Source organism: Sciurus carolinensis, chromosome 14 (assembly GCF_902686445.1).
Source record: "Sciurus carolinensis chromosome 14, mSciCar1.2, whole genome shotgun sequence".
In the NCBI taxonomy this organism is placed as follows: Eukaryota; Metazoa; Chordata; class Mammalia; order Rodentia; family Sciuridae; genus Sciurus; species Sciurus carolinensis.
This window is the reverse complement of record NC_062226.1, coordinates 29,193,757-29,482,114: the sequence shown is the minus strand read 5'-3', so window position 1 is coordinate 29,482,114 and position 288,358 is coordinate 29,193,757.

Below are 288,358 nucleotides of genomic sequence, written 5' to 3'. Positions count from 1 at the left end.
CTACAATCTGAAAAACAATGGATCTTTACCACTAACAAAGTCAAAAATAATTTTGCAACCATGCAATGAGTCCCTGAAAGCCTCTGGAGAAAATAGTTATAGATCTGCCTTTGTCTCCAACAGGCTGGTTAAATTCTAATGATGGTTTTGTTTATGGGTGGTGGTGAGGTAAGAGAATAAGGTTTCACAACATTCCTTCCTTCCTACAAAGAATATGTCACCCCTATAATAAACATTGGTACACAATAACCATTGGGACCGCTGCCCTCCTGTAGCCCTTAACTCAGCAATTTAGATATTAACCAAATGGACCTAGTAGAGATGGTCACATGTGATCACTTGTCTATCGCTTTTAACCGCGAGAATAATAAGAATAGTCTTAGGTCACATAGAGTTTAGATATTAAGGAAATAAACATTGTATTAGCTCATCGACGTAGTTAGATATTCTTAAAACAATTGTGATTAGGTAAGGATAATCTCTAAGGTTGCTGTTTTCTGCCTATGCTTTGGAAACTTCTTTAATATTAACCACAAGACTGCCATTATAACCTGAAGAAAAATGTATATAAACCCAGCCTTCCCCAGAATAAAGTGGGATTGATTGCACCAGAACTAGAGTCTGTGTCTTTCATTCTCCATCCATCACCAACGCTGTCTCCCCACGCCCCATTTACCTGTGTGGAACCCATGGACTCATGCTAGGGCTGGACCCTGGCACACTGTATTCTTTCATGGTCACTTTACATGGTCTTGAATCCCTATTCATATTTCTGCTTATAAGCATGAGTTTGTGTAAATTCTTTCCTTCCTTCTGAGAGATGAGAGTTGATAAGAGAACTAAATGAAATTTTATATGGAATCACTTATTACAAGAGGGGCCACACAGAGCCTTCAGTAATATTAGGAGGTAGAAGGGAAATGAAAGGAATTTAAGGAACACAAACTGGACATCTATTTCATCTGAAGCAAAATAGAACCTGAAGATAGGCAAGATATATATTCTATTTTGCAAAAGATCATGGTTCAGTGGAGGAGAGAGAAATACAAGCTAGTAATTACAGTAAAGCCTACTAGGTCTTACAGGAGACTGGAAGAAGACAACATACCCATGCATGGGAATACAGAAAAAGAGTTAAAGACATTGGAGAGTTTCATGAATTTCTATTGATATCAAGTTGAAGTCTCAACCTTGATTCAAATTTTAGACCAGTGTCAACTGGAGGCAGAAAATCATAAAATTTACCTTAATACCCAATTTTCAATAACAACTTATTTCTATCTCTTCTTCCATACTAGTCTGACCTCCTAAATTCACATTGCAAGTGGACACTGGCTCCATAAATACTTGGAGATGACAGTTTATTGCACTGATTAGGATTCTAAGCATTGCATTCACCTAATTCTTTTTTCACTTCTCTGAAACCAACTGCTAAAATTTCAATTCCTCACCTTGAGAGATGAGAAAATAGGATCATTTTTACATATTGTAGAGACTAAATGTATTACCAGATACTTTTGTGTATCTGGGAAGCAGCAACTCACATGAGACAAAATAGAAAGTGAAACATTTGGTTGGAATATATATAAATATATATATAACAAGAATACAGAACCTTATTTAGACTTCTCAGTAAGTTAAGCATATTCTAATTTTTAATTCTATGGCTGCTCAATAATGTTCAAAATACTTGTTTTCTGATAACAAAAATAAAATATAACAATTTTGGAAAGTAGAAAAGAACATTAAGACCTTAAGAACTACACATAATTTGACCATCCATTAAAAATTCCATTAATGTATTTTGCAATATTTTTAAATTTTTCTGTATCTCTAACCTATTTCTAACACTGGTTAAAATTACAATTTTTTTCCTTAAAATTAGAATTTTTATCTTAAATAAAACCTTATTAGGCCTTCATAAGATCTATTGCACTGATATATAACTTAACCAAGTTTTAAGTTACTTTATAGTGTTTGTAACCTTAAGTTATGATATATTAAATACAATTATCATAACTGGATGTAGTTTACACCTGTAATCCAACCTATTTAGGACTGAGCTAGAAGAATGGAGAGTTCCAAGCTAACCTCAGAAATTTAGTAAGACCCCATCTCAAAATGAAAAAGAGTTGGGGTATAGCTTAGTGGTAGAGTGCCCTTGCTTTCAATCCCCAATACTCCCCAGCATATATATATATATATATATATATATATATATATATATATATAATATATATAAACATATATGTGTATGTATAAATATATTCTCACAATTTCAATTTTTCCTTGTTCAGAGTACTTGCAGTGTAAAAAATAAATAAACCTCATCAAATAATACAGTGATATTGAAGATGTCAATACAACTTAAAATCTGTCTAACAATGTAGGGAAATACTCATTTAAACCATACAATTATGGCTATTTGTTATTCTTTTCTAAATATCTGCAAATCTGAAGAATATGTTATTAATTTCATTTTATACCCTTTATTTTTACTAAAATTGAACTGTTCATAGTATAGTTATTAACAATTTGAGTTCTTTCTTTTTTTAAATTATTTATTTATTTTTAAATTTTTTACAGACTGTATTTTGATTCATTGTACACAAATGGGGGTACATCATTTCATTTCTATGGTTGTACATGATGTAGATTCATACCATTCATGTAATCATATGTTTACATAAGGTAATTATGTCTGTCTCATTCCACCATTTTTCATACACCCTCTCCCTCTCATTTCCTTCTACATACAAGTTCCCCCATTCTTCTCTCACTCCCCACACCCCCACCCCCCATTATATATCATTCTCCACTTATCAGAGAAAACTTTCAGCCTTTGGATTTTTGGGATTGGCTTATTTCACTTAGCATGATATTCTCCATTTCCATCCATTTATTTGCAATAAATGACCCAGTTATCCCACTCCTCAGTTTATACCCAAAGAACTTAAAATCAGCATACTACAGTAACACAGTCACATCAATGTTTATAGCAGCTCAGTTCACAACAGCTAGATTGGGGAACCAACCTAGATGCACTTCAACAGATGAATGGATAAAGAAACTGTGGTATGTCTACACAATGGAATATTATCCTCTTTCAATAATCTGTACTCTGTATTTTCTTTGGTGAACAATATGTTCTTAGGGTGTATTAAGAATATCGAAGCATTGAAGTGTTTTGTTTTGTTTTTTTTTTTGTACCAAGGATCAAACCCAGGGGCACTTACCACTGAACAACATTCCCAGCCCATTTTGTTTTTATTTTGATACAGGGCTTCATTAAGTTGCTGAGACTGGCTTTGAGCTTTGCTAGTCCTGCCTCAGCCTCTGGAGCAGCTGGGAAGCCAGGCATGGGCCACGGCATGTGGCAGCATTAATGCTTTGTCATATTATGCATAAGTATTTTTCCCAATTGTTGATGGTTTTATTACTTTCGATCTTTCATTTTTTCTGTTTTTTTAACTAAAAAAATATTTATTTCTAGGTGTTTTGATCATTTGAAGTTTTGATCTTTTGTTTTCCTTTCCTCTTAATACAAACTCTTTCCCAACATCTTAGATACTCAAAAGTATTTGTAAAAATTTGTTGCAGATTTGAAATTAAGCCAATGTGGTACAATTCTAATTTAAATTAGTAGTAATTCCCTTGATTTTTCTTTTTACTTTTGAATGCTACCTGTTGTGCTACATAGGGCATGCTGAAATCTCAGATGGGAGAGAAAAACTAATGAGGACTGGAGTTGAGAAATTGTCTCAAAAATCGTTTCCATACTTCAGAGACCTGACTTTTGCTTATCGCTAGTCTTTGAGTCCTATGGTTCTACCTATATATTAGAAATGAGTCAGTATTTTCAGACTTAATTGAAACTAGCTCTCAAATGTTTCAGTAAATATATCATGTTTTTAGTTCAAGAATACACTTTATTACTTTCAAAATGATAAGTAGAAATTGAGTCTATGCTTTTTAAAAATTGTGGTAGAAAACAAATGATACTTATCATTTTAACCATTTTTAAATATACAGTGTAGTTAAGCATATTTGTGTTGCTGTCACCCAATCTTCAGAACTTTTTCATCTCGCAAAACTGAAACTCTACAATATTTTACTATTTTCCCCTCCTTCAGTGGTATGTTGGAAACCACCAGTGTACTTCTTTTTTTCTAGCAATTTAGCTACTATCATAATTCATATAAACATAATCACATTTATAAATCTGTCTTCCTGTGACTGGTTTGTTTCACTTGGCATAATGTTTTCACTATGTATCCATGTTGCATCATGTGTCAGAATTTCCTTCTTTGTTTTGGTTGAATATTATTTCCTATATTGTCAATAGAATTTTTAAAAAATCCATGCATCCATCAGGGTTATTGAGAGTAATGCTGCTATGAACACAGGTAAACACCTACCTCTTTGAGACACTGCTTTTATCACTTCTTTCATATATATTCTCGGAATGCAATTTATTGGGTCACATTGTAATTCTATTTTTTTAATTTTCTTTTAGGAACAACCATAATGTTTTCAATAGCATCGGTATCATTTTATATGCTCACCAAAAATGGACCCTATACAATGGAATATTTTCTCTCATCTTTTATTTATAGTACCAGTTATTCTATTTTATTCATTCGTTGTGTATCTGTATGAATACAGTAAAACTTCATGATTAAGTTCCTAAATAGCGATATGCACAGTGAGATTTTGACCAGGGATTGCCCTACCCAGTTCTCCAGATTGAAGGTTAAAGCTCTTCTTTTCTTTCTTTTGTACATTTTCAAGAGTTAAGAAATTAGGAAAAGTTGTTCCATTAATGCAGACTTTCTCAGATTGTTTGTTCAGCTGGGTTATAGAGATTTTACTTTTGAACTTTATGTGACAACAAAGACTAAAAATGTGGTTTGTCACAAGCATGCAATAACCCTTCCACATGTTACATACATTTTAATTTTAGACCTATAGCATCAGAGAGACTCTTAAATTTTTGTACTTTGGTTATAGGGACAGGTATATTTGGTAGTGCAACTGTCATATTTAATCAGAAGCTTGAGATTGATTCATGTTATGCCAATTGCCCATTATACAGTATTGGGTTTCTGCAACTCTTTAGTCCCTAAAGTTTCCTGTAGAATAGGATTTATAGCAATGGCTTAACTGATTCTAAAAATGGTCCTTAACCTGAATTAGTGATATTGTCACTGGAAGCTAAATAGTATAAAGTCTTTTCTGACTAATTCGTAGAATGATAAAAAACCTTAATATGAATTAAGATTTCTTCTCAATCATACCTCTCCAAGTAGAGAAGTCCAGAGCTAAAGCAATATTCAGGACAGCAAAGCAATCACCACGGCAGTTCATATTTCCATGTGGAAATTCCATAGTTGAGAAACTAAGATAACATGTTTCATAGTAAATATATGAGAAGTACTCAGAATTAGATCAGAGAGTCTCGTAAGAAAACTGAAATCTGACCTACAAATAAGAAGAACCTTGAAACAAGTGTTTACTCATCTTTTACATGCTTAAAATCAAAAATTTTTTTCTATTTTGAGTAAATGATTATGATAAAAATCAACTATGTACTTGACTCTTATAGCAATGTTAGGAACCTGGCATGTGTTAAAAGGTCTCTGCTAACAGCCAAACAGAGTTTGAAAGTCTAGCTAACGAATAATTATGCAAGCAACCACTAGCCTGGACTTTAGGGTTGTAATGTGAAAATATTTGTATCAATTTATCCAGAGGTAATGATTATTAAGTAAATTCTACAGGGACTGCTATTTATAACAAAAGTATATATTTATGTGTTCTATTACTTTATGCTCTAATGAACAAAATATCAATTCCCATCCTTAATATAATGGAATAGCTAATAAATAAACAAGAGATCAATAGTCTTAATTTTATCAAAAATCAACACAAGATTCCTAAATCCAAGGAAATTCCAAAAGTAGAGTAATTTCGTTTGGTATTCAAAAACAGGAAACACCCTGACAAAGAAGTAATCTATCCACCCTAAAAAAAGAGATTCACAAACACTATCATAACTCCAAATTTCAAATGGACTATCATCAATTCAAAGCCCAATACTGTTTTAAATTCCTAAATCCACTGTAGTGAGCAGATGAAGAAATTTTACAGGATTTAGACATGCTCCTGCACTACCTGTTTTTTTTTTTTTTTTTTTTTTTGCGGTACTGGGAATTGAACCCAGGGCCTTGTGCTTGCGAGGCAAGCACTCTACCAGCTGAACTATCTCCCCAGCCCACTACCTGTTTTTTTAAACAGTGAAGTCTTACCTTGTTCTTAAAAAACCAATATATCATTTAAAAAAATGCTTTGTTCAACACTGGAAGGAATTATTCAAATGAATGTTTATATTGTTCTTCAACTTAAGAAGTTATCAGACATTTGATTCCTTATTTTTTATTAATTTATTTCTGTTAAACATAATCTCCCTTAAGTCCTACTTTTTTTCTTGATAATGAAGCATTCAAATACATAAAAATATTTAAAAATACAGTTTACACTTTTATACCTACTTGACAGAAAATAGGTGTAATATTTTGCCATATTTGCTGCAGATATATCTCAAACATGTAGATATTACTGAAACATTATTCTGCAAATTTTTGACATTCTTCTTGCAGAGATAACAACTTTATTAAAGTTAGTATGTATTTTTCCTATGAATGCTTTTCTTCATGTGCATGTATTCATAAATAATATATACTAAACTTTCACACAAAAGATATTTTACTGTGCTGGCGAATTTCAACAGTTCATATAATATTTTGCAGGATTCAGGAAATGTTAAAAACTATGATAACCATAACATCTTTGTTTCTCTTATGTAGTAAAGTTGCCTTTCTCACTTACAGTCCAAAGCAGGGAGGTTCTGGTCCATGCAGACATTTGGGTATCTATAGTCTTTTCATCTTAAAGTTATATACTCCTCTATGTTGAAAAAGTTTTCTCTATTCAACTGGTAAGACAAAAGTGTAGAGGATTGTTGTGTTAGCTATAGAATCCATAAAAAAACATATTGCTTAGTGAGGATTATTTGGTACAATCTCTGGGAGATGACATGATGATAGAGATGGAGAATAAATTGGATGTATTTATTGTAGAAGATTCTAAGAAACTTTTAAAAACAAAACTTAATACTTGTAGATGGACACAATAACTTTATTTTCTTTATTTGTTTTTATGTGGTGCTAGGGATTGATCCCAGTGCCTCACACATGCTAGGCAAGTGTTCTACCACTGAACCACAACCTCAGTCCTCCAAGAAACTTTTAATATAATAGATTAATTCAGTATAGATTAAAGAGGGGTATTTGCACGATATAGAGATTAAGTTATGCTTAGATGTGCTGCTGGAGGATAATCAAATCTAAAAAAAACATGTTTATTGATTTTAAGAGACAAAGGTAATATATTATTCGGGGAAGGGCAAATTATACTGTGATAAAAAAGCAACCATTACAACATTGGCAGCATAAAAAATAAGACCTTACTTACAATCTTGATCATGATGGAGTAGTGTGCATTTGATTGACTTCTCATGAAAAACTATAAATTGAATAAAATAATAAAACAATAATTTGAAAGCATTGGAACAATTTGAAGGCAACCAAAATAAGATAGGATGGGTCCAGAGAAGACATGCACATCTAGGGTATCCACATTCATCCTGGATTTTATGCTTCAGAACTTTTATTCTTTTCTGTCTTTCTTTCTGATGTATTAAAGTCATAAAAGGGGGCGGGCCAAGATGGCGGACTAGAGGGCGGCTGCATTTCACGTTGCTCCAAGACGCAAGATTCAAAAGAGGAGATAGTGAGAGACTTGGGACCAACTCAAAGCCGCCGGGTGAGTCTCTCCTGTTGGGGAGGCGTCCCGGTAGCCCCGGAACGCAGGGAACTTTGTGAAGTGGAGTTGCTCGGCGAGACACCCCTCCCCCCGCTGGAGTGGTAAACACGGACAACTGGGATCATCGTAGAGGAGGCGGCTCAGCACAGCGCTTGGACTCGGACAACCACTGGGGCTCCGGGTGGCTGCCTGAGAAGGAGCTGCGTGGCGAGCTGTTTAGACCCAGAATGACCGCTTCTGAACACCGGGGGGTTGCCCGGAGGAAGAGGAGAAGCCCGGCGGGTGGCTTGGTCTAGGAGTGACTGCATCAGAGCCACAGGCGGTTGCCAGAGGAGGAGGCGAGTGGTGAGTTGATTGGACTAAAAACGACCGCTCCTGAACATCGGTGGCCTGCCTGGAGGAGGGGTGTGGTGAGTCACTAGGTCTCGGAGCCACCGCTCCTGAACACCCGGGGGACTACCCCAAGGAGGAGGAGGAGGAACAGGGCAGGTCACTTGGACTTGGAGTGACTGCCTAGGGCTATGGGTGTTTGGTGGGACGAGGAGACCCAAAGTGAGTTGTTTGGACTCCTAGTGATTGCATCGGAAACCGGGCGGCTGTCCGGAGGAGGAGGTGTGTGGCGGATGAATGGGTCTCGGAGCTATTGTACGGGGCTCCAGGTGGCGGCTCAGAGGAGGGGCGGCATAGCCAGGTGATTGGTGCAGAGCAGGGTCCCAGGAGCTAGGTGACTTCTTGCTGGAAGAGCCGCACAGAGACACGCCTAGGGGCGGAGCGAAGTTTCCAGGACTGCGGGCAGATTCTCTGGGAGAGGCAGCCTAAGGAGACTCGCCTGCGAAGGGTGAGGCTCCCAGGCCCAGGACGTAGGTCCGGGCCCCTGGGATCGCTGCAGAGGAAGACAGCCCAGCCCAGGTGGTAGTTGTAGATTGAGGGGAACCTCTAGGAGGGCAACTGACCAGCGAGACGTCCCCACCGAGTGAGTCTTCCCGGCCGGGGGAGGTTTTCCCACAGGGACGGTAAAACCAGAGACACAGGCACAAACAGGCCTTGCCTCAGCCTGCAGTCTAGTTCCCCATTGGATGACCATTGGTCAACAAGTGGAGGCACCTCTGCCCGCTAGCAGGGAATATACGCCACCTGAGGGTCACCACCCCTAGAGAGGCAGCTTCTTCGTGGAGCTCTTCATTATCAACCTCCTCCAAGACTTCAGGCTACTGAAGGATAAGAGGGGATATACTAGCAATCTTCAGGGACATTATAAGTTGATAGAGGAAATCTGCAATATCTTAATGACCCACTGATTCCTGAACAATATGAGAAAACAAGGGAAGAAAATGCCCCAAACAAATCTAGATGTTACATCAATAAAATCCAAGGACAGCATGGCAGAAGAAATGACAGAAAGGGAGTTCAGAATGTACATAATTAAAATGATTAGGGAAGCAAACGATGAGATGAAAGAGCAAATGCAGGCATTGAACGATCGTACCAATCGACAGTTAACAGAGCAAATTCAGGAAGCAAAAGATCATTTCAATAAAGAGTTAGAGATATTAAAAAAAACCAAACAGAAATCCTTGAAATGAAGGAAACAATAAACCAAATTAAGAACTCCATAGAAAGCATAACCAATAGGATAGAACAGTTGGAAGACAGAACTTCAGATATTGAAGACAAAATATTTAACCTCGAAAACAAAGTTGAACAAACAGAGAAGATGGTGAGAAATCATGAACAGAATCTCCAAGAACTATGGGATATCATGAAAAGGCCAAATTTGAGAATTATTGGGATTGAGGAAGGCTTAGAGAAACAAACCAAAGGAATGAACAATCTATTTGAAGAAATAATATCAGAAAAATTCCCAAATCTGAAGAATGAAATGGAAAATCAAGTCCAAGAGGCTTATAGGACTCCAAATACACAAAATTACAACAGACCCACACCAAGGCACATTATAATGAAAATACCTAACATACAAAATAAAGACAGAATTTTAAAGGCTGTGAGAGAAAAGAACCAAATTACATTCAGGGGGAAGCCAATACAGATATCAGCAGATTTTTCAATCCAGACCCTAAAAGCTAGAAGGGCCTGGAACAACATTTTTCAAGCTCTGAAAGAAAATGGATGCCAACCAAGAATCTTATACCCAGCAAAACTTACCTTCAAATTTGACAATGAAATAAAATCCTTCCATGATAAACAAAAGCTAAAAGAATTTACAAAAAGAAAGCCAGCATTGCAGAACATTCTCAGCAAAATATTTCATGAGGAAGAGATAAAAAACAAAGAAGCAAATCAGCAAAGGGAGCAATTATCCTAAAGGAACTGTCAAATAAAGGAGGAACCAAGATGTGTCAAAAATTTTAAATATGAACCAAATGACTGGGAATACAAATCATATCTCAATAATAACCCTGAATGTTAATGGCCTGAATTCATCAATCAAAAGACATAGACTGGCAGATTGGATTAAAAAGAAAGATCCAACAATATGTTGCCTGCAAGAGACTCACCTCATAGAAAGAGATACCCATAGACTAAAGGGGAAAGGATGGGGAAAAACATACCATGCACATGGACTCAGCAAAAAAGCTGGAGGATCCATCCTCATTTCAGATAATGTGGACTTCAAGCCAATGTTAGTCAGAAGGGATAAAGAAGGACATTACATGCTGCTTAAGGGAAGCATAAATCAGCAAGATATAACAATCATAAACATCTATGCCCCAAACAGTGGCTCATCCATGTATGTTAAACAAATCCTTCTCAATTTTAGAAACCAAATAGACCATAACACAATAATACTAGGTGATTTTAACACGCCTCTTTCACCACTGCACAGATCTTCCAAACAAAAATTGAACAAAGAAACCATAGATCTCAATAACACAATCAATAATTTAGACTTAACAGACATTTATAGAATATACCATCCAACCAAGAGCGAATACACTTTCTTCTCAGCAGCACATGGATCCTTCTCTAAAATAGACCATATATTATGCCACAAAGCTAATGTCAGCAAATACAAGATAGAGACACTACCTTGTATTCTATCAGATCATAATGATTGAAGTTACAAATTAATGAAAGAGTAAAAAACAGAAACTACTCCAACACCTGGAGATTAAACAATATGCTACTATATGATGAATGGATAACAGAAGATATTAGGAAGGAAATTAAAAAATTCTTAGAGGTAAACAAGAACAAAGAAACATCATATCAAAATCTCTGGGACACTATGAAAGCAGTACTTAGAGGAAGATTTATTTCATGGAGCGCATTTAATAAAAGAAGTAAAACTCAAAAAATAAATGACCTAACACTACAGCTCAAAGCCCTAGAAAAAGAAGAACAGACCAACACCAAAAGTAGTAGAAGACAGGAAATAGTTAAACTGAGAGCTAAAATCAACGAAATTGAAATGAAAGAAACAATACAAAAAATTGACAAAATAAATAGTTGGTTCTTCGAAAAAATAAACAAAATTGATAAACCTTTAGCCACACTAACAAAGAGAAGACGAGAGAAAACCCAAATCACTAAAATTTGGAATGAACAAGGAAATATCACAACAGACACGACTGAAATACAAAACATAATTAGAAACTATTTTGAAAATCTATATTCCAACAAAATAGAAAATTTCGAAGATATCAACGGGTTTCTGGAGACATATGAATTGACTACACTGAAGGAGGAGGACATACACAATTTAAATAGACCAATTTCAAGTAATGAAATAGAAGAAGTCATCAAAAGCCTTCCAACAAAGAAAAGTCCAGGACCAGATGGGTTCTCAGCCGAGTTCTACAAAACTTTTAAAGAAGAGCTCATTCCAATACTTCTCAAAGTATTCCAGAAAATAGAAGAGGAGGGAACTCTCCCAAACTCATTCTATGAAGCCAATATTACCCTGATTCCTAAACCAGACAGAGACACATCAAGGAAAGAAAATTTCAGACCAATATCCTTAATGAACATCGACGCAAAAATTCTAAACAAAATTTTAGCAAATCGCATACAAAAACATATTAAAAAGATAGTGCACCATGATCAAGTGGGTTTCATCCCAGGGATGCAAGGTTGGTTCAACATCAGGAAATCAATAAATGTCATTCACCATATCAATAGATTTAAAGTCAAGAATCACATGATTATTTCGATAGATGCAGAAAAAGCATTTGATAAAATACAGCACCCCTTCATGCTCAAAACGCTAGAAAAAATAGGGATAGTGGGAACATTCCTTAACATTTTAAAGGCCATCTACACTAAACCCATGGCTAATATCATTCTAAATGGTGAAAAACTGAAAGCATTCCCTCTAAAAGCTGGAACAAGGCAGGGATGCCCTCTTTCACCACTTCTATTCAATATCGTCCTTGAAACTCTAGCCAGAGCAATTAGACAGACCAAAGAAATTAAAGGGATACGAATAGGAAAAGAAGAACTCAAACTATCCCTATTTGCTGATGATATGATTGTATACTTAGAGGAACCAGGAAATTCCACCAGAAAACTTTTAGATCTCATAAGTGAATTCAGTAAAGTAGCAGGATATAAGATCAATGCACATAAATCTAAGGCATTTTTATACATAAGCGATGAATCTTCAGAAAGAGAAATTAGGAAAACTACCCCATTCACAATAGCTTCGAAAAAAATAAAGTATTTGGGAATCAATCTCACAAAAGAGGTGAAAGACCTCTACAATGAGAACTACAGAACACTAAAGAAAGAAATTCAAGAAAACCTTAGAAGATGGAAAGATCTCCCATGTTCTTGGATAGGCAGAATTAATATTGTCAAAATGGCCATACTACCAAAAGTGCTATACAGATTCAATGCAATTCCAATTAAAATCCCAATGATGTACCTTACAGAAATAGAGCAAGCAATTATGAAATTCATCTGGAAGAATAAAAAACCCAGAATAGCTAAAGCAATCCTTGGCAGAAAGAGTGAAGCAGGGGGTATCGCAATACCAGATCTTCAACTCTACTACAAAGCAATAGTAACAAAAACGGCATGGTATTGGTACCAAAATAGAAAGGTGGATCAATGGTACAGAATAGAGGACACAGACACAAACCCAAATAAATACAATTTTCTCATACTAGACAAAGGGGCCAAAAATATGCAATGGAGAAAAGATAGCCTCTTCAACAAATGGTTCTGGGAGAATTGGAAATCCATATGCAACAGAATGAAACTAAATCCATATCTCTCACCATGCACGAAACTAAACTCAAAATGGATTAAGGATCTCGGAATCAGACCAGAGACCTTGCATCTTATAGAAGAAAAAGTAGGTCCAGAGCTTCAACATGTCGGCTTAGGACCAGACTTCCTTAACAGGACTCCCATAGCACAAGAAATAAAAGCAAGAATTAATAACTGGGATAGATTCAAACTAAAAAGTTTTCTCTCAGCAAAGGAAACTATCAGCAATGCGAAGAAAGAGCCTACAGAGTGGGAGAAAATCTTTGCCAATCATACTTCAGATAGAGCGCTAATCTCCAGAATCTATAAAGAACTCAAAAAACTCTACACCAAGAATGTAAATAATCCAATTGACAAATGGGCTAAAGAAATGAATAGACACTTCACAGAAGAAGATATACAAGCAATCAACAAACATATGGAAAAATGTTCAACATCTCTAGTAATAAGAGAAATGCAAATCAAAACCACCCTAAGATTCCATCTCACCCCAATTAGAATGGCGATTATCAAGAATACAAGCAACAACAGGTGTTGGCGAGGATGTGGGGAGAAAGGTACACTCTTACATTGCTGGTGGGGCTGCAAATTAGTGCAGCCACTCTGGAAAGCAGTGTGGAGATTCCTTAGAAAACTTGGAATGGAACCACCATTTGACCCAGCTATCCCACTCCTTGGCCTATACCCAAAGGACCTAAAATCAGCATATTACAGAGATACAGCCACATCAATGTTCATTGCTGCTCAGTTCACAATAGCCAGATTGTGCAACCAACCTAGATGTCCTTCAATTGATGAATGGATAAAGAAAATGTGGTATATATATACAATGGAATATTACTCAGCCATAAAGAATGATAAAATTATGGCATTTGCAGGCAAATGGATGAAACTGGAGAATATCATGCTAAGTGAGATAAGCCAATCTCAAAAAACCAAAGGAAGAATGATATCGCTAATAAGTGGATGATGACACATAATGGGGGTGAGAAGGGTTAGTGTTGGGGTTGGAGTTGGGTTTGGGGGGGGGGCAGGAATGGAGGAAGGAAGGACTGTATAGATGGAGGGGAGGGGTGGAAGGGGAGGGGGGGAAGGGAAAAAATGGCAGAATGAATCAAACAACATTACCCTATGTAAATTTATGATTACACAAATGATATGCCTTTACGCCATGTACAGGCAGAGAAACAACATGTATCCCATTTGTTTACAATAAAAAAAAAGTCATAAAGTACATAAACCATAAAAAAGATTATTTTGCTTTGATTTCATTAAAACTCAGTACTTATAGTAATTAAAACTCTTCATGATGAAGTACAAAGCAAATGACAGAGTGATGCAACATTATATAATACGTATTTCTGACAAAGGACTTATGCAGTACATGTTAAGAGCTCCTAAACATTACTGGTGATGTGAGAGACAGTTTGCATTCTGACCATCCTATTCCTAACAAAGGCAAAATAAACATGTATATAAATAAAATAATGAGAGCCTAGGAGGAATGCTCAGAACTTACTTAGGTAATATGACAGGAAATAATGGATACTTGAAGACAGTTTACTTGGACTAAAGTCCATAAAAGCAGCAACTATAGAATAAACAAAAAACAAACAACAACAACAACAACAAAAAGATCAGGGAGGAAAATTCATGAAAATAGGAAAACCAGGATGTGGGAAAGGCAGGTACTAAAGAAACAAAAGTATAAACAATTATCAAGACCACATTATCCTTTGTCTCGTTGTACTTTTGAAACAATAGATGAAGAAGCAAAATATTTTATTATATTCCTAAAATCCAACAATTGATTATTTTGTGACCACTCTTATCTCTTTGTTTGAAAAGCTGATCCTAAATTCATTTTAACAGCACTTCATTATTTAATGCATTTAAAAGACAGATGGTAAAATATTGCCAGATTATAAAGGTTTACTTTTCCTGTTTCTTCAAGGAAAAGGCTAGTTATTTTCTTACGTATGTGTACGCGTAGTCATAAGTACAGATTTTCTAAGAATAAAGACAATAGGTTTTGTATTACACATCTTCTTCAGACTAGACTTGGCAGGTTTTCAAAACAGAATATAGCTCAAAAGATATCTTGTGAATAAATAAGATTATTAAAGAAAAAGTAAGGCAGCTTTCAGTTATAAAATTCATCAAGTTTCAGTTGTTGTACTACACAATTTCACAAGCATATGGGCTAACAATATGTCAGATATGTTACTGAGTTCTGTTGAATGATAACCCAGTAAAGAAAATAATTCTGTTTATAGGATAAATAAGGAACGAAAATATTGGAAAAACAATGTGACTAGCTGTACCCAGAGGAAACCATTCAGACTCAATTTAGCATCCTACTTCTTAGAACATTATCCATACATTCAATCTTGTGACTGTAATCAAGAGAAAATTTTATGTATAAAACTGAGAATATAATAAATACTGCCAATTCTCCAAGTGTTGGCAGGTAAAAGAGGAAGCAGTAATGGACTGATCTTGGTAGTTCTGTGCCCTGAATAGGATGGTGCTTCTCACCCATGGCATCAACTGGCTCTGTTGAATCGCCACAGCTCACTCTGCTAATGTCCCCCCAGTAGAGTAATCCCCTGGAACTACATCATAGTAAGTGACCTATAATTGGAACTTGGAATGAGGCATTCAAAGTTCGAGAAACAAGAACCAACACAGATAAACTTAAGCTGGAATTAGAGCTATGTTAAGGCAGAACTAACCCTCCAACAACTTAGGAAAACTGGCAGAAACAGATGGAAGTATGGACAAGAAAGAAATATCCAACATAGCTATATGGTATGTGCAATTAGTGAAGCAGAAAGGACTGACAGAGATGAATTTCAATGGTCTAAGGCAATCAGGAAGCGTGTTCCACAACCAACCTAATTGCCCATCAACAGTTGAATGGATAAAGAAACTGTGGTATATATACACAATGGAATGTTATTCAGCCATAAAGAAGAATAATATTATGGCATTTGCAGATAAATGGATGGAATTGGAGAATATCATGCTAAATAAAATAAGTCAATCCCAAAAATCCAAAGGTCAAATGTTTTCCCTGATAGGTGGATAATGATATATAATGGGGGTAGGGGTGTGGGGAGTGAGAGAAGAAGAGAGGAACTTTAGATTACGTAGAGGGAAATAAGAGGAAGGGGGTGTATGAAAAATGGTAGAATGAGGCAGACATCATTACCCTATATACAAATATGATTACATGAATGGTATGAATCCACATCAGGCACAATCATAGAAACGAAAAGATGTACCCTATTTGTGTACAATGAGTCAAAATGCAGTCTGTAAAAATAAAAAAATAATTAAAAAAAAAGAATAGGGTTAGGGAATATAGCTGAGTTGGTAGAACACCTGCCTCGCATACACAAGGCCCTGGGTTCAATCCCCAGCACCATAAAAAATAAAAATAAAATAAAGTAAAACAAAACAAAAAGAATAAAAATTGGACTTAACCGTTAAAAAAAAGAAGCGGGTTAAGAAGACCCTGATTCTCTCAGGCTATCTGGTCTCTTCTCTCACCCCCGTTTTTCTTCAATTGCTGTGAAGATGATTGAGAAATTAGACTTTACCTGAGTTATAAAAAGACATATGGATGCTATAAGGTATCCTGTTGTTTGTCCACCCCTTTATGGGTCAGTCCAACATTTGAAACTGTACTTTAGGTTTGATTCTTACTGGTGCTTTTACATATTCCTGAAGTCTCGGCTTGCTTTACTGAGTACTGTGTGTGAATCAAGACAATAGGGTATTTATAACCCTGTGTCAAACTGTAATTACCTAATTGAATTGAACATTCTTGGAAATGAAACTAATAGAATTTTAATAAACAGGATTCAAGAATGTCAGGTCACTGTTCAATCATAACTCCTGAGCATTTCCCAGGCAAGCCGTACACAAGGAACAATGAAACTGATGACATTTGAAGTGTCTTATTTAGAGCTGCACAAAGGCCTGAAACCTAATTAGTGTTTTCTAGAAAAGGTTAATTTGGAAGAAGCAACCTTCTTTCAAAGTTTAGGTGAAACTCCCAACTCTCTTAGATTCTTAATCTCAGGATGTTATCAGCCCCTGATTATCTACATTGTAAGAAAAAAAATTTGGAGCATAGCTTTCACTTTCCAACAGAAAGTTGATCCACACAGAGGCAAAGGAAGATTTTAAGTACTAAAATATTAAGACTTTATGATTCAGTGCTATAAAGCAAGCTTATTATTTCCAGAAGAAAAACAATTATGAGATTATTCCTTGAGTTCACTTGATATTATTTAAAATATATATATATATGCATATATATATTCCATTTTCATCATAGCCCTAAGAATCAACAAATTTTAGAGATGATATCATGAATGCATGGTTGACAAGGCCATAGATTTGCATAGAAGCAAATTTAGAATCAGACAGAATTACTCACCTATTAGTAATTTCAAAATATTCAAAAGACTTAACATTCCAACCATGACAGAGGTACACTAAGGTGGTTATTTCAATGATGGGTTTGAAGGCTTATTTATATAAAATGGGAATAAAGAATCATCAGTAAAGCCTGAATAATTCTTGGAGGGTGGGGTGTATACATACATTTTGAAAAGAAGTTAGCAGCAATATGTACATATTTAAAAACTCAACAATAAAATAAAATGTCTATTTAAAAAGAAAATTGGTTCAAAAATAAGAAAAAAGTACTTCCAATGTAAAAAATACAAATAACTTTGAATATGCTAAATTAAAATTGTCACTTAGAAGAATGACAAAGATTAGAACCAGTAGAAATTTTTAATTCCTAATGATGGAGTGGCTTTAGGACTATGTGTATATTTTATATTTGACTGCTTTAACATTATAACTGCTCTGGTGCACAATGTAGAACTAAGGATATTTGTTTTATAGACTAATCTGACAATGAAACAAAGGGAAATGTAGTTTTATTTTATAGTCAGGAAAAAATGTTTATATTCCTGTATTCATTATTGTGTAAATATCTAAAGGCTTTGACAGATTATTCTGTAGCCAAGAGGAAATATTTCTTTCATTCCTTTAAAACCTTCTTCAGTAATTGAATCCTCAATCTAGCATTTAGTACTTATATTCTTAACAAAGTTAAGCTAGTTATCATCTGAAACATTTTCCTTTTCCATTCTATTACTTATATACTTGCCTCATAGTTCTTATTACTAACTGAAAACATTTCCTATTTATTGCTAATTTCATTATTTGTTTGTTTTTGTTCTTGTTTCTACAAGCAGAATGCAAACCCTTCTATCAAATTTTACTGCTTTAAAGTTAATTAGAATTTGTTTCTGCTCTTTGCAACTAGGAAAATCAATGGACTGGTTTATATAGGCATTCAAAGATATGTGTCACTTGATTTTAAATTGACAATTATTGGTATCAAAGTGAATAGGTCTACTATTGTGAAAAGAGAATTAAGGACCTTGCAAAACCAAATAAAAAGATCTAAAAAACTCAAGTACTGAAGTTCTAGTGGAAAACAAAGAGGATACAAATTGAAACTATTTGCATAGGACTACCATAACTGGAATAATCTCAAGTCTACATTTCTTTCACTACCTAGGAACCCACTAACAACATTTTGTCTATGTGACTCTAGATACTAGATTTAGCTGTCACATTTTATCTCAAACTGACCATGAACATATGCCTGACTTCAAAATTAAACATCTGGGACAGAAACACCTGGTTAGTGGTACTTAAGTTACATGCTAACAATCTGTCAGAATATCAGAAAAAAAAAGATTATTTGCTTTTCTTTTAATTATTGAGACATCCAGATTAGAAATATACTATTGTTGTTCATTCATTTTTTGTTATGTTTTCTTTTTTCATCTTTCTTTGGAATAATTGATTTTTTATGCTTCAGTATTAATTTGGGGAACCTATCTGCTACAAATGTTTTATTATTTTAGTCATTTGGGGATATATATTTTAAAATTTTTAGTATACTTTCTCGTAACACATAGAAAAACCTTATACTGTGAAATATAGTATTATGTATAAATTTCTCCCTGCCAACCTTGAACTATTATTTTCACACATTGTATTTTATGTGTTATAAATGTCTTCCTGCATTTAAAAGTTTTTAATAGTTGATCAATTTTTAAAAATATTTGAATTAGCCAGGAACAGTGGTGCATGCCCTATAATCCCAGCTGTTTAGGAGGCTGAGGATCTCAAGTTCAAAGTCAGCCTCAGTAACTTCATAAGGCCATAAGCAACTTAGCAAAACTCTGTCTCTAAATAAAATATAAAAAGGGTTGGGGGTGTGGCTCAGGGGTTAAGCACCTCTGGGTTCAATCTCTAATGCAAAAAAAAAAAAAAGTTTTTGAATTAAAAGAAAAATCTTAACTATTTACAGCTACCAATTAAGGGAATATTATTTCAAAATCTGTGTTTTTGTCAGATAACCAGATAATTTCCTTGTGCTTGAAGAACTTATCTTAACCTTTTTTTTTTCTTTTTCTTTTTCTTTTTTGGTAGTGGAAGTTTGCTGGTGATAACAACTTTCAGCTTTCTAAACCTGAAAAAGTTTTCAGTTTCATTTTCATTTCTTAAAGATGCTTTTCCATGGTATTCTCACTTATATTGTTTATGATGAAAAATCTGCTGTCATACAATTTGTTTCCTCTAAACCTTCTGAGTCATTTTCCTCCAGTTTCTTTTAAGACCAATTTAATTACAATGTGATTTTTTGTTTGTTTTTCTTATACTTTGTGTTCATGAAATGTGGGACACTCCTTGTATTTGAAGGTCTAGCATTTATATGAAATTGGGAAAACATTTGGTAATGATTTTTTGGAAATATGCTTTTCTGTACCCCACTTTGGGAACTCCAATTTCAGGTATTTTTGCTGTTTAAGAGATTTTCATGTTCAGAAGAGTGTGTGTGTGTGTGTGTGTGTGTGTGTGTGTGTGTTAAATTACAGGCATTCTAGCAGATGTGAAGTATTTTCTCACTTTCTAATGATGATGCTGAACATTTGTTTGTGTCCTTAGTAGCAATTCATTTTAGAAGAAATATCTATCAGACTTTTTACTGTCTTTTATTTGAATTATTTGTCTTTTATTATTGAATTGTAGCATTTTTATATACTTATGATATTAGTATATTATTAAACATAATTTTAGAATATTTAGAATATTTTTACACTCTCTTTACAGTATTATTTGAAGCAAAAATGTTTTCTAACTTTGAAGAAATCCAACTTATCATTTTTTTCTTTTCCTTCTCAAGATTTTAGTGTAATTTCTAAGACTCTAGTACCAAGACGAGGTCATGAAGATTTAATCATATATTTCCTTTGGAAAATTTTATAGTTTAAGTTCTTATATTTTGATTTTTGGCCCATTTTGCATTGAATTTTATATATTGTATAATAGCCAAACTTCATTATTTGTAATCTGCCTCTTTTTTGCCATTTTCCCTGAGGATGATCTTAGAATACTTGTCAAATGTTAGTTGGCCATAAACATGGTTTATTCTGGATGATGAATTATTTTATTGATCAACCTATCTATCTAAATAACAGTACCACACTGTCTTGATACCAGTACTACAATGTCTGTGCCATTATAGTTAGTTTTAAAAAGATGGAGTTTGATTACTCTTGCATTTCCTTCTTTTTAAGATTTCTTTGCTTATTTTGAGCCCTTTGCCCATCTGTATGAATTTCAGAACCAAACTGTTAATATCCAAGAAGTCAACTGGCATTCTGATAAAAATGACCTTGAATCTATGGATCGATTTGAGTAACTATTTCCATCATAACAATATTTAGTCTTCAGATCATGAACACAAAATTATTTTGTTTTTATTTCTATTTCTTGGTATTTTCTTAAAACTCTTTAATAACATTTTGTAGTTTTTAGTGTATAAGGTTATGAATTTACTTACACATATTTTATTTTGAACTGCTATTGAAAATGCAATTATTTCCTTAATTTGATTTTCATTGCAAATTGATAGAAATGTAATTGATTTTTATAAGTATTCTCTATGCTACAACTTACTCAGGAATAGTTTATAATCATAATAAACTGCTTTTGATCTCTTCGGTCCATCATTGGGTTTCACATTATCAGCCATTCCACAACCTTAGGGCAGAATCCCTCTTTCACTAATGGAGTGAACAGGAGGTGCTTAAAGCAACCTATAAATTAATTCCACACTGATATAAATTGAAGACAAATTGAAAGAACAACAGGTATTTAATTGTACCTAAACAGAAATTCCTTATAACTCAAAGAAAAATTTTAATATAAAACTCAAATATTTCTCATAATGTTAACCTCTGATATACCGAAATTCACCTACAACCCTTTCCTGCCCTAAAAGAACTAAATAATTAGTGAGATAAGTTCTTCAAAATTTTTTGACAACAAATATATGGAATAGGTATTTGTTTCGATGATTTTTAAATTCCCTTACTTCACAAACTATTACTAGAAACTAACTCTCATGAGATCTTTACTCCAGGCATCCTATATTTCCTTTTAGCAACATGACCAAAAAAACATAGAGTATATTATTCTAAATTCAGAAAACAGTTCTTTAAGGGACAACCCAAAGGGAATTACTACCAAACACCTCAATTGCCATGTTGTAGATACTGGGAGCTGTTCTATACAGAAAACAAAATAGTAATAATAATACTTAATGATAGGCTAAACGCAGTTTAATGACTAATAATTATTTAATAAAATATTCAGTAAAATAGGTTGTATTAACATTCTCATTTAAGAGAAGAAGTGGTTCAGCCACAGAACATTTAAATGAATTGTCAAGTGATAGATCTGGCATGTTATAGTAGGATTCACACACAGCGAGTGGTTACAGAATCTGTGTCATTATTCATCACATGATGGAAAATAGATACACTAAAGGGAAAAGATTATTCATTATTTTTTCTAACAATTCTGTGATACACTAATGCATGCATCCTGTAATACATTCTGACAATAATTTCATCATGTAAATTCAATCACATATGATTTCGCATTGTTTTTATTCTTCTCGAGTAAATATCTCTCTGAAAGTGAAAGTTCTCTTCATGGGCAATTGATGCAATACTCAATTTATTTTTTTCCATAGTGGCTCTAGTCTCAAAAATGAAATTTAATACGAATCTGAAGTCTGATGCTATGGTAAATAAATATATTGTTTTTATGATAAAATCATTCGTACTTTGAATTTTACACATACTCACATGCATGCATTGAAATCTATAGAACTTTGTGGTCAAACAATTGTAGTTATAAGATGCTACTTAAAATAATATCATTAATAGAACTTCTGAAATATTTGAGCACATAAAAAGTATACAATATTCTTTAATTTTAGCTCTTTGGCTTTTGAAAGCCTTTTTTGTGTGGTAATACAAAAAATGACTAAGTGAATATAATGATTAAATAACCTTAAATTTAAAAATATTTCATTTTAATATTCTTGAAATATTTCCATTTTAGATTCTCAGACTTCTGAGCCATCCTGTCTCTTTATCAATTTTTAAACATTGTTTCACTAATCATGGATTCAGCAACTACTGAAAGTCTTGCTTATTTAGAAGCTAGGATACTGGAATAAATATGAATAGTCCCAATTCTCAACAAGTTATTCATAGAGAAGTACATTCAAAGGGGACAGGATTGCTTTTGGACTTAACTTTTCAGACTGAGATGAAAACAAAAAGCCTAATTACTCTTTGCTAGTTATCTATAGATTCAATTGAGTTATTACTTAAGCATCAAGTTAAACATGAATTTATTGATCTTCTGATTAGGAAAACTAGAGAATAGGCAATCATAATTTAGGCAACAAATGCATGACACCCAATTGAAATAGAGGTGTCAGAAAAATTGATGCCAGAACCAGAAAGTAAAATAGGCAGCATGATTCCCCTCTTACTGTGGGTGACTTGGGAATCAATAATCTCATCAGTGCTCTCTCTGGCAGCCCAGGGGGTGTCCACCTTCTGCCTTTTCAATTCACATAGTGATACTCTTCCACCTCTAACCGGTTTTGTCTCAAGGCTTATTCTATGTGAAAATCAATGCCTGTGGTAAAATATTGCATGTCTAACTACATTTGGCTCAGTTGAAATTGTTTATTTGGGGATTGTTTTCCCCACAGGAACCATCAAGAAATGGGCCTTTTCTTAATACTTTGTTTGAATATTCTATTTATAAGTTTGTATTTCCTGAGCTTAGAAGGAAAATGAAAAGAGGTAAAACCAGAATAATTATTTCAGTACCTTAAAACATAAGACTTTGTTTAGATGCAGAGAGCTACACTGATTTTTTTAAAAAGGCATCTCAACGACTATTTTCTGTATCTGGAAGCAGATTGCCAAGAGATATGTCATTCTCCATCCTCAAATTCAATGAGGGTGATATTCAAAACACCTATGGCATTATTGAAGACATGAACTGAGCGTTTTAATTCTGTATCAAACTCTAAAATGTAAGCTCATATTTGCAGCACATTCCTTATTACTTCCCAAGAACATTTTTTTTTCTACATTTTCTTCATAGCTTTCTTGTGGCACTTTAGATAACCAATTTAACAAATTGAAGATTCTGGGGTCACTTGATTCCAATTTTTAAATGAACGCCTGCTTTCCGCTATTACTGTTTCTTTTTACTATCCTTGGATCTGTAGTTTAGATCGTGGGCACCAGTTCTTTGTATGCTAATTACTATTCAACTTTCTCCTTTTATTTCTTATTTTTTTATTTTAGTATTTAACTTTTGAGAGAAGGGTTGTAAAAAGTATCCTGAGGAAAATTTCCCTTAATCATTGCACTTACTCATTAAAGAAGTGAATTTCTAAAGACCGGCTTTGGAGTAGTAGTAATTAAAACTAATTAATTCCAAATAAAGATAACTTTAAAAGTCCTCCAAATTCTTTCAAGTCTAATGAATAATTCCACCTTCAGAGCTTTTATATTTGCTATTGTGTCTGCTTCACATTCCGTTTTTCCAGGTCTTTCAAATAGTTAAGTTTTTATTATCAAATATCAATTCTCCAGAGTTCAGTTCCAAAAATCACCGCTTCAGTGATGTTTTCTTAGAACAACCTGTCTAGAGGAGTCATAAATCATCTGTTATGGTCTGGATATGAAGTGTTTCCCTAAAGTTCTTTTAATGCAGGAATATTCAGAGGTAAAATGATTAGATTATGAGAACTGCAACTTAATCAGTCCATCCTAGTTTGAGTGGACTGACTGGGTGGTTGCCCCAGCAAACTGGGGCATGTCAGGAGGAGGTAAGTGGGGAATGTCCTGGAAGGGTGCATCCGCCTTGTGATCCTTTCCTCTACCCCAACCCCGACTCTCTGACCCTGCCACGAGGTGAGCAGCTTTCCTATGCTGAGTCCTTCCCTCATGATGTTCACCTTGAGCCCAGAGCAATGACTTCAGCGGTCTATGGACTAAGGTCTCTGAAATTGTGATTCCCAAATAAACTTTTCCTCTTCAGGGTTTTTTTTTGTTGCTGTTGTTGTTTTGTTTTGATTTTTGGTTTTTGATTTTTATCAGGTCCTTTGATCAGAGTGATACAAAAGCTGACTAAAATATTATCCTATTTTAGTTTTATGTTATTTGAAAATGTCTTCAATTATAATATGTAGTATTTGTTTGCATGCTTATTATCAGCCTCCCATTGTGAGAGTACAGAGCTCCTTGAGAACAGTAGTCTGCAGGATTAATAGATCCCCACCACCTGCAGCAGCGCCTGGAAGAGTGGGTGCTTCAGATGTTTTTATTAGATGTGAATAGTACAGGGTTATATATAATCATATAAATTATGTGGTTTTTCAGAATTTTACTGGCCTTGATACCTATATTCAAAAGTAAAAGAATTTTCCTTGCCCTAAGCAGCTATCAGTACAATGGAGAAAAGATGTGAACTGATATCAGAGACTAGATACAAGAGGGGCTCTCGGAGATGGTATATAAACTGTTAAAGGCACACAGATAAGGCAGTTCTCACAGTTCTGGACTGTGAGTCAAAGAAGATGCCAACTAGGTTACCTTGCACTGAATTTTATAGGAGAAAAGGAAGAGTAGATGTTCAGTGGGCATTTGGACAAGCAATACAGTAAGATCTTACAGCACAAGCAGAAACCAAAAGATGAAACCACATTGGATATATTGCTTCTGGAAAACATTCCAGGAGTGGCTTCAATCCTGAAAATCAGATCAATGATACTGGCAGTGGTATTAGCACTGACTTTTCCTAAGTTATCATCTTTTCATATGCTCTCTCATTTAACACAACCTAACGGATTGATTTTATGTTTCTTATGGAGCTCAATGAACAGTCTTAGAATGCATTTTATACCAAAAAGTATTTATGACCCTACATTTTTTAATTTAAGTTTTCATTTGTACTTGCTCTTTAGAAAGGAGTGTATAGAAATTTAGAGCTTGAACTGGTTTATTAGGTCTTTCATTAGCTTTAAAAATTTAATGTGAGATAAATCAAGATGAAATTGAACTATTATATGTAAATATAAGAGATTTTGGCATGATATTGTCAGTTTTTAAATTTTGTTCGAATTATTCTTTCATATACTAGAACTTATCGTGTATGCTATATGCATTTTTTAAAATTGAAAGTCATTCTAAGATAGTTAAATAATTTTTAAACACTGTATTTTCACTTATTTATTCATTTATTTCTAATTTTAGGTTATACATGTTTGCCATCAAAATATTAGTAATAAATGAGTCCATATCCTAAACTTATATTTAACAAAAGAAAAGCCTTGACTATAAATACACTTAAAATTATCTGTAGATTATATAATTTAATACCATTAAAACAATAAAAATATTAAAACCAAGAAAATTGTAAACATGGGTGTTGTAAACTAACAAGAAACTAATCTATTCTCAAATATATTAATTAGGTAAAAATATTCTGCATTTTATTTAAAATTTGGGAAATTTGCAACAATATATGTCACTTTTGCTTCATTTGGAAGATAAACTTTAAATCATTCACTTTAACAGCACAATAAAAGAGCTGATTAATAAGTTTATCATTGAATATTTTATATTAATGTGTAAACTTATAAAAGATTATCAACTTTGCACTAATCCTTCTTTTATATAATTACTTGAAAAGATGCTTAACTAATTTGAAATAAATATATAAGGAATCTTTGACACCCTGAAGGGAAAAAAATGAAATATGAAGAATTTAACACTAAAAATTATTCTTTCTCGGGAAAGTTTTTTGTAGCATTGTGAGGAATGAGTACATGTAGAGAGAGGCTGATACAATTCACACGTTTTCAAACTTTTTCCCTTCTAATCATCATGATTTTTTCTAACAAGCGTGCTCATTCCTGGGAAGGTTATCATGCTTAAGGAGAAATTCAGCTTTATCATTTCATTCATTCTTCAATTAAGAAACACTTCAGTAACTGCCATTTGGGGATCTTTTGAAATTCAAACTAATCAAACCTGTTGAAGGAAATTTCATATGATGAATTTACTTTTATTTGTATTGATCCATTATACATTTTCATTTTATATATTTTCATAAGGACCTTTATTATATTTTAGTGATGTAACAAAAATTATTTTATCAATAGCATTGCTACCTGCACATAAGCTATTATTGCCAATATTGAGACATGATATGTTGCTTTATTCTAAATTCTTCAATAAGTTATTAAATAATTATTACAGATCTCGAATTTCACTCTGATAGAATTTGGTGTATTAAATTCTCTTATTATAATGTGTATTTTCTTATGTGGAAAATATTGATCTTATGAATAGTCTTCTCTTAATGGTATATGGAATATGAGAACAAATCCATTCAAAATATTGAAAGAAGCTTAAACTTTGATGTGTAAGAAAATACTTTCTTTGTAATCTTTGTATTTGCTAAACACAAAAATGAAATTTTTATTTTGTATTTGCTAAATACTGAAAAGCAGTAATTAAATAGATGTATTATTTTAGCAGAGGCCTTTTTCTCCTCATAGGGTATTGGAAGAACTAAACAAGTTTAATTATTTAAGCTTAATTTACACCCTATGTGTCTACATACTATGCAGAAAGAGTTGGCAATAACTAATTGCATGATTGCTCATTGTTATAATGGCATTCCTTAGTGACATTCATTTAAAAATACATCCTTTTAGAGAGAAAAGAAGATTTTAGTGCAATTACATTGTATTTACATCATTGGGTAGATCTCCAGCAAAACTCTTAGCCATCCAGTGAAAAATTGATTGCCTTTCTTTAAGTATTAGACAGGTAATTACCAGCTTTACTGTTTTAAAGTTGAAGTCCAAGACTTGATTTCTAGGTGACTAATAGCCTAAGTTGAAATGAAACAAGTGAGTCAAGAATTAGGAAGAGCAGAACATGTTCCATGAAGTAGACCTGCCAGAGGACTAAAACTTTTGTAAAACAGGATGAATTGGGGATTTCTGACCTTAACATTGTGTATTATTATCTTAGTAATGCGGTGTCTCTGACTGATAGCTGATAGTCTTATTTGACCTTTATGGCATACAAAGTTGCTTGACAAAGTATCCCTTAGTGAAAGAAAAATTGCTAACATTGGGAAATATTTTAATTTTAAATTATGTAGTAACTAAATTGCCATCAAGTAGAGTAGAAATTGAGTGTCTTATTTAATATCTAAGAGAAAAGATATTACATTTGGAAGTTTATTTTCCTACATAATATGGTTCCATTCCTAGATAAGATACTGTTTTATAAATTAACCTGGAAATTTCCACTCTTCCATCGTCTTATAGGGTTTTGAATGTCTCAAACATAAAATATTATCTATTTAGAACATGTCTGTTGTAGTGAAGTATTCTTTATTTTCTTGTTAGAAATATATCAATATGCTTTTTTCTTCAGATTTCCAATTTAATGTGCCTACATTATTCAACCCTATATTTACATACTCTACATATACATAATACTCTATATTATTTGAGTATATTTTATAATTTTTAAAAGGTAAAATTACTAGTTTTCTTTTTATTATTAAAAAATTTTTTTTTCATACACATATACAGGGTAATAATGTTCATCTGTCTCAATCCAACATTTTCCCTCCCCACCCACTATCCAAAGTTCCTTCTCACAATCCAAAGTTCCTTCATTCTTCCCTATACACTCCCCACTATGGATCAGCATCTGCTTCTCAGAGAAAACATTCGGCCTTGGGTTTTCTGGGATTGGCTTATTTCACTTAGCATGATCCAGTTTCATCCATTTACCTTGCAAATGCCATAATTTTGTTCTTCTTTAAGGTTGAGTAATATTCCACTGTGTATGTGTACCACATTTTCTTTATCCATTCATCTGTTGAAGGGCATATAGGTTGATTCCCTAGTTTTGCTATCAAGAATTGAGTTGCAGCAAACATTGATGTGGCTGTGTCACTGTAGTATACTGATTTTAAGTCCTTTGTGTATAAACTGAGGAGTAGGATAACTGTTTAGGAACTTATCTCAATATTATAAAAGCTATCTATGCTAAAAGCCCATGGCCAACATCATTCTAATTGGAGAAAAATTGAAAGTATTCCCCCTAAAAACTGGAACAAGACAGGAATTCCCTCTTTTATCACTTCTATTGAACATTGTCCTTGTTACTTTGGCCAGAGCAACCAGACAGATGAAAGAAATTAAAGGGATATGAATAAAAAAAAGAAGAACTCAAACTATCACTATGTGCCAATGACATGATTCTATATTTAGAAGATCCAAAAAATTCCACCAGAAGACTTCCAGAACTCATAATGAATTCAGCAAAGTAGCATGATATAAAATCAATACCTATAATCAAATGCATTCCTATACATAAGTGATGAATCCCCTGCAAGAGAAATTAGAAAAACTACCCCAGGGTCTCTTTAATTTTCTAAGGCTGTCCTCAAACTTACAATCCTCCTGTCTCAACCTCCCAGTGTATCTGGGATTACAGATAGGCATGTACCACCATGCTCAGTTTTATTGATAGACAGAATCACTGATGAAATCTACCTTAAAAATTATCCTGATTTGAAAATTTTCCATTTCATCATTTATTACATTTTTCTTTCCCATCTTTAATATACTTTATTAAGTATATACATATATAGTTGTACTATGTTCATTATAACATCATGCCAGTTATTAAAATATATATTAAGAATAACTAAAATTTATTAAAAATGGAGATAATGCCAATACATAACTCATTTCAATTTAGGTTTTCAAAAATCTCAATATTGTTTATGTGTAAAGAATATATGGCTGGCATTAAAGACAAAGACAAAAATTTAGGTGAGTGTTAGGACTTAGAGGAACCTTGGAATTGAAATTCATTTTGTTATTCATTATTAAGAATATGCTTATAATAAATTATCATACATATTCATAAAAATATATATATTTAGCAAAAAACAAATAAATTGATGAATTAGTCTTGATAAAAGCGAAAAACCTCTATTAAAGGGTACCTGTAAAGAAATCAAGTAGTATGGTAGAGACTGAAAAAACATTTGCAATACATATACTTAGCAATGGATTCATCTCCAGATTATACATGTCTGTGTGTGAACATATCTACTTTATATTTTTGGAATTTGGGAATAGGTAGAAGTCAGTCTATGGTTCACTGTATATGCTGGTTGCTGGAAGGGATTGACTTCAAGGGAGCCTGGGAGAACATTTAGGAAATGAAGGAAATCTTTTATATCTTGATCATCATGGTGATTACATTGGTGAATAAATTTGCCAAAATTCATTGAACTGAACTGTTAAAATGGTGCATTACTGCAAGTAAACTAAATAGTTATTTGGCTATTTATAAAAGGAAACTGAAAAGAAAATCTGAACTCCAGAAATATTCACACAACATATAAACAGCAAAGATGTCCCATCTAAATATATAGACCATTGTTAGGAATCAGCAAGTAAAATATAAACAATATAATAGAAGATATGTATAAGACCCAAAGCAATATTTTTTCTAGAAAAAAATCACTGTAAGTATGAAAATAAAATCTCGAACTCACTTTTTGGTCAAATTTAAACCCCTCTAGGATACATTTACTTGCTCATCAACATAATAAAAAATAACCTGGTGGCACAAACTACTGGGAAAGTAATCAAAGACAAACTTTCCTTATGGGAATGTAAACTGATAAAACTATATTGGAAAATAACTGGAGTCACCTTAGAACACTGAATATTTAAATATTTCATGAACTAGGAATATCTCTCCTAGGTTTATTCATGAAATAGGTTCCAGTTCATGTGCACAGAATGGTTTGTTCACAAGTGTTCACAGTAGCATTGATCTTAATAGCTTAAAGCTTGGCAAAATTCCATGCACCATACACAAAAGACTATATGAAGTGTCAAAAGTGATAGAATGAAATATAGCAATGTGCTTTTATATGGATAAATCCTCCAAAAATTGACCAAAGTAAATGAATCAGAGAAGCATACAATCATACATACATTCAGGTAAATTTGAAGTAAACGAAAATCTATGTAAATATATTCTCACTAAATTTCTAAAGAGTGAAAAAAAACAATATTTTGCCCAAATATGAGGGTAGTGACACTGGCAATGGACAGACAAGAATAAAATTGAAGAAGATCACACACATAGTTCCAAGGATGCTAATCTGAGTGACCTAACATTTTTTTTATAAATCATCATCCTTAAAATGTTGTTTTTCATGTACTTTTTCAATAATTGTGTTGTACAATTAAATATTTAAAGCATAAAACAAAATATTAGGATCTAATGATATATTTATTCACCCCCTCATTTAAGAAAATTTACAGAATAGATAATATATATTGATTGTCACAATACATCAAAATCACATGAAAGAAGCATATCACAACTCTTTCAAATACTTATTCAATGGTCTTTACCAACTTTCTTTTTGTTCATTCTTATTAACTTTATTTTTAAATTATTTTATTTTCAGCAGATTTTAATTTTTTTCTAGAACTTTAAATTGTTTTCAGATTGTAATGTCAAACATGAATAAAGGAGAATTGTTTCAGGAGGACATTGCTTCCCTGAGAAAGGATATATTTAATTACCATGTAGAGATGCTGGAGAGATCATTTATGCTGAGAATTTCTGTGTTTTAATTTGATGTTCCTATTCAAAACTTCATTATTAATGAAACTCAGAAAATGAATACTTGAATAATGAGATGCCTTGAACTATAAATAGCAAAGACATTAATATGAAAATGATTAGGATGAAATCCTTCATCAGAACTCCCTCTCAACTTGAGTGATAAAAGAAAATCCACTCTGGAATTTTAGAACACAGACATTATGAAAACTCATGTTTATTTCAAAGAAGAAGCTAAATTTAGATATTCTCTAAAATAAAATATGCATTACTTTATAAAATACATGGCATATAACTAAAACATTTAAAGAACAGTATGAGAATGTTAATATTTTTATGTCAAGATATCAGAAAATCAAATAAAAATTGCTTCAATTAAAATTGCTTAATATTCCAAATTAAAATGTCAAATGAATTAATTAAATCACTATTATTCAAATTTGTCTGGCAGATTTAACTAGGAAAATCAGTTAACAGATGAAATCATTGTATATATTAGAAAACAGCTGCAATTTTCTTATTTATAATAGTAAAATGATCCTAAAATTTCTAAGTAACGCTAATAAATAGTCTATTTGAATAGTTGCCTGGATATAGAATAAATTATTTGATAATTAGCTGAATATATTATTGATATTTAAATAACTTGTTAAAAAAATTAAAAATGAATAAATACAAAAAGAGCAAAAACAACATTAAATGCTTAAGGTTGCTTTTATCCTGAGAAAAATAGAACTTGTATGAAGAAAGTAAAAAGTGATGCTGATATACTAAGACCTGAATTAAAGGACAAGTTTAAGAAAAAATGATAAACTTAACAAACTATTTATCATATAAACTTATTACCAAAGAGAACAACCATGGCATTAGATAACCAACTTTATTTTAAATTGCAAATAAAAATTAAAATATTGGCAATTAGCTCACACAAATTCTGATATATCATGTATGATTTGTCAAAATGTATTAATGCATTGTACTGTGATGTATGACTTAGAACAAATTCAAAAACTTTTTTAAATAAAAGAATAATACTGAGAGGAAATTTTTAAACTTATCATACATTTACCATAAGAAAATCACATCATATTATAATTGACAAAGTACAATAAGCTCAAAAATACTAGAGATTTTAAATGGGAAGTTAATATGAAAATGTAGGATTTTGGAAGAATTGCCAACAGCACAAGTATGATTTGAAGTGTCACTGTAAAACTAATATGTTGAGAAACTTCTACCACTTGTCTGAAAAAGGAAAGAATAGGAAGAATAGGAAGAAAACTGTGGACTGCCATGTATTTGCCCAACCATACAAATGTACAGTTACAAGAGCATAGATCCAACATACATGTGAACAGAGGATTAAACCTGATACTGATTTATTGCCAGAGTAAATAAGAGATGCACTTTACTTTTTATTTGATGTAGGCAAATTCACCTTTATGTGTAGATATATTTGTTTAGTTTTATTTTCTAATTTTAATATCTCATTTACCTTTCAAACCTGGGAAAATTGTCAAATGTCCTATTATTAAAAATTGCAATATATTTTAGACACTTCTATACTAAAGGAATTTGTTATATTCTGCTTAAATCCTGTTTGAACTTAATGTTTTCTAAGCAAATTATTAAAGTTGTTATTAATGCTCTACAATTTATTTGTAAGTGATACACTCTGTATTATACTATTTCATAAATTTTATTAAAAAACAGCTTGTGTTTTGGAACCTAAATAATTATTAGAAATAATCATTATTTGAGTAAAAATTAAGAATTTTTCAAAATATTTTATTGGAAATGAACAATAAGTGTGGTTTAATGTGGCCTCTCTGTGTAAAATTTCATTTCTATAAATAGATTTGTAGTTCATTTTACTGATTACTTAGAAGAAACAGAAAAAATTTGGGGGAGAGCTGGGCAAAGCCTGGAGAAGAAATCACTAGTTGAATATTTTGCCTGTTTAGATCTATACATGATACCAAGTCAGATATTTAGCCTGACTTTTTAAAAATATATATAACATATATATGTGTGTGTGTGTGTATGTGTGTGTGTGTAAAATACAAAATATAATATGATCTTATTTTCTTATATTGAATAAAATGTAGCCCATTAAACAAAATATTAAAAGTAATTTGAAAAGACAAAAATCCCCTATCCTTCATACTTTCTCCCAACACCCTGTATATATATTCTTAAATTTATCTCTGTAATTTTGCTTCTTGTATTTATTTATATGCAATTTATATTTTAATGCAGTTCAGATTACAAAATAAAATATGCATGATGCTCTAGAATTTAGGGGTTCAAAACAGTCATGAAGATCATGTTTTGTATTGTACATCATTGTCAATAGAATCTCTGTAAGTCATCTGTTAATGTACTGTAGGTTATAAAAATTGTAACATTTTAACTTTGTAATAAAATAACAATATTTTACTTAGTTTATTAATAAATTTCAATTGCACCAATGCCTATTTTAAAGAAAATATTAAAATAGAATCAATAGTCATTCTAGCTTGAGTAGTAAAACAGCATACAGAATTGTATTCTACATCTATATTATTTTTGTTTCTCAATTCTTAATGCTTTTTTCTTTAAAATTTGTTCTATTAGTTATACATGACAGTGGAATGCATTTTGACATATCACACATAAATGGAGTATAATTTCTCATTCTTCTGGTTGCACATGATGTACCAGTTGTGTAATTATATATGCACATAGGGTAATAATGTACGATTCATTCTGTGATCCTTCCTGCCCCCATATCCCCTCCCCACCCTTCACTCTCATCTGTCTAATCCAAAGTACATCTACTTCCCTAGGTTCCCCCAATGCTTTTGTGAATTAGCATCCACATATCGGAGAAAACATTCAGCATTTGGTTCTTTGGGATTGGCTTATTTCCCTTAGCATGATAGTCTCCAGATCCATCCATTTACTAACAAATGCCATAATTTCATTCTTCTTTAAGGCTAATATTCTATTGTGTATATATACCATATTTTCTTTATGCATTTTTCTCTTGAAGGACATTTAGGTTAGGTTCCAGAGTTCAGCTGTTATGAATTGAGCTACTATAAACATTGATGTGGCTGTGTCATTGTATTGTGCTGATTTTAAGTCCTTTGGGTATAAACTTGATGTTTCTTTTGTGCTTAATTTTTGTTGTATTTTGTTTTGATTCTCCCATATTTTCTTAATTACTCTTAACTATTTTCTTAGCAGTTTTTAAGGATTTCAATCAATGCATTAAACTTAAAACTTACATAACTTCTAAGTAGCCTGATTTGGATACAACATTTTACACAAAACACAACACACTTAAAACATTTTCCCCACCCCATAAGTTCTAATTCTTCAATGGTCAGAACTATGTGAGATCAGTTTGTGTTATGACTTAATTATGCCTTACGAACTACTGGAAGATGTATTTCATAGTGATCGAGAATGTACCCAATGGAGAGAAGCTAATTGTGATATCTTCTTGTACTCTTACAAGAAGTTTCTTAACATCTCTGTGAAATTTCATTAATTATAAAACCAACAAAACAATGTAAATGGTTTATGTGATTGGATTATATGAATAACTCAGATAATATAATATATGATTAGTAAGGCATCTAGAATAAATAAGTATTCTAAAAATAATATTTCATTACTACAATTATTACTATTATTAACATTTCCATTTTTCCTTATGACCCACGCATAGATCGCTCCAATTCTGGTGACTGATTAGCAATTCCCATAATTTTAACTGGATCCTCTATACCTATTATAAATTCTAACATGTACATTCTCAAATCTGTAAACTCCTGACTTCTTGATACAATTTATTGCTGCTATTGGACTTATTTATTTTTGGCCATGTTAGTTTGAGTTATCTTCTTGAAGAAAGTTTTTTATCCCATTTATCAACTAGTATTTAAAGCCCAGTGTTGCTAATAACCTTACTTTGTAGAGTTATGGAAATTTGGTGTACTGAATACCTCAAAAGAAGAAAAAGAATATTTTGCTGAAGCTTTTTAAGATATTTTACCATCCTATGCAGTCAAGAAGCTGTACTAGATAGAAGAGAGGCAAAAATGTGGGTTAAAGCAAGGTGGAGGTTCAATGAGTGTGGTAAGGAGGAATGGGTATCAGAAGAAGGTAGCAAAGGAAAACCTATCAGAAAATAGGAAGCAAATAAGCTTTCCTTTGCCCTTCAATCCAATTTGATTTTTCCAATATTATCATATCAATATTATCATTTCCTAAGGAGTATATGACTTTATGTCCAGAAAATGACAACATACAGGCCTAAAAATGGAAACTGGAAATAGGAAATAAAATCTAAGAAAATGGCTTAAGTCTGCCATGACCTGCACAGCTGTTCATTAAGGTAACGGGGCAGGGCAGTGAGGGCATGAAGACAAGACAGACAGACACACAAACAGAGAAAAAGTCGGGACTTGGTAGTTGACTAACAACCCGGATAGGGAGATGGTGACCACAAGCAAGTTCAGCGCCTTTATTACATAGGTTTTAACATCAAAAGGATTTACTGTGAGAAAATGTCTTCAAGATAAACAGAACTAAAGTTGAGGATACAAACAGCCCAATTAGAATCATCAGTTTGCACTCATAATTCTCTACCCCCAACAGTTGACTTTTGAACTGATAATTCTGTGACTGGCACTGAACCTCCTCCTTTTGACAAGGACATCACCACAGCAGCCGGCAGTCTCAAATCAATTGCTCTTGGAGTTCCCAGGAAGGGCATCGCTTCTGTCTCTGGACAGTTCAAGGACCATAATTCATTCACTGCTCCGACAAAAGACCATGCATAACCTGGTGAAGAATCAATTAAAAAAAAAAACACCAGGCTGTTTGACTGCAATAAAAGGTTGTATAAAGCAGCCAAAAAATAAAATAAAAAAACCAAACTCTAGATGCTTCAAAGGTATTTCTAAAAAGACCCTTCTGATTCTGTATGAAGATAGCTTAATACTCAGTCAAATAGAATTGCCTTGGGGAAGAGGGCAAATATGAAGAACGAGCAAACAAAAATTTCTAGTTTCTGAGGTCTGTATTTTTCTTCTTCTCTGAAAATATTAATGGTGGATAATGTTTATTACAGTCTTGGCATGTGTTTTTATTTAACATCCCTAACCATATTCTCAGCTTCCTAATGGTAAAGAGAGTTTCTATGGTTTTTTGGGGATTGACTTATTTCACTAAGCATGAGACAGACATCATTACCCTATTTACATGGTATGAATCTACATCATGCACAACCATAGAAACAAAATGATGTACCCCATTTGTGTACCATGAATCAAAACGCAGTCTGTAAAAAATAAAAAAAAATAAATGATTTTTTTAAAAAAGTGTTTCTATGGTATTTTCAACTATATTAGTTTAGAAAAACAGTAAGCATTTTATTATTTTTCAAATATAAGTTTAAAATATTATTACACACTTGCTGAATTTCATTTTGACATGTTCTATTTACTTTCCCAAATAATCCTATTTTTATTTGATTAAAAATTATTTGCACAATAACACCATATTTTATGTTTCCACAAGATGTCTTTTCATAGTTGCTATGTGGGTTTTAAAAAACAGAAGTAATTAAAATGTGATTTACTGTATAAAACTCATATATGTACATTCACAGAAAACTAGATGGAGTTTGGAGATAGAACAGCTGAGTTTGAATCATTTATTTGGGTCTAATCTGTCTCCACTTTGGCAAGTCATTTAACCATTTTGAGTCTCATTTTTCTCTTCTCAAGTTTACATGTTACAATGACACTTATCTCACAAAGTTACAGTGAGTATTAAATATAATGTACAAGAAAGTAGTTTCTGAGCTATAAACTTCCACTCAGATGTTATGATTTAAACCATGGCATATAAGAAATTCCTTTACTAAAATTAGTTTCTTGCATCTGTCAACCAACCACAGCCAATGCCAGTTTTTAAAAGATAGTCCTTTAAAATCATTTCTTCTTTAAGGACAAAAATATACATCTCCCTTGGTGACCACAAATAGGTCAGATATTAACTAACTATTAGACAACTCATTAATTTCATGCTGCATCCACCTCTTCAGAGAAAATAAATAATCTGGAGTTGTTTCTAAAAGTATAAGGGAAAAATCCATTATATTAAAAGATGGATATTTCATGTTATGTCATCATCATTCATTCCTGTTAAAACCTGGCCTTACAATGAAAATGTAAATTAACCATGTGTCAAATCATGGCCACAGAAGTATTTTTAAATAACTCTTCTTACTGCCAACGTTTTAAAGTTCCATAAAGTGGTATATGCTCTTACTTTGTCATTCTTCTTACTTTATCATGCTCTATTATTAGTTAAATGTCATTTTAGGAGAGCTTTTAATTTATGACAAAACCTACGTTTAGAGAAGCATTATTTTTAAAAACTTTCAACTATTCATTAATCTTATAAAATTGAATGTAAAGTTTCTTTTTTTCATATCTAGAAATAATAACTTAGGATTTTTCCAAACTATCTAAATAATAGATTATGGTACCACAAAGCATTACAATTCCTGAAATTTTAGCATTATGTTATCATAAAATTAGGAGAAAAGGCAAATCAGCTATCTAAATAAGCAGAAGTGCAGCCAAGAAATGCTACTAACATTGCGACTTGTTCTTGGAAATTATTTTGTAAGCAGCAGCTCAATTACTCTCTTCCTCATCATCAAAAACAGTTTATGGCACATCATTTTAGTCCTTAACAAATATCAAACCAAGTAAACTCCTAAATAACTGGACTCCAACTTCCAAGGAGTAGCACTATGGAAAATAAAACATGTCCTTTAGGATGCTATCTAAGAGAACAGAGCAGCACAGGAGAATGTTAATAAAGGTTACTGACACAAATTGCCTTAATCCTAGTAACTCAGTAAGGTAAATTCGGCCAATGTCAAATAGGCCAATCCACCTTTCTATTTGGCACCTTTCTGTCTCTTTTCCTCTTCTCAGTGATTCTTTTTTCTTGAAGAAGTTTTCTCTTCTGCAGATCTTTAGAAAACTTATCAGGAATTAGATAGAAAAAAGATATCTCGAACAAAAGTGCTTATGCCAACGATTGCATGCTCAGCTGCAACTGCTATTGGTGGGATTGTTAATAAATCCTGAGGACCACAGAAGGGACTGGTCTAGCTTCTAGATCAACTCCATTGAGTTAGGTGAAGTCTTACAAAGAGCAAGGCTACCCCCTTGCATTGGTAAATGATCTGTAGATAGAACTCATCTTGTTTGTCTTAGAATTTCTCAGGGCAGGCTACCTAGAACAATCTGAGATTCCAGAATCAACTATACTTCTGATGGAGAAAATTTCCACAGATAGGAAAAAACTCTTGGATCTTGACACTTTTATTCTACTTAAAGACATTTCAGTATTTTTTATTCCAAGGAATTGGAATAGGGGTTATTCCTAACAACTAAAGTTTTTACTTATTTCTTTTACTGATGCCAAACACGGGAGGTGAGAATGTCTACTACCCAACTTCTATTATTATCTTTCTCTTTATTGGATTTCTCAACCATTTGGGGGGAATACTTCTCAGTGATCTTCCAATGCAACAAGAAAAATAGGCAAAGGAAATTATTCTGCAATTAAAAAGATTAGGTAAACGCAAGAAAATACAAGTTTTTGTCAAACTACAAATGGAAACTTATGCCTACTCTTTGTTTGTGGGTTTGTTTTCTCGTTTGCTTGTTTTAGTTGTGCATTAATGGTAAAGACTCATGGATCCATCACTGGAGCTATGATGAAGCTCTGGAAAGAGAAGACTTTAGAAGCATAATAAAGATGATAAGTTTTTCCAATTCAGCTTTTAGGTTTGTATTTTATCATTTCACCATGTTTTACTTACATAACTATACATTTTACAGAATACATTTTAGTAAGTTTTATGTGGAGCACCCAAATGTATGAATTATAAAAGAAAACTCTTCTTTCTCATTCCTATCTAATCTCACTACTAAACAGTAGCTACTATTAATAATTTGGTATATTTTCTTTCTTACATCTAAAATATATATAATAATATCATTCATTTTGAGAGCCACATTGACATAGATTATATAATCAATTCTTTTTCAAAATCATTGAATTTAGACCATTTTAATTGAATAAACTATGCTTTGTTAAAACAAACAACTTGGAATTTGGTATGTCTTCAAGAAGACAGTAACTAACATGATGCTCTGTATTTATAATACTAAGACACATGAGAAACAAAGGCCCAAAAGAGCTAATCAATTCTGATAGAACGATATTCAGTTTTATTCTAGTTGAGACAAAATGGCAAAGACCAATTCTTACTAGTTCCACTGCTTTTAAAAGGTGGATAGCTTTAAATAAAAATAATGCATGCATATTTTCTAAATCTTTAAACACTTCAGCTCCCAAATTCCCAAACTCAATTTACTTTTAATTTCACAGGTTATAAACTTGAGAAAACTAGTAACAATTGACAGACATTTTACTGAAATTATAGAACAAGAAAATTTTATCTTCTAGCTTCTATTTTCTCTATCATTTCCCCAAACATTATGAAGTCTTTGTAATCAAACCTAGTTACTAATATAAATATGAAACTAGATTATAGTACATATTGTCTTCTCTAGGCAACGCATTTGCCTGGTAAATGACTGTTTATGAGAAAACAATAGTAGTCACTTTAGATTTTAGGTTTATGATTGTGTGCTAAATTTTGTGGCTACAAGGTTGTTTCTTTGGTAATACTATATGTCATATTGTTTTTCTTCAGTCTTCCAGTATTAGCAATATTGAAGGAAGTACAAAAATCCTATTGGAGGGCAATTACAGCTGCTGAAGAGAAAATTAAAGACACAGGAAATTTTACCATCTCCTATTTGGATTTCAGTTGTTATTATTTTCTAAAGCACATTACATAATTCCACTTGAACTTATTCAAATACCCAAACTGAGTTAAATTAATAAAGATAATCAGATCTGAATTCTTAGTCTAGGGTATAATGTGTCTTCATTGAATTAATGCAGTTTTGTAAATTTCACTAATTCTATAGAAAACATCAAAGTTCTTCCATCCAGACTTTGAAAGGTCAAACAGTCGACTTCAGTAATCTTAAGGGCAGGAGCAAATTTAGAATTATGGACTAGAGCAAAGACCCTAAAAGACCTGGACAGAGATTCTAAACCTACATATCCCCTTCTCTCCATGGAAGAAACAAGATACCTATTTGGTCATGGATGGGCTAAGTGCTTTAACACAGATGAGAGCCAGTTGCTTCAAAGAAAGCGGTAAGAGCAGAATCACAAGGTAGTAGACAAGAGGAATCTCATAGCTGTCCTCTTCCCCACAGTACCTGGAACTCAATGGCAGAGAGTATATTTGTTTGTTTGCAGTACTGGGGATTAAACCCAAGAGTGCTTTATCACTGAGCTACACCCCAGTCTTTTTTGTTTTTTAATATTTTTTTTAGTTGTAGATGAACACAATACCTTTATTTTATTAATTTACTTTTATATGGTGCTGAGGATAGAACCCAGTGCCTCATACGTGCTAGGCAAGCACTCTACCACTGAACCACACCCCCAGGCCCCCGCCCCAGACATTTTATTTGAGACAGGTTTTCATTGTATTCTCAAGGTTGGCCTCAAACTTGTGGCCATTGCCACTGCCCCTCCTCCTGCCTGGCCCCAGGGTCTTAGATTACAGGCATGCACCAGCTGGAAAGGAGTTTTTGAAGACATTAATATGTATATTTATCAGAAAGTATAGATGAAAGGATATATTGGGATTAAGTGCATATCTGATTCAGTTTTCTACCAATCTGTTGAAATATATAGAAATATTCATTTTCTCAGGGAAAGTCCAGGCATTTCTCTTGACCATCTCTCCCTTTTTAAAATTCTGCCATTTGCATCCTCTGGCAACATTTTGTCCCAGGAGTTCAGAAAAATCAGGCAGTCTCCTAAGAATTTGCTTTACCTGGTAAGTCCAATATCAATTCAGAGGCAAGAAAGGAAATAAAAAAATTTATTTTACTGTAACTCCTTCACTCTATAACATAATTGCTTATTAACCTCATTGTGTGTTGGGGAGCCCCTACAATGCTGAGGTAGAGAAGACAGAGCATCAATGTGAAGTTGGAGAAAAGACATCAAGGAGTTATTTATTGCTGGTCATTCCATCTTTGTGGTTGTCTTCAGAGTGGACATTAGTAGTCCATGCTGATACCAGAGTTCATAAGGCGATTACATTAGACTTTGGAATTAAAACCTCCGAACACTGCAAGGTGGTCATTGGTCTGAACTTGATTTCCATACATATGCTTCCATGTAACATCAAGGAATAGCTGATTAGTAGTTGATCGCAATCAGGAAGCAGAATATGAAGCCTTTTGGGGAGAATACATTTAAATTAACATGTAGAAGGGAGACTTGGCACTAAAAATGGAGTAACCAAAGGTATATTCAAAGTTCTGTGAAATAATTCATGACAAAAAGTTTTAAATATTAGGTACTTCGAAATTAAAATAGATTTTTCAGAATAAAAAAATAAGTGCAAACCAAAATGAATCACATAAATAATATTGTTATAATTATTTGATTTAAAAATATATCACTGAAGTATGAAGAACTTTTTTTATATTTCAACTTCTAGATTTATTGTTCCATTATCCCAGATACTAATGAGGCAATCTCATGGTGAATATTATGGCAGATCTTTTGTTATTTTAATTTTATTAGATTCTGAATTTAGAATTCTTTTCCAACTCCAAAATAAAAAATAAAATAAAATAATATTCTCAGTAGAAATTTAAAGAACCAAATCCAAGTGGATTTTGTTCTTACATATTAGGGAGATGCATGGGTATATATAAATTTAAAATTCAAGTCATGGGGTTCACTCAAAATTTTGACCCACTTGGGCAAAACTAAAAGCTAGGGTCTTTTTTTCCCTAAGATCCATTTTACCATAAAAATTTTCAGCATAATTTTAGAAGTGTGATTTTATAAAAATTATGTTCACCTAGTAAAAATGTCTCCAAGGAACTTTGTAAATTAATCACCAAACTTTATGATTGCATCCCATTTTTCATTATCAGTTTATATAGATTTATATAGATATCTGCTTTGTGATTGTAGAAAATCAAAAGTTAGGTAATTAGTAAAAGTGGCTCAGAAATAATGCTAGATTTTCTTAGGGAGTGTTACAAACTTGTTATTGTCTTTGAAAATAATTTTGAAGATGACAGGCTATAGTTTGCAAAAGTATATCTTCTGTAATTATATTGGATTGGACAAGAGAATGCAAGCATAATGCACTCTCTCCTAGATGGTAATTTTAAGTGTGTTACTATGTGTAGGAAAGCATCAGCACTTGATGTGAAAAATAATAGAAAATAAATAAAAATTCTCAGAGTGGTAAAAATAAGTGAATTTATCTGGTAATAAATGCACTAAGCCAGAAAATAAAAATAAAGATCATAAATGTAGGAAAGATATGAGATTATCATTATTTGCTGATAATAGTATCATATACTTACAAAACCCAAAACAATCAAGAGAAACATAATAGAAATACAAAAACAGTCCATGCAATTGAGCATGGTCAGAAAAAATTGGAAAATCAATAGTATCCTTATACACCAGCAAAAACCAGATTGAAAAGAATAATGAAAACACACTATTCCTTGAAAGTACTAGGCGAGGGTTATATAAATACACAGGGATTACCTTAATAAAAATGTGCCACATCTAGATGAATGTCTAAGTAATTTTCATGAAAGATATAAAAGACTAGAATATATTGAGTTTATACTATATTTCAAGATAGAAAGCCCCAAATGGTTATTTTTTCTTTATTATTGGCTTAATGAGCACTAAGCAATAGTCAATTGGCATGTATTTTAGAATTCAATGTATTATGAAGTTCATATATGAAATATTTTATTTTATGCTTTTAAGACACTTAACTTTTCAGATAACTAAAAACTAGACTGTGTTGCAGAATTGATAGAATGCTATAATGCACATTTTCCCCTTAGTTCTACATAATGTAAAAGGTTGTATATCAATCATAGTATATTACATACAAGGAGATATACAAATGTAGTTAAAAAGCAAGTTAGAAAATATTTTCCAGAGGACAAACAATTATTGGATTGCTATAGTGGGAGTACAAGCACTATTTAGCAAAAATTACAAGCTGGAAGATCAAAAACAAGTGTCAGGTTATACTAGATAGCATGCAAAACTGAATACCAGGAGCATATACAAGAACACTTAGCCAAAATAAAAAAAGCATTACAAATTAACTGAATAATAATGGTTGCTTCATAGGATGTTTTGAGTAAGTGGTTTATTAACTTACAAATTATACGTTTGGCATCTAAAATATATCACAGATGAATTAAAATTATAATATATAAAGCATATCAACTACAGAAATGAAGATATAAGTAGTTTAAACCTCAATAATGGAAATAGTTTTATATTTATCTCTTCATACTATATATATATATATATATATATATATATATTGTACAACTTGCTAATTTTGCTAAATATTGTGCTTGTGATATTTGTCAGTATGGATAGATGGAAGTTGTTATTCTATCTTAGAAGTTAACAGAGGGAATTGCGGAAGAAAAATATGATTTTGTCTATTTACAGATTTTTTTATGTATTAAATGTTTTTGTCCATGATGAAACTTGAATTATTGAGAATGTATAAAATATATTTCTGCAGTTTAAATAATAATAATAATAAAGACAAATGTTTAACTTACCACAACTTAATAACTAGCATATTGCCGGGACCTCAAATCCCCCGGATTTTCTAGATCTCACAACTGCCTCAGAAGCAAAGACTTCCCTAAAGATCTAAGGATCTATTCCTTTTCATTCCTTGGTAGTTTCCCCTCTACTGTCAATTCTCATTGTTCACAGATTTCAGATCTGAAAATTCACTAGCTTGCTAGCATTTGTTATTCACAAAACAAATCTCAAGATTTATTTGGGGTTAATAGCAGAATCATCTGATACTTATTCCCAGGTGATGTTGAACAAGATAATTGTTTACCTCCCGTTTCAAAAAGCAAGTGTCGTTAGAGTTAGGGTTAGGGAGGGGGGCAAGAATGGAGGAAGGAAGAACTGTATAGAGGGAAAAGAGGGGTGGGAGGGGTGGGAGGGAAGGGAAAAAATAACAGAATGAATCAAACAACATTACCCTATGTAAATTTATGATTACACAAATGGTATGCCTTTATGCCATGTACAAACAGAGAAACAACATGTATCCCATTTGTTTACAATAAAAAAAAGGAAAAAAAAAAAAAAAGCAAGTGTCATTCTCAAGATCTATTCAGCACCATGTCTTTCACATTTAGATTTTGGTTTTTTTGCTTGTGTTTTACGGAGGAGCAGGTGTCAGTAGTGATGCTGGTTTCACCATTGAAAATGGTCCAAGGAAAGTATTTAAGTCACATTTACTGTTCTTAAACATAAGGAGACTGTGGTGTGCATGTGTTAGGTAAGCATTGTTCTGCTGTGAGTTTTAATGCTGTTGCCCAGGAGTTCAATAGTAATGAAATATGTTAAGTAACACCTTGCTTAACATATATAAAACAAACATATATTGACTGGTTGACAAAATATGGGAAACAGGGTTCACAGAATCTTAACCCTATTCTTCCCTTACCAGCAATATCTCAGTAATTGTTAATTCATTGTTTGTGGGAACTTCATAGAATATAGTTGCTATGAAGAATAAAAACCAACTCTTCATATTCATCATAAGTTAACATAGTGCTGATAGGACTGTTTTCTTATTTTTATATTTATCTCTTCAAACTATATATATTGTACAACTTGCTAATTTTGCTAAATATTGTGCTTGTGATATTTGTCAGTATGGATAGATGGAAGTTGTTATTCATTAATTACTTCTGCTTAGAACATTTTGATTCAATATACTACATTATATGTATTACCTTACATCTACTTGTATGCTTTTAGCCTCTGGGTTATTTCCAAATTTTTGCAAATGTGAAATAATATTGCTATAAAAATTGTTGCATATGCTATAAATTTTTCCATGATTTATATCTAGGAGAGGAACTACAGAGTCAAATATTTTATCAATACTTGGTGCCAATAGTTGGTGCCAATTTACCAATAGTTCATCATAGTTTAAAAAGGCAATTAAAATTAAGTCAATAAAATTGCAAAGCCCATGCTATTTTCCTTAATTTATTACTATATTGATGTAAATCCTAAATCCTTGCTACTCAGAGTATGATTCAGAGACCAAAATCATCAATGAGCTAATTAGAAATGAAGGCTATCAAGATCATAGTGTCGGATCAGAATGTGTATATTTACATGCTCCCCATTCTGATACCATCCCCATGTGATTCATATGCACATTAAATTTTGGTAAGCATTAATATGCATGACACTCCCAATTTTCTTTGAAAGTTTATAAGATAGGACCCATACTATATTTAATACTATATATAAAAAGCATGAAAATACTTAATCTTCAGTAATTACTCCCATAAAAATATTTTCATATAATATACCATCATTGGTATATTAACATAGAAACTGATGTTGCTATATTATAAGCTATGTGTTATATTTTAAAAAATCATACTATACTTTTATTGTTTTCTTACCAAATGTGCAAAATTCTCTGTTCATCAGTGTTTTTGTGTCATTATGATGTATAGGCAATTTTTCCTACCTTATAGAATTAGGAATTAGTTAGGCCTAGGATTAAGTTTTATATTTTTGCCATTTACTAGTTTGTGACATTTAGTAATTTACTTAACATGGATGCATCCCAACTTCATTTTTGTAAAAATGATTATAAAGTCTACCTCATGGGGCTGCTGTGTAAAAAAAGAAATACATTATATCAAAAGCATTTAGCACATAGTAGTATATATATATGTATATATGTGTTGTATGTATTTGTGTGTATTATGTATATGCCACATTATATTAAAAGCATTTAGCACATAGTAGAATATATATATGTATATATGTGTTGTAAGTATTTGTGTGTATTATATATATGGCATTTTTCTCTGATTTATTGAACACAAAACTCAGGAGGTTACCTTTTCTTTAGCATACAGTTGAAATTGCACTAATGGCATTATTAAAATTATACACTGCCTTGAATCCTCAGACTCTCCTGAGTTACATTTTCATAACTAATTGATACATTTAATAAAAATGTAGAAAAGCAAAATAATAATCAAATAAAACATGAATTTCTTAGTATATTGTCTTTAATTTTTTTAAAATGTCACAATATCTTCACAATAAAATTATTTATAATTTTTGTGATAGCAAAAGAAAACTGATCTAAGTTTTGTTTGTTAGGTGAACAGGCAAAGGTGAAAATAAGATTTTTTGTGATAAAAGTACATATAGGGAAGAGTTTCATTATGTTTTATAAAGAATTATAGACTAGCCAAATATTTTACAAATATCCTTTTGACCCAATTTCTGCCTCTCACGCTTGTCAGTCTGGTGGCAAATGTCAAGAAAATACTTTAATATATTGGTTTAACATTGCCACTACTTTCTAGTGATAGGGCATGAGGTAGGCTAAACAGAGTAATTAACATATCTATTATAACAGCATTGAAGAGGATGGCAATTTCTTGCAATTTTCTTATGTCCATACTATAAATTTCTATATCTGCAGTTAGAAATATGAAGTAAGCAAGGCAAGGTGGCACATTGCTGTAATCCAAGCAACTCAGAAAACTGGGGCAAGAGAATCACAAATTCCAGGCCAGTCTGAGCAACTTAGTGAGAATCTGTCTCAAAATAAAAACATAAAATGACTTGAGACATAGCTCAGTGGTAGAGTTCCCCTGCAACAGAAGAACACACACACACACACACACACACACACACAAACACACACACACACAGAGTAATGCAATGTTCTTCTCAATCTTTTGATCAGTGTGATATCATGTTAGCAGAAGCACTATTTCTGATCTTGATTTGGTTTTATAGCTATAATATATTAAACTATTCTCCAATTTTTAAAAACCTATTCAAAAAATCAAACATGGCCCATAACTAACTGTATTTAGTTCTTCAAAGGAAAGCATCCACCTATTCCCTGCTCTACTGCAATGTTTCTAAAAGTGTGGTCCTCTAACATCTGAATAAGAAGCTGTAACAAGCTTGCTAAAAATGTTCTTTCCTGGACATTAGTTAAGACTTTCTGAAATCAAAATGTTGAAGATTTACCCATGAAGTAAACACTTAAAATAATTTCAAATACTCACTAGTGTGATAGTTTCTTAGCAACACAATGTGGAATCTTTTGTTACAGTACACTGAGATGATTTAAGCAAGCCTGTACTGGTCCCTCTGTTAAATAATCTCAGTGGCTATGTGAAAATACCATTAATTGCACTGATTGAATTTGGATTAAAAGAAGCAGCAGCATTATCTCTGTGTGTTCTAATTATGCTGCTCTAGATAGTTATTCCAATTAAATTTCTTGTGATACTTAGGGTTTTATTATTGAAACTCCAGATTTTATTTTGTTTCAGAGTGGAAGAATTGCAGAAATAGTGAAAAAAAAAAAACCATATTAGAGAATTTCCCATTGACAGTCTTCATTGGAAGGCAAATATTAAAAACTGATGAATTTTGTTTATTTATTTGTTTCCAAGACAGGGATGTTTGGGTGTTTTTTCAAAACTCCAGAATTGTAGGAAATATACCTTAAGTCCTTAATTCTACTGGTTGCTCCCCTAGAAAAATTGATATGTATAGTAGGAAATAGGAGTGAACTTTCATATCCCTATTTTTGTCCTTCAACAGTCTCCAGAGGCAAAAGTTGTTTGTGTCTCATATTGGATTTTAAAGGTCACTTTTTATTTTATAGCTTGAGGTTGGTTTTTATTCCTAGATACTTTACATGACCCATGGTAAATTAGACTCTAACCTGTGCTGAAGGACAAACCATAACTGTGTCTAATATCCCAGAACTTCATTTTCCCACTATTGAGTGAATACTTTAAAACTGCCTTACTGAAATACTGTGGTAATTCCTTTTGATTGACACTTAGGCAGTATATTATAGTTTTTAAAATTTTAGACTCGAGGATAAAACAAATAATAGTTGGAATTTTAAGATACTTCCCAGGTGTTTAAAATTGGTGAGGTTATTCAATCAATGATAACCTGATGCATTTTCTGTAAAATTGAGACAACATGGCCCTATATTTTCGTATTATTACAAGAATTTAGGTAGTACATTTAAGACATTTTGCTAAATGGTCGATATATTAAAATCATCAATAAATATTTGTTATTAAATTGGACCATATTTTATTGTATCTTAAAAATTATTAAACATATAAATACATATGTTGCTACAAAGTCAATAGAAGCATTTTTTTCATCACATAATCATATAGATGATACATTTTGGAATATAAGATTTTAATTAAATAATAAATTTAAAGGTAGGAAAAAATCTCTAATTTCATCTTTCAGAAAACAATTGAAATTAAACTGTATGGTAACCATTTACCTACTATTTGAGTACATAGTTTAAAAAAAGTGCATAAAACCTAGTGCCTTATTGTTAAATGGATGCTAAAGTTGCCATGTGAACTGTGACAATATCTACTGTAATTTCCAATAGTTTGTTCGTATTTAACTTAATGATGAAAGCATGCCTGGTACTCAGTAATTGCTATTTTTCAATAGTTAATGATTTCATGAGAAAATCATTTATCACTGTACAGGTATGTGTAGTGAGATCTTAAAATTTCATGTTGCCTTGACATCCATTTTTAATGCAAATTCAACTTTCTTATTCAAGAAGTAGGGCTCAGTCTACCTTGATACAACTGCCAGTTTTATACCACACACAATTGACTCAAACTAGTTGCCAAACATAAGAACTTAGAACCGACTCTCCCACCTAGCAGATGAAGCTCCCTGATTTCCTTGCTTCTTTTAAATAGACCATTCAGACACTTGCCTTGGAACTTAAGGTGACAACATCTTCTCTTTAATACACTACTAGCTGACAGTTGCCCCTCCCTCTCTGCCTCTACATTTCCTCTTGTTTGACCCATGAACTGAGGACTGTCCTCCCAACTCATTACTTCCTCAGTGTCCAGGATCTATGAGTAATAAATCTGATTTAATTTCCTGCTATGATGGCACATTGAAGTTGCATCTTCCAAGAACCAAGAACTAAGAACCAAAGAATATCCCAGCCTGGATATTTCCCAGGAAAATAAAAGTTGGGCTTCCAGTATGAGAGGAATGTTCAGGCAGACAAAGACTGTATACAAGCAGACAGAGTACCAAAGCTCATGTGTGAGGGAGTCCTTGGTCAGGGGAAGGACAATAGGCATGGGAAGGACAATAGGCATGGTAAGCACAAATAGGCGTTAGAGCATACACCAAGTAAATGAAGAATCCCCTGAAGGACTCACTCTAAACACTGGTATCCAGCTCCCTCATTCTTCTGCTAGGGCAGAATTGCCGGCTGTTTTATTTCTGGAATCCCCACTTAGCTTGTGGTTCTCAACATAGCATGTGACTTTGGATAACTATCTTAACTTAAAGATTGGACATATTTTTATTGTTCTAAGTAACTTTTAAAATAAACCAGGAAACACTTTTTTAGTTATGACTCAAAAATAAAACTAATGAAAATTTCTAGCATAAAATATTGAAAGTACCATAAACTCATAATAATATAAAATCTCATTCAGTTTATTTGTTCCCTATTAAAGCATCATAAGCCATATATTGATTCTTTAAAAGAGAAATGTGAATAACCTTGTGCCAACTGAGGCATTCAGTTAGCTGGCAAACAATACAAGTTCCTTACATTTGATTTTCTGCATTGAAATTGATATGAAAACAATGTTTACCAAATACATCAAAAAGAAAAGAATAATAAAAGTGTGAAAATTTACTTAAAAGAACATAGATTTATGTTGATGATATTAACTTCCAGTCAAAAAAAGAATATTGACCAGATATTTCTTCAGATATCATTACAATATGATTTGAAAAGTTGAGATAATGATAATGAATTTACAATGAAAAATGTAAACTTTGGATAAATGAAAGTTTTTAGACTGCAATAAGTCACTTTATCAGAAATTTGTATTTTATTGCTCATTAGCAAATGCACACACGTGTGAACACACAAATGATTGAAATTTGTAAAAAAGTTTACATATGATCAAAAACAAGTGCATGGAAATAATTTCTAACATACATGAACATATCAACCACTAGGAACACTCTATTTGAAAAGAAAACAATCAATTTGATTGCCAGAAATGAGCAGCATGCTTATGTTTTTCAGTTCTTCATATTAAATACAACTAAAATCTATACACATTTTAAACCAGACAATGATAACAAAGTTTTGAAAGTTCCATAAAAAGGTATCCAGGGAAGAACTTTTGGACCCCAAAATAACACAATGGTAATTTTTCTGGGTTTTCATTTTATCTCATAGAGTCCAGACTTAGACTAGAAATGCTGAAGGATATGACCAAAAAAAACAAAAAACAAACAAACAAACAAAACAAAACAAAACAAAACAAAAACCTCCCAGAAGGCTAGGGAAGAGGCAATCTAGAAAGAGAAAAATTTTAGATAGGTTTCATATACTTGTCAAACACCATGGAGAGCTCCATAGCCTCACTCTACCAATACCAGCAAATGACATCTTCAAAATTCCCTCACCAAGATAGAGTCACTTTCTTCACTACTGGGGTAAGGGCAGAAAGTCCTAATTAGGAAGCTCAGGTATTCATGCCCACTGGATTGTAACAATCCTGCATCAGTGGAAATTAAGGAACCTGGATTTCTATTCTCATCCAGCAGTAAGAGGTGCCCCTCCACTATTAGGCTGGGTTGGTTTCAGAGAAGACCTAGTAGAAAGTCAATACTTTTCTACCATCACACAGTGATAAGGAAAATATCTTAGTGTCATTGAAGCCACAAGGGGAACAGTCGCAAGTCATTCCTACCCTTCCATTCAAGGTGGCATCTATGGAGGTCTGATGGTGAGCAAGGTCTCTCACCTCCTTTGTTGGAGAAGAGAACTCTAAAATCAATAATCTGTGTTTAGTTTTCCACCTTAGAAAACTAAAAAAGGAAGAGCCAATTAAGTCCAAAGTAGGAGGAAAAAATAAATCATACAAGTTAGAGCAGAAAACGATGAAAATGAAAACAGTAAATCAATAGAGAAACTCAATTAAGCCAACATATTGGTGTCTGAAAGAATCAATATACTCAATAAGTTGGAGAAAAAAAAAGACCCAGGCCTGGGGTTGTGGTTCAGTGGTAGAGCCCTTGCCTAGAATGCATGAGGCACTGGGTTTGATCTCCAGCACCACATAAAAAACTAAATAACCAAAATAAAGGTATCGTGTCCATCCACAACTAAAAATATTTTTAAAAAAGAAGACAAAAAGATGCAATTACTAATATCAGAAATGAAAGAAGAACATCACTAAGATACCATTTGTACTGCAGCCATACATGTGGATACTTCTAGGGTATGCCCTTCAAGGAATTCTGAGAGAAAGAGGAGGAGGAGGAAGGGAGGAAGGGGAGGAAGGACTGATTAGCTGTGTGGGTCCATGCTAAAGACAAAAGTCAATCAGTACAAATGCAACACACAGACAGTGCCACAAAACTGGTAGAGCACACAGTTGAAACATGAATTTTCATAGCAAAAATAAATGCTTAGGGAGATTTAAATATAACACTTTCTAGAGATAAATATATGAATTTGTCACTCTACATTCTATAGGTAGATGAGAGTGACTTGCCTAAAGACATAGGAATATAAAAAGCAAAAATATTTCTTAAAGTCCTAAAGCAAAATAACTTGAGAAACAATATACAGGAGAAACAATACATATATAATGCATATCAACAATAATTAAAACAATCATTACAGAGAATACAAATTAAGATAAAGACCTCAGTGTAAAAATTGAAAGGGTTTGGCCAATTCCAGGCTGCTTTGATTGGAAAACGCACACATCTACACACAAACATGCACACAAAAGCACACACAGACACACAGGCACACGTATACCACACACATACATACATTGAAGAGTATTCTTTTATAATCCCTTCATCTTTAGTATAAAGAAAAGACTATGCATGCCTTTGTGTTCAAAGACAGGAACACTTAGGAAGCAGGGAACTCCTTCCATAGAATTGACCATATGAAACTTATAAATACGAAATAGTTCTTGCCAGTGAAGGCATTGGGAATTGTCTCATTTATTTCTATCACTTCTTAAATAGTGATGAAATAGAATTACTTGAGAGAAGGAGTCCTCAACAATTTCACAGCACTGTCCTCAGATCTTCCTTTTTATATCTTAAAACTCTATTAGAATAATCATTAGGTAGCTCTAACTGAATGTGCATCATAGCAACAAATACTTCTAATTATAGAATTTAAAATAGCATTACATAGTTTATATATTTAATTTTCAGTAAATTTATAATGCTTCAGCAGTACAAAAAATGCAGCTCTTAATCAGGAAATTTGAAAGATAAAAACAAAGTTCTGCTAGAACTTGTTCTCATGACTTAATTGGAATCTTTGAATTTTGAAAAGTAGAAATAACCTATATTTTCAGAATTTTAATAATCCAGCAAAATAAATAAATATATATCATATTTGTAAATGTATATGCCTATTTGGGGATAAATACATCTTTTGTTCAACCCAGAAATTCTCTCCCTAAAAATAGTAGAGAAAGAAAATTCTTCTATATATTAAGCACTCTTTAAACCAGAAGGTACTACATACCCTTGTCAACCTGGTAAAAAAAATTGAAAAATCAAAATAAATTCCATCCATTTTACATAACTTAGCAGGTAAAACCCATATGCTTTTAAGATAAGCAATAACTAGTCCTCAGATAAGAGGGCTTGAGAGCACCATTTGTCACACGAAGTTTATCATAAATTGATGTGTCCATTGGGTTGATCATCATTATTAGCTAACTGGTTTCATCCAGAAAACAAAGAAACTTCTCAATGACAAGAGGTTGTTCTGTACCATGAAGGAAGGGACCTCCAACATATAGAATTCTAGTCCCCAACAGAAACCTGGAGATAGGAATGCTACTTCCTTGATATTTACATTTCAAGGAAATGGCTCCTGAGTTCTTGAAAAAGACATTAACCAGATGGTAAAGCTAACTAAAGACCCATTTAGTTTCCAAGAGAGTTTACATATCAAAGAAAGAGAAAGTATTTATAGTTACAAATTTTCAAAAGTAAGTGCTCTATAAGAATATAGAAAGAAGGGGAATCTCCTGCCTTATTTTTGACAGGGAGAATTCAATCTATTTAAAATCTTTGTCTTAAAATATGAAAATGCACATCCATATCCCTATGTATGTGCTCCTAGTCTTCCTCTTGTCTTTATTTCCTGGACCTGTTAATCACAGCTGTATCCTACACCTTGACTTTTATCAACATTTGTATTATCAACATCAATATCATCAACATCACTATGGAATTTTGTCATTTTTCTTTAAATGAAATATGCCACCTTAAGTGACAGCTTTTTCAATTACACATTAATGAAGTTGCTAAATATGTCTGATGCATGTGTCATAAAGAAATATTTAGGAATTTAAAAAACCATCCTATTTATTGTCTGGCTTCTTTCATTCAGCACAATTATATAGCAATTCATTAATGTTGTTTCATGTATTGATAGTTCACTGGTTTTTGTTCTGAAGAGTATACCGTAGTATATACATTCCCTGATGGGTTTACCCATTTATCTGTTGAAAGACTTCTGGGTTATATCCAGTGCTTGACCATTACAAATGATACTACTGTGAACACCTGGGTGCTAGTATTGATGTGGACATATACTTTTATTTCTCTTGGTTATACATCAGAGAAGAATTTCTAGATAACTTTTTACAAACATTTTCCCAATAAATACAATCTTATTAGCTTTAGTTCTCATGTCATACATTAGATCTCTAGCTTTATTGAACCTACATATCTGCTATTTTGTTTCCTTTGAGTTACATCATTTCCATTACCTGCGCTTCTCCACCCACAATATTCAGTACTTCATTCTCCATCTCCGTCATTGGGGAGACATATGTTACCACATATTTAACGTATGCATACATATATATATATACACATATATATATGTTCATATATTTCACCTATAGTTTAGATAATGAATTTAGTTGTGTGTTTGGCTTATTTCACTTTAAAATGCCCTTCTATCGCCATCACTTGAAATTTACACATGATCTTACTGGCTTCAGAGATCCTTGTCCATCTTATATGTCTCATTAGAAAAATATCCACATTTGGCAGTAACAGTGACCAAGGGAGTCATGTGATATTAATTATTGAGATTCAATTCACTTCCCACAAACTGTTTTAAGCTTTTTAAATGTACTCCCCATCCCAGAGTAAGATCAGCAGAGCAAGGGAGAAAACTGAACCTAGCACCAATTACCCAATTACCTTTATGGTTAGTGATCATCCATTCTTCTGCTATAGGTTTTATTCCATAGTGCTTCTTAAATTTTTGTAGATCTGTTGGTCAAAAACTATTTTTCTCTAACAACCAGTCTAAAAGGTTAAACTATAAAATACAATAGAACATTACATGTGTTTCATATATTAATGGCAGGTAATATTTTAAGGTTAATTTGTGAGTCAGATTAAACAATGATTTAAAATTTTTAGTTATAAAATCCCAAATTAAATAATAATTGACAAAAAGTTTTTAATTTACTTTCCCCTTTATTACCATGGTCCTAAAGTTTGACAACCATTCTATAAATGTATTGACCGAAAGAATGAATGATGATATTGTTGCAAATCCAAAATGTCATGAGAGGAATTTGTTAGCTTCCTGACGTAAAATTGCCAGAATATTTTCATCTCTTCAGTCTCCCAACACTAACATTTGCCTTCATAGGTGGAAGAAAAAATGAATCATTCATGAAACTTTCTGGATTTCAAATAAACAAAATGCTTCCAGATGCCTAAAAAGTTCAGAGTTTCAAAATAAATAAATAAATGTGTACTTTTAAAAGTACTAAGCATGAAATTACCTGAATGTCTAAAAATCCTCATATATCAAAAGCAACTTAATATCAAGGACAATAAAGTTTTAGTTCAACATTATGACTAGTTTCCCATCCTTTTGTTTCTCCCTAGTAATCAAGTTCTTTAATGTCTGCCATTTAGCAGTTTATCAAGATGCTTAAAAAAGTGAAGTTATTCTTTTAAGTCAATTACTTCTGGTCTTGACTACCTGCACCTCCGAGACCGTCAACTAGGCCTAATAGAGGGAGACTATTGAGCTAATTGAACTTCATCTCTAATGGCTGCTAATGACTTAATGTGCTCATCCTCCCAGATAATATATTTGCATTTTAACAGGAAAATGAAATCTTTTAGTGAAAGGAATGAGTGCTGGGATGATTTCAGATAGATTATAAATATTAATGCACTTTAAGTGAGGTTTTCTTGGAAAAGACATAGTTGTGTTTATTGAAGAGGAAAATGTTACTATTAATTATTTCAAAAGTGTTTAGGGAAATTCATACCTTTGTGTTCTCAGTTTAATCCAAAAGTTGGTTCATTTGGTCATGTTGGTGCCTGCCTGTAACTCCAGCTACTTCAGGGGCTAAAGCAGGAGGAGATTTGGAACTTTTTAAGGCCAGCCTTGACAACTTAGAAAGACTCTCTTTTAAAATAAAAATAAAAGGGCCTAGGGATGTAGCTCAGTGGTATGGTAGAGTGCTTGTCTAGCATGCATGAGGTCCTGGGTTCAATTCCTACTACTATAAAAAACAAACAAATGTTGGTCCAAAGGCCTGGTCAACATGGCGACCATAGTCAATGATGATGTATTGTATCCTACAAGCAAACAGAGTAAATCCTAAGTATTCTCATTATAAAAAGTAGTCCATCCATCCCTATATGAAGTAATGCATTTGTTAATTAGGTAGATTTAACCATTTCACGATAATATTGCAGGGGCTCCAAAAATGATACCACAAAGATGTGTTCTTTGACATGCTAAGCAACCTTGGAATCACAATTCCTTTGACTTTCCCTTCTCTCCCTTCCCAGGGCAAGGGCAGGGAGAAACTTTCTAGAAAGTTCCCTTATCTACCAAAGAGAAAGAAATTCCCTCTGGCCCCTTCCCTGAGCTTTCAGTGGCTGATCTCACATCACAGGAAGAAAGACTGAAAACTCACAACACGCCAAGCCAGACTTTCCTCACCAATGTTCTCTACTTTAGTGATAATGAGAATCATTGACAAACTATCATCTGATCTATTGGGTATCTTATATGTTCTTCTAGATCATTGAGTTCCCTAAAAATTTACTGTACCCATCAAAATTGTCTATATTCCCCATTCTCCCCCTCCCTTACATAAACATCTGAATAATTTGGGGCTAATGGGTCCTATGGACGCCCACCCTGTCCCTACTTCTGTGATATTACCCCTTTTACTTAAATAAATGTGCATATGCAATTTCTCCTACTTAATCTCTGCCATTTTATTCCTTCAGAGGGTAGAGGAGAAATTTCCCTACACTTCAACCACATACACTTCAAAAACATCATGTTGTTCATAATAAATACATAAAATTTTATATGTCCCTTAAAGAAATAATAAATAAACAATTAGTCTATTTAACATAAGTCAAAGAACATATAGAAAGTGAAGCACTGGAGAGAGTACAGTTCTATTCTAAGCAATTACTAGTGGAAATGCAATTTTAGTTATTTATTACAGTTATAGTTTAATTCATGATTTTGAGTTTTACTAGTTCCTTTGCTTCAATTTTTATAGACTCTTTGGGAATATAATTGACATGCAATAAGTTTCACACATTGAAAAGTTATAATTTGATATGTTTGATATATCTATAAACCTTTGAAATCACTCTCACAAATAACATATTCCATCACCTCCTAAAATGTACACTTGCTCTTTTACAATCTGTTCCTGTTGTGTACACAACACTCTGGTAGCAACTGACCTTCTTTTCACTAGAGATAAATTTGCATTTTTTCATAATCTGCAAAATAAAATCATATATATGTTATGTATTTGCCTGAATTATCTTGTTCAACAGAAATATTTTAAAATTAATCCATATTATCATATGTTCCAATACTATATTCCATTTTGTGACTGAGTTGTATTGCATTTTATAGCTAGATTACAGTTTGTTTACCCATTCACCTATTGATAGACAAGTGGGTAATTTACAATTCCTGACTATTTTAAGTGAAGCTGCTTAAAGTTTCTAAGACTTGAATGATTGAATCATATGGAAGATGTGTTTAAGTTTTTAAAATTTAACTTTTAATTTTAAAAGTCTTAAATTTACAGAAAAATTGCAAATTACTACAGAAATGTTGCAAATACCTCACACCCACTTCACCTATTACTAGTGTTTCTCTTTGGAATGATACACTCGACACAATTATCAAACAAATATGCTATTCATTACACTACATGCATGTTATCATGATAAATTGTAACTAGTCCTCAGGTAAGAAGACATGAGAACACCACATCACACATAGTTTTATTATGAATTCACCTGCAGCCATCTTTATTTACCACTTAGTTTTATCCTAAGGAAAAATAAACTTCTCATATCTTGCTAACAAGGGATAGCTTTGCAATTTGGCATTTGATGCCTGTCTACGGGTTAGGTTCCTGCATTCCCATAGACACTGGAAGGTACAGGGGCACTCTCTCCTTTGTAGATTTTATTTCAAAAATGCTCCCCAGGTCCTTAAGAAAGATGCTGTGGGGTTGTGAAAACGTTTCCTCCTGTAAGGGAGAGATCAAGGAAAGGACGTTTGCCAGGGTCAGAGCCCCTGGCAAGAGGCTTAGCAAACTGTTAAAAAGATTTACATATATTTCAAAGAGAAGGAAAGAACTTAAAATTAGAAGTTTGCAAAAGTAAATGTAAAAGTTTTTAGCTGGGGTCTCTTCCTTTATTTTCAATAGGAAGAATTAAGCCTCTTATTCTAAGTTGGTATTTGCTTTTACAATCCTGATACTCTCCCTTATGTTTTATCATATTTTTGAGAGAAGGGTATTGAAATCTCTAACAAAAATTGTGGATTTTTCTCTTGTAGATCTACCAGTTGTGCTACAGGTATGTTTAAGCTTTGTGATATGTGAACGCTTAGTTTTATGTCATTTTTTTTGAATTTGACTTTTGGGCACACAAAAAGATAACCCTGACATGTTAGATGTGTTAGTCTGTGTCACTGTGATAAACATTTTAGTATGTATACATATCCCATAATATCATGTAAACTTCAAATATAAACAATAAAATTTAACAAATGATAAATTAATGTGTAAATAAATAAAGGACCACAAGAGGCAAAGGGGATGGGGAAAAACTGGCTCTTAACATAAGAAATTACATTGCTAATAATTTTTTTTTCTCTGAAGTATGCTTTGTCTCTTCTTAATATATGTATTCTAGAATTCATTTGATTAATATTAGGATAGCATTTTTCCAAATTTTTCCTTTTCATCATATCTTCATATTTAATGGAGGTTTCTTATAGGCACCATTTACTTGAGATTTTCGCAGCACTCTGAAAATCTGTTTTTTTTGATGTGATGTTTAATTAATTGTTAGTTAATTGACCTTTAATGTGATTGTTGTTATAACTAGTTTTAAAGGTTTTTTGTTTGTTTGTTTGTTTGTTTGTTTGTTTGTTTTGAAGGTACTGGGAAATCAAACCCAGGGCCTCCCACATGCTAGGCAAGAGCTCTACTTATGAGCTATACTCCTATCCCTTTAATTGTTTTAAATTCACCAAATTGCCACGTTTATCTATTTTTGTTCTACCATTGTTCCCTCCTCCTCTTTTTTGGTTTTATTATTTTAAATTAACTGTGTATTTAGAACATTTTATTTTAACTCTTGTGCTAGTCTATTAGCTACTCCTCTCCTTTGGCTATTTTTGTTTTCTAGTAGTTTACAGTTAGCATCATTAACTTAGAGGAGCATACTTGAAGTCATGCAAAACTTAATCTGCATATGCAAAGCTTAATATATGTCACACCTAAACTCTTTCATTCTTGACTTTTGGGCTGTTGGTTTTATTCCATTTCCCCAAACAACATGAATTCCACAATGGATTGCTGTTGATTTTTGCTTTAAATACCTAATGATCTTTAAAAGAGATTTTCAAGATAAAAAAAACAGACTTTAAAAATTAGGCAGCTATTTATCATCTCCACTGTTCTTCACTGTTTTGTGCTAGATCCAAATGTTCCTCCAGTCTCAAATCTTCTGCCAGAAAAACTTTTATCATTTCAAAGAGGTGAGGTGCCGCTACTGCTGAAGTATTTTATTTAACCTTATTATGTCTGAAGTAGTATTCTCATATTTAAAGGTACTTAACACAAACTTCAATATTTCTTCTTGTTTATGGTTGTTAAGAGTATTTGGCCTTTGCAAATCTGTAGTTTTATGGTTTTAATCAAATTGCAATTTTTTTCCATCATTTATTCAAATCATTATTATCTTCTTTCCTCTCCTTTAGTAATTCCAATAACACTGACATTAAACAACGTGGAATTTTCCCATGACTCACTGATTCTGATTATTTTTGTTGTTGTTGCTGTTTTGAATTTTTTCTTCCCTTCTGTGTTTTTCCTTCTCTTTAAGGATAACATTTTCCTATATCTTTGCATCCTGGTATTTTTTATTACGTGCCCAAAATTATGAATTTTATCTTATTGGAAACTGTATGTGTTCTATTTTATATTCTTTACCTTCATTTTGGAATTTTATTGTTCCTTGGAAATCATTTTTTGGGTTTTCTTTTTAAGATTTGTTAGATAATACCAGTAGTCTTTGGTTCAATTTTTTTTTTTCTCACTACTGAGTCAAAGCCCTCCCAATTATTATGCTCCATGAAAAAACGTTTTTCACTTTTGCTGGTGGGAATAAGAAGTTTTCGTAACTCTATGTTCCTGAGGTTTTTCTCTGTTCTCTCGTCACTTCCCAGTCTTGAGAAGTTTTCTTGCTTATGCTCATTGATTCACACTCAGTTGAAAACTTCGATAAAGTCTTTGAAGGTCTTTGGAGTTCACAGTCTGAGAAACTTTGTCCTCTCATACGTTCTGTCTTGTAATCTCTAACTAACATGGCTTTTCTGCATCCCCAGCTTTGTTAACTTTAGGGAGTTCACTGGATTTTGCAAGTCTTTCCTATTCCTGTGGTATACCCTAGAAAACCCTTTCAACTAATAAGCCTCCTGGACACTAGAAATGCAAATGTGTATTTTCTGGTAGAGGTACCATTGATTCAACTCCACGCCAACCAACACAGAAAGCAGTCAAGTTTGAACATATTAACAAAATAATTTCAGCATTTTTGATTATCTCACTAATTTCCCTTTTAATAAATCAAATCAAATAATTAGAATATGTTCATTTTATATTTGAAAAATTTATGATATTATCTATTTTAAATTATACTTTAAAAGTATATATGTATAAGAATCAAGGACAAAAATCACATGATTACCTCAATAAATGCAGAAAAAGTCCTTGACAAACTCCAGCACCCATTCAATTTTAAAACACTGAAAAAATTAGGGATATAAGGAACTGACCTCAACAGCACAGAAGCTATATGTGGCAAACCCAAAGCTATATATGAAAAACCCATACTGAATGAAGAAAAACTGAAAGCATTTCTCTAAAATCAGGAATAAGAAAATATGTACACTCTCACCACTTGTATTCAATGTATTTCTTGAAACTATAGTCAAAGAAATCAGACAAGAGGAGAAAATTAAAGAGATGAAAATAGGAAAAGAAGAAGCCAAATTATATTTGTGAACTGATAACAGAATTCTATATGCAAAAAAAAAAAAAAAAGATCTCTTCCAAAAGACTTCTAAAGCTGATAAATGAGTACAGCAAAGTAGCAGGATACAGATCATCATACAAAACAATAGTTTTCCTATATTCCAATAATGAATCTTCTGAGAAAGAAATCAGGAAATTAGAGCACTAATCTCCAGAATTTATGAAGAATTCAAAAACTGTACACAAATACAAATAATCCAGTCAATAAATGGGCTAAGGAACTGAGAAGACACTTCACAGAAGATTTACAAGCAATCAACAGATATATGAAAAAATGTTCAACATTTCTAGTAATAACAGAAACGCAAATCAAAACTACCCTAAGATTTCATCTTACCCCAATTAGAATGGCTATTATCAAAAATACAAGGCTAAATATTTTCTCGTATAAGTGGATGATGATACATAATGGGGGCAGGAGTAAAGGAACAATGGAGGATGGATGGATTGTGTAGAGGGAAATGAGGGGTGGGGAGGATGCAGAAAGAAGGAAAGATAATGGAATGAGACAAATATCATTACGCTATGTACATGTATGATTACACAAATGTTGTGACTCAACTCTGTGTTTAACCATAGAATTGAAAAGTTGTACCCCATTTGTGAATAATGAATCAAAAAAAAATAAAACAAAAAATTTAAAAATAATAAGTTAAATACTTGGGAATAAATCTAATTTAGGAGGTGAAAGATATCTAGGGTGAAAATTATAGAACACTAAAAAAGGAAATTGAAGAAGACCTTAGATGATGGAAAGACTTCCCATGCTCTTAGATAGGCAGAATTAATATTGTCAAAATGGACATATTACTGAAAGCAAAATGCAGATGTAATGCAATCACCATCAAAATACCAATAGCATTCTTCATGAATCAAGAAAAAACAATCCTAAAGTTTACATGAAAGAATAAAAGACTGAGAATAACAAAAGCAACATTGAGCAATAAGACAACGATGGTAGCATTACAATACCTGATCTCAAATTACACTAGAGTTATAATTGAAAAAACAGCATGATGTTGGCACAAAAACAGACCAGAAGACCAATGGAATAGAATTGAAGACACAGAGAAAAATCCACATAGAAAGGGTCATGTGGTCTTTTGACAATAGTGCCAAAAATACATACATTGGAGAAAAGATAACATTTTAAACAAATGATGCTGGAAAAACTGATTATTCATATGCAGAAAAAATGAAACTAGCTCCCTACCTCTAACACAAAAATCAATGTGAATTGGATCAGAGACCTAGGAATTAGACCAGAAATACTGTAACTGTTAGAAACAAATTCAGGGTCAACACTCTAATACATTGGCACTGACTTCCTTAGTAAGACTCCTAAAAGTTCAAGAAATAAAACCACATAGAGGAAAATGAGAGGGAGGAGGGGAAGGACTATGAAAGATGGTGGAATGAGATGGACATCATTACCCTATGTACACGTATGATTACTCAAATGGAGTGAATCTATATTGTACACAACCATAGAATCTAAAAGTTGTACCCCATTTGTGTACAATAAATCAAAATGCAGTCTGTAAAATAAAAAAATAAATAAATAAACTATGACAGTTGGGGAAAAAACACCCCAAGAATCAATAAATGGGATGCTTCAAATTAAAAAGCTTGTACACAGCAAAGAAAATGATTAAGAACATGAAGAGAGAAGTTACAGATAAGAAAAAAATCTCTGACAGCAACTCTTCCAGAAGGAGATTAATATAACCAGAACATACATAGAAATCAAAAAATGTAATATTCTGAAAATAAATAACCCAACCAATAAATGGGCAAATGAACTAACTAAACATTTGACAAAAGAAGAAATGCAAATGGCCAACATACATATGGAAAAAAAATGTTCAACATTCTTCGGAATCTGGGAAATGCAAATCAAAACTACACTGAAATTTCATCTCGCTTCAGTTAGAATGGCAATCAAGAATACAAATAGTAGACTGGGCACAATGGCACATGTCTGTAATCCCAGCTGCTCAGGAGGCTGAGACAAGAGGATCACAAGTTCAAAGCCAGCCTCAGAAAAGCAAGGCACTAAGCAACTCAGTGAGATCCTGGCTTTAAATAAAATACAAAATAGGGTTGAGGATGTTACTCAGTGGTTGACTGGCCCTGAGTTCCATACCTGGTAATCCTTCCCCAAACCCCCAAAAAAGAATACAAATAATAATAAATGCTGGCAAGGTTTGGGGGGAAAAGGTGCACTTATGGGTTGTTGGTCAGAATGCAAATTTATACGACCACTATGGAAACAGTATGGATATTTCTCAAAAAAGGAGGAAAGAGCCCATGATATGACCCGGCTCTTCCACTCCTTGGTCTTTATCTCAAGGACTCAGATCAGCATATTATGTGCATACCATGCATACTCATGTTTATAGCAGTGCAATTTACAATAGCTAAGATATGGATCAGTCTAGTTGCCCTTTGAAAGGTGAATGAATTAAGAAACTGTGGTATTTATGTAACATGGAGTTTCCCTCAGTCATAAAAATAATGAAATTACTGCATTTGCTGGCAAATGGATGGAACTGGAGAATATCATACTGAGTGAGATAAAACAGATGCAGAAAGTCAAGGGCCAAAATTAAGGGTCTATTATGTGTCAAGAGAGAAATAAGGTTTTTAAAAGGGGGGGAGCTCATGAACTAGAAGGGAGAACAGCGCAGTAAAGGAAGGCGAATAAGGAGGAGGAAGAAAGGATAGAAAAAAGGAGTAACGGCAGAATGAAATAACCAAACTATGTCATGTGCATGCATAAATTCCATTTTTATAACCATAATGCACTGATTAAAAATAAATAAACAGGCAGATTGCTCGCTGTCAGGCGCCTATCATCTGCTATTTGCCTGCCTCTTGCCTGTCCATTACCTGCCTTACACCTATCCATCACCCAACGCACGAGGTTCACCTCCCAATCCTCTGACAACAGTCAGCAAACTGATCTCTGACCACCAGTGGAGCACCAGCTGCCTGCTGCTGCCTGGAAGTTCACTCTTACAGTACCCGCAGGTTTGATTACACGTGGCTGCCGCCATTTTGAGACAACAGTCAGGCCCCATAGGACCCCTGGCCAGACTGAGCCCCATCTCCAGGATCCCTCAGTCTGACAGATCACTCCCTGCCTCTGGGGCCCTCACATCGACTGATTGCTCCCTGCCGCCAGGATCCCCAGACCAGCTGACTGTGCCCTATCACCAGGACCACAGACCAACTGAATACACCCGACCTTCAGGATCCCACAACCACACCAAATACACCCAACCTCCAGGAACCCTGCCTCACCAACCGCAACCCACCTCCAGGACCTCCAGCTGACCACGTCCACACCCTGAGCTGCAGCTCCCCATTTCCCAACACATTTGGAAGCCAGAGCGGCCATCTTGGATAATCCTGGAAGCCTAGCTCCGATCTTTAGGTGGGGAAAATCCCATCCTGAGATGCCTCCTGGAGGTTTGAAGCTCATTGTCAGGTACCTCTCATGCATCAGTCTACTGAAGACTGGGAGGTTTCATTACTATATGACTGTTATACTGTAGATTTTCTTTTTTCTCCTTCTTGAAACATTTTAACTTATTTCTTTATTTTTCTTGCTCTCTTTTCCTTTTGCTAACCTGTTCCCTCAGAGTGTCTTTCTCCCTTTTTTGCATGCTAACATCCAATTTCTTTTGATTATACTCTCACCCATTCTATTATCTAGAACTTCTGCATATTCTTTTCTTATCCCATTAACAGCCACATTCTATGTCCCTCTGCATCCTCTTTGTCCTCCACTAGAAACTGCAGACCTTATTGCAAATCTGTTTGTTTTACTGAAATAATATTTCAACTCATTATGTTTATTATGACAATATTGTTATTGTCCTCATAGGGGCTATTTGGTCTAGGATTGCATAGTGGGCACTGCTAATATTGATCTCCCCTTAAAGAATAGGTTTTGGAAACCTATAGGCCACTATAAGCCTATAGGGGGAAATCTGCCATACCCCAGATCTGCACTGCTAGAGGAGAAGATACATGAACAACATGGAAAAACCAAGTGAAGAAAATGATCCAAACAAATCTAGATTCTATAATAATAGAATCCAATGACAGTATGTTAGAAAAAATGTCAGAAAAGGACTTCAGATTATACATGATTAAGTTGATTCACAGAGCAAAGGATGATATAAGAGAGCAAACATAGGCAATGAATGAAAATACCAATAAGCTGAAAGAGCAACTGCAGGAAGCAAAGATCATTTCAAAAAAGAGATAGAGATTCTCAAGAAAACCCAAATGGAAATCCTTGAAATGAGGGAAACAATAAACCAAATAAAAATCTCCATGGAAAGCATCACCAAAAGACTAGACCACTTGAAAGACAGAACCTCAGACAATGAAGACAAAATATTTAATCTTGAAAATAAAGTTGCCCAAACAGAAAAGATGGTAAAAAATCATGAACAGAATCTCCAAGAACTATGGGACATCTTGAAAAGACCAAATTTAAGAATTATTGGGATTGAGGAAGGCATAGAGATACAAACCAAAGGAATAAACAACCTATTCAATGAAATAATATCAGAAAATTTCCCAAACCTGAAGAATGAAATGGAAAATCAAATACAAGAGGCTTACAGAACACCAAATGCACAAATTCACAACAGATCCACACCAAGGCACATTATAATGAAAATGCCTAACATTCAAATAAAGATAGGATTTTGAAGGCCACGAGAGAAAAGCATCAGATTACATATAGGGGGAGACCAATACGGATAGCAGCCAACTTGTCAACCCAGACTCTAAAAGTTAGAAGGGTCTGGAACAACGTATTTCAAGCTCTGAAAGAACATGGTTGCCAACCAAGAATCCTATACCCAGCAAAACTAATCTTCAGATTTGAAGATGAAATAAAATCCTTCCATGATAAACAAAAGCTAAAACAATTTACAAATAGAAAGCCTGCACTACAGAATGTTCTCAACAAAATATTCCATAAGGAGGAAATGAAAGACAGCAATGTAGGTCAGCAAAGGGAGGAACTATCGTAGAGAAAAACCACTCAAAGAAGAAACCGAGCCAAATTGAAAACCAAAAATAAGTCCAAATGACTGGGAATACAAATCATATCTCAATAATAACCCTGAATGTTAATGGCCTAAACTCATCAATCAAAAGACATAGACTGGCAGAATGGATTAAAAAGAAAGAACCAACAATATGCTCCCTGCAAGAGACTCATCTAATAGCAAAAGACATCCACAGACTAAAGGTGAAAGGATGGGAAAAAAACCTACCACGCACATGGACTCAGTAAAAAAGTGGGGGTTTCCATCCTTATATCAGATAAAGTGGACTTCAAGCCAAAGTTAGTCAGAAGGGATAAAGAAGGACATTTCATACTGCTTAAGGGAATCATAAATCAGGAAGACATAACTATAGTAAATATTTATACCCCAAACAATTGTGCATCCCTGTACATCAAACAAATCTTCTCAATTTCAGGAATCACATAGACCACAACACAATAATTCTGGGTGACTTTAACACACCGCTGTCACCACTAGATAGATCTTCCAAACAAAACCAACCAAAGAAACCACAGAACTCAATAACACAATCAATAACCTAGACTTAATAGACATATAAAGAATATTCCATTCATCAACGAGCAAATTCACTTTCTTCTCAGCAGCACATGATGGAACCTTCTCAAAATAGACCATATGTTATGCCACAAAGCAGCCCTTAGGAAATGCAAAAAAACAGAGATACTTACTGCCTTGTGTTCTATCAGATCATAATGTACTGAGAGTAGAAATCAATGACAAAATAAAAAAACAAATTACTCCAACATATGGAGACTAAATAATATGCTATTGAATGAAACATGGATAACAGAAAACATCAGGGAGGAGATAAAAAAAATTCTTAGAGGTCAATGAGAACGAAGATACAACATATCAAAATCTCTTGGACAATATGGAAGCGGTACTAAGAGGAAAATTCATTGCATGGAGCGCATTCCAGAAAAGAATGAAAAGTTAACAACTAGATGACCTAACATCACAGCTCAAAGCCTTAGAATAGAATAAGAAGAACAGGATAACAGCAAAAGTAGTAGATGACAGGAAATAATTAAAATCAGAACTGAAATCAATGAAATTGAAACAAAAGAAACAATTCAAAAAATTGACAAAACAAAAAGTTGTTTATTTGAAAAAATAAACAAAATACACAAACACTTAGCCACACTAACAAAGAGAAGGAGAGAGAAAACTCAAATTACCAAAATTTGTGTTGAAAAAGGAAATATCACGACAGACACCACTGAGATACAGAATATAATGAGAAGCTACTTCAAAAATCTGTATTCCAACAAAATAGAAACTACTGAAGACATTGACAAATTTCTAGAGACATATGCTCCTCCCAAACTGAACTAGGAGGACATACACAATTTAAACAGAACAATATCAAGCAATGAAATAGAAGAAGTCATTAAAAACCTACCATCCAAGAAAAGCCCAGGAACAGATGGATTCTCAGCTGAGTTCAATAAGACCTTCAAAGAAGAACTCATTGCAATACTTCTCAAAGTATTCCAGGAAATAGAAAAGGACGCTAACCTACCAAACTCATTCTATGAAGCTAATATCACCCTCATACCCAAACCAGGCAAAGACACATCAAGGAAAGAAAATTTTAGACCAATATCCTTGATGAATATAGATGCAAAGATCCTTAACAAAATATTGGCAAACCGTATCCAAAAACATATTAAGAAAATTGTGCACCACAATCAAGTGGGGTTCGTCCCTGGAATGCAAGGATGGTTTAACATCTGTAAATCAATAAACGTAAACCATCATGTCAATAGACTTAAGGATAAGAATCATATGGTTATTTCAATTGATGCAGAAAAAGTGTTCAAGAAAACACAACACCCCTTTATGCTCAAAACACTAGAAAAAATAGGGATAGTAGGAACATACCTGAACATTGTAAAGGCTATTTATGCTAAGCCCATGGCCAACATCATTCTTAATGGAGAAAAACTGAAACCATTCCTTTAAAAACAGGAACAAGACAGGGATGTCCTCTTTCACCACTTCTATTCAACATTGTCCTCAAAACTCTAGCCAGAGCAATTAGACAGACTAAAGAAATTAAAGGGATATGAACGGGAAAAGAGGAACTTAAGCTGTCACTATTTGTGGATGACATGATTCTATACTTAGAGGATCCACAAATCTCCTCCAGAAAACTTCTAGACCTCATCAATGAATTCAGCAAAATAGCAGGCTATAAAATCAACACACATAAATCTAAAGCATTTTTATACACAAGCAATGAAACAGCTGAAAGGGAAATGAGGAAAACAACTCCATTTGCAATAACCTCAAAAAAAAAAAAATACTTGGAAATCAATCTAACCAAAGACTTAAAAGATCTCTACAATGAAAACTACAAAACATTGAAGAAAGAAATTGAGGAAGACCTTAGAAGATGGAAAGATCTCCCATGTTCTTGGATAGGCAGAATTAATATTGTCAAAATGGCCATACTACCTAAAGTGCTATACAGATTCAGTGCAATTCCAATTAAAATCCCAATGATGTACCTTACAGAAATAGAGCAAGCAATCATGAAATTCATCTGGAAGAATAAGAAACCCAGAATAGCTAAAGCAATTCTCAGCAGGAAGAATGAAACAGGGGGTATCGCAATACCAGAACTTCAACTATACTACAAAGCAATAGTAACAAAAATGGCATGGTATTGGCACCAAAATAGACAGATAGATCAATGGTACAGAATAGAGGACATGGACACAAATCCAAATAAATACAATTTTCTCATACTAGACAAAGGGGCCAAAAATATGCAATGGAGAAAAGATAGCCTCTTCAACAAATGGTGCTGGGAAAACTGGAAATCCATATGCAACAGAATGAAACTACACCCCTATCTCTCACCCTGCACAAAAATCAACTCACAATGGATCAAGGACCTTGAAATCAGACCAGAGACCCTGTATCTTATAGAAGAAAAAGTAGGTCCAAATTTTCATCTTGTTGGCTTAGGATCAGACTTCCTTAACAGGATTCCCATAGCACAAGAAATAAAAGCAAGAATCAATAATTGGGATAGATTCAAACTAAATAGCTTTCTCTCAGCAAAGGAAACTATCAGCAATGGGAAGAGAGAGCCTACAGAGTGGGAGAAAATCTTTGCCACTCATACTTCAGATAAAGCACTAATTTCCAGAATATATAAAGAACTCAAAAAACTCTACAAGAATACAAATAATCCAATCAACAACTGGGCTAAGGATATGAACAGACACTTCACAGAAGATCTACAAGCAATCAACAGATATATGAAAAAATGTTCACCATCTTTAGTAATAAGAGAAATGCAAATCAAAACTGCACTAAGATTCCATCTCACCCCAACTAGTATGGCGATTATCAAGAATACAAGCAATAATAGTTGTTGGCGAGGATGTGGGGACAAAGGTATACTCAGACATTGCTGGTGGTGTTGCAAATTAGTGCAGCCACTCTGGAAAGTAGTGTGGAGATTCCTTAGAAAACTTGGAATGGACCCACCATTTGACCCAGCTATTCCCACTCCTTGGCCTATACCCAAAGGACTTAAAATCAGCATACTACAGAGATACAGCCACATTATTGTTCATAGCTGCTCAATTAACAAAAGCCAGATTGTGGAACCAACCTAGCTGTCCTTCAATTAATGAATCGATAAAGAAACTGTGGTATATATATATACAATGGAATATTACTCAGCTATAAAAAGTAATAAAATTATGGCATTTGTAGGCAAATGGATGAAGTTGGAGAATATCATGCTAAGTGAGAGAAGCCAATCTCAAAAAACCAAAGGGCAAATGATCTCGCTGATAAGCAGATGATGACACATAATGGGGGATGGGAGGGGGGCAAGAATGGAGCAAGGAAGGACTGTATAGAGGGAAAAGAGAGGTGGGAGGGGTGGGGGGGAGGAAAAATTAACAGAATGAATCGAACATCATTACCCTATGTATATGTATGATTACGCAAATGGTATGCTGTTACTCCATGTACAAACAGAAACAACATGTATCCCATTTGTTTATAATAAAAATAAATTAAAATAAAAAATAAATTAACAAAAAAGAATAGAAATATTACATGTAAAATATCAGTGAGTAGATTTTATTCACATAGCACTCAACTGATTGATATTTTAATATTTCTGATTTTACTAGTATAAATTTATCACATGTATTTTGTGGATATGGCTTATTTATTTTTCTGTTTCAAAACTTTTTTTCCTCTGGCAGTGTTAGGGATTGAACCCACATCCTTGCGCATGCCTGGCAAGGGCTCTACCACTTAGCTACATCCCCAAGCTCTCATCTTTTAAAATTTTTGGACAGGGTCTTGCTAAGTTGTTCAGACTGACCTCAAGCTTGCAATCCTCTGACCTCATCTTCCCAAGTAGCAGGGATTATAGGCATGTAACACATGCCCAGTTTTATTTAAAAAATAAAAAATCTTATTTAGGAAAAATCCAAATTCTATTCAATAAACAAATGACATGATCATGATCATTTTTAAGGCTCTTGATTCAAACTGCTTTATTGAGGCCTTTGTTCTGTGTATTCAAATTATTAATATCATCAAGCACTTCTAGTATAAGCTCTTGGGGGCAATAATTTTGACTATACTGATATTGAATTTTAATATTTAGTCATCCTGTTACAGGGCTTCTAAGATAAAGATTTTAAAAGCATATGAGTATTTTAATTCCCAATTTTTATTAATAATAACTGAAAATCAGAAATTTAACCAAAGTCCAAGACTTCTGAGTCAGTATGTTTGAATTCAGTAGTTTGGTGGACCCTACCAGCATTGATTTATATGCTTCTGCTAAGGGCACTTTCTTTATGGCCTCATTTAAGATGATGTAAAGCCACCAAGGGCATGTGTGGCATAAAGACTCATTTCTGAAGTTAAAAATAAATAGTAAGTGCTGCCAAGTGAGTTCCTGTGCATATGTGTTTGAGTGTGTGCATTCAGGATTTAGTAGAGAAAAGTTTCCCTGAATGAAAAGTAATTCTTTACCTTTGGTTCCTGGTGGTAGGTCAGAAAAATCACAAGAAAAAAAATGATCTTCAGTGTCAATTAATTGCCTTCCATTTCATAGCCAACACATATTGATTTGAGATAATATGATTTTGAAGCTAATTTCCCTTTCACAATAACTTAAAATTCTTTTATTTATATTTCTATCAATATGTGCAGGTCTAATTGAAACTCTGTAATTGCAGTATTGTTATTTTGTTACTAGGCTTAAATCCAATTCAAATCAAGCAGAACTGACAATTCGTGCTTTTAATATAAACTTAAGAATTGGTATTTGAACTTTAACCAAATTTATAAATGGAAGCATGACACTGAGTTGTACTTTAATGTTAGGAAACAGATTTATTTATAAACTAGTGGAGGTACAGTTAATTGTATATTCTTCTGCTAATGTTCATATAAGTTTATTAAAACGATTGATTGTCAGTAGCATGTCAGGTTGAATACCAGCAGCTGGAAATGAAAATATAAATATGGTATTTTGTTTGCCTTGATCACACTTCAGACATGCTGTGCAAGAGAAGTCCTGCAGAATAAGAAAATGGGGCAGACACTTTCTGGAAGCACTAGAGAAAATAGTTCAGAATGAAGCACACATTGGTGTTGGTCTATAAAATAGATTAACATTTCTGAAGTGAGGAAATACATTTCCAACAGAAGAAAGTTTCAGAAGTGTGATATTTACCCTATTGTTAGGGAATAATTCCAGGTATTAGCTACATAAGTTTTGTAGCAACACAAAAATTTAGTAGGGTATGATACATGGGAATTAGATTTGCAGAAATCATGCAAGATTTGAGTTGGATATTATAATATTTTGGCTTTTTCCCATTGATTATTTTTAGAGTTGAAGAAAATAATTAAATCTGCAGGTCTAATTGCAGAGGCTAAATTGAAGCAGCTGAATCAATTTAGAGGATTTATAATAATCTTGATAAAATTACCGTATTTAGAATTAAGATGGTCAGATAGATCACCAAGCTTTCATACATGGAATTTTAGAATGAACTGCGAATAAGAATTTTCTGTGAGTTTGATGATAAATACCAGGCCTCCATTTTCATCTTGTTTATCAAGCATAATTTAACTAAAGGTCAAATCTTTTTTTTTCCATATCTTTTATTGGTACATTACATTTGTACAAAATGGTGGAATTTGTTGCTACATTTCTGTACACACAAACAATATAATTAGACTGATATCATTTGTAGTATTTCCTCTTTTCCCCCTTTCTCTCTCCCTGTTTCCTTTCCTATACTTTACTGATCTCTCTTTGATTTTCATGAGATCCCTCCACCTCCACCTTTCTTTTCACTTTTCCTCTCTAGCTTCCACAATATTCTATGGCTCTGTATTCAGGCAACAGGGGTACAGAAATAAAAACTCAATTCTAACTATCATCATTATTTAGTGTTCTGATGAGCAGGATTCCTATGTCAAAAATCATTTTGACTTTTAAAGTTCAAAGGTTCAAAATGCTTTTAATATCTAAGGTTAGATATTGCAAAATTCAGTATAGCATCTAGTTGTAGAATTTAGAAAATTAAGAACAATATTTCTCTGATTCTTTTACAAATAATATTGTTTATTTCTCTAATGGAAGAATTCTTTTAAGATTTATAAAGAAATAATAAGGCAATGGCAATTATCCTGGATGTTGAGTTTTCACTGGTAATAAAGATTACAATAATGCGTTCTAGTGTTTCTGTTTGATTGCCAGAGATAGTAATAACATTACTCCTACATTAGAAAAGAACCAGTGGTGGCTATAGAATTAGTAGCTTCCCTAAATTTCAAGATCTGTGTGTTCTTAAAATCATATGAAAAATCCAGAATGCAATTTGTTTCTATTATATCCAATGATTTTGAAAAGTCGTTGGATTTTTATTTGTACCTCTTTTTGTTTAAAATGGTTGTGATGGTATCTGTTGATTAGCCTGAACTATGATTGAAGCAGTTTAAACTTAGCATTCTTGTAAAAATTTACCATGATCTACCCCCTCAAAATTAGGTTTATGTAAAAATACAAAAACTTTTATTGGAATATAGTTAACATTCAACCACATTCATTATTTTAATTAGTAAGGGTTTTTCCTAGTATATTTACAAGGTTATAAAAATAATCACTATTATTGGGCTGGGGGTATAGCTCAGTGGTAGAGTGTTGGCCTAGCATGCTTGAGATCTGGGTCCGATTTCCACTACTGAAAAAAATTTAAAAAATAAAAACAAGTACTCTTTCATTTCAAAATATTTCATCATCTCAAAAAGAAATTTTGTATGTATTAGTCATTTCCCATTCATCTGGCAACCATTAATAGACTTTTTGTTCATATGAGTTTACTCATTCTGAAAATCTCACATAGATAGAATCACATAACATGTGGCCTTTGTGTCTGGCTTCTTTCCTTTAGCATAACAAATTCAAGGCTCATTCATGTTTAGTGTGTGTTAGCTATGTCTGAATAATATTCCATGATATGTGTAAGGAATCCCACGAAAACCACGCTGGACACGGGAAATCACATAAAGGAGATTACTAAGCAGAGTGTCTCCCTGCAGGGTAAGAGAGAAAATGAGAGGAAAAGAAAGGGAAAGAGAAAGGGCACGTGCTAGAGAGAGAGTGGAAAGCGAGGAGGAGAAAGAAAGTGAGTCAAGGAGAGAGAATAGATGGCGGGGGTAGCTACTCTTAAGCAGTTGAATTCTACCGGGCTAACAGGGGACCAATAACAGAGAAGGACACTTGCAAGCTGACTGATGAACCAATAGCTAGCTAGGATGTTCACAGATTGACAGTAGTTGGGAGGCGGGGAAATGGTTGCAACGGAAAGGGTGGGGAGAGCAGCTTTGTACATTACAATATGTGCACATTATTCATTCATCAGCCAATACACATTTTCAATGATGGTTTTCACTTTAAGGCTGTTATGAATAATGCCACCATGATCATGTTTTTGTGAAGCATATTTTCATTTCTATTGTGTATATACCTGGGAAATACAGTTGCAGTATAATATAATTACTATTTAACTTCCAAAGAACTGCTAAACTGTTTTCCAGAATATATATAACACTTTAAATTTCCATGTGCAATGTATGAGGTTTCTAATTTCTCACCATTTTTCAATATCAAAGTTTATTATTCCTCTCCTTATATGGAAAGTTTATAATAGATATGAGCTTTACTTCTGACAAGAGCTTTACTATAAATAGGTGGGTATCTGATTTTGAGAAAAAGTTGATGAATGAAAGACAATGATATAAAAAAAGACAACAGAGAAGTCAAAGATTAAAAAACTGGAAATTGTGGACTTCTAATAGTATTCAATTAAGTAAAACCATTACATTTCTTTTGCCTGTCAGTTTGGGGGTAAAATTTCATAGAACCAAAGATAATATAGAAAGAACAAAATTTTTAAACCAATGATTAGAAATTATAAAATCTATCAGAAAATTTAGATATATTTTAACAAGATTTGAAGTTTCTCTTTCAGAAAAAACTTACACATATAAAAAATGAAAACTAGTTATACATTTTCCATGAATTTTTCTATATTCATTAAATATCTACTCATTGTAGATATTTCAGAGTTTCTGCTTTAAATCATTTGTTTTTACCCATAATAGCACAACCCAGAGGTAAGCATTGTAATAATTTTAATTAATGTTTTTAAGAAAATGGACTTTGGAATCAAAGAGATTTAAATCATAGTTCTGGCACTATAAAGCTTTGATTTGGTAAGTTAATTTAATTTATTTTATTTAATATCTCATTTTAAATAAGAGATAGTTTTATTATTCACAAAGGATTAGAGAAAAAAATGAAAAGTTGGGTAACAAGAGCTTGGGAACAATAACTAGTGTTGCTGAAAGCTTAGTCCTTGTCCTCATCATAATCCAATAAAAAGGACAGTATTTGAGAAGGAAAACAGAAGGTTTATTGCTTTGCTAGCAAAGGAGAAACACAGAGGCTGTGTTTCTGCCCATCAGCAGGAACAAAGGGCTTTTAAAGAGGTGATTCAAAGGCCACCTGTTCTCTGTTGGAGTTGTAATTCACTCTTTAATTTGGGAGATAGTCATTTCTGAGATCTTCTGATACCATCCCCAAGGTCTGTACTGAAGAACAGATAAACAGATAAACGTGCCTAAATTGGGGAAGAAAGGTAATCCTGTTTCCCCTGAGATTAAGGAGGGGGAGAGATTAGCGAGAAGCAGGGAGAGAGGAAGAGAAAGAAACTTGTCCATTTTAAAAGTATTTTGTAATGGCAGAGCAGTAAAGATTATATTCAAAACATAAAGAGGACCACTGGTAGGGACACTACTAGGCATCAATTCCACTATTCATACAGACTTCTCATTTACCTAGCATGCTTTTTATTTCCTTTACTTAGGTAAATATTTACTAAAAGACTATTTTGGCTTGATGTTCACATAAAGTTCCCCATGTATATTACACATTTAAATATATACTTCTGGGTCTATGTAAGAGTGAATGAATAGACTTTGGTTTTAGTGCAATTTTGAATTTATAGAAAAACTGAGCAGACAATACAGAGATTGCTATATACCTTCCCTCCCTCATAGACATTTCTGCTATTAAAAATATTTTGCAGGCTGGGCTTAATGGTAGAATTCTTGCCTAGTATGCACAAAGCTCTGCATTTAATCTCCAGAACCATAAACATGCACACACACACACACACACACACTCACACACACTATCTTGCATTAGTTCAATGCATTTGATACAATTATTGAATCAGTATTGATACTAATGTTTTATAGTATACATAACATTTTACTGTCCTCTACAGTTCTAAGTGTTTTGACAAATGCAAAATGACATGCATCACCATCAGGGTATCATAGAGAACAATTTCAGTGCCATAAAAATCCCCTGTGCTCCATCTACATATCCCTTGTTCCTTCCAGCTATACCTACTCCAAGCCACCATTGAGCCTTTTACTCTCTCTACAGTTCTGCCTTTTCCAGAATTTCCTATCACTCATTAAACAGGATTCATACAGATAGGATAATATAGTATACCGTTCTTCCAGACAGTTTTCTAGCTCTTAGATGTATGCGTCTAACTTTTCCAATATATTTTTTGTGACTTGATTGTACATTTCCTTTAATTGCTAAATAATAACCCTTTGTATATGCCACAGCTTATCCATTCATCTATCGAAGGACATTACAGGTACTTACAGAGTTTTTGGCACTTAAAAGTAAATCTGATATCAACCTTGTCCACAAGCTTTTGTGTGGATATAAACTTTCAATTCATTTGGGTGAACACTTAGGAGAGGGTACTTATTTCCTAGATCTGTCTAAACAAGCTAGCACAAACTGGAGATTTAGCAGGAATGTATCATCTCACAGTTAAGAGGCTGGAAGGTTAAAATCAAGTGTCAAAGGGGTTGTTTCCTTATGAGGGCTGTTAGAGGGACTGTTCCATTCTTCTTCCTTTCCTTCTAGTTACTTTGGGTATCCATTGCATTGTAGAAGGTATTTTCTGTGTGTCTTCACATCTGTCTTCCATATAGGTGTCTCTGTTCAAGTTATCTTTTTTTATAAGAATAATGATCATATTAGATTTGGGCCTAATTAATGATATCATTTAAATTTGATTATGCTGTAAATACAAAATTCCTATTTGATTACTTATGTAGATACACTTCACAAATAAAGTCACATTCAGAGGTACTGAGGTACTTCAACACGCCCTTTTGGAAGAGACACAGTGTAGCCCACACTGAGAGCAACTGCTAGATTGTGTGGTAAAATTATGGTTAGCTTTGTAAGAAACTATCAAATTGTCTTTCAAAGTGGCTATATCATTTTGCATTTACACTCGAAACAAATGAGAGTTCCTGGTGCTCTGAGTCCTCAAAAATATCTATTACTGTCAGGATTTGTGATGTTTTGTTTCTACCTATTGTAGTAGGTGTTGTAGTATCTCATTATTGTTTTAATTTGCAGTTCTTTCAGAACATATGATGTTATGTTTTCATGCCATCTATTATGTCTTCTTTGGTGAGGTATCTATTCAGAAGTTTTGTTTATTTTTCCATTGGGTTGTTTGTTTTAGTTTATTGTTGAGTTTTAAGACTTTTTTCATGCTTTAGATAAAAGTTCTTTATCAGATATTTATTTGGCAAATATTTTCTGGCACTCTGACTTTGATGAACTCATAGGAGATAACCTCTGAGACCTTGGAGTATTTTGTTAATAGTTGTTTCTGCTTTTTGGTTTTTTGTTTTGTTTGTTTTCTTTGTTTTTTTTTGTTTGTTTGTTTGTTTGTTTTTTGTTTTTTGCTTTTTTCATTTCTCAGAATTTGGAAAAATGGTACCAGTTTGAACAAATAAGTTTATACTATTCATATAACTTGTGGTTAAAAAAAAAAGTTTTACTAAATTTGAGGGTAAGGATAGAGAAAAGATATGACTGAAATCTGAGAGACTGAGATCAGTTACAAGGACATCAGACTTATCAGGTTTCATCTGGTACTGACCAATCTGTCACTCTCTGCTCTAAATCTATAGACTGAAGTTGTATCTCATATCTGTCTCTTATGTAGATGTATATCATATGCCTCAAATAGACAAGATAAATAAACACTGCTGGATCAGCAAAGTCTACTTCGATTGCTTAAATATCATTAATAAGCATATGTATAATTGAGGGTCAATTGGTGATGCAATCATTTTTCTAGCAAAGCAAGCTTTAGTATAGTGGTTTCATATAGTAGCCATAAAGTTTATAGAGAAGGGTTTCATAGAGAAAATGTATAATCAAAGTATCAGTTACTATGTTCTTAATCAGGTATCTAATTTTTTTTTTAATAAAGGACCAGATAATGCGTATCATGGTCTTTTTGGGTTCTTTGAGCTATTATCACTAATCACTATTCACTTGCACCATTCTGTCCTAAAAATGCCAGACAATACATAAACAAATGGGTATGGTTCTGTTACAGTAAAAATTGTTAACATAAACAGGAAGAAGGGAACCTTTATGTTTGACCCTGTATGTTCGTTTGGGTACCAGGGATTGAACTCAGGGGCACTTGAACACTGAACCACATCCCCAGCTGTATTTTGTCTTTTATTTAGAGACAGGGTCTCACTGAGTCACTTAGCACCTCTCTTTTGCTGAGACTGGCTTTGAACCTTGAGGTCCTCCTGCCTCAGCTTCCCAAGTCACTGGGATTACAGGCCTGCACCATTGCACCGGCCAGGCCTCTGACTTTTAAACGAGAATGGGTGCAGGAACATTAGTTTACTGGCCTCTGGTCCAGTTATTGCATATGACTAGTGCACTTAACCCTCACAGATCTATGGGAGGCAGATATTATTTCTCATTTAAAATGAGTAAAATTAAGAATAAAATGGTTGTTCAAATAGTTATCCAATTAATAAAACACAAATCTATGATTGAAAACCATATTTTCTTGACCTGTCAATCACTGTATTTAATAGTTTTTCTGTCAAGTGTTTTTATTAATCAAGGTTAATTTCAGCTCTGACTGGCCATATGTACATACTAAAATACCCTAAATAGGTTAAAGATTGACATTTCATTTAAAGTCATACAAGTGATTCAGAGTTGAATTGATATGATATATAATAAATGATAAAATAAATATTATTTATGTCATAAATAATATAATATGATACTTGGAAGTCTATTTTTTATTTTGTAGTGATTTTTATCAAGAATCTTTCAATTTGTGATTCAAGATGACTGCTCTAGCTCTAGCTAACATTTCCTCAATCTAATCAGTAGTGATGTTATATATTTATATTTATATGTATATATTATGTGTGTTTGATATATATATATATATATATATATATATATATATATATACATGTATATTATATATGTTTTTGTTCCTAGTTCCTGTCTTATAACTAGTTCCCCAAAGCGGGGCATAGAAACTATAATTATTTGCTATCTGTAGCAGGCCATTAAGAAAGATTAAGAAAGTCTCCAGTTTATCTTATCTGATAGGACATCATAAGATGCTTATTATTCCAGAGTAATTTTCTACCATGTTCCAGAGAAAGGAATGTTTCATAGAAAGGTCAAGAAAAATTCAAATAGAGAGGCTTTGTTTGGTCTCCCCTCCACGTCTATTAGCAATCATATCTGTACAATGGATCCTCCATAAAATCCCAAAGGACAGGATTTGGAGAGCTTCCAAATAGGTGAACATGTGGTTGTTCTTGGAGGTGGCATGCCTGGAGAAGGTCTGGAAGCTCTGTACTCCTTCCCACACACCTCACCCTATGTATCTCTTCATTTGTATCTTTTATAATGTTGTTTACAATTAACTGACACCTGTGCTTCCCTGAGCACATTTATCAGAAAATTGAATCTAAGGAGGGATTTTGTAACCTGTTGGTCAGAAGCACAAGTAAAACAACCTGGACCCTGTGATTGACATACAAAAGGGTGAGGGAGGTAATCTTGGGGACCCAGCACTCAATCTGTGGGATCTAACAATGTCAGTACATATACCAGAACTGAATTGGATTAGAGAACACTCAGCTGGTGTCCAAATACAAAATTGATTGCTTACTAGCTGGTGGCAAGAAAACCTCTCACCTTTTGGGATCATGGAAGTCCTCTGGGTTGGTTGTTGCAGTATGAGAACAGAGGAAAAGCAGGCACTTTGTTTATCCTAAACACACAAGTAGGTAAGAGAGAAGGAAAGGGAAGATAGGAGGGTAATGCTTTTTGCTAGTGAAATTTATGCTACAAGTAACACTTCCATTTTTCTATGACCTAATCAAGAAACCTGGGAAACAGTCTTTAGTCTATGTAACTAGCCTCCCAGTTAAAGGACAAACATTCTGTTACTATTAAAGAAAAAAAAAAAAAAAAGGCCAAATTGATATTTAAATTAGGAAAATGGTAGCCTCTCACTTTGCTTAATGATAGGCAGTTGAAAGTATGAGTGCATCTTAAATTTACTGAGTGGCTATAAGGAATGCCCTGTGCGTGGGCTTTATACAGGCTCTGTCATCTAGTCCTCACCACAGTCTAATGAAAAAGAGTCTTAGATCAAATAATTTCCCTAAGTCCACACAGAAGGTAAATAGGAGACCCGGGGAAAGAAAATTCAGCTTCAAGTTCACATGATTTTCACTAAAGTTGTAATTTTTAAACATTTTAGGAGTTTTCCAGTTGACTTGAGAATCTGACAAACCTTGTAGTCCATAGAAAAACACTTAAAATAACAAGATTTCTCTTGAAAAATCTCAAAGTATACCTTATGAAAACAGAATTAGATCATTACAGCAGTGTTTTTCAATGAACATATGAAGGAAAACGTGACGTATTCACTAGTTTGAGCAAAACATAGGTTGAGACTTAGGAGGTGTGTATGTGTGTGTGTGTGTGTGTGTGTGTGCACACATGTACACGTATGGTCATGAATGGTCCATGGGAAGAAAAATTAGGAGACACAGAGGTCTAATATGACTCCCTATAAAGAAATTCTGAACTGTAACTAAATCCCAATGATTCCCTCAAATTCAAATGATTTTAAGACTCTAACCTCTAATTTTAATGTACCTATTTCTTTAATACTTTCAATTTTAAGATAGTCTAAAATATACCATTTTAGGCATATATATATATGTGTGTTTGGAGTATGCAAAAATGCCTATCTCTCTACATTTCAAACATTCCTGAGTATTAATATTCCAATCCTTAATTGTTTTTGGAAAGATCAGGGAATTGAACAGGGTGCGGGTGAGAGGAAACAGCCTTCCTCAGATTTTAAAAGTCACTGAACAGAGCTAAAACTGCAACCTGACAATGGTTTCCTTTTACATTAAAACCAGGTCAAATCCTACTTTCCCCAAGGGAAAAAAAAATATTTAGATGACATTCAAAACAGCATTTTTAAAAGAAAAAGCCTGAATATACAAAGAAGATATTTAGATAGAAATTTTATAAATACTGTAATTATCCTGGTAACATTCCATTATATCTTTTTAAAAACCAGGTCATAATTTTTTACGGAGGCATGAAAGCATTATTTTCCTTTACTTCCTCAGAGATAACAGATTAGTTCAGTTGTCATTTTTTGACATTGCACTTACCCAGAGAAAATTATGGGGAATTAAATATAAAAGCACCCCCCCCCTGCAACTTGAGTTCCATTTTTCAGAGAAAAATTAAATAATGTTGGGTTGAAAGGAGCCTTAAAGGTTACCTACTTTAATCACCCTTCTGAAGCAGCAGTTGGATTCTTGATTATAAATACTGACAATTGTGGCAAACATAATTTCAAGGGGAAAAAAACAATTAAGGGTCTAATAAAGGTCCTCTGTGTAGCAAAGAAACTAAAAAAATATTTTTTCACAAAGCACTTTTCATCTGTTAAGACTAAGGCAGGACTATAAATTTCCTCTCACCTTGAAAACTGCAGATATTGGTACAAAAATAATAATGATTAAAAAAGAAAGACAGAAATCCTTGGGATGCAGCTGCCACTCAAATAAGAGGAAATAATTTGGAAAACACAGAGGGAATGTAGGTGTTACATAGCATGTCCCCTGGCTGATGGCTTTGGGGTGTCAGTGGTAGAAGGGAAGAAAGGACCAGGAAGGAAGAGACATAGCACTGGAAAAACCAAGTCCAGAGCAGGTAAATGGGGCCTTTTGTTCTGATAAATTACATGGAGGCAATTTTTCCTTTCTTTGTGGGGAATTAAATCCTGTAATTGAATAAGACATATATTTCCAGATTTATATCCAAGAGATATGTAAGTGGGAAATAAGTATATGTAGAGGGTATTGAAAAAAATGTCAAAAGCTGGGGGAGTGCAGTCTTGCTCTTGCTCCCATCCTCCTTATTTGCTTTCAGCCTGGACTGCAGCTGTGCCTTCTGCACACAGTACACACCACGTTCACTAGGAAGAACTGGAGGACAATTCTTGCCGTCCCTAGGATGCTAGTCACATTTTTTCTTCTGTTTTTATGTTACACTATTCAAATTTCTATTTTTCAGTAAAATGACTTTTTAAAAAATGTACATTTATAAAAATGCTTATTGACACGTAGTCATTATACATGTTTATGGGAAACAGCAAGGTATTTCAATACAGGTATCCAGTGTGTAAGACCAGATCATGGTAACTGTCATATCTATCATCTCTATTATTTATCATTTGTTTGTGTTAGAAACATTCAAAATTCACTCTACCATCTATTTTGAAATGAACAATTAATTATTGTTAAGCATAGTTACCCTACTTACTGCTCTGTAGAACATTAGAAATTACTCCTCCTATGCAACTGCCTCACTATACCAGTTAATTATCTTCTCCCTCCCTTCCCAACGTCTGGTAACCACTGCACTGCTCACTACTTCTATGAGATCAATGTTTTTTTACTTTCAACATGTGAGTGAGAAAATGCAGTCTGTCTTTCTATACCTCATGTTTTTTTTTCTTTTACTTAAGATAATGCCTTCTATTTTTATTCATGTTGGCATAAAGGACACAATGACAGAATTTTATTCCTTTTTCCGAATAGTAAATGATTTTTCAGAATAGTATTTCATCACATGAGTATATACTTTCTGAGGACAATTAGTGATCAATTTTGGTAAAACTCCATCACCCTTATCTCTTTGTGCAATACTTTTCAACTGTATTTTTATAAACAGTGAAAATAGTGAGAGGTTAAGAGCATCTGCTCTATGGAACATATCTGCTAAATTGGCAGCAGTTATGGAAGAAAAACTATGAAAATAAGAATAAAAGAAATAATCTAAGAAATTAGAAGCACTAAAGGAATAACTGCTGGTATATTATTTAGATACTTCATATAAATACAACTGACAAAGCAGTTTAAAAGAAAGTTCTTTACAAAGAATAATATGATAAATCGCCTTTGTTTTTTACCGTAGACTAATCTGGTAGACCAAGGTCCCACTAGGCGAGGAGAAACACACATAGATAGGCAACCTTGTGTTTGGCATATAACCACGGATTTAGAGGAGATTAAAAAATAAGTGCAGTAAATTTGAGATAAATGAGCTAATGAGTGTTCAGCCCTCCAAGAAAACAAATGATTTTTAAACACATCCTCTAGTAAAAAAAATAGTTTAATGCTTTTTCTTCATTTCTATTAACTCTATTTTCCATTTTATTTTTTAGCTGTAACTAAACACTGTTTACATAAGAAAAAATATTCTAAAGACACTAGTTTAGCAGAAAACCTTGATTATCTTTGTTAGTGTACACCTAAGGGTACCAAGGGAAACATGTTCATGCCTCCGCAGGGTAGAGAATATAATTGTAAAGTGATAATTGGAACTGTAGAGACTAACAGAAGATTATAGGGCTCCATTTCCAGCATGTATTAGCTTTAATAGATAAGTCTGGGGTTTGTTAAAACATAATAATGTTTTTGGTTTTTCTTCTGTGATAGGAAGTATGCTAGTTTTACATGCAAAGAAGGATCAGAGTTCTAAATATTCTGAGTACCTCCCAAATCAAATAACTAGAGATGTTTTTATTATAATATTTGGCACTCACTTTTATAAAAATCAGCTGGAATGAATTATAATACATTACACAAAAGATTAACTCTGAGTTTATTAAAAATACATTTATAAATCAAAGGTTGTTACAGTGGTAATTCATGTCTTGCTTTTTGGTTTTCAAGTATATTGAATTCATCAATGTTTCTAGAAACATAGGTATTTATAGGTGGCTTTCAAAAGAACAAATGCATTTCAAGTAGTTATTTTAAAATATGTCAGGATACATTTTTGCCTCAAATTTATATTGTACTTTCCATCAAAATTCCACTTTTTACATCTAATGGGAAAAGGAATCATTCCTGATTATAACATTTATAATTTTTACTTTGAGAAAGAAATATTTTTCAAATGAGGATATGAAAGTTTTTATGTTCTGGTGTTTTCTTTTGTGTGTGCTTGGTTATTGTTGTCTGCTAATTATGACCCTTGGGAAAAAATCTGGGTTTTGTCCTAGGACATGGAATTAAACAATCCTCTACCCCAAAAGATTATTTACAATTGTAAAATATCTTTTTTTTTTTTAAGGGCTTTTACTTTATTCATTCCACCCAGGTTAAGTTCTCTTTTGAGTAACTAAAATCAACTAATTTGGTAACTCAATTACATGTGCAGAATTGTTCCCCTTCCTCTACACTCTGTGGGTTCAGTGTAAGTCACAGTCCTGTCTACACTCAAGAGGAAGCTAATATGGGGTCTGTGACAAGTACTAGGTCGGGGGAGATCATTCTAAAATCCTCCTGAAGTCTGTCTGCTACACATGCAATAAAACATATTTAGGAAAACTCCCTAATATGGAAAAATAAAGAATATATTTTGTTGTTGTTTTCTCTCTCCCTTTTTTTTTTCTGTCTGTGTGTTCTGCTTGTGCATGTGCATGTGTTCATGTGCGCATGTGTGCATTCAGATGTGTGGTGCCACTGTGATATCCAGGCTGATCTTGAACTCCTGGTTCAAGCCATCCTCCTGTGTCAACTCCCAAGAACTGGGGCATGTCACTGCACCTTAAGGATATGATTTAAAATAGCCTGTCAATCAAATAAGAAATCATAACAGGAATTGAAAAAACACATTAAACCAAGTACTAATAAAGATACAACATCAAATCTGTGGCTTATTCTTGAAGTAGTGCATTTGAAATGGAAAAACTCAGAGTTTAGTAAGATATTTTTGGAAAATGCGAAAGATCCGAAATTGATATTCTGAGAGTTATTGTAGGAAGATAAAGTGACTAATAAAAGGAAAGTGAAGAAACAGATGAGGAAGAAGGGAATTAAAGCCAAAATAAATAAATGCAAAGATTTTCTAAGTTTGAATGGTTGGAAAATACTCTCAAGATGTTAAGGAGCATGCTCACATAACTCTTGAGAGGAAAAGGATGTGGTATCCTGAAAGAAAGAGGAAACAGGCAAGCATGGGGGTCTGAGAGTCATCTAGGTGTGACCTATGGATTAAAACACCAAGAGCTAAGCAGTGAATGTTTGATGCAGGAGAACTCAAGGCAGAAATGCTTTCTCATGTGTTTTTTTATACCTCTGTGATCACTTAGTCAAGCCAGGTTTCCTAAACAGTTATGCCAAGTGAAAATCAACAATACACAAAGCAGCTCCGGGAGTATCTCTCTTATGGGATTTATAGAAAGAACTACAATTCACACTAATTATTCCCTAATTATTTTTGTATAAAATAAACTGTTTGACAGCATTGCATAGGGGCCCAATTTCTTTATCTAAGATAGTGACTCTGCTACAGCATGATTTTGCCCACAGGGAACATTCAACCATGCTTTGAGAGACTGTTGGTTGTCACCCAGAGGAGGGTTGCTATGGTCATCTAGTGGGGTTAAGACAGGCACGATGGTAAATATGCTCCGTTCATACACCAGTCCAGCATCAAATGGGAGAATCAGGCCCAAAACATCAATAGTGACACTGTTGAGAGTCTGATATAAATTGAAGATTCGAAAAGAAAACATTATGGAGGGATGACAGAGTCTAGATCAGGGGAGGCTCCAGAGAGAAATTGGGAGTCATAGCAAAAATTTCTGGGAGAAATTTACATTTTCAAGGACTGTGAAATTAGGGATGAACAGAGTGGCTACCAGACATTTCTATGCAAGGTAAAATAAATATGAAATTTTGTGATGTAAAGAAAAGATTGATTTAGGGAAAAAGGCAGAGAAGGGAGAGAATCAGAGACTGGAAGGAGTGGTGTGTGTACAGGAAAATGACTGGCAGGATGGTAGAGGAAGGTTCACCTTCCTTTATACATCCCACCTCTGATCCTCGGAAACACTTTTTTCATTGTTCCAAAGTCCTGGCACCAAAGCTCTGGTCTGCAGCATGCTTTTATAATGCCTCCTTGCAAGAGGCAGCACTTCAGATAATGGAGGACTCTATCCTTTGTTTGAGAATCAATAGTACTCAGGCCTAAGCAAGCTCAAACTCAACTCAACAGAGCCTGTTTTTTTTGTTTTGTTTTGTTTGGTTTTGTTTTGTGTGTGTGTGTGTGTGTGCGCGCGCGTGTGTGTGCTGGATCTCCTCCAGTTTATCCACTACCAGCAGACAAATCAATTAATGCTGTTTGTGAAGTATCTGTACAAACCAGGTAAGAGATTCCTAGAATTTGTCTATTTCTTACTTTTCTAAATTGATTGTTTTGGCTTGGCCAACACCCACTTCACTGACTGAAATGCAATTATGCAGTCCCTCTTAGGTAAGAAAGGTAAAAGTAAAGGAAGATGATTGGTGACGATCTAGAAAATAAACTGACAACACATTCAGTGAGCACTGAATTCACCACAAAGGATATGGGAGGAGCCATCAAAAGTGTAATCTTCCACTTACAATTTCTGCCTACATATCAAGGGATTGACTTTAATATTATTGTCTTGATGATGCCTTTCCTTTTGAATTTATGAGTTAGATTTTGTTCTTTATTGATTTATTAGAAGGAAAACATATCACAAAGACAGAGATTTATATACTCTTAGCCAGGAAGTTAAAATGTTCTCTATAAATAATAAACAAAAAAATAAATAAGTAATTTCAGTCTTAGCATAAAGAATCCCAGATTTTACTCAGCATACAAGGTTTCTGAGAGAAGTTCCTCTTTTGCTACTACATAGACACAATTGCTCTGGTATCCTGCCTTCAAGTGCCACCAAGAAAGGTAAGATGACATTTATTGACTGTCTCACAAAAATTTTAGCATTTGCACAAAAAAAATTCTATTGTATTTTTTAATTGCTGCAAATGTTAAGGCGGTGTCAAAACCACTGATTCAAAAAATGAGCTCTACACTAAGGATTAACATGTGCAAAAACAAAAGCAAATAGTCCTATAATTCTCTCCAATTGTTTGATGTGATGGATGGTATATTCAAATGACTACATAATGCACAAAGTAAGTTCAAGATGAACATGATAATTTTAATAATTCTCAAGAGACAGTAGCTTTTAAATATTTTCCCTTTATTCATCAAGAATTGCTTCAAGAAACTGACTTTGATATATACTTTTAAAATTTTTCCTAAATGTGCACTGACACTTTCAGACTTCAGACATTCTTGAAAATCATTGAAGCAGTTTTAAAATGAAATTCATGGCTTATTCATGCATGCAAAATTCCCCATATAGTACATGAAGCAGAAACATTGTAGGAAAAAAAATGGCAACATCTGAAGATCCTGTGAATTAAAAAGCAGAATATTACCAATGATAATTATTGGTTTTAAGGGAATACAGCCAATTTTTTTAGAATATTTATAAAATCTCAGCTGTGAGTTCTAGTTAAAGAGCATAAATCATGAAGTCAGGACTTGCTTTAAATCAGACTTTGGCTCTTAAATGTCTATTCATTCATTCAGCAAATGAGCCCTGTCTACAATGCAGTATGTTGCAAACCTGTAATCAGATTGCTCTCATAAGATTTTGTTTAATTACACAAAAATATGGTTATTGCTATCTACCTTCAGAATAGAATGATTGTGAGACCTGCAATTATACACAGTGTAAAAGGGCAAACAAAATGAATACAAGATTCCTACTTCCCCTTCAACATGTGATCAAAAGTCCAATTCTTAGATTAGGAAGTAGCACACTGCTCTTAGAAATGGGCTAAGCATGGTAGCAAAGAATTCCACATAATTAGCAGATTTCTTTTGTAAACTGAAGAGCAGTAAATTCTTAAAGAATGAATGTCCTAATTGTGGAATACAAAAAGGTATTAAAAAGGGTTAAATCACTCTCAATTCTTCTTTAATCCTCATGAACTAGTGAATTTTCCAAATGTACAGAAGTAAGAGTCTTCTTTTGTAGAGATTTTGAGAACCTCAGGCCATGGACTGGGTGAAAACAGCTCTACGCTAACAGTTCGCAGACGCTGAGGTTGAGCACTGTAGACTCCTGATCCCCATATGGTAAATATGGTAAACTTCTATTGGGAAAAATGGTCACATTTTTTTTATCTAGTAGAAATTCTTTTAGAACAACATAGATCATTTGAGATGGAAAAAGTGTCTGTTTATATCCTTTCCTTTTACAAGTTTTCCTTAATTCAAAGTAAGTATGACTGCATACTCCCTACAGACCATCTTTCTACACTATTTGCTCTATCTGCATGAGTATATAAAAGACCCTCATACACACTGGTTTGAGACAGAGGAGAGCATCTCCCCCATATTTCATAACTGTGATGGACCACTTAATACTTGCTGGAATAAAGATGTTTTCCTAGAAGGTAATTTTTAAATTTAACATTAAGAAGTTAGAGACAGTAAAGGTAAGAAAGACAATTCTAAATCACTCCTGATTCTACCACCAATAATTAACAGATTTTTAGTTTGTCATGTTTGCTTCACATCTGCCCACACCTATACATACCACCACCAACTACAAGATGACAGATACAACAGGAGTCTCATCTATTCTGTTTTTCTTGCCTATGTCCATCTCTTCTCCAGAAAGTTTTTCCTGGGCATAGTTTTGTAATTTTTTCATTAAATATGTGTTCATAACATTTTAATATCACTTTGAATGATATCAATACATCATTTTCCAATATATTTTAGTCATTTAATATGAGTTCATTTTAATTTTAATGTGGTTTGCATTCATGAAAATTCTACAATATCTTCATTCCATTAGCTATTGATGATGTTTAACTCTTTTCCATAGTGGTTGACATTCAGTTCAGTTCTGTAAGAAATCCTGGTATACTAGAAATCAGTGTCATCAAATGAATAATTGTCATGTAAGGTAAAGGATAATTCCTTCTACTGCATATATGCCATTCTTTTATTTTATTTTATTTTTTTTGCGGTGCTGGGAACTGAACCCAGGGCCTTGTGCTTGCAAGGCAAGCACTCTACCAACTGAGCTATCTCCCTAGCCCTCCATTCTTTTAAAAGAATGCATTTCTTTTTATTAAAATGCATCACTCATAGTTACATACTGAAGGAATCAGTGATGGCAGGAGACTTTGTGTTTATCAGCAGAGTAGACTCATGTGATGAGGACTGTCAGTGATCTATAACACCGTCAGGAATTAAAGAAAATACTCAGGTAATAATTACTGATTCAAGAGTTCTCTAGAGTTTAAGTTTAGAGCACAGATAGAACTTGCTAGTTGACATCATGCCAAAAAGAAGCACAGATGACTAAATCATGTCAGTAGCAGAGTACAAGACACTGATAGCTGAAATGTATAGAATAACTTTTTAGAATCACTAATATTAATAGCCCTGAATAAAATAGCAAAACAGCAATCTCCTCTCCTACATATAAAAAAAAGAACATTAGCAATAAATATCATACAGTACACTTTCCTATGCTGTTTACAAGTGTGCATTTATAAAATTATCCATGGTGACTGTCTTTGGTAAGATAATATAAGACTTGCTCGTCCAAAAAGTTAAAGGAGTCTTGACTTTCTGACTTGTAAATAATAACCAGGAACTCAGGGGCAGAAAAAAGTGTGTCCCTAAGGTATCAACAGTATGATTTTACCCTAACACAAGATGGCCCCCAAACTTTTATCTCATTGTTAGAAAACTCTTCCTTACTTTGGCATGAAATATGTCTTCCTGTGACCATTTCTTTATTCTTTCCTCATGAAAAGATTACTGAACCCTTCACCAAGTATTACTCATATGCATAGTAAGCCCAGTTTGATACATTCTGGAGCAACTTTATGGGATATGGACTTCTGAAGCTTTTGAACATAGACCTAAGTCTAAATAAAATGTTTATAATAATTTAAGGAAAAATGCCCAACTCAGTCAAAAAAAAATACAATTTATATTAACAAATAAAGGTTAATTCTGAAGAGATACAGATTGTTTCCCAACAATTTGGGTTTCCAAGAGCCACTGAAATTGTCATCAATTTTGTTGCATTGCAAGGAATACAAATTAATAAATAAATATAAACTAGTAAATTTGCCCCAGTTGGGAGGTGATGAATGTCTCTCCCTTTTGTTATTTTTACAAAAGTCTGAATAAAATAGCATTTCTTAGCATAGTCAATATAAGAATAGAAGACTAAAACAAAGCTTTTCTGAATTGATTGAATTTTTTACTAAACATAGAGGGGGTATTTATAGTATGTCATACATATGTATAGGAATATGTCTTTCAGGGAATTAAAGATTCCTAGTTTTCTAAATGGAATCTCAGCAAACGGAAAAAACAGTGACGGCTTCTTGGGTATGCCCATATTTCCATTCTCAAATCTTTCTTCACCCACCTCTGCTTTGGACCCAACTTCCTCTTCAAGTCCTGACGCTAGGATGTCAACCCTCCACTTAGTTGCAATGTCTTTGGTGACAAAGTTCAAGCAAAGTAGCAGTAGACTGAACTCAAAGGTGTCCATCAAGCCATGATTAGCAGCTTTCATTACTGGGGAAAGAATTGTGAAGTACAGAATTACTCTGTGCTCTATCATCTTTGATTCAATCATCTTTGATTCAATCAGACTCAGTGCATTTTATCTGTTAGAATAGATTCAATAAAAAAGAAAGAACATTTTATTTTCTCCAATAATTCCTTTTACTTTTTCCAAGGTATTGTGTCTCTCTGTTAAAATTTCAATTTTTATCATTTCTGTCTGATTGCTTCTTGGAGCAGGAAAACAACTTCCTTTGTAATTATAGACTGCCATTGTTACTAAAAAGCACACTTCTTCAAATACAAATTAAAGATTTTTTTCTGTTGTATAAGTGGATTTTAAAATATATTATTTACTTATGCTGAATATAATTGGCTTGATCATTGGGTCTAAAATCTCTCAATTTTCATAACATAATTAAATAGGCATGTTCCCCCTGAACTTGGATAGCACCTATTACTTGCTTCCAATGAATAGAATATACTGAAGGTGACGGGATGTCATTTCCTTGATGAGATTGGGGTGTATAGCAAAAGTGAAGAGATATAAATAAATCCTTTTATCCTTTGTAAGTTAATCAAAAGTAGATTGTCCGGACTGGATTTGCCCTACTAAGAGAAGCCCTTTAAAACACAGTACAGAGTACAGACACTCAAATAATGAGACACACTTTTTTTTTTTCTTTTGCTGGCTTTGAATAAGTAAACTGCAGCACATTCTGCAGCTGCAAGGAAATGGATTCACTTTGATATTTCACAGCATTTGCTACTGAATTTCTCTCTAGTCAGGTTTGCAGATGACTATGCAGCCTGGTTAATGCCTTGGTTTCAGTCTCGTGATGGCCATGGTAGAGAACCAATATAAATTGTGCTACGTCTAACCTATAGAAATCATGAGATAATTAATGAGTGTCGTTTTGAATTTCTAAGTTTCTGGTAATCTGTTACCTAGACATTGATAATTAATGCATTCTGAGAATAAGTAAGGATGAAAGAAGGCAGGATTGAGAAAGAAAAGAATTTTTATAATTACCAGGATTGGATTATAAAATTTATATGAGTTTATAAAAATAATTGGATATGCCAAGTTAAAAAAAATGAAAGTCCTGGTTTTATAAATGTCATTTCTGAGCCCCTAAATTCTCTACTAATTTAAATCAGATGGAGAGAGGAAAATCTAACCTGTCTTTCAGATCACTTAAGAGGAGCTGAAAGTGAGACGGTTGCATCTTTCCTGAACTTAGTGGAGTGGATAAACCATTGGTAATATTTATGAATTCTTTAGACCTGAAATTTAAATGGGGCATGGAAAAATAGTTTGATTCCACTTTTCAACATCCAGATACTCAAACAACAAACACTCAAAGGATAGGGACTAGAATAATCTAAAGACCCATGCTATTTGGTGGATGGAGGTTGATGTGAGACAGTGAATGGGTACCATCATTTCTTTAAATTTGGATTTCTATATAAGGTTTCTCCACATGGTCTACCATGTGCTTCTTCAGTACCTCACCAGGGCTGGTTCCTCCTGTAAGAAGATATAAGGAAGAGGGAAGAGGAGGGAGAGGAGGAAAGGGTTGAGAGTGGAGTAAGAAGGAGAACAGGTATGCTGGGGGTGTAGGTGCACTGCATGTTACATGTATTTTAATGTAGCCTTGTAAGCTGGTGACACACTCACACCACCCTCCACTGTTTAGAACAGACACAAGCTCATAGCTCATGTGAAAGCAAAAAAGACTCAGTTCATTGGTGGGGGACAGGGGAAGGACATGTGGGACCATAACTATTTCTGCAACAATTTTTAGAAAATACAATCTCTTACCTGTGAATTTCCTGTTCTAATTTATACTTAGATTCAGGATTTATTTGACAAAATAAGGGGTGAGGGAATATATTCTCTCACATATTACATAATTCATAAAAATGCTAATTTTAACTGGTCTGCATATTTTCAATTTAGAAAAGAATCTGCAAAAATATGTATATCTTTAAAACACATACATTCAAATCCTTATTAATTCAAGGAGCCCCCTGTCTGCTGCTTCTTTCGTAAATGTTTTATTGATTTTCCCCAAATTTCTTCTGCTCATTTACATTCATTTTTACTTCTCAAGAATCACATATATCCTATTTTGAAACCTATTTCCTAATGAATAATTTGTATGCTTAAAACCTGAAATCTAGTCAAAAATCTTTTTTTTTTTTTTTTTTTTTTGAGGATGTTCATAGCTTGTTTGCATCCAACTGTCTCTACAAGCTTGGACTTATCCAACTTTCTTACATTTGAAAAGCATCTAAGCCCTATTCTCTGAATACAGGGCAAACTTGGCTGCTACTTTATCTTTATATGTGCCGACCTCCCTTAATGAAAAAAATCTTCCATTTTATCTTTGCTGTAGAGAATACTATCATATTTTGATCTTCATGTTATTTAATATTTCCCATATAGTTAGTGTTCATTTCTCATTTATGTTGAAAAAAGTTCTTGTTTGTATTTCTAGTGTTTATTATAGTATATACATAAATATATATCTATTATATATACTTATATATAACATATATATTTTTCAATATGTTCAATTAAATCCTGGCTAAACTTATTTGATTTTCTGACCAAGAATTAAATAGTCTTATTCTTCCTAAAGTTCCATGATTTGCATCTATAGCAGCATTATCTAGGCTTCACAACTATTTTTTTTTTACTCAGCTGAATTTAGTGGGATATAAATAACTTCTTAAATTATTTTCCATATCAAGGTATGTGTACACTCAAACACACAGAAGTACACATAATGTTTAGGTCTTTTGCGTAGTCTTTTCAACACTTATAATAATTGGCAGCAATATATTTTGGGAATTGTGTCCTGTAAAATAAAAGCAGAATCTTTGTTGTTATTGAATTTCAGTGACTTATCACAGATACATGTACAGACACACAAAATAATTTCTTTCAGATGAAACATCACTAGAAAAATGACCATGTTTTAGACTTTACACATTCATGCAGTCATTCTGGAATCAAGGTTGACAGAGACTCTGATATCCTCAATGTCTGAATTTCAAGATCACATTGAAACTGCACAATGAGAAAAGACCATTGAAGAGGAAAGAGGAGTTTTTATTACTCTAGGAATGTAATTGGTGCATATTAGTACTGATTATATTCCATTGGCCATAATTCAATTACAAGCAATTCCCAACTGAGAGATGGAAAGTGGGCATTTATCCAATAACAACTCTCTGCAGTAGAAAGGGGTATATGCATTTCTTTCAGTCACTTAGCCTGCCAAAGGGCTCAATCAGGTATTCTGATGGGTTGAATTGGGTATGTGTTTTGCTTAATTACTTTATTTTAAGATCTATCACTATATATATATTTGAAGTGTCTTATGCATTCTCTATATTTCAATGCTTACAATGATATGTAAAGATAAAAAGCAAAGATATCTCCATGCAGTCTTCTACTATTTCTAGTGTTCTAGTTCCTTCACACTTTAAACTGACTTAACCCACAGTAATTAACCCCATTTAATCTGCTTATATGCCATTTGCTTATACACACTAGCATATTCTGAATCGCAAATAGTCACTTCAAAAGTTATATTTTTAACATACACTTTTACTGCAAATTAAGAAATTTATCACAAATTAAATATCACATAGTATATTTACTATACAATGTGCAGACTTTATTAGTAAGCCAGTGATTTTATTTTTTCAAATACATAAAATAATATCTACAAAAAAATTGTTTTCAAATACATTTAAAACTTGCTTACCACACAGATGATTTCATAGGATAGTTATCTGTGCTAGAATTATTTGTTTAGATAATTATTAGAGAACACATTAACATACAGTTATTAATATACCAATACTAATCATTAATTTTATCTGCTAAAAGAGGCAATTATGTTAATGAGCAGTGTTAAACTTGTTCACATGATAAACTAACCCTGCATAATGCATGGTGTTGATTTGTTAATAAATTATTTCAGTATGTGTCCTTCTTGAAACAATATAAGAAAAATGCTAGAAAAATTTCATCTACCTTGTAGTAAGAATGACAGACTGCTCCATGAATCTGATTTATAAGAACTAAAACATATGCTAACCTTGAGAAGAGGGTAAAAACAAATTGAAACACCAGATAATCTAATTTCAAGAAATTTTAGGTCATGCTCTCTTGTAATTCATGGCTTATTTTCCTTATAAATCTAACACACTTAGACATTGCTAAGTGTATTTTTAAACTAAATATACACATTAATTAATATGATCCAGAAACATAATGTTTTAAAAATCTAAGTGATCTAAAACCCCAAACTATTCCTATGGGAAAGGTTTATACTGTAGAATCTGAGACCACATATAAACAGCAATTTGTTCTCTCTTATAGTTTTGTTAGTTTCAAAAATAAATAAATAAATAAGCAACACAAACTACTCTATAATCTATTCCTTTCCAGGTTCTATGTCTGTCATAGCACAGAGCTCTTCTACGAGTCTCACGCTTTGAAGTACTTAGAAGTTAATACAAAGCATGATTAAGATTCCCTGCTTAGTAATCTTACATTCTTATGGTGTACCACAGTTTTACTTAAACAATAACAGGATAATAAATGTAGAATTGGTTAGCTTGTTCATATTGCTAATATGAGTAATTCTCCTGAAAATGTCTGCATGACATCTTCCTGTATACTCTCCATTGTGTTCTTTGAATTTTACATGTCATTATTCAATGACTCTAAACTATAGATAATACTACTAATTTTGTGTAACCACTGCTCAGAAAATCAATCTTGTGGCAACAGCTGCAAAACCAGAGTGATTTACCTTGTTGTCACTGTTCATTGAAAATCTAGGATGGTAACACTGGTGGGGCCAAGGTCAAAGGAACTACCTGAACAGCCAAATGTTCTGAGAAAACTTCCATTTTAGTTTCTGTGGTTGGGTGAACTCTGCTTCCCACTGAGAATTGTAAGATAGGAGTTCTATGTATCACATATTAATCAGACAAATTAATGAGTTTCACCAAGATGATCTAGATATGTGTTCAAAAACTGAGAGCCCATTTAAGCTATACTAACTTTCCTTGTTTCCTAAATTAATGTTTTCATATTAATGTGTTAATTACTTGAAAAGAACTTTTAAATGGCTCTATGGGATTAAAACTATCAACATTTTCCCTCTTTATTGCTTGTTTTTACATTAGAAAGACTTCTCAGTTATTAGAAGAAATATTTATCAGAATTTCTCTCAGACATGGTTTCATTTTTTATCTTTTTAGTCTATGTTTATCTTTTTAGTCTATTTAAAGTGTTTTGGTTTGTAAAGATTTTTATGGCAGTTCAGCATGGCCTGATTCAAGTTGAAGTTCTGAATCTTTTAAAATCTTTAAGGTTTCAATATTGAAATAATATTATATATAAAATATTATATCTTGCTTTATTTCACCACTTAATTTCATATCAAATCATACAATTTCATCAGAAATATGCTATAAGTTGAGTTCAAAAACATGTTTATTATTTCACTTAATACTAGAACCATAATTTAGCTACAATTTTCTTATTGTTGCTCATTTAGAATATTGCCACATTTTATTGCTTATGATATTTGAGGCACTCTGCCACCTTTTTATTTGCATGATAATGTTTAATTCTCACAATTATTTGTCTCTTACAGAGGAAGAAATGAAGGTGTACGTAAGTTAAGTAACATGTCTTAGATGAATGTTTTAGGTATTTTGCTGCTAAAACCAAAAAACCTGACAAGAATGATTTTAGAGGATGAAAAGTTTATTTGTCCAATGGTTTCAGAGATCCCAGTCCATTGATGACCAAGTCCATTGCTGTGGACCTGAGGCAAGACAGAATGGCATGGTAGAGGAAAGCAGCTCAGGACATGGCACAATGAAGCAGAGAGAGTGAGAGAGAGCTCTGCTCAACAAGGACAAAATGTAGACCCCATAGTCTTGTCCCCAGAGACCCACCTCTTCCAAGCATACCTTTCCTGGCTATAGTTACCAGCAAGTTAATCCCCATTAGGGGATTAATGCACTGATTAAGTTAAAACTTTTATAATCCAATAATTTTATCTCTTAACTTTCTTGCATTGTCTGACACATGAGCTTTAGGGAGACACCTAATATCTAAACCATAACAATGAATAAAAAATAAGTGGCCAATAAATGATTTCACTGTAGCCTTGCTCTATCTTTATTTTCTATTTGAATCCTTATTCTCTATTAAAATAATTATTCTTAATTTGTTAGTACATGTTACCAGATTTTCTCTTAAGAAGATAGAGCTGTGAGTATTCACTTAGATGAAATTACTCAGTGCAATATCCTCATATTTGATAATCTGAAATATAAAATAAAAGTTCTCTCCATTTTATTTTAACAACTTAAACAGACTGATTTTAACTTTGAATAAAGACAATTTCATGTGCTTCAACTTATAAATGAGATTAAATTTTTTTATTTCTTCATATTTTAAGTACTCTGTTCATTTTCTATCAAAGTTCTTTTTCCTGACATTGCCTATCTTTTCCTGACATTCATAGCTGTTTGTATGAGCTTTGCACATAGCAGGTATATTAACTCATTTGTGCTAATAAAAATGTTGATAGATAGAAGCAAGCATGAAGTCATAGCAGAGAAAGATCATGGTTCCAAAGGCTGGGGAGAGTAGAGAGGGAGAGGAATGGAGAAAGGCTGGCAATAGGTACAAGTTATAGATGGGAGAAATAAGTTGTGGTATTCTTTGTATAGTAGGATTACTTTAGATAACAATAATGTATTGTATATTTAAAAACTGCTAGAAGAAAGGTGTTATAGTTTAGGCTTAAGGGGTCCCCTAAATGCTCACGTGTGAGAAAACACAAGAAAGTTTAGAGGGGAACTGACAGAGCTATGAGAGTTTTAATCTAATCAGGGCATTAATCCCCTGTTAGGAATTAAATGGGTGGAATATGTAGTCAGGTAAGGTGTGAGTGGAGGAGATGTGTCACTCACCATGGTCCAAATATAAACCCCAAAGGCGACCCACCTCCTCCAGCTACAGGAAAAGTTTAATAATTATTAAAAAGTTTGATAACAGCAGCCATAGAAAGTTAAAATTGTACAGTATTTCACAATATCTCAAATCATTTTCACATAGTATGTTGACAGTGTAAAGAGGCATAGTTTTATGCTATGAAACATACTTTTATGCTATGTCCCAGCGACCCACCTCCTCCAGCTACACCCTACTTGCCACACCCTACAGTTGTCATCCCTTAATTTATTAAATTATTAGTCCATTAAATGGATTAATGCACTGATTAGACCATAGCTTATGTAATCTAATTATCTTCCCCTGAACATTCCTGTATATTGTCCCACACATGAGCTTTTGGATACACCTCAAATCTAAACCATGACACCACTGTCAGAACCCTGGTCCTTATCAATTGAATATCAGCTCAAGGTTGAGCCAATATTTGAACCTACTGTTTCATAGCATAAAACTGTGCCTCTTTACACTGTCAACATACTATGTGAAAATGATTTGAGATATTGTGAAATACTGTACAACTTTAACTTTCTATGGCTGCTGTTATCAAACTTTTTAATAATTATTAAACTTTTCCTGTTGAATAGGTACAGCATGCTTTCAAATGCAAACTTTACTAGAGTTAAATATGTACTAATATTAACATTAAAAGTTGATTACAAATGACATATTTTTTATGTATGGGTTTTGAAAAATACTCTCAAAGGCTTTCATTGGGTTCTGCTTAGTTCTTGATCAAAGAAACAGCTGACAAAGGCAAGAAGTCAGTTTTTACCCACTAGTTAAACATGGAATCCTCAATGTATTTAGTCCCCTTTACTCTTGACATCTGTTATACGGATGCTAACTATCAGTTAATCCTTTCATTTCTGCCATAACATCACAATTAACATTACATGAATACACATATATATATGTTCTCTTTTGCAGTAAATTCATTGGTGTGCTATTGAGTTTTTTAGTTAAACTCACCACTTGCTTCTAGCCTCTAACAATCTTTGCTCTTGCTAAAATAAAACTTATACAATAAAATTTAATCAAATATGTTCGTGAATGATATGCTTACTAGATGTCGAGGTCTTTATACATGACTGTATTAAGTAGAATAATGCCTCCCAGAAAGGAGTTCATTGAAATATGTGAATATATGTTAAATTGTATGGCAAAAGAGAGTCTGCAAATATGCATAAGACTACCTTCAGATAGGGAAGTTGTTCTGGATTATCTAGTTGGGTCCAATCTAATTACGTGAGTACTTAAAAGTGGAGAAACATCTAAACTGTGGTCATAGGAAGAAATATGATAATGAGACTAAGGAAATGACAGCATAAGAAGGATTCAACCTGCTATTGGCAATTTTGAAGTTCGAGAAAGGGAGCAACAAATTAAATACTGCAGGTAGCCTGTACAGCTAAAAGAGGCAAGAAAACAGACTCTCCCTTGGGCCGTACAGAGTGGGTCCTGCCAACACTTGATTTTTACTGCCTACCCAGTTCAATTTTAGCCTGTTGTGACCCATGTTTGACTTTTGATCTACAAAACTTTGTAAATTCATGTTGTTTAAGTCACCAAATTTGTAGTAGTTTTTTACAGTAGACAATTTAAACAATGATTTATACTGCTTAGTTTTCAAAGAAATCAGGTACTATATCATTATCCTTGTTTCACAGAAAAGAAGATTAAGGTTCAGCAAGGTTAGGTAAGTTAACTAGGGTTAGTGAGAAAGAAAACTGGAGCCAAACTCTACATTTCTCTCTTGAACAAAAAAAGGCAATGCTTGAAACATGAATTTAAAGTTAACATACATATAATAAAATAAAATTCTATACCTTGGAAATTTATAATTTTGTAAGAAAAGGGTTGAGAGATTGCCAGAACTAAGAAAATATACCTGTCTTCAAATTGAAGCAACATACAAATTTCTAAGTAGAATGAAGAAAAATTCAATTAGACATTCCATCATAAAATCCCTATTTCAGAAATCCGAAAATAATCTTAAAATTACTAGATGGAAAATTATAGATATAAAAAAGGAATGACATATAGATAGATAATAGATTTTTCATCATAAACAACAAAAGCCTAGAAAGTATTGAACTTAATTGTTCAAAGAACTGAAGAGAGAAAATAAACCAAACCAAATCAAAATTAAAAAAAAAAATCTCCAGCTACTTAGAACACTCAATCCAGCTAAATTATCATATAAGATTAAGAGCAAAATAGAAATAATTACAGGCAGTTGAGGATGGGAAAAATAAAGTTAAAGACCAAGTAATTTTGTGGTTGAAAATAAGGTGGTATTAAGAGAATATGATATAAAAGGAGAGTTTTAAGACTTAAAGTACCAAAGAGTTTGTAATCTACTGGAGGATACTATAGAGGATAAATAATATTTGATATGTAGCATAAACTATTATATGTCATATATCACATTATATATAAAATATTATGTAGAATATGCATTTGCTTTATAAATCAAGGCACCTCCTAAATAAAAGAAACTCCTATGTAACTTCCAGATCAGGGACACAAATTTATAAAGAGTTGGAATAAGGAGAATTAAATAAATAACAACTTTTCATCAATCCAGTAGAAAATTGAGAATACAATTAAACAAGAAAAGAATAAAACACTCAATATACTGTTGGGACTAACAACACTTTAACTAACTCAGGCTGACTCCTTACTCCTTGGCGAGTGAGCAAGATCAAGGCTCAAAGGTGGTTTCAAAGGTTAATGACGATAAATCGGACCACCGTTAGGGATTGGTTAACAACAGTTCTGCGAATGTGATCAGCTCGTGCTTGCCATATAGTCCTATGGGACTCTCACCTGCATAAATCCTCGGTGCCTTGCTGGCCTTTAAGCTGATTGGTTCCCGCCTAGCCCCCACCCTACATAAAAGCTGTGTGATTTCCTCAATAAACGAGTTCCTGCTGTGACTGGTCTCCCTGATGCCTCTGATTGTCCTCCGCTGGGAGGGCTGGGAGCGGGTGGTCAGTCAGCCCTACCTATCCCAGTCTGACCTTGTTGGGGAGTGTCCCCTTCCCTTGTCACTGGTCGAGAAGAGCAAGGGGGCTTAAGACCCCCACAATATACAAATATAATAATTTACTAGATTTTAAATTATGGTAGAATATGATTAACTAAAGCCTCTGTATCCAGGCAGTTAAATATAATATATAAAATCATAATTACTTTTATTGCAAATTTGAGATTAGAAGAAATAATAGGGGCTGGGGTTGTGACTCAGTGGTAGAATGCTTGCCTAGCACATATGAGGCACTGGGTTCGATTCTCAACACCACATTAAAATGAATAAATAAGATAAAGGTATTGTGTCTATCTACAACTAAAAAATTTTAAAAATAAATAAATACATAAAAGGAATAAGAAATACTTCCCAGACTTAGAAAGCAATGTGAAACTGAAGATTACAGCAGTAAGCATGGTCTTGTGCTATTGGCAGCTACTGCTTTAAGGTATTGAGAAGAGGAACAGCTGTTCCCTACAACCAAAATGATTATATTATAAGGAAAGGAAAACAAGGCATCTGTTTCCAAAAGCAGCAAGTGTAATCAATGTGAACATGTCAATACTTCATATTAAAATACAGACTAAATCAAAGAAAACTCCTTGGCACAAAAGATGAGAAAATTTTTCTCTATTGTTTTACAGGAAAAAGCAAATTGCCCAGGGTCTATGACTTGAACTGGTTTGAGATTCAAATGTAAGATCTTGAGGAAGTATCTACAAAACTTCCCCACCATCACAGCTATGTGGAACTCTGCAGTTAAAGAGCAACTATGAGGAGCATGCAGCTTGGAAGTACTACACATAGGAAGAATCCATTGTGTTTACCTGCTTCATGTTCTTCTTCCTGAGAAGAGGAGAATCTATCCTTTCCAGCCCCCTTCTACTTAGGTAGATATATTGCCCAGTTCTAACAAAGAAATGAAATTATATCACCTCTGGTCTGGGCCCATGACAAAAGCCCTTGTTCAATTTACTAGCCTCTTCTCCACAGAGCAAATCAGATCTAGAATATTGCTAAATCACTGTAAGAAGGAAAACTGGCCTGGGAAGTAGATTGTGCACCAAAAGTATTTGCTTGAGTAATTAAATGGTGAAGCATTAAATAATGTGATAATAGGTCAAACTTTTCTAGACTTGATGAAAGAATGAAAGTCCTCAAATCACAGGCAGAGAAAATAGAAATACACAACTTGACATATCATAATGTATCATAATGGAAGTATGATCAAGTAAAACAAATAAAAATAAAAAACAGGAAAAAATCAACAAAGGAAATTAATCTAACAAAAGATCCTAAAAGACTTAATAAGACATAAGATAATGCAATAATTTTTTTCAAAATTAATGAAGCATGTCATGAATTTTGCTGAGGAAAATATGATTTGCAAGCCAATAAAATTTTTTTAAAAATTATTTATCATTGGTACAGGGGGTTGAACTCAGGGACACTCTCAACCTCTCAGCTGAACTGTATCGCCAGTATATTTAAGGTTTTTTTTTTTTTTTTGTCAGAGGGTCTCACTAAGTTGCTGAGGTTGACCTCCAACTTGTGATATCCCCCTGCCTCAGCTTCCTGAGTCACTGGGATTACAGGTGTCCTACAATGCACCTAGTAAAAGTTTTTAAAATTTAAATGAACACAATCTGTGGGAGGTTTCTTTCACAGACTTTCACTCTAAATAATACAATATATTTCAGAAAGAAGGAAAATGAATAATGAAAAAAATATGAGAAATAATGAGAGATAATTTGCTAAATATGACGATAAATCGAAGCCAGTGTTAAATTTATAAAACAGTAATTATGATAACCTATATGTAAGATATAAAATCCAGGTAGATTAAAATACCAAATTAAATTACAAGTACATGCTGCTTGGGTATAATGATCAGGGTTAAATCACTGTGAAGCCCCAGTATCATCAGTGATAAACAGAAGTACACATTTACATTAGACTTGATACTTAAGATGCTGGATTAAAATATAAGCAGTACTCATCACACATATATATGTATTGTGTCTATTATATATTTTATATGATTATATAATGAGTCATTATATATATATTATAGTGTATTATACATATGTAACATATTCTGCTTTTTGAATATTTATATAGAAGACGAAAAATCATGAGACCATGATCTAACTGAAGGAAAGTCTTTTAAACATTGGAGGGGAGAAATAATATAGATATGTTATAAAATGTAACACTGATTTGAATTTATACGTACATCCATACATAACATATTTAGTTTTATTACTCTTTTTTCCCTAAATTCCTAAAATTATTGCTAGATATAGGATTATTCATAATAATAATCCATATTTTCCAAACTCTTTGTAGCTAGTTGTGGCCAAGTACTTAAGTCCTAGTCAATGGCATGGGACAGGCAAAATTATCTATAACTTTTAATTTACAGGACATTAGTTCTCTTTTTGTCCATTCTTTCTGGATGGAATGCAACATGGTAGATATAAGCCTTGGACCATCAAACAATGGGTATACCTTAGCAATGGTGCAGAAAGAAGAAAAAGAACTGTTTAATACAGAATAACTGCCTAAGGACTCACAATTTTGACAGCAAACAGCATGTACCTGGATTATTACAAGAAAAGGAAGTAAACTGTTTGGTTAAAGCACTATTATTTGTGGTAGCCATGAAAATATGAACTTATGTGTACAATAACCAATAAAGGAATATGAAATGGAAACTAGCAAGATAAAAATAAATCAAAATATATAGGAAATCACAGTAAATGTCAATAGAACAGTTTCTTGGTTAAAAAAAAATCAGTGTTTTAAATACTTTTAGTTATATTCCATTTTCAGTTTTAAAGAATAGTAAAAAATATATGAAATGAAATTTCAATAAATCTCCAAGTAAAGCAGGGCATGATTGTGCATGCTTCTAATCCCAGTAGTTTGGGAGGCTGAGGCAGGAGGATTACAACTATCTAGTTATCTTAAAAAGAAATAAAATGAAAAATGAGATCAAAGATAAGAGAGAAAAGCTAGAGATATGAAGAATTTGAATTCACCTATAGATAAGTTACACTTAGAAAAATTACACAAAAATATGCTGAACAAGCAAATACCTCTAATTTTGAAAATGTCAGTAAAATGTAAAAATTCTTAAAAATACAAGTTGTAACACATAGCACTGACGGATTAATAAAATTTTGAAAACTGAATAATCAAATATCACTCCACTTTTTTATATTCCATGGTCTCTATCATGTATGGACTTATATTAGTAGATGTTAAAATTTATCAAGGTAACCATTTATAAATCTTTCATTATGCAGATTAAACTTCTTTGTCAAGAAGAAACACTGAAATTTTCTAGAAACCTTGTGAATCTTTAAATTATAGAAAAGAATTATCACCTATAAAAATATTGAATGTGTATTCAATAATCCTCAATAAAATATCAAGAAATGTTTTTTTCAGTAACGTAGAGAAAAATTAACCTCAAGTAGATCACTTTTCTGAAGTGCAAAGATGATAAAATATTAGAATACTTTCTAACTTTAAAAAATTTTCATTAGTGACACTTGCTAATTTAATTTACTCAGTTATCAAAAAAGGAAATATAGATAGTATTAATACATGAAAAAAATTGATGGCGTTTACCTCAATTCATGGAATAGGAAAGATTTCTTGTAGGAAAATAAAGAGAAAATTTTTCTTAACTATTAATTCACTCTTCTCCAAATTTACAGCAAATATTGTATCAGTTTTGCAACATCAAAAGTATTCTCTTTCTGCTTAGGAAAAAGAGACAGATGCTATTATTACTGTTTTAGTTGAGACTTATTTTGAGAGTTTCAAATGGAAAAAGAATTAATGAGGAAGTAAACGTGCATTAGAATTAGAAGTAAAATTCAAAATAGACACTACAGACCAAAAAAAAAAAAAAAATCAGAAATGGTTTAATAGGGTGACTGATGTAAAAAGAAGAATTCAAGTTAGAATATCTATAAAGATTATGCCAAGACATAATTATAAAATATAATAAATATACCCCAAATGTTTTTAGGAATAATAACATAATAATAAGAAATGGTAAAATAAATACCAGTGGAAAAAATACAATACAATAATATATAAAGTGATATATTGGCAATTTTGAGAATAATTTCTCATTTTTTATTTCAGATGAAAGGCAACTTTTTTACTTTTTAATTTTTTATTTGTTTTAGTTAGTTATACTTGACAGAATGCATTTATGCATTTTGATAAATCATACATAAATGGAGTATAATCTCTCATTTTCTGATTGTACATATTGCAGGATCACATTGGTCATGTCATCATTCATGAATATGAGGTAATAATGTCTGTTTCATTCTACTATCATTCCTTCTCCCAAATCCCTTTCCCTCCCTTCACTCCCCTCTACCTAATATAAAGTAAGACTAGCCCTAGCCCTCCCCTCTTATTGTGAATTAGCATCTGCATATCAGAGAAAACATTTGGCCTTTGTTTTGGAGGGTTTCACTTACTTCTCTTAGCATGATATTCTCCAACTCCATTCATGTATCAGCAAATGTCATAATTTGATATTTTACTTCCTATCACACTCAGATTTAAGCAAAAATGTTGCAGAATTTTGGAGTTTACTTATTTATGTCTTGAAAAATTTTGCCATTTCCATAGTTTTAAACTTCATTCTTTAGCCCATTTCCTAGTTCCGTAAACCACTGTCTCTTCAAATAGGGCTAGTCTTACAAACTCAAAAGATAATAATTTTATAATATTGTCACTTACAGAATGGTTCATTTACTTATTTTTGCCCTATTTCACATTCAAATCAAGAGCTTTTTTTTGTCTAAATTGTGCATAAATTGAGAATAATCTACTTAACCTTTTAAGAAATACCAGCAATTCCTATTCTATTTTGGAAATAGTGTTAGTGGGAACCTGGTATTTTTTAAAAATATGCCTCAACCAGGTAGGAAGGGAATTAGATTTAAGTGTTACATTTCATGATTTTATTTTCATGCAAACTAGGCGTACTTTGCAATTCCTTACAGAAATTCATTTTATTTCTTCTGATGTATGTATACTGATATTTAATAAAATGCATGTGACTCTACTTGGGACGTAAACAATTTTGAATGTTTTTCATTTTATCAGAGGCTGAGAAGTAGGTGTGATTTGCAAGTATTTATCAGATCTCTTGAATTTATATCATTTTTTAGTTCGTACACAATTTTCTAGAATTTTCTTTCTTATAAAGGTTTAACATTTTTTCTAGGAAAAAACAACACACGTATACATTTCTAGTTATATGTATATACATGTTCTTCCCTTGAGGAAAATCCTGTGGGGTTACATCCTAATAAACTCATCATAGGTTGGAAATATCATAAATTTTAAAATGCATTTAATAAACTATATTAGCTTTTTGTTATTCTGAAAAAATACCTGAGATAATCATCTTAATATATGATATACTTTGTAATTCAGCTATTAGCATTTTAGCAGTCTAGTTCAGTTAATATTTTAACAATGTTAACAGTATTATATCAATCATCTTGGTTGTGATAATAGTATCACCATTAGGCAGATGTTATCATTGGAAGCTGGATGAATGGCATACAAGAACTTTGTACTAACTTTGTAGCTCCTTTGTACATTTGAAATTACTCCTATAAAAAATAAAAACCCAAAGGAAAACAAACTTTTTGAAGTATAACATTGTTAAAAAATGAAGACAGTACTAAAAAGAATGGTACTGAAATAGGGCATAAGAGAACAAGAAAACAGATGTATAACATAACACTAGGGATTAGAGATACTACACAGTTCACAAAAGCATTTTTCCTAGGCTGCTATCACAGATTCACATTCATAGATCAAAGACAGTTACACATTTTAGCCTTTGAAACCTGGTCTCAAGTTGATTTGACTTTAGGGCAGAATTGATATGAAGTTAAGAAAACATCACAAGATGTTACTGATATTTGGATGCATGAGGTGTTGATCTTTAAAGCTGTACTCAATCTTGATTAAAAATAAGAGTAAAGAAATTGCTTCTGAAAATTACAGAGATTCTGAGACTCATCAACACTGTGCTGTTATACCAGGTCATGCAACTAGCAATAGTAGTATAAATTCTCCAGGCAGGAAAAAGCTAGTACTTTATACAGGGGTTTTCAAGTATCCAAGCATGTTTAAACCATTAACATCATCAGATTTATTACATGGAGTCTTCCAATACCATTTATTTATAAATATCATGAATATATAAAATACAGTACAATACATAGACACTTATAACACCTAATATTGAGCATTTGTTGAGGACCCATCTTTTTACAAAAATGATTTAAAGTAGTTATGACCTAATATAACCAGTAGTGATGCATCAGAAAATTGATTTATAATTTCATGTCTCTGGGAAATCATCTTAGATGAAGGAGAGATGAAATTGAGTTATCTGTAAAAGTATTATATAATAACAATAAATTAGGCAAATTGGGCATATACTAACAACTGTAATATAAATGTCATTTAAGTTCTATAAGAAATAAAAATATCATTTTAGATTGGATGGTTTTGATTTCCATGATGATGTGTTAGTGCTCTATTAGAGCTGAAGTGACCATAGTCAGACCAAACATTTTCCTCTTTGAGTCCAAATTCAATAACAAATTCTCAATTAGAATCCCAAAGTTCATATTTGACCTCAGCTAATGATTAATTATTCATAATTTAACGGAAAAAACACTATTGAAACATTTAAAGATATGTTATAGTATGTTTGTTACGTTATGAACATATCTGTCAATTTTTCTGTGGATTATTATCTGTTCTTACACAGCTCAACACCAAGCTATCCCCAATATTTTCAAGATGCTTTTTATTTTATAATTCAACTTGCTTTATTTCCTCTAGTAGGAGGGCAGTTTCTTTTTTCATTTTTTTCTTAATGTATACCTTTTCATTCTTTAGGTTTCAAATTCAAATATACCTACTCTAAGAAAATTTCCCCAGCAATAATTAATTTTGTCTGCGTCATCCATCGCGCTGGTAGTTTCTAGCTACATTTCCTCTTTAATCCATCTATTAAATAAACGTGTTAAACACTCACTTAATATGTTATTTTTAAGAACTGAATGAACATTGTTGGTAAAAGAAACAGACATGGTTCTTAGGTTGAAGACCTGACAAAAATATGTGAATATGTTTGCTTGTTTGGGGGACAAGACAGAGAGATAAGTAAAAGTAAGCATTTACGAATGCATTAAAATATGTAAGTCTTTAGGACAGGCTGGTGACAGGAGTCATTAGTATTGACAGTCTGTTAGCATCATGCAAAATATTAAAGCATGTTTCACTGTTTTCTAAAACAACTGTCATCCTAGAAATTAGAAAAACACATGAACATGGAACTAATTAGACAGAAAATGAAGACAACTTGTAAGAAATGCTTACAACTATGACAGAGCAAAATACGAAACGCCTTAAGTTTCCCATTGGTTTTCTTGGCATGAGGCACTTTTGTTCTTCTCAATTCAAAACTTTGCTAATAGGTTGATGCATATAATTAATGTAATATACATAAAGAATCTAATTGGATCTCAAATTTTTATACAGTAATATTTAAGATAAGTGAAACAACGATATTAGAATTTTAGGGTAATTGCATCTAGCACTTTATTTGATGTGCTCAAAAACAAACATCAGTGCTTACTAGCCACTGGAAAATCAGCACCAAAAGAAAAAGGTGGAGCAATATTTATTGATGGCTAATTGAAAACATGCAGTGTGGGAATTATGATGTGAAGTTTTGCATTTGGGTCCTTTCTTACAATATCGAAATCACGATAGCAAAGGAAGAGGCTGTCTCAGCTCATAGCTCTGTCCCCAGTGTTCACCATAGTGCCATGAACACAGAAGCATCTCAAAAGGTGCATTGAATTGACTTCAAGTTTTAAGAAAAAATGAAACCAAGGTCACACAGCCATTAAGCAACAGAATTGCAATTCTAACTAAGTCCTAAGTCTGACTAAGTCCGAGATATTTCCAATATGAATTTATTCCTGGACTACCAAAAAAAGGAAGATAATTAAAGTCACTATTTTAGCAAAAAGTTTCACTCACTGTGAACATATCAAGTAATAAATTGAACATTTTTGTGTTTTGGTCCCTACCTAACAACAGAAAGATTAGGTGCCAGCAATTCCTAGTTTCTTGTAGGGTCACAGTGTTTCAAAATCATAGAGAAAATAGAAGTCTTTTATCTAAATAGACAATTGTGGGAAAGAATCTCTCTTGACAAGAACCTTATATAAATTTTACATTAAGAAAAAAAACCAAAGGACAAATCATTTTTTCTTTTCTTTTCACTAAAGATTATCTTTTGTAGAAAGATAATTTTCATATTTCACTGTAAAACAAGAATAAAATTGGAAAGTTCATTCATTCTATTGTGTATTCAACACAATACATATGCAAAATTTTGCTGTCAAGAGTTTTAGATTATTCGTCAACATCTTTAAAGAAAAATAGAAAAATATCCATGATAGTATGGTAATTTGGTAAACAAAATAATCTGTATTTTAATTGATGTGAATACACATTATTTTCTAATTTATACTAATTTCTTAAAAACTATCATATAGTACACATTGTTGCATTTCTATAACAGATGTGAAAATAGCAACATCTTTGTTCAAAAGAATAAGAATATTTTCATATCAGATATCCACCAATACTGTCACTCTAAGCAAGCTACTTAATTTTTCTGAGCTTCAACTTCCTTTTTGGAAAAATTGGGGTAAATAATATTTAACAGGAAGCACTTATCATGAAACTGAACCATAGTAACCATTCTTAGTCTTGTGCCAATACTTAAACAAAATTATATTTAAGCCTTTGTAAAGTCTTGGACACATGGGACAGGTAATTATTTACAAATGGCTAGACTAACATTTCTCAAAGTATGGTCCATGGCCTCTTGGGAGTCTCCAAGCCCAGAGCTCCATGAGGTTAAGACTATTTTCATAATAACATCAAAGCTTTGTTTGCTGCTTCTACTTTTCTGTCATGTGTACACAGATTTTTTCCAGAGATCACATGATATGTTATCATTGTCCTGAAAATTAATGGAATATACATGTAAAATTTTGTTTATTTTTATATCTTAACTGGTTCTCAGTATTAACTTGTGGTAAATATTGGTAGATGTATCTCACACAAACCAAAGCTGTTGTGGTCTTCAACAGTTAAGGAACACAACGGTGATCTGAGATCCATGTTTGAGAACTACTGGCTTGGAGATATTGGGAGTTTCATGTTATTTTAGACGCTAATGACCTTGAAAAGTGTTACCTAATTTTATTCTTCCCATTCTTAAAATTTTAAAACAAATGCTTCTACCAAACAAAGGGTGGCAGATAATCTAAATACTTTTCAGGATGGCATTATCTTCTGTGTCCTAAATCTGGTTCCCAGTTTTACTTTTGTGGAAACTGATGGCTTTTAGCAACTCAAGATCTGAAAAACACTGATCAAATGTACCTGATATATTAATGTTCAAAAGACAAAAGAATAAATCAAATGCCAATTTTTATGGGAACTCTATGGTTATATCTATTAACTGTACGACTTATCTGAGGAGATCCTTATTCTACTTTCAGTAATCTACAATATAGCCACAATGTTGATATAAAAATGCATAGGGTTAAAGCAAAAGTATCTGGTATAGATTATGATACACTTAATTTAAGTCACAGTAAAAATTTTAGAAATGTGCTGACCTAGGGAAAAATACTACTTTATAATTATTTTCAAGAATATTGTAATATTCTTTAAATAAAACTTGTTTCTATCCATGTACAGCCAATTCTGTATAATTTAAGCAGAAAACATCTTATTGAAAGTGAAAGCACCCAGAAACCACCCCAGATGCGGGAACTCACGCAAGAGATTTTGTTAAGTGGACAGGCAGAGTGTCTCCCTGCAGGGTGAGAGAGAGAAAATGAGAGAAAGAGAGAGGGAGCTTGCACACACGAGAAAGAGAGTGAAAACCAGGAGGAGAGAGCATGAAAGCAAGGAGGAGAGAGAGAGAGAGAGAAAATGGCGGGGGAGCTATTCTTAAGTAGTAGAATTTCGCGGGCTAATAACAATGGACCAATGGCTGGTGAAGCAGTTCCAATCTGGGTTGTAAAGTGGTGTGGGGGAGGGAGAAGAATGGTGGCAGCAAAATAGCAGATCTGATGCCAACATTCTTCCCTTTTTGTTTTTATAGATACTGGGGGTGGGACAATGGTCTTTCTTCTATATCTTCTTCCTGCTGGTTAGGGGGTAAAGAGTCTCAGTCCTATTTAAAAAAAAAGAGGATTAGGGAGGACTTCAGTGGGAGCAGAGTTGTCAATAGTGAATTGCAGGCCTTGGCTTTGGGTGTCAGGGGTTGGTAGTCTTGAAGGTGAAGCAGTTGATTGACCAATTGTTTGGTGAACTCATGTGTCTTCCAGCTCCGGAACTTGTGTTTCCAATCTTGTAGGAACTTCTGAGGGCAATTTGCCAGGCATGGTCCTGTTTAGGAAGATCTGAAGATGTTAAAATGACCACAAACTTCTGATTCTGGTAGTTTCTCTTGATGGTTATCAGGCACTCCTTCCTAAGAATCTCTTTAGTAGCCTCCAGTCTTACTTATTCTTGGGGCTAACGGAAGTGTATATCTTAAGTTACGTTTAACTATTGTTTCTTCTTTTAAATACCCAGGAATGGCTATGTTTTGATTTTAACTGTTTTGCTAGGCGTTCAAGATCAAGCTGGTCAAATTGACCTTGTTCTCAATCTGTTGTTAAGGGTCAGCTGAGTTCCCACAGGGGTTACTCATGGAGAACTTGAGAGCAACTTCTTAGCTCCTTTAGTGCCATTTGCTAGGAAGGGTCTCCTTGAGGAGGTGACTTCCTTGGAAGCATCAGGATGTCTCCTTTTTTTCAATGACCCTCCTCTTTGCAACAGGTGCACTGGTTGGCTTTTCATCCTCTAGTGGTCTCACTAATCTCCCTGATCGGGAGGTCATGTGGCCCAGAGTTGCAAAGCTCCTTAGAGAAGCTCTCCCATTCCCTAGGTTCAGGCTAACTCAGAGGGCAAGAACCAAATATTGGTGTTCTTGGCCCCTGTATTTTAATCTAAGTTTTATCTTAAACATTTAGCAAACCAGTCTCACCAGTCATAAAGTAAGAGTACAGGGCTTTAGCTTTAATGTTTATGACTTTACAGTTATTTTGACACAAAGAGGGGCCAGAGAGAAGAGGAGAGAAGGTTTGAACATAGGGAATCTCCACTGACTTGCTGCTGTGTTGACAGAAGTTGTATAAGTCCCATTCTCCGGCCAAGAGGAGTCATTATCTAACTTATCAGACTGTGTTGCTGTAGAAAATGAGCCTGCGAGTTTTGAGATCTGGAGTCAAATGGAGAGGCCAAATGTTTCTGAGGAAAGGGTCAAGGGGGTGGTGGTTACAGAGAATTTTAGATTGGGCAGAGCCCCTGGCTAAGAATTCTCAGGAGCCTAGAGAAGGGAAACAGGAGAGGAAGGGGTGTCCCTACAACCTCTCTGATTTCCCATGTAGGAGCAGACCATCAGTGAGGGTTGTTACTGTTCTTAACAGGTTTGAGACCAAAGCTGAGGGAGACCCTGACTCAGCACTGGGATTTTACTAGAGAGAGAGAGAGAGTGAGAGAGAGAGAGATAGAGAGTTCAGTTCAGGGTATTCGTAGAAGAGCTCTGAGGACTCACTGCCAATAGAGGGAAGACTGTCCGGAGTCTAATTCTGTGGTGGGCGAGCAGGTGGGCAATGGCAAGAGGCAGAAACACACTATGATGGATCAGGGAGGAGGGGGCACGGTCAAGAAAGCTCAAATCCCCATGAGGAGAACCAGCAGGCAATGACTGTGGATCCCATCCCAGGTTTCATCACAGAAAGACTTTCCTACCCAGAAACATTTTCCTCTCCCTTCTACTAAATATATTTCCAATATTAGAACCATTTATAACCTTGTTTTTAGTGATGACACAAAGCAATTTTTTAAGGAGTTAAACACATTTGAGTAATCCCATACATGTGAAATCTACTGATTTTACTGTAAATATCAAGCTATCAGACAGGTGTATTGAATAGTATCTGCCATCTTTTTCCTGTAGAAGAAAAGTTCTAGAAACAATTGATATTTGACATTTTATAGATAAACATTTTATTAATTTTACCACCTGAAGACTTGTGAGGTAAGTAGTTTCAGACATTTTACTTTCATTTGTTTACCAATTTAAATTGAACCTTTTAAATCATGTGAATTAAAGGTATCTGGATTCGTTTTTTAAATTTTAATTTTATGAGAGTTATATTTGGATGCACATATATAGACAGACAACACAATATCAGACAACAGGATATACACATAACACAAAAGCAAAGGCCTTGTAGCTTTTATCTCCATTGTCATAAACAGGTGTTCAAAAATAACTAGTGTTAAATAAAAATAGAACTGATCAAAAAATCATTGACCTAGGTATGTAGGATCAAAATTGTGAGCTCAAAAAATACAGTATTTAAGAAAAACAAAACAAGAGTCCTAGAAGAAAAAATGATAATGGCCATTAATTATAGCATGATAGAGTGAGAAAGAGAAAGGCAGAGAGTGAGGGAGAAGAGAGAGAGAGAAAGTTCGGGTTTGCAGGAAGAGCAAAAATAAGGTAGGGAAATCTCTTTCCATTCCCCTGAGCACTCTCAGAAATTAAAAAGATCCCTAAAAATGTTGGGATCTAAAGTGCCGTTTGGTTTGAGGTCCGGGGTGAGGGAGAGGGACTCTTAAATTAACTAAGAGGCAACCCAGGGGGTGGGGACTGAGAGCGAGCTGCCCTTTGTGAGAGAGAAATTGGTGAATATAGAGGCAAGGCGTCCCTCCGCCCCCAGGGAATCACCCCAGCAGAGGAGGAATTCCCCAGGGAGTCGGCACTACCACTAGATAAGCCTGGAGGCTAAGCCTGTAGGGGTACCTGGGTGCCTGGTGCCCGGGCTTTCATAGAGGTGAAATGTCTTAGAACCAGGACAGGAGTAGGTCTCACAAGAGGCGGTCCTCTAGGGAAGGAGTCCTGTCAGTCAGGAGTTTTCCATCCCTGCAACCCGGAGCTCCCCTCAGTCAGTATAGGGATTCAGCCATAGTTGTAGGAACTGTGGCTGGGGGTTCCCCCGACTCACAGAGAGTCTCAGGGATGCAGGATGCCCAATGGTCACTTCCCAGGTAACCAAAAGCCAGGGGAGAAGCCACTTACCGAATGTGGCCAGTAGGTGTCTGGATGTGGAGGAGAGTGTCCAGGCAAATGGAAGGTGAGACCAGCGTCTGGGGTCTGGGGCGACAGATGGGATTCCACCCACCTAATGGTGGCAGAAGAGCCCATCCAAGTCACGGCACCAATGAAAGCACCCGGAAACCACCCAGAAGTGGGAACTCATGCAAGAGATTTTATTAAGAGGATAGGCAGAGTGTCTCCCTGCAGGGTGAGAGAGAGAGAGAGAGCATGTGCACATGAGAGAGAGAGAGATAAGGCATTTATTTATTTATTTATTTATTTTGCAGTACTGGGGATCGAACTCAGGGCCTGGTGCTTGCGAGGCAAGCACTCTACCAGCTGAGAGAGAGAGAGAGAGAGAGAGAAAGAGAGAGAGAACCAGGAGGGGAGGAGAGAGCATGAAAGCAAGGAGGAGAGAGGAGAGAGAAAATGGCGGGGGAGCCATTCTTAAGTAGTGGAATTTCGTGGGCTAAAAACAAGGGACCAATGGCTGGTGAGGAAGTTCAGTGGGCTAACAATCTGGGTTGTAAAGTGGTGTGGGGGAGGGAGAATAATGGTGGCCGCAAAATAGCAGATCTGATGCCAACAGAAAGGAACTCAGATACTTCACAACACCTATGGAAGAATTAGAGAAATAGGATTGATAGAAACACAAAATCCAAGGGAGGTTATGGACCGAGACAGTCAATATCACAGACACGAACAGTCTGGTGAAGATACTATTGCCCCAAGAGACTGGGCTCTACCTTGGGCAGTGTTGTCTTCTCCACCATGAGCCCCCAAAGCTCCCTGCTTCTTTGTGTCATTTACTTGTAAGCCAAAGTTCCAAATGGGAGGATCAATTAGGTCTTAGATTGCTAAGACCTTTACTTTTTCTTTCTTAGAAAGAAATCCTAATTTTATTAAGAGAAGCAATGTACCTAACTAAAATATTGTGTTTCTTCTTTTCTCATACAGGTGCGATCATATTGCTATATTCAGATTAATGAGATGACAATGAAAGTGTCTTGAAAAACTTTCAAGAAATCAGTGTCAAGCAAGTTTGTAGAGCTAGTAAGAGGGTCATTTGTTTCTGGGCATGAAGAGATGGTGGCTGAAGCTACAGTAATAATTCTGGACCTTGAAGTGACCCTGAATAAGATATAAATATTAATAGGCTAATGAGGTAGAAAACAATAAAACTAGCTTACTCATGAACATGAAGCTACTACCACAACCAACATTCACAGACTATGTATCTTAAAATGTTTTCCATTTGAGAAAATGACACTTTACATGTTCATAATTGCAAAAATTTTATTCTTTCCCGTTATATATTGTATATAACAACACTTGGTTTTAATTAATTTAGAGATTTCTGATATTCCACTAGCACAGATACCCTTCTCCAGAATAAGCTAGCAAATACGTATATGAAAAACGTTACAGTTTTTGTGAGGTTCATTTCTATACTTCTGAAAACTTCACTGTCAATAATCTTCAATAATCTTCCTGTCCTGTCCTCATCTCTCTGATCAGACCAAAGTATCACCCATTGCCCATGAATCCTTCAAGATTCTTTTTTAAGTCATGTCACTTCCAGGCAGAAGAGAATGATATTTCTTGGTTAAAATATTTTTGTAAAATAAGAGGGTTCCCCGGTAGGTGTCCAGGATGCTTCTGAATGGGGTTCTAATGACACAGCATTGAACTCTTAGCTGTCACAATCAGTAAAGTAAAAGTGATTTACATGTGAATCAGGCTCTTATTTTTCACCTCATTCAGTTATTCATAAGGATTTTACATGAATCCCTAAGTGTGAGCTAAGGACAGAGTAGAAGTAAAATCAAAGTGTCAATGTGAGACCCTTTATCTGTGAATAATTTGTGCTTTCAGACCATCCTTAGGTAGTTCTCATTTGAAGTGCATTCACTTGAAAATGAAGTGTTGCAGGGCACAACTGCCTTTAAGGTTGTGGATGGATATCATCCGGTTGATGGACAGCTTGTATAGGAAACATGCTCACCTATTGTCCCAGGATCAGATGTTTAAACTTTATAAGGATCTAGAAGTCTTTATATATACTTTTCTTAAAAGAATACCTGTGATGCTCCTAATATGTCGTGCTATAGTTCAAATAAAGTACTCTTTTCTACAAAGATTCTCAGCATCATTGGGTCTGCTGGTCATAAGACTGCCTACAAATTACTCCAATTGAAACTTAAAAGTTAAGTCAGGGACTTAAATGCAAAAGACTTTAAGTAACTTTTAATAACAACTAAATGTATTGGAATAGCACGCTCAAATATAATTTAGTCTACGTGCAAATTTTTATTAAACTCTCTAGGTGTCTTAACTCATTCTTAAGAAATTTGTTCTATAATGAATTCATTTGTCCCTTTGAAGAAGATATCCCAATATGCTCCAAATCACTGGACTTACAGAAAATTTAGTGAGAGTAAAAATATTTTTATTTTCAGGGACTTCATCGCACATTCTTAATTAAGAATTTTTCTTATCAAATCTTTTAATTGTGGCATATTCTATCTTCTACTTCATGTTTTCCAGAATATTTTAAAACTAGACGGTAGTTTGAAATTGAAAGTACCTTGCTGAGGTGCTGTCCCTACCAGGTGAAAGCGAAATTCTTTTTATGTTTGCTGCATTGGTTTAGAAGGGGGAAAAGTTATATATGAATCAATAATAGCATACCAGATGCCAGGGGCTGTATTGATTTGCTTCAGTAAGAAAAACACATTTGGGACAGTAGTTCCAATTGGAAAACCACCTAATTAAGTTCATGATAAAGCTCTATAATTCTTCGGACAAATCCATCTTCTGTCTCAGCCAAACTGAAGAGTTAAATGGGAATGTAGTAGGAATTATCATTTCTGAATTTTTCCAGTTTTATGATGTGTGAATCCCAGAGCAATGCAGTATTGCTTTTGATTCAATATTGGTCCAGGGAAGTATTCTAGAAGCTTCCATCTGGTTTTTCTTGTAATCATGAGTTTTCTCCAAGGTAAGAATGCAGGTGTGGGTATGCTCTTAGCTAAGAAGATGAATCCCTACTACTCACTTAGAAATGCTACTACTTTACCCTTCACAAACCTCTTCCATATTTTCTGGTGAACTTCAGTAAAACCTTTATACCAAAAGGATCATAATTATCAAGGAACAAGTGTATCAGTCAGAGTTCAGTTTTAAAACGTGTACACTACAAGGCTTATAGGAATAAAGGATTTAATATGGAATTTAAAACAAATATGAACAAGGTTGTAACTGGGGATGTAAAGGTGCAATCCAAATGTCCAATGTTTCCTCAAATAATCCTCATGTTTTCTTTATGCTGCATACTGTTACTTGGGTAAAAATCATTTCAGTCTCCTGTCATTTGTACTTTCTGGTTTTTGAATTGATAACTGGATGAGAGTTTGTAACTCTTCTTTGATTGTTAGATTAAATAACCAGCTTCCCTGGCACAGAAGTTTGTGTTTTTGTTTTTGGATTTGTTTTCTTGCTTGCCTATTTGGTTCTGCATTCCAGGTAGCACCAGTTTTTGTCTATTCATCTAATGTATTCCTAGGGCTTTCATGAAGAGTTTGCGTGAAAAAAGACCCTCTAGGGCTAGACTGGTTTGTTTACTGATGTTTATCTTTAGCTTATTGAGCTAAGCCTTCATAGCATGACCTTTAAACTAGTAGAAGCTAAGCATCTCTACTTGGTATCTGGCACCCTGAAATCTTCTCATGCTTATTTGAAGTCAGAGATTCTGTTTGAATTATAGAATATCACTGGAGAAGGCAAGCTTATAGAACTCAGTCACTGTAGCATTTTTCAAGGATGCTGTTATTCTCTTATCAATTGTACAGGCAAGAGAATGTAGTAAACCTGGGATTGATCCTCATATAAAGACCAGCTTCTACGATTGACCTTTGACTGGTTTCTGGGGATTTTGATTTGGGGGAAATTTCCCACAATTCACAACACTTATTTTAAAAAAATGCTCACTTTACCTAAATGGTCTGCAATGACAACATGACTTATGGTGAATACCATCTTTATTTCTGGGAGTCTGGAATTTGTACATGGTTGGCAGAGTAGCTAACTCCAGTAAAAACCCTGGAAACTAAATGTCTAATGAATATCTTTGATAGATTGTGTTTCACAAACATGTTGTCACAACTCATTGCTAGTAGAATTAAATCTGTCCTATGTGAGTCAACTAGAAGGCACCAGGCCTTCTCTCCATGCAATTTCCTTTCCTAGTTTGTGTTGTATCCTTTTGCTGTAATGAACCATAGCCTTGTGTCCAATCCCATGCTGAGTCCTTCTAGTGAGTAACCGAATCTGCGGATGATCTTGAGGACCCCCTGTGTGTCCATGTGTTATTCCAGACCTTGGTAGAGGAATTACTTATGGGGTCCTCTAGCATGGTCAGGAGAGTATGTGAATTACATAAAGTCCACTATATGACTTCTATTTTCCCAAATTATTGGTTTCATTTTTCTACACAAAACTAAGGAAATTTTGTTAACTTACCTTTATTTGTTGCTGAGTCCAATTTTAGATCAAGTGCACAAAAATTTGAACAGTGCATCACTGCTAGAGTTAAAGAACACTAGTTTAGAAATTTCGACATATGTACCTGCAATTAATAAATTTAATCTGATCCAAAATTTTGTTCTTCTTTGATTTGTCAAACATCTTCAGAATCTATTCCCATGTATATTCTCAACTTGCTATATAAATTATAGAAATTTTCCAATTTTTGTTTTACTTATTCCTTTGGGTTGCATAGTTGTGTCTGGGTTTTATTCAAGCTATAATTCCAGAGACAAAGAAGAACAAGGGTGAGGCCAAGTAAGCAAATTATTTGCCTTATCTCCCTTTTAATTCCCTTTATTTAAAATAATACAGTTTATTTAATAAAGAGAAATCGGTCTCATCAGCAGTGGGAGTTAGAAAGTTTAGTTAGTAAGGACTTTCAGTAACATTTGAGAGATTTGGATATATGCTAAAGTCTCTACCATATGTCTAATTCTTGGTTGGATCCAACACTATAAAAATCAATGCCATCAATTTCACCAAAGAGTCCAAGCAATATTTCAAAATAAATAATATTTTAATTCAGTAACCTGAAGGATAAAACTTCAAATTAGGGTTAAATCTGCTTCCAATGTCTGAGCATAGGAGATGAACTTAGAATAAAAATAGAAAGTCTGTGTTACCTTATACTATCAGTTTTAACTGATTGTTTTGCCTTTTAATCTATCCAAATTCTTATTCTTTGTGCTTTCACATGTTCCATGGAATTAGTCATTTCATCCTCAAGCACTTATTTATCTTGGGCAATTATTTCCAGAATGATTGCCAGGCTATTTTTTATTCTGTATTTTGAACAACCTTTTATCCAAATCCTGATTATTCATGTTGTGTTACCTCTAACTCCAAACATGCAAGATAACAAACCTACCCAAATTCCCTACATCTTGATATAATTATCCTCCACGGTCAAAGTTTGGGGATGCAAATATTGTCAACCGATATGACTAATGTGATTAGAAATGGAATTTATTACAATGCTCTGGGAAGTGGCTCATAAAAACAAGGAAATTCTATAAAATTCATCCCATAAAATGAACACTAGTCAAGTGTAACTAGCAGCTGAATTTAGGAACAAGAACACAGTTCAGAAGTAAATTGATTAAGTGACCTATGCTCTCACCACAGGACATTATTACTTATGACTCCTGTCCCGAAATTAATGTTATTATCACAAACAGAAGAATTCTTTCAAAACTGTTTAACTCCTGATTTTACAATGATTTATTAAAGACCTGGGGGGAATCAGATTAGTTAAACTTAGGTTACCTACCCACAATCATGGCATCTTTGACCTTTTTTACCTTTTCAGTGGAGTTTCCTCAATAGATCTGTAGAGAGGTTTCTCTGCCACCATATACTATGTTTGCATAGAATTCTCAGCTTACTGCAGGATAAAAATAACATTTCTAGATTCTGGGTTCTGATTCTCAATAAGGCTATATTGCTTCTGGTGAGAATTATACTAGATTTAAGAAAGATTTTGGTACAAGTTTGTAGTCTTCTTAAAAAAAAAGAAAAAATTTTGTACCCACTTGGCAATTCCTAGATAATATTATTTTCTTATGTAAAATTCCCTAACCAGAAATAGTTGTTCCTTAAATAAACTAAGCTTAACTGGTTTTCTGAAGAGTTATTGCTTCTCTATCCCTTTAACCTCTTCTGCTGATCACTAGCACATTAATGTGTCAAGATATCTGTTTGAAAGTTACTGGGTTTTGATCAGTCTCACACTACTGGTAAATTATTTGCTTCTGCTAGAGGAAGTAGAAAATAAACTGTGACATAATCTTCAATTTTCCTCATATTAGTGTTGCCAAGTTCACTTAAATCCAATTTGTCAGTTTCCCCTTTTAAATATAAAGTAGGTGATCAGTACCAAGTCTGTTTATTCATTTATCCCTTTGTTCTTTCAACAGGTTTTTAGTAAGATTTATGGTTTTTGAGATACCATGTAGTACTTTAGTCACTTTTGACATTTTTTTCTTTTAAGTCCCATTTCATTTATTAATGTATATTGTTCCTATTTAATAAGAATTAGGTTCAAGTTGATATTTTTGACAAATATTATTCAAGGACCTTCTTGAACTATGGACTGTGATAAGTTCTTGAATCACATTGGTCATCAATAGAAAAAGATACACTTATAGCTTTATAATATACAAGTCACCCAGCAAGTTCAATGAAATTGATTAAGTTCTAGAAAAATATGGAGTAACAGAGGGAAGTGTAGTTTCTAGATAGCACATACGTGTGATATATAACCGATGTTATACTCTATGGATGTGTCAAAGATGAGATTAAGAGGGGCCCCAAGTCCTTCTCTTATTTTTAATGAAATAATTTTATCTGATACATAAAACATAAAAATTATACATATTTATGCAGTACCATGTAGTATTTCAATGCATGCAGGCATGTGTAATGTTTAAATTAGATTAACCATAACTTTCTCAACATTTTTCATTTCCTTATGGTGAAAACATTCAAAGCTTCTTAAATATGCAGTACATTATCATTATCTATAGTCACTCTATTACACAAAACATGTTGAAAGTCTTACTCCTATTTAATAGTCACATGGTACCCATTCACAAGGTCTTCCCAATCTCCTTCCCATCTCCCCTCTCTTGTCCCTGATAGAGGAATAAGGAAAAATAGATTTATTTACTAACTGCCTACCCATTGATCATTGTGAAAACACTTCCTAGCAATTGAAATAAAATCATTTCAGGGAAATAAAAAAGAGATGAAACAATTGAATAAAATAGAAAGATTAAGCATGGGTTTGTAAGTTAGGAAGCCCTGGTAAGAATTGTTATTTCATACTGGGACAAATGCAGATTTTGCAGAGCTGTCACATGATCCCATTTTTCTACAGTGTGAAGAATGGATTTGAAGAGGAAGCTGGAAAGCTGAAAGAGTTAGGAGAAATTGAATAACATGTAAAGAAGGAATTGCTTCATCTCAAGGAAGTCAATGTCTGGATGATTGTGAATAATTGATTGTTTTGAGAACTACTTAGAAAGGAGAAACTCTGATACTTTGTGATTGATTCTTCACAGGGTTTTGATGGAAGAAATGATGGCTTTGAGTATTCAGTATATCAACTGAACATTCATCTTGATACATGGCCTTGGTGGTTTTTGTTTCTTAACCAAATGAAACATATTTTAAAAGTTTGTTTAGTTTGTGATGTGATGGAATGTTAGCTTCCATCTGAAAAACAAAGCAAAGTCAGAAAGAGGATAGGGAGCATTTGAAACAATAGTCAGAGATACATGAGAAGGAAGATCCCTTCCAAGAACATGCCAGGGTCATTTTCAAAGAACCAGGAGCACACGAAGCAGATAATATTAGGGTTCTTTTATAATGCAGTTTGTCATCAGATTTTGGGGTTTGTTTCTTAATTTTGTTCTCATTGCACTTTAAAAAAATTGACTTCCACAATATTGAATCTATTTCTTAAAATTTGTAAATTCTACTATTATTACTATTAGACTATTTTCTTCATTCTTTTGATTCATTATGAATCCTTACTCTATATGAACAGCTTTCTTAAGATTATAGCCAATCCTCTACTATCATCTAATACCTGAAGTTATGTTTGTTTTGCAACTTTCCTTTTGTCTTCAAATTAATTTAAGCAGATATAGATGTTGTAGATACAGATAGATGCAGGTAGATAGGTAAGTAGACAGTTTCAATAGGAAGCAATTTGAATTGCTATTGTGATTTAAAGTATGTTCTACATTATTAAACTTCTGTCAGGAAATGACAAAACAAAAACCATAATCTTTCAGAACTAAGGACTTTTCTACATTTTCTGCATTAGATGTTCTACAGTATTTTCATATGAAAAAGAAATGTGAGAATAATTAACACTTAAGGCAAGATTTTGAAATGTTTTGATTTTCTGTATGGTTCATAGTCCAAAAGTTTCTGAGAAATGTGAAATTAAATGAGTTCTTTTTTGTTGAATTATCTTGTATGCTGTCTGTAATGAAAGTAAAATCTCAAAATGTTAGTCCTCTAAAATATGAATGCTTAAAATATTTTTATTTGCCATTGCTTAGATAGTCATTAGGAACCTTTCCATTGCTTAAAGGGAGACCATAAATGTAATAATAAAGTCTAAGAATTGTTATTTGGCAGCAGAATGAGAGAGCAAAGACTGAAAAAGCAATTAATTTCTTTAATAAACTTAATCATTGGTTTTGAAAATTTTTGCAGTAAAGCAAATAAAAGAACATGGACATCATAAATCACTTTTAAATTGGAAATAAAAGTAAATTCTGAATATGCACTATCCTCCTGCTGAGGTCTGCAATAATAGCAACTGAATTAGTCAACTATGTCTAGTCACGATTTTTGGTCATGGTTATGTCACAAGACAAATTATGTGTGTAGGGAGAGAAAGGTTTTATTTCATAATATACTCTAATTCATACTGTTACAAAACCTGTAAAATTTGATTCTACTACAATCTTTATGGCTTACCCAATTCTTTCATCAATTTTTTTCATTATACTTTACAACAAACCCCTGTTGCTGGTAAAGCAGTTATTATTGGTTCTCTGACCCTGGAATTTGGTATATTAAATAATTAGGTTAAAATGAAAAAGATAAAACCAAGCATCTCATCCTCTTCTTCAGAAGCCATCTTTCACTCCTAATCCTCACAGCCTTTTCTTCTATGACCAGGACCAAAACATTTAATGAAAACAAATAATAAGTAGAATAAGTTTTATTTGCACTGCATGTCTTCAATATATTTCAATATTATGGCTTCATTACAATTTTACCTTTTATATTTGCAGTTGTATGTTTTCACCTAAGCTTTGGATGGCATAGGTTCTAATCTAGTGGAATTATAAATGCAGAATGAAGTTGGCAATATTAACAAAGAGAAAAATCCTTTCTAGGCAAACCTGTTTAGCAATCCAAGAATGAAACTAGGACCTGATGTTTCAGAAATAGCATTGAAGGAATTTGTTGAGCAAGTAAGCACCCCTTTACCACACCCACCGCATGAAGGACAAGGTCATTTGTGTAAACAGGAGCAGCATTTGTATTCCCAAAGCCTTGTCTCACTTCTGTACCCATGCTCCTAAACATTGTGTAGTGCTGCATCTGAGAAGACAGAAGAGAGTTAGTTTTATGTTCAGGATTGGAAAGAATAATTTTGAATTGGAACTTGGTAATGCATGTGCAAGCAGACATGATCAAGTATGAAGAAGCGTGGCTAGAGCCTTAATGTCTTCCTTTGCTGCCTTTCTTAGTCTGTTCTGTCTTGCTCTTTTTGTGAATTGACTTTGGCTTTCATTTTTGATCACTGCAGACTTTATCCAAGACAGACACCTTAGCTTTACCACTGTGGCTACCTCCCTTTGAGATGGCTGGTTCTTCTTAGTTTCAGGTCTAAACATTTTGGGAAGAACTCTAATACCCTGGATTGATCCTAAGGACCACACTGGAGCAACTGAAGATGGATAGTGAGAAAAAGCATCATTATGAGAGGGTCTTCATAGGTAAGTATCTGTCTCAGGGATAATTGCTAGAAACAAAATGTTAAGTGTCTGTCCCATAAACCAAACCTCTTATATAGTCACAAAGAAAAAGAATAGTTTAGAGTAGCATATTAATTCCAGATTTGCTAAATTATGAGTATTCAATTCTATGTTTATAAAAACTGAACATTTTAAATTGATACAGAATATAAAATTAAGACTATTTATAATGATTTTATAAGGTTTTTAATTATAAGTGACCATTGATTACAAATCAGTTACGAAGTTCTTGAAAATACAGGATTTTTAAATTTTTTTTTATATTTTTGGTACCAGGAATTGAACTCAGGGGCACTTGACCACTGAGTCACATCCCCAGCCCTATTTTATATTTTATTAGAGACAGGGTCTCACTGAGTTGCTTAGCGACTAGCCATTGCTGAGGCTGGCTTTGAACTAGCGATCCTCCTCCCTCAGCTTCCCAAGTCACTGGGATTATAGGTGTGCACCACTGCAGCTGGCTAACAGAGGAAATTTTAAACATTAGATTAATAATTATTTGTATTCTTATTTCATATAATAATAATAATATATTGAATTATTTACCAAAGTATTCGGCAACATGAACTCTTTCTGGATGCCATATTCCCATTTATCCGAACTATTGAGAATGTCTGAAATATGAAATTAGTATTCTGAATTCAATTTATGCTGAATTTAATTAACATGAAATATTACTTGTAGTCACTATGCAATGTGTTAAGTGGATAGCCACAATTTTGTGGTTGTCCTCAAATCAAAAAATGTCTAAAACTTCACTTGCTTGTGCTGATTCACAACCTTATCAATGGAAGAGTATGCATTTTCACTGTGTTAACCCTGAATGCATTAGTAAGTATTAAGGTTAGGTCAAAATAGGTTTCCGATCTTCTATGTAATTGTTATGTCCTTCCTATTCAGAGGAACGTGTGACTGCGCCAGGGTACCTGGAATCCACTCAGGTTCTCTTTTTGTGATTCTAGACCACTGTTGGCTCATTTTGTTCGCAGGGAGGGATCTTTTGTTCATTTATTGGAGATCACTACAACTTTCCTTTAATTCTACTACAGAGTTTCTTCACTCTCTTCATTTTCTTTTATTTTCACTTAGCCTTCTCCTCCAATACCAATGTAAATAACAATGACATGAAAACAAGGATGGTAGATATCAAAAGATCTAAAACATGAAGACAATGAAACTAATATCTAACTGGAAGTATGTGGCTAAAGTTTTGCAAAGATAGCCTTTTCCATTCCCTTCCTTCCCTTTCTTCCTTCTTTCCCACTTTCTGCCCTCCCTCCCTCTCTTCCTTCTCTTTATAAAGATTGATTTTAAAAAAAATTAACTACCTTCACTTTGTAAGATGAAATCAACTCGCAGATAAAAGTCAAACTTTGACTTCCACTAGGAATGCATGTGATCCTTGCACTTTATTACTTAAAATAAATATGTCAGCATATATTTCTAGATTTTTAAAAAATAACAGATTCAAATGGTTTTGAATACTAAGCCAATTCTTCTGTAGAAGAATTTTATTAAAGTAATTGATAAATTAATCTGACTGTCAGAAATGTGATGAATGATGATACATTTGATGAAAATGAAAGAAACGCTTTGGTAACTTTTGGAAGTATCTTAAATTTGGAACGAAATAGAATTCAAATAAGGTCAACTGGGAGAGAGAATGCTGCATATAAAGTATACCCTAACCTTCCAGGAGACATTTTGTGTTGCAAATATTAGTAACATTTTGAATTTTTTTAAAGAATAATAATTTCTAATCAATATGTTACTTTTTAATAGTGACAGTAAAATAACAGGAAAGTTTGGTGGTTGTTATTTTAAAAACCTATCAATGAAGGAATGTGGAATGGGAAATACCCTAGTCCTGAGAATGCAGTTTGAATGGAAAATGTGGATTAATCTCAGGATGGGAAATGAAAGATGAGAGTGCTGGAAAGTACAGAAGAGACTTAAGGATAGTTAATATCAATACCTAGACAGCATTGCAGAGGGAAGAGTTTTAATCAGAACAAAGTGGCTAAATGTCTTTGAGTGTTAATTTCCTAGATTTTAACCTGGGAATGAAAGTGTAATCATATTATATGTCACTTTGGATTTGTGTTAGCCCTGACAGTCAGAGATGGTGTCCTGCCTTTCATATTCAACCATTGTGAGGATTCAGTGGTAGTTTCATCACAAACTACAAAAAATGCTTATAACAGGATGATGGAGCTGGGAGGCTTGAAGTCAAACCAAGTTCAAATCTCAAGTCTAAAAATTACTATCTACCCATTTAAGTTCTCAAATTGTCCCTGAGGTAGGCAATGAGAATTATTTTCTTCTTGCCTTTGATGCAGTTAAGAAAACTTGGGAATTAAGCGCACAATAAATGATTCTCACCACTTGGTTTGGTAGAATTTGATATCTATCCAAAGACCTTATTTCTCTTATTGTCCCTGGTGCCTATGATTTAATAGGAGAAGGAAAGAAGAAAAGAAACATGTTCCACACACACCATTTTCATTTCAACTGAAACTACTGCTACTCATGGAATCTGAAGCCATGTGATATTTGTTATGGAAAACTAGGTTTGTTGAATCAGGATTTTCTAGAGTGTAACAATATTGCCATATGGTAAAACATTTTTAAGAGAACTCATGATCAACTCTAACAGGTGCTGGAATAATATTTAAAGGTTAATTATTTTATATCTTTTAAGATTATAAACTGGTTCATGCAAACAAAAGACTGTTACAGATAGACAGCAAGCAAACATCATGCACCCAATATCTGACTAAGAAATTCAACATAGCAATAATATTTAAGCTCACTTTGGAACCCTACCATATCTCATCTCTTTCCTAGGTCACGTTCCTCTTCTCAAATACTCACTGTATTGAGTTTTGTTTCTATGTTTGATAATGATAAAATGGAATCATACTACATATATTGCTTTAGAAATTTCTTATTTATAATTATTTTTAAATTATTGTATATATGTATATATAACTATACTTATTACTTTTATATGTATATATAACTATCCTTTTTTGTATTTGCCTAGCATTTCAATGTATCAACATATCACTATATATATATATATATACATATATATGTGTGTATATATACATATACTTTTTGCCTGCTATGCACTTCAGCATTCTTTCCTGTTACTCTTTGTTATCAACAGAGTCCTACATACATCATTGTTTTTCTCTTGCTGAGCATGTGCAGAAGGATTTTTAGAATGTCTGGAGCTAACTAGGAGTAGAATTGCTGGTTCTCTGAATATAAACATCTTTTGATAGCTTCTATTCATTGCTTGAAATTGGTCTGTTTAAATTGTGTATATCCTCCTGATTCAGTTTGGGTGGATCATATGTCTCTAAAAACCAGTCGATGTCTTCAAGATTTTTTATTTTGTTGGAGTATAGATATTCAAAATACCTTCTAATTATGTTTTGTATTTCAATAGTGTCTGTCATGATATTTCCTTTTTTATCATGTATTTTAGTAATTTGAGTTTTCTCTCTCTCTCGGTTATTGTGTGGTCAAGGGTTTATCAATTCTGTTTATTTTTTCAAAGAACCAACTATTTTGTCAATTTTTAAAATTCTTTTGTTTCAATTTCATTGATTTCATCTCTGATTTCAATTATTTCCTGTCTTCTACTACTTTTGATGTCGATCTGTTCTTCTTTTTCTAGGGTTTTGAACTGTAATGTTAGGTCATTTATTTGTTGACTTTTTCTTCTTTTTTTGAAGGTGGTCCATGTGATGAATTCTCCCCTTAGGACTGCTTTCATAGCGTCCCAGAGATTTTGATGTGTTGTATCATTGTTCTCCTTTACCTCTAAGAACTGTTTTATCTCCTCCCTGATGTCTTCTGCCATCCATGCATGATTCAATAGCATATTATTTAGTTTCCAGAGTAGGAGTAGTTTCTATTTTTTAATTTTATCATTGATTTCTAATTTCATTTCATTAAGATCTGATAGAATACAAGATAGTATCTATTTTTTTTGTATTTGCTAAGAGTAACTTTTTGACATAACATGTGGTCTGTTTTACAGAAGCATTCATGTGCTGCTGAGAAAAAAGTGTATTTACTCATTGATGGAATATTCTACATAGATATCTGTTAAGTTTAATTTATTGATTGTGTTATTAAGTTCTATGGTTTCTTTGTTCAATTTTTGTTTGGAAGATGTATCCAGTGGTGAGAGAAGTGTGTTAAAGTCACCTAGTATTATTGTGTTGTGGTCTATTTTGTTCCTGGAATTGAAAAGAATATGTTTGACGTTCACGGATGCGCCATTGTTTGGGGCATATTTACAATCGTTATGTCTTGCTGATTTAGGCTTCCCTTACACAGTATGAAATGTCCTTCTTTCTCTCTTCTGACTAACTTGGGCATGAAGTCTGCTTTATCTGATTTGAGGATGGAAACCCCTGCTTTTTCACTGAGTCCATGTGCGTGGTATGTTTTTTCCAATTCTTTCACCTTTAGTCTGTGGGTATCTTTTTCTCTGAGATGAGTCACGTGAAGGCAGCATATTATTGGGTCCTTTTTTAAAATTCAGTCTCTTTTGATGAGTTTAGGCCGTTAACATTCAGGGTTATTATTGAGATATGGTTTGTATTCATGGTCATTTTGGTTTATTTTTGGTTTTTAACTCAACTTGGTTTCTCCTTTGATTGGCTTCTCCTTTACGGTAGTTCCTCCCTTTGCTGATTGACATTGTTGTTTTTCATTTCTTCCTCATGAAATATTTTGCTGAGAATGTTCAGAAGGCTTTTTTTTTGTAAATTCTTTTAGCTTTGTTTATTATGGAAGAATTTTATTTTGTCTTCAAATCTGAAGGTAAGTTTAGTTGGGTATAAGATTCTTGGTTGGTATCCATTTTCTTTCAGAACTTAAAATATGTTGTTCCAGGCCCTTAATTTGGTTGTTTCTTTTATTTCAAGGATTTCTGTTTGTTTGTTTGTTTTTTCAGAATCTTTATCTCTTTATTGAAATGATCTTTTGCTTCCTGCATTCACTCTTTTAACTGTTTATTGATGTGATCATTCATTGCCTGCATTTGCACTCTTACATCATCCTTTGTTTCATGGATCTTTTTAATTATGTACACTCTGAACTCCTTTTCTGACATTTCTTCTACCATGCTGTCATTGGAATCTTAATATAGCATCTAGATTTGTTTAGGACATTTTCTTCCCTTGTTTTTTCTTATTGCTTATGTATCTTCCCCTCTAGCAGTGCAAATCCTAGATATTCTGGTTTCACCCCTATAGGCTTATAGTGTCCCTGCAGGTCTCCAGTACTTCACCTCATAGGGGGAGATCAATATTAGCAGTATACAATACAAAAAATATGCAGCCTTAACCCAAAAAACCCCTATTAAGATATTAATAGTATTGTCTTAGTAAACTGAGATGATGAGTTCAATTATAAGCTACAGCATTAACAATAGGTTTCCAATAAGGTCCACAATTTCTAATGGTGAACAAAGAGGATGGGGATGGGTGTAGGATGTAATGTTAGTGAAATAAAAAGTGAGTATAAAGAGGTATTAGATCATAGAAAGAGTGAAAGTGGAATTAAAGAAATTGGTTGTTATCATGAGAAAAGGGAGAAAGAAACTCCAAGGAAACATAAATAAGAAGAAAATAGAGTGAGAAAAAAAAAAAAAAAGAAAAGTAGGAATAATAGTAATAATACTACTAATAAAAAAATTCTACAATAAAACTATAATATGATATTCAAATCTCCCAGTCTTCAATAGCCTGATGCATGAGAGGTACTTGATAATGTGGTGTCCCAGGATGGGAGCTGCCCCAACTAAGATGACAGCATCCTGGTCAGGAATAATCCACAATAGTGAGCAGAGGTGACTCCAAGTGTTGGTAGATAGGGAGTCACAGCACTTGGTGCTGAGACCACATGGGGTATAGTGCTGGAGATCTGCACAGGTGGTGACTGGGCCTGGGCCTGGGCTGTGCAGTGCTCAAAACATCAATCTTGTTCAAACACGGATACATCCCAAATGGGATAAATGCCTATCATGTTTATTGTGTATGGGGAAAATGAATTTTCATTAAGGCAATATAGATATATAAATTTTGCTAAGGTTGAAGTAATCTCCTGTGGCAGTATTAGTAAGCTAAACCAGTATAGTGAATGCAGAAATTTATTTTATTCCTTCATTTATTCATTGACAAGGGTAGGTCACATGGAAATTTAAGACCTGCACCATAGTAAATGTATTGAATAATTTACATTTGGACATCACTAGTGGCCATGAGTTTATAGGGCAAAGAAAACCTGGTTTCTCCAGAAAAGAGTAGACTTTCTGTTCTTTTTAAATTTTTTGATTTATAACATAATACTTGTACATATTGTCGAGGCATGATGTGATGTTTTGATCCCTATACATTGAACAGTAATCAACTCAGGATAATTATCCCATCCATCACCATTGCAGAGCAATGGTAAATATTAGAACTGGGAATCTCAGATCACCTCTGTGCATTTGACCCAAACTCAGTAGTTCTCAGGTCTTGGTTTTCAGGTGGATAATATATCCAGTGCTAGTTAAATGTGTATGAGGGCTGAGGGAAATAGCATTCTGTAGAAAATGTGGGGTAAAGGTGTGGTTAAGTCTAAGTCCCCAGAACACTTGGAAACAGAGAAGCCAGGAAAGAGAAGTTTTGTGTGAGAAAATAAATTCTCTAGGCTTGCCTCACAAATGCATGGTCCTAACACTTCACCTAACCTATTCTGAGCATCCATCACATGTGTAAGGGGAAATTCAATACACCCGTACTTCAAATTGCTGTAAGATTATTTTCAGAATATTCACTTCTGTTCTGTGAGTCCATTACTTTATCTACCACATATCCCTTCTCTGTTCATTTTGTCTGTCTTTGCTCCTTATTAATCAAAGAAGAGCAGCAATCAGTACACTAGTTCCACATCTCACAGATTGCCAAGAATAGCCACACACAAGTTTTTCGGGTCAAATTTCAGCTTGCCAAAAGTGTGTTCTTGGTGTTGAAATAAAAACAAAGTGTATTTTACTCTGGGTTTCTTTCTGTAGCACATAGCAATGTAACAAAAAGAAATTAGCATTATGCTATTCCCTTTAACTCCTTAGGAGGTCTTTCTTCTTCTATAAATTGGGGAAATAGTGACTGTAAAATACTATTTGATACAATTTCATTTTTAAATAAGCAATATATTCATGTTATTAAAAATCAAAGAACTGAAAGAAAAATTGTAGTGAAAAGTGACTTTTCTCACCTCTGATCTATGGAAGTTTCCTAGTAAGAAATTACTATTATTAGGTTTTCATGAATCTTGTTGAAAATGCTTTAATGTACATATGAGCAATTGAATGTAAGCTAGTTTTCTCCTTTTTTCATGAATGAAAATTCCTCTTATGCACACTGTTGTGTATATTGATTTATTACTTACTACATAGTTCTTGAAATACTTTTCATATTAATTCAAATAGACCTGTGTGTATGTGTATTTGTTTGTGTGTGCTCACATATCTCTTTCTTTACCAGTTTCATTATAGTCCATTTTATAGATATACTATGATTTGCTTATCTGGTTTTCAAATGTTTATACTTAGGTTTTCCCTCTAACAATACTGCAGAGAACATTTCTTATTTCAAATATGTTATATCTGTTTATCACCAGGATAAATTCCCAGAAGTGGAATCAAAGGATATTTGAATTTTAGTTTTGGGAAATGATGATACATTTATCTCTATAGGGAATGTATCAAATTGCACTTGCCCAAAGAATGCATAACATCTTAGTATCAAATTCTGGATGTATTTTTAAATACAAGTGAAAAATAATATCTTCACCAAGTTTTAACTGAACTTTCTGTTGTTGTGTTTTAGTTTTAGAACATTTTGAACTTACTTTACTTTAAACTTTGTGTTCTTATTTTTCAGCCATTTTATAGGATTTTTGGAAAATTTACATTAAAATTTGTATGTATTTTTCATTTATGTCAACCAAATTTTTACATTATTTTTAATTAAAGATTGTTTTATTTCCAAATTTCTCAATTTGTTTTTCCTTTATAACTTTCTAGATTTTAAATCATAGAAATCTCTTTGTTTTGCAGAAGTTAGAAATGAATTATCTTTTCTTCAATAATATTATAGCATAGTCATATATAAATATACATATGTATACACAGATACATACAAATATACATGTATTGAACTATTTGATTCATTTGAAATAATTTCTTTTATTTGGCATGCAGGTTGGATCCAACCATTATTTTTTTCCAATTTGTTCCTCAGTTATTTAGAACTTATGTATTGAATTCATATAATTTTTCCCAATGATTTGAGGAATCACCTCTGAGATAAAGAAAATACCCACAAAAGTCTCTAAAAATTGGCAACTTTGTGATGATTTTTTTTTAAATAATAGCATGGTATGATATTTATTCTTTTAAGTTTTCTTGTTTCACAGTATTTAATTCTTTAACTCAGATATTGTACAGTTCTTTTTAAATTTGTCTTTGTACATACCTTCATTCCTAAGTGTAGTCTTTTTCTTACTTATGAAAGTGGAGTCTTTTCCTCTGTTGTATCTTCTGAGTAGGTGTTATTGAAATATATGTCACATGAGAGAGAGAAAGAGAGGGAGAGAGATTGATATAGATATACATGTAAATGTCATGACTGGCTATTTCAATGAATTATTACATTTTTGCAGAACTTTTAGTTATGTTTGATATACTGGGTAGAAAATCAGATTATGTGAAATCAATATTTTATTCACTTTTATAGTCTAAATATCTCAAATTTTTTTGTCTTATCTAATGGTGTTCTCTACTATTCCAATAAAATGTTAATGAATATTTATTAATTTCCAGTATATTCTATGAATGTAAAAAGCATATTTTATAAGTTAAGAATAAACCTATAAATACTACCCAACTGCCATTTTATTTAAACCATGCTAACCCCACCACTAATTAAAGCATATTTTATCAAAGTCCTATATTTATAAAGATAATCCTATAAACATTTGTTAGATATATTAATATGATCTTATATAGAGATACTGTTCATAGTCATTATGTATTATTTACTATTCTTCTGGATTTGTATACTCATTAACATTTCTTAGTTTTCATAAATAATATCCATTTTAATTTCACTGTTTTTAATTTATATTGGTGCCTGTATTATGATTTCTTAAAATAAGACCCTGAAAGAGTTTTTTCATTTCCAAATATTATTAAACTATTTAAATAACATTAGACTTATCTGAAAAGATTTTATGGCAGAATTCTTCCAAAAATCATAAGACAAATATTTTCTAAACAGTAAACATTCAATTCAGATTTTTGAGTTTCCTAATAAGTATGAATTTATAAAATATATATATAGACATATATATCCAGATTTCCAAATGTATTTCAATACAGCTGAGTAAGGTGGTTTCTTAAGAGAGTTCATTTTGTTTTCTTTTTTATGGCTATTTTCTTTTAGTAGTATGAATTTTGCACATTTATTCTATTTCCAATTTTTTCTACATTTACATAGTTAAGGACGTAACTATTATTTTGATTTTGCCAAAGAAACTTTTTTGTGTGTTCTTTTTTTTTTTTTATTATGTGCTGCTTTAATCTTTCTTATTTTTATTCTTCTTATAACATTTTATTTTTGATTTATTGTCTAACTTTCTCAACCAGGTATTGGATTGGATTTTTTCTTTTTGTTGTATATCCATAGCTCTGTATCTATAGGCACTCTGACATGTAATGTTTTCATTACTGTTTTATTATTTCAGTATTCTAGAAAAACTACATTTTTGTGTTTGACTTAATAACTGTTAGGAAGGAAAGTATGTTTTTCGTTTTTGTTGGTTTGTTTACAATACCCAGAGAGTCTAATATTTTTTCTGAATTCATTTTTAATTTACACTTTTTTTTCCATTTTGTATGTTGTGTGATATTTATATACTTTTAAATTTTATTTCTTAATCGTTTCTTGGGGGGACTTCACTGACCTTTGTCACCATATTAATATCAAACAAAATCTATTATCACTTTTTATGAATTATGTTCCTTCTCTTAAATAGCAAGAACATCTTTAGCTTTCTAAATTTTTGATTTGGAATAACACTGTTTCTCTTCCCACTCTATTGTGAAAGAAAAGAGGGATTTTGACAGAAGTAGAGTGGATATGATAACCTCAAATGATTACTCCTAAGTAATGTTTAAAGAGGAAAAGGAGAGAGCTGACTTTGGCCCTAGGAAAGACTGTAACAAAATAGACTAATTGTACCTGTGTATACCAAGCAGCTCCAGAGAACTTTAATATGTCTGTGTCCTAATTCTACCATACTGGCCACCCTGTTAGTAGTGTCTGGTCCTGAATTATAGACAAAGGGACCTAGATTAGTTTGGCCTTGCCCAGGGTACACTATCCTGGAAAGCAGAGGCCACTCCAACAGCTGTGGAGTGTTGTGCTGAGCTTAGAGAGAATACAGAATTTTCTTAAGGGCGTGCTCAGTCACAACCAGGGAAGCCTGTCTTAGCAGAGTAGCCAAAGCTTTGAAGGCTCTCGACCTCTGGTTTTGTAAATTATCTCACTTTCCTATGAATGACCTTAGTTCTTTATGAATTCGTTTACAAGGGTCCCCTGTTTTCTTTTTTCTTTTTTTTCCCCCCTATGAATCACAGCTTTTCTTTTCATTAAGAATGCATTCACTAAAGTCTTACACTGATTTCTGCAAGGAAGGACTTGATGAAAACTGAATTGAATTGAACATAACTTTTATATTTTAGCCAGATTTATTTTACCTGTATCTATTTTGTGTTGTGATGCCTTTTTAATGCCCAAGCAATTTTTGCTATGTTTCTGGAGAGTGTAGATTATTAAAAGATTCAGGCAGGATGAATGTTCTTTTTATTCTTTGCTTCTTTGCAAAGGTCCTTCATCCCTTTTAGAGAATGGATAGATTTTCCTTTACCAAGATTCTTGGTTACGGTTCCATCTGTATGGTGTCTACCTGACACACTAGGCTTAACATCTCTACATGATTACGGTCCTTCAGGTACATCACATTTCTACAGATATGGCCTTAGCTTAGTCTTTTCATTATTCATTTTTTTCTTCTTTGTGTTCCCTTTTTGCTGGGTGAGATTTCAACATGTCAGAATAGAATATTTCTCATTATATTTGAGGCATGAGAAAAGGAAAACAAATACTGACTGTTTAGAATTAAGAACAGCAACACGCCGAGCACCAAATCACTTCCCTGTCTGCAGTTTATAAATGGCACAATAGTAAGTTATGTTCTTTGGCATTTGCAATTGTAGGACAGAACAGATGGTAAAGGCTTATTCAAAATTAAAGGACAGGAAATATTTATTTAAAAGAATTGCAGTGCCAAGATGTAATTTATTCTGTGTAGGGGGAGGGCATGTGTTCAATGAAGCCTGGTCTTAACCAGAGTGAGATAATATACTTCAAATTGATTGGTCCTCATTTAAGTGAATTTCCATTAAGAAATCCACATTGACAGAGAAAGATCCCTCCACTGAATTTGCCTGGTGTCACCCTGAAATGTTAAGCAAGCGTTTTAAACCCAATTATTCTCTTTGGTTTTCAAAAAATAATCCATATAGGAGCCTGTTGACCAGATAGATATTAATTTTTAGATTTATGTTTGAAGGAAAGTACAATCTGATTTCACGTGAAGGCTGCCGGAATACGATATTGAGCTTGATATTCTTTAGCAAAAGAAACGGAGGAAAGGAAAAGTCCTAGTGAGTTAAGTCAAGTGATTTGGGAAACAGATTAAGCTTCTTAGGCCATTAGGTACAGTATGTCTGTTTCTTAATTTTCTGTGACAGATGCATCTCTCCGACATTCCTATATCGAATATTGGGTTAAACCAATGAACCACTCTTCTGCTGTTAAACAGCACTGCAAATGACAGAAATACAAAAATTGAAATTCAGAAGAATCTTTACATTTGAACATCTTTAGACCAGAGGTCACAAAGCCAAGTGCCAGTGGGGTTAAAGTGAGCAATAACACAAAAGATACACATTTCATACTAAAGACTTCATTTTACTTTAAAGAAAAAAAGAGAGAGAGAGAAAGAGAGAGAGAGACAGAGAGAGAAGACTACTTATTTGCTCAAGGAAATGTAGTCTTTCCTCTTCTTAAAAACCGACGCAGAAATATGGTAGATATGTACAAGATGTCATGATATTTTGGTTCATGTATACATTATGTGGTGTTTAAATTTGGGTAAGCATATCTATCACCTCAGACATTTGTCATTTCTTTGTTCTCTTCCTTTTTGAAACACTAACTCATCTAGATTTATTTTTCATTTGCACACCTTAGAGACATAGAAAACAGAGAAATATTTATTTTATCTAAAAAAAAGAGGAATTTGTTGTGAATAATAACTGACATTAATATTCTCTCCCGAGAGAACTAAAAAGTATATATTGCCTGAATGGTACAACTAAAATTTAGCTCCAGTTGAATGCTAGTCCAAATGTTGCCAAATCTTCCATTCACTTTCCCCCAAAATGAAATAAGATCTTTATTATCAATATCTACTTTTTCAGGTGTTGGGATAATTTAACAATTTTGTCTTGCATAAAAGAGACATTCTAGACTGAACAATACTGAATTTCGCACTACAATAAGCAATAGTAAAAGAGTTCCCAAACATGATATTTATTTAAATATATCTTGATGGAATCATATCCCCTGAAAAGGCAAACAAGTAAGAATTTGATTCTTTTGTAGTAAAAACTTGAAAATGCAAGACAGTTAAATACTCAAACTGTGAATTTAAGAATGTCCAGATATTAATTACATTTCCTAGCACATTAATAATCAAAAAATGAAATAAAAGCAACCAGTGCATCTTGTCTCTCTTATTTTTTGTCTTTTGATGAATTTGTCTTAACTCTCTTGAGAATTTTGTTAGTGTGGTATGATATAATTTGAAGAATTAACAATTTATTTTCCAGACCTCATCTGCTTGACATTCTATTAGATAGTTATTATTTATGGCTTGAAAGTTTCTGCTTTTGTTTTTAAATATTGATTTTTAACTATTTAAAAACTAGTAATTGAGTAATAATAACTCAAAAGCTAAAAATGTTCACTACTACTTCGGATGTGTTATTTACCTTTCTAAAGCATCTATAAAATAAAGGTAATATTCATACTAACCTCATAGAATTGTAAGGATTCAGTGCCATAATAGCAAAACCCATATGGTGTTCTGGCACAGCAAGCATTCAATGTTATTTATTAATATAAATGTAAAATGTTATTAATAACTATGTTTTGGTAGAGAGTATGTAAATGAGGAAAAATTTCTGGTTCACTAGATACAATAGTTCCCTTAAGTTTTCATTAAAAAACAAAAATAAAATGTTTAATTTTTAATGTCTATACTCAGCAATTAAAATCACAAGCATTCACAAATAAAAGGAAAAGAATTGTATTTAAGCAATGATCTAACATCAAAACCAATCTGATAATTGTAAGGATAAAATCAAAGGTAATTAACAACTCACTATTAGGATAAAAAACACAAAGTCAGGTAAAGCAGATATCTGAAACATAAATGTAAACCAAAGTGTCATGAACCAGACCTTGTATTTCAGAGAGAAGAGAAAAAAAACTAATGAAATACTGCCATACTAAATCATTTCCATCACTAACATTCTTATGGCAATTAATTACTTCTAAAAGAATTGCCTTTTTGTGGTTGATGTGGTTGTCCATGCAGGAATAATGAATGGTAGGGAGTTACTATTTTGCAGGAACTTGTTACTAATTGAACAAACAATAAAATTGGCAGACTGAGAAAATTACCTAACTTGCCAAAGTTGCCAAGCTGCAAAATAATAGTAATAGGAACTGAAATGTGAACCTCTCAGACTCAAGAAATCATGCTCTTTTATTGCTGTTTTGTCAATTAGGGAGTAAGAGATTTCTCACTTAATAGTCACTGAAAAACAGTAGTTTCAACAAATAAATGAGTAGGTACAGAACAAGAATTTTCAGACAAGCACACTGTCCTAATTTACCAACTGGTAAGGGATATTAGCCATTTGTTCATGGGCATTATCCAGTTGTTGGGCTTCTTCACAACACATTTAAGGTCAGACATTGATTTGGGAATAAAACAATGATTTCTTGTTTCTATCTCAATTTTATGCCGACGTACTGATTTATTGAGAGATATTTTACTTTTAAATGTCCACAAACATATAAAAGAATATCATCAGTGGTATTTTACTTTGACTATAAAGAATCAAATTTCTTTCATTAGCTTGGTTAAATTAAGGATAATAACGACAGCCATAGAAAGAATATGCAAGTCTACTGAATTCACTTATCTTCACTGAACAATGATATGTGTAAATAAAAAAGGCAGGCCTATTAAATGGATTTAGAAATTTCCTCCATGGGTGACTAAAATGTAACAGCTTCAACAAACTCAGAAAATTGCATTGTGAGAACTGTTTGAGTCCATTTCTGTGTTGTAATTTCTTTGCTTGTCATAGATGGACATTTCAAAGCCTTTCCTACTGATTCAGTATAAATACTGTGTGTAATCTTAAAGCATCCTCCTTTCCAAACACTCCCTCATAATTCACTTGTAAGTACTACATGAACAGCTTAGTAAAATAAGTGGCCAGTCCTTTAACTCAGTGCTCTGAACACCTGAATTCCATTTTGTTGAATGTGTAAAAATAGCATCCTCAATCCTCAATATTTTTCTATCAAGATTTCTAAGTTAGTTCATCTACTAATAGCCAATATAAATAACTATTAAAGTGCAACCATCAATCTACTGAAAGTGTTCACTTTCTCTTTCAGTCCTGGAGTAGACATTATGGAAGAGGGTGCACATATTCTAATTTTCAGGAACTTGATAAAATAACATTACAGAAGGTATTTATAATTATCATAGAACTAAGTAAAAAAAATATTGCTAAATTAGCCAAGAAATCAAGAAATGCTGTCCAATATGAAGTAAAAATATCTTACCCTCATTGTTAACACCATTTAAATAAAAATAATTCCATGTAATAAAATGCAAAAATAAGTTCTCCTTTCCCTCTTTCTCTCTCCCCCTCTTCATTTTTTCTTCCTTTTCCCCCACATACTGGAAATTGAATTTAACGCCTGTGCTTTGTGATGGAGGCCCACTACTGAGCTACATCCTCAGCCCTTTAAAAAAAAAAAAAAAAATGGGGGTGGGGCAGGGTCCCACTATGTTGCCCAATCTTTCCTCAAACTTTTGTTCCTCTTGCCTTAGCGTCCTGAGTAGCTAGGATTACAAGTGCACACCACTACACAGCCAGATCCCTTCTTGAATGAGACAGGGAAGCTAACATGATGGTACCTATTTGGTTGTTCAAAATCTACTCATCTCTTTCTTGATAAGAATATTTCAGTTTCCTTAGAATGTGTCCCTTTTCAACTGAATGCAAGATGCACTCTTCTCAACAAAACCATGAACAACCCAAATTAAAAATGAGCAAAGGAATTGAATATGCTTTTCTCCAAAGATGATATTCAATTAATCAACAAGCATATAATAAGATATTTTATATCATTAGTCTTAAGGAAATGAAAAATCAAAATCTCAATTAGATACTACTTCACACCTATTTAGATGACTCTTTAAAAAACAAACCAAAAATAGGAAATAATAAGTCTGTCAGAGGACATGAAGAAATTAGAACCCTAGTATATTACTGATGAGAATGTAAAAGTATACAACTACTTTGGAATATAGTCAATTTCTTAACCAGAAAATAGTTCCAGTTAACTAACTCCTAGGGGATTTCGTATATCATCCTCCTACTATTTAAATATTCATTCATTTGTTTTTATATCATTCATGTATTTTTACCATTGAACTTACCACTATGTGCTTTACATCAAATGCTTAGGCAATATTTATGTACAAGATTAACATAGGTCAATCATGAATAAATAACTGAATTTGCAGAATGTAACTGAAACCAATTCTTAAAAGTAGTAATAGGGCCAGGCATATTGAGGCACACCTGTAGTCCCAGAGGCTCAGGAGGTTGAGGCCAAAGGATCACAGGTTCAAAGCCAGCCTCAACAACTTAGCTAGGCTATAAGCAACCTGGTGAGACCCTGTCACTAAATAAAAAATTAAAAGGGCTGGATACATTATGACTCAGTAGTTAATCATCCCTGAGTTCAATCCCTAATATCAAAAAAAAGGAGTAAAAGGAAATATTTCTGTATAGTGGAAAAAGACTTTTATACTATAGATAGATTATATGTATTTACATAAAAATGTAAATGTAGAGTGTGCAATCAGAAATGTTTATGACAAGAAATACAGTTATGAACAGGAGAGCTATACTTTTGAAAATCTAACTTACTGAATAGTAGAAAGAAAGAAACAATAAAACATAAACCAAAACTACACACAATACTTTACAACATAGTTTTATGAAGGAAAAGGAAATTGGAGTAATACAGTGAAGAATAGCGGGTTCACAAGAAGGTGTTTTGTTTTAGATTAAAAGCTGGGGACTCTTGGAAGTGATGTCATTTTAATTGAGACTCAAAGGCTAAATCCCTTGTGGTGACCCAGGAGGGGAATGTGCAGGATGATGGAATAGCAGGTGAAAGGCCCTGGGATAGGGGAGATTGGCATTTTTATGAACTATAACAGGAGTTAAAGTGATTAGAAACTAGAAAATGAGGTTGAGGAGGTGCACATGTGTTTAGTCAGACAAGATACGTTTAATTTTGATTTTATTATGCTATCAATAGGAGCTATGGGGAGACATCACAAGTTCTTAAACAGAGTCATGATAAAAGTTGAACTATTTTTAAAGGTTATTGTGGATAATGTAAGTTAATTATAAGGGGATAGGCATGTATGTTCCAGTAATGGAAGCAGAGGGACCAATAAAAAGCTTTTTATAATTGGCTATTCAAACAATGAGAGAGAAATCTAGGTTGGTAGCTGTGGCAATGGTGTCATATTACATAACATCTGAGGTAGTCTGAGGAAGAACTGCTGATAGGTTCCATAAGGGGTTGAGTTATAAAAATGAAGAATACCAGTTGCATTCTGAGTCATCTGCCCCATCATTAGATGGATGTAAATGACATTTACTGACAAGAGAACAAAGGAGGGGGACCATAAATCATCTACTTTTTACGTTAATTTTGATATACTTACCATTACCCAAATGGGGACATCAGGTAGACACATGTTATTACAAAGGAATATTAAATTTTAAAGTTTTGATGAGACACAAATACTTAGTATATACCAAATACAAAAGCCATTTATGAAATAGAACTTCTTGGTGTGGTGAAAGAAAAAAACTGAGAATTGTTTCGATTATTTACTGACTCAGATTGTTGTGGCCTCAAATTCAATAAGTTGTGCATTCTCAACCTATATTAATTTTGTATCATTTCATAAATATTGTCTAAGCATTTGATGTGCAGTATAATGTGATAAGTTCAATCATAAAAACACATGGATGATATAAAAAACAGGTGAATAAGTCAATGGTATCAGGCAGTGCTATGTGAGTGTGTGAGCATGTGTCAGAGAGAAGCAATTCTCCCAAGTACCAACAAAATATCCATGAAAGGAACAGGAATATTTAAACCACTTCTAATCTCAGACCTGGTAATGACATTGTTAACAATCTTAATTTAAAAAAAAAAAACTCCCTAACCCTCCTAACCTCTCCTTCTTCTCCATGTTCATAAAGAGATGAAGGATAGAAATAATAATACAGTAAAGGAGATGATAAAAATAGTAAAGTATCTATCTTGCAATGGACTTTGCTAGTAGAGAAGAGATGTACAGAGTTTTTGTTATGGGAATACACACATTTTGACTGTTAATTTGTGATTGACTTGGCAATTCTTAATGACCATAGACTTTCGTATACAAGAATTACCAGAAAAATCCTGTGACGTCAGAAAGCCTTCACCAAGTTGGAAGGGAACTATAAGGACAAGAATGGAGACACAAATTGGAAGCCAAACCAATGGAGTTGGCATTTGAAGACCTAAAAGCGAATGAGATAACTCCGAGGGGCCACGCTTCACAAAGGGAAAGGCATGCTGTTCTTACTTTTGTGGTTCTGAGAAGCCACATGCAGTATCCTAGAAAAGAATCAAACACTAAAGAATGATGTCACTAATGACCATATTTTCAAATTATAGAAATGTCAGCTATTCAGCAAATGTCTGATCCAGAGGATTTTTCATTAAAATGCGTTAACCTTTTTAGAAGAAAAAACTGTTTTGATAGAAATAGAATTACTTGATAATGATCAAAGGAATCATTTGCTGCATTTAAAAATTAGTAAAACAATCTAATTCAAAGTGCAACCTAATCCTAACAAATATATATAGTATCAAAGAAAGAGAAAACCAGATGCTACACCTATGGGATATAATGGGGAAAAAGCATAACTGTACACACAGAAATGTACTATTGAATACAGGATTCAGCCATTCGAAAGATACAGAACTCAAACTTCTAAATGACAAGATATATCTTTCATATAGTTATTATACATATCCATGAGGCAATTTAGGAAAAGTATTTTGAATAGAACTAAAAAAGAATAATTTTACTCCTCTCAATAGTTTTTTTAAAAAATTATTTTTCCAAACTTTCTAAATACTGGATTGCTAAATAGAAACATACAAATCCAAAAAACACACCCTTTACTTAAGTCTGAACTAGAGCTTGTGCAGTACTTATAAAACGCTTACTTCAGTCAAGAGGACATATTCACATTATTTCGCTCTGATATTTCTTCGAATTATTAGGAAACTTTGAAGACAGATTTCATTTCATTTAAGAGATTTGAGTCTCACAGGCTCTGCTGCTCACCCCCAGGGCATCTTCTCCCTGGAGCCGATTGATTCATTGCACAGTTGTTACAGTTCATTAAAAGAATGAGGGATGCTGATAATTCAGCAGATGCAATTCGTTGGCCTCTTTATGGGTCACCTACCACTGTGAGTTTTGTGCTGTGAAACAGCAGCAGAATCTAGGAGAGTAAAGAGAAATGGTGCTTGCTTTAAGTCTTTAGATTTGGTTTAGCACATCTTTCTGTAAATCAAACCAATGAATATTCTCCCCTCCACCAGATTTCAAGTTTTACTTTATTTTGTTATTTTTTATTATAATAGTTTTAGCTTATTTTCTTTATAGCAGGAAACACTCATTATGACCCAGCATGAGTATTTTTGTTGTTTGGGTTTTTTTTTTTGTTTTAAACTGGCAACTCTGATCTCTATAGAGGTGGCAAAAATGGAATTTTGTTATCAAGGAAAGACCTTACATAAAGTATTTGATGCAATATGGTAGTTAAGTATAGAGAAAATAGTCAGTTGACAGGTGATTAGTTAGTATGTGTTTAACAGTGTTAAGTGTTCAAAATTTAGAGGTAAACAAGTCAGAAGTAGGATGTGAGGAAAGAAAGAAAGCTTTGTAAAGTGATGTTTTAGCAGTCTTGGTTTTGTTTAATGACTAAGAGCAAAGAGTTGCTAGGAGCATCCACATACCACATACACAGGATTTGTCTGATTGGATTAGGAGTGTAAGTCTACTCCTTAGTGTAAGTCTACTCCTTACTCTACGGGAGGGAGGTAAAGGGGAAATTTCTTTCCACTTTCCTATTAGTCAAAATTCATCCCATGGGGAGAAGTTTTCCATTTTATTCTGCTTCCATCATCTGGCTCATGTTGAGGACCTCAACCAAATCCAGTAAAGGCAAGAAAAATCTGAACCCATGTGACCGTTTGGTCAGTTGCTTAATGATAGAAAGATCTGGTGCCCTGGACAAAGAACTTGTAACTTTGGTGCAGCCCAAGAGGAAAGTTTCCCTTACAGAGTGAGAATAACTAGGAACTCTTTCCAACAGAATGCCCTAGACTTTATGCAATGCAAAATCTGTCAGAGTAATTGATCAGTTAATGTCTGATAATTAATGAGTGAACGAATGACTAAATTATGTATAAAACGTTTTGTGGACACATAAAAAAGATGGGAAGAGTGGACATGAAAAAGAAAATGTAAGTTTCAATACATAAATTATTTTTCTATAAATGGTGCTGTATTTTCAGTTTTTTGCAGGGTTGAATTGTGAAAAAGGATTCTTCCTTAAATACCGAGAAGAACTATACAGAATTATAAAGACAAAAACTATATTGCTCATTAAGATTCTAACAAAGAAAGCAATCAATTATTGATTAACTCAGCTAAAATAAAGGACAAATGGAATATTTGCATAGTATTCATTTTAATAAAGCATGTTTACATAATTTATCTCTCCTAAACCATTTTCATTCTTAGCTATCAAATTTGTCTTTTCCAAACTATTTACTTGAAAATAAAAGTGCTGACTTCATATTTTGAAAGTTCAAGTCACTAGCAACTTCTCTCAGTCAAAAATGTAGAAAAAAATGGAGTCAAGTTAAATGTGTAATGTTGAACTGTTATATTTGATATCTTAATTTAATTAACTAAATAATTTTGGAATTGAATGTTGTTATTCCCAAATAAGAAAAACTTTCAGAAATATATTTTAAGACTCATTCCATTGTTGTATGTTATGTATCTTTATTCTTAAAAATGAAGATTCCTGGGGGGCTGGGGAGATAGCTCAGCTGGTAGACTGAGTTCGATCCCCAGTACCGCAAAAAAAAAAAAAAAAGAAGAAGATTCCTGGGCACCTAGGCTGGTAGAAGGACATAGATTATGTAAAATTTGTTTCATGAATTGACTATGATATGTGACAAAACTTTCTATATAAAGTGTTATTATCCAAGTCAGAATCATATTCTCATTTTTATTTTAAGGGCCAGGTATTTTTTTATTTGGTTCACAAATTACTTTTTTCTTTTATAGAAATTGTATATGCATATCCAAAGAATGTAATAAATGCCTTCCAATTTTCTCATCAATAAGGTGAGTCAGGTAGACAATAATACAGGGTTAACTTGCAAGCATTGACCATATAAAAAATTCATTAAACATACAAATGATCGCATGATTTTGTAAATCTGAATCTTTAATATTTCCTAATGTCCATAGAATAAATGTAACCACTAAAGCTCTCTATTCACAATCATCCAAGTATAGTCCATAGTTTTGCATAATGATTACAGAAAATATAGTTTCTGGTCATTAGAGTGCCACCTGGACCTGGGTATGCAATGACAGTTAAGGATGAGAACATTTTAATTCAAAAATGGGAAGGACTTTTGTAATTTCTGTGAATATGTCCCCTAAAGGCCATGTTGGAACATAACCCCCAAAGCAGTAGTATTAGGAAATAGCATCTAATAATAGGTGGTGACACATGAGGGCAAATGTTATCATTGAAGTGGGTTAGTTATTTCAAGAGGGATTTATTATAAAATGAGTCCAGCCCTCTCCCGCCCTCTTGCCCTCTTGCTCTTGTACCTTGTGATGACACAGCACAAAGATCATTACCTAAAGCCATCTCCAGCCTCTTGGGATTCCCAGCCTCCTGAACCATAAATTTGTATTGTTTATAAATTACCCAGTCTCAAGTACTCCTTTATAGTTTAAAAAAAAATGAGCTGAGAGTTACTATGATGACTAGTTGTATTATATATAAAATAAAGCATCCATGCTGCTACAGAAACCATTTTCCCTACATTGCATACCTTACTCCTACACAGGATATTTTCATCTGTTTTCTCAGGCCACACTTTTCTGATTGCACCTGGGCACACGTACAGCTTCTCAGATCTCTAGTCATTCAATCACTGCCTGAGATCTCATATTAGACTTGTCACATTCTGAGCATTATGACTGGATTTTCTTCTGTGCTTGACTGTAAAGCATAATGTTAGAGCAATAAATGATAAGAAGTAATGTGTTACAAACTATGCTGTAGAGAGGAATGGCCTACAGGGTTTAGCATAATGTTTACCTTTTCCCCATTAGAAAACATATTTTATCATTTGATGAAAGAAACCCTGCATGGAGCAATCATAATGGTAATCTAACTACATTTATTATATATTTCTTAGGAGCATATAGTTTCAGCAACAGAACCATTTCAAAATCAATTGCACCTTTACAAAATTTGGATTTAATTTGCATCACTCCCCAGAGTCAAATTTTAATTTAAGTCCCCCAGTGAGTTATATACTTGAGGCCTTTGCAGACTGCACTGTATACTTGGAACATAAGAATTCATGAGACGACCTCAACATTCTCATTAGAAAAAGTATGTCCAAAATCATTACTCTACCTGCAGGCTCCTTAGCTGGTAGATGGAGAAATCTAATGCAGACCTAGAAATATATTTTAGTTGTCCTTGCTGCTACACATACCTTTTCAAAAGGACAGCCCATATATTTTGATGAGGATGGATTGTAACACTGTTTCCCAAGTTACTTTTGTTTCTTCTGAGCTTGAACCTGCAATGATGTTGTGCAATCAGCACATCAAAACTAATGATGGTTTATGTGCAAGGCATAAAAGCTTGAAACAAATTGCCTGAGGATTTCCTAACTGCTCCCAAGTCTGCATGTCCATGTTCCATTATTTTTAGAAACACTGCCCAAGTAATAAGAAAAAAGAATCTGATACAAAAAAATGTATATTGACCAATTTCATTTACATGAAGATTAAAAACAGACGTGACAGACCTAGAATGTTAGTCAAGTGAGTGGTTGCATTTAGAGAGGAAGGGAAATAACTGTGAGAAGTCAAGAAGGTAGCTTACGAGATATTGGCATTGTATTTCTTTGAGCAAAACTTACATATAGATATCCATATTGCAGAGTTTGGATTTATGCATTTTTCTGAATATGTGTTATCAGAAATAAAAATGATTTTTAGGAATGGATCATCAGTATGATATTACCATGAAGTTGAACTCATTGGTCTAAGGATTTCCTAACTGTTCTAGTTCAGTCTTCTCTTGGTAAAACAAAACAAAACAAAAATGCAAAACACGATCTAGCTTATGGGGGGCACAGAATGAGTTCATGAGAGTACTAAGAGTATGTCTTTGTTCCAAAAATCTGAGACTTAAAAAATGTTGCATATCATTCTAAAGAAGCTAATAAGCAGAAAATTCTATGCAAATTGTCAATGGGATTGTTTGTAAACTTTCACCTATACATTCAATAATAATTGAATGTATTGCTTTATAGATCACAGCCTGCAATAAAAGTACCTGCATATTTGTGTTAGTTAATACAGCAAAAATGTCTGGAAACTGTGGAAAGAAAGCACAAAATGAGAAAAGAAATTGTCCAGGATTATAACTGTAAGAAGTGCCAAGTCTTAAAGGGCAGATAAGATAAGATAATCAATGAAAATATTGAAAAGGAATAAATACCTGAGAAGATGAACCACAAAAATGTGTTATTGGAGTCCAGTGATGATGGATCCAATCAGGAGGAATATCAAAGATCAAATGGTTTCTCTCATATACAGAAGCTAGAGTAAAATAAAGGGAAGGGGAAGGGAAGGATAAGATTCCAAAAAGAATCAATCAAATACAAATTAATAGAACTGTGAAAGGAAGTCTATTAGACCAGAAGGAAAATGGGAAGGGAGGGAAAATGGGGATCATGAACTGAAGTTCATCTGTTTGCATATATGAGTATGTTGGCTTGAATTCAACTATTATGTATAACCATAAAGCTCTAATATTGAAAAAAAGAAAACATGGTATATGAAAAATGAAATTATGTCATTGCAAGAAAATGGATGGAACTTTGACAAAATAAGCCAAACTGAGGAGGTCAAGGGTCATATGTTTTCTCTCATATATGGGAGTTAGAGAGGAAAAAGGAAAATCAAAGGAGATCAGTAGAGGAAAGAGACCAGGGAGTGTGGGAAGAGGAGAAAAAGGAGGGAAGTGCTGGGGAGTGATATTGTCAAAATTATATTGTAATACTCTGTGCAAGTATGAATATATAACAACGAATCCCATCATTATGTACAATTATAATGCCCCAATAAAAAAAGAAGGGAAAAAATGTCTAAGAGTGATACACAGAGAGTCATCAGATAATGCTGCTACCTTTGAGCATGTTTAAAAGATGAAAGGAAGAAAGTAATGGAAAGTCTAAATTACATGTGAAATAACATATAAATTGCTAAAAATCTAATCCTGAAAATATTTTTAAGTTTAAAATAGAGTAATTCCTGCCTTAAAGTGACAAATAGTAAGAACACAAATATTGACATCATAGAAAAATCATAAAAATTATCTTTCTAGTAAGAGTAAGAATTTTGAAAAAATCATGTGAGCATGGAAATTCTTGCTATAAGAAATTTAATCAAAATTATGATTCATATAAAAGTAGCTACTAAATTGCATATCATTGAGTCACACCGTCTGCTATGATTTTATCCAAGTACTATGCAAAAGAACTTAATCCCCATTGTGTAGATTGCTGTGCTAATCCATCACTGTCAGGATAACTAAAATGACCTCTGGTGGTTTTCACATTCCTACTGTATCATTATTCCACTCTGGTTTATCTTCTACTAATCAAGGGAGTTTTCCTGATATCTTATAATTTTTAATTGGTCTAAGGTTTAGAAATTATTTTATAATATCTATTCTTTTTTCAGAAATGGGGGAATGTAATGTATAAAGCTGCTCCCCCGCCCACCAGGTACAGCCATTTTGCCCGCCTCCCAACCACTTGTCAATCTGTGAACATCCTAGCTAGCTATTGGTTCATCAGTCAGCTTGCAAGTATCCTTCTCCCATATTGGTCCCCTGTTAGCCCGGCAGAATTCAACTGTTTTACTGTAGCTGCCCCGCCATCTTTCTTCCATTCTTCTGTCTGTCCTACACACTTTTCTCTATCCTCCTGGCTTTCCACTCTCTCTAGCGCATGCCCTTTCTTTTCCTTTCTATTTTCCTCTCATTTTCTCTCTTACCCTGCAGGGAAACACTGTTTGCTTAATAAACTCCCTTATGTAAAAATAATAATAATAATAATATCTATTCTTTTTTCAATGTCTTGGTAACATTTCTTTCAAATTTGTTTTTACTGTAATAATGCTCCATTATGTATACCTCATAAAGGCAAGATAGATGATAGATATGCATACATATGCAAATCAAATATTTTGTGATCCTACAATATGTATAATCAGAAAAATGGGAGATTACACTCCATTTATGTATGATTTATCAAAATGTATAAATGTATTCTATTGTCATGTACAACAAATTAGAACAAATAAAAAAATTTTAAATATTTTATTGAAACTTACATCAGAATAAACTTCTGGGTGTGTATTTTCATCATAAGTGAGATAACATTGATATGTAAATGTAACCTCATGCACAAAGCAGATAAAAACAGAGAATTCTAAGAATCCTCCAACAAGGAGATTTTCAAATTTGTCAGGTTCCTGCAGCTCAATTAATATAGTTGGTAAATGAAAAAGGCAAATGTGCAAAGAAATAACTTTACTCCACATACCTCAAAATGGAAGGAAACAGTTACTCTTTTAAAGAACTTTTTATGGTTGCTAAATATGACATGATTTAATTTTTATAATAGAGTTGGATTTTATCTAAAATTTTATTTTAAATAATTATGATTTAAAAATTTCTTGTCCTTCTTCATCTAAATCAATAGCCCTTTCTTCCCTTATCTGTAATTGTAGGGTCTTTATTTTGAAGACTGTGAACAGAATTCCACTTGTATGAACTGATTCAGAAAGTGCAGGGGCTAAAGAAATGCATTTATAAGAACTGAAAGAGAAAGTGCAGAGGCTAATACAAACATATAGCATAATTGATTTTTAAAGAAAGGAATATGAAGACTGTAATAGTTTCCCTTTGTACTCATTCTGTCACTCTCTAGGTTAAAATTATTTTATATCTCCCCTTGGTGAACATTCTTAGAATGTCAAATAGGTCTTCAGTGGTTTGTCTTCTTAATGTTCAGTCTCATTTCTCATCAGGTCCCCTTGGACTCTGTGTTCAGGCCATGCTGAACCATCTGCAGTTCTCCAAATGTCCCATACCATTTGGAATATCTTTAAATTTGCATATTTAAAGCCCCTACAAGCATTACCTTCTTTCTGGGCCTGAAGTGCTTTCTCTCCTATTCTGCTTAGTTATCATTCACTTTAAGCCTATTCTTTAGAACCCTTCCTTAATACTCCACCTTAAAGAGAATTGACTCCTACCTCTTATATGGCCCAAGCACATGATGATACAGATTTCAAGCTCAGTTCCTTTTATATTCTATCACATTCACTGAAGTCCCCTGCCCCGTAACACCTTCAGCACCTTGAAGACAAGAATCCTATTCTATTCACCTTAGTATCTCCAGCACCTTGCATCATTCTGAACAGCATCAAAAATGGAATAAATTTTTAAAAAGTCCCCAAATAAACTCACACAAATGTGTTCAAGTTATTTTTGACAAAGATACAAAAGCAATTCAATAGAGGGAGTATAGTCTGTTCAATAAATGGAACTAGGATGATAGTATACATATAGGGTAGGGGGAACCCTTACCTAAATTTCACAAATTAGATAAAATTACTCGATGAAACACAGATTTAAATGAAAGTTATAAATGCTAAAAGGGAAATGCAACATAAAATTATAATAAAATGTCATTCTTACTAGAATGCCTAAAATATTATTAATTTAAAAGTGACACTACCATAGACTTGCAAGGATGCAGAGAAACAGGATCACTCATTCATTGCTGGTGGGAATATAAAATCCTCTGGAAAACAGTTGGACAGTTCCTTATAAAAATAAACATGAAAATACCAATGACTCAGCAGTGGTACTCTTCAGCATTTTCCCTAAGGAAATAAAACATATGTTCACAAAAGTTCATTACATTCTTTTTTTCTCAGAATAATCCCAAAGTGGAACAAACCCAGATGTCCTTCAGTAGGTGAAAGAGTAAACAAATTGTAACACAGAGATATTGTGGAGTTCTATAAAGGAATGTAAAAGAAAGTGCTATTAATACATATAAAACTTGAATGAACCTTCAGAGTATTATGCTAAGTGAATAAAGTTTATTGGGCATGGGAACAGTGATACAATTGTATAGAGTACACACACATACACACACACACACACACACGTAAAGGAAATATAAAAATCTCAATAGGAGCAACATCAAGTTTAGTTGTATCACAGTTTTGTAAAATATTACCATTAGGGTGAACTGGGAAAAAGCACATGGTATCTCTGTATTTTTACAATTGAATATGAATCTACTTATGTTCATAACATTTTAGTAAGATGTGTTCGTTGAATAGATTTATTGCATTTTGTTTAAATAAATGTTCACTATTTTAACAAGCATGGCAAGAGGCATAGAGATTGGTATGCCTAATACATCTTCCTAGGAGTGGAAGAATAGAGAGATTGACTTCTAGCTCTTCTAAATGAAGAAATAATGCTGCTACCAAGAAACACCAAAGGACATAAAATGTACAGAGCTTAAAACATCATATTAGATTCACCAAACAACATTTTTTTGCTATCATATGTAAGAGAAGATAAGTATTCATAAGATTTTTAAAGAAATAAACATGGTTATCTAATCAAATTTAGTAGTTTCTTAAATACATCAAAGGGGAAAAAGTAGCTGTGATTTTTAAAAATAAGTAAAAACAGAATATTACTTAGAAAACTTTGTATGTAATACAATTATAAAAGTTTTTGTAGTAATGAGAATTGTGTGGAGTGACTAAATAATAGAAAAAAGTATATATTTTAAAAATGATAATGAGAGCAAGGCATAGTGGTGCATGCCTGTAATCCCAATGGCTTGGGAGGCTGAGGCAGGAGGATTTCAAGTTCAATGCAGCTTCAGTAGCTTAGGGAGACCCTCAGCAACGCAGCAAGACCCTGTGTCTAATAAAATATTTTAAAAATTAAAAATAGAAAAGGGGGCTGGGGATGTAGCTAAGTGGTTAAGCCTCCCTGGGTTCAATCCCTGTACCAAAAATGAAAAAAAAAAGACAATGAGTACATAAATTTTCTTCTACACATTACTATTAAATTTTGTCCAAGAAAGGTTACATATAGCCTAACACAGAACTCAATATGTTTATGTAAAATTTTGAGAATATATTGTTTTATGTTTTTGAAGAGCACAAATGCTCAATGAATATTATATTCACATCAAGGATACTTGAGAATGGATCATTTAGGAAAACAATGATTATTTGTGGTGATTATTTCAGAAGAGGAATTATGTACACTTTTAAGGAACAAAAGTTATGATAAATATTGCATTCATTTGCAAGGCACATAAATTTGTCAAGGCATTTTCACAAGCACCCTACAGGGTACTAATTTTAGTCCCGAAAAAAAGACTAAGTAAGTAATAATTCCATTTTTACATATGTTTAAGAGCAAAACTTACAAAAATTAGGGTTTTTCCCCAAAAGAGGATCCAAGGGATTTTATCTAATAAAATTCTTCTTATTCAATTTAGCACTTTAAATTATTTGCATGATAGAGATTTGACTTTAGCATTCAAGGTAAGAAAACAGGAAGCTTTTGAAAATACAGTTAAATGCTTTTGTTGCTTTCTTAGTATATTTTTATTTATATATATTTTATTTTAAAGCAAAGGAGGACAATTTCTCTCAGTAAATTTCAATGTAATGTGTATTTTATCATATTCTGCAAAGGGAGAAGCTTCTTGATTTCAGAGCTCTAAGATTTTGACTGTACTTTAGTGGAGTGAAAAATATGAAACTCTTTCTATAAAAAGTGTGCTTGATATTTTTATTATGACATGCACAAGAATGACTAAAATCTTAAACTCGAGGGCTAGAAATGAAAGAAAACCGGAGCAAAGCCTGTGGAATAAAGACCTACAAGATTAAATCAGAATGCTCACATCAGGATCTGGCAAAAGGAAGTAGGTCTTAAGATTATAAGAAAAGAAGATTAAACACACCCTATAAGTTGTAGGAACCCTACAACAGTCCACATTTCCTTTTCTTCTGGGAAGCAGCAAGCTGGTAGTCAGTGTCCTTAGAAATACTGCCATCAACCTGTCCAGTGTGTAGCCAGACACAAGCTACGTAAAGACTGAAGAAGGGAGTAAGAATAGTCAGCTTACCAGAATCCCACTTGGGCTTTCTTCATTCTCAGGAACAAGGGCCATTACTTGTCCAGGAGCCTGAAATTCTAAGCTACAATACAAAGCCAGGTGAATTGTGTATACTCAGAGGCCTAAGATGGGAATGAGGAGAGAAGAAAAAATAAATTCCCAGGAAAAATAAAATCATTAAAAGTTGCAAAATATCAGAATAAACATCATGATGCAAAGTGTTATACACCAAGATCATAAGTGCACAGATTTGTGCTTGAATATTCTAAAGCAATGCTTCAAAAGTTTAAATATATATGCTTAAAATCCAAGACAAAGAATGGAATGAACTTCTCTGTGTAAGCATAGGAGACTGGTCCTTGACCAAACACTTGGTTAAGTACTATGAATTGTGAGATATGAAAAGAACTAATTTGAAATTACAGAACTAAAATACCCTTCCAGATGCATGGGATGGAAGAACAAGAATGAAGTAAAGGAAGTCACAAATAATTAGTAAACTGATGACCAGAAATGAGGTAATCAACAGAAAACAAAGAATAGTGTTAGATGAAGATTATGAAATAGTATGTTTAGTAAGAAAGTTCAAATTAACCAATTTCAGTATTCCATTTGTTTTGTAGGTGACCAATCATAGACTCACCTTCAGCAGGTGATTCTTAACACCTTTGTCCATAATCTCTGAAAGTCTGAAATTACACTCTTCTGTTCAAAGCACTACAATTCCGTCCCAGATAAAAGCAAAATTCTAACATTTCACAGTATCTGTAAAATTGAGTCATCTCTTCATCATATGCTTTTCTCTGAATATTGACCAGGTCAAACCACGCTGGACTTCTGGCCTTGGATTTTTCTTGCCCAACAGAGCTACATAGCTCACTCATTCGCTGCTTCATGTCTTTCCTCAATTGTCATCCTCATGATTTCTCCAGTGACCACACTATAAAAGTTCAATCCACCCTATTTCCATGACCCACATGTCTTATCCCCTTGACCTTGAGTTGCTTTTTGGAAGCACTTATAAGCTTTGGTATCTTAGATTATCACTTAAATTTATCTAATCCTTTCTACCTCCATGTGAGGGTATGCTTTCTTGCTCTTGACTTTGGGAATATAAGAATTCTTTCAGAATAGGAAGATATTTGGAGTTATATGATATGCTTTGGTCAATAGATATTAGCAGGTGGAATCAAGGCAGAGGCTTTATATTTTTGTGCACAGTGGAACTTGTCTTTTGCTGCTCTGAACCGTATCATAAACAGATGTCTCTGAGAGTTTGCTAATCCCAGGACCTTGAAAATACGAATAGTGGTCACAGACATGACTCACAGATGGAAGTCAATCCTGGCTGAGCCTGTTCCAAATCAGCTGTCTCCCAGCTGACTCACCACCAACAAACTCAAGTGAGGGCATGAGAGTCACAGTCTGGTTCTCAAACACACCTGAAAAGTAAAGATTCCCCTATTGGATGAGATTTGTGGTAGGGAATTAGACATAATTATTGTGATTTCAGGTACCCATACACTGTCAGCATTCCATGTTATTAACATATTTCTGTGTATTTTATTTATTATCTCATCTATCAGGGTTCCACCCCTACAAAAGTGGGATTTTTGTTTTGGTTCCTTTTGTTATAGCTTGTAGATTTCAAGGACTTAGAACAATGGATGTAACATAGTGGTTCTCAGATAATATTTTTGAAAGTTTATGTATAAATATTTTGTAATAACTTATGAACAAATATTTTTCAATTAATAAAAAAGTTAGAGAAAAATAACCTATGAGATGGAATAATAAAAAAAAATATATGTCTCCCAGTAGCTATCTTTGTCTGGAGAGTATGGCCCTCCTACTCCTCCACAGTAGCCCAAACCACAGTTTATAATTCAGTATTTTCATTTTTTTCTATTTTTGAATTTATGAATGGAATCATACAATATGCAATATTGTATGTTTTTATTTTACTAGAACTATGTTTAAAAAAACATTATCTATGTTGCTAAGTGTACCTGAAATCATTGCTGCTTTCACTGGATACCACTCTTACCATTGTCTAGTCAGTATCATATGACAATATGTAGAACATTATATTACAAGTGTAATAATTCTGTTGATTTGGTAATGATTTATAGAGAGAGATATAATATCCTTTGATTTTGACTTTGTATAGAGTGAACTTGTTATATTTACTTGATTCAAATAAATAATCCAAAATTCTCTTGGGCATTTTTGGCATATGTATATACTTATTACGATAGTGTATAAATAAATGATAATTTTAAATAATTTATTTCCAAATATTTTCCTTCTTATTTGTTATTTCCCCCCATTATTATGCTGTCTTCATATATCATCATCAGCATAATGCTGAACAAGAGTTGTATTATCAGGCATAATTTTATCTTTTCAGATATTAATGGGAAGGTTTCAATAATTCCCCATTAGGCATAGTGTTTGCTGTGTATTCTTTGTGGATATTCCTCATCAGATTTAGGTAGTTGCTTTATATTCATGATTGACTATATTAAATGCTTTTTTAAAATTTCTCTGTATGTTAAGATGCAGTGTTAAATTTTCTAATGTTATATCATACTTGCATTTTGAAACCCTTCTGTCATAAGTCTTTAGTTTTTACTTCTATACATGTACACACAGACACTTTATATAATGAAATTTATTGTTCACAGATACTGATTTTTTTTAGGTTTTTGCATCTATGTTGATGAGTGTTTGAAAATTTATTTTCTTATAATTTTGTTAAGGTTTAGGGTTCCAGATTATACTATTTATATATTATTTATACTATTTATATAGTATATATATTTATATATATATAAATATATAGTATATATATTTATATACTATTTATATATTATATATACTATTTATAAAAGAACTTGGGGAGTATTTCCTTTTTTCTATTATTCTTTTGAGAGGACGTTTGTATAGTATTTCTTCTTTGAATTTCAAAGAATTTATCATTAAGGCATTTGGCCTAGGGTTTTCTTTTCTGCATTGTTTCTTCAAACCAACAGATTTACTGAGGCATAGTTTACATATAATAAAATGCAACCATAATAACTTTGAATTTCATTAACTTTTGACAAAAGTGTAAACCTATTTAACAACCACAAATTACAGTTTAGAATACTCCCCCAGCAATCCAAAATTGTTCCTCTGTGTTTCTTTCCATGTGATGAACAGAAGAAATCCAGTGCCAAACAATGCATATAGTATAAGACCATTTGTTAGAAATTCCAGGAAAGTCAAAACACAATCAAGTATGAGAAAAAAATCAGTCAATATGTTCCTGGGTCAAAGCAGGGAAATTGACCTTTATAACATGTTTAATAATGTTTTAAAATTAGAACATAACCTTAACTTTCACTGATAAGAAAAGGAACACCAAATAAGGGCTGGGTATATAGCTCAGTTGGTAGAGTGCTTGCCTTGCAAGCATAAGGCCCTGGGTTCAATCCCCAGCACTGCAAAAAAAAAAAAAAAAAAAAAAGAACACTAAGTAAAGTTTGATTATATTTCCAATTAGTTATATTTTATCTATATTATAGATATTAATTTGAGATGATTAAATAAATTATCAGATACCTGAGTCTTCAATTTTTTCCATGCAAAAAACTACACATTTTCCTGCAATATCACTCTTAATTTTCAGAATGATCACATAAAAGTGATTCTACACTTTTCCCAATAACCCATTTAATGATACCAAGAGTCTTTGAAATAACATTGGCACATCACACACCTGATAAGTTAGAGGACAGTGACTTAGACCATTCAGACAACTAAGTCTCTGTTGCTAACTATGATGCCTTCACATGTTTATGTAAAGTGGTATAAAGGTAGAAAATAACTGTTGATAATTTCCATCAGCACCCTTCTTTGGGTGGGATCCATTTTCTCTAGAAATCTACTTTGGACACTTTCCTAGAGATTCTAAAATGAGAATCTGAAAGCAAGTGCTATATTACAAGAAGAGAAAAAGTGTGTGTGTGTGTGTATGTGTGTGTGTTTGGGTAAGGAAAAGAAGAGGAAGAGAAGATGGAGGAATAATGCTGAATTATTCTGTGCAGGTTTGGAGAGATCACAGTAGAGGGAATGGGAATCTGGGAAAAGGCAAGTATTTCATCTTAGACCCGGCACAGAACTGGAACCCAGATACAGACAGGGATCTCTGAATCAGCAGCATGGAATCCAAGGCTGAACTCACATATTCGATCTCTGACTGACTCCTCTCTGCCTTTTCATAGCAGGCACTCATTCATACTTGATCAAGTGAGCAAAAGCATCTTCAGAAAGGAATTGTAGCAATTAGTGTAGAGATTCTTCTAATCTGACCCAGTCAGTGGCTCAAGGCAGGCACCTGGGAGAGGTCCCTGCCATACTGATAACTCAAAGCATATGCCTGACCTAGCAACTGAATTCATTGGAATTTAATTACTCAACATGATTATATACTGACAGCAAACTCGTTATTGGAAGGATTGATTATTATTATGCAAACATTTCCATTATTCACTTATTGAAAACTTGGGCAGACTTCCCAGACTAGAATTTAATCCTCTACTTCTTTTCACTTCATTACCTTTTTAGTTGAATAAGTTTAACTTTCCAAGGTGGTTATTTTGACTCATGTCATTCTTTAACATGATTAAGCCATTAAAATTAATTCAGGAAATGGTTGTTTCTTCAGGAAAAAAATGGAGTGCTATGATGATAAAATAGAGGATAGTTCTGTCAGTTCTCCAACCCAGATCACAGTCATTTGCTTGTTTGCTCACAGACCTTTATATGAGCTGACCTGGTTCATATTTCATCTCTTAAAGAAGACTCAAAAACAGTAATTTGGTATAATAGATTAGCTGCTAAAATGTGAGTCACAGGTCTTGCTATAAACATTTGTTGAGAGAATGAATGGGTGAAGGAAATGGGTTGCTTTATTTATCTAATGTTTTAAACTTGAAATGACATTGGTGTTATTACTCATTTTATAAAGAGAATAGTCTTTGCCTTCAGGCAAACATCAATAAGTACAATATTCAAACAAAATTCCATTAAACCCTCATGAACATTTCATACCGTTTTATGTTTTCATGAGTATATAACGAAAAAATTTTCTCTTACTAATAAAAATCTTATTTCAGCATTATTCCTTCCAAACAGTGAGTTCACAGTGCAAGTTTCAGGTATTGTAGCTTAATAGTAAGGTGTTTCAAAATTTAAAAAAAAAAAAGATTGCTGCTTCAATATTCCATAGCTCAGATTCTGTTTTGTCCACATCTATGGATTCATGATGATATTTGGGGGGGGGGGTGAAATTGTTGAGTTTTGAATAATACTTTAGTTTCAGGGATTGTCACATATGTTATCTTGCCTCTACTCTGTATCATCAATTTTAAAGAATCTCCACTTTCTAAATTAGCCTTGATAGTGACTTTGCAACCTGATTCTAAGAAATATTTTGGATTTTAACAATTTTGGAGGCTACTATGATAAAGTAGGTCATGCCTTTGTGCATGCTTACATTTTATGGAGAGTCAAGGGCTCCTTGTTTTCAAATCAGGATTTGAAAAACAAAATAAATAAATAAGAAACATATACATGTTGTAGAGGTGAAGGCTTGATATGCCTTTGATTCATAGAGGTCTGTGTTTATTTCAGGGAAAGCTGCAACTCTGAGAAAGTTATTCAAACTAAATCCATAAAAATAGTTTGGACTCTGGCATACATAAAATATGCAGCTTCTCAGAATTCTCCTTGCTTTTCCCACCACTGCTTCTAATCCTGATAGAGATGGAATATTACAAATAAGATATATTTCAACCATGAAATGATAGATCTATCTGGTAAGTATAATTTAAATTTCATCATTTCAGAGTTGAGATATATCTTATTTTCCTATGGCTGAAAGAAATAGGCTTTGAGGGAATGGGGAGTGACTTCAAGTAGGTGCGGAAATCTCCTTTTCAGAAAATATGTTCTAAAATTAGATTGTCACAATGGCTCACAACTCTGTGAATCCCCTAAAAACACTGCATTACACATTTCCAAATATTGAATTGTTTGACACCTCATATGTATCTAAAGAAATCTCTTTAAAATAATCTAACATAATAGCAGAAGTTGAATTCATAATAAATATTGAGGCTATTATAAATACTCTGATACATACATACAAACACCCACAGAGCTATTTGTTTGGCAATGGTTAAATTTGGTAAAACATGTTAAATCAGTTGCCAGGTGCACTGTTACCACCAATATGTTTGCAGACATTTCCATTTGACACATTCTGACACCTCTAAAGCCTCCATATTGCCTGTCAGAGTTTATACATGCCTGAAGGTGAATTGCTCAAAACCAGGGATGCTGGAACTGCAGTGATAAAAGCAACTAGTACTGCTGACAATGATACAGGTCTTTGATGTTAAAGCAAAGGAATAAAGACAATTTATCTGACACAGAGAAAGCCATGCACATTGTTATAACAAAATATAATGAGATAAAAATTGGTAGGAGGAAATTTTAAAATGACTAAGAGAAGAAACAAGAAAACTGGACAGAAAGACAGGGAGGTCAGCTTCCAGTGCTATGACAGCAATATGTCACTATGTGGTAGTAGCCTCAAGGATAGGGAAACACTTCCAACACCTATATTAAATTAAGGCCCTGCTAAGCAAGTTGAAATGTGGAACTACAAGGTCCTTGGAGCATTGCAAAGATGTTTATGGTGCATTAGCACCACGTTGTTTAGCACAGGTGTTCTAGTAATTGTGGAATACTGGGAAAATGCACAGTGCCCCATTTATCTTCATCATATCCCAAGGTGATACACCAATAGCAATTTAGCACCTGCTAGAGCAATTTGGCATCTGTGGTGTTTACCGAAGTGTTTGGTCTTAAAGGTTGGAAGTGTTATTTTGTACTTCCATATATGCTAGGGAATTATCAAGCATTTGCCAAAACCAAAGGCATTGTAAAATTCTCTTAGTGAAAGTTGTAAAAGTAAACTTAATAAAAGCACAGTGAGTAAAAATTTTATAAATATGACAGATTAAATTATTTTCACACACTTTATTTTGATAAAAATAAACCTTTTCTCTGATCACCAGAGAGAAGAATTATTGTGGTACTTACTTTATAAGTTAGTTTAAACACTTAAAAAACAATTTGGAATGTAGTTGTTTTACTATATTTTGCAATGAGCTTTCCAGTTTTGTGGCTGACCCTGTATGGCATCCACATACATTAAGCTAACATATGTTGGATAATTAGTGTTTTCTCCTCTGTGTCTCAAACTGATTTTGAAATATAAGCAAATTGGTAATTTACCAAAAGATAAACAAGTTTTTCTCATTTAAAAAGAATAAAAAAGATAGATGATAGGTGATAATAAATGGATGAATAAATAGATGATAATATATTAATTTTTATTTTAAAAATCCTAGAAAATATGAGTGCTATAGTTATAAGAAGGAGACCCATTGAAGAATGAACGAGGAATTAAGGTTTTCACATTTTTTTCACAAATGTTTGAGGAAAGATGAATAATCTAATATTTAGCATAAAGATTCTTGGGTTCAAAATATCTTTCATGGTTATAGGTAGGAAGATCTAATAGAATATAGAGAAAAAATTTAATACTTTTTTAATAAGGAAGAATTAGAGAAAATAAAATACTAGGAAATACTGGTAATAAAAATTAAATGTGAATTATGCATATTCCAAATCTAACTGTTCCTATCAATACCTAAACAGTTTTATAACAATGTATTTATGTGGCTCCCTCCACCTTAAAAGAACATTTTTGATTACTGATTGGGTGCCTAGTTCACACCTTGGCTGGCAATTAACCCTCCTCAACAAAAAAAATGACAGTATCTATTCTGAAGTACAGAAGAGAGGGTGTGTGGGTTCTCTAGCAACAAATGTAGAATCTCTAAAACAATGCAGTGTCAATATTCCTTTGGTCACTTATTTTGTCTGTTAATTCCATCTCTGTTCAATTCCCATTTCTCTTTGATGTTATCACTTTTTGTTTATTTGTTGCTCTTGCATTGTTTCTGGCCAATCTCCTCTTTCCATTAGCCATTTTGTAAAATATGTAGGTTTATTACTGGGTGCAAGGAGGCAGCACAATTCTGGCTTGCTTTCTCTATGTGATTTGAATAGAAAGAAATCAGCAACCAGTAACTGACAGAATTTTGAAGATGTTAGATGAAGATGTTAGATGGAGAGGAAGGATAGTAGAATGAATCAGACATTATTACCATATATACATATTCCTCCAGTGTGATTTTACATCATGTACAACCAGAAGAGTGAGAAGTTATACTCCTTTTATGTATGATGTATCAAAATGCTTTCTACTGTTGTGTATAATTAGAACAAATAAAAAATTCTTTAAAAATTTTTTTAAAAAGACAATATCAAAGGAAGGGACTTAGCCTCATGGTTATACTCAATTAGCACATGGTTGCTGTTTAAAAATATTTGTAAAATAAAGCATGTTTCTTAAAAACTGTGACAATATTGAAGTATAACAAGAACATTTGTTTTTGTTAAGAGGGACATGAAAATACACTAACATCTTAAAACTGAATATACTTTAAAACATAGCAGATAAATATTAAGCAAAATATGCCATAAATATGAACACTTTTTGATTAAAAAAATCATCATGATGGAACATGTTAGTTTACCTTAATCACTGTCGATCAAATCTGGTAAATGATTGTATGTCTTACTGATGGTCCTAAATATCAGATTAAGACATACAACAAAACAAGGAAAATTGATTGTGAGAATTGAAAATAAAAAGTGTCACTTTACATTGATGTTATGGCTGCATTTAAAAGGAAAGAAATTTTACAGCTAGATCATGATAATCAATTGCACAGTTACACAGTTTAACAAAATGCATACATATATAAACATATATAATCAATATAAAATCATTTTGCATTTATATATAGAAGCTCAATGTTTAAATTATTTACAATAATTGTACAAAACATTTTGCTATAAGAAACATAAATATGCACACACATTCTTATGAATATAGCAGCAAGAACATATATTAAAATGTTAAGATAATAAATTCATGTTAATGTCCTTCAAATGGAGAGATTAATTAAATTATGATATAATTACTTGAAAATGTAGTTATGAATAAAGTATATTTTCTACTTAAACCAGTTGCCCTGGGGCTATTTGTAATTTCCATGAAGAATCATTGTCACAAAAACTTAAGATATATAGAAATGTGTACTTGCTTTTATTCTGTAATACTAACCATAACAAAATCATTCATGTATGTGTGTGTGGAAAAGTGTGTGTGTGTGCTATATAGATAAACATGAAGAAAGTTACAGTATGTTTATAATATCCTGTTAAATGATTAAAATGCAACTTTTGTGTATTTTATTTAGCATTAATATTTTAATAGATAAGATAAGCTTGATATATATGAATATATATTTGTATATATTTATGTGAAACAATTTCAACAATACACACCAACCATTAAAAATTGGTTGCAAAGTATTCAAATTTGAAAGTCTTTAGACAGGAAATATATTTGTTTTTATATGCATTTTGTATACACACATGTGTATATGTAGAAATACATAATAATATTGTTTATTTAGGCATTCCTGTGTATTACTATATGTTAACAGAGGACTGTAAAAGTAAAAATGAAGAGTTAAACTGTGCAAAGAAATCTTAACAGTTAATGGAAAAATTTACAATCTTTCATTGTCTTTAAAAATTGCTTGACATTAAACACATCTTTTATACATGTATAGGAAAACGAAAAATTAGTGAAACAGGCACTTTTTCATTTATTCCAGGTTCTCTAGCAACAAATGTAGAATCTCTAAAACAATGCAGTGTCAATATTCCTTTGGTCACTTATTTTGTCTGTTAACTCCATCTCTGTTCAATTCCCATTTCTCTTTGATGTTATCACTTTTTGTTTATTTGTTGCTCTTGCATTGTTTCTGGCCAATCTCCTCTTTTCATTAGCCATTTTGTAAAATATGTAGGTTTATTACTGGGTGCAAGGAGGCAGCACAATTCTGGCTTGCTTTCTCTATGTGATTTGAATAGAAAGAAATCAGCAACCAGTAACTGACAGAATTTTGAAGATGTTAGATGGTTACTCATACTGCTTATCTGCCATTTACATGGCAACATCTAAAGAGAAGAGCTAGCAGCAAAGTTCATGCATATGCATGATTAACAGACCATGGTGGCTAAACTTGTGCCTATCAGAACCAGGGAAAGAGTTACTACTCATCTAGTTATATTTATTTACAAATGTACAATTTCATTCCATTGTTTTCCTTATTACAACAAGCAAAAAAAAGTGAATGCTTAACAAAACAGCCTATTATTTGCAAGTGTAGAAGATGCTAAGGATAACCTCATTCATGATGCTTCTTATAAATGTCTGGGGCTTTCTGCTGCATGAAATTTTTTCTTCTAAATAGAGCAGGTAATCTGGAAGTATGGGAATATTAAATCACTGGAAGCAGCCCTCACTCAATGATGAAAGCAGGGTTTACAAATACACACAAACTCCCTCCTTTTCACTTAGGATAACTCAAGGGCATGGTCTTCACTGATTTCCAAGTTACAAAGGTTGATTCTCTTCAATTTTTTTTTTGGTAATTGGCTTAATGTTGACTTTCTTCCTAACCCTGTCTCATGCACTCATGTATCAGAGTTTCCTGGAACCAGAGAATCAGCTTGCACACCCATCCTGTCTTGCAGATCCCTTTCTAGAGAAACTAGAAACAAAAGAATATGAAATAAAATTTAATCCTAATTCCAAGAAAAACTAAAACCATGCCAAAAAATCCTATTGAATTCTCCCCACTAAAAAATTTAAAAATACAATGGTAAAAGACTGCTTTGTAAAAGACATTTGCAAGTGCACTTGTACTTAGGGGTTTTCTTTTGATGTTGTTGTTGTTGATTTGTTTTCCATTGGGGTTGATGTTTTGGTTCTTGTTTTTGAGGTAAGTCTTGCTATTTTCTCCAGGATGATCTCAAACTTGTAGTGATCCTCCTACCTCTGTCTCTCAAGTGCTACGACTACAAGCTCAGCACATACTTGGCTACTGCTCTTAGTGCACTGTTGTTTACAGTGAGAAGAACATCCTTACTCTTGAAAAAAACCTTTGTTCATTAGTGTATAATGGAAGCTGGCAAGTAGAGAAAGTTTCCTGAAGGTATGTAGATATTTAAGGCCACCAAGAAAGGGTAGAAATGAAGAAGATCGACAGATCTCAGAAAAGGAAATCTTACACTTGTCTACTGGAGTATCATCCAGATACTATTGTAAATTAGACTATAAGAACATTTGCAATTTGAATTCACAAGTTGCAATAAATAAGACTTTTACTATTTCTGTCTGGATTAGGTCACCAGCATTTATTACTTACCTTATTACTTCATAAGATTTACTTAATTTCATAGCTTCAGTGTTCTCTGAACATCATTTCTAATGAATTATGGATGGGAAAAACACTTTCAATATATTTTCAGCACTTGGATGAATTATTCTGCATCTTATGAGCAATCTCCAGTAATTCCCTATCATAGAATTTGTAACAAGCATGGAATTAAAGTGCTTCCATTAAAAACATCCTGCATTTTGTGTGTTGTTTCTTGGGAGAAATATGCTGAATAGCACTGTCCACAGAAATGTGCAATTTAATCATGGATTTTTCTGTGTGAAAAAGAGCTGAACTTTTGAATAATGAGTTAAAATCCATTTTCAAAAGATTAAATTTAATGTTCTTGAGGAAGATCAGTTCACAACTTTAAAACCTACGATCTCATGTTTTTCCACCACCATCATACTGAGAAGTATAGTGACATTCTGAAACTAACTTTGGGGATTTGGTTTTATTCAGTGAATAATAGCATAAAAATGTAAAGAAATCAGATTATATTGTCTGTTATCAACAGAATTAGAAAGGAGAAACTCATTGGGCTTAATCAAACACTGAAATAAATATGTCATTGAAATTTCTTATTTTCCCCAAGGCCTTTGTGGTCAAATTTCTGGTCTATAATATAGCAATTAATTGTGTGATACCCTAATATTTTGGTGTTCTCCTTCTGTTTACTATAAATTCTGCCTCGCAATATCATCCAGAAACAGACCTTTTGAGTTTTTCTATTTGTGAACTTTTTTCTTTTTTATGAGTCTCTGTTTTCTCTCTTCTGAACTTCAAATCAATAACTTCAAATGGCACAACTCTGTCAAAACACTTTTTTTACTAAAATAGTTATTTTGGGATGACTACCATGCCCTAATCAGTCCATTTCTTTCCCAATTCTTTTCTGGGTTAATGACAACTCTATTAATCATTTTTTTAAGTTAAAAATATGAGCAAATTTTATATTTTACCCTTTAAATCCCCAAATTTTCAAGTTCTTGTTGAGTTTACCACCTAAGAGTCACTTGCCTCTTCCTTTCTTTCCATCTACATAACCATTTCTCTAAAGGAGTTCTCATCCCCTGTCCCAGTCCATCATGTCCTATAATTTACTCTCTGCAAGGCTGATACTGTGACTTTAAGACAATGCAAATGTGATCATTTCCTTGTTCTCATACTCTGCTTCTGCATTACGTGCCCAACACATTGCACAGCATCTGGTTCTTTTCCACTTACATATCTGGTAATGTAGATTAATGCATACTCTGAAAAACTTTCCAATGTGAATAAGACACAAAATCTTTCAAACAATATTTTAATGAAGGCTTTTATTAAAACTTGAGAGTCCATCAAATTTAGAGACACAGATTCATAGAGGTAAATAGCAGCAAAGATATAGCTGCCCTAGAAATATTTATCAGTCCCTAAGACCTGGTCCTGTACTTGCTCAGACTGTAACAAAAAATAAACAAAAACATGGAAATAAGCATAGAACTAAGCTCAGTTTGGAAACTGCCTACTAAATTAAGCCAAGATTTAAAGATAATATAGTTCTCTTTCCTTAATAGTGCTTCTGGAAATTTCCAAGCTAACTTGCAAAAATGCCCCAAAATTGATTGATGAGAGAGAGGAAGAGATGGAAACAGGAATGGAGGAAGATAGGAGAGGGACAGAGAAGAAGGAGGAAAGGAAAGAAGTGGGAGAAGGGATGAAGGTAGGGTGGGAAAAAAGTATTGTACGCCCAAAACATTGTCTAAATAAAAAAGACTATAAGCAGCTAAGAAAAAAAAAATTCTAAACGAGCCAAAATAAAGTCCAATTGACTTCTTAAAAGATGATGTCAAAAGACTGAAATTCTGTCTTTAAGTTTTAGAGAAAAATAATCATGTAAAAATAAACAGAAAATCTCAGAGAACTTAACACAAATAAAAGCTGACTAAAGGTGTGATAGTTGTTTATTGATTCCTGACAAACTGCTACAACTACCGTGTTTAAAACAAACACCAATTTTTGTCTCAGTGTGTTACAGGTCAGGGAACACACAAGCTCAATGGAGTTCTCTCTCTGTCTAGATTCTCATGAGCCTGAAATCAAGGTGTCAGCAGGACCAGATTCGTGGAAGAAATCACTTCAGCTCATTCTGCTATTAGCAGAATTCAATTCTCGCTGTTGCAGCACTGAAGTCTCCATTTTCTGTTGGTGAGGTGCTGTTCTTAGCTCCAAGAAGCCGATCTCTGTCCTGGCTCTCCAACCTACTCCAGCTCAAAGTTACCAATGGAAAATCTGCCTCGCATCCCTCACATTGAATCTCTATCATGTTTTGACTGTCTCTGAGTTTTAGTATCTGCCACCACCCAAAGAAATCCCTTTGCTTATAAAGGACTCAAAAAAGTATATCAAGCCCACCTGGATAGCCTCCCTTTCCTAATGTTATCTGTGCAATCTGTGCAACATAATGTAAGCATGTGGAAACGTTCTCATCAGATTCATAAGTTTCACTCACATGCAAAGACAAGGCAATTCTAAAGTCATTGGGACTCATTTTAAGACTCCATCTATCATGAACAGGTGTTTAAAATTAAACTTAGTAAAGTAGAAAAAGTAGTTCAAAAGTATAATCAAATATGCAAGAATGAATATTGAGTAAAGAAAATAGTAATTATTTGAGTAAATTAATTACATATTAACAAAACAAGTCAAGGATTATATTGCCTAATACGTGGAATTAAATAAATTTAACCAAAAAGGTGCATATCTCTAGAGAATTTTGGAACTAAATTGTTATTAATCCTTGTATTGGTTAGAAGTGAGACCGTTAAAATTAACTTTCCATGTTTTTAAAATAAATGTTAACATTTTCAAACACCCCACTAAAATATGGAGATAATACTTAACTAGCAATAATAACAATGATGTAAAAATGTAAAAAGAATTAAGAATTACAATCAATTGAAAAGTACATAAAAATTAGAAAGAACATATAAATAGAAAGTAGAAATTAAAATTGTATGCAGGAATTCCTATGTTATGATGTGTATCACAAAGGAAGTACAGTGGTTATCTTCTAACTCTCTCTAGCCTATAATAAATGCATGAACTACAAACATTAATGAAGGTGAAAAGTTACCAAATGGGACACAGAAGGGTATGCCCAGTAGAAAGAGGACAGATACCTCCTGACTAATGTGCCAGGCATGGTTTAGGTCCTTCTAACATACAGCAATTCATAATCATCATAAAAATCTTAGAAGAATAAATATACACAGTTCATTGATAACCAAAATGGGTCAGAGCCTGAATGCAGTTTTGCTTAAATTAGTGCAATGTAAGATATTCACAACCACTTAGAGGTGATAAAAATGAAAATTTAGAAAAAAAAGGTTAATTAACTTGGTCAAGGTCACAGAAATAGTTTCCACATGGTGGGAATTTTAGTGTAGTTAACTTCTGAACGTGGGCTCTTTTCCCAGAAACATGTTTTGCCTCCTTTCAATCTACTTGCTTAATGCTACTCAAGCTGCATTTTTATTCTGTGCACTGAAAAATCTTCTTCCAACATAGTTTTCTTACCCAGTCCTTGAAATTTTGTGATGCTTTTTTCCTGTCATTATCATTTTCAAGATTTGCTGAACACTTCGTTTGAAAGTTTAAGTTTCTCAAACACATGGGAGAAGGCCAAGGCAACGATTCGTCTCAAAACAAGTTTGCAATAATGCATTGTAATCCAAAAAATAACCACAAAAAAAAAAATGTCATCTAAGAATTTTCACAACATTTTGAGAGCACAGGTGTAGCATTTTTTCAGGTTTATTTACAAAAGCTATGTAACCTCGTAAAAATCCATATTCAGATGCAAACCAATTTGCCTGCACAGCTGCTTCAAACTCCACTCCAACTAATCAGCAAAGGATTGTGCAAGGGCCTCAGAAGAGTACTTGTTGGTCTTGTTCAGGTACCGGCTCTTTTCAAAATGCAGGAATAGTGTAACATTCAGGGGTTCCGTGAAACAATTATATTCTGCTGCTAATTAAAGTGGAATATTGTTGATTTTCCTCTCCTAGCTCCACAGGTATAAGGCATGTACCATGCATAAATGAGGAACAGCTTCATCATCACTGGGTAACAGTTGCTGAGCATTTTTAAAGATGTCAACAGTATCAGTTTTGACAATGTTAACAAGTCTTATGCATATAAGAGAAACTTTCTGCTTTTCTGAGGATCTTTTCAATCACTGAAACAATTGTTCTGGGTGCCATTCTTGTTCTTGAGACATATTATATATATTTTTTAAAAATTTGTATCTATGCACTTATTAAACAATCAGTGAACAACTACTATGAGCCATGAATGATAATGGATAATAGAAAGATACAGTCTGTATTTAAGTAGTTTATGATTTTGGTAGACCTTATCCTCTTCACAATTATAATAGAATGGCAAATAAACTCTAAACTGTGTTTTAGCAGCCTTTGTTTTTCTTTTTCTTTTTCTTTTCTTTTCTTTTTTTTTTTGTACTGGGGATTGCACCCAGGGTGCTTTAGCACTCAGCCACATTCCCAGCCCCTTTTTTTTTTTTGAAATAAGGGCTCACTAAGTTACTTAGGGCTTTGCTAAATTGAGGAGGCTGGGTTTGAACTTGAGATTTTCCTGCTTTGAACTCCTAACTTCCTGGGATTACAGGCATGGGCCACTACCCCTGGCCATTAGTAATCTTAATTATGTTCAATTCAGTTAATATTTAACAACACCTCTTTGGTATTCATATCTAACTCATGGATACTTCCATCTTTGTCATACTTTTGCAATCAATATTCATTTCTGGATAGTTTCTCTATTCTAGATCTTCTTCATCTCACATTCACATTGTTTCAAGAACATTTTTGATGTTTTCCTCCCATTAATTTCCCCCACCTAATTTTATCCTCATAAAGTTCATACCACAAAAATATTGTCAAACTGTTTAACTGTTGAGCTTCCCTGGTGTATGTTAAAAAAAAAATGTTTTTTTTCCTCTTATTTCACATTCAACAAACTTAAAATCACACATCTAGTGCAGAGAATTATGTTACGTATGACTGGTGCAAAGATGAACAATATGCCCAAGTGTCTCCCTGTAGCTACCTTGCAATATACCACACTGTAGCTTTGATAAATAAGTTGGCACAACTTGCAATGCCATGAAGATATTTTTCTCTTTAAAAGTTAAAATATGTCAAGACTCACAACATTAACCAAAATGAATTGATCCTTTTATATTCAATTTATATTTGGAAATGAACAGCTTTTCTTGGTTGGAACAAAATTGAGCTCTATCTTCAGTATTGCTGTTACACTGCATTTATTGATAGAACTAAACACATAATGAAGTTTGAAAGCGCATGTCATAAAATTCTTCCCCAAAAGGATTTCACCGGAAAAACTCTGATTCGTGATAAATTTTTTTCTACTGTCTAAGTAATAATCCTAGCCATAAAAATGAGTTGTCCAAAATGAAAATGTTGAAGGATTTTATTATCTATTGGTATCAATTCAGATATTATGCCATAGAGTATAGAAATTAAGTTACAAAGGATTAAAACTCATAATTCTGCATGTTCATAACAGCTTGCAATAATGTATCATGTTTCTTAATCACCACAAGAAAAGGAAAATTTGGCAGTGTCCATCGAGTTAAAAAATTGATTAACTTGAAATATAAAGAATCATTAGAGATAAAAGCACATAATCAAATGCTTTCTTTTAACTTTGGCTCAAAGGCATTCTGCAAGAGTTGGTCCAAAACAGAAGATAACTGATAATAAGACTAGAAAAGATGATTGAAAAATGATTTCAAAACAACAAAAAATGGTTTCAAGGTTCCAGTACAGATATTGAGGCTGCGATCTGAAGAGGAATAGAAGCAGGATTGAAGTATTGACTATGTTAAGCTACATATAATATCTTACACTTGGTATCTTCAGAACATATATTCTGCCTATTAGTTTTCAAAGATCAGATGTGGAATTGAAATTTTGCAAGTGAGAGCTAATGCCATATCTGAGCTAGCCCAGAGATATCAATTAATTCCTGTCTCTTATGTAATTTTTATTTCACATTTTCAGATTCCTTTTAACTTGGTTTTGTAATGTACTAAAGACATGAGTTGTTTTTTTAATTGTGGTGAGGGTAGAAAAAACAATCATAAGTATTCCAAAATGAACCATAATCTTTGTTTAATGGAAAGTTTCAGATGCATTTAATGTTTCCTGATAATGCTCAATATTGAGATTTATGAATTGCAAGTCTATCCTTAAAGCATGAGTGAAACAGACATTATTACTTCATGTACATATATGACTGAATGACCAATGTGATCCTACATGTATAATCACCAAAAATGAAAATTATACTCCATTTATATATGATTTATCAAAATGCATAAATGCACTCTACTGCCATGTATAACTAATTAGAACAAATTAAAAAATTTAAAAAAACATGATGAACTCAACTAGTCCTAAACCATTTGCTTTGAGGACATAGTTGACATCCATCAAAAAAAGAATTCATATTTTAGTTAAGGGTTATAAGTGAACTAATGACTCCTAAATGCTTTTCTACTTGGGAGTTTGCAAATAGTTTTTGTTTCCATATTTAAGTGAACTAGGACTTAGATAATTGCAGATAGGTTTCCTTCTTTGGGCATGTCAATAGTTCAATACCACAATTATAGGGGGAGAATAAGCTAATACTCACATAAAGTAAAGCAGCCTTGTGTGGATTTTATTCTAAAAGCAATTAGTTTTTCTGACAATTTATTGGCACCAAGAGCTGGCTATGTGTTCATTTTCTATTAAGCATAAAAATATTTTTAACCATAGTTAAGTTCCTTCAATTCATGTTATTCCAACAGCTAGGACTCTAGAAATTATTCACATGCTATAAACTCCCACCCCCACAAACTTCCTCAAAACTTAACTTCAAATATATGATATCTGGTGACTTTTGAAAATTGTTTAAATTCCAAGTCAGGGGAATAAAACATAATTAGACTTGATTCTGCTGACTCCGCTTAGAAAAGGTGATAAAAGATATATAAGAAGAAGTATGAATTAGACCTACTAGAGATTTTTAAAAGTTCTTTGTCCTCCAGTCAAAACCAGAATTTGCATGAGTCTAAGCAATTCATTGGTTTAAAAAGTATTGTAAAACTTCAAAAACAGTAAGTTGTCTTTCCTTACAATTTTTGCAATATTCTTACTATGATTTCTATACATGAAGAATTATATTAATATTTCATTTCAACTGAGATTGAATAAAGAGAAATTCTATCTGATTTTATAGTGCAATTTATTTATTATTAAATGTCAATAATTATCCCTTGGATATTGAACATCTTTGTCTCACAACCTCACATGAGAGTTTGCAATTCACTGAATTTGAGCATATTTGGTAGCAGAAGAAAATGTACTAATAAAGGTTCCCTCAGTTATGTTGAGTTAACAAAGATGTTGGTCCCTTGGTGAACTAGAAATGGACAACCCACTCCCAGGACATGCTGGTAGGATCCCACTCCTTCTGATGGAGGTTCAGCCTGTGAACCACAGGCCCCAGGCCTGTCAAGCCTGAGTTCATTCTATTCTGCTTGCTTGGGAATACCTCCCATAGCAGAGGTATGTTTCATTGAAGGATAACTGCCAGCCAGGACAGACAGCTGAAAATGGTATATATAAACATAAGAAAAGTACAGCCCTTAAACAAGCAACCCTTCACATCCTCACAAACCTTTTCTAAGCCAACTACATTTTAAAATCCCCTATGTTCCACCAGAGAAACACAAAGTAAAAAAAAAATACATCACATGGGTAACGGGACTTTCTAGAATACTTGACAGGTAATTCCCTTCCCATATTTATTTTTCCCACAGCATCCTTGCATGTTTAAGCTAGGCAACTTTTATTAGTTACTTGGTTTTCCCCTGATTTGCACAATAACATTTGCAAGGTTCACATTTAAAATCCAGCATTTTTTTTTTTGATTTTTTAAATTACATTTTGGAAAAAATAATACAGCAAACACTGTAAAACAAAAGTCATAAAATTCTCCCATACACAGGATTTTGGCAAGATATTAGTCCAACTTCTCTAGCAGTTTGTGACTCAGTAACACTCAATTTTATTCCATCCCTCAAACTACCTGATTTAAAACTTAACAACTTCAGCAAACCAAGGTTCTGAAAAATTCTTTGCAAGAATTCCTCTTCTCCTGTGCAACACATTTTCTATATCCAGAAAGTTCTACTTGTAGGGACATTTTAAAATTGAAATGAAAATCTAATAACTTAATTTTATTAGTAATCTATGATCATACTGTATGCAAAATGAATTTGAGCAATTTAGATTAAGTTCTCCATATATAGTGTTAAAGACATAAAACTGTCACACAGTAATAAATATGACAAAACATTCCAGTATGTCAACACATTCCAGTATGTCAACCTGTGATCTGCACATAACTTAATTCTATACTTGTGTTTTGATGTATCACATACCCTGATAATGAAAATGCCCATTATAATCAAAGGGCAATCAGAAAAGATTTATAGCCATTTGTACCAGTCAGTCATGCAGTGATAGAAACTGCAATGCAATAGGCAGAGACCATACGGTAGAGCATAATGAGGTATTAAAGACTCCTAGTAAGAAGAAGTAGAATGAGGGTGGGCATGATGTACATAGGGTACATTCCTATAATCCCAGTCATTCAGAATGCTGAGGCAGGAGGATTGCATGTTCGAGGCCAGTCTCCGCAACTTAGTGATGCCCTAAGCAACTTAGAGAGAACCTATCTCAAAAAATAAAAAGGGATGAGATATAGCTCATTGAAGAGCACCCTTGGGTTCAATTGCTAGTACCAGTAATGATGATGATGATGATGATGATGATAATGAGGGGGAGGAGAAGGAGTACAGAAGAGAAAAATTGTTAGATATGTGATTTATTAGAGACACTGGAAATAAAAGCAGAAATCAGCAACTCTTTGCCTGACATTGAAACAACAAGATTAGCCCGGAAGATTTAAAAAGTTTTTATTTTTAGCATAAGATTACACCATTTCAAATAAAGTTGTGAACTGTAGGTTAGAAAGCAAATGATGTTTCAATGTTTGAGGATGTGTACGTGCATATTTGCATGAGCATATGTAGTTGTTAAATATATGTATTCATACACACACACACACACACACACACACACACACACACCCTGAGGAAAAACAGAATAATGACCATACCTGAAGTAAAAATAGCTTGGTTTAAGTCAAGTTCCAATTATTCACCAGTGATGATATCTTGGAGAAGTGTTTATTTTTTCAAATTAGAAATAGATCATAAATGTATTTTACATATTGAAAGACAGGTTTTCCTATAAATCTTGTTATAAAGTTCACGTTTAAGTACTTGAAACTTAAAGGTCTTTTTCTCTGGAGGAAAATCTTTCCTTCCCTAAATTGGAAAACCATATGCAACAGAATGAAATTAAAACCCTATCTCTCACCCTACACAAAACTCAACTCAAAATGGATCAAGGACCTCGGAATCAGACCAGAGACCCTGCAGATTATAGAAGAAAAAGTAGGTACAAATCTTCAACTTGTTGACTTAGGATCAGACTTCGTTAACAGGACTCCCATAGCACAAGAAAGAAAAGCAAGAATCAACAACTGGGATAGATTCAAGCTAAAAAGCTTTCTCTCAGCAAAGGAAACTATCAGTAATGTGAAGAGAAAGCCTACAGAGTGGGAGAATATCTTTGCCATTCATACTTCAGATAGAGTGCTAATTTCCAGAATATATAAAGAACTCAAAAAACTCTACACAAAGAATACAAATAATCCAATCAACAAATGGGCTAAGGAAATGAACAGACACTTCACAGAAGAAGATCTACAAGCAATCAACAGATACATGAAAAAATGTTCAACATCTCTAGTTATAAGAGAAATGCAAATCAGAACTACCCTAAGATTCCTTCTCACCCCAATTAGAATGGTGATTATCAAGAATACAAGCAACAATAGGTGTTGGCGAGGATGTGGGGAAAAAGGTACACTCGTACATTGGTGGTGGGGTTGCAAATTAGTGCAGCCACTCTGGAAAGCAGTGTGGAGATTCCTCAAAAAGCTTGGAATGGAACCACCATTTGACCTAGCTATCCCACTCCTTGGCCTATACCCAAAGGATTTAAAATCAGCATACTACAGAGATACAGCCACATCAATGTTCTTTGCTGCTCAATTCACCATAGCCAGATTGTGGAACCAACCTAGATGTCCTTCAATTGATGAATGGATAAAGAAACTGTGATTGATATATATATATATATACACAATGGAATATTACTCCACCATAAATAAATGATGAAATTATGGCATTTGCAGGCAAATAGATGAAATTGGAGAATATCATGCTAAGTGAGATAAGCCAATCTCAAAAAAACTAAAGGACGAATGATCTCGCTGATAAGCGGATGATGACATATAATGGGGGGAGGGAAGGGTTAGCGTTAGGGTTAGGGTTAGGTTTAGGGTTGGGGTTAAGGAGGGTGGCAAGAATGGAGGAAGGAAGGACTGTATAGAGGGAAAAGAGGGGTGGGAAGGGTAGGGGGAAGGAAAAAAATAACAGAATGAATCAAACAACATTACCCTATGTAAATTTATGATTACACAAATGGTATGTCTTGACTCCATGTACAAACAGAGAAACAACCTGTATCCCATTTGTTTACAATTAAAAAAAAAAAATCTTTCCTTCCCTGTTGAATATTCTGGTAGTTAAGGGGAGCCATGGTGAATAGGTAGTTTTCTCTTGGAACATGTATCTTAATGCTTATAGGCTCCATTATGTTGAAAACCATTTAAAGCAGTTTAAGAACTTGAAATTTCCCATAATGAAATAATTTTTAAATAAGTAAGAAAACTGAGGCAAATATAATGAACATAGAAAAATTAGATGGTACTCATAAACAAATGTGTAAGACAGAATACCAGGAAATCTTCCCTAAAGGGCACAATTTACCCAATATTTGATCCGAAGATTTGTAGAAATCACATGAGAAAAGATAAATATTTCAATAACAATATTGTCAATGAAAAGTTACTCAAAAATATAACCATAATCCCCTTTATAAACACTTAGACATTTCTCAGACTACAAAATAGAAAATATTTATTGTGTGATGGTAAAGGTAACATTTTCATCTTAAACATAGTGATATGTGTATTAAGCTGTTAATAAATGTGCCCCCTAAATACACATAAGGCTAAGCCAGTCAATTCCATGAAGGTCAGTATGATGCGGTTCAGATTTTACTCTGAAGAATAAAAATTGCTCATATATAGATGCTAAAGCAATCACTCTTGAATTCTTTCTAACAGTGGTCAAGTAAGAAATATTTCATTGTGATCCATTCAAAATATACATACATATTGTTAGGGGCCACTGGCTCAGTTGTGGCTCACCGGTAGCTCCCAGAAAAAACGCTCCGGGGACAGGAGATCTCACAAAAAAGACTTTATATATGCGGACGGATAACGTCCACTCAGGGTGGAAAAAAGAAGAAAAGATGGCATATGGCTTCTGGCAGATATTGGAATTTCCCGGGCTGGGAGGAACCAATCACGGAGGAGAATTCTTGCAGACTGACTGATGGACCAATAACATGTTAGGACTAAAGTGGGAGGTAGGAAGATGACGGCAGCATAAGCCAGAAATTCCTGTAAGTGAGAGGAGGGCAGAACACAGACTGGCAGTTGATGCGGAGGCCGGAAATTCCTGTAACGGAAGAGGCGGGCGGAGCGCAGATTGACAAGTGTTTGGGAGGTGGAAAATTCCTGTAATGGGAGAGATGGGTGGCTTTATACCTTACACATATACATTCCCCCATATCCACCCACTAGAATTTTTTAAAATGGTGATTTTCCGTACAGTACTTTAATATGTTCTCTGTTATTAAAAGCATGGTATCTGTAAAGAAAATTAAATTGATTTCACGACCTGTTAATGAGCCTGTAAGCATGGCATGAATAATATTGTGCTAAGAAATAGATAAAAATAAATTAGTTAAAAGCTTCCATAAATAGAAGCTTTGGCAGCTATGCACTATTAAAATGTCATAAGGTATACTAGGGTGCTTGGAGAAAACAGAACCAGTAGGATTGTTATTTATTGCAAGAAATTGGTTCACATGGTCACAGAGGCTGAGAAAGACCCACAATCTCTGGTCTGTAAACTGGAGACCCAGAAAAGTTGGTGGTGTAATTTAAGACCTGTTGTAGAACAAGATAAAATGTCCTAGTTCAAACACAGGTAGGGAATAAATTGGGACAAATTTGTTCTTCCTCTGCTTCCCACCACCCCTCCCCCAGTCCTCTGGAGACTGGGGAAGGTGAACTATTTACTTCATAAATTGAAATGCTAATCTCATCCAGACACACCAGAATATTGTTTAATCTGCTGCACCCTATGACCAGTCAAGTTGACATAAAATGAACCATCATAAAGGTTAAGATTGCAATCATGGAATAGCAAATACTTGAACCACAAAGTTTTAGTGATCAGTTAAAGGCAAGGATGCCCAATTTTTTGGTAATCTATACAGCAATGGATCCTTGGGCTACCATATACTCTCCTACATCAAACCACTGCATCTTCCACCCCTGTTATAGTTTAGATATTGGGTGTTGATACTGGTCTTGGAAATTAGGATTAGGTCCTCTTCCCCCACATTGAAGATTAAACACCTGAGAAATGCTGAGGCAAGTGTAGAAAGCAAATTTTATTTAAGAAAGAAACAACAGAGATAGCAGATTTCTCCAGAGAAAAGTCAGGGCCCAGAGCTGGGTGCCTGTAGGAGCCAGTGTGTCTTGCTTTTTTATGGATGTTAGATGTTCTCTTCCCCACCAACCACCACCTCCTGAGAATGTGCACAAAGGCAGGAAAGAGCAGCCCAGCAGGTAATCATCAGCAACTTCTTGTGTTGGAAGAATTCCCCATTCCCTGGAGGTGTTAGCAACCCATTGAGAGGGCCAGTGTGCTCTGAAAGTGTTAGCAGTCCATTTCCTTTTCTTTGATAATTAGCCCTCATCTTTCTGACATGATCATTTATTATCTACGCTGACCTGACTACCTTTCCTTTGCCCCAGTCTCAGTGTCCTCCAAAAGTTTGTGTGTGACGCAATGCCAAGAAAGTTTAGAGATGAAATGCGGGGATTGTAAACTTTAACCTAATCAGTGCATTAATCTTCTGATAGGGATTAACTTGGTAGCAACTGTAGGCAGGTAAGGTGGGACTGGAGGAAGAGAGTCCCTGGGGGGTATGCCTGAGGGGTAATTGAGTTGAGCGTTCTCTCTCTCTCTCTCTCTCTCTCTCCTTCCTGGTACCATGTCTTGAGCTGTTTTCCTCCATTACACACTTCTTCCATGATATTCTGCCCAGAGGCGTGGAGTCTGTTGTCCAGGACTGAGCCCCCAAATAAACGTTTCCTCCTGTAATTGTTTTTATCAGGTCTTTTGGTCACAGTGGGGAAAGAGTTGACTAGAACAATTCCCTTGTTTTTTTTACTTGCAAGGAATTTCCAACCTTTCTAGCATGGCAGGTCCTGGTATGACTTCAGGGTTTGCTTCAACTGCTGCTTCTCAAAAACATTTTTTTTTTTTTTTTTTTTGACAGTACTGATTAACATGCCCTCTACCCTGTTCCACATTACTTTGTTGTGCCCAGATCGCGAATCCCCAAAGACCACCAGGGAGCCGTCTCCGATGCAAAAGCAAAAGGGTCTTTATTGCAAGCTGGAGCTCGGACTCATAGCGTTCACTGACACAGCAGGTACTGGCTGAGAGTCCCCAGTCTAGATTCAGTGGGATTTTTATGAGCGCCATAGTAGAGCGGGAAATTTGAACAAAGCAAAGTACACAGTTGGCTGATCTTCCAACATGTGTGGTTTGGCATGTTTCCATTGGCTTAGGGTACCCAGGTCTTAACATATTGACATATATGGTTTGGAATGCTAGGCATTGGCTTGTTAGCTCCCTATTGGTTGTTTGCCAAAGGTCAGTCTTAATCTAGTAGCCTTCCTGGAATCGGCTATCTAGGCCTGAAATCTTTCATGCCCTAAATGCAGGCTGTCATGGCCACGGTTTAGCTCCCTTTTCAACTTCATGTTCTATGCTAGCACCAATTTGTTTTTTTCCTAACATACCACAATTTATAATGGTTTTCTTTATTTCCCTGTTTACTGAATTTTACTAAATAGAATTAAGATTGCTAATCAGCTGATTCTAAAATAAGATTCTCCTGGATTATTCATCTATATAGACCCAAGGTGATCACTAATGAAAGCAATTGAAAAATACAAAAAGAGAAAGAAATAGAGACAGACCTCAATGGATCAGCAGTGCTTTATTAAGCAACAGAGGGGGCACATTTTCGAGAGGGAAAATGGTGGTGGGCTTCAACAAGTGTCTGGGTTTTAAAGGATTAAGCAGGAACAGGTCATGGGAGGAATTTCGGTGGTGGGCTTATTTACGTGGAGCAGGAGGGTGGGTAGGGAAACAAATGTAGATAAAGGAAGTTCCCTGGGGCTGCAGGTGGGGGCCAGGTGTGAGTGCCTTCTGTGCTCTTCCCATTTTCCTGCCCTGCCTTCTCTCCAGCTGAGGCCTGGGCTTTTACATGGCAAAAACTCTAATTTACCACCAACACCTCCCATACCTCTGGCAGGAGGGCAGGAGGGGAACAGTTGTGGATAAGGGAAGTTTTCTTGGACCTATTTCCCATATCCTTCAACAAGGGACCATAAAATACAAAAAAAGAGAGAGAAAGAGAGAAAAAAAAAGAAAGAAAGAAAAAAAAAGGGGGGGGGGGATGCAGAAGTATTACAGCAATGTGTGTGGGGGAGGCAGGGGGGTCTCAAATTGCCATGACTCCTATTGTCAGTAGGTGACATGAGTCAAAGAATGGGAGGGGCTTCCAGAAGCTGGAAAAGACACAAACATAGATATTGTTTTTTTGGTCTGTTGAAATCCACTTTGCACTTCAGTCATCCAGAACAGTAAGAGAGCAAATTTGTTTTAACTACTAAGTTTGTGATAATGTGGTAGAGTAGCTGTATATTTACTTTTTATAATAAGTTAATACAAAACACATGCCCAAACTATTAGTTTTATATTCCTAAATTTTCTTACCCCCTAATTAATTGTATTAATTAAGTCCTAATTAATACAGCAATGACTTTGTTACTCTATAAATGTGATTTTTCACAATTAATAAAACATTATAGAGATATTTTGATTCAATAGACTTTATAAAGAACACCAAAGAGTCTATTTCTTCATATTCTAAGATTATTTTGCTATTGCATTTTAAAATGCATTTTCAAAGGTAGAATTATTAAGAAAATACTCTATAATTTTCCATGGTTCTTGAAGTACATTGCTGCAATATTTTCAAAAGAGGTTGTTAGCAATGTTTCCTACTAGTCCTTCTCTCCATCAGCTTCACCACACTCTTGAATATTATCAGCATTGATTTTAAATTTTTCTAATTTACTAGGCAGAAAATGATAACCATTTGAAGATCTAATCATTTACTTTTCTGAAAGTGAGGCTGTTCATAATTTCATGACTTCTTTTATGTACTCAATTCTTTTCCGAGTTTCCTATTGATGTTCTTTGCTCATTTTCAAATTTTTCATATTCTCTTCTTGAGGATTAACTTCAAGGATATTTACATTACTTGCAATTTTTGTGAGTAATGGCCCATTTCTCATTCTTTGATTACAGAGTGAATATTAAAGGAAAAAAATTCATTTGTTTCATACATTATGAAAATAGTTATTTCTCCATATTTGGCATCCAAAAATTATTCTAACAGAGAAGCTTTATGAATTGGTAAACTATAAATGTAATAGACTGAACTTTCCTATCATCAGAAAGAGCAGGGAAAAACAATCTTTGTTGAGTTTAATTGTTTTGTTTTGTTTTTTTTTTCCTAACCAAAGTCACTGAAATGGAATTCATCCATTGTTACACATTCATAGCTACTATTTGTATGTTTGCCCCTTAGCTCATTATGATTAATAATATGGAATAGGAAAGGAAAATAATCACTTTTGCAACTATTTACTAAGCATTTGATATCAGGCATAGTTAGTTCTGGAAAAGTCACTAAGAAATAATATATAGTTCTTCCTATCACTCAGTTTAGAATGAAAAACAAAAGTATAAATTTTAAATTGAGTCATATTGCAAATGCTGGGCCTAGCAGTAGGTACATGATGCTATTATGCTGAAGGGGAGGGGCTGCTTCAGTCAGGACAGAAAAGGTGACCTGGGAACTAAGCTTTAAGGGAAGAGAATGAGAAAGAACTTAGGCAAAGACTGAGGTCAATTCAAGACTGGGGGAACATCAAGAGGAAAACCCCACAAAAGTAGGCGAAAGAGACAGAATCAACAAGTCATAAAAATTTTCCATGTCTGGAGTTCAGTGTAAGGTAGGGAAGTGATATGAATGAAGCAGAGAACATGTGGATGTTATTAGATCTTTTGTATTTTCATATATGGAGAATGAAATGAAATTCTATCCTGTAGGTTTTATGATATCTTTTAAATTTTATAAGCAAGAGAAGTATTGACATATTTCGATTTAGAAATACTAATTTAGGAACAATGTGTAGAAATATTCAGAGTAGGAATCTTTGAAATTAGACCAGAAAAGATGACTTTGAGTTACACAAAAGCTTCTCTCACTGCTTAAAACATATTTGAGAAGTGGTAACATAGTCGTTTATAAAGATGGAGAGCATACAATTGTCCAAACTAAGATAATTTGGGGATTGAAAGTAATTACATCATACCGACATATACCAAAACATCTCTGGGCAAGTGAACATGTATATTGACTTATTCAAATTACAATCGAAGAATTATAGATACAGATGTAGATGTAGATACAAATATCTCTGCTCCCTATCTGTAAACAAAATACTCTATAAGAAGGCACCAAAGACGCATATGTACGGAAGGTTCAAGAAAATATCCTTTGGATAGATTAATTTCCATGATGCTTCAGGGAGACTTCTAAGCATGTGGAACAAATCCGAAAGCAGTAGGATGAGGAGGGACATTGCTTCAGCTCCTCCAGTGATGGCTGTGGGGTCTGCACACGCGGATGAATTCTTGTGTGGCAGTCCTTCTCATTCTTGATGGAACTATCTGGGAAGGAAGCAGTACTATTTATTTCTTACCTGAGCAGATGTTGTTTGTTCAAATGAAGGGGTATACGTTATTTTCATTTGCAACAGCAGGAAGTTAGACATGTTGTCCCCTCAGGACCCAAACTTTTAAGAAACAGATCCAATTTAATAATTGCTGTGAGCCTGGCTTCCTAATTGAGCTATTGATCCCTATCACTCCAATAACATGTAAATTCTCCCAAAGAGATAAAAGTATTTCCCTAATCTGCATTCTCTCAATTTCTTAATTCTGACAGCAAGGTATCATTTGAGTCCAGTTTGGGTCCTTTGATAAAAACAGTGATACTTAAGAGAGTTACTTTACTTTATAGAAACAACACAATCTTTAATTGGAACTAACAAATCCACATTCTTTAGATAATAACCATATCTAATAAATAAAGTGATTGCATACACTAAAATGAATGAGAATTGCTAAAAAAAAGAAAAACTTGGAAAAAAACTGCATCCATTTTCACAGAGTTGATCAAATAGTTATCTTGAGCAGAAAAATGGTTATAGATAGGTAGACAGATAGATGATAGGAAGATAAAGACATATCTAGGAATGTGTATATATATATATATATATGCATTACATATATATGTATGTATACACACATGCAATAATGTAATTTTTAAAATCTTATTTTCTTAAGGAACTGGCAAAAATAGAGCAAAATATGTTAACAGAAATGTCTATGACTAAATTTCTTTGTGTGTGTATGTGTGTGTATTCTTCTGTTTTCCAGTCAGCACTACAGAATAGTACAATGTACTCTGGTTTTACTGTTGTTTGAATTTTTTCTTTCCATATTTATGTGTCTTATCTCCCTAATTAGGATAAATTTGAAGACATATGTATTATTCAACTTTGAAGATATCACAACATGAACACAGGATGATATACAGAGTAAGTGACCAATTAAATTTTACAGTAATAATCTGAGTTAAAGAACATAGCAGACTGTTCTATCTCACATTCTTAAAGAATGTGAACTTCATTCTCTTTTCTTGTGAAAGCAGTCCTGCCAATGCATTGATCCTCACAGCCTTATTAAAGTTCATCTTCAAAATAAATTTTTTCTACATTTGAAATATGGACAGTCATTTTATTTTCTGTGTATTTCTTTTCTCATTATCCTGTGAATGCATCATTCATTCCTTTATTTTTTAGCAAACATTTATTAAATAATCAGTTATAGTCTAGGTGCCAGGCAAAGCACAGGGAATAAAAAGACTGACATTCGGATGTCATGGAGGAGCAGAGGAGAAAGTCTGTTTCAGGATGTAGTAATAGGAAACACGTACCATGTAGAAAATACAAAAGGCAATTATCATTTCTGAGGATCCACTGTTTGCTTTACACTGCACACATCTCATTACAGCCAAAGAAGGTACGTACAAAGCCTTTTGAGAGCAAAAAAAAGAAAGTGATTAATTCATCTGGTACAGTAGGAAAAGCTTCAGAGAGTAGCTTTCATCTTAACAGAGTTTAAAAAAAATACTTGAAATTCAGCAAACAGATAAAGAATAGAAGAATAACACGAGGAAAGAACAACATATAAGTGATAGCCTGTGTGAAAGCTTACAAAGTAATGCTTTTGATTTCAGAAATACTAAGAACCCAGGCAAAAAGATGTGCTGTGTAGAAGAATATAATGCTGAATTATGAAATAGCATTTATATGCTGAGTGTTGATAATTATCAGTATTCTCTCTTTATAATCTGATGAATAGAGTTGTATTTTCCTCCCAATTCAGAAACATATTTACAGGATATTCCATCCAATCATCTAAAACTAAACAAATTTAAAATTAAACATACAAACAGAACATTCTAACAAAATTTTACCAAGTGCCCTTGTACAAATTATTATACTCATGACAGATTTAAATATATAACATGTACATATATTGTATGTACATATATGTAAATATAAGAATCTTAGAGTGGAAAAAGTTAATAAATTAAGAAATGTTAACTCAAATATCTCTTATACAGATAGAAGAAGAAATTGATTTAAAAAAATAAGGAAAATACTGCACATGCTATGCTACTTTCGATGTAAAAGAGTGTTATTAATTAAGGATAGTAAATATAACTGAATTTTATGGAGGAAAATAATACCCATGCGCTGGGGATATAGCTAATTAGTTTAGCACTTGCCTAGTTTGCATGAGGCTTGTTCAGTCTCTAGCACCCCAAATCACCACCATCATCATCACCATCATTCTCACTTAAAAGAAGACAAAACTGTTCAATTTCAAATTTCTTGCTACATCCTGCACAGCAAGGGTTCAGTAAACGGAAGGGAGGAGTGAACCAGCTCGGAAATTAAAAGTCTGAAGAAATATTTCGAAAAAAAGACAAAAGACATAGAAAAATACTTTCAAACACTGGGGACTAATGGTAGATCAGACCTGATGAGTTGGATCTCTAACAAAGGAAAAAGGCCCACAAATTCTATATTTAAAGGAAAGCACATCTAAAGGATTCATTGTCAGAAGGGGTTCTTCGAGTTAAATAAAGGTCATCAGGAACAGGCTAATTGGGGCATATCTATTTGCCTGCTATCTTCTTCTTGCTCTGGACAGCTGGTACCTCAAGGCTGTTGAGCACGCCCATATTTTTTCACCCCAGGGCAGCACGCATCTAAATTCAAAGCTATGGAACCCATAAATCCCATGCCAGGCATGGATTCTGCCTCATTTACGGCGGCACTTGCAAATGGGCGTGTCTTTCAGCCCCTGTATCGAGAGGAAACCCAGAAGGGCAGACTAGCTAACAAAGGGTATGGAATTCAAAGCAGTGGTTCATTTGCTGCTGCTGGCACGAATTCCAATAAATATTTTCTTCACAAGCAAAGATATTAGTAAACAATTTCCTCTGAGGTTAAGAAATTTGACTATAAAACATCTTGAGATATTAGGATTTTTATGTGTTTTGCTAAAACATTATTTACAATAGCCAAGAAGCAGAAGAAATCTAAATAGCTAATAGATAAAATGTAGGGTACATAAATACCATAACATATCATTCAATATTAAAAAAAAAAAAGAAAACCTATCATATGCTACAACACTGGGAATTCTAAAGACATTATGTTAAGTTAAATAATCCAGATCCAAAGGGAGCAGTCCTGTAGGATTCCACTGATATGAGGTGGCTCAAGTGGTTCAATTCATAGCAACAGAAACCAAAATGGTTTCCATAAGATGGGAAGGAGATGCTGGGCTTTCTGTGATTCGGATGTACAGTTTCAGTCATGCGAGATCAGAAGGTTTTAATGCTCTCCTTTACAACAATGTGCATATAATTAGCAGTAGTGTACTGGACAGTTGACATTTGTTAAGATAGATTTCATATTATGTGTCTAATTAAATCACAATTTAAAAAATATTCCCCTTATTTCTCATCTTTGCAAGTGATGTCAAATCTTTGGTGTTCAGTAATGAACTCTTGATATTCATTTTTAACATAAAATTTGTTTGCATGTACTGGTTCTTGTTTTTTTTTTACATTAACTTTTTGAATTATACTATGAGCTAATTAAATTTTATCTTATCTTTATGTTTCTTTTACTTTTGTTTAATCTTTACCTCAGGTATTATTTTTATATTTTTGTTATTGATTCATATCATATACACTATTTTAATAATAAATATAAAAATAATGATAATAAAACAACTATTTACCTAAATATCAGCTTCAAAAATACATATACTGCTTTAATTATTATACATTGTACATATGTATTTAGTTATCATAATGTATATCATAAAAATGTATAAAAAATTTTTCATTAAAAATATTTAAAAGAAGAAATAAAAGTTCATCAATAACAATTTTCCATATCTTCCATTTGGCCCTTATATAGGTGACTTATGCCAAATTTTGTGCTTCTTGTTTCTTTGTCTTTATAGTTTTATTATAATCTGCATGATTTTCTGAATATCACATTATTTAATCATTTTTTAAGAAATAGATTTACTTTGATAATAAAGATGAATTAAGTTAGCAAATTACATTTTAATTTAATCCAGCACTAAAAATTAAGATATGGAGCATTTTATCACCATAAAAAGTTCATCTTTGCTATTGTGAAGACAATCATGTCTCCTTTCCTTCAGGCTTTCACGACAATTTAATTTCCTGTCCCTGCATTTTGCCTTCTTCAGAATGTAGTCTGTATACAATATGGTATCATTTTTTGTATCTTGTTTCTTTTGCTGAGCATACTTTTGACATGCACACATTTTCTGCATGTATTAATAGTTTGTTCCTTGTTGTTGCTGAGTAGTATTCCTTGTATGTGAATCATACCTTGCTTAGTATTGCCTAGTTTTTTATGTTTAGGGATTATATACAAAGGAATTCACACTGCACACAATTATTTTGTGACATCTTCATTTCTCACTGTAATACATGAATTACTCAACCATATGGATGCATATACATATAGTGTAGTTATCTTCATTATAGAATAATATTTTACTGTATACAAACACTATAAATTTTCTATATATTCTTTAGTGAATAGATTCAATATTTCTTCTATTAAAAACTAGAATACTATTTAAAATCCTATATAAGTCTCCTGGTTCAAATATACAATGATAGTTCTAGGGAAAAAATTGTTATGTGATAGGTTAGCTGCACCTTGCATTTTCATATCAGAAAGTACATGCCTAAAAATGGAATATAATTGAGTCCATGGTTCAATGTCAAATCCAAATAACTGATAAAAAGACCACTTTGTATTGGGCAAGAGCAGGTGGGTCAGGATGAATAGTGAATGGTGCTGTGAGCAATTTCTTCATTGTATTTGTGGATCATCCATACTTTCTTACCAGTGAAATACATAGCATTGGATTTTGTACAATGATTATTTTGGTTTTTGCTTGCTTTTGGTATTTCTTATTGAGCACCACATATATCCTGACATTAAGCCTTTGTTTGATGTATTGAAAATACCTTATAGTTTACTTCATTTCATTTCATTCTTATTTATTTTAACAAATGGAAGTTAATTTTAAGGTAGTCAAATTTATCAGCATTTCCATGTACATTTTCCTTTGCATTTTTTTTTTTTTTAAATTCTTGTTCCAGTTTCATTGACACAATTTATAATTGTTTTAAAATTTTATCTTTCACACTAACATCCCTCATTTATCTATAGTAGATGCCAGTTTGTGTTTCAAACAGAGATCCACTAATGTATTTTTCTCATGGAAAAATATTGTCCTGACACCATTACACCATTTTTCTATGTTCTTTAGTTTCGTTTATTAAAGGAGGAAAGGGATAGTTTACAGTGTTTCCAGTTCACTGTATTAATTGGAACTTTTAAAGTTATATTTAAGTCATCCAATTTAAAAAGAGTATTTCCTTTCTTATCTGCAAAGACTTTCTAATATTTAAAAAAGTCTCAGGTTGACTGGTCTAATCTCTCTTTGCACCAATACCTTCAATTACTGTTGCTTTATAAGCAGTCTTAAAATTTCAAGTGAAAGTTCTCTTATTTATTTTTTCATTTGTTCCTTTTATTTATACATGACGGTAGAATGTATTTTGACACATCATACATACAATGGAATATAGCTTCCCAATCTTGTGGTTGTACATGATGTGGAGGTACACTGGTCATGTATTCATATATGAACACAGGAAAGTATCGTTTGATTCACTATACTGTCTTTCCCATTCCCATCCCTCCTCCCTTCCCCTCATTCCCCCCACCACTGTGCAATCAGGTGAACCTTCATTTCTTCCTCCCTACCCCATACATTGTGAGTCAGCATCTGCAAATCAGAGAGAACATTTGGCCTTTTGTTTTTTGGGATTGGCTTATTTCACTTTGCATGATATTCTCCAACTCCATTCATTTACCTGCAAGTACCATAATTTCATTCTTCTTTATGACTGAGTGGCATTCTATTGTGTATATGTACCACAGTTTCTTTATCCATTCATTTGTTGAACCAACCTAGTTGGTTCCACAGCTTAGCTATTATAAATTGAACTGCTATGAACATTAATGTGACTGCATCATTATAGTTTGCTGATTTAAAGTCCTTTGGGTATATGCCAGGGAGGATAACTGGGTCAAATGATGGCTGCATTTCAGGTTTTCTGAGGAATCTCCATACTGCTTTCCAGATTTGCAGTCTTGGATTTTTCTTTCTTGGGAGGATTTTGATGACATCTTCAATTTTATTGCTCAGAATTGATCTGTTTAAATTTTTGATGTTATCCTGATTCAATTTATGTAGGTTGGATGTCTCCAGAAATTTGTTGATACCTTCAAGATTTTAGATTAATTTATTAGAATATAAATTTTCAAAATAGTTTCTGATTATTGTCTGTATTTCAGCAGTGTCCATAGTGATATTTCCTTTTTTATTGTGAATTTTGGTAATTTGAATTTTCTCTTTTTTCTTTGTTAGCCTGGCTAAAGGATTATCAATTTAATTGATTTTTTTCAAAGAACCAACTTTTTGGTTTATGGATTTTTTTTTGGATTGTTTCTTTGATTTCAATTTCATTGATTTCAGCTCTGGTTTTTATTTTTTCCTGTCTTCTGTTTTTGGTGTTGATTTGTTCTTTTTTTCTAGAACTTTTAGATGAAATGTTATGTTACTTATTTGTTGACTTTCTATTCTGTTAATGAATGAGCTCAATGAAATGAACTTTCCTCTTAGCACTACCTTCATATTGTTTCAGAGATTTTGATATATCGTATAGCTGTTCTCATTTACCTCTAAGTAATGTTTTATTTCACCCCGATTTCTTCTACTATCCATTTATCATTCAATAGTGTATTAGTCTGCAGATGTTAGAGTAGCTTCTATTTCTTATTTTATCATTGATTTCTAATTTCATTCCATTATGATCTGATAGGATGCAAGGTATTATCTATATTTTACTGTGTGCTAAGAGTTGCTTTGTGGCATAAGATGTGGTCTATTTTAGAGAAGCATTCATGTACTACTGAGAATAAAGTGTAATTATTGATGGATGAAATATTTCATATATGTCTGTTACATCTAAATTATTAATTGTATTTTTTAGTTCTAGAACTTCTTTAGATTTTGTTTGGAGAACCTATCCAGCAGTGAGAGAGGTCTATTAAAGTCACCCAGTATTATTGCATTGTGGGTTATTTGCTTTTTGAAGTTGAGAAGAATTAGTTGGATGTCCATAAATTCTCCATTGTTTGAGGCATTTGTTATGTCTTGTTAATACACAATTCCCTTAAACAGTATGAAATGTCTTTCATTGTCCCTTCTAATTAACTTTGGCTTGAAGTCTACTTTATCTGATATGAGGATAGAAACCCCTGCATGTTCATGAGATCCACATGAATGATACCTTTTTTCCCATCCTTTTTCCTTCAGTATGTGAATGTCTTTGCCTATGAGGTAAGTTTCTTGGACATACCATATTGGTAGGTCTTGTTTTTTAATCAAATCTGCCAGACTATGTCTTCTGATTGGTAAGTTTAGGCCATTTACATTCAAATTATATCTATTAAGATATAATTTTTATTTCTTGACATTTTGATTTATTTCTGGTTTTTAATTTGAATTAGTTTCTTCATTGATTTACTGTTATTTTAGTGTAGTTTCTGCCTTTGCTGGTTTCACTTGTATTTTTTTACTTCTTCTTCATGAAATATCTTATTGAGTATGTTTTTTAGGCCACGTTTTCTAGTTGTGAATTCTTTTTTGTTTATCATGGAAGGTTTTTATTTAATCATCAATTCTGAAGCTTAATTTTGCCAGGTATAGTATTCTTGTCTGGCATCAGAGCTTGGCATATATTATTCTAAGACCACCTAATTTTGAGGGTCAGGGTTGAGGGATCTGTTGAGATCCAGATTGTTTTGCTTCTACATATAACTTTTCATTTTTCTCTGGCAACCTTTAAAATTCTATCCTATTCTGTATGTTAGGCATTTTCATAATAATGTGCCTTAGTGTGGACCTGTTGTAATTTTGTTAAATTAATTTCCTATTAGCCTTCCAGATTTGGTTTTCTATTTAATTACTTAGCTTTGGAAAATTTTCTGATATCATTTCATTGAAAAGATTGTGCATTCCTTTGGTTTGTATCTCCAAGCCTTCATCTATCCCAGTAAATTTGAAATTTTGTCTTTTCAGATCATCCCATATTTCTTGGAAGTTCTGTTCATGGTCTCTTAACATCTTTTCTCCATGGTCAACATTGTTTCCAAGATTTTATATTTTGTCTTCATTGCCTGAAACTGTCTTACAAGTGATCTAGACTGTTGGTGATGTTTTTGATTGAATTTTTAATTTTGCTTATTGATTCTTTCATTTCAAGGATTTCTACTTGGTTATTTTTCAGAATCTCTATATCTTTATTGAACTCATCCTTCACTTCCTGTATTTTTTTCTCAGAATTCACTCCTTATACCATCCTTTAATTCACAGATCAGTTTAACTATGTACAGTCTAATCTCCTTCTCTAACATTTCTTCCATTGTGGTATCAATGGATTCTGTTATTGGACTATCTTGTTTTGTTTGTGATTATTTGTTCTCTTGGTTTTTCATGTTTGTGTGTCTACCCATCCACAGTATGGATCTGAGGCAGTAGATTTTCTACCCTGTGTAGTTATAGAGAAAGTAATTAATTGTTTAGGGGGAGAAAATAATAGCAACAACCAATGCAAATAATATTGAGCTTTAAACCAAATAGCTCCTACTATTACAGCTGCAATGTTAATTATCATGATAAATAGAAGTGATAAGATCAGCTATTGCCTACAATAAAAACAGAGTGTTTGGAATAGGGTTTACAATTTCAAATGGTGGACATGGAGAGAACAGGACTGATATACAATGTGATAATTATGAGGGAGGAGGAGAGAAGTTAGATGTAAAAAATTAAAGGTAGAGTGAAAGAACAATAAATATTGGCTGTTAGCAAAAGAAAAGATAGAAAGAGAATCAAGGAAAACAGGCAAGAAAAAATTATATAAAATAAAAATTGTGAAAAATAAAAATAAAAATATCAAACAAAACTGAAATATACTAATATGCCAATCATATATACTAATCAAATATACTAATCATACATCCTAGTCTCTGAGATCCACAAAAAATAACTGGTTTCAAATATGCTAGAAATGAGAAAAAAATATGAGTATGTATAATTGTTCATGAACCCATAGGATTACAATTAAACAGAGAAAAGGAGAAGAAGAAGAAGAAGAAGAAGAAGCAGAAGAAGAAGAAAGAGAAAAAGATCAAACTTGATGAAAAGTTGAAGAATTCTTTCCATCAGAATTCAAAAGATTCTCAGCTTCTCTTCTCAGCAGTTTTAGGTGGGATAATCTGGAGCATGATGTTCCATCCTCTAGATTGCCATTCATGTAATTCCTGGAGGCAGGCTTTAGACTAAGGTGGGCTCCAGGCTCTTCTCCGAATGCCAGTTAGTCTGGAGAATTTAAATCAGCACTCCCCCAGTGGACCAGCTGGTCCAGGCTAGAAGGTGTACCCCAGAGATCTCCCCTGGGTTCCACTTGTGTGGTGGATGAGCCAATTCTTAGTGCACTACATCACCTGCAGATCCCACATTTCCTGGTTTGGGGTTCAATCTTCAAACACAATCTCTCCCACATCCACCTTCCAAATGCCTGGCCAGACAAGTCTCTCCTGGCCTGTCTTGTAAACAGCTGGATTAGAGGGGGAGGGGTAGAGCTACATGAGATTCCACAACCTGTTGTCTCCTGTGTAAATCTCTCTCCATGTTTGATTTTTTCCTGGTCACTTAAGCACACTATAAGTCGTGCAGTATATGTTTACAAGTCTTTCAGGCCAAGTTCAGGTTTGCCAGGAATTGGCTCCCTCAGCTGCTGGCCTAAGTCCTGTGACTGCAAAATAGTTACTTTGTCCTCCAAACCCTACCAAGAGAGATGACGGTTTTTTTCCTGTACAAGGATATTGTGCAGTGTGCCTTTCAGTATAGATGGGCAATGTCCTTGATCTCTAAATGCCAGGTACCCAGATACACCTCAGACTACCTAAAAGTGCAGGTTTTTTTAATTCCTTATCCCTCCACTTTGCTTGTGGAGGGACCTCTCTAGTTGGTGATTCTGGTCTCTCCACACGGCAGCAGCTGTGCCGCTGGGGATTTCTTCCTCATTTTATTATATCCAACCTCCTAAGTCCCAGATCTGCTTTGAATGTCTAGTTTTAAATTCCAGTAAAGTAACCTCCTCTTTTTTTCACTCACTTTTTGAGAAGCTACCTATCTGATTTCTTGGTTTCATGCCACAGAGTGGCCAGGAAAGCAAACTTCTCTATTCCACAATCTTGAAAATTCCCTTCAGTGATTTTTTGTTTGTTTGTTTAAAATTTTTGTTTAAAATGTAAACAAATAGCATGTTAAATCATGTTGCGACTATCAGAATCTCAGGATAATTATAAACTAGTTTTTGTGACATTATAAGCCTCTATTAATGAACATAATATTCTTCCTCCTTTCAGAGATATATCAGGTGTTTCAATAAAGCTTTATTTTTCTCCATTAATAATTTTAATCTATATTTGGTATATTTATTGGGAGACTTCATCTTTCTCTTCACTATTTTAGAGTATACACCTTTTAATTTCTACTCTGAGAATTTTGTATGAATGAAAGTACTATGGTCCAAATTTATTAAGTGTATTTCTCTCTTCCTGAAGAACTTAAACACCTCATATCACCATACAAATGATAACTTAAGCAGGGTGGTCGTTCACAAGGAAAGCAAGTTCCAGAGCAGACTTAGCAATTTAGGAAAACCCTAAGCAAGGGTGACCCTGTCTCAAAATAAAAAATAAGAAAGCCTGGGGATGTGACTCTGTGGCAAAGAGTCTCTTGTTTCAATCTTTAGAACAAGAAAAAAAATTTCAATCCTCAGTAAAAAAATAAAATTGACCGCTACCCAATTTTCAATTATAAATACACTCATTATTCATATCTATACCTCAAAAATCATTCCTGACACAATTTGCATTATATATGTTTGGCTTCAGAATAATTTGGTGATTATTGCCTGGACCCACTATCTCAGTGAAGGTTTCGGTATGGTTATTGAGTCTGTCATCTTTTGCTGCTTAAACAGCCATCCCAAAGTGTAATGGCTGAAAAGAATAATACCTTATTATTGTTCATGAGCCTCCAGTTAGCTGAGACAGTCATAATCAGTTGTGATTTCAGAGGGCCTTGCTCTGTGTTGAAGCTCACCTGGCAGATTAGGTGGAGCTGGCTGCTCTAAGATGTCATCTTTCACCATCTAGTAGGACAGCCTAGATTTGTTCAACTGGAGGCTTCAACATTTGAAAAGGGACAAAGTATGTAAAGCCATTTGAGGTTTAAGCTTAGAATTGTCAAAACACACATCACAACACTCTGTGGGTCAAAGCAAGTCACAAAGTTGGATTCAGAGTAGAGAACAGACTCCACTTGTTGATGTGATAGTCAGTAAGGCACCATTGTAAAGGTACATGGTACAGAATATGTTTCTCTTTTTTGCCACCATGACTGTCATTCTTATTGTCATTATTTCTGAATTTACAATTAGGAATATTTCACTTATCAATTTGTCATTATGTTGAAATGTAAATGATACAAGAAAGATGGGATAAATGTCTAGTTCCATGTGTGTGCACACTTTTCGTTTCTGTTTGGTTATTTTGTGTTTTATGAATTTCAAACATAATGAACTAGTGTCATGGCAATTTCAGATGTCAACAACGACTGGAGCCTTCTACTTTCAGTTATTGTCAAATCCACTAGGGATGGTTCCACTCACAGCAGGGTCTTCTCTTTCAAGGGTACATTTATATTGGAGATTTCCAATTTCCAACACGTTCCTCAGAGCCTATTTAGACATTTTGTGAGTTATTCGACAAATTCTTGATGCCATCCATCAGAAAGGATGACAAGCTTGCCCTTTTATCTACAACAAAAATGATTATTCACCTGACCAAAAAAATGTATCTTTTTGTGATTTGATAATAATTTATATAAACTATTTATATAATTACATGTGATCTGCAGCATTATTCTATAAATAAGAGGCAGCTATATTCCTGCATTTTGCAGAATTTAAAAAGTTAATTCTTTATTTTGAGATCACATTGCTTCTATAAAAGAAAATAGAAAGAATTGAGGTACAATTATATTGGAGAAGACCCAGCTGTGAGTGGAATCATCAGTAGATTTGACAAGGACTGAGTCTAGGAAAATCATTGTCAACATAGACATAGGGTATAAAATTCTCTACCAGTCGCCTGTCCCAGGTCTAAATCCTTGTGGGAAATATGCAAAAGGTTGACTTTATTTTTAAAAAATGCAAGATATCTTTGTATATCTGTATCTATGACCAAATACGTAATTTTAATTTTTAGACGTTTAGTAACATTTTATTTAGCGTTTTGGTAATATTTAATTTAACACAAAACATTGTAGGATCAAGAAATACTCAATATAAAAATTATTTTTGAAATTTTTAAATAATATTTTCATATAATATTTTAAATAATATTTAAATAATGTTTCATGAAACATTTTAGTGTTCTAATGTTGGAAATTATCTTGCATAGTAGGACAAAATCCAGAATAAGCATGTGTTCAGTAATACTTCTCTTACCATCCTTCTTTGAGTGTGGAGTTTTTGCAGATTTGCTAAAAAAAATCCAAAAAAGGAAGAAAAGAAAGAACCCTCCCTCCCACAAATACAAAATAACAGATAAACACCCTATACTTTTTCTTTCAAAACACAGCTGTTCTTATTTATTTATTTATTTATTTATTTATTTATTTATTTATTTTTTTAATCATACCTGCTGCAAAACGACATCTTTCTTAGAACAGCCCGTGACTGGAGACAAATGGAATCTAATCTCTACCCAGAGGTTTGAGTGAACAGCCTTCACACAGATGCTCCTGCATAATTTCATGCTGTATCAAAAGGAAAATACATCGCTGGAACCAGGAATTCAGGCACAAAGGTAGTGTCATCAGAACAATGAGTTGATCCAAATACTTGTAAATTTCTCTGGTTGTATTTGTCGAGGACTATAGTATAGTCATGTATATAATATGACCTAGTTTTTACGTATCTCCAGAACTAAACTCAATAGTACCATTCCAAGTTTTCCCAATCATCAAATTTCTATCACTCCATAAAGCTTAATTCATTTTACTGAATAATCCTTTGTAGAAATGGATGCTAATTACTTTTCACTCAAAGGAAATGATTTTGGTTATTGACTTGGAAATATTTGTCTATGCTTTGGTTACCATTCTATGAAATCATTTCGTGGAATAGATCATGAAAAATAGTAATAAAGTAACGGTGCCTCTGTATCGCTGTAAACATTTTAGGTGCAATATCAGGACCAAAGTCATATTTGTTCTTCTTGTATGTCCAGTAAAATGTAAGTTTTATTATGAAAGTCAAAGCCTCGTCTGTAGAATACTATAAATTCTTTAGTCCTAAAAAGAACACATAGCCTATTGATGATATATCTTAGGGAAGAATGCAAATTTGAGAAAACAGCTATGCATTATACAAGATAACTACCATACTATTGCAGAGTAAATGATCATATTTTGCAGTTTGATTCATAAAATAAGACTAAAAAATAAAACATTTTTACATGGGATCTTTGATTGGACTAAAATGCCTCTGTGATGAAAGGCCAAGAAAAAAATAATAGAGTTGGCCCATCTTCTAGATAGAAGAATATGCTTTAATTAATTCATTCTTCTGCTGTCACTAGCAAAAATATAGAGGATCTGGGTCTATAAACAGGTACCACTGATGCCTCGGCACTTCTATTATGACAATGCATTCCCTTTTGTAATTTACTGACTGTACATTTCAACTAAATACTAGAGAAAACTTGCAAAAGGAAGGCAGAGTTGGTGCTTCAAAATTGACAGTCAGCAATTTGAAAGCTTATAAATCTAAGGACCCAACTGTTTCTCTTATTGGCAGTAATGGAACAGCCACTTTAGGGTCTGCATTTTTGGTTAATTAGCACACCTCTCAGGTGGTAAAATTGATAGTCTTCAGCTCAGAATGCATTAATGCCACCCGAGGCATGCTGTTATCATTCAGAAATGTGCTGCCTGCCAAGTGCTACTGCTTAATCCACATAATTAGCTTAGCAGTATAATAATTGGACTATTTTCCAAATAATATATGGAAGAAAAAAGGAGAAATTATATATATGTACAAAATTTATATATAAATATGAAACATATGTTTACACATATATTCATATACACACATCTACACATGCACAGACGTACATTTTTTGTTACATATAGTTTTGGAAAGTCCTTTATCAAATTGTCAAACAAGAGATAATAGAATGTGCCAATCATCTGTATGGTAAAGTTAATACAAATATAGGAATAACAAAAAGTATCAGCTAACAAAGATGTTCTAGTTATACTGACTCCATCGTTACTTCAGCCATATGGTTTATTTTCTGCTTTGATAACCAACAACTTTCCATTTTTCCTGAAGAGCAAAGTGAACTTAAAGGCAAATTATAACTTGCTCCAAATCATACAAATATTAAATGTTTGACTGACATCCCAGACCAGATAATCTCAGTCTACATCTTGAACTTGTATGAATTGCATTTTTATTTTACTGACAGTTTTAAAAATAAGAATTTCTTCACATACTTATCGGTATGTAATGCCTCAGGAAAAAATTATAAGTATCACCTATTTTTATATCTTTGCAAAATATCATGTTGCAACTTAAAACATCCTATCATGGTAACAACTGTCAATATGTTAGATACAAAGGAAATGTACTTAAACAAAATAATGGGCATATACGATAAAGACACATCTATCATTATATGCAATAGTACGAAGCTCAAGCATTTTTTTAAATAATCAAGAACAAGGTAATAATGCCTATTCTTTCTACTTCTACTCAACATAATGCTAGGGAAAAATCTACCCAGAACAATTAGCCAAGAAAAAGAAATGGAAGACATTCCAGTCAAAAAAGTATGAAAGTTGTTTGCAGAAGACATGATCTTCAGTGTGGAAAATAATGAATCCATGAAAAAAATCATTAGAAAAACAAATTCTCAAAAGTTGCAGCTTTTTGGTGGAGTTGCAAATTGGTGCAATTGGTGCAGTCACTCTGGAAAGCAGGGTGGAGATTCCTCAGAAAACTTGGAATGAACCCACCTTTTGACCTAGTTATCCCACTCCTTGGTTTATACTCAAAGGAATTAAAATTAGCATACTACAGTAACACAGTCACGACAATGTTTATAGCAGTTCAATTCACAATAGCTAGATTGTGGAACCAACCTAGCTGCCCTTCAACAGATGAATGGATAAAGAAACTGTGATATATATATATATATATATATATACTGTACATATATACTGTGAGATATACATATATTTCATTTTATATATATATATAAAATGAAATATTATTCAGCCATAAAGAAGATTAATATTATGGCATTTGCAAATAAGTTGATGGAATTGGAGAATATCATACTAAGTGAAATAAGCCGATCCCAAAAAACCAAAGGCCGAATGTTTTCCCTGATAAGTGGATGATGACATATAATGGGAGTAGGGGAGGATATGGAGTGAGAAAAGAATGGAGGAACTTTAGATTATGTAGAAGAAAATGAGAGGGAGGAGGGGCAGGGGTATGAAAGATGGTGGAATGACACAGACATCATTACCCTATGTACATGTATGATTACATGAATGGTATGAATCTACTTCATGTACAACCATGGAAACAAAAAGATGTACCCCATTTGTGTACAATGAATCAAAATGCAGTCTGTAAAATTTAAAAAAAAAAATTAAAAAGTTGCAACACTTGAAGTCAATGCTAAAAAAATCAGTAGCATTTCTATGCACTGAAAATGAACAATATTTCATTTAAATGAACAATTTAAATTCCTATTTACAATAATGTCAAAAATATAAATATACTTAGGAATAAATTTAAACAGGGAATGATCTAAGACTAGAAAATTATGGCATTATAAAAAATTAAAGCAGATATAAATAAGTGAAAAAATATCCTGTGCTTATGTACGGTTAAAATGTTCAAACTACTCTGAGTTGCAGATTTAACACCATCACTTTGAAATTCAATGGCATAATTCATAGGCTTATAAAAAAAGCTTCCTAAATCCATAAGAAAACATGAAGAGTCAGAAAAATCAAAGGACTGGTGTAAAAACAAAAATTCTAAATTTCAGATCATTATTACAAAATGGTACCAGTTACAGTACACACCTGTAATCCCAGCGACCTAGGAGACTGAGGCAGGAGGTTTGTGAGTTCAAGCCCAGCCTCAGCAACTTAGTAAGATGCTCAGAAACTTAACAAGACCTGTATCAATAAAAAAATACAGAAGAACTGAGGATGTAGCTCAGTGGTAAATTACCCCTTTCTGTTTTGTTCCATTGGTCTATGCCAACTCTTATGCCAGTATCATACTGTTTGTTTTTCTGTTTTTTTTTTTTTGTTGTTGTTGCTCCTCAAATTTTATTGCAATGCAATGAGATAACTGCAAAGATTACTTAATGCCATTCAGAAAGGACTTTGTCCTTTTGATTATTACAATGGTAATGATATTCTACATTAGTTGTATGTTTATTCTATGTCATGAAACTTTTCTAATCATTAGAAACATTAAGTCAGTACAAGGGTTATTTGAAGTAATCAACCATTTTAAAGATTAGGAAAAAGAGAAATAGATTAAGTAATTTAATTAGGGTCACATAACTACTATGTGTAGGAACTAGAGTGTAAGCACAGTAAAATTTGATGCCAGAACTTAAGCTCTTTAATACAAAATTCAAAAGAACAATGATGTACTAGGGACACATCCTATTTTATATAGGTTTTTGTTCCCAATATTTTGATGAGGAAAACAAATGTTTTGTTATTTCATCATTAACAGATCATTTTGTCACAGATGAGATAAAAAATCAATACTCTTTCTGCTAGACATGTTTCCTAAACACATTTTCTACCCTAGAAATATATGTGGTTTAATTAAATAAAACTATATGTTAACCTAGTTTATATGCTGATATGGAATTCATGCATTATTACAGAAACCAAGAAGGAATAAAAAATGTAGATTGACAAACTAAAACAAGCCTCTATCTTCTTATTAAAAAGAAATAGGAATATGTCCCTGGAGAGACTGCGTAAGAAAAAAAAAAATAAAGATTTTCTGTGTTGTGACATACATTCCTGAATTTCCATTAGGAAAGTATCTGTTTTCTGTCTTCATGTCATTCTTCCCGCTGTCTTTCCAAGACACTCAGCTGGGAGATCTACTGCCATATACTACTAAATTAGTCCTAGCTGACTAATAATTCCCTCTCTCTCTCTTTTCCCACATTTTTCTTTTGCCCTTGCCACCAGTTTTCAGGTCTGAAACCTTAGAATTTCTCACGTAAGGAAAAATAAATTGTTAATTACTTACCGTCTCACTTTCCTGAGAATTAAGCTATTCTTATCTGTGTTGATTTGTTCTGCATAAGTCTGGCCATTCTATGATGACTTTCTTTGAATTGGAAGAGAGATATTCTAGTACTCAATCCTTGTTAGGTTTTGCCCCATTCCCTATATGTGTCTCTTATTTGCCAAACATGAACTTTCCCTGTGGAAATCAATACAGTTCCACTCCCACAGTTATCTTCTTAAAGAGTTTTTGCCAATCTTTTTTACATTAAACACTTTAAAGCACCATAATAATACCAATAGCTACAAGGTGCTGTCTCATTTATTCCTTCCAAGCTAACTGTGAGTGAGACATTCTTATTCTGATTTTGCAGGTATAAAAAGACGCAGAGAATTTAAGTAACATGCCCAAGGACACATAAAGATGACCAACTTCCAACATTTATCCCAGAGTTTCATAAAAACATCAAAATTTATAGTATATTCCTCAGAAGATCTCTGAAAGATGAAGTTTTATTTTTTATTTTTTAATTTTTTTAACTTGAAATTGTTGAAATATTTTAACTTACTTTTGTATTTTCTCGATATATATCATTGCAATTAAAACCAGTAGCAACATAGAGAGCAAATTTAACAAAAATAGCATTCTCACTGATCTGTAGACCCTTCTCGTGCCTGTTAAGACAAGAGCCATATTATGAAATATAAGTAGCTGATTCATTTATTTCACACTCCTGTACCATTCAAGGCATAGCTTACAACTCAGTTCCATCTGTACTTGGAATGCAAACTTGGACCTCTGTATGTTGTGGCTTGAATTCTGATTTCCTAACTACTAACACCCCAATCCCAATTCATCTAAGGATGTCAAGCTATGTGTCTGCCTCTCTGTGCTTTCTCTTTTCACCCTTTTGAGCTGTTACTATGAGATATTTAGGTCTCTAAATCAATCCAAAATGATCATGGATAATGATTGTCTATATGAAACTCCAAAGTTTTGTTTATGTTGTTTGCTGAGGTTGTAATTTCATTCTTTTTCCTCTGTCTCTGATAAAATCAATCTTGATCTTACCTTATTCTGCTTTGTTTTCTTGCCCATATCCTTGAAGATCTACATCAAAGACTGTGATTTCATTAAGTAGAAATAATCTGTCTCATTTTGTAGCCCGTTAAGACCTTGGTAATATTCTCACTGTCTGGGCATATTAGAGTATTGATTAGTTGATTGATGTCTTTTTCTAAGTATTTTTGAAAATTGTAGTTACTTCCCCATCCTTGACTTTTTAATATAATGCCTAGCAAAATTTATTCCTATTAATACTTATTTATATATTTGTCTTTATATTTTTCAAATATGAGTGCATTAATTTTGACAGGACCTAATGATACAATCTTCAATAACACTAGACCCTAAGATAATGCCTTAGACTATTTCCTTTAGAGTACAGCTATCTGAAACAGCATCTGTTAATTTTAAACATGAATGCAATGACAGATAAAACATTCCAGCTATTATTAAATTTGTAGAATGTGGCATTCTGAGTGTAATTTAAACAATTGAATATACATTTCTAAAAGACAATTTAAATGACTCATCCCTGTGGATCAACAAGGCAAGTAACTTCATGTGCACCCAAAGTTTTCAGCAACACTATTTCTACTATGAAAGGTTTAATGCATTTTAATTAATTATCTTAATGAGACTAACTGCAAATTTACTGAATAAGGTACATTGACAGAATTAAATGGGCTTTGGAAATGCCTTTCTTATTTTCTGTCTACCTTTGTAGGTTCCCCAGATTCTAATCAAATTTCTACAGGTATTTTCAATTATCATTTAATTCATTTTACAGTGTATTTGCTATGTGCCTCTTATTTAACTAGTAGCCATTGATTTTTTCTATCCAAATACCTCCCATGAGTTTTTTTTTTTTTTTTTTTTTTTTTTTTTTTTGGCTCAATTATCTGAAGTCTTTTAGCTCCAGATTCCTCAGCACATTCTTTGAGATTGAAGAGGTAAGTGGTCTCTGATGTCTTCTCTCTTGTATTCTCATTTCCCTCTTTCAAAAAAAACAGTAATACTTTTATGCTTGAGAAGAGTATGGTGGTCATAATGATGAAAGGTTGTGATAAATCATAAATCATACTTGTGGGGAGTATTTGAAATGTGATCATGGTTAACGTGTAGAAGAGAGTTTGGGGCACTTGAGCTTGGAATATCATAAAAGAGAACTTCAAATTTTTAGCTTGCTTTATTATGAGAATATCAGCTTGTGTAAAATTTTAGAGGGAAATATGAAGATCAATTTGTATAAGATCCAGACATATAGACTTAGTATAATTACAATGAAGAATGAAATGAATAAAGTATGAAATAATCCACCATGTCAAGAGGCTTTTAATCACTATCTTTCAATTTAATTCAACAAACATTTACCCGGTTACAACAACAGGCACCATGGCACACTGTGCAAGGAACTATAGGAAGATTAATATAGCACAGTATTGAATCAGTTCAGATCTAGCCATGGAACTAAATATGGACATAAAATGCTCTCTGTTTTAACTGATGGACCTGACCATGCACCCTCTCATTATCTCCTGCAGTTGGGGCAGTTAACACCTACTACCAAAGCTCCTGTTTCTTACCAGTCATCTTTAAGAACATTTATCTATATTTTGTCACTCTGACCCAAAGCAGATGCACATGCATGGCTTAATTTCCTTTGGTCCTTATGGGACTAAGTCAGGATAATTTGGCAGGAATTTACTAGAGACTCAGATAACCAAAGGATAGTATTAAATGGATTTTTCAAATAATTAAAATTAGCAGAGAGATTTGTCAGAAATTAAAACCTGCAGCCCTGAAACATCCTGTATGGTTCTTTACAGTGGGGCTTATCATATATCATTGTTCATTATAAATCATTTGGGGATCTTATTAAAAATAAAGTTTCTGCAGTGGTCTGAGGTAAGACACAATTTCCCAGGTGATGTTTCTGCTACTGAGGTTCTGTTTATCACACTGAGCATCGAGGTTTTCCCAGATGTCTTTTTTAATGAGCTAAAGGGCTTCCTCCCTTCCTGTCAGTCTTTCTGTGTCAAAATTCAGATTCACCTCAGAGTACCCTTAAGCACCCAGGATCTGCTCTGAATCTGGTTCAGAGGGAATGAGACACTCAGATGAGTGTCCTCCACATCCAAAAGACTTCCTATTTCCCAGGAAATATTTCCTATCCCCAAAACTGACATATGTTTTTGGCCAATGACACAATTTCTAACTTAACTAAAAGATCCAAGAAAGCAATTATTCATAAACAGTACCAAAACAAAGCAAAATCAACCGAATAAAAAAGTAATAATTAGGTTGATTTTTCCTATTTTGAACTCTGTAAATTAAAGAGTAGGAAGCTCCAGGAATATTTCCTATTCTTCAAAAGCTTATATAATGCCAACGTCTATTCATAACAGTCCAAATTAAGTCAGATCCATATACTTTAATCATCTTTCAATTTAATTCTCATGAAGATAAGACCTGCACTGATTTCCTGGAGTGTTGAGAAAATGTTAAAAGCAAAACAAAACAATACAAAGCACACATCTAGCCAGAAGAATAAATATTTTCTTCTTTTCTAGTTCACAGGTACAGCACAGTCTAAATCTACACTAGAAAAAAAAAAAAAAAAAAAAGAAAAAGGATTTTCTGACGAAATATACATAGAATAGAAAGAACGGTGTCTGTTCAAATGTTCACAACATAGTCAAGCCTTTTCCGTAATTACACAAGTACTTTATCTCCTTGGAATTGTATTCCCTCATCCTCGTCCACTTTTGATTATAGTCTCTGGTTTACATTTACAAAACTAAATGCTTCTTCCTTGGCCCTTCTAATACTGAGAAACATAGGAATACTAAAAGCTTTACCTCACCTTATGTTGAACTTGATTTACAGATTGTTCCAATGCCATGGTTTACCAAGATTTTATAGATGTTCTTCTTTTTCTTCTATAATTGTCATTCTAAAACACATATAAATTAAAATAATCAATTAAAATTAAAGACTGTTAACCCAAAATTTGATATAGAAAAAAGAAAAGGAGATCTCTGGCTACCATAAATGAAAAAAATGCTGAAAATCAATGGTGAACATATCAGCTGATTTATGGTGGTCCAGGAGGCTCAGATAATGACCATAGGAGCTAGATCCTGGTGTCTATTAGAAGACAGGAAATGTGGGCTTTGGTTTAGGCAAGAGAGTGTGCTAGAACTGAAGACTCTAAATCAGAGCCCTTTAAAATGATTGACTTGTATTTGGAAAGAAATTATTTAAAACTCCACTGGCTTAGGATGTGCCAGAAAAACTTGTTACAGTTCAGAAATAAAAGTTTTTTTTTTTTTTTTTTTTTTTTTTAATGACTTCTATGAAGAGTGGAAGCCTGTGATGAAGTAAGAGACCCAAAGGAAATTGACTTACGAGTTTATTCAGAAGACATTTAAATCTTTGGGGCTGTCACAGGAGAAGACATGTCTCTGAAGAAGGTCTGAAAAGTTCCAGAGAGAAGGGGGACTTGACTCAGGACCAGTGGGGTTCTTGGCATATGTGACAGAAAGGAATTTCAACTTGTGCCATTGAAATGGCATTGAATGTGCATTGTGCACAGACAGAGGATTACCTAGGAAAGTAGGTACAATCAAGGGAGAATGGGGTATTCTCAAGAGAGAGGACCTGGGGATAAAGCAAGGAAGATGCATTCAAGGACATTGTGAGCTATCTTGGATGGAATGACAGCAACCCCATGGTATGGGGTATTAATATTTATAGGGTCTGCACTAGAGGTGGAGTCAGAGTGGAGATTCATAATTTCATGCCACTTTTTCCTGAACTTGTGCCTTGCCCCTGTGTTATAAAGGCATGGATCAAGAGCACAGACTAAAAGAATATGCTGATGTGCTGAGGAGTTGCAATTGCTTCTAAGTATTTTTTGCATCTTGATGGTTTGTGGGTGGTTCCTTAGAGATTCACTATCTCTCCCTTTATTCCCATATTCTTATTTAATTCTCCCAACTCAGAGACTTTGACCCTTTAATCTTATTGGCTGGTGAGGGGTCAAGATCCATCCTATGGAAGGAACTATGGTCCTGCCTACTCAAGAGATCAAAAGCCTACCCTGACTGTTTTAAAGGAGATAGACACTGGTCTTAGTTGTGGGAATGGGTTGGAATTCTTGTGTTGCAAAAAGTCTCTAAACATGAAATTGTTTGTCATCTGGTAGTTAAAACTTCATTAGATTAGTAGGCAAGGGCACTTAAAGGGAAATGAGAGGGGGGAGTATGAAAAATTGTGGAATAAGATAGATATCATTACCCTATGTACATGTATGATTACACAAATGGTATGAATCTACATCGTGCACAACCACAGAAACGAAAAGATGTACCCCACTTGTGTACAATGAATCAAAATGCAGTCTGTAAAAATAAAACAATAATTTTTTAAAAAGGCAAGTGTCAAGTAATATGAGCAGAAATATAGTTACCAGAGTTCCTAATAATGGTAACAGACAGATGAGGCTAGGTATGTAAGCTATACTCATTTTTTATTCCCACTCCACATGTCTCAGATCTCTTTTTTTTGTTTTGTTTTGTTTTGTTTGTTTTGTTTTTCAAAGGCATGCCTATCAGATCAGACTTAAATTAACTCAGGGCAGAAATAATTTCAGCAGTCTTTTTAAATATTTATCAGATACTTATGCATAAGACCCCTTCCTTGATAACCTCTCAATCATACTTCCCTTTTATTCTTTTTTTAATGATTTTAAAAAAATTTGTTCTAACTGGTGATACATGACAGTAGAATGTATTTTGACACCTTGTACACAAATGGAGCATAACTCCTCATTCCTCTGACTATACATGGTGCTGAGTCACACCAGTAGAATAATCAAACATGTACATAGGGCAATAATGTCTGTCTCAATCTACTGTCCTTACCATTCCCACTGTCCACCCCTCCTTCACTCCCATATGCACAATCCAAAGTTCCTTTATTCTTCTCTCCCCTCCTCCACACTATGTATCAGCATCTACTTATCAAGAAAACATTCGACCTTTGGCAAGCAAATGGATGGAACTAGAAAATATCATGCTAAGTGAAATAAGACAATCCCAAAAAACCAAAGGTTGAATGTTTTCTCTCAATCTTACTTTTGATAAGGCTGACACAAATCACATCAAGCTACATTTAAAAGGACAAAAGTTTTTGTTTCTTTAAATGTCCCTGCAGGACTATTCTTTGACTTTCTCTCATCCTCTTATTAGTATATTTGTCTTTGTTTAGTTACATTTTTTTGGCTGGGAGTCCATGACAAAGTAGATAGTGCGATGTTGGCTAAACATCTTTTTAAAAAAATTTTATTACCTTCCAGCAAGGCTCTTCAGTGATTTCTCTTAGGGAATTGATGAGGAACCTCTTGACTCAGTCTTTTTCATTTACCAGTTGTCAATCTACCAGAACGGGTCAGAGTTCTGCTGACCACATGGCTTCCCTTGGAAGCACTGTGGATATCCCCCTCTGATGCCCTCCTCCTTACTAAATGAACATTGGATGGTGAAAGATATGGAAAATAACATCCCCCAAGAAAAGGGAAATGACAGCCTACAGGGAGAAAGGGAGGGCAGTGTGATCTGGGAGGGGAGGAGGGGAAGGGAAACATTAGGCCCTGGGCTATGGGTTTTCATCTTTTCCCAAGGACAATGGGTCCCAGGGTAGAGAAGGTAAACATCAGGCTCTAGGTTCTAATCTTTCATCCTTTCCCAGTAACACTGATTCCTGGAGGGGAAGATCAACAAGTGGACTCTGGACTTTGAATTTTTACCCCTGTAACAATGAGTTTCAAGCTTTTATGACTGTTTCCCTGAGTTAGAATGAGTGTCAAGCTTTTATAGTGGTTTTCCTGAGTTAGATTTTAACCTGCAGCACAACTAGTTTCCTGACTGCCCAATTGCACGTCTGCAGTCTGTAATGATTAAGTCACACTAAACCTTCTGCTATGATTAACTCTCATTAAGACCCATGAAAACAGACCCCTCTTGTAACCAGTCACCATTTTCTCCCCTGAAAATGTGCCATGTACCTCTCCACGTCCTCCTAATAAAGACAGATTGCTGTTCTGTGAGGTCTGCTCCTATTTTTGGTTATTTTTGCTTACAGTTGGGCTTCCTGTTCTCTAGGGTCCCCTGATCAGGAAGTCTGGTGACTCACAGATTTGTAAGACCCTTAAGAGTCCCAACATTCTTGAATCCTAGAGGAACAAAATGTTGTCTGTAAATTTTTCTTGGCTTTTTTATTTCCTGAACTTTTCTTAAGACTCAGTTTTGAACATCCAGATGGTTAGCTTCACCAACCCCATTTTAATTAATAGGGATCAGTATTATAGCCTGTCTTGGAGGTGATGACTATCACCTTAAAATGTATTTAGATTGTTCTGGTAAAAGCTGTACTTCTTTAAAATGTTAGCAAGTCACAATTACAAAGTTTACAAGGGAAAAACAAAAACCATCTTAGGAACAAAACAAATTTAGTTTGTACAATAATTTTGAAAATAGACAATATAAATAAATTTCCATTTAAATTTGGCTTGTTTACAGATGATGATGATGAGGACGATGACTTTATGTTACCAATGCTCAATCCTTTAATCATCACATCAACATGGTTTGGAATTCCTAGTCTTTGAACATATTTAATTATTTTTGCTTAAAGTTGATAGCCATAGCACATTTAGGAACACAGAAATATAAGCCTGAAAATGGCTATTACTACTAATAATTTTAGTTTTGAAGGATACAAGTTTGTTAGTGTCTTTTTTAAAGCTATTATATTTTAGAAGGCACAAATATATTTACCATAAAAAAAAATCCAGGAATACTTAGCTTCACAATTACATAGAAGTCTTTTATATATTAACTTATCTTCTACTTTTTGAACAAATTTTAGAATTATTGACTTGGTAAGATATACAATAAAAAATAATTATCTGATCAAAGCAAAGAAATGTGGAGCAAGTACAAATGGCAGAAATGCTGAAACTTTCACCATTTTACATTTTAAGAACTAGAAATAAGAGCTGGGGTTGTGGCTCAGTGGTAGAGCACTTGCCTAGCATGTGTGAGGTACTGGGTTTAATTCTCAGCACCACATAAAAAATAAATAAAATAAAGATATTGTGTCCATCTACAGCTATTTTTTTAAAAGAACTATAAACAATGTATACTTTATAGAGGAGAGCACTCATTGATTACATTGCCTGTATTACATTTACCTAATTTTTATTTTATATACATTTATGTAACATTTAGAAAAAACATTTAGCCCTAAGATGTGTACATGTGTCTAGTCATGTGTATTTAGGTTAACAAATATAACCTAAAACAATCATTGTCTAGCCACAGCTATAAAGCAATTATTTATTTATTTATTTAAGGCAAGGTTGCAGAGTATTAATTTAATATTTCAACAATCAATCGTATTTGTGAAAACTTGGAATACAAAATTGGAAAGTAAAACCCAACATTATTTATAATATACTTTAAATATGAAATGCTTAGTTTGTGTATGTAACAACATCCTTACCCTCAAAACCACAAAACACCAATGAAATTAATTATAAAAGACTACAGTAAATAAGAAAGGCACTATTTTCAAGGCTTAAAGATTCAACATAGCAATTATATCAGTCCTTTAAATGTTACTTTATAGATTTAATACAATTTCTATTAAAATCTAAAGACTTTGTAGACACAGACAAGCTAATTCCACTAGATACATGTAAAGAAAAAAGAATTGTAACCACCTAACCTCAGATACCAAGTAATGTTTAAGGAACCCCACGATTCAATATTGAGCCCTATTGTAAAGCTACTGTTTTACTCAGCTATTTCATTGACTAAAAGGATCTGACCAGCACAATAGTAGAAGAGAATAGGTTTATTTGCGGGCTCGTGGTTTCAGAGGTCTTAGTCCACAGAAGGCCAGAGGCAGAAAGAACATCATGGCAGAAGAGTGTGGCAGAGGGAAGCAGCTTGCATCATCAGGAAGCAGAGGGACAGAGAGTCTCCACTCTCCAGATACAAAATGTATGCCCAAGAGTCACACCCAAATTCCAATCTGCTCCTGCCACACCCTACCATTTCAATTAATCCCATCTGGGATTAATTCACTGATTGGGTTAGGACTCTTAAGACCCAATCATTTCTCCTCTGAACCTTCCTGCATTGTCTCACACGTGAGCTTTGGGGAAAACTCACATCCAAATCATAACATTTCACCCCTGGCCCCCAAAAGCTCACACTCGTCTGACAATTCAAAATACATTTAGTACATTTTCAAAAGTTCCTGTAGTTCCAAGATTGCTCAAAGTTCAAGCCACAGTCTTCCCCCAGGTTCAGGGACTCTCGCATTGTGAGCTCCTATAAAATTAAAAGTAACTTACAAATATCCAACATATAAAGGAACTGAGTAAACATTTCTATTTACAAAAATAGAGGCATTGAAAGAAGGGATAGGACCAAAGCAAGACCAAAATCCAGCTGAACCAACAGGTCCTGTAGCTCCATATCCGGCACCTGGGGCACGTGGCATCTTGATGTTCTCTACTAATGGCTTGTGTAGCTTCATCCCTGTGGCCTTGTTTGTTGCAGCCTACACGGCCTTCCTGTTGGTTTGTCTCTGCTCGTTTTCCTGCAGTTTTCTTAGGGTGATGTCCCATGTTACTGGCATTTCTTAATCTCGGGGGTTTCCACTGCAGCTTTGACTTCCTTCTCACATCTCCACACTTTGACTTCTCAGGGGGTGCCTGCAGGGACTTCAACCCTGCTGCACTTTGCCTGGCCTCCCAGACTTTCCTTTGAAATCTAGGTGGAAGCCTCCTCGATCCCCTAACTCCAGCATCCTGCATTCCTGCAGAACCAGCACCATGTGGTTGACGCCAAAGTCTGCCGCCATCTCGAACAGTAGCCAAGCCTCCAGGAACCCTGGCTGCAGCAGCCTCTGAGGGTCTGGGTGGCTGAGCACATTGATAAAACTTCCTAGGCCCCCTTGTGAAAGAAGGGTGCCCCACTGGTCTGTTCTCAAGAGAATTTCCACCTTTATTCCCTTGAGCTCCAGATGGGTGTGGTCTTGCCAGTTCCTGAGATGCCCTCCAGCTACCTTTTTTATTGTCTCTAGGCAAAGTCTTTAGCATTCCTTTAGTGGCAGTAGTGTCTCTAAGAGCTGCAACTTTCTTAGCCCTAGTTTTACTCCTGCCTTTCAAGTTGATTTTTTCCAAATCTTTCTGCTCTCTTTTCTGCTCCTGATTGTCACAATAAATTTGGCTAAAAGCCACCAGCAATATCCAGGCCACTTCCTGAATGCTATGCTGCCTAGACATTTCTTCCGCCAGATTAAGAAGTCCACCACTTCTAAAATCAGCCTCACAGAACGTCTCTGGACACGGGCAAAATTCAGACAACTTCTCAGCCAGAACATAACACGAATGACCTCTAGTCCAAATTCCAATGGAGTCCTCCTTTTCTGAATCCTCTTGAGCCCTGTCTTCACTGACCACAGTCCTATTGCCATTCTGGTCTTCTGAGTTCCCACCAGAATCGGCCACTAGGGTCCACTTACAACAGTCTAAAGCATTTCCAGCTTGTATTGCTAAGTATCTCAAAATTCCTCCCACCAATTTCAGGAAGCTCCAAAAACTTCTGAACCGCATGGTCAAGTTGGTCACAGCAATGATCCCACTTCTCGATACCAATTTCTGTTTAAGTCAGCTATTTCACTGCTGTGACTAAAAGGATCTGGCCAGCACAATAGTAGAGGATAAAAGGTTTATGTGAGGGCTCACGGTTTCGGAGGTCTTAGTCCATAGAAGGCTGGCTCCATTCCTCAGGACTCGAGGTGAGGCAGAACATCATGGCAGAAGAGTGTGGCAGAAGGAAGCAACTTGCAGGAAGCAGAGGGAGAGAGAGAGTCTCCACTCTCCAGATACAAAATATATACCCAAGAGTCACACCCAAATTCCAATCTTCTCCTGCCACACCCTACCACTTCAATTAATCCCACCAAAGACTCTTACAACCCTATCACTTCAATTAATCCCATCAGAGATTAATTCACTGATTGGGTTAAGACATTAATCCAATCATTTCTCCTCCGAACCTTCTGACATTGTCTCACATGTGAGCTTTTGGGGGACAACTCACATCCAAACCATAACAGCTATGATAAAAGAATGTAAGATTGGCAAGGGGCTATACACATAAAGCAATCATTTTAAAGACTTTAAAACAGGTACTTAGACCCTATTTTTCTCAATATTTACCTTCCCTGACTACTGAGACCAAAAGAGACAAGAAATTATTTCAATAAAAGCAGATCACTTTGATTTGAGCTTTGTATGTGAGAGATAGACTTTCAATTTCCTTCTGCTACTATAAATTGTTCAAGGACCCGGACATTAGAGCCAGACCCTGCTCCTAGTAGAAGACTACTTTTCATCAGGTTGACTTACGAATCAACTTCCTCAACAAGATTCCTAAAGTGCAAGAAGTAAATTAAGAATCAATAAATAGGATGGTATCAAACTCAAGATGCTTCTTCACAACAAAGAAAACAAGAATGTGAAGAGAGAACCTAAAGAATGGGGGAAAATCTTTGCCACCTGCACCTCAGATAGAACATTAATCTTCAGGATACACAGAGAACTCAAAAAACTTAACATTAAAATACCAAATAACTTGGGGAGATAGCTCAACTGGTAGAGTGTTTGCCTCGATAGCACAAGGCCTTGAGTTCGATCCCCAGTACCGCAAAAAAAAAAAAAAAAAAAAAAAAAAAATACCAAATAACTTAATCAATAAATGGCAAAGGAACAAAACAGGCACTTCAAAGAAGAGGAAATACAAATGGCCAAAATATATATGAAAAAAAAAAGTTCAACATCTCTAGCAATTAGAGAAATACAAATTAACACTACACTCAGATTCCATCTCACACCTGTCAGAATGATAATTCTCAAGAATGCAAGTAACAATAAATGTTGGCAAGGATGTAGGGAAAAAGTTTCACTCCTGCCTTGCTGGTAGGACAGAAAAGTGGTGCAACTACTCTAGAAAATGGTGTGGAGATTCCTCAGGAAACTCTGAATGGAAACACCATTTCACCCAGCTATTCCACTCCTCTGCATATAGCCAAAGGACTTAAAATCAGCATACTGTAGTGATGTGACCACATCAATATTCATAGCAGCTCACTTCACAATAGCTAAGCTATGGAACCAGCTAAGGTGCCCTTCAACAGATGAATGGATACAGAAAATGTGGTATATATGCACAATGGAATATTACTCAGTCATAAAGAAGAATGACATTATGGTATTTGCTGATGAATGAATGAAACTGGAGGTTATCATGCTATGTGAAATAGGCCAATCCCAAAAACCCAAAGGCCAAATGTTCTCTCTTATATGTGGATGCTAACACACAATAAGGGGACAGAGGAAAGGAAGAATAGAAGTTCTTTGGAATAGCAAAGATAAATAAAGAGAAGGGAGGAAGGTTGAGAATAGGAAAGACAGTAGAAAGAATATGACATAACTTTCCTATGTTCATATATGAATACATGACCAGTGAAACTCCACATCATGTACAACCATAAGAATGAGATCCTAATTAGAGTAAGTTATTCTCCCTGTATGTATAAAACATCAAAATTCACTCTACTGCTATGTATATCTAAAAAGAACAACAACAAAAAGGGCAAATCAGTATTTCAAGCAAAACTTTGTTGATTTATACATAAGAAATTAGATTCTGGTTATATATCAATACATTAAATGTTGATCTTAGAAAACCTTTAAATAACTTCATTGGCATCAACTTAATCACATATAAATTTCCTAAGATTTGTCTTCTACAAACTTGTAACTTCCTTAGACACTATACAACTTTTTTAAATCCTGAGTTTTGTTCTGTCTCACTTTTTCATTTTGGACATTAAAACAACAGTATTATCATAAAAATATAATATCACCAAAAACATTCCCTTTTTCTTTTTTTTTTAACCAAAATACACTTTTATACCTGTAACTCTTATCACCATTTTTCAGTTGATTTCTTTCTTAAGTTTGTTTTTAAAAAATACTTATAAAGCTTTTGAGTTGATATAATTGATCACTTATTAATAAGATGAAATGCTTTACTTTTTAGAATTTTTACGAACCCAGATTAAATCCTTTGTATCTGTTAGTTAGAATTTTAACTCTTAATAACCTTTCTTTAGTGAAGATCCAGAAACAAAGTAATCTTAAACTGTTTTTCCATTTACCAAGTATTTACACTCAATAGACTCAAATATATATGTTGTCTTATAAAATTTAAGACAAGAGTACTTGAATTTATATTTAGCAGTTGATATTTAGTATCTTAACTTGCAAATTAATCAGATGACTCCTCTCTAACAAATACATTTATAAAGATTAATCCCATTATAATTAAATTTAATTTACCCATTTTAAACTGTTGACTTTAGGCTAACCATAAAATCCAAGATATTAGACAAGCATGGTGAACATTCTAAGCCATCATCTTCTTGCCAATGAAAACTCAGTGGACATTATACTTTAAACATTTTTATAAAAAAAACACTTGATTGACAAATTACCTAGGAAAAAAAAAGTGTGAATATTAATTTTAAAGACATATTCACTCTTATTATTTGTAAGCCAATCTAAATTGACATCTTTTTAAAGGTTTATTTAAGTCATGTAAACTAAAAGTCTTTGGGATCGATTTTTAAAAATTTATTTATGAGTGTTCATTTATCTGTAAGCAAATTTGGTACCAGGTAGACACAACATAAAATAATATGTACATGTATTCAAACATAAAAATTATGGAAAAATTTAGTTGGATTCAAGAGAGTGGATTTGAGAAAGGTTGTATTTTCATTGTTCTGTGGCTCAGGATTCACGCAGCAGGAATACTGTTTCTCAGTTAGGTTAATGGAAGGGGAATTCATTTAGATTCAAAACTTGGCTGTCAAAGTCTCATAGAGACTCAGAAATTAGGTACATTGAACAAAGAACAAGAAAGATAGGGTGGAGCCGTGCCAGTTGTGGAAGTGTCAGTGGAGTTGGTTTACCACAAAGGGAGGGAGAGTACAAACAAGAGAGAGAAACACAATGAACAAATTTGTTACAGAAAAACCTATAGATCACAAAATCATCCTGAACTTATCTGATCCAGAGGTTATACAGAGAAACAGTATTTGAAAAGTACTATTTGGAAAATATGTACTGTGTGGCCTGGGGCATACCTAGCAGAACATGAGTGAATAGGACACAAAGAGGATTGTAAACAGGGATATTAAAGTCAGAAATACAGAAGGGAGAGCAACTTGCTTTCCCATTGAATTTGGTGGTTCATATGACCAGCCGAAAAGAGTTGGGAAACTGAACAGGTCAACATGAATAAACCCAGTAACTAAGACTGGGAAGTCAGTACTCTTGGGCAGCAGAGTGCGAGACTACTAGAGGGTCGGCTTCTCTATGGTGTGAGTGGAATTCTTGGGATGCTCTGGAGTTCTAGACTCCCAGTAGAGATCAGCATCTGCCTGATACTAGGGTGAGTTGATCAAATCCCTCCAGAACAAATACCACCTAACGAAGTGTGTAAGGCCTGATTAGATGTAAGTTCCACCCAGCAGAACTTCCCTCTTAATGCTCAGCAAGTCCACAGTGGAAGTGAAAAGATAAAGTCTTTCTGGATAAAGCTCCAATATGCAGTGCTCCCCATTCTCAGTGTAAATATATTAAACTTAATGAAAAAGTAATGAAAAAGAAATTCATAAATAAGAACTAAGAAAAATAATTAACATTGAAAATTATAATTGGACTGATAATACATTTTTATGCACCCAAAAGATACTATTAAGGTTGGATTATTTAAAGAGCTGAGGGGAAAAAAAACAAAACTGTGAACTTAATTGCAAACCTAGGAAACCTCTCTCACTAATGGATGTAAATGAATAAAAGAAAATTTCAGGAAACTGCTGCAACCATGAACTATAGTCCAAAGAATTACTGAACAAAATACATCAGGAAAAAATAAATAAACCCGTAAGCAAAGAGAATACAAGAAGTGACACTGACAAAAGAATCTGATAGATGTGTTGATTCTTAGTACTTTCTTATTGTGGTTTTTGTTGGTGATTATTTCACTATTGTCCTTAAAATTCTGCATTATTTTATTTGCTTGTTTTGTAACTGTTTCCTTCCATAAGAAAATAATAATTACTATAATAAACTAAGTTATTTGCTTTCTAATAAAAAGTTTTTCTGTATCTTAAAACCAGAGGAATCCTTTATTCAACTAAAATATTTAAAAAATGTAAAGCAAAACAAAAAATACCCCACAAACATTAAAATGAGAGTTGTTCTTTGCAAAGAAGGAAGGATAACAGTTATTCACTGATACTCATCAGTGTGGTAATGCCGAGTCTACTGGAATATAGACAGAAAAGAGGCATTTGAGAACCTAGAATAGAGGACTAACACAATCCCCAAATCTATTTTAACCATCGGTTAGACCAGACATGTCTATAGGCACCAGGACGATCTTCCCAGGAGACGGAAACCCCATACATGTGACAAGCCCAGAACATCTTGTGACTATGGATCAATGGAAACACCCTAGTTTTGTAAGAAGTTTGTAAGTAGTTTTGTAGGAATGGATTCTTCAGAGCCTGAAGACTGAAATCAGCTTGTTCTTTAGCCACTCACCACTGCTGAGCTGGCTCTCTGCTAATGTTGCAAAGGAGAGAAGGAAATGAGCCTCCAGGGCTGTGAATATTTTATCTGTTCAGCACACCTTCTCCTTTCTCTATAAAGTCATATAAAGCAAAGTTTAAAACAACCTCTTGTGCCTGAAAAGTCCCTTTTCCTACCCAATGTAGCACAGTCACAGATTTTAAGGTAGCAGATGAAGGTTGTAGTTGGGATTGTGAAGGGAAGCAAAATATGTCTAACACACTACCCAAACATTAACCCAGAGAAAATTGGTGTGCTATAATAATATCAGGCAGAGTGGACTTTACCAGGGACAAAGAAGACATTTCACAATATTAAAGGAGTCACTTAATGATCAGAACAACAATCATAACTTTAGTTCCAAAGTGGTGGGAGCAATGAATCAATGGAGGAAGGGAAGACCATATGCCCCAAACCTTATAAATTAAAAATGCGTTCTGCATAGTTGTTTCAAAATGAAAATATAGGAGAGATTTTTTGGGGGGAGAAAATAAAATCTTAAAATCAGACAGGAAAAGATAAGTCAGACACAAGGAAAAACAGTGGACTCTGAAACATTAATTAAAATAAGAAACAGTAAAATAATGTCTTTAAAATTCTACAATATAATGCTTATCAATCTGTAATCAAAAGGAAGACTGCAAAACTCTTTTTTAAAAGCGGGAAACAAAAACTATTTTTGATAAATGAAAATAGAATTAACCACCTAAGGACCTTCACTAAAGGATCTTAAGGGAAGTACTGTAATAATATGGAAATAATAATGCTAAAAGAATATTTAAGAAAAAAGTTGCCAGGATGACAAATTTTACCAAAAATCGGTTGCACAGAAGTTATAATATTGGCTTATTTATGGAGCTAAAATATTCAAATAAAAATAACTTAAAATGCTTTTATGTCTCAAGGAATTTCATAGGAGGAAATGTTTCAGTTTCTTTTATAGCTCTGGAGGATGTTAAAAGTGTTGATTAATTCAGATACTGTGTGTTTATCAATGCATGATAACATTTCAAGGATAGCAAATTCAGTCAGTCAAAATAAAAGGAAAGAAGGGGGAAACACACATAATATGGTGTGATACATGAGGACAAGTAGAAATTAAAAATAAGAAGCTTAAAATTTGTTCCTCTTGCTCTCTTTTCTTAGAGGAAGTATGAGTTTCTATTTATTTTGAAAACAAGTATGTAATGGGTAGTATCTGCCTGGCTGTATTGAAGAGTGAGATTTCTTTATTTCTTTGCAATATCTTAGGAAATTGCCTGTGATGCACATTACTTTCTGGATTAATACTTATTCAACCATAATTTTTTTTTTTCCTCTTCCACCTTTGTGGAGAGGTTTTCTGGGTTGGAAGGAGATGTTATTTTTAATTACATTTCTTCAACAATTCTGGCAAAAAGAACAGGATGTTGGGAAATTCCTGAAGTGAGGAACTAACTACAAGTCTAGCTAAGTAAAAGTCAGATAAGAGACCCTAAATTACTAAAAAAAAAAAAAAAAAAGTTTCCTTTCTAGCACTCTTTTGAAATATTGACCAGTTGAATCAAACCACCCCTTTCAAACTAAAGATTCTTCTTTTGAATAAGTATAGATAACATGGACTCTAAAATCTCATTAAGATCACCATAGAGTTGGAAAGTAGGGGGAGACAGGAATATTTCCTGTAGATCATTCTTTTAAGGGGTGACTCTGTCTCTCTCCCTCCCTCTCTCCCCTCCCTCGTGTTTTGGATGGGTAAGAACCTAAAATGTAAAGGTGGTTATTTTATTTGGAAAATAATTAATAAATTAAATGGAAATAATGAATAATGCTAAAAGAAATATTTAAGAAAAAAAGTTGCCAGGATGGCAAATTTTACCAAAAATTGATTGCACAGAAGTTATAATATTGTCTTATTTATGGAGCTAAAATATTCAAATAAAAATAACTTAAAATGTTTTTATGTCTCAAGGAATTTCATAGGAGGAACTCTTAGTTCGCTTTGTCTCAAGCAAGTTGCTGGTATGTAATGATTACAATTTTAAGAAAAAAATTAGAAGAAAAGCTTGAGAAAAATGGAAGAGGAAGTTTGAGGCATTTCCCTCTTGTAGAACGCATCTCCTCCTTTCTTTGATGTCTCTCTCTTCGCTACTTACCTGCTCATTTTTTTCCTTTCCTGCCTCAAGCTGACGCCTGGGAAGAGGAAGCTATTGATCTTTTAGGTGCATGGTTTCCTTCATGAATGGATTTTCCTGCAAAGAGAAAAGAGAACATAAATTCTTAACTGGTAATAAAGAACCTGCTATGTTTGAGGACATGGGATTCTGTGCTTGGTGGACTAGCCTTTAACTCATTTCATATCTTTACACAGATTTTTGCCTCCAGAAGTTCCTTAATATCCACAAATCATTTTGGTAGGAAAACAGACATGATGAAGAGACCTAATGAAAGGAAACGGAGAACTTGGATAAAAGATTCCCAATAAAATGGATAGTAGTTTAATTGGTCACCTAGAAAAAGGCAAATGAAACAGGCGTTAAAGAGATGAATGTAACCACAAGAAAGAATACCAAAGTGCCCTTAAATTTAAATTTCCTTTGTCTCTATTTAAGGAAAACCAACCCTTTCTATCCATATCTCAGTAAGCTGACTCCATGAGATCTAGAATATCACACAAAGGAATGTGGTAGCCAAGTGAAGACAATTATCTGCTAACCCCCAGAACTAGGGAAGAACTAAGGTGTTAGAGACCTATCTAGTAGAGTAGCCAGTGACCATACATGAATCCTTTCTGATAAAGGTGAGTTGGAAGAAGTTGCAGCTGTATGGTAGGACATGGATAAGTCTCCAGTTGATTTTCATCAGCAAATTGTTGAGATTTTCTCAGAATTCACTAACATTGACTCAGGGAGAAATCGAAATACTTCTTGAGTCTTAGCAATTCTTTCTCTCTGTCTAGGATATATATTGAATCTATATCGAGTCTATCCAAACATAAGTTTTACAAAGATGGTAAGATGGAAAGGACAGACTATTTTTCAAATCTGAAGTGACAACTACTCAGTTTGGGGGCTCTCTAGAGAAAATAAAAGAAAAGAAAAAATTAAAGTCTGCTATATTGCTCAGTTAGAAGTCTTTACTACACAGAGTAATCCCTATCCTGGCCAATCTATAAAGAAAAGAAAGGAAAAAGAGAAACCACCTGCCATTATTGCAAGAAGACAGGGTGTTGGAAAAGAAACTGAAGAAAGATGTTTTGGAGGATGTGGCGATTGAAGAAACAGGATCCTCAGATAGGAAATGTTTGATCCTTGGCTCAAAATTGATAGATTGAGGGAATCTCAGTAGTAGGAAATAGTGAGACCTGTCCATCAATGACTGTTCTTTAGTATTGTCTAATTTTGCTTTTTTCTGATAGATGTTGGTACTGTTTATTCTATAATTCCCTCGGAAGTTCCTATTTCCCACCAGGTGATAGATCAATAAAAATTGTTGGCAGTTTAGGTCTGTCTTCAATTTCTTCCCCTCCATGGTTCTTAGGCAGGTAGATTCTCTTACTGAGGAAATTGTGTTCTTTTTCTCTTCTTTCTTTTGTAAAGGCTACCATATTCTGTAGTCTGAAAGGAGTCTGAATGGAGTGTGTGTAAAGAAGAGGCCCTGATCTGTTTGATGTGTACCTTCTGAAAGAATGGAGTATGGCAAAGAATGGCAGCCTCCTACCGTACTGTAGAAGCCCCTTGATCTAAGAGAATCAGCACATTGCTTCCAACCCTAGGGAGTTATGCTACTGGAATCAAGAGATAAAAAAAAATAAAACGTATTTGCCAAAAACACAAACCATGTGTAGAGTAATACTCATTGTCAAAAGCTCAATTAAAAGGAATAATGTAAGTTATAAAAGTATAAGAATAGCAAGAAATAATATATAAAGAGGCACTCATCTTGTAATATCTTCATATTTCTAATAATGAAGGAAGGTAAATTCTATGAAGATAGTGACCACTGTACAGACACGGACAAGAGCTATAATTCCTAATGCTACAAATATTCTGACATGATATATTATCTGCAGTTTTTCTCAGTAACTGATCTACCTTCCTTACTTCCTCTTTGCTCCTTTGGTAGGTTAATCTATGTTCTTGTTTGATTAACTTTTGAAAAAGTCTAGTGTTTAAGGCAAAAGAGTTCCTTCAGGGTTTGGGGACTCTTCTAGTATTTTCTTCAATTATATAAAAAGAAAATTAAATAAATAAATTTGTTCTACCAGAAAGATCTACAATCATTCAAAGTATGGAAGGTTTGTTAGTAGCATCAAATATTAGATAGTAATGCACACTTGATTATTTGATTTTGTTACAATTCTTTGCTTCACAAAAGCACAGACTTTATTAGATAAATGGCAGTATTACCAAAGTGAGGTAAAATATTTAGGACATTTCTTGTCAACTGAAGGCCACAGAATGTTACATTATAGAGTGTTACATTATTTTGCAGATAAAATGATCTATCAAAAAATAAATAAAACAGATGAACAAAAACCTTAGGCAACTTATAAAATTAGTATAATATTCTAGACAGTAGATTCCAACTTTTGCACAATGGAAAAACCCTCCTATGGAACAAATACATGATAATATTTAAGATCCTCTGATTTGGGCCTTAAAATATAAAGAGACTTTCGAACAATTAAAATTGGTTATAGCATCTCCCCAAATTTTGGAGATTTCAAATTTTGAAAAATCTAAACTGATTAATCTTATATTCATATTTATACAGCATATTTGCTAATGTTTACTAATGGCCACATATTAGGGGAAAAAGTGGTCTACTTTGAAGTATTAAGCTTCATTTTTTTTGTGGTGTCTCATGAATTTTGGAAAGTTCTGTCTAAAATTAACATTGAATAAGGAGATGAGTTAATGGTAACTACAGGAGCTACAATTCTTAATCTGTAGTTAAAGAGACTATATATTTTAAAAATAAATGTGTTTGAGGCTTGTAACATGCAACAGGGGAAATTTTTTTAAATGACATTTTTTACTTCAATAATAACTAAAATATCTCATAAAAATCAATAGCTCGTTTGTTAGAGATATTATGATTGCCTTCTTAGCTATGAGCACTTCATTATACAATTCATTGAGGGAAGGATAAAATTTCCAAAGGCAATAATTTTTCTATAGAACTGAAAAAACTAACACTAAAACTTGGCAAACTCTAAAGTTTGACTCCATTTTAAATATAATAGGAAATAGTGTAAAATATTTTTGACAAAAAAATGGAAATTGCTGATAAAGAGGCTAAAAGAAAATTGACTCTGAGAATCACTTAATATTTTCTATACCATAGTCCTTTTATGGTTTCAATAATAGGATTCCCCTCCAAAGCTCCTGGGTAAATGCAGAAATGTTCAGAGCTGAAACAATTAGATTATGAAAGTCATAATTTAATCAGCAGATCTCTCCATGTGATGAATTAATAAGTTTGGCCAGAAAAGAATGTGTAAAACTGGGGTCCAGGGATATGTGGTTTTTGGAGATATTACTGTCACTAAAGAGAAGTTAAGTACTTGGCACAGAGACAATAGAAAATATTCCTTGAAGACTTCTCTGAAATTAGTAAGACTAAACCCATGACAGGCTCAAGAATGTAAAAGCAGAAACTCCTTTGAGAAGAAATCTTGGAAGAACACTGCTGGCACAGGGATGCTTAGAAATTTGTTTCCCCAGGATTTGTTTCACCATGCTCAGTCACCCAGGCATTCAGAGGCTGCTGCACTCTGCATTGAGTTCAGCCACTGCGTCAGTTGGTTAAAGACCTTAGCATTGTCCATACTGTGAAGGCTCTTCAGGAATGTAGGATGCTGGAATTAAGGGATTATGGAGGCTTCCACCACAATTTCACAGGAAAACTTGGAGGCCAGGAAAAGTGCAGTAGGTTTCAGAATCCCTGTGGGCAGCCCCTGAGAGGGCAATGCATGAAACTGAAAAGGTGAAGCCAAAACTTGAATGGAGACCCCCAGGATTAAGAGATGCCAGTAACACGGAATTTCAGTGGAGAAAACCGTTTGGCTGGGAACAGAGTGAGGCCAAAGTGAGGCCAAGAGAGATGCATAGGAGCTGCAACTGGCAACACCATGATGGTGAAGCTTTGCAAACTCTTTGGAGAGAATATCTTGTTGCCATGTGCCCCAGATGCCAGATGTGGAGCTATAGGGTTTGTTTGCTCAGCTGGATTTCAGCCTTACTTTGGTCCCAACCCTTCTTTCTATGCCCTTATTTCTCCCTTTTAGAATAGAATTTTTCTAAAACCATGGAATAATAGAAATATATATGTGTATATACATATAAAATATTGGATATACAATTTTCTTTTGATCTTTGCTGCAGAAACTCACAGTGAGAACGTCCCTTGAGTCTCAAAGGAGACTTTAAACTTGGACTTTAGGGCAATGTTGGAACTGTTAAGACTATGGGGACACTTGGAGATAGAGCAAATGTGTTTTGCATTGTTAAATGGACACGAGCTTTTGGGGGACAGGAACAGCATATTATGATTTGGATATGCGGTGTCCTCCAAAAGCTCCTGCTAATGCAGGAATGTTCAGAGATGAAATGTTTAGATTATGAGAGCTGTAACTTATGAATGGGTTGATCTATTTGATGGTTTAATAGTTTGAAAGGTTGGGTGGTAACTAGGCAGGTAGTGCATGGCTGAAGGAGGTGGGTAACTTGGGAGGTGCCCTTGGTGATTATATTTTATACCCCTGGTTTCTCCCTCTCTCCTTATTTCCTGACTGACATGCAGTTAGTACTTTTCTCCACCATGCCCTCCTGCCATGATGTTCTGTCTCACTTGGGCCCAGAACAATTGTCAGTCACCCAAGGACTGAACTTCTGAAATCATGAACCAAAATATACTTTTCTTCCTCTAAGTTGTTCTGCTCAGGTATTTTGGATGTAGTCATGAAAACCTAACCAAGTCCCTATTAGCTTTGTTAGTATTAGTGTATCATCAATAGTATCACTTGAATACAGAAAAATTTTAAAGGCAGTTGACTGTTAATACTATACTTGCCAGAAAAAAAAAATTTATTCAAAACATTAAAGTGGTATATTACTTGAAAAATTCCTTATAGGCCAATCCCAAAGTAAATGCAGAAAGTTTTGCATGACCAGCTTCACTAGGAAGCTTGTGGCAGTTGGATTCATAAAACTAATGCTTGCTAAAGTAAGGAATTTTGTTCAGTTATGGTTGTTTGATTTCTGATGGCCTGAACTCTTCCTTCAAAATCTAATACTCAGACAGTGATAAATTTTTTCTCAATATACATAATTCATTTTTTTTAAATATCAGAGCATATTGTAAAGAAAAAAAGAAAGTAATTATTTCCATGGCCTTTCAAAAATATGCAAATATTTGCATTTTCTTTAAGCCTTAGTCCTCTGGACATGTAAATGAAAGAAGGAATTAAATAAAAATATTAAAAAATAAAATTTTTTTGGATAAGATTCTGCAACCTACTGTTAAAATGTCCTAGGACTTTACCTTTAGCCTTGTAAAAAATCTTGTTTTTGCTTTGTTTTGTTTTGTTTTTGGTAGTGGGGATTGAACTCAGGAGTACTTGACTACTGAGCCACAACTCCAGCCATATTTTATATTTTATTTAGAGACAGAGTCTCACTAAGTTGCTTAGCATCTCCCTTTTGCTGAGGCTGGCTTTGAACTCTTGATCCTCCTGCCTCAGCCTCTGTAGCCGCTGGGATTACAGGCATGTGCCACTGCGCCTGGCTAAAAATCATAGTGACACTCATGAACAAGCATGGAATCTCCTCATTAAATTTATATGTGGCAGACTTCTGAATTTAAACTGAATTCATGTCTTGTGCATGCTTTAACTGAATCTTCCTGTAATCGTGTCCAATACTTAAAAGTGCTTCTTCCTTCCCTAGAAACCCTAAGGCATAAAATAAAAAGAATCTGGAAGGAACAGCTCCAAGAAGTCTATTGAACAGGGGATTTTTTTTTTTTTTTTTTTTTTTTTTTTTTTTTGGCAAAATAGTCTTCTGTAGGAAAGATAGGCTATCACTGTGCTATGCTGGAAAACACACTTTCAAGTGTATCTGACCACTCATATGGTTATCTAAATTGAGGGTAAAAAATCAACTGGGTATCTGCTTCCCATTTGAAACCAACTTCTCAGGAGAAACAAATCATATTTCTCATAAAGTATATAAAACCTAATTTTTCTAGTAAAATTGATATTGGTAGTGAACTAAACTAATCTATTCTAGAAAGCACATTTTTATTCTTCTAGAGATCTTGATATTCTTTTCACAGCAAGATTATTGCAATTGCTTTTAAAATCCCATTTTGTTAGAAGACAAAGATGGTACTTGCCATATTATTTTTCATTCTGTATTCCTCCTAATGGTTCACAAAACCTCATTTATGGTTCATTCTAAAGTATAATCCCCATATGAACAGGGTCTGAATTTATAAATTCAACAATCTGATTTTTGACAGAGCAATGGTGGGACCATCTTTATTAGAAATTTTTAGAATAAAAAAGTAAATATAATAGGTATGCATAAAGATACTGAAGTCCTATTTATTTATTTATTTATTTGGCACCAGGAATTGAACCCAGGAGTACTAACCACTGAGCTACACCCACCCCCAGCCCCTTTTAATTTTTATTTTAAGACAGGGTCTTGCTGAGTTGTTTAGGGCCTCACTACATAGCTGAGGTTAGCTTTGAACTTGCAATCCTCCTGCCTCAAACTGCTGGAATTCTAGGCATGCATTTCTACACCCAGTCAAGTCCTCAATTTAATACAAAAATGTTTTATTATCTGACTTGATTAAAAGGAGAATGAAGAAAAGAAAATGATATCTATTTACTGAACAAACAGAAATCTAACAGTTGCAGACAGAGACTGCAAAAAACAGATATAATGTTACTTGATTAATTTTGGGATGAAGTTTTCTTTAGTCCCAGTATACAGATTAACTAAGGTAAAGATGTGTTATTTTTGGAGATTTAGTTTACTGTTATTGTAGTATAATTATTAAAGATCTGATGGCAGGGGGAAGCCCTTAGGTTGTGTTAGTCTTTAAGATTTAAGATAATTAAAGTCATACATATACATTAAACACTGAAGGTTGAATTGGTAACTTTCAATGGTGCCTTATGAAAGATCGTTAATATAAGGTAATGGCCATGGATACTTCTTCATTTCATAGAAAACTATTTGAGAATATAGAACAATTGCTAAAGGACATAAATTGCCCTGCTTTAGTCAGATTTTTTTGTTGCTGTGACCAAAAGACCTGACAAGAACAACTGGAGGAGGAATAGTTTATTTACTTTGGGGCTCACAATTTCAGAGTTTTTGGTTCATAGATGGCCGACTCTGTTGCTCTGGGTCCAAGGTGAGGCAGAACATCAGGGTAGAAGGGTGTGACAGAGGAAAGCAGCTCAGGACATGACAATCAGAAAGCACAGAAAGACTAAAGTTGGCTCACCAGGGACAAAATATATACCCCAAAGGCAAACCCCCAATGACCCTCCTCCTCCAGTCACATCCTACAGCCTTCAGTTACCACCCAGTTAATTTATATCAGAGGATTAATGCATGAATTAGGTTAAGATTCTCACAACCCAATCACTTAACCTCTAAGAATTTTTGAATTATCTCATGCATGAGTTTTTGGGGGACACCTAATATCTGAACCATAACATTACTAATTAAGAATTTGATTTGACTGCTTACCATCAATATGTCTTTTTCAAAGTTATTTCCCCGAAAGAAAATGATGTACAGACTTTTTAAAGACTTCAGTAAAAAAATTCTGTTATTCTATAGTAATTCTGGTAATTGCTTTAATAGAACTTGCTACATATTTAGACACCTGCAACTTACCAAGAGAAACGTAAAAACAGCAATGGAGACAGACAACTGTAATGCTAATATTTTTCTATTAACTCAAGGAGGAGATTTCAAGGACAAATACAACTTGAAATATAGGAGACTTAATTATCCCTGTAGAAAATAAGGTAAAAGATTCACCCATCCTTCCCTTGCTCATGCATTTAGAAAACATGTGAATTCTTCCTTTGTTTCTTTGAAATGCACATGAATCTTTTTAAATCCTGAATATGCTTCTTGTCAGCTATAAGAAACCAATGTCTTTCTCAAGGACCTAAGAACCATCTCCTCTGAAATGTAATCATCACTAGTTATTGTTTATAGAACATGTGTGGAATGACTTGTATCTTCTTGGTTATGTAAAAGTACAAGATTTATATCTTTTTTTGACCTCTTAGTAGATGTCCTGTGCTTATCATCACATTCCTATTTAATGCTTTTTTAATAAGAAAAATATTTTCTTTCTCTTCTATCTTGTTAGAGTGACTTTCTGGTTTGGAAGATTTGAACTTAAGCAAAAGATATAATAACAGATTTAGTAATTTTTCAGTGACCAGAGAAAATATCCAAAATAAATTTATATAACAATTAGTGGAAATTATATTCACAGTATGGTTTCTTCCAATTCATGGGCATTGCTTTAATTAATTTTAAATTATATTTCTGTGATGAAAATTATCTTCTTTTATATTATAATATTCTTCTTTTTTCTTTAACATATTCATTATAGTTATTTTAAAATCCTTATTTGCTAGCTGAAATATCTAGACCATCTGTGCATTTTCATCTATTGCCGTCTTGTGATGTCAGTCATGTTTCTTATTGCTTTAAACATTTTTTTAATGCTGAGCAATATATATGTTTCAGATAGCTTTAACTTTCATCCACAATAGAATGTTCCCAGCCCCTTTTTACTCTCTCAAGGGATGAGCTGCCCAACTTAATAAACTAAAAATATAGCTAAAATGGGGTGGAGTTTCAGTTTTGGAAACACTAACTCTACCTCCATTGCATCTTTGTACCTAAATTTCATTCGTGGAGGGTCTTTGGTTAAGAACCTAGCTGATCTTAACCTAGCCAACTCTCTGTTCTGAACCTCTTGGGTTTCAAGTCCCTCTCATAGTCTAAAAGTCTGGCAAACATTTTGATGAAAATATCAGAAAAGTGTGTGAAGTCAGTATTTCTGGCAGGTTTTTCATTTCCAAAGTCTCATGAACCTATAGCAAATTTTGTCTTTAGAAGGTTTCTGCATATCTACTTAACTCCCATTCAGTAATACTTCAACAATTGTTTTGTTAGGAAATCTAAACATATATTTGAGAACCTTTCTAATTTTTGATGCCAAAATTTTGCTTTTTATTTTTCCCCAAACAAAGCTTCTTGACTATATCACCAGGGATATAAAGTGACCTGAGATGCCTACTCTGATCAAAAAAGAAAATGAAAGTATAATTCATACAATTATAAAAAAGTAATTTGATGATTTTAAAATATATTAGAATCAATAAATATTAAAGAATTAACAAACATCAAAGCAGATATGTAATTAATCAAAAAATCATAAAAGAATTTATCAATACATCTCAAAAGTAATTTACTGCAAAATCCATTTTAAAAAAAGTTTAGTTCACTTAAATTCTAATTGCTTCCAAAGATTCCTGATTTTATTGTAAATATTGATTTGTATTTTAATTTGTTCTTTCTGTCCCTTCCCCCATGGGAACAATATTGTCACAGCCTACCATTATGTCCAGAAGCAGTATTTTGCAAGATTTACCAATCAACAATGTTTTCTCAGGGCATCTTCACTTATGATACCACGCTTTTATCACCTTTTAGAAAATGGAAAAGATTTTTAATTTTTAGAGCAATTTTAGGTTTGCATAAAATTAAGCAGAGGTTCAGGATGTGCCAATATACATGTTCATTATTCTCCACATTATTAACCTATTGTATTAGTGTGAGACTTTTCCTCATTATTAGCATATTGCATTAACAAGTACATTTCTTACAGTTGATGAATTAATACTGATGTATAATTATTAACTAAATTTCATAGTGTACATTAGTATTTACTCTGGTAAATCTACAGATTTGACAAGTACATAAGGGCATGTATCCACCACTATTAAACTGTCCTTGTATTCCACCTATCCATTCTTTATTCCTTCCTGATTCAATTCTGGCAATGACCAGTCTTTATTGTTTTTTTCTTGCCTAGTATGTTATATAGTTGGGATAATATTGAAGTAAGCACACAATCTCTTTAGACTGAATTCTTTGACTTAGCAGTATGCTTTTAAATTTCCTCCATATTTTTTTAAATTATTTTTTTTATTTTTGCAGACTGCATTTGATTCATTGTACACAAATGGGATACAACTTTTTTTGTTTCTATGGTTGTGCACAATGTAGATTCTTACCATTCTTGTAATCATACATGTACATAGGGTAATGTTGTCTGTCTCATTCCACCATTTTTCATACCACCATCCCTCTCGTTCCCCTCTATTTAATTGTCTTGAAAGCACATTCTTTTTACTGCTGAATAATACTCATTTTATGGATACTTCATAATGTGTTTATCCATTCCTCCTTTGAAAAATGCTTGATTTTTTCCAGTTTGGGGCAAGAATACTTAAACATATTATGAACACTTATTTTCAGGTTATTTATTGTTTGGGTCTTATTTGGTTTGGTTGGTGGACCTAAGTTGTCAACTCATTTGGGTAACTAACTAAAAACTGGAGGAGAACTATTTGAAGTTATAATGGCTAAGAATTTTCCAGAATTAATGACAGACAACAAACTACAGATACCAAAAGCTCAGGAACACCAAAGCAAAAAACAAACAAATCAACAAACTACAACCAGGCAATATAACATTCAAAGTGCAGAAAAATCAAAGGAAATTTTGGAAGAAGGCACTGAAATGTCTTAGTTCCTCTATCTCCTATTCTCTATATTGCTATATTTCAATTCACTTATGGATGAAAGCTAAATATAATATTGTTATTATTATTTTGAACAAACATACCTATTAGATCAATTAAGAATTTTGAAAAGTGTTTTATTTTATCTTCATTTATTGATTCTCTAACACTCTTCGTTTAGTTATGTAAATGAAAGTTTCTGACCTACACCATTTCCTTCTCTTGGGGGACATGCTTTGAATATGTCTTTCAAGTGATTTTGCAAATCAAAATTCTTTCAATTTCTCTTTTTGTGAGACTATTTTATTTTTGGCCCACTTTTGATGGATAATTTTAATGAATACAGGACTCTGCACTGATATAAAATATTTCATTCCACTCTTTTCTTGTTTGCATAGTTTCCTAGGAGAAATTAATATGATTATTAAACTGGTTTATCTATAGATAAGGTGTTTCTTTTTGTTGACTTAAAAAAAATATTTTCTTTGTTTTTGCCTTTCTTTTACCTATGGTATGCCTACTTGATGATGTTTTTATATTTACTATGCTTTGGGTGGGTTCTCTGAACTTCCTGGACTTGTGGTCTGTTATCTGTCATTGACCTTGGAAAATTATTTAATTATATCTTCAGATAATTCTTGCTCTCTTTCTTCTTATATTTTTTCCTTTATGCTTGTAGCATGATCTTTTAATTATCCCAGTTCTTAAATATTCTATTCTGCTTTTATTTATTTATTTATTTATTTTTCATTCTTGTTTTTTCTCTTTGCTTTTCAGTTTGGACGTTTGAATCTAGGGCCTTGTACATGCTAGGAGAGCTACATTCCCATGGACGTACATCCCCAGGTTCCTAGACCCGCATTCTCTATCATTAAGAACAAGATGATTCAGGGATATTTCAAAAGTCACTTTTCCTTTTCTCAGAAACTAGGAGTGGGGGGATTATTCTCCCATCCTCACTTTGAGAAGCCAGTGAAAGTCCTCAAAAAAAATTTCATGGAACTATGAAACTTCCCTAGGATTTTTTGACTAGTCAAATTTCAGACTCCATCAATTAATTCTTGTGATTTGGGTGTTTCTACCAGTTACCAGCTCCAGCAATAGTTGCTGTTTAAGTTAAGTTGTGTTTCTGTGCATTCACCTATCTCTTCAGTTTTGCCGGTGGTGATTGACCTGAGATCACAAGAGCCTAATAGATTTAAGAAGAATTGCTAATTTTCACATTGTTCAGTTTTTTTCTTGTGAGGACATGAAAGATGAAACTTATTCACTTCTCAGGCTGGAACTGGAAGTTTAAGCAAAATTTATATCAGGTTATTGGTTTGACTGAGCTCCTGATTTGGGCCCAGCAGACCAAACCAAAATGGAGTCACTCAGACTTAATTTTTACACCAAGCAGAATCTAAAGTTGTTTAGCTGACCTTCCCAAAATTGGAAGAAAGATAATAGTCAAATCCCCAAACAGCTGACATGATAAGGAAGTCCCCTCTGTTTTGACCCTTACTAACAAATAATCTGAAGTAAACTGATGTTAACTAATGAGCATACTTTCTAATATTCTGTGTACTTGTTCCAACTTTAAAACCACCTGTTCTGCTATTGGCCAGTAGGAAGTTTATGCTACTTTGTAGAATGGAGGCTGTCTAGATCATGAATCACAAATCTGATAATTTTATCAAAAACAAAATTTGTTGTAATTTTGTCTTTTGACATCTTTAAATGCAAAATACTCAAATTATTCACCATGTTCATTGGTAATATTAAAAGTAAGTATTCAGTTTGTAGACCTGGTTTTATTCTCTACCTAGATATACAACACAACCTTGTCTAATGGTTCTTTAACATCTCTCTTCTTACTGGAATGTGGAGATGTTGAGAACAGGGTAGTATCTGTGCTGCTAACTGTCTCAATCACCCAGATGAAGGTAATACAGGACAAACAGGACTGCTGGGCCCCTGTGCTTACCAAGGTTGTTAAGAGATATTTGTCTGAGGAATGTGCGGTTGCCTGGAAACCTTATCTATCAAGGACAGGGGGGGCTTAGCCCCAACTCATCTCCTGCATAGTTCACCCCTTCTCTCCTCCCTTCTTCCACTAGGACCGTTCAGTTCTGGCGGGACCCAATGAGAATCAAATAGATTGGCAGGACCCAACCAGAGGAGGGCTAATGTTTAGCTGTTCAAATGTTAACCAATTAAAAGAACACTGTAAAACTGCTTGCCTTTCATTATAAAAACCCTGCTAAATGAGGGCTCGGGGCCTCTTAGCGTCACCGGTTTTCGAGGGCACAGAGGACCAGGCTTGAGCTTGCTAATAAATGACTCTTTGTTGCTTGCATTGGTCGTGGTCTCTGGTGGTCTTTGTGGGGTCTCGAGCCTTTGGGCACAACAGAGAGATGTCTGAATCCCTGAGATGCCCCAAAACCACATCTATAACCCACTTTTCCTCCCCTGCTCTTAATCTTACTTAATCTTAATCTTCATGTTGTGTAAGCATGAGATTTCCTTGTGTAATAGCTTCCTTCTCAAAGTTCGAAACACTCTACTATCATCATCCCTAGTGTCTCTGATTCCCATGATTGACTTTTTCTTAAATAGTTTAATGTATACATTCCCTACTTCTGTTGTCCCAGCTGTTTCCTTTAATTTTCATTTTTATTGGGTAAGTGGGGAGATGAATTTTCTCCTTCATCTTTGGTTTGCATAGGACATTCCATGTCATATTGAGTTTTCTGTGTTCTACAGTTTACATTGTCAGTGACTTTTTAACTATGCAAAGATGAGAAAATGAACTCTCATGTTCAAGTATGTTAAAGTAATTTAAAATTTAACTTCACAAAAGAATATGTACAAAATAATTTTAAATGAGAATTAAAATTAAATAATTATATTTATTCCAGAATAAATCAGTCCTCCTATTGAAGGATTGAACCCATTGTTTCCATGGCCAAGGAGACAAAAGAAAAAATTTGACAGGGTATAAAAATATTAAATTTTTTTTAGAAATATATTATCTATGTATGTGCTCAGTGAATATTCCTATTATAGTGTGTTTACTACAAAATTTCCACTCAGTTTCTTTAATTTTTTTTTAATTTTATAAATGACTAGATGTATAAAAGGCTCAGACATGTGAAAAATAATAAGTCAAGAAACTTTCCATTTTGGAAATGAGAGCTTAGAGTCAATGTGTAGAAATAAAATAGAATGAACTAGACCTTCAAGTTTTGCATTCTACTTTGAGCTTTATTTTAAGAGATATAAAAATATATTCTTGTAAAAATTAATAACACTAAGCTGATACAATCAATGGCAACAAGAAAACATAATTAACTGAATTGACTAGTGAATTGCAAGCTAAAATATATCAAATCCATATGCAACAACCAAGCAATAATTTCAAAAGAGATGTTGTCTCAGTTCAAAGCAAGTGAGATTTGGCTAAGTGAGACATCAATGGGAAAGTCGTAGCAGCAATAAGTTTTAGAATGAGTGAGTGCTTCTGAAGGCAATCATTGAAATAAAACCTATTTACTCATGCTTTAAGAGCTTCTGCAATAGGACATACCTTGTCCTCTTGACAGGGGATATAATAGTCACCAAAAGTAAGCCCAAGTCATGCTTTCAAGCAGCCTGCATTTTCTTATAAGGAAGAAGCAATGATGAAATACATAAACAGATGTGCATTTTGAAGTGTTATGGGGGCTACAAAAGCCAATATGGTGGGAGGGTATGATGAGCTTTGACCTGGACCCAAATTGACTTGAGATCTGAAGGGCAACAAGAGTTAACTACAAAAACCAAAAACTGTACCAGTCAGAAGGAACAACAGGTACAGGGAGGAAAATGTCACAAGTGTAGTGGAATCAAAGTGACAGTTTAATTGAAGGAGAGGCAATGAAGGGACATGGGAGAAAATGAGAACAAGCACAACTGTAAAAAGCTTTTAGAAATTTTGCCTCTTTTATTAAATCAAAGAACTGCAACTGAGTTTAAATATCAAGGAATTTTGGAAGCAAATGAAGGTATTTTGATCAAGATCATATATTCAAAGAACAACTCCGAAAGCAGTGTTGAGACAAGAAATAAAGAGAAAAGAATAGATCTAGGGAGAGCCATTAGGCAATTATTTCAGTATTTAAGATTAATAGATAATAGATACTTTGATTTGGTGTGAAGGCAAGAGATAAAGAAAAGAAAATCAATTTAAGAGTTTTGTAGGAGGTAAAAATAAATGAACTGATGATTTCAGTTAGGTTCTGTACATTAAAAGAAAAAAAAAAAACTAAGTTAAAATCTTTCTGGTTTAAAGTGGCAAATAATAGTTACTTTTTTTTTTTGTACTGGAGGTTGAATCCAGGGTGTTTTACCACTGAGCTATATCCACATTCCTTTTCATTTCTGCTTTTGAGAAAAGGTCCTACTAAATTGTTGAGGTCGACCTCCATCTTGTGATCCTCCTGCATCAGCTTCTGGAGTTACTGAGATGACAGGTGTTCACCAGTATACCTTGTATAAATATGTAGCATTTTCATGTTCACAGATCTATAAGTTAACTACTACTTATTTAATCTAGACTAGACTTGTCTGAGCCTTAGAGAAGCCTGCAGTAGGCTACTGGTTGCATGCAGTTTTACATCTTTATTTCTCTAGACTTCGGATCTAGAGTGTTTGCCCGCAGGACATACTGTTATCAAGGTGGTTCACAAGAGTACAAGACTGCAAGTGAAACCATGCTCATGGAGTGGGGAAACATGAAAAAAAAAAAAAAAAACACTTTGAATAACGTGGTGATGGGGTAGATATGAAATCCTAATATAGGACTATAGAATTTGAATCTCAGTTCAATCTAACAAGGCTAGTTGTATAGTTTGGTGGTTATAGGAGAGATGGCAGTCTAGAATGATATTTATCTTTGCATAACTTCTATGTATTCTTGTTCAAATGACAGCATCATCAACACAATAAAAAAACTTAATTATGTGAATGGAGAAATAGAATTTAATTTTCACATGTTGAAGTTTGGTTGCCGTTTAAAAATCTATAAGGGGAACTCTTAGATAACTAAATATAAGCCTCAAGCTCAGGGAAGAGATAAATGGGAATGAAAATGTGGATGGTATCTTTGGATAAGTGGTAATTTCTTCTTACCTATAAATAATATTTCCAGGAATATCACATATGAAAACATGGTAGATCACATTTCTAGGTAAGTGCTCTACCACTGAACCACAACCCCAGCCCCAGTAGATCACATGTCTATTGAGGAACTCAAATATTTTATATTTGGATACTGATCCACACATCTCTAAAAAGGTAGCAAATGATTTGTTACAAAAGGAGAGAAAAAGTTGGAGATTGCTTTGCTGTTAAAGCAAAGAAAGAAAGAAAGACTTTCACATTTGAGACTATATCAAGATTAGGAATAAAAAATGCAAACTGTATATAGATGCATAGAAATGTATTGCTAATTTGAAATGAACAATTTGAGTGAGTGATAGGGTTTCAAATTACAATAGTAGTTTTAAGGAGTGAGTGAGAGTAGGGGATAAGTGAAAGCAACTCAGAACAGTTGTCAGAAGTTTTACTTGAAAAGAGATAAAATAGAGTAGTATCTTGAGGTCTAAGAGAATGGTACAAGACATTTTTTTTTCTACTCTTTTATTTTCTATTCAAAGGGCAGAGAGTTAAGTGTACTTAACATCCAGCGGAGAATATCCATTTCAGAGAGCTTAGCTGAGTACCCAGAAGACTGAGAGTCACCTCCATGCAGGAGAGGACCCGTCCCATGGCACATGGTATGATTTAGCCTTTGATGAGAGAAGTTAAAAAAGGAACAGAGATAAGCTAAGAGGTAGATGAGGCAAGAATGAGGACACTAAGGATTCTTTTTCTCATAAAGAGAACAAGATAATCAACTGAGATTGAGAGTGAAGAAAATTTAGTCTAGACTAGAACATGATGAACTTGATATGTCATTAAGTATATGCTGAATATCAAAGGGTGCTTTTTCCCTCACCAGCAACACAGATATAGAGAATCCAAGGTAATATATAAAATAATTTGTTAAAACTAATAACTAAATTAGGGTGGTTGTGAGTTACAGGAACATTTTTTCATGCTTTTAAAAGCTCATTAGTAGCATGTTTACCATATCTGCAATTATTTCAGAGTATTAAATGTTGTATCCCAGAAGATAACCACAACTATATAACTTCTAACATACCCAACCTTAGTTTCTGACCTCTCGATCATGCACATATGAAATATATGTCCTGCATACTACCCTAGTTTCCGATGAGATGTATGAACTGGGTCTTCTTAAATCTAGAGGTTAATGTTCTTTTCATTTATTTTCAGATTCTGTTTATACTTAGATGGAACATGTTGTAATTAAGCCCTACTTATTGGAATTTGGGCAAGAAAGGGGATTGAACATATGTTGACCTGAAGAGAGCTCTCTTTCAATCCTTGGTGATACTACTAAATAGGGAATCCTGAGCCATTTATACAGACCCAGAAGGTCTTTCTGAGACTATGGACTTTCAAACTTTTTCAGTTCAAGAACCCAAATTTGCCATCTCACAGGTCAAGTTTCCATTTTTCCCTGAACAGGACCTTGATCTTAGTATACCAGGTCAGCAGATATATCAGGCATACCTCCTTGAAAACTCAGCTAATATGGTCATTTACACCTGTGTCAGAGCCTGTTTCCCTTGCTTTCATTTCAAAGGTAGAACCTGTTTCATAGGTAACCAAGGAGAGTCTGTGGCTTTTGAACCTAGGTTTTACTTGCCAATCAACTGTTCTCAGCATTTTGTCTTTGTCCAGATCAGTAGTACTTAGCAATAGTTACTTCTATTGTCCTTACAGTTACCATGTTTCACATATTACTTCAATGTGTTATACTATATAAGGACTGATACACTTCCTTTCAGCAGTATAACATCCCAGTTCTCCAAAAGTGAAAATGGTAACAGTTTCCCATCTACCTTGTGCTAAGGCCTCTCTAGTCCACCAGTAAACCTGGTAGTGAGTATCCCAGTTACAACACATTATCCCATTATCTGTTTCCTTGGAACACTTCCTGTATCAATGTCATCTGCTAAGTTTCCCAGGAAGTTGCCCAGTTACAACACATTATCCCATTATCTGTTTCCTTGGAACACTTCCTGTATCAATGTCATCTGCTAAGTTTCCCAGGAAGTTGCCCCTCATAATTCTTATGAGATTTACTGCCATAATCTAGCAATTGAGCAAAATACAGTAGCAGAATATTTTCTAATCATTTTTGTTTTCATTCCTGAAATAAATTAAAAAATAAGTTCCATCAATGCCCAGTGTTGTTTCTTAAACCCTCATCTCATAATTGAATACATGATTTTAGATAACAAAATCCAAGAATGAAATGTTAAATAGTTCTTGAGGAGTCTGTTATATTTCTCTCCTTACCTAATTTCATTCACACACATCCAATACAATCCACAAACACTATTTATTATACAGGATTAAACATAAATATCTAAAAATTAGTTCTTGAAACAAGTTAGGAGTGCTAACATTCCACCAAAGCATTCGATTATGATAGGAAGAAATCAGTGATACGATAATGTCAGCTACAATGGTCAACAGGAACTAAGTTATGGTTAGGAGACATAAATGTGATGTTTTATTATGCAATAGATGACTACTTATTATAGAAGTACTTTTTATTTCAAAAAGGCTAGAAGAAAAGATATTGAAGGTTTTCATCACAAGAAAGTGATACATTTTGAGGAGGTAAAATATGGCTTACCCTGATTTGAACATTATAAAATTTATACATGTATTGAAATACCACATAGTATACCAGAAGTACATACAATTTAAGTGTAAATTGAAAATATTGTATGAAAATGATATTTTTAAACAAGCTAAATTTTTGACTTGAAAAAGTGTTATTAGTGTATAATTATAATTTAATGTTGATTCTCTGATAATTTATTGTTCAACATCTTTGATTTCTTAGTCAAGGCCAAACCAAAAACATCCCAATACTCAACAAATTGCCAAATAGTTGAATAATTCATGAATAATATCATAAGCCAAAGATTTAAAGATTAAAGTTCACTTGCTCCTTAAGACATACTATTTCAACTTTATTGCTACTTTTTTTAGACTATTGCAAAATCAAAAGTTATCTTAGATAATCTAATTTCTTTCTTCTCCTAGTACAAAGATAATTGTTGTATTTGATGTGCCGTACCAAATAATAATAGAGCACAATTTATGTTTTATCGAATTATTTAATTTTATTTCTTTAACACTAACTTGCTATAGTAGGGAAAGAATGAAGAGTAAGATATTTCAAAAAAGTTTTAGGGTTAGTACTAAACAAAGACATAATTAAAATAAAGTATAATTAGGTTAAAATGGAAAGCTCTTGTTATTATGAGAATATAGATTGTCCAATGAAAACGTTTAGAAAAATCAGATTTAGCAGTTTACACAAAGAAAGAAACAATTCATAAGTTAGACAACAGACTGAATCAGTGAAGGTTATTCACCAGACAAGGTGGGCAGGCAGTATCTACAGACAGAAGAGGAAGTGCCATAAAGAAATAACCTGACTGATTACAGTTTGGTGTTCAACTTGTTTGGACTCAGCAGTTTGCAGCCTGAGAATGGTGGAAGGCTGGGCTCCTGTCATTGGTTGAGATTACTACTTATTACAAGAACCTGCTGTCAAATTAGGCTGCAGTTTGTTTACAAATAGTTAGGCTACAATTTGCTATTTATTAGGGCAATTGCTGTTCAAATTTAATTTACTTCAGTAATATCCCATTTATTATGATTTAAGATGTAGTCAGGCATCTTTGGAAAAGACAAAGGATTAGACAGACTTATTGTAATGCAAGAAGAGAGGAAGATCCCCCAGCAAAAAATGCATGTAAATAACTACAGAATTAAAAGAAAACTGTATAATCAAAAACCACAGAAACTACGCTGGAGCCTGGATCTCAGCTCCAGAATGCAGACACAGAATTACATTTTCTACCCATACACCTGAATGTCTTTATTTTAGCATATGTGTTCCAGGAGCACTTAAGTGTCTTTTTTTGACTATCCTCTTCCACACGTCTTCAATATCATTTGTTTTTACTAATACTATTCATCTCTTTCATGGAAGTCTTAAATTTGAGCCCTGTCCATTATAATCCCTTATCTGACAACTTAGGTAAACATTTAGGTTTTCGCTTTCTCTTGGATACAGGATAATGAGTATTTTCAGATTTCAATGATCACACAAGATTGAACATATATATATATATATATATATATATATATATATTTGGCAACCACTATTCTTCATTGTTAAAGAAAATTGTTACATTGTTTACATTTTAAGTAAATCCTCAGGCCTAAGCTGATCAATAGTATTAGTGTAAAGGAATTCTACCATCATTCTAAAATTACAGTCATTCTCCCCATAAGTCCAAGACCCAAGATGGATTCTTGAAACTCAAATATAGTACTATATATATATTTGAGTACCATGTGGCAATGCTATAAGGAAAATATATATATAAATTAATATATATAAATAAAATATATAAAATATGTAAATATGTATAAAATATACAAATATATAAATAGGAAATAAATATATATGTGTGTATATATACATATATATTTATATATACATATATATATATATATATTTTTTTTTTTCCTATTTCCTTACAGCATTGCCACATAGTACCAAAGGGTGCTTCCTTTTCATCACCACTCTTGCATTTTGGGTCTATCATTAGATAAAGGAAGGGTTGCTTGAACACAAGCATTGTGATATACACAGTCAATCTAATAACCAAGAAGACAGACAACTAAGTAATTGGGCAGGTATCATGCACCTGGACAAGGGGATGGATTGCATCCTTGATAGGACTGAGCAGGAGGGTGGGAGATTTCACCTCACTACTCACAACAGTCACAATTTAAACTTTATGAACTACTTAATTCTGAAACTTTAATATTTTTGGACCACAGTTGACTCTGGGTAAATAAACCGTGGACAGTAAGACCACAGATAAAGGAGGACCAATTACCTTAGTGGGGTGAGATTATGTATACCAACTTCAAAAATTTTACTTATAGAAAGAACTTGATCAACTCATACAATTATCACAGGAAAATAAATTCCTTTTTAAATGCCATGAATAACAGAAAATGTTCTTTGAGGAATATTTCACTCTCTTAAATTGTAGCTAAAGAAAAGAAATCAGAGGTGATTGTCTGTTGACTATGATTTTAAAAACATCGGGTACTTTTTCTGGCAAAGTCGCGTAAGTTGAGGGTTATAATGGCTATGACAGCAAAATTGAGATCCCTAATGCACTTTCAAAATGCTCAGCACCACATCCCTTTCAGCACTTTAGTTTACTCTCTATGCATGGAAAATTCATATAAGTTAAAACATTTTTGTTTTGAATATGTTTTCTCTCTAGAATCATTTCACTTCTTAAATAAAAGCAAAACTTGAAAGCTTCAGACTCAAAGGACAGCAGGAAAAAGAAACTTCTGCTATTTCATTAAGTCATCAAATTTTCACTCTTGCTACCCTCAAATCTAATGCACCTTCTCTTACCATAGCCACCCGTGGCTCCAGATTTTCAAAAATATTTGCCACTTACATTCCTTTTCTTGCTTGACGTCTAAATAGTTTCTCCATTGCTTTTTAAAAACAATCTATCCTCTCTTCAGTGTGATCACTTCATTCCCAGTAAACTCATTTGTAAATATCCCCTCTGTGAATAACCCCTCCTCTATCTGCTCTCTGAAGGTAATGTTACCCGAGATCTGTACCTGACACTTACATCCTCTCTATAAGCGCTTTCTTCAAAACGCCATTCATTCCCAGGGCCTGAAATGCTGTATGGAAGATGCTTAATTCTGAACAACTGAAATAAGGGTGTGCATTATAGACTTCTTAGTAGATACATAACATTCAGCTTATTCAAAACAATTTATATCTTCTATTGCCAAATGCATTCTTCCTCCTATGTTCTTTATCCAAGACAGCTTCATCATCATTCACCTGTTTTGTGGTTGTTTTCATGGATATGGTTGTTTTGGATCCGGAATGTCACCCAAAGACTTGTGTGTTGAAGGTTTGGTTCCCAGTGCAGCAATGTTTGGAGGTGGAATTTTGGGAAGTGATCAGATGCTCAGAGTTCCCACCTTGTCAGTGGATTAATTCATGAATGGTTGAATGGACTACGAGGAGGTGGGACCATGGTGGAGGAAGTAGATCACTGGAGAGTGTATCCTGGAAGGGTTTATCTCTTCTCTGGCTCTTTCTGCTTCCTGGATGCTTTGAACTGACTAGCTTTCCTCTACCTTCCACATGATTTTCTGTCTATATTAGAACCCAAGAAATTAAACCAGCTGATCACAGACTCAAACCTCAGAAACTATAAACCGAAATAAATATTTCCTCCTTTAAGTGATTATTGTCAGACATTTTATTAATAGTGATGAAAAATTGACTAGTACAGTCATGCTGGTTAAATATCTCCTCCTCACATCAATTTTTGAATCATGTTGACTCCATCTCCTCAAACTCTTCCAAACTATATTTTCTTACTCTGTCATTTCCTTAGTCCAAGTTAAGGAAATGTGTCCTCTTATTTGATGCTGTGGTTTGAATGTTGGTCCTCCCCAAACTCATATTAAAATTTGGTTGTCTCTGTGGTGGTGTTTAAGAGATGGGATTTGGGGAAGTCACAGGGCCGTTAGGGTGGAACCCTCTTGAGTGCGATTAATGCTATTATAAAGGATGAGTTTAACCCCTTTTTGCAGCTTTACCCTTCTACTTCTTCTAAGTTAAAGAAGGATCCTCCCCTCCAGAGGAGGATAGAGAGTTCAAGTCATCATCTTGGAATCAGACTTGCCAAACCTGACCAGACTTTGGTGTTGAATTTACCAGCCTCCAGAACTATGAGTCAATCAATAAATTTCTGTTCATTATAATTAATCTCTTCTCAGGCATTGTGTTGTAGCAGCAGAAAATGAATTAAGACATTTGGATACCTGCAAAGGTCTTCTATCTCATTTCTCTTTCTTTTACTTATTCCCCATACCCTCTCAAGAGTGTTGTTTCTAAAATTGGAATTTGACATATTCCTTTTATATCACCAGTACCTGGCACATATTTGTGGTTCAAAAAATATGTGTTGAATTAATTCACACTACTTTGCTTCTCTCCTAGGGCTCTGCAATCTATAACTGGGGACCTTGGATGGAACAGGTGATAATGATAATGAAACTGCTGCTACAGGTTGCCAGGAGCTTGTCTTTTGGGAAAGATAGAAATCACCTTGAAGCAGATTATATATGTTTTGCAAATATTCACTTGAATGATCCCCCTTAATTATGCAAATGTTGGGTGAGTCAGCATTCATTGACCTACAGAGAAAGATGTGGAAGAACTTTTGATGACTTCATTAAGGACATTACCTAAGATGCAAAAGTACAAAGCTAGCTACAGGGACTGGGGGCTGGAAGAGTAACAGCTGTACTATCTTTCACAAACACATACCTTTGGATAAGTAAGGAACAAAAGTTTTGGAATCTGCCCTCCAGATTAAAAGTTCAGGAGACCTGTTATGGTGGACTAAAGTGTCCCTAACAAGAACACAGATGCTAAGAAGAGTGACAAGTTGTCTGAAATACAGTTAGCCTAGAAAGCTAAGTCTGAACTCCTGACTGAGGCTCCATACTGAGGACTTGGAAATGGATAAGGAGATTTTGTTCTAGAAGCTGGAATGTTCTATGCCTTAGCTTCAAAGTTATCCTAATAAATATTATATTAGGAATGAAATATTCAGTATTCCTAAATCCAGTTTTGTTTTTTTTTTTTAAATTAAGTTACTCTAAAATGTCAGTGAGAATTTTCTTTTTAAAACTGGCCTTGGACGTAGAATAATTTGGTAATTTTCACAGGATTGGATCCAATTATATCAAGTGATGGCAGTGGTGGGGAAGCCCAGTGGAATCCCAGAGTCCTCAAATGGTGATGTTGAAGCAGCTTGATCACTTTTTGATTTTGAAGGTTGTGGACTGAAAACAAAATTTATGAAGTTATGATGTAAAAATTTAACAAAATGTAAATCATGCAAGAACTGACTTCTATACCATAGCCCGTTATGTAAAGTTATGATCCAAAAATTTTGGTACTCAATTTATTTGAAAGTCCTACCTTAGCCAACTAAGGCTATTTCTTCTCCAGTTACATGTATCCATAATGTTTTCCTGCACTTGAATGCTTCCCCAGAATCTTAAAGCACAATCTTAATCCTAGTAGTTATAAAGATCACTTTGCAATTTTCTTTTTAAAAAAATTGTTTTGACATCAGTGGCAGCATTATTAACAAAACCAGTATGATTTGGTTTTATTAATAGAGGATTTCAGACAATTTTTGCAGAAACTCTAAAGGTATATTCTAAAAGTATATTCCATGCAGGTCTGAGCTATTTTCCTGCAGAATGGCTAAAATCAAAGATAACACAAAGAGTCAATTAGGTAACAGGGGTAGTGAGGAAGTGGCTATTCAAAACTCAAAGCACCCCTGGAGGAACCGGAAAAAATCTGTAAGTATTAGCACAAAAAAAATACTTAAATATCTACTATTCAAGAAAATAGTTTTTGTGTCCTTTGTTCAATTTTGTTCTGAGTTTGGGTGGAAAACTAAGATCCTCATTTGCTCCACTATAATTGTTGCAACAACAGATGCTAATGATTATATAATGAATCCACTTAAGTCATATGAAATTCACAGTACCATTGGAAAATTTTGGTAGAGAGAATTAATTCTTGAGCGAGTGTGACAGAAAGGAAGGGGAAAAAAATCACCAGATCAAATGAAAACTGATTTTGTAAAGAAGGAATTGGGAAAAACAGAGCTTATTGAATAGGAGATAAACTCTAGAGTAATAAGTAATTTCAATATAAAACAAATATATCTTAATGTTTATTTCAGCAATAGAAAATACGCTTAGTGACCCTCTAACATGTTTTCCACAAAGCTGCCAATGTAGGAGCTACATAATCTGAAAGGAGAGTAGGCGAAGAAGTTCAGGTGTGGAAGCCAGGAATTTGGTAGAATGGAAAGGCAAATTTCAGATCTTTCTTAAGATTCATTTATAAACTGTCAGGTGATTCAAGGGTTAATGGTGGTGTATTACTATACAGAGGAGAAAAATTCAGGTTTAGGTTTAGAGTTGAGTAACAACATTTTTTTTTTTTTCCTGGTATAAAAACAAGTTGAAAATTTGATCTTTTGACCTAAAGAAATGAACAGATATATCATCACATACATGAGACTTGTTAGGAAATAGCCAATGGTTTGCATTTTTGTTTCTAAATAGCTGAAGTAAAGTCTTACCAAGAACCCAACATGGCATTAGAAATTCAGGAGTCAGTGGGGAGAACTGATTTATAAAAGAAGTGAATATTGGAAGGAAGAATGGAAAACTAATCATGTAAAATTAGAAGATTAGGTCAGTGTAATAAAAAAAATAAAATAAAATGAGGGTTCAAATGAAGCCATGAGCTAAATCATGAGTAAAGATGCTTCTCTGTAATAATTTCTTTAATAATAATGTGGAACACAGAACTCATGTTTTAAACTTCTGTACTTTCTGTTTTGACTGGATGCTTAAGTCTGTCCAAAATTCATATATCGAAGCCCTACCCCTCAAGGTGGCAATGTCTGGAAATGGGGCAAATAAGGAATTAATTCAAGTTAAAGCAGGTTGTAAGGATGAGGGCCTAATTCAGTCATATTACTGTTCTTACAAGAAGAGAATTCAGAACTTACACTCTTTCTCCCATGCACGTGCACTGAGGAAAGGCCATGTGAAAACAGCAAGCGGGTTGGTATATAAATCAGAAGGAGAGTCTTACCAGAAGCCTAATCAATCAGAACCTTAATCTTGGACTTCCAGCCTCCAGAACTATAAGAAAAAGAAAAAAAAATTATGTTGTTGAAGCCACCAACCTATGTTATTTTGTTATGGTGTTAAAGCCAAGGATTCTTTGATGAATAAAGGGCAATAATTCTTGGTGTAGGAAAAACAAGTTAATCCCAGGATATCTTGTTGAGAAACACTAATAATTTCAGAGATTTCTGTGTCAGTTTATGGTTAGTAATGTAGGTGCACTTGAAAACTACCTTCAGTGACAGGACTCGGCGAACACTGATAACTGGAGTACAAATAAAAATAGCGGTTTAAAATAGACTTACTCTAAAGGAGCAGTGACTCTAAGAAAACTCCACTGCAACTGGGAGGCTGATGTAAAGTATGCCAAAAACAGTACAACGGGAGGTCCACTTCTAGAAGGGCAGCCTGAGGGCCTCTGCAGTGCTGCCCCACAGGGCAATGCGCATAAGCAGTAAAATTTATGCAGAAAAACTTCCAACCATTTAAAATTCCTGAATAGTTTTCCTAAAGGTATAGAGCAAAGAGAAAAACATTATATAAGAAAAACCTACCAAATCTCAGTAGGAAGAGTGAGAATTTGTGACATTTGAATCACGACCCACTCTCTCCCTCCTTCCATTCCTATTCCCAGTTCAGAATAATAGAAACTTCACTGCAAAATAGATATCTTAGATGAAATGGAAAAAAATTCATTCAAAGACATGAACTATTGACACTGACTCAAGAAGAATAAAAATCTGAATAATCACTATAAGAGTGACTGAATTAAATAGTTAAAAAAAAAGAATCCTGGAAATAAATTCCTGGGCTCTAATTATGTAAATACTGAATTTTACTATATACTAAAAGAATTAATATTAATTCTTCACAAATTCATGCAATGTATATAAGAAGAAGGAATACCTTGAAACTCATTCTGTGATAACAGTAATAATTTGATTTTAAAAACCTAAACTATCACAAGAAAACAAAAACTGTGGACTAATATCACTTATGAATATAGGCACAGAACTTCTCAATGATACTAGTAAATAATTCATTATCTTATAAAAAGAATTATATAACATAACTAAGTGGAACTTATCTTAGGGATATAAGTTGTTCTTAATTTGGAAGTCAATGAGTGAATTTCATGATAGTAACAACAACAACAAAATAAAATACCATGACTAACTCAATTAATACAGAAAAAGTAATAATAGGAATAAAGAGCTGGGTGTGGTGGTATACACCTGTAACCCCAGCAGCTTGGGAGGCTGAGGCAGGAGGATCATGAGTTCAAAGCCAGTCTCAGCAAAAGAGAGGCACTAAGCAACTCAGTGAGACCCTGTCTCTAAATAAAATACAAAATAGGACTGGGGATGTGGCTCAGTGGTTAAGTGTCCTTGAGTTCAATCCCTGGTATCCCACCTCCCCCAAAAGGAAAGGAATAAAAAGAACTCCCTCCATTTAAAAAATGAAACACACACACAGTCCACACCCAAAGTCACATAGAAAACATTACATTTAATGGTGAATTACTGAATTATTTTTTTCTAAGCTCAGAAAACAAATCATAAAGGTTTAGTCTTGCCATTTCTATTCAACATTTTACTGGCATTTTCTAGACAGTACAGTTAAGAAAGAAAAAAATGAAAGGGTTACAAATGGTAATGATAGTAGTAAAATTGTCTTTATTTAATTCACAGATGATACTAGGTTGTATATTATCCTAAGACATTCATTAAAAACCTCACCAATTCATAATCCAGTTGTGCAAGTTTATATAATATATACCATAAGACCAAAATACAAAAATCAATCATATTTCTTCTATGTACTTGCAATGAAAAAATATAAGAAAAACATTCTGATTAAAATAATAAAAAATTATAAAAGATTTAGAATGGATGTATCACAAAAATGTATGAAACTGAATGAAATGAATTAAACTGTTTTATGAATGTAAGAATGTACCACAACAAAGCCCCTATCCTGTATAATTAATATGCAAAATTTAGTGTAAAACTAACTATAAAAATTATAAGCCATTATCTATAGAAGTTAAAGACAATCTAAATAACTAGAAACAAATCCCACTTTCATGGGTTGAAAAATGTGATGTTTATGTGATAATACTCAGGAAATTGATCTGCAGACTCAATCTAAAATCCCACAGACTTCTTTGAAAAAATTGATAATATCCAAAAATCCATATGAAAATTGGAATGGCTCTGAAAAAGATGACAATATCACACTTTTTGATTTCAAAATTCAATACAAAGATCAAGTAATCAGGACTATATGGGCAGGCATAATGAAAGAGATAAATCAATAGAAAAAAATTAAGATTTCATGATCTTTGGTTTAACAATCATTTCTTAGTTACAACACCAAAAGCATAGAGGCCAAATAAAAATTAAAAACGTTTGTGCTTCAAAGAACAACATCTAAGAAATGAAATTTAAATGCATAATAAAAGGGAAAATGTTTGCAAATCATATAACTATAGTATGAGGGACTTGTATCTAGAAATACAAACTCGATAATAAAAGTGATATATACCCAATTTATAAAGGAGAGATCTTCACCAAAGAAAACATAGAGTACACTATATACACTTAAAAAGATGGTCAACAGCATTTTCATAAGACAAATCAAAATGAGATATAATTTCACACATTAGGATTACTACTATCAAAAACATGGATAGTAGCAAAGGGTGTCAGGGATATGGAGAAATTGGAATCTGTTAGTAGGAAAGTAAAATGGAGCAATGTCTCAGAAAACAACCTGGCAGTTCCTCCAAAGGTAAACATCAAGTTACCATATGACCCAGCAATTCCACTCCTATGTATGTATCCAAGTGAAGTGAGAACATAAATCTGAACAAAGTCTTGCATTTGATTGTTCATAACAGCACTTTTCATCATAGCCAAAAAGTGGAAGAGAAAAATAAAATGGTATATATTAAACACACAAAATGATACTCAGGAATAAAAAGGAACTAAGTATTGATCCATGCATGCTACAACATGAATGAACTTTGAAAACACTGTGGCAAGTGAAAGAAGCCAAGCACAAAAGTCCATATATTGTATCATTCCACTTACAGGAAATGTCCAGAACAAGCTACAAGTTCTGGGTGATGGTGGAGGTGATTGAAAGATGATGACTAAGGGATACAGGATTTTCTTTTTGTGCTGAGACGCTCTAAAATTATAGCGATGCTTTCACAACTCTGAACACACTAAAGCCATTGAACTTTACTCGAAGTGAATGATAGTCATGGTATGTGAGTTACACCTTAATAAAATTGTTTTTAAGAAGTAATTTAATATGGAAATCACATGATTTCAATGGTGTATCGATTTTGATAGTGATACATGTACATATTCATCAAATTGGGCTTTCAAAGCTCAATATTGCAATTTTGGTCAAAATTCAAATTATAAATTATAAATCTCTTTTATGTTATGTAGTAGATTATATTGTTTCCCTGCCCAACATCAGTCTTCTCCTATGTTCCCAATAGAACTCAGCTTTTATTAAATTTTCACCCTCTGCTCTCACAGTCATGCATTGTAGTGAAGGTGACACTATATTTAGTTCCAGAAACAGATTCTATTGCTCAAATGTTAATTCCATTCTTGCTGAGCATGTGACCTAAATATGGCAAATGAGAACAGGTTAGAAATCTGCTTGAGAGCAATTAAAAAAAACTTCCCTAAATCTTCTCAGTGAGCCACAGTAAATATTTCTTCCTCTAGATGTTACCTGGATGATGACAGCTGGAAAGTTTCAATCACATTCTTTATAAATATCATGCTGTCAAATCCAGCAATCCTGGAAACTGCTTTACATTTGGACTTTAATGTAAGATAAAAATTGCCCTGTATATTTAACCAGTTTGAATTTAAAGCTCCTTTAACTTGCATTTGATTTGTATGAATTGTTGGATTAAAGCATAACACTGAGCAAATCACTATCAACCTGGATAATAATTTTATGCTTTTCCTATATTATTGAAGTAGCATAAAATAAATTATCAAATCTCAAGAAATCAAATACCATCCATCATTAAACACCATTAATAATTGAAAAGGTGAAAGTACCATCACAAGGCATAAGCAAAACATGGAGAATTCTGTGACCACAAACACTGTGCTTAAGGTCCTTTGATGTACATATGCTGCACCCTGTTCCTTAAGCACAAAACTATATCCCATAAACTTGTACATTAATGTTTTATTAGTGGTAAATAATTTAGACAAACCAAATGCATCTAGCTAAAAACATTCCATAGATAAGGATTTGACCTTTCAGAGAATCTATCATTATCATATTACAAAGGGGATTTGATGGGTCATCTTCTTTCGTAAGCAGTTCCAGAAGAGGGAAGGTTTAATTCTCTCCTTGAAACTTTATAAATATTTCCTTGTCATATAATCCTAAGATATTTCATAGGTGTTTTGTAACATTTTCTGCAATTTCAGACAAAGGAGTAAACCTACTAAGAGATTTATAACCAAAACTTGAATCATCCAACGGAAAGCAGAAATTACATTTGTAATGCATGGTAATTGTAACAATTTATATGCAAGACTGTTAAAATTCTGTAAGACTTTTATTCCATAAATCTTAGTCATATAAATCTTGCACACATATTTCTAAATATTTTCATTGAAGTATAATTTATATACAGTGAAATTAAAACTTAGGGGTATAATTCTATGATAACCTTAACCACAATGAAGTTTAAAATAGTTCAAGAAGTCTCAAAATTCCCTACATGCTTTTATAGGTAAACATTCCCCACACATTCCATCCCTAGAAACCACTGATTTCTGTACTTATTGTTGGTTTTGCAACATGTCATATATGTGAAGAGTATGTAGCCTTTTGAGTATGTCTCCTTTACCAGAGTGTATTTGATTCATTCATGTTGTTAGATGTTTCATTAGGTTGTTGTATTTTACTACTGAAGAATATTCTGTTGCATAGATTCTCCAAAGGGTGCTCAGCCATGCTTTAATTGTAGTGTATTTAGATATATTTTAGGTTTTTTTTTTTTAATGTAAGGCCACCCTATATACATGTATATAGGTGTTTATATAAACATGTTTTTATTTATCCTTGGGAAGTATCTAGGAGTAGAAATGCTGTATCATATGGCAATATTAAAAACATATTTATAAGAGAATGCCCAATTACTTTCCAAAGTTTGTATTCCTACTACTAAAAAGTATGAGTACTGGTCAATGCTTGAAATAGTCATCTGCTTTTATTGCATCTATTCTCAGAGAGATATGTAAAAAATTTGAGATGGGGTCTTACTATATTTCCAGAATGGCCACTAACTTCTGGGTTCAAGTGATACTTTTGCTGCAGCCCCCAAAGTAGCTGGAACAATAAGCATAGGCCATTATGCCCAGTCATATATATTTTTTATTTAAATTCTACTAGTTAATAATGATGTTGGGCAGCTTTCCTATGACCTTTTCTTTCTATATTTTCTTTGATGGAGTGTCCATTGTAATCTTTTGGATATTTTAAAAATTAAATCATTCATTTCTAATTTATAAGAGTGGAGTTCTGTATATATTCTGCATGCAAGCACTTGGGTTGCTTTCCATTTCCAAATATCTACATTTTTTTGGTACAGATTTAAGTATTATCTGGAAATATTATTCCTTCTGCCTGAAATACTTTGTTTATTGTTTTTTGTAGTGTTGGTCTGTTATTCATGAATTCCTTTCATTTTATTTCTATTCTACTTAAAATTACTTTTTTTACTTTCAATTTTGAAAGATTTTTTCCTCCCAGTGGTCAGATCCTTATAGACTGAGAGTTATTCATTAAGGATTTTATTTTGTTTTGCTTTGCTTTGTTTTTCTTGTGGTACTTTGAAGTTCTCTATGATCATCCAGATTCTGAAAATTCTGCTGTATTCACTGTCTTTTTTCTTTGTATTGATTCTTTCTTATTTTCTCTGAATGCCTCCACAATTGTTTCCATTATTTTATTATTTAGCAATTTGAATTCTATGTGTCTTATGTTTATTTTCAAGAATTTATCCTACTTGGGGTTCTTTAATGTCATCAGACCCATTTTGACCTATTTTTTTAATTATTATTTTTATTTAGCTTTTAATTTTTTACAGACTGCATTTTGATTCATTGTACACAAATGGGGTACAACTTTTTGTTTCTATGGTTGTACACAATGTAGATTCATACCATTCATGTAATCATACATGTACATAGGGTAATGATGTCTGTCTCATTCCACCATTTTTCATACCCCCCTCCCTCTCATTTTCTTTTACATATTCTAAAGTTCCCCCATTATTCTTTCATTCCCCACCCCCACCTCCATTATATATCATCCTCCACTTATCAGGGAAAACATTTGGCCTTTGGTTTTTTTGGGCTGAGGATATAGCTCAGTTGGTAGAGTGTTTGCCTAACATTTTGACCTATTGTTACCAATGTGGAACACCTATAAAAGCTTAGGTATAGTGTATAATATAAATCTATTTTAGTGTAGCAATTAGAATACTATTAATTAATATTAATTAATATAATATATAAGCTCTAGATTATGATTTCAACCCCATTTAACGCAACTTTGTCAGTTTTGTTAAAATATTCACTTGGGACTTGCAGTAATGTATTTTATTGATTCTGCAAATTCTGAGCTATTACTTTTAAAATATCTTTCTTCCCACTTTCCCTTTTTCTCCTGAGATTCCAGTGAAATACATACTCAACAGTTCAATATTTTCTCACAGTTCTGGGAAGCTCTGTTGTGGTTTTCCCCCCTCTGTGCTTTCTATTTTTGGTATAGTTTGGGTGATTGCTATTAACATATGGGTTATCTCTGCATCCCATTCTGTTCATAGCTTTGTCTACTGACAGAAAGATTTCTTTTTTTTTTTCTTGCTTGTTTTGTCTGTCTCAAGTTTTATATTAGTGATTAGACATGATTGGTACAGAAAAAAACATAAATAGTAATTATGGAAATGAGCTTGCCTTTTCTTGTGTTAGGCCATTACTGTGTGGGCTAAATCTCACTAATCAAGAATTGGGCTACATTTTTTTGTTGTTGTTGTTGCTCTTGTTTCTTTTATTTATACCAACAGAATTTTTCTTTATGTTTTTGCTTCATACTCAGCTTTCAACTTTCATTTTGTACCTGTATCTCACAGGAGTTTTTCTCTTTGCAATGTGGTTCATCTACCAGTGAGAAACAGTTGTTTATTCCCAAACAGTTTAGGTCCTGGCCAAAACCCTATGAGTGATTTTTCTGGCTCATAAATATATACAAAGAAAGGACTTCACCTGGAAGGCCTCATGGAGGGAAGCTGCACTCCCTTAAGACCTTGTACACCGACAAATACAGTGAAGTTTCTAAAGGGAGTTGCAGTCAAGGTCTCAGGCCTACCTGGCCAGTTGGCTCTTAATTTGCATTCCATGCCTAACATCAGAGGTCTTCTACTGGATTTGTCTGAGGACCCCCTCAGGTGACTCTGTCATGATCTTCCTGTAAGGGGGCTTGGGAGGCTTTGGACTTTGAAGATGCTTTCCTCCACTCTGACAGTACTCAGAATTTTTACTCTTAGTCCTTTTTCCTCTTTGCTCTTCCCCGCTCACAGGTTCATGTGACCATAGGAGTCTTTTGTTTAAGGCTCCCTCCATATATTTTGATCCCCAGGTTTGCATAGATTGGCCTGATCAGTTATGGTTTGGAGATGGAGTGCCCCCTTCAAAACTCACGTGATAGCTGAATGAACTATACAGTGGTAAGTGTAAGTGCATAGGGCTATCAGTGGATTAATCCACTTGTGAGATCAGAGCCTTTATGATCCAGTCACTTCCCCAAAGCCTCTCCTCTGAACATTACTTTTAACATGTGAGTTTTGACATGTAACCTATCTTGAAACTAAGAAATAGCTGAGGTAGCAGGAGAAAACATGTAGTTAAAATCCAGGATGAAACAAGATGAAAACACTGACATCTCTTGAAAACCTTAAGGAGAAGACATGCCAAGGACCAAAGAATTGCCAAGGAAGAAAAATACAGAAAAAGTTACTAAAGGTCAAGTTTTCTCCAATATACAAATATAGAGCCCAGGAAAGTCAAAGAACACAAGTAGCTTAGACCCACACAGACTCTTCTCTATAGACTTCACCAGGACACTCAGGAGAAAGGTTGGATGCAGGGTGGAGGAGTGACTAAGTCTTCCATCAAACATGATGCCTGAAAGAAGTGGGCAGTGCTGTTAAAGAAGAACACAAAGCCCCTCCCAGACTCTTTCCTGCTGTGGAATAGCCTTTAACCACAGGGAGAAGGGCAGCAAGACCTGTAGGTCTTGGAGCATTACAAGTGGAGACACATTACACCTGGAAGAAAGATTTTTTAAAAGTCAACGTATTCATCAGAGAGAGGAAGAAAACTGTCATATGTTCAGTACACCAGGCAGATTCTACCATCAGAGACATTTTAGAATATCTGAGAAAGCCTAATTCCTGAGACCTAGTTAATAACATTTCCTAAACCATGTGTCTCTCCACCAGCTTAGAAATATAAAAATTTTCAAAATCAAAAGATCAGTTGAGTTGAGGAAAGGGACAGGGTAAGGAAGGAGAGGAAGGAAAAGAGAAATACTGGGAAATGATATTGGCCAAATTATATTGTTATATCATGTGAATGTACAAATACATGACAGCAAATCCCACCATTATATGCATCATAATGTTCCAATAAAAAATAGAAAAAATAAAAAAGAAAACAAAAGCTCAGCAGAGCCTTAGAGAGTTGAGTAGCCAATTCAGCCAAGAATTGAGTATGAAGTAACAGTGGAGTCCCTTTAGCCTCTTACTAGGATAGTATAGGTAAGGGTTAAATTTCAGAAAGGAGCAACTCCTCCCTATTCATCTCCCCTCGTGCAATGACCTATCCACTGTGTTAGTCAACTTTTCTTTGTTGTGACATATACCCGAGAAATACAACCTAAAGGAGGAAAGATTATTTTTGCTTATGGTTTCAAAGGCTTTAGTCCTCCATTGGAGGAAGGGTGAGGTAGAGGAAACCTGCCCAACTCACGGGAGCCAGGAAGCAAAGAGGTGGGAGGTGAATGGGCCAGGATCAGATATAGGCCAAGGCCATACCCCCAGTGACCTACTTCCTCCTGTTACCTCAGTTATTTCTTAGGTTCAAGATAGGTTATGATTTTTTAAAGTAATACAGGTATTCCTTTCTGTTAGTTTGAGAGTTGCTTTTTCCAGTCTTGTTCATCCTGAGCAGAAACAGGATCTCTTACATTTTAACAAAATAGAAGAGATATATTGTTTGTTTTCCAAAGACTACAGACTACTAAATGCTTAACAATTTGATCCATTTTGTTCTTCACATCTGTGTCCGAAATATGGTCTCATTTTTAGGGTCATTGTCTACATAAATTTGGTTTTCACCCAATTCTATCAATGAACTTGAATTACCAACACTTCAGCTATACCATGTATCTATGACAGAGACATTAGAGACATGTTCAACATACCATGTGATGGAAAAAATACAGTGTAAGCATTCATTCCTTTCCAACAGAAATTGCTTTTTCTCATGTATTGCGTATTCTCATTGACTGGTGTGTTGATAACAGGCTGTATTTCAGTAAAGTCTGGAGTCATTTGCTTTGTGGTCACGATCATATTCCAGTTATCCTAATACAGGTTTTACAGATATTGGCTTCTGGGTGTCATTAGGTAATCACACAACAGTGATATCGCAGTGTTTTTCTTTGATCTGTCCAATCCCAACTAGCTGTCTCATAGAGAAGAAAAGTTCCATTTTATTCTATCAACCAAAACCATTGGAGAGCAACGATATCAGCCAGTGACAATGTGTTTTTATCCTGTTTTACCATAAATCCCAAATCCCTGTCCTGGCCTTTAGATACTGTTAACCTTTGACCTTTTAGAACATGAAAAATATTTCAAGAATATTAGAATACCCACAAGTCCATTTTATATGAGAGTGCAAGACTTTGTGAGCATTGTTAAAAGTAATGTATGGTTTTCCATGATAATTATTATTCATGTAGTTCACTTTTTTATATATTTATTAAGTCTTTCAGCTTGATTCCAGCCTCAATCAGTTCCCTGAAATGAGGTTCCCTTTAGTGTTCCAAACTGGATTAACAAATCTTTAAATCATGATGGTAATAGTCCAAGACCAACTTCTTAAATCTTCACCAAATATCTAATGTCACAAGGCCATTTTGATCAAGCCACTGCATATATTCATACCATGGAATTATGCATTGTTTTCATGCAACTGTGAATATTATATGACCCAAAACACTATGTGACTCATGAGAATGTTACTTAGGTGTATTCAATCTCCACTGCAATTACATCTGATTATGGCATAAGGCATCACCTCTATGTCCCTTGCACATCACCAAAGATGTTTTATTGGTGATACCCAGGAATCTAGAGCACACCCAAACTGACCTCTCTTGAAGCTCTTCAGGTGCCATTTGCTCCTTCTTTAAATGCAGTCAATTGGCATTCACATTTCAAGTATTCAAAGAAACAAATAAACTTCTGACATGCTGGGCAGGCGGCAGCCATCTGCTTCCTGTCATTCCCAGGCAGCTGTCTTAGTAATGCATCATCTTGATTAATAGCCACACAGAGTGGCAGGAGCTTTGCTAGTCAGCATTCTCCACCCTCTATGATTCATTGGTAGTCTTTTTTTTCCAGATCATCAGAAAAATAACCAGCATGGTAAGTATAGACCGTAAATTGTGAATTAAATGGTAGCTGTTGGTTACTGATAAGTTGACTTATCAGGGGACTGTGTCACTTCTTTTCTCTAAATATCCAGGTGAAGTTTGGGGGCAGAACTCATAAATCAGCAGGAATTCAATTCCTCTTTTCTCTAGGAAACAGATTCAGAGGTGTGTCCCAGCCTCTGCTACTAGTGCACTAGTGAGCGTTACATTTGAGAGAGAGAGAGATATAGCTAAAAGTCTTGTTCTCTTACTCTGGGGCACTTATAGGGAAATAATATGGACTACATTCTTTCTTGAGGTCATGACTCACTGTTCAGCATTCATTCACTTGTCATTATTTCCCCTATTTTCAGTATGTCTTTTTTTTAACTCACCATTTCTCACTATGGTGGGATTTTTGGTTCAAATGTGTGAAATGCCCATAGGTTATTTGCTAACGTTACAGTTTGAACATCAGAGTTGAGATTATGGTGAGACAGATAAATTGTCCTTTAAATAGAAACTATCAAATTTAGGAAGAGAAAAATTAAGAACTAGATATAAGCCTATACAATTTGATCAATGCAAGAGGTTATTGTAATGCTGTACTATGTCCTAGAGTTATCTCTCTTCTCACCATAAATGAACATTGAAAACTTCTTAGAATTTTTACACTATAATTAGTGTATTTACAAGCACCTTATTTTCTTGGATGATACTAGACTACAGTTTAAGTTTAAGCTGAATTTTTTCTTTTCTGTGTATGTATGCATGCCTGCATATGTGTGTGTGTGTGTATTGAACTCAAGGCTTCATGCATGCCAAGCAAGTGCTCTACCACTGAGCCACATTCTGCCCTGAAATTTTTTCTTGAACAGTTTCAGAAAGTTATTCTAAAACCTTTCTCCTAAATCTAAGAAAATGGTAAAGGTTCATTTCTAATTCAGTATCAGCATAGAATTTAACATATCCATCATCTCTAAAAGTCTTTTTGTGCCTTTTTGTTGTTGCTGTTTACTTGTGTTTTGTGGCAAGTGCACTTAATATGACATCTATCCTCCTAACAATTTTTTTTTTTTTTTTTTTTTTTTGGTCCTGAGGATTGAACTCAGGAGTACTCAACCACTGAGCCACATTCCCAGTTCTTGTTTTCATTTTTTAGGGGGTGCTGGGGATTGAACCCAGGGAATTGTGAGGCAAGCACTGTACCAACAGAGCTATATCCCCAGCCCATCCCAAGCCCTTTTTATTTTTTATTTTGTCTCAGGGTCTCACTAAGTTGCTTAGGGCCTTCCTAAGTTACTGAGGCTGGCTTTGAACTTTCAATCCTTGTACCTTAGCTTCCCCACCTGCTGGAATTACAGGCATCTAGCACCATGCCTGGATTATTTATTTTTTGCCTTAAAGATCACTTAAACTCATGACCAAACTTTATTTATGATCCAATTATTGGCACTGTGCTTAACAAAGAATTGATGGTGATAATAACAATTAACTTCTATGTAACATTTCCTATGTTTCAGGCCCTCTGCCAAGTGTTATGTATATATTAATTCATATAAACTACACAGTAAATATCCAAATTACCATATCCATTTTATAGATGGAGAAACTAAGATATTGAGCTGTTGTTACATAACATGTTCAAGGTCATATAACTCTTAAGTGACAAACATTTTGTAAATAATTTTACATTTATAGGTGTTCATTTAATACCATCCCTGGTAATTTACAGGACTTTTTCAAAATCAGCCATAAATATATTGCTTGAGCACAGTGCTGAAAATTTGTTTTCAAAAATAAAACTTATTTCTATTCATAGAAAAAGTATGTTTTACTAAGAAAAGCACAAATGTTATTTAATAAAATAACATACATATTTTATTCATAATTTGCCATTAATTAGATCTATTTTATAGGGTCACTATCTAGATTATACTTTGCTCATATGAAAAGTAGAAATAATATTGTTGGTTATCATTCAGATCATTACTGATCTGAAGAATACATAAAATTTGCAATCCTTAAACTATTAATAATGGGTTTAATTATTAAATCTAATGAAACAGATTGAAAGACAAAACTATAAAGTAGTAATTAAAAACTTAAATTCAGAAATAACATTGACTTTATTCCAAATATTTTTCCAGAGTTTAACACTCCTGTGCATAGTTAGAATCTACTTTCTATTCTAAGATAATATTGAGAATGGGACTGCTTCCTCTATATACTGGGTAGCTTGATTCTACCCACTTATAAAATATACAGATAAAAAGTTAACTGCATTTGTTAACTGGGACCAATGAATGCAACAATTTATTTCCTAAAATTGACAACTATGCTCCATTTCATGATGATAACTTACTGCTAGTAAAATACATATTATTAGCTTGGGAGTAAAACAAAACAGAATGGGAAATACCAATTAAATAAAGTTTTAAAAGCCTAATTTTAGAAAAAAACTAAGAATACTAGTTGCTGCTTACTCAAATCCTGGATATTTTTCAGATCATTGTAAAACCAACTGCACTAAAATGCAAGTCTCTAGTGCTGAGCAGTACTAACACATTTTTAACCACTGGAGGAACAATGTCACTTGAAAGACCTTAAAGAAAGTGTGTTAGTCATTCTGTCGTTATAATAAATTACCCAAGATAATTAACTTACAAATAGGAAAGGTTTCCTTTGACTCATGGTTTTAGAGTTTTCAGTCCATGATCAGGCAAACTCACTGCGGGTGGGACTGTGGGGCACCAAATGGCAATAGCAAGGAACAAATAGCTCACCTCATGGCCAGGAAACAAAAGAGGAAATGGAAGGGAACTGAGGTCCCAGAGTTGTCTCTGAGATCACAATTCCAATGACCTAAGGACCTCCCACCAGATCCATCTCCTAAAGTTGTTGCCACTTCCTAACTTTGTCCCAGGGTGGGAACCAAGACTCTAAACATGGGACCTGGGGAAACATTCAGTATCCAAACTATAGCAGAAAGAGAAAATAAATACTTTGTACTTTATTCACCTCTTACCCAATTTATTTACTATAGGGTTTCTACCAAAGAACTGAGCAAACTTCTTTCCTTTATGCATAAAATATAATCAAAATCATTTTTTCTAAATTCATAACACTGAATTTCTCCTCATTCTATTTGAATCTAAAGTTGTCATTTCAGGAAAACACAAAGAAAACTATAACACTGGAGCATCACCAGAAGGGGGAATGTAATCCCAACATGAAAAATGCAACAAGAAGGAAATATAAGAAGAAACATAAGAGTGCATGTTGAAAAATGCACTTTACGGGTGACATAAAATGGTTAGAGTAATAGAGGGGGATATATAACATAGATTATCAGGTAGTTCCTCAGGTGAACTTTAAGCAAACCAAATGTTCCATGAAAAATTTTTTCCAGAATGTACGTGGCTCCTATAACTGCTTCTTGATGATTCAATCATTTGGATTATGAGAAATGACAGTTAAATGTCTGATATAATTGACTTTGACCAATAACAACAAAGATAAGAAAAACATCATTGACGCTACATCACGTAGTCGTTCACACATAGTTCACAAATTCTAAGGAGTTAGTACCAGTGGATACTAGCACAATAGGTTGCTTAATCCAATATTTAAGCAGATCTAAACGTCAGGGTTTCTGTTACTCCATTTTCATTTCTGGAGTGAAGTGAATCATAAAAGACTTCACACCTTCCCTGTATTCACTTCAATCATCCATGTCTTTTACCGGGTGCCTTTACAGTACCTCCTTGAGAGTGTGAGCAATTTCTTAACCCCTGAACTTGGTTATGCAGTTTGCATTAGCAAATGTATGCCAGTTCCAAAACAAGCCCTGAAGTCGTATCAGATGTTTACGTAGGTGCTCCTGTCACCAGCCATGAAGAAAACTTGCTTCAGGTTTCTATTTGTCCAAAGAGAATGTAGGGACATCTCAGCAGCCCTAAATTCAACTGCAGTTGGAACCAAGCCAAGCTCATAAGCAGTAGGAATTTCTCTGCTTGGATCTGCCAAACCATTGGACACTTGCCTATCTGTGAGCCCAAGAAACAAGCAAACCAGCATGCTCGTTATAAGATATGCAGATTGGTTTACTCTCTGTTTGACCTTAGCATACGACCTATTAGGTGATGTAATAGCAGTTGCTACGATTGTAGTATGTGGCTACTAACATCAGTCATTTGACTTGACACATGTGTTTTGACACACATATATTTAGGATACATACAACTGTCAGGATTTGAGTCTTATTTTTCACTTTCATAGTTTTTTTGTAGTCTAAATTCTTCATAGTGAAAGTTAGTTATTTAGAAATGAGAAATAAATCAACCTTTCATTCTGATAATAAATATCATTATGTACATTGTTGAAAATGCTGATTATATAGAAAGTAATCTTTGATATATATTTTCTTTTCAAAGTGCTTTGGGTAATTTTGACATGAAGTATCACAAAGATTATAAAATAATTTATCTCATATCATTCACCCTTTGCTCTCTGGCCACACTAGTCATTTCCTATTACTTTAAAAGTGTTGTGCTCATTCACACAAGACTTCCAATAAGTTACTCTTCTACTTTGCATATCTTCCTACCCATTCACCCAGATATGACCCAGTTATCTTTGAAATCTCATTTCAAATATATCTTTGGGTAAGTTTTCAAGGCATTTGGACTAGAACAGGCTTTCTTACGCAATGCTCTTTATTCCCTTTATATACATTTTTATTTTATCATATTATCTCAGGAAGTATATATAGTCCATGTGCACACTCTCTCTTACAAACATACATGTACATACACACACACATACGTGCACACACAGTTATTGAAAATATGAAGAAACAGAATTGCTAACTGTATTTTTTTAAAGAAACCATTCAATATTTGATTAACATATCTAAGAATTCTGACTCCTGTACTGCTCTCTAGAGTATCAACAATTCCTCTCTACCACTTCCCTTATGTTTTAGGCATTTTTGTTATTGAACTTAAATAGCATATAAATATTAAGGAGATTACAGCTAGTCTTACTGGTTAGTTAATAACTTATGCCGGTAAGTTTTTGTTAAATAATGGAAATATTTTTGTCAAGAAAACTTCTTGTATGCTTTCTTTTTGTAGACTGCAACTTGGAGCAACAAATCTTGGGTAATTTATATAATAGTACTCCTACTTATGATGCATATGTCACAATGTAATTCTGTACAAGACAAATATCTGTGATTACATTCACTAAGTAACACTGAAGAGCTTCAAATCATTCACTGTGAAAGCTGTAACTGCTTAAGTAAAATTAGTTTGGCTTTTCATTTAGTTTCTATTTTGTTTCATTCAGAGATTTAGCTTTCAATACTTGGAAATTTCAAAAAGAGAAGTTTTGACATATTCAAGTTCAGAGACTGAGAAATCTGGAAAGTCATGGATGATAACCTAAATAATTGGTCTGTGCTGCTTTTTTTTTTTTTTTTCCTGAAATTAGGAACTTTAATATGTAAAGAGGGCCAAAGAGGAATTAAAAATTTTGTTAAAATTACGAATAACAATGCAGTTAAGGAAGTATAATTATTGCCACACTGATTTTACGTGTCCTTCTATGTCCTATCTGGTTCTTGAAAACAGAGCATCTTATGTAAACATAAAGATATAAAGTAACAGTTGACTGAAGAAAGGAATAATAATAACAACTAATAATAATAAAATAAATTATTTACTTAGCACTTTCTAGATGCTTTCACAGGCACCCTGTGTGCAACACATGTTTTGAGCCCTCAGGAAATCTCTAAAGATACATGCTATGGTTTGGATAAGATTTGAGGATGTCGCTCAAAGGCTCATGTCTAGGAAGTTTGGTCCCCAATATTATGATATTGAGGTGGTAGATCCTTAAGATGCAGGGGCTAGTGGAGGGTGCTGGGACCAAGGGCTCCACCTTCAGAAGGGACCAATGTAGTTCCCACAGGACAGATTAATTCTCAGAAAAGTGAATTATTATCAGGAAAGTGAAGTAACCCCACTTGTGTGGCCTCTTAGGCATGCAGTCATTTTTCTTTCTGTTTCTCTTCCATGTTGTAATGCAGCCAGAATTATGAGCCAAATAAACCTCTTTTCTTTATAACATACTCAGCTTTAGCTATTTTATTATAACAATAGAATGTGGAATGAAACACTGGATATTTCTTTTTTATGCTATTTTACCATGTAGGAAATTTAGAAGTAGGGAAGTGAAGTAGCTGATGTTCAATATACAGCTGCTAAATGGCAGAGTCATATTCTAGACATGTCTGAGTGACTCAAGCTCTCAACACCTCAAGGGGAGGTTTGCAGATGAAGCCAGGAGTGAGACTATAGGCATAAGACATCTCATAAAAATTGCTCATATTTGTCAAAAGTACATGAAAGATTTTGCTTAAATTTTCAAAGAAGAAAACATGGGAAGTAAAAAATGTTCAAAGTACCTTTTTCTTTTGTTGACTGAATCCTTCCTACCTAAACAAATGCAAATTAATTGATTGCTCAACACCTGCTTTTAAAATGCTTCAGAAGGGGATAAATAATTGGTAGTCGATTATTTCTGATAATGTTCTTTTTAAACATCTATAAGAGGTTTATTTTTCAGTAAATTTGTCCTTGGTTTATAATTGCAGCATTAGTAATTTTAATTCAATCTCTTAAGCACTTTATTTTTAATATGTTTAGTCAACATAACAGTATATTCATTCAGATAGGTGTTCTTCTCAAATAAGAAAGGTGAAGGTCAGAGAAGTAAAATATGAATCTGAATCCAGGTTTGCCTAACTCTTAACACATGCTCTAGTCAAAATGCTAAAGCAGTACTATATATCATTTTTATATAGTTTGGTTATCATTGAATTATAATTAGCATACACATTTTATCTTACTTATTTGACTTGATTTACTAGGGATAAAGAGAACATAACATCTACGCTTATATTCATCAAGTAATTTAAGTGATTTGTTACATAATATTGATAATATTTAATAACTAATTAAATGAATGAAAAATTTTAAATAAAGGAAAACATATATGAATTTTGCTGAGATTCTGAGTTATTACTACCAATAAGACACTTCTGCTTGTCTATGGGTAATAGCACCTTGTAAAGATGATAAAAAGGGGACATTAAAAAAAGAAAAAATATATCCTCCTTTCCTCTCCTCTTCTCTCATTATGTCAGCATTTGTTTTCAAGGAAGAAATGTTAATGCATAGCCTTAATAGAAAATTTATTTTTTTAAAAAATATAAATGACTCTTAGGTCATGCTTCCTTATTCTCAACCAAAAATAAAAAGCATGTAGATTTTGGAAAATAATCTAGTCATTAATTTAGGCATGTCAAATAACTATTTCTAGTTAGCTATATAGTAGATTATAGATTCTGTGGATCCCCTAAGAAGAATTTTTTGTGTTGGGAATATTAAAATTCAAATATTTATTTAAAACATGAAAACAATGGTTCTTTTCAAGTAAATGATCATTCCCCTCTGTGATTCCAAAATTATTTATTTTCAACACTATTAAAAATTTATTGCTAAACCCCTGCTCGCCTTCTGTTCCCCACCATCTGTGGCTGTCTGGAGACTTAGTGAACGTCTTTCAATGCAATGGTTGCCAGTGTGCTGTGGTTTAGATGTGGTTTGTCTCCACCAGAAGTTATGTTGAAATGTCATTGCTATTGTGTCAGAGTGGGAGATGAGATTTTTAAGAGATGATTAAGAGGAATTGACTGATGCTTTTCTATAGCAAGTAGGCCTGTTGTCACTAGAGCAGGTTGTCCTGAAGCAAGCCAGTCCCCTGCTTGTCTTTTCCCTCTTAAGCCCACTGTCCTTTCACTTTCTACCCTGAGTTAAAACAGCAGGAGGCCTCACAATTTGAGTGGATGCCAGCACCATGCCTTGAAACTTCCCAACCTCCAGAACTCTAGCCTCTTGGCTCAATTACCACCTGAGATATTCTGTTATAGCAAAGGAAAAAGGACTAAGACATGGTGTATTCAAAAATATTTTCAAATTCTCAACCATCTTAGATTGTAGGGAAATATATATATATATATATATATATATATATATATATATGTGTGTGCACAAATATAATAATTAAGCACAATACTCTAGAGGTATTTAAATGATGTAGTGTATTTTCTGATTATCACAAATTTGAGGCAAAGTAGGAGGAATCTGTATAATAACAGCAAACAATTTAATTTTAAAAGAGAAGTTTATTTATTTATTTTTTTAATTTAAAAAACTTGTGATGTGTACCTCCACCAGGGTATACAGAATGTGAAAGAATTCCCAAAGATAAGTGGTGAGGTGAAGTTGGCTTGACCGGTTGTAATTTTGGCAGGCAGAATTTTAGTTTCAAATAGACCATGGTCATTGAATAAAGACATAAATTACAGTAAAGAAGAGGGATAAAAGCATTGCTATGTACCAAGGAATTTTAAAACTCAATATTTTTTTGGTGACCTTTTGTTTTGGGGTACCATTCTATGACATCATTTTTAAATGAAAAGAATAAAGTGTGCACCTGCACTGAACCTCAGTAGAAACTTAACTTGTTCTGGAAATTTATGATGGCTTCATGCAAGAACAAGTCATTCTTACCCACTATGAAGTTCTTGCCCACTATGAAGTTCTCTCCCACTATGAAGCAGTTCATTCTCCCCATTATAGAAATTCTCAGCTCCTTCCTGAACTCATTCCTCAGAAAGCACTGTGCTATTTTCTGCACTCTGTCCTGTTTTCTGCTCTTGCAGTGTTCCTGCTCCAACAGGGTACTCTTCCCTGGATTCAAGTAACTTCCATCTGCCTGTCCTGCACAGCATGTCCAATGACTTCAGCCATTGCCTGTGTCATGATGTAGCGTATTCTGTGAATGACCAATCACATTTTATTAAGTCGTATATCTAGATTTACTACCATGTACTTCGGTAATGTACTATTTTTTTTTGATATTTAGGTATCTTTAAATGTATTTTATTAAATGAGCTTGAATGTCGTTAAATTTAGGAGTCAAGGAGAGAATGATGAATTTAAACAACACTATCGTATTTTCAAAATAACTTATATTAGTTGAATGGATCCAACTAGTCAAAAGTTATTTTGAAAGTTCAAGTTTGCTCCTCAATGTTTATAAATAATCTGTATTTAAGAGCCTAATCTAATCAATATAATGTAACCTAAAAATATATAAAATGACAGTGAATGGACGTAATTTGCTAATTTATGCTGAGATATCCAACTATAATGAAACCACTTAACAGCACTGCCTTTAATATTGAAAGAGATAACATACATGAAATCTGAAACAGTGAGAATTAGTATACATTATCAGTTATTAATATATTAATATGTAATATTAATGTAATATTAAATAGGTCCTGTCTTTTCTTTTGAGGTATTTTATCTTCTCTGGATGTCTTTAATTTTCCCTCTCTGAGTTTTAATATAGAAATGTGACCTAGATTTGTCTTGCTTCTGCAGACCAATGTGACCTCACCCTATACTCTCTGATAACTTTATTAAGAGAAATCCATAAGCTTTCATAACAATTTAGTGTAAAAGCTTGTGATATTAGAATGTTCTAAATTCCTTTGTTGAATACTTTTCCCTAGCATAACTGTCAGTGCACAAGAATCTTCTCCCATTTTCAAATTTTAAGAATTGTCACATTTTATCACATAGAACTGAAAACAGATGTATTTATATACTATAAATGCCTTATAAGCATGTTCAATGTGAATTAGTATCTTTTTAATAGAAACAATGTTTTTTATCTCATGACATACCTAAGGAAGTAACTTTAGCAACATTTATTTGGTATACCTTTTTATCTTTGATTTTTATATTTTGAACAATTAATTGGAACAGTTATGTGCTTTAACTTTATTCAATCAATCACCATGGGAACTGATATGCAGACTTCACTTTCCCTCACAACCAAGTAGAATAAGTATTTTATCTAAAATTAGCAAGCACATATTTTTGAAGAATAAAATGGCAATGTGAAAAATCACAATATAAATTTTGAAAACTCCCTTAATCACAGGCTATTATTGATGAACATATTTTCATGGCTCAAGTGAACTTTGAAATCTATATGTTATACCAATATTATATTATTTTAATATGATAAGCATATTACTAATTGCTTGCAATAGGAATAAAATGTGTTTAAAAAGACATGACTGATTTGAACCTTGCTGTTTCTTAAACATTTGAAATGTTCAAATTACAACATTTCTGTGAATCTCAGTTTGGGAAGGAGGTAAGGTTTAGGGGATACGAACCTATTAAAATTATACAATTACAAGTTATAATTTAGAAACCTTTTCTATTTATGTACAAATACTATGCAAATTGTGAAATGCCATATACAAATAAATACCTATCATATTTGCAAAATAATATAAATAATATAATGTTATTAATAATGATTTCAAAATTACTCAAAATCAAGGAGTCATCATTCATCAAGGAGCAAGTGCCTCAGGCTTGTCCCAGACCTGCTGCTGCAGACCATCTTTCTGTCTCCCAGCACATAGTTATGAAAGAAGAAAGAATAAAACATGAAGAAGTCAAGGGCTCTCATTTCCAATATGGTCAAACAGCTCTACCAGGCCCATCTTTCCTGTGTATTGTATCTGTTAACACCAAGCAAACTGCCAAGATCAAGGACTAGAAGAGAAAGGAGGGTGACCACATGCAGGTAGCTTCTAGAACTGAATTGACATTTGTTAAAGAAGAAAGCTACTTCTGAGTTATGTGGTTTTCTCTCACTTATCCTTAAAAGGCAGGTTAACATTTCAATGTGTAAAGTGGCTATAATTCTTAGAGAACACCTGTAGGTTTTTTAGCCTGAGAAATAGCAATTATTTTAAGAGAATGGTCATAAATTCTGGAGAGAGAATCCTGGAAAGAAGGAAACCACAGAGGAATTTGAGGGTCCCAAATTCTGAGTATAAACCCTACCTAAATTTCTGGGTGGCTCCTGAACCATGCGTGCATGATATAAACTAAAAGTAACTTGCAGGAGATGTTAAAATAACTGAACATAAAGCTGAGCTGCCACCCACAAGATGTAAAGAAATGTTTGAAAGTTTAATCTAACAAAATTGTTTCCTATTAAAATGAAAAATTAATATTCTTAAGAATATAACCAAATGGGTAAAGGATAATGAAGGGAAGGGAGAAGGGACAGGATTAAGAAAGACAGTAGAATGAATTGGACATAACTTTCCTATGTTCATATATGAACACAACCAGGGAAACTCCACATCATGTACAACCACAAGAATAGGATCCTAATGAGGAAAAATTATACTCCAAGTATGTATAATATGTCAAAATACACTCTACTGTCATGTATATCTAAAAGAACAAATAAAAAATTTAAAACTAAAAATGTTCTTCAAACATGAAAAAAAAAAAAACTATATAACCAAATGGAGATTCATTATATAACATTGTATTCACAATGAGAATAAAATCCAAACTACCATGTATGAAGAACCATAAAAATGTTGCTAATTCTTAAGGGAAATATTCAACAGAGTTTAACCCTGAGATTATCCATGTGTTGGAATTATCATACAAGATGTTAAAGCAAGAAGAGAAAGAAACCACTTCAATTTGGGAGGAACAAAATGGACAAGAAGACATCTAGGAAAAACATAAAGATAATATCATAATTAATGTTGAGATATTTAATGTTTTTCTTCTAAGACTGATAACAAAAGAGTGATGCTTGTCTTTGCATTTATTTGATATTATACTTTATTTATGCTCCATGTTCACAAAAACTGTAAAACCTTATTCTGTGTATCACCACCACAGTCAAAACACCGAAAATGGTTCACAGTTCCAATAGGAATTCCTGTGGTTACCCTTTTATAATCATACCTATCCCCTTTCCCAACCTCATCTAATCCCTGGAAATAACTAATCTCTCTTCCATTTCAAAACTTTTGTCATTTCAGATATCATATAAATGGAAAAAAAGAGAATGTAAGTCTTCATTTTCAACAACATGGATGGAAGTGGAAGGCATTATGTTAAGTGAAATAAGTCAGATACAGAAGACAAACACTGCATGCTCTCAGTTATACTTGGAAACTTAAAAGTTGATCTCATAGAAGTAGGGAATGTAGAATGGTGGTTAGCAGAGGCTGAGCAGGGTGGGGAGAAGGAACTGGAAGGAAGGAAAGTGATTGACAGGTGCAGAGTTGCTGTTGGATAAGAAGTGTGACCACTGATGTGTGTGTGTGTGTGTGTGTGTGTGTGTGCATGTGTATAGTATTGTTATATGGAATAACTATAGTCGACAACTCATTGTACATTTTAAAACAGTAGGTAGAAATTTGAATGTCTCTAACACAAATAAATGTTAAATTCTTAAGGTAATGGATAAACCAATTTCTCTGATCTGTACTTTGCACATTGTACATGTAGGATTATACAGTATATACTCTTTTAGGATTGGCATTTAGACTTGCATAATTTTATTTTGCACAATTCCCTAAGTATCATTCAAATTGTTACATATAGTTCATTGCTTTTTAGTGTTGAATATTATTCTATACTATTCATTGGTTTGTTTAACCATTCACCCAATGAACGACATCTTGCTGATTTCAGTCATTGGCTACTACAAATAAACTGCTATTAATATTCATGTATGGTTTTTTCTGTGAGCATAAGTTTTTTTTTGTTTATCTAGTATAAGTGCTAATGAGTGCACCTTCTGGGTTATAATGTAATTTCATGGTTAATTTTACAAAACACTGACAGTCTGTTTTCTTACCAGTAATATTTGGAAGATTAAATTTTTCAGCATATACCTCAGCATTCTGTTAGCACTATTTTATTTTAGTATTTTTTTTTTAATTTTAGTCATATGTATGGGTGTATAGTGATCATGACTTTGATCATCATCTCCTGAATGGCTAATAACGTTGAACATTTTTATGTACTTATTTGTCATTGACATAACATCTTTAGAGAAATGTGTCTTTGTCTTTCGCTCATTTATTAATTATATTTTTTTGTTTTGTTTTACTTTTGCTTTTTGAGATAGTAGCCCAACGTTAGACATGTGGCTCAAAAAAATTTTCTGACAATCTTTCAATTACTTCTGGTCCTCTTCACATGAGCTTTGGAAGGACAAATTTTTTTTTTTTTTTAATTTTGATGTGGTCCATTTTACCATTTTATTTGAGAAACATGACCAAGTCTAAGAAGTCTTTACCTAGCCTTACATCCTGAATATTTTTAAAAATTTGCATCTTACATTTGTCAATGATCTATTTGGATTTTATTTTTAAAAGAGAGAGGCATGGGTTGAAGTTGATATTTTTGCCCATTGATGTTTCATTGCTCCAGCACTGTTTGCTGAAGAGTTACCTTTTTCTCATTGATTTCTTATGCCTTCATCAAAAAAGTCAGTTGCTACTTCTGTCCTCTCTGTTTTATTTAATTCATCTATATTTCCATCCCTTCACTGAGACCAGTCTTGATTAATGTAGTTAATTCTTACTTTATTCACGCTACTGTTTCTCCTTACTCTATTCATCTTTGTCAAGATTAATTCATCTATTCAAGTAATGCTGACTCTCCATTTACATTTTTTAAAAAAGCATTTGTATACTATAAATATCCTTGTAATTTTTTGTAGAAACTACATTGTTTTTGCATTAATGTGGTTTATTTGTTAAAATTATTGTATCAGTATTGGTAGAATATTAACTAAGCTCCATGTTTTACATCAGGGTTCACTCTTTCTGTTGCAGCTACTTGGATTAAGAAAATGCAGAAAGTCATATATCTACCATCATAGCATCATGTAGAATAGTTTTACCATTCTTCTAATCTGTCTTCTCCAGTCTCTGCTTATCGATCCCTCTTGTCATCCCTCTGAGGCACTGGCAATCACTGAGTTTTCACTGTCCCTGGGTGTCTCTTTTCCAGAATGTTACATAAATTGAATCACATCCTATATAGTCTTTTCAGATTGGCTTTTTTTCCCCACGAGAAATATAAATTAAGTTTCATCCATATCTTTTCATGGATAATTTGATAATTCAGTTAATAACTGCATAATATTCCATTGTATGAATGTACTGCAGTGTTCATCGCCTCGTTTTTTGAAAGATTTATCAGTTGCTTCCACACTGGTATTATGAAGCTGCTGTAAACATTCATGTTCAGGTTTCTGTGTGCACATCTTTTTAAGTCATCGCATGGATACCTAGGAGCATGAGTGCTGGATCATATGTTAATTCTGTATTTTACTTTTTAAAAACCTGCCAAACTATCTTCTGAAGTGGTTGTTCCACTTTGCATTTTCCCCCATTAATGAATGATCATCTATGCTGCTACTTGTCTTTATCATTTATCAACTCCACGGGAGATTTTATTTTGAATGAGTGATAGCTTTTGTCAGATCTTTTTATCTCCACCTATTTTTATAGTACCTTTCCTCTTCTTTAGCTTATTGAAATGTGGATTACGTTGATTGATAGATGAATGTGTAAACAGTGTTGAATATATGGACTCATTTTCTTTTGGTCATGTTGTATACGCTTTTATACATTTTTGGATTTGCTTTCCTAATATTTTGTTGAGGATTCTTTTGTTGAAGTTCATAGAAGATATTGTTCTATAATTTTATTCTTTTGAACTATCTTTGTCTGGTTTTGGCACCAAGATTATACTGGCTTCATAAATTGATTTGGAAAATATTCCCTTCTTTTTATTTTCTGAAAGAACATCTGTACCTTCAGTGTTGTTTCTTTTTTGAATGTTTAGTAAAATTCCTCAACAATTCCATTGGCCCTGAAAATTTATTTTATGGGAATTTAAAATTATAAAATCATGCTCTTTAGTAGTTATTGAGTTATTCAGATAATATGTTTCACCTTGGTTGAGTTGTGGTAGTTTTGGTTTTCAAGATATTGTATATTTCTTCTAAGTAGTTGAATAGAGAGATTTAATATTGTCCAATGACTTCCTTACTATCTTATTAATTACTGCACTATTTTTAATGGTATCCCCTTTTAATTTCTTATATTGGAAGTTTCTGAATTCTTTCTGCATGTTCAAACATTTAATAAACATATATTCTCAAAATCGTTAATAATGAGGGAATTACAAATGAAAGCCATAATATAATACTAATATGCAATACTTAAAATGGCCAACCTTTAAAAGAAAAACATAAACTCCCATTTATTGGTAGAGATGTGGAACAACTTGAACTCTCAAACCCTTTTATTGGAAAAATGAAATGGTACAATCACTTTGGAGAGCTAACATTTTCTTTTAAAGCTCAATATTCACCTGTCAAGAAGCCCAGGTATGTCACTGCAATCAAATGAAAATCTATATTCAAATAAGTAGTTGTGCAAAAATGTTTATAGTAGCTTTGTTCATATTAACTAAAATCAGAAAACAATGGACACTATGACAACAATGGACTCACTATGGTGAGTGGATAAATGAAATGTGGAATAGCCATGCCAAAGAATGCTAGTTAGTCAACAATAAAAATGAACATGTCATGGATACAAAAAATAAAGTGAATCTTAAAATAATTATGTTGAGTAAAAGAAGAAATAAGTATGTTTATATTCAATGATTTTGTATATAAAAAGTTGTGTATGTGTGTATTGAATAAAGAACATTCTGTAATGACAGTGAATAGCAGAGTGAAATAGACTATTGCAAAGAACTATGAAGAAGCATCCTTTGGGAGCAGTGATAGAAGCATTTTGTGCCTTCATAGCTGCAGAGATTTTATAGGTATATGCATATCTCAAAATGCATCAAATTTCACACTTTAGATACAAATTTCTTTGCCTTCTTCCTTCTCAGAGGACCTAGGAGAATAAGGAGGACACTTATTATAAATCAAGTAGGTTGAAATATTACTAAATTGTACCTTTACTTCCTGGAATACAAACTGCCTGTCTTTCCCATCTTCAACTGTTTATGTTAATGTATAGAACTGCTAAGAAATGTGTGTTTTATTAGAAAGAAGAATCTCCTTGGAATTGCTTAAAAGTGATTATACAAAGTTAAAAAGTGCCAATACAAAGTTAAAAAATTTTACACTATGTTTTCTCTGTTGTTAGAGAAAAGAGCATACATTCAAATTATAATTTCAAATTGCAATAATAAAAACATAAAGCAACACTATTCATTTTCCCATCAATCAAAGATAATCACTCTCAATATTTTAGAATGTGTTTTCTCAGAATTCTCCTTCTGCTTTTCACAATGGAAACATCTTTGCTGTAATTATAAAATAATGTATGATTTATCATAAATAAACTATATACAATCATTGGGAAGAAATAAAAATCACCTACAATTCCATGATGTTGATAAACTAGTATTATCATTTTAGTGATTTTTCAGACACATCTTTCATTTATGTGCATGCATGCACACACCCATATATAATTTTACATAATGATTTGTGTTATACATACTTTTATAATGGATCTTTCTTTTAAAAGTGCATTATTTCTTTTGCTATTTTTATTTTATATAGTGAAGATCAGACAAAAACACACATAATGAAAATATTTATGTTTTTAAAACATTAGACAAACATCAACCTTAGGAAATTGAGTGGAGTTGATAATATACAAAATGTGTATTTTCTAAATTTTGAAATAGAAAAAGTTATGTTGGGTAACATAATTAACAATAATAGATTTTTCAATTCAGATAATCAGTAACCACAAACATACCAATGAAATATAATGAAAGTTTTAGATTGGGACAAATAGGAAAAATTTAATAGGAAGTATAAAACTGTTTATTATTGATGAAGATAATCTATACGATCCCCCCTCCAAAAAAAAAAAAAAAAAAAAGAAGGATTTATTTATGGAAGTGTTTTAAACAAAAATGAATATCATAAATATGTCATATAAGTTGTTTTGCTAAATAACAATAACAAATTATTACAAACTTAGCAGCTTTAAACAAACAATTTTATCATGCAGCTTCTGTGGGTCAAGAGTCTGGCTGTGGTTTATTTAGCCAGGTCTTCATTCAGGGTTCCAAAAGACTGGTGTCAATACATCAGTATTTTCATCTGAAGAGCTAGAGAGAGAAAAAATTAAGCTCCTTCATGTTGTTTGCAGAATTCAGTTCCTGGCAGTGGAAGGTCAGAGATCAGCAGTTTTTTGTGGGCTACTAACTAGGCCTACTCTCCGATCCAAGAGACTGCCCACAGATTCTAGCCATCTAACTCTCTCAAAACGTGGCATGCTATTCAACAGTAGAAGAATTCCTGTCCCTTCTAGTCTCCCTGTATCCATAACCAACCCCTAGGTTATCTTTTAAAGGGCTCATCTGATAAACTGACCAGATAGTTTTCCTTTAAATTGATCTAATTTAGTTATTAGAAACCTTAAAGTTTATCTGCAAATTCCCTCCACCTTTGCTTTATAATGTTAACAACACATTGGAGCAATATCTCAACATATTCACGATTTCCTCCCAAATTCGAGGTAAGGGCATTATATAGAATTTGTAACCAGGGTGTACTATACTTGGGTGTGAACTTATTATTTGGTTTACCACATGGGGAGGTGGGGCATGAAAAGGAAAGGAAACTTGCCTCTATTACAGAAAAAAATGCTTTAGAATTTAGAGTGAGATTCTTAAAGGTGACAAAATTTAGGAGGAAAATAAAGTTTAGTTGCTTTATCACTTTAACCTAGATATTGTAGTTTAATGCCTAAAAAGAGGTTTATGTCACATCAACAACAAATATTTTCTTCATAGAAATTAAATTTGTAATACCTTTGTAAAAATGCAAATAATTTCTTTTTTTAAATACTCTTTTTCAGATTCCTTAATAATAATTAACAATCTTTTAAAAGCCAGATTTTAGGTTCAGAATGCCTAGGCCTGAATATTTGGTCTACTATTTTCATGCCCTGTGAGCTTTAACAAAAAGTTAAACCATTTTTATCAATACAAAATGGACAGTAATAATATTATCCACCTTACAGTGCTGTTGCCAGAACAAATAAGCTAATTCTGTGAATTACTTTAAACAGTAGCTGCTATTAAGTGACATGTAAGTACTTGCAATTATTATCTTTTGCAGAATTTTAAAAGTCCCTTTCACATGAGAATAAGACTTAGACAAATGTGTTACAGAGATACTGATTACATAAATCATGAAATTAAGTGAAGTAATTGTTAAAAATCAGAATTGAAATTCAATTTCTAGACCTGAGTTATTCATGACTGACTTTTCTACCTGGCAGTATTTGATGATGCTTTAAGAAAATACCAGATATTTTCTCTTATGACCATCATAGGTCAGATTTTCTTTTTCAATTAATCATTTACTCTGCCAAATGAAAACTAAGAAGGATAAATAAGACAGTTTATATCTAGGGCTATCAATTACTGCTCTCTTACAGAAAAGAAAAGTGACTGATATAAAATTCTAGGTTTACAATATTTCTCCTTTCATAATCCACTGCAAATTTCTCCTTTATTAGGCCATTTCAAATTATAGAAGAGAATTCTGAACCAGGTATTAGTTTTAAGATTTGCAACATACATTCTTTTTGTGTGTGTGTGATGCTGGGGATTGAACCCAGGGCCTTGTGCATGCAAGGCAAGCACTCTACCAACAGAGCTACATCCCCAACCCACAACATACATTCTTAAGGAGCATTTTGTTTAAAATTCTAGTTGGAATTTTATCCACATATGTAAAGTGTGATTTTTATTCCTTAATTATTTGTTGTAAGGCCTGATTGGATTAAGAGATGTCGATGATAAAGAGGTCTCCAGGTATGTCCATGAGGACATCTCTAGGAATGATTGGAATGTGGGATAGGAACTGAAGTGAAGCCCCTCCTTAGGCGTGGGCAGCACCGCCTAATAGAATGGAATAAAAGTTGGAAGAACAAGGAAGCAGATGCAGATGCAAGTTTGCCTCTTCTGGAATCGGTTCTTGATCTCTGCTTCTATCATCTGAGGACATGGGAGTCTCGCTTCTTCACTTGTCCAAAGAGGACTCTGCCAGTGATTCTCCAGGTAGTTTCCAGAAGCCTTGGTCTTGGACTCTGATAGCACTATTGACTCTGTTCCTCTAGAGAACCCTGACTAATACATTTGTGATGTGTTAAGGTTACATCTACTGGTTTTGTGTGTGTGTGTGTGTGTGTGTGTGTGTGTGTGTGTGTGTGTGTTTTGGCTCTGTGTTTCATTGACAATTTAGGGCAAACTCAATAAGGCAAGTTTGCAATTGCAAGTCAGTTTTTCCTTTAAATTAAAATGTTTGATTTATTTAAATCAGTAAGTTTTCTTACTATGAGTTCATAAGTGTTACATTTAAACAACTTTTTTAAAAAATACAGAAATATTGATATCACAAAGTAAGTTAAATACCGAATGTTACAATGTATTTAATTATAATCCAAGTATACTACAAAATGAAAGATGTGTCAATGTAGGGAAATGTTAGCACGGAAAAGCATGAAATAGAGATGGCGATTTTATTCCTGTCATTGAGAATTACTGAAACTCTCTCATATATTCAAAAATAAATGCTTGATTTAGCTCAGAGACAATTTTTACTTGTAGGCTTCATATTATCAAATCTTTCATGGGTACTACTGCAAGTATGCTTTATGTAAGCTCAGGAATATGAATTGGAATGGCTGTTTCTTGATGTCCAGGCCCCCTGGTTGTAATTGCTCAAATGTAAGACTTTAAATATAGCATCTTCATGATTGTATTTCTGTATCTGAGTGCAAATACCTTAATGTATATTCCTTCATAGCAACCCTTTAATCTTTACTTATTCCTTTACTTATTCCTTTACTTATCCTATCCCCCAAATCACACAATGAAGTAAAAACAGTACTTCTTGATCTAAACAATGATTTTAACCCTTACATGCTTAATTAACTTAGCTTAATATAGTCATTGATTTTTTAACTAACAATGGCTATTGAGTAGCTTTCTATTAAAAAAAAATAAAACTTGAACCACCAATGAATGATGCTTGTCTTCATTGCAAGTACTAAATACATATTTCTTAACTAAGAACATTAAGGTATTTGCACCATTCAAACCCCAATAAACAAAAGCAGTAATATATACTTTCTAAGCTTTTACTTTGAACTGATGTCTCATTAAAACTATCAGTTGCAAAGAATTGCTTAATTGTATAGTAGGGCTACATTCAAAATATCCAATTACATTTTCTTCAATTAACTTTTACTAGCTGATGTTTACAAGCAATTTAGTGAAATTAGGTGAAGGTTAAATTACTATAGTAATCAGAGGTGTATTTAAGTGGTAAAATATAGAGCAAGAATTACTTGTTCTCATAAATATGCATATTAACACTGCTGCCCTTAGGATATAACATTAACCCTCCCCACTTAATGCTAGTAATAAATCTCCATGTGCTACTGCTTTAGGATGCAAAACTCCATGATGTATATTCAGTCATATAAACAAATTACCTTTCCATAAACATATTTTAAAACAAAACAGAACAAAACAAAACTATGCCCTTTAAACTGTACTACATTTATCTATAATATTTCCCAATCTATATTTCTGGCTGTAACATTTCTGAAAGTTATACCTAAACTTTCATCTTGCTAACTAGAAACTTCTCTGTCAAAAGCATCCTTCTCTATTACCAAACTGAGTTTCTGTCTGTTCCAAATATAATTCACTTTTCCTGTGAATTCTTCAGTTATATGTAGAGTTCCACCCTCTTCTCAAACACAAAATTTACTCTTCCCCATTCTACCATTTCCTTAGTTGTTTCCTAAAATCTATTTTCTTCAAGCAGACAAGAATGCTTTTTCTCCATTTTATCTGTCAATGCTTTAGCAGAAGAGTTTTTGTTTGTTTATAAATTAGCATTTATTAGAGACTTTCAGAAACAGTTCAGTAAAATGTCCATTTTGGAAAAGTAAAAAGTATAGATAAATCTAAGAGAATAAAAGTGGTATCTATTCATATAACTTGGAATTGCTAATATTTAAGTTGTTTATGTATAAACATCATTCATAAAAACAACTAACAGCATATTCAACAAGTTAAGTCTTTTCCAACTTTAGTTCATTTGCACCATTTTCTTTCTCTTTCTCTAGACAATCCTTTTAATCTCTCTAAATAATCACATTTGAACTATTTTTTGTAGATAGCATATAGGTAGATCATATGTTTTCAATCTGAAAATCTCTGCCTCTTAATTTGTGTGTTTAGACTATTTATATTTAATGTAATTATTGATATGTGTGGCTTTAAACCATATCACTTTTTGTTTTCTGCTTGTAATCTCTATTTATTTATTGCTTTCTTTAAAAGTTATTTAAATGCTCCCATTCAGCATTTTGTTGTATCTATTATGATTTTTGACTATATCTCTTTGTAGTATTTTTTATTGTCATTGCTGCCTTTGCTTTAGAGATTAAAAAATGCACACTGATCCTTTCACAGTCTAAGTATCAGTATTTTATATTTCAATGGCAATATAGGAACCTTACAGCCATATGAGACATCTGATGCTGTAATTGTCTTGTATGTTATATATATATATATATATATATATTCTTAAAATTCAGCAGAAGTTATAATTATTGCTTTCAGTGATAAGAATTTTTAAATCTAATGAGAGAAGAACCATTTTTGTTGCTCTTCTTTCTTTTCTGGTGTCATTGCCCTTTATCCTAAAGAACTTTCTTTAGTAATATTTAAAAGCAAATACACCATGTATGAATCGTTTTAGCTTTCTTTCATTTGACATTGTCAGGTGGGCATGGTGGCACATGAGTATAATTCCAGTGACTCTGGAAACTGAGAATGGAGAATTGAAAGTTCAAGACCAACCTTGAAAATGTAGAAAGACTGTGTCAAAGTTAAGAAAACAAAAACAAAAACAAAAACCTCAGTGCTAGAGCATCCCTGGGATGCTAGTCAGTCTGGGACTTCAAGATGATGTATCTCTCATGAAAATTTCTCCAAAATATTGGATATATTTATTAGGATCACATTAAAACACACATGCCTCAAAGGTGAACTTTAGAGTTCATCCACTTTACAGTATGAATTACTAAGCTCCTCCTTCCCTATAATCTCTGTGTAGTATCTCTGTCTCCTTGAGACTGCCTTTTTAGCCCTTTAAACAGAAACTTGTGGATTCTAAGATCTTAAGTGCTAAAAGGAAAGACAAAAAAGGAAGAGAAGAGAAAAGGAAATGTTAAACCAAGTATTCTGGAACTGCAGCACAATTTAATAGATATGAAGTCTCTATTTCCACGTTGTTTGAATCTTTTGGGTTCTCCTTCCTGGATGCTACCCCCACACCATGAGATTGCTTAGGGAAAGGACATGAGAAAACAAAACAACAACAAAAAAAAAAACAGTAATAAGAAAGAAACAGGAAGGAAGGAAGGAAGGAAATAAAGCAGCAATGTGATTTCTGTACTTTCATTTTAGTTGGAAAATTTCTTTCCAAAATACCAGCCAAAGTTAGAGGGTTTTGATTAGAGAGATCTCTGTGTCTGCCTCCCTGTACTCTCTTTTGGCTACTTGATTTCATACTGGAATGGGATAGAGTTGGAAAGGAGAAAAAAATTAATAAATAAAAATGAACTCATACCCAGTTTCATGGACCTTGCATTCTACCTTGATCTGTGTACTACTGTTTACTCTTTTTTTTTTTCCTTTGAGAAATGTTTCATATTTATTTACAGCTTAAATCCTTAGCATAAGGAACCATTTTCCCTCTTAAGTCCTCAAATTGCACATGGTTCAAGAATGTGGATTAGAGGTGAGTCACCTTTCCAGCTGGGCTTTGGCCCAGCATTCAAGCAGCAGGACCACAGCTTCTCAGGGAAGTGGGCGGTAGAGGGAATTCACTGAAATTCAATATTGAACAGTCAGACTCTCTTGAAGACTCAGAAATGCAGGTTCATTGAATGAAGAATAAGAAAGACCACATTGGAACCAAACCAGTTGTGGTATTGGCACTAATTTACCACACAGAGGAGGAATTACACAAAGAGATAGAGAGACACAGAAAAATCTGCTGAACGTAAATGAAGATTGAATTTAGCTGATCTAGCTATTATGCCATGTTTGAAAAGTGCTGTGTGTTTCTTAACCTGCAAATGGAGAGTTGAGGTAGGAAGCCATCTTGAGGAGGTCATGCTGCAGATTATTGCTGTGGGAGCCTGATAGATTATGGAAAATATTGCAACAGTGTCCCAGAAATTTCCTACTACGTGACCTAGGGATGTACTTTCAAGAACATGATTGAAACAGGCACAGAGATTATATCTTTTAAAAATGTTTCTGCTGTTCTGATTTGTTCATGAATGCCATGGAGATATATGTATTTCATGGATATATATATCTACACACAAATATTTGGTTTTCTCATTTTAACATCTTTTAAACATTTTTTTTTATATTTTAAATTTTTTTCATCTTGTCTTTTGAGGGTTAGAGTTTTTTATTTATTTCATTTTGTTTTGGTCCAGTTTTGTTTTTCTTACTTTCCTTTCTTCTCTCACTAACAACCAAATACACCTGTCCTCTTTTTCTCTATTTACTTTTTCTATTTATTCTTTCTTCTTTATAGCTATCACATACTATATCTTTTCTGCATTCCCTCTATTCACATTTCAAACATTCTAAACTTTGTTTTGTCTTCCTATCACCTTTTGTCCTCTCTCTCTCTATTAATCTCTCTCTCTCTCTCTCTCTCTGGTATTGGGGGTACTTAGCCACTGAGCTATACCCCCAAAACACCAAACCCTTTTTATTTTGAGACCAGGTCTCATTAAGTTGTTTAGAGCCTTGCTAATTTGCTGTCTGGTCTCAACCATGATCCTCCTATCTTAGCCTCTGGAGTGACTGGAATTACAGGTGTGTGTCACTGCTTGGTACATTTCTTCTTTTAATGAACTGAATTTCAACCAACTTTTAGAACTATTGGGTTTATATAACTGCTGCCCCCACAATTCATGTTGTTGTAGTTATTAGTACTGTGGATGGCATAGTCGACACCTGCTATTTACTTTAATGCCAGATGTAGTTCTCAGTTACTTATTATTTTTGCTTTTGATAATTGCAGATACCACCATTCGTTTTTCTGTGATATTAGTGTTATTTATGTCATAGTAGATGCTGAGTATTTATTTTAATGCTGTATATTGTTTGTTTTTGTTGTTGCTATTGCTTGTTTCTCCCTTTTCATGAGCTGGTGGGAATTTCCTGAGATTTTACAAGTTCACAAGGTAGAAGCTGATGCTGCACTAAACCCAGTGATATAATGATAGTAAGTATTTATGCCCCAAATGTTGGTTCACCTAATTAAATAAAATAGATTCTTAAATACACTTCCGTTACATTTCTCATGGAAACTTCTCTAAAATAGACCATATTTTAGGTCACAAAGAAACTCTCAGCAAGTACAAGAAAAAAATGTATAAATTTCTTGCCTCTTATTAGATTAGAATGGAATAAAATTAGAAATCAACACACAAGAAAAACTACAGAAACCATATAAACATATGAAGAGTAAACAATACACTTTGGAATGATGAATAGATGATAAAAGAATTCATGGGAGAAACAAAGACATTTTTAGAATAAAAGATGAATGATGATAAAATGTACCAGAACCTGCTGAACAACATTAGTGTGGTTCTAAGAAGGAAGTTTATGAGTACCTATATATATGAGTTCATGAGTACCTATATAAGAAAATGAAAAAGATTTCAAATGAACACCTTAATGATGCATTTCATGTCCCTTTAAAAAAGAATGAACCAATTCAAAAACTAATAAAAGGAAGAAAATAATTGAGATAGCAGTCACAATGAAATAGAGAATAAAAATTAATACAAAAGATCAATTAAAGAGTTGTTTGCTTGAAAATATAAAATATATTGATAAATACTTAAAAAGAAAAAGAGACAAGAGGCAAATTATAACAATTAGAAATTTTAAAAAAAGATAAGTCACCACAGAAGTCATGAGAGGATAATTAAGAACTATTTTGAAATCTTGTACTCTAATAAATTAGGAAACCTAGAAAAAAGAAGTTACTAGACATGTAGACCTGCTAAAATTGAATGAAGAGGATATAGGTAACTCAAACAAGTGGAAAACTAGCAATGAGATAGAAGCAGTAATAAAAAAATCTTTCAACAAGTGGAAGCACAGTACTGGATAGATACTCAGCTCATTTCTACCAGGCCTTTAAAGAATAACTAATTCCAATGCTCCTCAAATTTTTCCATGAAATAGAAAGAAATGGAACACTCCCAAATTCATTCTATGAAGTCAGGATCACCCTATACCAAAACCAGGTAAGTATACATCAAGGAAAGAACACTACAGGACAATATTCCTGATTAACTTAGATACCAAAAATTCTTTAGCAAAATATTAGGAAATCATATTCAATGACATGTTAAAAGATTGTGCATCATGACCAAGTAGTTTTTATCCCAGGGTCATAAAGGATTGTTTAACATACACAAGTCAATAAATACAATTTGCCACATAAATAGAATTAAAGATAAAAATAACACAGTCATTTAAATAAATGCAGAAAAAGTTTTCAACAAAATTCAGCTTGCATATATGATAAAAGCACTGAAGAAACATGGAACAGAAGAAACCCATTTCAACATCATATAGGTTATTTTATGATGATTATTTTACAACAAACTCAAAACCAACATCATAGAGAATAGAGAAGAAAGCATTTCCTCTAAAATACGAAAAAGACAAGGTTGTTCACTCTCACCTTTCCTATTCAATATGGTACTAGAAATTCTAGCCAAAGCAATCAGGAAAGTGAAGGAAATGGATGGTATTTTTAACAAAGGAAAGAAACACCTAAAATTAACACAGCTTGCAGATTACATGAGCCTATATTTAAAAGATTTTTTAAAAAACTCCACCAGAATACTGAAAGAGCTAATAAATTCAGCAAAGTAACAGGTTACAAAATCAACATACAAAAATTAATAGTTTTCCTATGTGCCAACAATAAAATTTGTTAAGGAAGTCAGTTCCTGAGCCAATATGTTGGCATGCTGCCAATACCTTTTCTTCTAGCAGGTGCAGGGTTTCTGGTCTAATTCCTAGGTCTCCGATCCACTTTAAGTCTATTTTTTGTGCAGGGTGAGAGATAGGGGTTAAATTTCATTATACTGCATGTAGATTTCCAGTTTTCCCAGCACCATTTGTTGAAAAAGCTATCTTTTCTCCAATGTATGTATTTGGTGCCTTCGTCTAGTATGAGGTAACTGTATTTATGTGGGTTTGTCTCTGTGTCTTCTATTCTGTTCCATTGGTCTTCATGCCTATTTTGATGCTGAAACCATGATGTTTTTTGTGGTGATAATTCTGTAGTATATTTAAGGTCTGACATTGTTATGCCTCCTGCTATGATGTTCTTGCTAAGGACTGCAGAGCCATACTGGGTCTCTTAGTTTATCAAATAAATTTCATGACTGCTTTTTCTATTTCTATGAAGAACATCATTGGAATTTTGAAGGGAATTGCATTGAATGTGTATAGCACTTTTGGTAGTGTGGCCATTTTGATAATATTAATTTTGCCTAACCAAGAACATGGGAGATCTTTTCATCTACTAAGGTCTTCCTCTGTTTCTTTCTTTACTGTTCTGTAGTTTTTATTGTAGAGCTCTTTCAACACTTTTGTTAGATTGATTCCCAAGTATTTTTTATTTTGAGGCTATTGTGAATGGGATTATTTTTCTTATTTCTCTTTCAGCTTCTTTGAGTAAAATAATCAACAAAGAAACTAAAAACTTCTTCACAGCAAAGGAAACAGTCAAGGGCATGAAGAGAGAGCCTAGAGAATGGGAGAAAATATTTTCCACCTGAACCTCAGATAGGGTGTTAATTTCTAGGATATACAAAGAACTCAAAAAACTTAACACCACAAAAACAAATAACCCAATCAATAAAGGGGGAAAGGAACCGAACAGACAATTCTCAAAAGAAGAAATACAAATGGTCAACAATATATATGAAAAAATATTCAACATCACTAGCAATTAGAGAAATGTAAATTGAAACTACACATCTCACTCCAGTCAGAATGGCAATTATCAAGAACACCGTAACAATAAATGTTGTCCAGAATGTGAGGAAAAGGGTACAACTCATACCTTGCTATTGGGACTGCAAATTGGTGCAACCACTCTGAAAAGCAGTATGGAGATTCCTCAGAAAATTGAAATGGAACCACCCTTTGCTCCAATTATCCCACCCCTCAGTATATATCCAAAGGAGTTAAAATCAGCATATCAAAATGATGCGGCCACATCAATGTTTTTAACTGCTCAATTCACAATAGTTAAGCTATGGAACTAACTTAGGCGCCCTTCAACAGATGAATGGATGTGGTAAGAAGAAGAAAATGTGGTATATGTACACAGCAGAGTGTTACTCAGTCATTAAGAAGAATGATTTTTATGACATTTGCCAGTAAATGGATGTACCTAGAGATTATCATACTAAATGAAATGAGCCAGTCCCCAAAACCTAAAGTTCAAATGTTTTACCTGATATATGAAAGCTAACCCACAATTGAAGAGGATGAAGGAAAGAATAGAAATTCAAAAGATTAGACAAAAGGGAATGAAGGGATTGGAAGAAGAGATGGAAAAGAAAGACAGTGGAATGAATCTGACATAATTTTACTATGTACATATATGCATACACCACAGTGAATCTCACCATCATGTACATTCATAAGAATGGTATCCTAATTATACTAAGATATATTTCATACTTGCATAATTTTGTCAAATGGATTGTTCTATCATCGTGTATTATTAAAAAGAAATAATAAAAAATGAATCTGCTATGAAAGAAATTAGGAAAACCATCTTATTCACAATAACTTTAAAAATTGAAAAGTAAAAATCAACATGAAGGAATAAATATAACCAAGGAGGTGAAAACTTTTACAGTGAAATCTATTTAAAACTAAAGAAGGAAACTATAGAAGGCACAAGAAGATGGAAAGACTTCCCATGTTCACAGATAGGCAGAATTGTAGAAATGCCCATGTTACCAAAAGCAGTACCCAGAATCAAAGCAATCCTTGTTAAAATACCAATGACATCTTTTTGCAGAATTAGAGAAAATAGGCCTAAAATTTGTCTGGAAGAATAAAAGACCCAGAGTAGACAAAGCAATTCTAAACCAAAATAGCAATGCTAGAGGCATCACAATACCTCACTTCAAAGTCCATTACAGAACTATAGTAACAAAAACTAAACAGTACAGTATAAAATGGACACCCAGGTCCATGGAATAGAATAAAAGACAGAGACAAACCCACACAACTACAGTCACCTGATCCTTAACAAAGGTGTCAAAAACATACATTGGTGCTATGAAAACTAAATATCCATATGTAGAAGAATGAAGCTAGATCCTTATCTCTCACCCCACATGAAAGTCAGGACAAAATTGATCCAAGACCTATAAATTAAACAAGAAAAGATACAACTACTAGAAGAAAAATAGGATCAACAATCTAACATGTAGGCACAAGCAATGACTTTCTCAATATCCCCCAGAACTCAGGAAATAATACCAAGAATAAACAAATGGTATGGCACCGAATTAAAAAGCTTCTGCACAGTAAAAGAAATGATTAAGAATGTGAAGAGAGAACCTACAGAATGAGAGAAAGTCTTTGCTATGCACTCTTCTGACAAAGAGGATTAGTAACCAGAATATATAATGAACTCAAGACACCAAAAAATAATCATCCAAATAATGGGCAAATATCCTAAACAGATACACCTAAAAATAAATGCCAGTAAATATATGAAAATATGTTCAACATCATTAGCAATCAGAGAAATGGAAATAAAAACTTCACTGAGATTTCCTCTCACTCCAGTCAGAATGGCAGTCATCAAGAATGTAAACAATAATAAATGCTAGAGAGGATGTGGAGAAGAAAGACTTACACACTTTTGGTGTGATTGAAAATTAGCACAATAATTATGGAAATTGGTATGGAGTTTTTGTCAAAAGAGTAGGAGTTAATTCATCATATTACCCACCACTTCTTGGTATTATTTATCTTAAGGAATTCAAGTCATTATACTATAGTGATACATTCAATCTCATGCTTATTGCTGCACAATAGCCAAATTCACAATAACCAAACAATAACCAGACTAGATGTCCATGAATGAATAAAGAAAATTATATATATAAAAATAAATTATTGCTGTAATAGAGGTCTTAGAGTCATAAAATCTGGACTTGAAAATTAGATCATGTATTTACACTGGTGTTCTTATAAAGAATGAAGAAAGGTCTGAAAATATCAAACATAGCACTTTTAATTTTTTTTAAATGGAAGATTTTTACCATCTGTAGACCACCAAACAGGAAGTCAATGGGAGGTATAATAATAAAGGAAGTTAAAAAGGGAAAGATGGAGCAAAACTAGAAGAGAACCTAAGCATAATATAGGGAATACATCTTATGAAGATACTCTTCTTTTATTAATGGAATCACATGTTACTGCTTGGAACATACAAAATAGATGTTTTTTTTTCTGGCTACAGCAAAGAATTTGACAAGGTCTCCCATATTTCAAAGGAGGAGTATTTCCTGTGAATTTTTTTGGTGCATTTGTGTCTCTGGACAGGGAATAGTGGCCAATGCACAGCATCAATTGACACTCCCTGTTCATTTCCTTTTCATGGATTCTCTATTTTTAGATCTCTTCTCATAAATAGGTGCAACCCATGGCAACAGAGACTTAAGTATTTCTTGAGAAAGTTTTACTTTTTGTTTTTGTTTTTTGTTTTTGTTTTTGTTTTTTTTTAGCTCTCAAAGTTACATTCAGTCCAAGGATTCCTCAAAAATCTATGGAGGAAGTTGTTCATGTTTCTAGACCTGTCAAGTGTTGAACCTTGTACTTTATTTCCTGACAAAAGTCTCACTGGTGTCTCTGTAGATGGGAGAGCTAACCCAAATCAACAGCTTGCCACAGGAATCAGTAAAATCCTCCTATAAAAAAGGGACAGAAACCATGAGCTCATTTCTAAAAGCTGCTTACCACTGAGACATTTTAGTCCTACTCTTTGCTGCTTTCATAGTGCTCTTAAGCCTTCAAAAACGTGATTTTGTAATTTCTCCAGAATTTTAAAAATCCTTTCAATTAACAGTATTGACCTTCCATATTTCATTACATCATAGCTGGAAGCAGATATTGGAGTTCAATTTTAATGATGCAGAAAATTAATGCTATTGGTAAAATTGAAATGAGTATCCATTTTATTTGACAATAACAACAAAAACAAGCTGACAAGTGAAATGTAATATATGCAATTACATGTTTCTACAATTAAACTCTAAATTTACCAATTTATTTTCAGCAAAACAACATCATTCACCACAGTAAAAAGCAATATTATTCTGAATTGAGCATAATTTCACAAAATACAATTGCACTTTGTCCAAAAGATAATATAGAATATTCATCTATATAAATAGGATGATAAACAATGACACTGAAAAAATAAATGTAACATATGCATTACACATATGTATATATTTCCAAAAGATAGTACTAGTATCTTTTCCCTAGTTTTAGTTATTTCATCTTTTCAATACTTAACAATGCTTTATTTTTAAACTTTCTTTTGCTTTACTTAGTAAAGAATGCATGCATACATATACGTGTGTGTTTGTGTGTGTGCATATATTTTACGTATATATATATATGATTTATAGGTAGAATTTCCCTGCAGAATAATATCAACCACAAAATAAGGAGCAGATTATAAGTAATTCACTTTTTCTTCTGCATTGCACCTATCATAGTGTCTAATGAGCAATAATAGAGATGAGAAAATTAAACTAACATTTGTTGAGTGTATACTATTTCTCACTTGTTAAACATTTTATGTAACATCACTTGTTCTTATAATGATTCTGAAAGATGGCTTTCATTTACATTTGATGTATTTGGAAACTAATAATCAGATAATTTAGGTAATTGTGCTCAACATAGCTACTACAGGTACAATTTTTATTTAAAACTCCATTATGTTTGATTCTAAAATCTTTCCTTTATCCTGTGTTCTATGCTGTTCAAAGAGTAAATTTTCTACATATGTTTGTTGGAAGAATAAAGGAACAAATGAGTGGATAGAAAAAAAATTAAGATTTATTGATTCTCTATTATGCAGTTAGGATGTTTTAGGACTTTTAAATGTTTACTTATGTTTATTTAATTCTCATATGCATCCTGGGGCAGTATTTTCACTGTAGTGTAGATGAAGAGACAGAGATTCAGGGAGACGTAATGATTTGTCCAACACCGTGTTGGAGGAAGTGTCTAAGTAGACACAGGCAGAATGGGCAAGAGGTGTGCTGAACCCCTTGCATTTTAACAGATACATCCCTGTGCCCTTGGGGTCTTAACCTGTGGGTTTGACTTCCCATTTTGAAGGAAAATAGAACAAACCACCTCCTTCTTACTTAGAAAATGTTAGGTATTTATAGTACCGAAAGAATGTGTCCCCAAATGACCTAGGATTCACTATAATATTTACATTGTGGTTTTGATCCCCTTGTGGCCTTCCTTAACTTGTTATGAGTAGGTGCCTCACACTGATCACACAGTTGCATGACTGGTACACATCAATCAAATGATGTAGAAGTAAAAGGAGGGACTTAATTCCCATCCTCATTGGCATGAGAACAGTCAGAGCCAGGTAGTAATGCTCATCACCTTTTGATGCAGCCTGCTCCACTTCCTTTTGGGTTTATTTCATACTTCGCATTATTGCTTTGCTAATAAACCACAAAACACCACTGCTTAAACTGCTTGTGTTGAGTCTGAGACTTTCATCTGACATCTTTCTTTCTGGGAGACAAGAACTTAGGACCCCCACTTTCTAAGTAACACCCAGCTGCCAGTAGCAATAGGAAGACTGACATACAATTTGAAAGAATTCTTGGCTGAGTCACTTGCCAACAGTGCAAATCACCCTTCTAAATGTGGCACAATATCTCACTAATTTGAATTTAATTTTAGGAAGGACAGTCTTCAATACTGAAATGGCACTTTTTCTTTTAGTATTGAAGCATTCCATTTACTAAGCCACTTTCAAGCAGTGTCACGTCCCATTACCAATTATTTTTCCTCTTTATTAATTTGCCTAGCAAATCTCTATAGAAAAGCACAAACATCATTAAGCTATCACACGTTATGAATTAGTGCAGCTGCTTTTCAAAAATTATCTAGTTCCTTTTTTTAAACTATGTAAATAATTGTAAGACTAAACTTTTATCTGTTTGCAAAAATAGCAAACAGAAATATTGCTTCATCTCATCTTTTAGTCTTCCTAATTTCTTCTTAATTTTCAGGCATTCATTAATTAATTTATTTACTACTTATTTTTCATTACTAGGGATTGAACCCAGGGTTGTCTCACCACAGAGTTCCATCCTTAGCTCTTTTTTATTTTGAAACAAGTTCTCACTAAGTGGCGAGGCTTGAATTTATTATTCTGTTGGTTGAGCCTCTTGAATAGCTGGGATTACAGGTGTGCACCAAAATGCCCAGCCAGGCCTCAATTTCAATATAATTTCCTCAAAACTTATTCCTTCCTATTGCTCTTTTTAGTACATTAGATCCCATATTACACATGTAGCTATTTGCTAAAAATGTCTTATTAATTAGTTGATGCCTTTCATCTCCAGTGGACCCTAAGATCCATGAGGTCAGAGACTCTATTAACTTTACTTACTGTCCTATCTCAAGTGTCTCATTTACTTTTTGCTGTTTAAAAATGTATTTTTTTAAATTTGGTGACTGAATATAGATTGCTATTCCTAGTACAGGTCTCTTTACATTCAAGGCATTTGATCCAAATATCTGCTTCTGTTATGCTCTTGAGTTTTTCAACACAAGACTATAATATCCCTCTATATTTTATAGTCAGCAACTAGTTGTAAAAAATTGAATGAATGCAAATTAACATTCGACTGACTTTGTCTAACCATATAGCACATATGCTTATTTACAAAAGCACTCTACCCTAAAGCTTTCCTTTCCCTTTCTTCAGGTCTGAAATAAACATACATAATGATAAAATTGACACCATGAATGTGGTAAATTGCCAATGGTTAGGTACTATAGTACATAGAGCATTTCATCACTTGATTTATTTAATCACTACTGTCCATTTATAGATAAATATATAGATATGTATTTCTCTGCTGTTTGCAATTTTCTCTCAAGTATGTGCTGTGTTCCTTCATGGTGTAATTTCAAAACCCTTTAGTGATACAAACAAATGAAAATCACTTCTTTAATCACACTACCAAATCAAAGTGAAGACACAGCTTTTTCCTCCCTAAAATATGTCAGACAGTAAAACTGTTGTGCAAAAAGATTTCAACCCTACACTTTGAAACGAAGCAGGGCATGAAGTCAATTTTATTAGTTTATAGAAAATGCTATTTCAGTTTTATGCAGCTTTTGCATACTATTCTTTGTGTCATGATGAAAAAATAAAAAATTTCCTACAAACGTGCCTTTATCACAGAGCAACCTATGGAAGGTAGTAAATTGTATTAGGCTGCAATGATTTCTTTATTCATTTATTTAACACACATATATTTCATACAGTTTCATACATATGTAAAGTATATGTATGTATATATATGTTATATATACAACATACACTATATATTTATATATATATTTCTCATTATGTAATAAGTATAATTCTATTTGTTGTGGTTGCGAGGCAAAAAAGGACAGTCCAGAACATAGCAAAATCATAGTCCTATACAGGCAGGGATGGCTACACAATTTGCAGGACACCAGGAA